Source organism: Bufo bufo, chromosome 3, assembly GCF_905171765.1.
Source record: "Bufo bufo chromosome 3, aBufBuf1.1, whole genome shotgun sequence".
Taxonomy (NCBI): domain Eukaryota; kingdom Metazoa; phylum Chordata; class Amphibia; order Anura; family Bufonidae; genus Bufo; species Bufo bufo.
In genome coordinates this window covers 465,322,376-465,610,733 of record NC_053391.1, presented here as the reverse complement: position 1 = coordinate 465,610,733, position 288,358 = coordinate 465,322,376, and positions in this window count along the sequence as shown.

Genomic DNA, 288,358 nt, shown 5'->3' with positions numbered 1-288,358 from the left:
TTTTATTTTTTAGGGTAGTGGTTTCCACCTTGATTGCAGAATCCTTGTACCATTGCATGTTTCTTTTCCCTCCCCAAAGCGCTACATAACCGGTTGTAGCTCAGTATCAGTTTTAGATAAATAATGCAATGTATTTACTAAGACTTTGTTCACACAGGTCAGATTTGCCTTAATTGCGTTTTCCAGGATTACTAAGGTAGTTAACAGATATGTTCATAAGTTCATCAGGTGTCTTACCTTATGTACATCTTGCTGATGCTTTTTTCACCTGTTTTCACCATATAACCAAATCTTTCTAGTTTGGTTACATCCTGTATGTAGCACTTCATGTTGCTGTATCCAACCAATTGCGAAATTACAGATACCTTCGTAAATGGTTTTGCCTTCATTAAGGATGCGAACCAGAAAACGCCTTTAAGCAAACCTGTCAAAGTATTTTCACTAAATCCATGGCAGTAATCTATGGCTGAAACTTGAATCCTGGCTGCAAAGCATGCAGCATAATGGTGCATACACACAACCACACAGCGTTTTGCAGTCTGCAAATTGCAGATCTGCAAAACACTGATGTCGCCCGTGTGCATTCCACAATTTGCGGAACAGGCATGCTCAAATTTTTTTGCAGAGCCATTGAAGTGAAAGGTTCTGCCATTGGATGCGGACCGAAACAACATTTGTGTGCATGAACCCTAACCCTACTGTAATTGAATGGATTTGCATGTGTAATTATTGGGAAAAAGGAACATGCTGTGGATATTAATCCCTTCCGAACACCCTCATTTAACTCTTAAATATCCGCTGCTTGCAAGTGCAGTGGGAGCTATAGCTGCCTGCAGGTGGCAAGACTCCATAGGATAACAGCAAATGGTGCTTACAACACAATGCTAATTCACTGCAATGCAAGCTAAAAGCAATCAGAAGATTGCATATTCTAGTCCACTAGGGGGGCTAAAAAAAAGTAAAAGGTTTTTAAAAGCACAGAAAATATAAATATGTAAATATTCAAATTACAACCTTTCCCCAAAATAAAAGTAAATAAACAATGAAAAATAAAACTCATTTTCACTGCTACATCCCAAAACGTGTACTATTAAATATAAACGTATTTATCCCATACGGTGAACGCCGAAAAAAATGGCCGATTCGCCATGTTTTGTTCCTTCATCTCCCCAAAAATAAATTTATAAAAAGTGATAAAAAAGGCATACACACTGGTTTCGCTGAAAACTATAGATTGCCCAGCAAAAAATGAGCCCTCACACAGCTCTGTAGACATAAATATAAAAAAAATATAGTGGTCAGAATTCCAGTTTCCACTACATTTTATGCCATATAAAATAGGCCATTAGAAAGTACAACTTGTCCTGTGAAAAACAAGCCCTCATAAGGCTATGTGAACAGTAAAATAAAAAATATGGCTAAGGGAAGAAAGAGAATGAAAAATAAAAACGCAAAAACAGAGAATGTCAGAGTGGGATAAAATGTATAGCACATTAATAATTCTGCATGAATTTTTCAGAGCTTATGAGTGGGATAGAAAATACACTATTCACATGCTTTACTGGGGGGTTGTCAATAGATTTTGTCTAGATTTAGGTGCAGATTCTATATCTAAATCCTGACAGAATCCTGAACACATTAACCTGGCCTAATGCTTCAGTTCATCTGTAACAAGGGACTGCAGTGTGACCTCTTGTCTAGTAGATAGTTCTAAAGCACAATGAAAGGGCTGTTGCCAGAGAAGCAGGAAGTTTGAGATATATAAGCAGGAAGTGCTGGGAGGATGGAGGAGGAGAGTGAAGGCAGTAGGAGGCTTGAACAAGAGAGGAGTGTGTTGTGATGTGGTGCTTCTTAGAGAGAGTAAGGCTTATGAGGATTCCATCGTAAAGATTACAAGGAAATCCTTGAATGCCCCAGTGCAAAGGACTATGATAGAGAGACAGCCGGTCAGTGAGAGCACGCGTGGACCGAGAGGGAGTCTCCCAGCCGGCAGGCACCCCGATGAAGAGACCATCACTGCCTGATAGGCCTTATGCAACATCATTGACTGAAAAAGCTCTTACGTTATTAATAATTATTACTTTTATTCAATTAAAGCCAGTTGAGTCGTGTTTTTCACCAGGCTGCAGTATTACACATCTCTAGAAATAGGACGCTAGAGACATTTAGACTGGTGCTGGATACGCTGAAGGTATGTACAGGCCGCTGCCTCTTCATAACTTCGGTTATTAAGACCGATGTCTCAAATGCAAGTCTTAATAAATGACCCCCTAAATTCTTCCTTAAAGGGCTTCTGTCATTTTTCATTTTTGGGCTAATTAAAATCCTTATAGTGCGATTATTCAATATATAGTGCTCTTACCTTTATCTGTGGCTTAGTTTCTTTAAAAACCGCACTTTTATAATATGTTAATTACCTCGCTACCAGCAAGTAGGGCGGTTACTTGCTGGTAGCCGCCGCATCCTTCTTTCAAAAAAGCACCCCCTCCTCATGTTGATTGACAGGGCCAGCGAGCGCTCTCCTCCTCCGGCTGGCCCTGATGGCGTTCCAAATCTCGCGCACGCGCCGTACCGGTCTTCAGTCAGCGCAGGCACACTGAGAGGAGGACGCTCGCTCGGCCGCTCTTTCCTCAGTGTGCCTGCGCCGGGTGTAGATGTGACGTCATCTGCGCAGGCGCACTGAGGAAGGAGCGGCCGAGCGAGCGTCCTCCTCTCAGTGCGCCTGCGCCGACTGAAGACTGGTACGGTGCAGGCGCGAGATTTTGAACGCAGACAGGGCCAGCCGGAGGAGGAGAGCGCTCGCTGGCCCTGTCAATCAACAGGAGGAGGGGGCGTTTTTTTTAAAGGAGGATGCGGCGGCGACCTGCAAGTAACCGCCCTACTTGCTGTTAGCGAGGTAATTAACATATTATAAAACTGCGGTTTTTAAAGAAACTAAGCCACAGATAAAGGTAAGAGCACTATATATTAAATAATCACACTATAAGGATTTTAATTAGCCCAAAAATGAAAAATGACTTTTGGGGGGTGACAGAAGCCCTTTAATGTTATTGCTATGTCAAGTGGTCAAGCATGCACACTACTGTTCCAAACGGATGTTTGTGGAACTGATGGCGATAGCTTAGTACAGAAAAATAGCAGTTAGCCCCTAACCAGTGGAAAAGGGATAACTTGGTATTATTCGCATACCTGTTTGATGAATGTTCCTTAAGGAAAACATATTGTAATAAGCATGAAGACCAAAAAAGTACAGCATTCTCTCTCTCTCTCTCTCTCTCTCTATATATATATATATATATATTATACAGTACAGACCAAAAGTTTGGACACACCTTCTCATTCAAAGAGTTTTCTTTATTTTCATGACTATGAAGGCATCAAAACTATGAATTAACACATGTGGAATTATATATATAACAAACAAGTGTGAAACAACTGAAAATATGACTACCTCTTGAAGCTCATTAAGAGAATGCCAAGAGTGTGCAAAGCAGTAATCAAAGCAAAAGGTGGCTACTTTGAAGAACCTAGAATATGACATATTTTCAGTTGTTTCACACTTGTTTGTTATGTATATAATTCCACATGTGTTAATTCATAGTTTTGATGCCTTCAATGTGAATCTACAATTTTCATAGTCATGAAAATAAAGAAAACTCTTTGAATGAGAAGGTGTGTCCAAACTTTTGGTCTGTACTGTATATATATATATATATATATATATATATGAGAGAGAGAGGAAAAAACATGTTAGAAGTGCTCGAGTAGTGGAATTGTTAGACGAGAATTGTACTGTACTTACTGTTGCTGACTTACTGAACGGCACAACAGTGGTCTTAGTTTCACAAGATTTAGAAGGTGCTACCTACCTACCCTCATAGCCTTTTTGTAGGGTCCATGACTTGCTTGCAAATACGCTAAGCTGTAGTAAACACTCCATGTATTTAACCAGTTGAAGACCAGACCACTTATCCCCCTTCCTGACCAGATGCATTTTTTTTTTATTAAATGCATCTTTGAAAGCTATTAAAATTGTTTTGTAAATATAGCCTCAGGAGGTTTCAAAAGGCTGTTCAACCTAATTGCAAAGCTAATCTGGGTCTGCTAAGACCAGGCAGCTCTTGCAGTTACCTGGCCCCCAGCGATCACTGTCAGCATTGTCATTTCCTTATCTGTGTGCACAGCACATTGAGTGCTGTTTATACAGCAATGGAGAAGGCAATAATGGTGAAAAACATCTCTGGCTTTTCTATGGGGAGCCCTGCTGTCACTGATCTCTATGCAGCTGCTAGTTCTGCCAGGACGTTCATAAATATCCATATTAAATGTGGACCACCCGGATGTATATAGTCAACGGACAGTCTGCAAGTGGTTAAAGATAAGTTAATTAATGTGTAAAACAATGTTTTATAATAACTCTTCACTGGATTTTTTTTATAACAGCATACAACTCACAAATATGCTCCATTTTAATGAGATACACAATGGATATACCATTTAACGGTGGAATATCCCTTTTACACTCTCCAGTTAACAGGTGAATTGTAATTGATTTAGGAGCAGAACTTATAAAGGTGTTACTACCATTAGCAACATCTTGCATCATATCAACCAGTCTGTGTGTAAGAGCAGCTCTTACATCAGGTTTTCTAGGATGAAAACCATATCACTGGTGGTTAGCATCATATATTCAATAGGATTCTTCACTTTTACTATTCCATGTGACTCAACACTACCTGTCATATGAAAGTTGCTTGTGACCTAACAGATTGGAGACCTCTGTCCTACATTAATGCTTGTGACCGAGTAGATTGGTGACCTCTGACTTACTTTGCTGCTTGGGACCCAATAGATTAGAGACATATTCTTACATTTTACATTACTGCTTGTGACCCAATAGATTGAGGACCTCTGCCTTGCATTACTTCTTGTGACCCAATAGATTGGGGACCTCTGTCTTATAATGTGTGACTGTGCACATTATAACATCACCTAAAGACAGATAGTCATGTTACAAATTGCCTAGAGAGGTAGCCTTGTAATTAATCACTTAGAGAGAAGTAACCATATTAAGAACTACCTAGAGAGGGGTGGTCATATTATAAATCACATAGAAAGGGGTACATGTTATGAACCACCTGGAGAGATTTGACCATAGGTTATGGCTGCATCTCACGGGACTACTGGGCTCTACCACAGGGTCATTGGGCTCTACAGGACTATTGGGCCTGCAGAGTGAGAAGAGTTAAACACATGTACAGGTATTAGATGAATTTAGATCCTAAGCAAAATGTAAAAATTACGTGAATACCCCTTTATCACTGATAAATAATGGGATCTGTCAGGATGGATCATAAGAGATCCATCACTGCTTTGGAAAAATGGAAGCCACTGTACACTGAGCTGAAGACATAATATAATTCTCAAATAAAGTATATTAGTCGGATGCACAGGGTGGTTGACACACCAAGAAAGGGTGCTCTCAGTCTTACAGCGTCACCCCGCTGTTAGAGGAGAATAAAATATAGAGAAAATGACTGGGCACATCTAAGGATATTTGGTAACTGGTGTTTATTTAATAAAGACAAATAAAGTAATGAAATTGAAAATATCAGAAATAAAGTTGCGACAGTAAAAGGTATATAACGTTTGTACGTTTGAGTGATACTTCATATAAAGATTCTATATATTTGTAGTTGACGTGCGCATTAATCACTAGATGGTAGCGGTACTGCCTGTGACCAATAGCTTCACTCAAACACAAATAGACAGATTGATGCGTGAAAAATGAACTAGCATAAAAGCAACAATCTAATGTCGATTAAAATACAATACAATGTATACAATAATGGTCTAAATGAAAGTATTGATGAAAGTATTGATAAGGATATAAGCCGCGGACATAAGATAAAATATAGATGGGCTTGAAATGGAAGTTCACTGACCCGGAGAGGTCATGAGGGTCCAGGTAAAGCAAATGTCAGTTAGATATACCAAACTAGCCCTGATATGGCAAAGGTACAGTTTCTCATAAGTTATGCCTTACTCCGTAGCTGACTCAGCGGCGTCCCGCTTTCAGTCAGAGAAGAATCCAGCAGTAAGATGGTAAATAGGTTTAGGAACAGTCTTACCGGTATTGGAGGTTTCTCACGTGTAGAAGAAGCCTCCGCCGTCTATCGGAACTTTACTCCCGGTTTTTCAGTGTAATTAGGTAAATCCCACAGTAGATGCTTTGGGTCACCTGTTGGTTGTTAGCTTGCTGCACGCGGTCCCGCTTGTTTGGATGCGGTTGCGATATCACAGCTCCGGGTAAAAGTTTCAGACCAGCTTTTTAGAAACGGTGCAGACTTGTTCCTGAATAGGATCAGTGTGGTGCACTCACACAAAGTAGAACTTGGGGGGTCAGACCAGACGCGTTTCGGGGCTAGAGCATATAGCCACTGAGGAAGGGGATACTCTAGCCCCGAAACGCGTCTGGTCTGACCCCCCAAGTTCTACTACCCACATGACCTCTCCGGGTCAGTGAACTTCCATTTCAAGCCCATCTATATTTTATCTTATGTCCGCGGCTTATATCCTTATCAATACTTTCATCAATACTTTCATTTAGACCATTATTGTATACATTGTATTGTATTTTAATCGACATTAGATTGTTGCTTTTATGCTAGTTCATTTTTCACGCATCAATCTGTCTATTTGTGTTTGAGTGAAGCTATTGGTCACAGGCAGTACCGCTACCATCTAGTGATTAATGCGCACGTCAACTACAAATATATAGAATCTTTATATGAAGTATCACTCAAACGTACAAACGTTATATACCTTTTACTGTCGCAACTTTATTTCTGATATTTTCAATTTCATTACTTTATTTGTCTTTATTAAATAAACACCAGTTACCAAATATCCTTAGGTGTGCCCAGTCATTTTCTCTATATAATATAATTCTCTTTGTACATGACTCTCACAAGAGTAAAAAACAGTAACTTGTGATACATAAGTTGGCAAAATTATATTGATACACTGAAAATATATTTATTAAATACATACAATGTAATATAATATTTACTGAATGTATCAGCATAAGCCTAAGGTATGTACTGTTGCACACAATTCACATACAGTCAATATAAGAAGCAATAGAGCTGTTTTCAGCGTCTGGAGAGTGCGGATAAGAGCTCTGCTCTACAACAAACACAGATTGTACTTTCTGATTAAAACTAATGGCCATACTCCGGCTGAAAACAATGCACTGTTGACTTTTGTCTGAAGTTACAGAATGCATTCAACCCCTAATCTGCTTGACAACGTGTTTGATTCTTATTTTATGTGGAAAACCTGCGGGGTAATTGAAGAACACCAGATAAAGTCTTCTTTAATATGGCAGCATAAATCTTGCAGTGAAGTGACATGTATACAAAGACTGCACTCCTTTACTATCACAGTGTCCAGTGTCTGTGCCATTTATTAGCCAAACTGTGAATAGGCAATGAAAGGCCAATTTATATGTTACAGAAGGAGATGTATTACAACTGCCTTAAACATTGATTGCCTCAGATGGCCTATTCTTGATCAGTATATGCACACATAAAATAGCAATAATGTGGGGTTCTCTTATCAGATCTTAGATATTTCCTGGGACAGTCTGCAACCATTAACCTTGCGTATTATCTGACTTAGTGATTAGTATAGGGCACATAAACCCATATTGATGGCAACCCTTTGGTTAAAATAGCATGCTGAATTATTAGGGCCTAGTTTTTGCTGACTCTGTGATACAAATGATAGTGTTATGCTGGTAGCGTGAAATTGCTAATTTGTCATTTCTTTCACTGTGCAGTCAATGATGTGGTACTAATGAATGAGGCACACAATCGTGCAGTTGTGAATTGTGCTTTCTTGTATGGCTATATTAAGAGGCACAGAATGTCAGCGATGTCTTTGTTTGCTAATTCACTTCAGATATCAGTTCTGAGCAAGGAGATGATCACAAATATTGTACCTATTTATCTTAAAGTCTTACAATGGAAAGTTCTTAGCCTGCCTCAGCTTTTGTTCTGCTGAATGAAAATTTTAAAGCGAGCCATTGTTAACAAATTTAACAGATTGTCTGGAACGGTTCATGGTTGCAGCAATGATTGCAAAGTGCACTTTATGAACTGCAAGTGAAAGATGCTAAAGCCGTTTAAGAATTAAACAGTATAAAGAACGACATATGAATGCCATAAAAAGCAAATTCTCAAACTGAATTTTCTTATTGCATTTACAGTATTTCTCATTACTCATTACTAGTTCGCCAAGAAATTCGATTTGTGATTATTAATCACAAATCGCTATAAATCAGGTATACCCAGGCCACTCTGTCTTAGGGTACAGCCACACAGAGTGGCCATGCTGCGGGGGGGTTGTGGCCAGCTGCGGTGAAGAGCAGCACGACCAATTAGCCCGCAGCTGCCTTTCATTTAATAATGAAGACCGCACTGTATAGTCGGTCTTCATGGTTAATGACCGCACAGCACCATTAATGCACCTGGCCTGCAATCTCCTGCAGGTTATTTGACAGTGAACACAGAATATTAATCAGCTCTAGCATACCCACTTCTCCAACCCCAACATTCTCCTGCCCTACAGGTGGGAATCCTTCTTCTGCCATAAGATTGTCTTCCTTTTCCGCATCATCTAATATCGATGAGAATATGTCATCAGGAACATCCAGCTTCTCCTTTCTCTTTATCTTGCTGACTTTTGTAGGACATGGAGACTTTGAAGGATGATTTGGAAAAAAGCAAAAGATGAAGATGGTCATCATTAAGACCTAGCCCTTCTAAGCGGTGCAGACTGGATGGTATTGGTTGACACGCTGGCGCTGGAATAATAAAGGCTTCCATCTTATTGGTATTGAATTACATATTTTAGTTCACGGGTGATATAGGAATGAGTAAATGTAGGAATAAATAAATAAAACTGATGCAGAATAAGTCTTCATTATTCCTCTCTAATATACTTCTATTAATCATTTTCAGCAATACTGTCCTTAGCGTATGAGAGCTTACCGTGTCTCTCCCTATGCTCAGCTCACAGGACAATGACAGAGACCGTGTGGGATGAGGGCTGTGACATCACAGGGCATGGCTATCTGCGGATTGGATGGCTGCACGGCATTATGGGTGATCTCAAGTTCCTGGGCTTCTTACTTTTCACTTTGTAACATGTGCAGCCACCATTTTGGGAAAAACTGATTTGTTACCACCAGTGGTGTAGCGTCAGGGTGGCCGGGAGGGCCGTTGACCTTGGCGCAAAATTGCAGAGGTCGCCAGCAGGGCCGCCTCGCCAATTAGGCGAGGTAAGGCGACAAGTGGGGGGCGGCAGCAGGGCAAATGGAGATGAGCGCTTCCATTGTTGAAGCGCTCATCTCCATAGTCATCTGTATCACCGTCCTCAGGACAGCGATACAGATGGATGCTGTGGGGCAGGGGAGAGGCGTCTCCCTTCCCCCGTTCCTCTGATAGGCTGCATGCACTAGACCTGCAGCCTATCAGAGGTCGGTGCAGGCGGCGCGATGACGTCATCGCATCGCCTGAGCCGTACAGCGCGGGACACAGGCCAGAAGAGGCCCGCATCTTATCACTACCAGCCTGATGGAGGTAAGTATTAGTGTTTATTTTTTTATATGGTACAATACAGGAGAGGAGCGCTGTGGGGGCACTTGTTACACATTATAAGGGGACATTTTTTGTACTGTCACATTATAAGAATTATTACTACTGGGGGGCATTATGGTGGGCTTTATTACTACTGGGGTCTATGGAGAACATGATTACTAGTATGGGAACTATGGGAGCATTTTTACTTCTGGGGCATAGTGGGGACATGTTGGGGGCACTGTAGGAGCACTGTTACTACTATGTGTGCTGTAGCAGAGAAATATTACTATTGGTGGGACTTTTGGGAGCACTATTACTGTGGGGGCACCATGGCACAGTATCAGCTCACAACAATATTTTTGGGGGGACGTTATGTTTACACTATTAGGCGCACTATTTGCTGGGCGCAGTTATTTTAGGACACTGCTTGCCAATAATTATTGAAGGGCACTATTTGCATGGTACTAGTATTATCAGGGGGTTTATCTGTTTCTGCAGTATAATATTGGGGAGCACAGTGGCACCGTATTGGGGATGGTAGGATGATTTATCTAGAAGATGGGAGGTTGATGGAAAAGTAGCAAACTAAAAAAAATTTTGGTCAAACTGCAGAGATGAGAAATGAATGAAAATTGGTGGTCTGGTCTAAAGGTCTAAAAAGAGAAGATGAGGAAAGAGAACATCTACATCAAAGGAGACGTCACTGGATGTAAGAGGTATCGGGCGTTGTATTACCCTGTGTGTTCTGTAGTGATGGGAGGGTGGATATAGAATTTGGCCCACAAATTATCATTTTTAGGGGCTTTCATATTAGGCTACTTTATGAAAGCCTACTGTATCTGCACAGACGGATCTGCATCGATAATGCAAACGCTTGTATCCATTCATAACGGATCCGTTTGCATTATTCATTCAATCAAAAGTCTAAGTCAAAACGGATCCATCTTGACTTATATTGAAAGTCAATGGGGGACGGATCCGTTTTCAATTGCACCATATTGTGTCAGTGAAAACGGATCCGTTCCCATTGACTTACATTGTAAGTCATGACGGAGCCGTTTGGCTCTGCATCGTCAGGCGGACACCAAAACGCTGCAAGCTGCGTTTTAGTGTTAGCCTCAAAAGTGGAATGGAGACCAAACACAGCCAAATCGATGCATTCTGAACGGATACTTATCATTCACAATGCATTGGGGCTGAACTGATACAGTTTGGGCCGCTTGTGAGAGCCCTGAAACGGATCTCACAAGTGGAACCGGAAACGCCAGTGTGAAAGTAGCCTAAAATCATTATACTGATATATTCTGGCTACCAGGGCTGCTATCAGAAATTGCTGATCCCCGTGCAGACATATGGCCTGGGCCCCTGGGTTCCCTTCTATATCTCTCACTATGCATTTCGAATCCTATGGTGTCCTTTTGGAGAACACCATTGGTGTTACTGAACAGAATTCTTTTCAGCATAAAGACTGTCAGTGATCTTACAACTTCAATAGCTGTCACCAAACAATCATTCCCGACTTCACTTCCTCATACACATACACTCTTTGTTCGATAGAGTGTGCATCTGCTTTCAATGGGTAGAGAGGAGAAAACCACAGCAGACTTGTCTGGTGGTGGATTATCTCAAGGCAGAACAAAAATTCTCTCAATACTTTTCTCCCCATCATTTGTTGGAATATCCCCATGCACCTTAGGTTGTCGGTCTGTTCACCCACAATACACTATTGTGTATAGGGGCCTTTTTCATCTTTCCAAAATGGCCCAATGCTTTTTCTCAGGGTCAAACAGAGGCATAACTTAAAGCGGTTCTCTGGGAATTAAGAACATGAAAATACTTAAATATTACTTTATTATAAATATATTCCCAAATACCTTTCATTAGTTATAGTGGCTCATTTTGTCTGGGGAGCAATCATTAGAAGAACTAAAATGGCTGGCGTCCTATTAGTGCACACCGAACCTGTCCTAATAACACAGGAGGACAAGTTACTTCAGAGCTGAGTATATGCACTGTGTTATTTGTTTCTGCTGGGGCAGTATTTTGTACTGCACTGTGGTATTTGGTTCTGCTGAGGTAGCTTTTTATACAGCATTAAGATCATTCTAAACATCCTGTCAGGATGCAGCAATGCTGAAAAAGGGGTAAGGAAAGTCCCTGCTGACATGAAAAACAGGTATAAGGGGTAAAAAGGTTGTTTGGGGTGCTCTGGGCAGATTTAAAAATATTATGAAACTGGAGAACCCATTTAAGTCTGGAAGACCAAAGTTGCTTCAGAGAGAAGTATATAAAATAAGTGATCAAAAATGATTCCCTTCCAAACCGTATGAACCAGAACATTTTCATATATATATATATATATATATATAGTATCCAAAGAGGAGGCAGCACTCCAAATAAAGTAAAAAAGTGGATCCTTTATTCCCCTCTGTGCAACGTTTCAACCGTCTCAATGCGGTCTTTCTCAAGCATATATATATATTTTTTTTGTTTCATTTAGTTTCATTTAAAATCCTTGATTTTTTAAGCTAAAAAAATTGAAAATTGTTGCATTGAAAAAAACTTTGTCATATTGCACAAGGAGGTGATGGACATGGACTGATTTATGGAAGCATTTCTCTTCTATTCGGGTATTTTGTGCAAAATGGTAGGAAAAATCAAGATATTCCTCAGTTAATTTATCTCATACCAAACTCTGGTACTATAAAGATCTATATAAAACTGGACAAAGATGTAATTAATTGTACTCTTATAGTCCTCAACTTTCCTGGTATGATCTGTTAATGCTAATAGGTAGTGTTGAGCGCAAATATTCTAATCGATAATTTTTATTCACTTATTACATATAGCTTCTTTTTATCTTTATTATGCGATCATCCATACTATTGTTTTATAGTTATTATTTAACCTATTAATTAACTTTTATTATAAATATTTTCCTACCTATCATTAATAATTTATTTTTATAGATGCTATATTATTTTATTTTTAAAATAAATCATTACCTATAACATACAATAGGCAACATATAAAAGACAATCACACAAAGGCTATATGCCAAAAGCCGGTTATGTGCAAGCCAACAATCTATCCATGAGACAGGTAGTCAGCAGTGATGGCCAGTACGCAGTGTTCGCCCGCTAACACATGCGATCTGCCATCTTAACTGACAAGTCCGGCGAGGCACAGGTAAGTCCTTACCTGTGCCTGTGCGCGAGCCGGTCTGAAATGAAATGCGGTCTCTGGGAACAGGCAGTTCCGAGAACAGCCTCCAGGGGCCGTTCTCGGAACTGCCTGCTCCCAGAGACCGCATTTCATTTCAGACCGGCTCGCGCACAGGCACAGGTAAGGACTTACTTGTGCCTCGCCGGACTTGTCAGTTAAGATGGCAGATCGCATGTGTTCGTGGGTGAACACTGCGAACTGGCCATCTCTAGTAGTCAGCATACCTTACAATGGCAGTCTTGTGTGCAATGAGACATTCAAGACTAGCTCTCATCTGACTGAGAGCCAGTAAGCCTCAAAGTTGCTTGATTTAAGTTGGATGGCTTGGGGGTCCTGCGCACCTACATCATTATCATTAGGGTGACAAAAGTTTTTTGGGATGCCAGCTAACTCTTCTCTCACCCTAATGATAATGATGTAGGTGTGCAGTTCCCCCAAGACATCCAACTCAAATCAAGCAACTTTGAGGCTTACTGTCTCTCAGTCAGATGAGAACTGATCTTGAATGTCTCATTGCACACAAGGCTGCCATTGTAAGGTATGCTGACTACCTGGCTTATGGATAGATTGTTGGCTTGCACATACCCAGCTTTTGGCATATAGCCTTTGTGTAATTGTTTGTTATAGTTAATGAAATTACGCATACAATATGTGCATATTACATTGCTGATTTTTGCAATCGTGGATTTTCAAATTTGCTAATTTATTGCGAATATTCAGCTAAAAATTTGTGAAATATTGCAAATTCGAATATTGCCTATGCCGCTCATAACTACTAATAGGTCATGTTTATATTCCTAAGCATTAAGCAAATCCACAAGGAAATTTACCTGGCCTGACAGTTTCAACCTACCAACCGCCCAGGAAAAAAATAATAGAATTTTGGGTTTTCACTTCCTCAAATTGTAGATTATATACAAAAACTTTTTTTTTGCCTCAAGAGTCAAGAGCCTTTAGGCCTCATGCACATGAAAGTATTTTCTTTCAATGTCCGTTCCGTTGTTTTTGGGGACTGTATATGGAACCATTCATTTCAATGGATCCGCAAAAAAAAAGAAAAGTTACTTTGTGTGCATTCCATTTCTGTATGTCCGTATTTCCGTTCCGCGAAAGAATAGAACATGTCCTATTATTGTCCTCATTAAGAACAAGGATAGTACTGTTCTATTAGGGGCCAGCTGTTCCGTTCCGCAAAGTACGGAATGCACACGGACGTCATCTGTATTTTTTGTGGATCTGTTTTATTGCGGACAACAAAATACATACGGTCGTGTGCATGAGGCCTCAGTTTGAGAAAATTCTCCTCTTTATTATAAGTGATTTTTTATGGATTAAAATCTCTTTGAAAAACCTCTAATAAAAACCCTTTGAGACACCCAGACCACTTATAGCACTATTGATTTCAAAGAGCTCGCTTTGTGAATAACATTACAATCAAAAACTCAGATTAAGCCTCAGATTAAGCCAATGAGGATTAATTTTACATTGTATTTTATAGTGCTTGCTGACAGAATGTTTTATCAATACTGGGGAATGGTCAGAGACACCACAACTTTTATTGTTGTACTATGAAAAGTTCAGGCTTTCAGGATGTAACAATGTCCATGCTTCACTCCAACTATACTCTACCACAATGAATACCAAAAGGGAAATATACATCTAGCTCGATAAACATTCCTCCTTCTCCTACCACCCATACTTTGTTAAAATCACCAGCCACAATGAATGGATAACCACTCTTATAGATAAGGCTACTTTCACACTAGCGTTTTGGCTTTCTGTTTGTGAGATCTATTCAGGGCTCTCAAAAGCGGTTCAAAATGGATCAGTTTTGCCCTAATGCATTCTGAATGGATAAGGATCCGCTCAAAATGCATCAGTTTGCCTCCGTTCAGTCACCATTCCGCTCTGGAGGCGGACACCAAAATGCTGCCTGCAGCGTTTTGCTGTCCGTCTGACGAAGTGGAGCCAAATGGATCCGTCCTGGCACACAATGTAAGTCAATGGGGACGGATACATTTTCTCTGACACAATCTGGCACAATAGAAAACGGATCTGTCCCCCATTGACTTTCAATGGTGTTCAAGACGGATCCATCATGGCTATAGAAGACATAATACAACCGGATCCGTTCATGACGGATGCATGCGGTTGTATTATTGTAATAGAAGCGTTATTGCAGATCTATGATGGATCCGCAAAAAACGCTAGTGTGAAAGTAGCCTAAAGTGGTTGTACCACTATTGGTGCTTGACTATTTCTTTCAGTCCCATATACTTTTAACGGTGCAGCAGTCAAGCATAAGCGCTGCTCCCACCTTATTCAAACTCCTTTTGACTGCAGTGATAAATGTAATTTGTGAAAAGTCCCTTTAATTAATTTCTGTAATAACAAAAAAAAAAAAAAAAATGACAGGAAAATAGGGAGTGCATGTGTATACAAAGGCCAAAATACATTTACAACCATTAAAGAGAACTTTACTGTCACCTCTCCTGACATGTCTGTTTCAGTAACTACTTGCATTCCCCATGTAATAGCAATTTTGAAACATCTATCATTATCACTCTATGTTGTGCCATTCCTTTGTTATTTCTACTAGAAGCTATAAATGAATTGCAAGTAGCTTGCAGTACACGTACAGATGGGTGTTACCTGTTAGAGGTGTGTCCCTGCACAGTCTGACACTGGCAACACCCCATTGCATTGTAGGCTGTTGGCAATTCATTGATAAACTTTAGAAGGAATAATAAATAGCAGAACATAGAGTTATAAGAATAGATGCTCCAGAAGTGTTATGTTATGAGGAAGTAGTTGCCCAACAGACATGTCAGGAGGGGTGACAATTCCTCTTTAATGCAACAAAATAAAAATACATGGCCCTCCTCATCTAATGGCTGTGGTAATTGGCAATTGATATCTTGATCTATCAATTTATCTACTCCTCTAGAAGATTTGATCTGACATAAATAAAATTGACTAATGAAGGACATACACATTAGTCTTTTTTCGGCTGAACCTGCAGAGAATGGCAGGTTCAGCTAACACTCTAATGTTTGTTGAAAGCTCCCGACTCTTCCCGGACAGATGATGTCGGGAGAGACAAGAGTCTGGCAAATAAATATTTTTGCCTGATCCTTTTGTTCTCCCAGAAGATAAGTTGCTGCCAAAAGTGTCTGAAAATCCTAGTACTATTAATATCTAAAAATATTTATCCCATACGGCGAAAGATATAACGGAAAAAAAATCGAAACGGCCAATTAGCTTTTTTTGTCACTTCACCTCCCCCAAAAGAATGAATAAAAAGGATCAAAAAGTCATACTCCCCCCAACATGGTATCACTACAGAAAAACTTAAGATTTTCCCACAAAAAAAATTGCCCTAAGATAGCTATAAAAAAGTTATGGGGGTCAGAATATCGTGATGAAAGAAAAAATATTTTTTTCCAAAGCTCTGTTTTTTTCAGTATTAAAACTAGATAAACTGGTATCGCTGTAGTGAAGGCTGTAAAAACAAAACCCACAAAACTGTGATTGAATTGCATTTTTTTTCCAATTCTACTCCATTTAAAAAAAAAATTCCAGCTTCCCACTATATCATATGGAATATTAAATGGTACCATTACAAAGTACAACTTGTTCCGCAAAAAAACAATGCCTATTTCTAGCTGCATGTACTCCATGGTATGTTCCCAACTCGTAATAGATATTGGCCAACCCCTTTAAGGTCTTTCACCACTATGTTTCTCTTATTAACAGTAGAAGGTATCTCCTCAAATATATTATTGCCCCTTCCTCCTGACCAAGGTAGTATGCTGAGCTATGTGATGGGACTGAATCTTCCACATTAGCAGAGGTACCCATGATTGCCTCATCAAGACATTTTAATTGTAAGTTCTTATATTTGACTTGCATTTTTCCTTATATTATATGGAGTGTGTTGGGAGTGTTGGAGCCATTTTTCAGAGATCCCTGGTGATCTCTCTTCCAATCAGATGCAGGCATAGTGAAGACAAAATGAATAATTACCTTTATTGTTTATTGCAAGAGTCTTTTAGTGATCAAATAAAGTCACTAAGCCCTTTACACTTGCAATTTTGGAAAATAAAGCAAAATGTAGTTCTGGTACCACTGTAAAGCAAACATGGTCAATGCTGTCTCATAGGCCAATGAGAGATATTACATATCAAGCAACATATTAGGCTATAGAAATTCGAGCAAGGTCATATAAATGTTTACATGAGTTATTAAAAAACCTTTAAGCTTTATAGATCAGAAGGCTTACAGAATAATGATCATCACATCACATCTGCTAAATATATCCTAGTGCCTGAGACTACAGTTATGGCTTGTGTACTCTCCACTTTCACGGCTGTGGTACAAACTCAAAATTGAGACCTCTATATTGCTACTTTAGCCTGAAAGCCTGGCAGCCTTGCATATTCAGTCCAATGGTTGCTGAAAATGATACTTGGATTGAAGTCCTCACAGAATCTAATAGTGGACATTCTACAACCCCTGTTCTGCCCACTTGTCCTGGTGGTCTGGACTAGCCTCCAGCTGTCACTGCCTGCCCTGTGAGAGATCTGAGAAGATCTGATAGACTTGCAGCACGTGAGTCTATCTGACAGGTCTTTCTGTGTTTCCCTTCTGTTTGTTGTTGCAGGCAGGATCCCACCGTCTGCAGAGGTTCTGCTCGTTAGCTGTTTAAGAGGCTCTATTTAAGTCCGCCTCTTACTACTGACTTTGCGTTTGATATTTTCCTTCTGGAGTTCTATACAGGTTGTTTATGGATCCTTTACTTCCCGCTTGTCTCAAGCTAAGTCCTCCTGTTCTCCCCTTTGTGCGTGTGTTGCTTCTAGGTCTCAGGGAGACGCTGGTCCCTTCAAGGTTGAAAGTGCTGGCTGTCTTATTCCCTGGTCCCTAAGTTAGGGTTTGCTTCAGTGTCAGCAGGGCTTAGGTTCCAGCGTATGAGTTTGTTAACCATCAGGACTTGATCATACTGTCATCAGTCAGGAAGAGGCTCAGGGATTGTTAGGAGGTTACCATTCCCTCCTCCCTAGCTATAGTCTGTTTACCTGTTGCTGTTTTATTTACTTGGTGTTCCTCTTATCCCCCCTTGCCGTGACACCAGCTGCCTTCTTCCTGGCGGACATGACCGCTTGGCTTTCTCTGTCCCTCTATGCTTGCTGTGGCAAGGCTTCCCCCTTCTGCCCATAGGGCTCTCGTGCTCTCCTTCCTACTCTTAAAGAGCCAGCTCAGGCATCCTAATCTTCAGCAGAAAATGGATGGCAACCCTGGAGTACTTCAGACATCTTACCCTGTGGGAAGGTGCCTGAGCAATAGGATTTCTAGTGTGCTAGTATCCTGTAAAGGTGTCTGTTCTGTTCTCTACCCGTGTACCAACTTTCTGCCTGTTTACTGGATTCTGACCCTCTACTGCCTGACCTCCACATGACCCTTCACTGTCTGTCATGACCTTGGGCCATTTACTATGTAGCATATACTCCACCTGCCGTGACTCTGGCCTGTTCCTGATTACGATTCTTCCTGTCCCTGTGGTGCACTGCATTGGTGACTGTGATTCCCGTGGGTCAGCTGTCAATCACACAGAGACTACTCCAGGAGGTAGTGGACTAATTGTTCTCCTGCAGTTAACTACAGATCCCTGTACAGGGGTTAAAAACGAATACCATATGACTGCGAGGATAATGCCCTTGGAGTAGCCCAAAGTCAAATCTGTTGAGGCAATGGTTCCACATCCACTTCCGCTAACACTCTGTGGCCATCAGCGCAGATACAGTCTTTGCAGTAGCCATCCATGACCTTAGCAACAGGTGCATGATCCTGGTGGCAAGCAGATGACACAAGGTGGTATTTTAGTGGTACACTCAGTTTGTGAGAATACCCAGACAAATGTAAATAGGCCATTTACCTTAATAGCTGCTAGTAGTCACCAGCTTCATTGCTGAAGCCACCCATGTAAAACAACAAAGCCAATGAAGAGGAAAATGCTTTTCCCAGCTTAACAGAACAGGGAGTGATGGGATGGAGTGAATGTTCTCCACTTTTGAGTTTTTTTTTATTATAGGTCTGAAACTAAACAAAAGGTTTTAAGTCAATTGTACAAAGCGTTAAAAATTTTGATATTAGTTTAGAAAGTAGTCAGAACTCTGGGGTATTTTTTCATTTAGGAAGGATAACAAAGTATATTGCAGGCTTTTAAATTATTTACCACACCACTAAAGCAGGCTATATGAAAGATGCAAACAGAATTTGAAAAGATGACCCTGTGTTCAAAAGTATGTATTTTAATTTACATTTACATCTTGGAAATAGCAGAGGGAGGTAGTACATATTAAATTTTTCTCCTTGGTAGACAGTCAAGCAGCAGAGAGAAAGGAAAATATCCACTCTATTGTAGACTCTTCCATTACTCTGAAAAAAATATGAAATATTTGAAATAAACTGTAACCACTACTAGAATTTCTATTACTTCAAAGAGTACAAAACTGTTTAACAATGGGTATTCATGCTTAAATCACAGCAACATGGAAAAACATTGAAAAACATTTGTAAAACATTTTGAAGGCTCACACTGGATAGTGCTCAGTGGAATTTGGACGCAAAATTCTTGGACTTCACAAGGACGTAAAACTTTAAATCATGACAATTCTTTTCTTTTTTTTTTTTGTTTTAGCATCAACAATATTGAATAATGTTTCTATGTTTTCTTACAATATATCACTGAGTCCATGATACGTTCTCTGTATTTTAACCTTGGGTTTTCAAAGTCCCCCAACATTCCAAAAATATATTGATAGGGAAATTGACTTATTATTTGGGCTATACTAAATGTACAAAGTATTTAGATCCAAGTGCTGGTCTGAAAAACTAAGGTTTACATGTATAAATTAAACCTTGTTACTGAATCTTTTCCCCAAAACTATATATCAATCTGCTTAGCTCCTTCTGCTCTATGACATGCTGCCTGTAGTTTGCACTTCATTTTGAGGAGACGGGTTCTCTGTAATATCACAGGACTGCACTGAGAACCTAATTTAGGTCCCTAAGCTATCTATGTATCATGATGCCAGGTTAATTTTAGGGGCACAGAGGAAGCCTCCTCCCTTTCTTTACATTGTGATCATCATTGACTGTGGTACTTTTATTTCAAACAAGCATGGTCATTTAAAGGGGTATTCTAATATAAAAACTTAACTGTAGGTTATTATGCAGTGCAATACATAGTAATTTAATTTTTTGAGTGGCTTCCCAAACAATTCCTCACCAGTTGCTGGCCCAAAATACTTGTCATCTGAATGTCAGAATGCCCTTTTAGGTTAGTGTGGGAGTATATCTGTCACTGAAATAGAGGAAATACCACCTACAGTGGTTGCCATATGTATTTTGAAATGCATAAAGGAAGAGGTTAAAAGTTATTTTCTTCTCTATAATCAATTAATAATCCAGGCTATGTGATAACCCTACAAGAGCTAAATCCCATAAATTAATTAATTTGTTTAGATGAATTAGGGCGACTCCGTTCTTCTTAAGTTAGAAAAATGCATACTAGTGTTTGCGAGCTATACTTGTGACATATATATCTGACCATAAAGATAAAATAAAAACCATCTAATGGTTTGGAGAGATCAATATTAGCAAAAGTAGTTATGTGGCAGAAGGACCAGGACTGTCATAATAGGAATATTTATTGTGATCAAGGTGACTTCAGCCATCTCTGTAAAGATAAGCTTTGCAGAGCCCTCTGTAACAAAATGTGTCAAATTCCAATGTGCACTTATTGTTAACTAAATGGCAAGACATGCATGCTTTTGACCAATAAACAGAACTGTTCTGCTTACCTTACATTTAATAAAAAATTGGAATTAATTTATGTAAAGAACAAAACTATATGAGATGTAAAGCTATTAGTTGCAAAGTGTTAAGTGCCGCATTACACTAAATAAGCAAGGAATTGTTTCTCTTGTTGCTGCATGTAATAAAACCTTTTCTTGCTTCTTAACCATCACTAAATAAGTAATACTGTACTTACAAGGTTAGGAGCCAAATAACCTTATACAAGGCAAAAACAGCTAGGTATGCCTTAAAAGCTGATGGTTCTCCTCCTGGTGTTGGCTACACGGCACCCCCAAGGATTACTATGATTATATTGAACAACATATTTGTCTACTCTTTTGCCTTGATGGGAGTTTCTGGTGTACAGCACTTTAAATAAGTGGAAAATACTCTGTTATCAGCAGATTTGAAAAGGATCAATAGTAGTTTAGTAGTGTCTGATAATTGTAGGAGCTGTTATATACAAGAGCTTGCATCTCCTCAAGTGACTCTTATAAAACTATTGTCTTTTATTATGTAACAATCAGACTACAACCATATAGGCACAGTTTCTCTTCTTAAGTCAATCTTTCTTGTGAAGGATATATATTTATAGAAAAACGATTAATTTTTCCTGTTGCTGCAGGAAACAATAATGCTGGATGAGGAGAGATGACACTTGTATATTTTATCTGCCTGTATCACCTTTTAGAGAGAGCAATTATTTCTTATAAAAAAAAATTATATGCACGCATGGCAGGCTTGATTTTGGTTCAACATCTGCAAATACTTAGATGCTCTTGGAGCAATGTGCAGCTGAAAAGAATTGTGTGAGAGAGCGGAATGTAATGTGCAAATATTGTCTTTGTCAGACATTGTCTAATTCATAATTCCACATAAATGTTGTAAATTGTTACACAGATTATTAAAATATTATGTATCTCCTTTTATGCAGTGGTTTTCACAGCACAAAGCTTATTTTTTTTAAAAACACGTGACCTCCAGGACCAGTCAGACCATTGGTGACTTCAATATTTTGCCACATGAAAGCTAGTAATACATTTCATTACAGTCCTCATAAACCAGCCTTAGCATGGTGACATAACAAGAAGCAACATTTCTAAAAGCACCTGGTAATATTTCCTTTTAGGAATAAAATAATAGTTTTATTTTTTAAATTAGATTAATAGATTCAGGGATATGAACTATAGGACATAAACTAGATTGACCATTATTGAGAAATTGTGTTCCTGAAATCATACTGATTCTAGGTTTCAAGGAGGCTATCAAAACCCATCCTCGGTTAGTTTTGCCTTTGCAGAAGTATTTAATGACACAGGCTATTTGTGTTATTGTGGATGCAGCGTCTCAGGCTTTTTATAGTGGAAGTCTGATTATTGGTGAAAGAAAGGAAGCAGACTGTACAGTAACTCTCTCCATCAACTCTTTTCTGTAACCAGGACGTTAGAAAGACAGAAAAAAGAAATTATGAAATTTAGAATTTGACATTTTTATACAAACATTCATTTTGAGCAGCTGAGTTAAAAACATTCAGTAGGTATGAATTGAAGACATTTCCTGGTATGGACTGATCTTTATATCTATGATTGAAAACTATGACTATAAACTAGATACATTGGCAGGTTGTCGCATAGAAGTAAATAGGTTCAGTTGACTGATTTGTAATTTTTCACAAAAGCATATTACAAAACAATTATACTGACATTCCCTATGTAGGTTATATCATGTAGCTGAAATACCTTCTCTGGTGCACTAACTATCCTGTATTTTTGCAATACTGTAACACAAACACATAATACTATTATGTATATATTGACATATAATACTATAATAAATAAAGTTAACAATAATAAACATATATTTAATTGTATACTGTGTTATATACTATCACTGTGCAAACTAATATTTTGGAAATTTGGAACATTTTCAGTTTTAAATTACAAATGTAAAATAGAGATATAGCAGATCTGAATTATAATTTAATCTTTTTATCTTTTTTTTTTCACATTATGGCACTTCACTGATTTAGTGGAATGTAGTAAATTGAACTTTAGTCCATTGACAAATTATTTATTACAATTAATTGTGTCACATCCCAAAGTCAGGTCTGCTTTAGTACTGTAACAATCTCTGCCCTGCTATATAGTGAATGCAGTTCTAACTACATCTATAATTAAAAAGGATTTAAACACTTCAGCTTTTTTTACTATGAACACTATTACCATAATTTACATAATATTGTATTTGCTTCACAGGATTCTAAATATGCACACACTACTTGAATAAATGTATATCTGGTATCTTTTGAAAAACTGAAACATGTATAAGATCATATTTATATGAAATGCCTAGCATTTTTCATTGCAGATATTTCTCGCACTTAACATTGCTACAGAGTACAATACTCCTTTATGTGCTTAGTGTTGCACTTCTGTTTATTGAACATAGGTGGCACTTTAGGACTTGAAATAGAATTGCAGACGAGCCAATACAGCAGAAATGTTTCAGTGCTCTGAAAAGAAAAAACTGCAAGACTCTGGGACACTCATTTATAGGATCACAAAATATTTTCTTTCACCTTCTCATGTGAGCAAAAGGAATTTAAATGAAATGAGCATGAGGTTGGTTAATGGGTTGGAATGGACTCTACCTACACACAGACATGTAGACTCAGAAATAATATCTATGTGTATAGATCATACAAATAACGATTGCCAATATATATTTCAATATTCTTATAGCAAGGGATGTACATATATATATATATATATATAATATATATATATAGATATATTATGTGTGTGCATAGATTTCTGGTTGTTATATATCATTGCATATATGTTTTTTCTGTCATTTTTAACATTTTATGGATATAATTTATAAATGCACTAAGAATAATGAAGATACTGTTAATATGAATCTAGTATTAACAAAGCATGGGCCAGTAAGCATTTTTAGGTTCCCTCTTTTCCCTTTTCCTTTATTTCCAGTCCACACTCCCGCACGGAGAGCGGGAAAAAATCTGCCTGTTGTCTTGCAAGTGTTACTTATCATATTAATTAAAATCTGGTGACACGATAACACTAGCAGCTGTGTGGGAAAGCGAGGGAAATTAACAAACGTTTGATTTGTTGTGTTGCTAATGTGACACTTATTATACGGGTCAGAGTAAAACAATATCACAGCCAAAATATGCTAATGCTATTGCAGAACTGCTAGAGTTGTAAAAACATGGATGCTTTATGATAATATAGAAACCAAACATATTTGTTTTATGAGGCTGGAGGAAAACCCATTTCCTGGTGAAGCACCTGCAAAAGACTGAACAGTAACCAAAACCTTAGCATTTTGGCCTTTAGACTTAATATAACAACCCTTGTGATACATTCATTCAATGTGTCTATTTATCTAAAGTCTGGCAATACTGTCTAATCAGAGATGATATCAGTAGGATAGACACGAATGTCTACCAGCTCTGTTCAACTGGAGAATAAGTATTATCCATGAAATTCTAGAATTTTGGAATCTGAGTTGCTGTAGAAACACTAAAAAAATGAACTCAATCACTACGTTTTCCAATATCTGTTCAAATATGTATCAGAAGAAGTGTTATCATAGCAAATCATATGCAATACAAAGAAACAAATCCTAATGCCCAGAATGTAAAAAGTGTAATACTGAAAAGCTACAAATCTTGCCATTATTTCATGTAGGAAGAGGGAAAAATTAAAACGTCAACAAAGAGAGTCAGATTGCATATTAAGCACAGATAACAATAGATGATAGTAGATCTTTTATAGTGTAAGCAACAAAGCTTTAATATAATTTCACCATTCATAATCTAAAGCATGTTATATTTAAATTGATTGTCAGAAATTAGACAAATCTACTTTCCGTGCATTTCCCCATATATTTTACATATAATTTTAAGAAAACATTACAGTACAATTTATTGCCTTTCTATTAATCTTCTAATGTTTCATTGTTTTTAACCAGATACAGCATATTATTTTATAGCTTTTGTGGATATTTTTCAGTTTCAGAGGATATTTTTTTTTGCTTTTTCATGTGTTTTGATTATATTATTGCTAAGGGGTATATCTAGTCAAGTATTTTCTTTGATACTCTGATAACAGATTATGTAGATTCTGCTTGACAAAACACCAGTCATTGGTAAGTGAATTCAGAGAGAGTAATCTGGAGTAAAGGTTGGGCACTAGGGTTCAAATGGGGACACATTTTTCACCTCTTTACCTGAAAGGAGCAAATGAAAAAAATGAAATATGACTGAGAGCTAAAAGGTTAAAACAAGTCTCACAATATTTAGGCTTTGGGATTATTCTGAAATCCTTTTGAAATCCTGGAATGCATAGCATGGAGAAAGATTATAGTGTTTCTCGGGTCTTTTATGATAAACTATATTTGTATAGTTAGGTCTGATTCACACAATTTTTTTTACCACTTATAAAAAAAATATGAATTTCAGTTCTTTTTCATATTTCATTGCAGACAATTTTGCAGCATTTTTTTTTGTGACATTTTATTGTGTGTTTGATTGTATTGTTAGAAAAAAAGCATGCTGCATTTTAAAATCCACCCAAGCCCAAAAATTCCACCACAAACAAAACTGCTATGCAAACATTTCAATGATTTCCTATAGAATTTAAAGTCACTATGGTCCACAGCATTTTTTGACCTATAAAAAGTTGTTAAAACATTGACAAAATGCATCTTTCAAAAAAATAAATAAAAATTAACTATTAATATACACACAAAAACCCTGATCTGCTCTTCTGTTCCCATGTAATTGCTAACATTGAGGGGAGAGTGTAGGAAAAAACTGCTTGGCTAAGTTATATTTTCCTCCTATCAGAGATATTTACCCACTACTATGCACTATTAATCTCATGTAATGATTGTCAATTATGTCTATATGTTTTTCCTTCACTTAACAGATTAGAAGATTCAAATGCTTTTTTATATTAATTCTGACTCTTTGTAATCAGAATGGTTCTAAACCAACTAGTGGTGGTAACAGTAGTAATGCAGTTGACTTTTGTAAAATATGTTTTCCAGAAAGGCCAGAATTACATAAAATAATTTTGGATATAAACATATGTTTCACAAAGCCACTAGGAAGCATTGGTGTGACTTTGCTGTGTTTATTAACTAAAATGTAAATACACTATTAGGGTCAAGTCAACATATACCTAGCTTTGTACAATCTCCAGATATGTAAAATGGCACCCACAGTGTATATACTATGCCTGTTTATGCCTACAATTCCACATGGAGGCACTTGTTCTAGGGTAGAGTATATCAATAACATGGTATAATATGGAAGGCCTCGTTCATACTTTAGTGTTTGGTCAGTGATTTCCATCAGGGATTTGTGAGCCAAAACCAGAAGTGAAGCCTACACAGAGATAAGGTATAATGAAAAGATTTGCACCTGTTCTGTGGTTTTGACCCACACCTGGTTTTGGCTCACAAACTGATGGAAATCACCAATTAAACACTTAAAGGATAACTGTCGTATATATATATATTTTTTTGGAGTATTGAATTGTGGTGATTAATATCACTTTGGTGGCCCTATTTCAACTTTTCACTGTGTATTCAATTACCCCTTAAATCCACATTTTTGTTCCCTGTACTGCCTACTTTTACCTGTGCTTAAAATAGGGTTGCTAGGCATGGTCCGTCTATCTGTTGAAGGATGGAGGACGCAGAAGCAGGCTGCGTGCAAGGTCACATTACTGACAGACAGGGACTGTAAGTAAATGATTAAAGCCAGGTCCTCCCCAGCAGCTGATAACAGTGCCTGGGCTGTGTGCACTTCTCCCTGTCCCTGCGCTTGGCAGACGCTCCCTCACTCAGCAGAGCTGGAGGATGCAGAGTTGAACCAGCGCACAACAGGGAAGGGAGATCTGCTGTCACGAGGGTATCAAGAACCACGTCTGACTCCGTTATACCCGGGGTCAGGAAGTCGCAGCGGTTGGCTGCACGCTCTATTTAAGATAGGGCTGTTTTCCTTATGGTAGCTTTCTGGGTTTGCTTTGCAAACCCTTTTAGCTCACTCAGGGATCCGTAGCTCCTTCTCCTCAGCTGTTCCTTGTCCAGCACTCCCAAACCTCCTTATATTCCTCTCTCACACTTCTCTGGTGGCCAGAGATAATGTAATGACCGACGTCACGCACAGGGAGAATAAAAGGGAAAGCCCTGCCCAAGGGAGAGGGAAAGGTGGTGATCCGGTGCCCATTCTTCAAAGAGGAGTGGTTGTTTCTGCGGTACACTCTGTTTTGGAGGGGAAGGTGTTAGAGGCCCAGGGGGAGGCCCCGGTCTCTTGCCCTTCAGAGAAATTGTTTGTACCGTTGAACCTACGTTTCGAATTATTAAAGGAACATCATAGTTCGGCACTTGCTGGGCACCCGGGTAGTAAAGCAACCTTGGAGCTATTGTCTCGTCGTTTTTGGTGGCCAAGGTTGCGTCAGGATGTATTGGATTTTGTGTCTTCTTGTTCTACCTGCGCGCGCAAAAGTTTCACATACACGTCCTGCAGGGTCTCTATTACCACTCGTCATTCCCAGCAGACCGTGGACACATCTGTCAATGGATTTTATCACTGACTTACCTTTGTCTGCGGGTAAAACAGTTATTTTGGTAGTAGTGGACAGGTTTAGCAAAATGGTACACTTCATTGCGTTACCCGCACTACCTAATGCTAAGACCCTTGCTCAGGTATTCGTCAGTGAAATCGTGAAGCTTCACGGGGTCCCCTCCGATTTTGTTTCGGATCGGGGTACCCAGTTTATTTCTCATTTTAGGGAAAGCCAGGGTTTAGGCACGTGATCGCCGCACGGGTGAGGAACCCATGTAGGGACGTCAGGGCAGTCAGGTGCCAGCCGCAAGGTGAGTTAGGGGTCACCACCTTTCCCTCTCCCTTGGGCAGGGCTTTCCCTTTTATTCTCCCTGTGCATGACGTCGGTCATTACATCTGCCATCTGCTCAGTGTATAAATGAAAGCAACATGTGGTAAGAGGACCCCTTTGTGCTGCAGGAGATTAACCCTTTAGGGGGGAGGGCTCTGGTTACTGACACTTTTGGGGGGCTATTGTTACTGGCTAGTGAGGGCAGGCGGGATTAGCCTCAGGGTGTGGGCAATGGCGGCCATCTTAACTGAATAGTGAAATTGCAGTTTCAGTTATCCTTAGGGTGCATTCATGCATTGCAAAAATGCTGTTGATTTTCAGCCTAGATTTACAGATAGAGAGTTAGCAGCAGAATACATTTGCATCAAAATGGATGGAATGTTGATAAATCTCATCCACATACTGTGGAGAAAAAAACTGTATGGAAATTGCCCTGTGGTGCCAATTTTAAATTTGTAGAATATCAATTCTTCAGTGTAGTGAGGTGAAATCTGTGGTGAATCTCCATAAAAATCCACAAAAAATCTGCAAGTAATACACTACATGGATTCTTGGTATAGCCATGTAATATTACCATATTACAACTCTTTGGTGCGGCCTTGTTTGGAACATGTAGTTCAGTTCTGGGCACCAGTCCATAGAAAGGATGCCCTGGAGCTGGAAAAGTGGGAGCATGATTAACCTATACAAATATATAAATGACCTATACAAGCAGTATGGTGAAAAACTGTTCCATGTAATATCATCTCAAAAAACAAGGGGAACTGCATCCATCTGGAAAAGAAAAAATTCAGTCTCCATTGGCATCATGGCTTCTCTACTGTAAGAACTATAAATCTGTGGAATAGTCTACCTGAGGAGGTGGTCACAGCAGGAAGAGTGGATATTTAAAAAAAGGTTTAAATGAATTATTTAAAACAAAATAATTTTAATACTGATGAGTTTATGTCTTTTTTTAGTCATAAGTGTAACTTTGCAGAGTTTTGATACGTTTTAAACTGTTCTTCAGGTAGGTTTAACTGTTTCAATTGCATTTTCTATACATGAACTTTCTTCGGTCATAAGAATCATCTTTATGAAGAATATCTTCTTGAACTATTGAAGGATCAATATTAAAAAAGAGAATATGAAATCTGGAAACAGAAAATTATAGAGAAAAACAAAACAGGCACAATATTTTTGTGACACATTAGTTACATTTCTTCAAAAGCCTTAAAGGGGTTGTCCAGAGCTTTTCTTTTAAAGGCAGGCCGTTGTGTGAAAGAATAAAATAAGTCAATACTTAGCTAATTGATCCTCTGTCTTCTTGAGTACTCTGCTGGTCTTTACTTCCTGATCCCTCTTAACATGCAGGAAATACCTACTCAGTTATTCAGTGGCTGATATGCGGCACTGCTGTTCCCACACTTGCCGAAGTGGAGTGAGAAGTTGGTCACTTTCGGAAAATAGATCACTTTGAAAGTGGATTTATGATGTGCAACACTGGTAAATGTCGCAAAATATATTGCAGCCAGTCGAAAAGTATGTCACATAGAACCCCCAGCATACAATGGCTTAAAAAGGATATGCCAGATTATATGTGCGCCGAAATTTTAAAACCCATGCACCATTTCATAAATTTGACTTAGCACAAGAAACCAACACTTAAAGTGACAGAAAAAACTGCACAATTGATATAATGCCCCCCCCCTTAATTTTTATACAGAGAAAAATAACATTATTTCTCCTTGAAATAGTAGTGTTATAATTTCTGCAATCTGTTTAGCAAGAATGGGAATGGAAGGTGCCCAGTGTTCTGGTTAAGGGCAAAATATATTTTCAAAATACATTTATGCTTCAATATGCCTAATGAAGTGTTCATCCTTATTAGCCTGCATTAAATGTTCACAATGAATTATCATTATTATGCACAAAATCTAAAAGACAGCTCATCTCTTTCAAGGTCTCATTCTCAATACAGTTACTGAAAAAATCCAAAATGCTGAATTGTTCAGCTGGCTTAGGAAAATGTTATAATTTCTAATTAATTAATTAATATAATTTTCTAATTAATGTTCTAATTAATCAAATGCATGTACTGGCTATTAAATTGTAATAATAAGGTTTTCATGTTGGGTGTTTTCTAAAATGATTATATATTTATGTCTAATAGTATCCATAGTATTTGAACTCTAAAGGGGTATTCCAGGACTTGAATATTAATGACCTATCCTAAGAATGGGCCATCAATATTACATTGGCAGGATTCTGCACCAAGCCTCCCTGCCAATCACCTGTTTCAGAATAACTCCAGTCTCACAAGTCTGTACCAGAAGTACACTGGCAGTGGTGCAAGGCGATGGATGCCCGAAGATCAGATATTAATGGCCTATCATGAAGACAGACCATCAGTATTAAATTTCTATACAGCCCGTTTAAGCTTGACAACTAAAGTTGGCCTTCTCATATGTATTTAAACAAATATTGAGAACTTATGTGATATCTTCACATCATAATTATGTAATTAGTGCCAGTGGGTACTTTCCATAAAATATGTCCTCTGGTAGGGATAGCACCAAAATTATTTTTCCAAGTATCGATTACTCAAAAAAAGGTACAATAGGTTGCTGAGAACATCTATACTTCCCCACCTAGATGGGGAGGCCGCTGCTGGGTTGCTAAATAACTGAGTATTCTGCCGTAGCTCAGTAAATAGTAACACTGTTTGAAAAACAAAATAGTTGGTTTGTACCAAGTTTTGCACATGGGCAGGTGTGAGGATACTGCCATATGTCCTGAAGACATCTTGGATGCGAACCTGGTCCTCTGGCGGCGTTTTATTAATGATATTGTATTTATTTGGAAAGGGGGAAAGAGACGCTTAATTGCTTTTTAGAAAATAGAAATAAAAATATATTTTATTTACATTTTACACCTAATTGGAGCTATCAACAGATTCACTTTTTAGATTTGACCATCTTCATCAAAAATGGTTAAATACAAACAAAAACGTATCAAAAACATACAGATTGCAACAGTTTCATCCCACTAGAGAGTTGCCATCTACCTATCTGGCTAACAAATATTCTGCATAGCCAATATATTAGATTGCGCAGAAATGGCGAGATTAGTAGCGAGATGGAACAGTTTGAAAAGGAAGCTGGAGAATTATTTAAGAAATTTGAATAAAAGGGCTATGATATTAACCAATTAGACCCCATCAAGGAACAAATAAAATAAATAAATCTGAGTATTCTGCTGCAAAATAAAAATAAAAATAGAAACAAATAGAAAATGACAGGGACAATTAAAGAAATAGGGAAAAAAAAACAAAAAAAAAAGGAGATGAGGATATGGTAATAAGGGTTCCAATTATAACATGGCATACCATAAGAGGAGGATTCTTAAAAAAAATTGTAAGCCGTCACTGGGACATACTAAGACAGGACAAAAGCATAGGAGACAAATTACCCTCACAACCTACCTTTATTTTCAGAAAGGCCCCAAATTTGGCCAACCTAATAGCCCCCTCTATTGTAGAACATCAAAATAATGGAAAAAATAAGCTTATAAATAGCAAAAAGAGTTTTTTTCCCTGTAAAATGTGCGACAATTGTCGCACGATTAAATGCAAAACCCCCATTATAGAAACCAAACTATGTGCAATACAAAGGGGGTAATCTATTTTATACAATGTCCCTGCAATAAAAAATACGTGGGCAGTACTAAACGGAAGCTGAAGACTCGATTAAAAGAACACATAAACAATATACATAAAAAATTTGAGGATCATCCATTATCTCGCCACTATGCCAAATTTCATGGGGGCAAATTCACAGGTTCCCGATTTGGAGGCATAGAAAAAGTCAAAATGGACATTAAAGGGGGTGACTTTCTGAAACAGAGTAGATGGATTTATAATCTGAATACCCTGGCACCGGTGGGATTGAATCAAGACATTTCAATAAATGAAAATAAAATAAAAACAAAAAGAAGAATCACAACATGAACAACAACACATGCTATAATGATGAAAATTAATATCCAAATAGTTTTATAATCATACGTTATTTTCTCTTTTCTCCAATCTTAAAGAGTTTTTGCTCTAAAGTTGTATGTATAACCTTGAAGATATTGATCATTCCAAAGCAATGAGAAAACTTAAAATAAAAAGTAAAAAAAATAAATAAAGCGTGTTTCATAATAAAAAAAATTAAAAAAAGTTTCAAGTAAAAAAAAAAATCCCCAAAATAAAACATAAAATTGTAAAAAAAAAAAAAAAATTGAAAAGAAAAAGAAACAGACCAATTGGGTATTGCAGTGTCCGTAATGACCGGCTCTACAAAAATATTACATGATCCACCCCCTCACCTGAACGCTGTAGATAAAATAAAATAAAAACTGTGCTAAAACAATCATTTTTTTGTCCCCTTACATCACAAAAAGTGCAACTCCAATCGATCAAAAGGCGTATGCCCCACAAAATAGTACCAATCAAAATGTAACCTGATCCCGCAAAAAATGAGCGCCTACATAAAACAATTGGGCAAAAAAACTATGGCTCTCAAAATATGTAGACACTGAAACATGATTTATTTTTATTTCAAAAATGCTTTTATTGTGTAAAACTTAAATAAATAAAAAAGCCATTTTTTGTCACCTTACATCGCAAAAAGTGTAATTCCAAGCGATCAAGAATTCATATGCACCCTAAAATAGTATCAATAAAACCATCATCTCATACAAAAAAAAATTTGCCCCTAAATAAGACAGTCACCCAAAAAATAAAAAACTATGGCTTTCAGAAAATGGAGTATTTTTCAAAAATTCTTTATTATGTAAAACTGAAACAAACAACAAAAAAGTTGTCATATTTGGTATTTTCGTGTCCATAACAACCTGCTCTATAAAAATAGCAAATGATCTAACCTGTCAGATGAACATTGTAAAAAAACAAAAAATAAAAACAGTGCCAAAACAGCAATTTTTTGTTACATTGTAGTAATAGGAAAATGAGCGAGATTGACATGTGCAGAAAATATTTATTAAATCCCCATAAAACACAAACAATAAAATTTATAAGAACAATGTAGCAATAATATACAACATTACATTCACATATATTGTGGTAGATCTGATCGATACTATATTCAATAAAAATATATTCGATAGAAATATTCGATAAATTGAATGGTAGAAAATTCAATGTTGAAATATTCGATAGAATATTCGATACCACTCAATAGTGTCGATATATTCAATAATATATATCACACCAAAAAACTTCAAGTATATGCTGTTATTTGGGAAAGAGGGGGTATTATCTTCTAGCACTCTATCCCAATTTGGGAAACTGAATGTCACTGAAAATGTTGTAGGTGTATTCACTGGGAGCGCAATATGTTCATAAAGTGTCCACAGGAATCCTGATAATGTGAAAAGTCTCTTATAGCATATCCTTTTAAGGTCTATATGAGCTTTGAATTGAAGAAAACTTTAAATCGATATTTGGCTTACCGTCTAGCGTCTGCTGTCTCCCTATTGCTTCAATGGAGCTTTAAATATTTGCCGGCTTATTCAGTCGCTCCATACAGCAAGCTGGTTTAAATTTCGCAGGAGTTCCAAAGATCGCGGGAGTTGCCACTCTGTTCCGCAATTTCCTTTGGTGCAGCTTTCGACAATAAGAATAATTAATCCTTTACTGTAGAAATTTTCTTCTGTATGGCCATACAGTATTATCGGAGGCTTTTCAATGCAGGTACATCACTTCAAGTGAGGTACATCCTGAAATTCAGACTTACTGCCTACATTTGCGCGCGAACGGCCGCAAGCCTCCATCTTGCTTGAAGATCTTGGCCGAAATCCCATGTGGCACTAGATTATATTATCACGCTGGCCGGCGTGATGAGGTCATACTGCCAAAATCTTCAAGCAAGTTGGTCGGCAGGCCCGTCATGCAAATGGATGCTGTAAATTTGATGTAATGTTATTTTTTATGTTAATTACACACTGTTTGTACACTCAGATCCCGCAATCATATATGAACGCGGCATCTGAGAGGCACAATGACAGGGGCAGCACTATCGCAGCTCCCTGTCATTGCACCCGCTACTTACAAAAAATTGCGCTTTGTGGCGAAGTAATTCAAGCTAATTTTTTATGAAATTCGGCGAATCAGCGGAATCAAATTTTCAAGAAATTCACTTATCTCTTCATCTAACGTCTCAAAAAAAGAAAATGTCATTTACACAAAACATGAATTAGACATATTGGAAAAATAAAGTAATAACTATTTTAGGAGGTATCACTATCTGTTTAAAAAGCAGAGAAATAGAAATTTTGAAAATTGCAAATTTTTCTAAATTTTTGGTAAATTTGGTATTTTTTTTATAAATAAAAATAAAATATTTAGACTCAAGTTTACCACTCTCATGAAGTACAATATGTGACGAGAACAATCTCAGAATGGCTTGGATAAGTAAAAGCGTTTTAAAGTTATCACCACATAAAGTGACACATGTCAGATTTGCAAAAAATGGCCTGTTCATTAAGGTGAAAAATGGCAGTCATGAAGGGGTTTCTACCAAGACTGTGCCATCTTTTCTCTCTGAATTTTCGGATGTGTTTTCCGAGAGTGGTGTCCAGGAGTTGCCCCCTCACCGGGAGTACGACTACCCTATTAATCTCATCCCAGGCGCCAAGCTGTCAAAATCACGACTATACAATCTCTCCCAACCTGAAAGAGTCGCTATGCGTACTTATATCTCTGAGAGCCTGAGAAAGGGACACATCCGACCGTCGAAGTCACCTGTTGCCGCTGTTTTTTTTTTGTTAAGAAACAACAAGGACCCATATCCGCTTCCTCTGATCTCGGACCTGTTTAACCAGATTGTTGTGGCTAAAGTTTTTTCTAAGTTGGATTTAAGAGGGGCATACAACCTAGTCAGGGTCAGGGAAGGGGACGAATGGAAGACGGCCTTCAATACCCCTGAGGGTCATTTCGAGAATTTGGTTATGCCCTTGGGTTTGATGAATGCTCTGGCCGTCTTCCAACATTTTGTGAACAGCATTTTTTATCATTTAATGGGGAAATTTGTACTGGTGTATCTAGATGACATTTTGATTTTTTCTCCTGATTTCAAGACTCATCGGGACCACCTATGTCAGGTCTTGCTGATTCTGCGGGAGAATAAATTATACGCTAAACTGGAAAAATGTGTGTTTGCGGTTCCGGAGAGTCAATTTCTTGGTTTTCTTCTCTCCGCTTCTGGTTTTCGGATGGACCCTGAGAAGGTCCGCGCTGTGCTTGATTGGGAGCTTCCTGAGAATCAGAAGGCGCTGATGCGGATTTTGGGTTTTGCCAATTATTACAGAAAGTTCATTTTGAATTATTCCTCTGTTGTTAAGCCACTCACTGATATGACTAAAAAGGGGGTGGATTTTTCCTCATGGTCGGTAGATGCGCTTAAAGCCTTTTCTAGTATTAAAGAGAGTTTTGCTTCCGCCCCCATTTTGATACAACCTGATGTCTCTCTACCTTTTATTGTTGAGGTAGATGTTTCTGAGGTGGGTGTGGGTGCGGTCTTATCTCAGGGTCCCTCTCCTGCCAAATGGCGACCATGTGCCTTTTTCTCAAGGAAACTCTCCTTTGCAGAGAGAAATTACGATGTGGGAGATAGGGAGTTGTTGGCCATCAAATTAGCTTTTGAGGAATGGCGCCATTGGTTAGAGGGAGCCAGACACCCTATTACCGTGTTTACCGACCATAAGAATCTGGCCTACTTGGAATCGGCCAAGCGTCTGAACCCGAGACGGGCCAGATAGTCTTTGTTCTTTTCTAGGTTTAATTTTGTGGTTACGTTCCGCCCTGGGGTTAAAAATGTGAAGGCGGATGCCCTGTCACGTTGTTTTCCGGGAGGGGGGAACTTTGAAGACCCGGGTCCCATTTTGGCTAAAAGGGTGGTCGTCTCTGCTCTTTATCCTGATTTGGCAGCCCAGGCAGAGGCTCCTGATCTTTGTCCTCCTGGGAGGTTGTTTTTGCCTCTCGCTTTACGACACAAGGTTTTTAAGGAGCACCACGATACTGTCCTTGCTGGGCACCCGGGGAGTAGAGCCACAGTGGATCTCATTGCTCGGAGATTCTGGTGGCCGGCTCTTTGTAAGACGGTTGAGGGTTTTGTGGCAGCCTGCGAGACCTGCACTCGGGCCAAGGTCCCTCATTCACGGCCATTGGGTTCTCTCCTCCCGTTACCCATTCCTTCCCATCCTTGGACGCATCTGTCCATGGACTTCATTACTGACCTGCCTCGTTCCTCGGAGAAGTCTGTGATTCTGGTGGTAGTGGACCGTTTTAGCAAAATGGCACATTTCATTCCCTTTCCTGGGTTACCCAATGCTAAGAAGCTGGCGCGAGCGTTTGTTGATCATATTGTTAAATTGCATGGCATTCCTTCAGACATCGTTTCTGATAGGGGCACACAATTTGTTTCCAGATTCTGGAAGGCCTTCTGTTCTCGCTTGGGGGTTCAGTTGTTGTTCTCTTCTGCTTTTCACCCGCAGTCGAATGGTCAGACCGAACGCGTCAATCAGAATCTGGAGACATATCTGCGCTGTTTTGTGGCAGAGAATCAGGAGGATTGGTATTCTTTTTTGTCCCTTGCTGAGTTTGCTTTAAATAACCGTCGCCAGGAGTCCTCTGATAAGTCACCATTTTTTGGTGCATATGAGTTTCATCCGCAGTTTGGGACATTCTCTGGAGAGGGGTCTACTGGTTTACCTGATGAGGAGAGATTTTCCTCGTCTTTGTCATTTATTTAGCAAAATATTCAGGGTAATCTGAAGAGGATGAGTGAGAGATATAAGCGTGTGGCGGATAAGAGACGTGTGCCTGGTCTGGACCTGAATGTTGGTGATCTGGTGTGGTTGTCTACAAAGAATATCAAACTGAAGGTTCCCTCCTGGAAGTTGGGTCCTAAGTTTATTGGGCCTTACAAGATCTTGTCCGTCATCAATCTTGTTGCCTTCCGTCTTGATCTTCCTCAGACTTGGAAGATCCATAATGTTTTTCACAGGTCCCTATTAAAACCTTATGTCCAACCCACTGTACCCTCCTCTTTGCCTCCTCCTCCGATTATTGTTGATGGTAATCTTGAATTTCAGGTCCCTACGATTGTGGATTCTCGCATTATCCGTGGTTCTCTTCAGTACCTCGTTCATTGGGAGGGTTATGGTCCTGAGGAGAGGATGTGGGTCCCAGTGGCGGACATTAAGGCCATTAGTCTCATCAGGGCTTTCCATAGGTCTCATCCAGAGAAGGTGGGCTCTGAGTGTCCGGAGTCCACCCGTAGAGGGAGGGGTACTGTGACCACCAGTTCTGTGAGAAGATCTGGCAGACGTTCTTCTCTATCTCTTGTATGATGTTCTTTGTTTTGGTTTCACTTTCTCATCTCCTTTCCTTCTGCCAGGTGTCACTTATTTCGACTAATCGTCTTCCTTTATAATCCCTCCCATACTGCCTCACTTTGCGGTTTATACTACTTCCTGGATGAGGTGTTCACTGCTGGAGGCTGCTTCTACTGTTTGTTCAGATAAGTCATTTACTTTATTGTGTTTCCTTGCTGGCTTGATTCTAGGTGACCCTGACTCCGTCCGTATTAAGTGCAGGGAGCCGTGGTCGTGTCCCCTCACTATTTTAGGGTTTTCAGGTGTCACACAGTATTAGGTACGCGGGCATGCAATCGTCTACCATAAAGACCCTTGCATGTGCATAGCAGTCAGGGAGAGCTCTTAGGGTTTTATAGGGCTCACCTATAAGCTCCTTAGTTTGGGATCAAGCCAGTCGCTCGTTTATTTATATGTTCCAGCTATCTGCTAACTTCATCCGTCACATGGGGAAACTCAGCAAAAACAAATACATTGCTTCAACTCCCATCTGGTATAGACTTATTAAAGCTTCACTGATACTCAATGGCAATGACAGAGCAGCTTTTCCAGACAAAAACAAGTTTCCAGACATAACTAAAACCAGACATTTAAAAGGTCAGGCTGTCTGCTTTTGGTGGTAAACAAGTCTGGGTTTTTCCCTCCAAAACATGGTCTTTTTTAAACTTTATGGCAGCTGTGGAAAATTACCAGCTTCTCAAAGTCCTAACAGTCTCTCAGTATTTATTAACCCTTTGCACAGAGCCATGTAAATACAGTGATAATGAACAGGATATATATCACAACATATATATAAAATGCAGTAATGCAGTAATAAACAGTATAAGTTAGCCCTTTCAAGAGAAATAATGTAAGAAGTTTTAACTTTGCATAGGGGATATAGGTAAATGTCCATACATTTCCAAATATCAAAGTTCTCCCTTCTCCAGGGCACTACACCACTACCTTTATTCATCCTACTGGTCATGTGACTGGTTCTACAAAGCCGCTGCAGGTTCTTATTAGATCCAGCACAGAGCTGACAGTGACAATTGTCTATGCAACATGGCAAATTTTCCCTGTGACTGGGGCTGCAGTTAAAGTGGAAAGCAATAGTGTAAAAATGATAATAATAACTCTCTCAATAGTATTTTCTAACCTTTGAAGGACAGACAATAAAAGTAAAAAAAAAAAAAAAGTATGCAGAAATAACCCACCACCTACAAAGTACTGCTATCCAAGTCCTGATTATAGAAAAGCGGACATGTAAAACATTGAAATTAATGGTAGATAGGGATGAGCAAATCAACTTTGGATGAAACATACGAAGTCGATTTGCATAAAACTTTGTTCTAATACCGTACAGAGCAGGATCTCCGTACAGTATTAGAATGTATTGGCTCCAATGAGCTTAATAACTTAATATGTACTGTAAAAAAACTATTTCCCAAACTCTGGTTCGGTTCCAAATGGTAAAATAACTTCGGCTCATCGGAGCCAATACATTCTAATACTGTACGGAGCTCCTGCTCCATACAGTATTAGAACAAAGTTTTATGCGAATCAACATCCGAATGAAACATTCGCTCATCCCTAATGGTAGACAATGATAAATGCAAGAAAAAGGTCTATTTTAGGGCAATATATTATTACTAGAGATGAGTGAACTATTTGGGATTCGTTTCAAGTCCGGTAGGCCAAATGTTTGACAAAGTTCGGTCTGGACCAGAAGTGAAATTTCTTCAGTTGCCCTGAAATTTGGTATATAACTCCCTTTAGCCTCCTAGGCTAGGAAAACTTAGGAAAACTTGTTATCTTTTTTTGATATTTTTTATGATTCTTTTTCCACTTCCAACATCCCCCCTCCCCAGGCTCTGGACTGCAATAACAGCAATAGTAAATAATGTCTGAGTGACACTGACATACATTCCTAAGGGTAAACGCACATTTGACGGTGTTATCATACAGCGTGTTTAAGAAGACACTGCACCAGCACATGTCTCATTCTTTTTAATGTTCCAAAGCTTTCAAAAACTGTTCCTTAGCAACTGTTCCTGGCAACTGGCATTAGTGGCAATGTGCAGAATGCAGCAGCCATATACAACATAATGGTAAGTAGGCAGACAGATAGACATCACGAGCAGCAAGATGGGGCACTGGCAGCAAGGAGAGGTTTATTGATCGCATTCGGCCTGCCTATATATATATTTTTTTTATAAATGAACTCCCCCCAAAAAAAAATAACAATAACAATTCACCGCAGGTCAATTAAGATGTATTCTTTTTCCTATTACTACACCCCAAAAAAAGAAATATAGCAAGATCAATTCACCGCAGAACGGCTAACGTATATTTCCTTTTAATACACCCCGTAAATAGCTGTATCACACAGAATTTCACCCCAATCACACACACGGTTTGCTGGAATTACTGATGTATCATATAGTGCAAGCAATCCTAAAAGCAGCAGTATAACTGCAATTTGGATCCCCAGATAGTGCAGCAAGGTGTAATAGAATCGCTCCTATTAACCTGGCCTTTACACTCTCCTATTGCACACTGTTCTCTTTTTATAGTGTAGATGATGGCTCCATATCCTTTACTTACACCTTGACTAATCTTTCCCTGAACTTGTAAATCTTTTTTTTTGCACAATGAAGTCTTTCCTAGCACTGTCCTTAGCACCTGCTGACATCTCTCCCTGCTCTAAGCACACTTGAAAATGGCAGAATCCAAAATGGTTAAGGCTATTTAGAGAGCTCAGACATCACAGATGCTTGCTGGCTGCTGATTGGCTGCATGCATGGCATTGTGGGTGATCCCTCATTCCCAGAGTTCTTTGCTCCATGTCCTAACACATGCAGCAACGAAGCATGAGGAAATTCGGATTCGGTGCGAATCAAACTTTTCCTTAAATTCGGATCGAATTCCACTTCGTCAACTTCGATTCACTCTTCTCTACTGACCAGTTGTATTTTCCCAGAGGATCCGGTGATGCCACCTTATGTTCTGCAAAAGACCTCTGGTATCTTTAATTGTGTTTGAATGGCCACGGTTTATTTTAATCCTGCAGATTTAGCACACAGCTGTGGTTTTGTGTGCCCACCTTGTGAAGAAAAAGCGCCATACGAGAGTTGCTCGCACAGAGCTACAGGAAGCCAAGCTGGGCTTAGCTCTGGCATGTTTTGGGCTCTACCCACCCATAAGTGGCAGCGGCATTACCAGATCCTGGCAGATGTGGCTGTTCTTTTGGAGGTACGTGGCTTCTGCTCTTTATTGCTGCCGCGACTGACCTTCTGCAATAATGTTGACTCCTCCTCATCACCCCTAATCCAGCTCCCAGGTCCTCTCCAACACACAATCATCATCAGAGTCCTCACCCTCCCTGCTCCTTTTATCAGACTGAGATATCATGGTGGGCTCCTGGGCCCCATTCCCTTGCTCTGCATTTTCCCTGACTGCCCCTGTCGCTGCTCACACCACCAATGCTGTGGCTACAGATGCCACTATCACTACCACCATCATCAACACAGGTATGCATAGGGTCATGAGCCTCCTCCCCAACCTCCTCCTCAGTGCAGGCCAAATGGTGATGGCTCTCACACAAGTCGTCAACAGGGAGACTCTCTTGACTATCTTCTATAGGGTATGGTGGGGTTTTCTTGCAATGTCTTAGGAAAAAAGAAGGTGCATCTCTAGGAAGAGGCAGTTAAGACTAGGAGCAGCCCTGGCTCCATGGCACAGTGTCGGACTCTGATGTCACCTCTACGTCATCCTGCTGCGACTGAGAAGAGGAGTGAGCCATCCAATCCACAATCTGATCTTTCTACTCAACTATAATGTTGCGGCCTACTACTACAATTTATGGCCGGATAGTTGGTACTGCTACTACCCACATTCTGGGTCTGGGCTTTTCATAGCCTGGACATTTTTAGGCCTCTCAGATTATATTGCACACTACCCTGTGTATTGGTGTAGTAATCACATATATAACGTATGCTGCTATTTTAAATATAATCAACCCCCCCCAAAAAAAAATTTTTTTTTATTAAAAACGTGTGAATATAGGGAAACTGATTGAGGCCTAAATTCATTTTCCCTCACAGATACTTTTGTGTGCTGGCCTGTGTATTGGTATTGATCACCTACTGTATATGCTGGTTTACTTAAATTAAAAAAGTCCCAAACAAAATTGTGACCGTGTGCAAACTGAATACACGTAAATGGATGATTGGGGTATTGATACTTAATTTCAAATTAACACACTCAGGTAGATTACTACCACACCGTGGGTATTTCTGCAGTAATCACGTATAGTACATATGCTGCTGGTGTTTTCCCTGTCCCTGACTCCCTAAGATCATTCTCCTGGCAGACAATGTAACACCCAACCACCTTCTCTCACAACCCAGCAGAGAATGGCATTCTGCTCATTCTGCTAGGGCACCTCCCTGCCTGCTGCAGCACTGATTGGCTCATCCAGGCTTTTTGTTAGCCCAGGAGCCAATCAGGGCAAGCCCACCTTCCTCTTTGGATTTATATGCCGTAAGTTCGGATTGAATTTATTCAATCATCCTTAATTATTACCAGAAAAAAAATGCTAAAATGTGGAGAAAGTAATTTCAATGTATTCATTTTAAGCATAAAAATTCCAAGAAAACATAAATAAAATTATACAGAAAGAGACTTGAATTATTCCAGAAAAAAATGCAGGTTTTATAATGATAATTAATCCAGCTACACTAACACACTGGAAGGACATCAGCCTGATGATATTAAATATCAAACCTTTTCTAGTGTCTTAATACCCCCAGATGAGGATAGTATAGAACAGGGATGCCCAACCTGCAGCCCTCTAGCTGTTATAAAACTACAACTTTCAGCATAATTTGATAGCTGTAAGCTGTCCAGGCATGGTGGAAGTTGTAGTTTGGGTATCCCTGGTATTGGATAATAACATGGTAAAAATGTTATGGGAACAAAACATTCTGAGTAAAAAGAAAAATGGTTGGTGAGGCTTAGCTGAACCATTGTGACATTTTATGCAATTATTTATATATATTTTGTATATTTATTGATATCAGTGATAATTCTGTCATCTTTCGGCACCCAAAGCAGTGCTTTACATGACTTTTGGCTTTAGGTGATGTTGTGGTGATTGGGGGATTTGGGGGCTAAGTAAGTTATTTCCCAGCAAGGTTGCAAGCAACCTCTAATGGTCACGTACACTACACACAGGGGGGAGGATAGTGACCACTGAGCTCCACCCTCACCCCTGGCCCTGCCTACTTGCCTCGCATGTCCTGGTGACAGGGGACAACTGGATGGCAGTCCCTAACTTAGGATACGTGCAGGGAGGACAGACAAGACAAATACCGGATTGTGAACGGATCAGGTCAATACCAAGAGAGCAACGCAGTACAAAGGGATAAAGCAGAGAATAGTCAGGAGAAGCCGGGGTCAAATACCAGGAGAGTAATGAAGTACAACAGGAGTCCGCAAAGAAATCATCAGGTGGAAGCCGGGGTCAGAATACCAGGAGAGTTGCGCAGTACAGGAGGAGCAGGCAGAGGATCGTCAGGGAACACAGGATCAGGTAATTATACAGGAACCAAAAATCGCCAAGAACCTAATTAACAGGCAACCTGTGGCCAGCAGGCTGCCTGTTAAATACTGGCTAGCTGGGGTCATGTGACGTGGCCAGCGCCACATGACCCGCACTAGGAAGTACAGCTGAGCACCAAGTGCCCAGCTTGGTGCTCAGACCTCCCCTGGTTGCTGGGGGAACTGAGGACGCCGGCCGCGCGGAGGAGACATGCGATTCGATTCGTTCCCGACCCCTATCACCAAGGAGACGAGGAAGCTGTGCGCGTCCTCGCTCCTGCACAGAAACGGGACGCCGATGGCGCTGAGGAGAGCGAGCTCCTCGGCGTCCCGTGACACAACCATTCATAAATTCACAAACAATCCATAAAAAAGTGGGACTTTTCTCCCGTGTCTATAATAAAATGTAGATTTTTTTTTTGCCCCACCTAGATCTGATTACTTTTGTAATGGCATGCATTTAAAAATGTTGTATAGCCACTGAGTTATTCAATATAATGTATCTGTATAGTGGCACCTCTCATTGTTCTTTTTCTTATTTCTTTGTCCGTCTCACTGAGAAGGCCGCACATTCTCAATTTCATCCTTCAACTGCCTCCTGAGCTGTGATCTGGGAGAGCTGAGACACGCCCCCTTAACTGTGATAGGGAGAGCTGAGACACGCCCCCTTAGCTGTGATAGGGAAAGCTGAGACACGCCCCCTTAGCTGCAGCAGAAAAGACACTCCCCTTGAGCTGTTAGCTTGATATAAATCTAGCAGAGCAATGAATGGGGAGATCTCTGGACCCATGTGAGGTACAGGGCTGGTTCTAGGTTTGTTTGAGATTGTCATGTACTATATGATGTCTGATTTTCATTTTTACATTAATCATGGGACCCGTTTAAGCTAGACAAGCTTGTGCAGGTTATACGTGGTTGCAGTAATTAATTCACAGCAAATACTGCAAATGTTTTCATATCAATATTTTCAGCTATAGATATATGTTTCTTAAAGACCAACTTTGGTTTTCCAGTTCTTCTAAAATGTTTTGTCTGTAAATCTTGGCAAAGTTGTTTTTAAAAAAAGTCTGGAGTTAATATGGATGTTTTCTCTCTTTAGATGGGGTACATATAACATCATAGCTCTCTGCCATATGCCATGATTAATACATTTTGCTTCTTTTTGCATCATATATCTGTTTGCTGTGGTGTACCATTGCATTATTAATGTATATTATTATGACTGGCCTTAAACTGGCCATTAGATTAGATACAAGTTGGTAGATTCTCTAAATTTTGAATGGGCTGGCTGACTATTTAATATGTATTGGGGTCTTTTGACTCTCCCCTGGACAGCAGATGTTGGCCAATAAGAATCATCCACGGACAAGAATAGGCATTTTCTATATAGCGCCGGCCATGTGCGCAAAATGCGGAACGTACACAGCTGGTATCCATGACACTTACGGTCATGTGAATACACTCTTATGGAACATATTGTTTTACATTTCCATCTGTCTCCCATTCACTGCAATGTAAAAAAAAAAGTATACATTTCTGTCCTTTTTTTTGCAGGATACAAACGTGTGTTATGCTACATTATTCAGTCTAGCAAAATAAATAAAATACAGAAACATAGACAATGACAAGAGGAGTAAAAAATAAGCACTTTTTGAACTACTTTAGCCCAATTGTAGTCTATGGGTAAGTCAAGTAATACAATTCTATAAGTTTTTTCTGTTTACAAACATATCAGCCCTTTACACACAATGTTAGTTAATAGTATAGGCCTCTTACAGGTGGCCTGACAGGTTTTGCCCTTAGGTGTTCTTAAGGACTTGATGCTAATTGTGCAGATCTGATGGATATTAGGGATTCACTTTCCACGTTTGTGTAACAGCAGCTGCTGTGCGCCGCTGTTCCCCTGCTTACCACCACGGTCCCGGGTGCCGTGTTCAGCGGTGATCTGCTGCCAGTGTTCAGCCCTGGCCACAGCATGCTTGTCCCCAACCCTTGCAGAGCCTTCTGGCTCGGTAAGTTGGGGATTGGTTTATGGCGGCTGTTCTCTCGCAGCTTTTTTACACCAGAAAAAAGTTGTAGGGGTATGGTGAATTACTCATTTGTCCACAATGAGAATCCTCCTCTTATTCTACCTCTAACACTCCTCCTTTTTAATTTATACTTTGAGAGTAGAAGGGGCTGAATTCCCAATTTTAAGGATTGGAAATAAAAAAAAAAAATTTGGAGAGTGGCTAATAGAGGATATTATTGACAGGGAGCATTTGGACCTTTTGAACTGCCAGTTAGGCACTGTACTGTATATTATCTTTACACTGCATGTGTTGACAACACTATGTAGCATTGGTATATATGCAAATGTATGTAAATCGATTTAGCCAACATATAGCAGTGTTATTTGGGCATCATACGTATAGCTTACAATTAGGCTATTTCATATGGTTTTTTGTACACGTATAGCACCAAGTAGGGGCACCAATAGAAGGTCAATATAGTACTGATTATTTGTAATAGTAAAGTGATAATGCTCCCTCCTTAACCCCTTAAGGATACAGCCTTATTTCACCTTATGGACCAGGCCATTTTTTGCAAATCTGACCAGTGTCACTTTAAGTGGTGATAACTTTAAAACGCTTTGACTTATCCAGGCCATTCTGAGATTGTTTTTTCGTCACATATTGTACTTCATGACACTGCTAAAATTGGGTCAAAAAAGTAAATTTTTTTGCATAAAAAAATACCTATTTTACCAAAAAATTGGAAAAATTTGCAAATTTCAAAGTTTCAGTTTCTGTAATACATAGTAAGGCTGGGTTCACACTTGAGCGTTTTACAGCGCGTTCAAACGCGCTGTAAAACGCTCAACACATGAAAACCAATGCTTCCCTATGGCCCTGGTTCTCACTTGAGCGTTTTACAGCGCTGAAAAACGCGCTGTAAAACGCCCTACGCTCAAACAAGTACTTGAGCTTCTTTGGGGCGTTTTGACGCGCGTTTGTGGCCATAGGACATTGTAGTCAATCACACAAACGCGCGTCAAACGCGCGTTTACTATTGCAAAAAACGCTTGTCAAAAACGCGAGTCAAAAACGCGCGTTAAACGCGCATATCAAAGACGCTCAAGTGTGAACCCAGCCTAATACCCCCAAAAATTGTGATGACTTAACATTCCCCATATGTCTACTTCATGTTTGAATTATTTTGGGAATGATATTTTATTTTTTGGGGATGTTACAAGGCTTAGAAGTTTAGAAGCAAATCTTGAAATTTTTAAGAAATTTACAAAAACCCAATTTTTAGGGACCACTACAGGTCTGAAGTCACTTTGCGAGGCTTACATAATAGAAACCGCCCAAAAATGACCCCATTCTATAAACTACACCCCTCAAGGTATTCAAAACTGATTTTACAAACTTCGTTAACCCTTTAGGTGTTGCACAAGAGTTATTGGCAAATGGGGATGAAATTTGAGAATTTCATTTTTTTGCCTAATTTTCCATTTTAACTCATTTTTTCCACTAACAAAGCAAGGGTTAACAGCCAAACAAGACTGTATCTTTATTGCCCTGACTCTGCCGTTTACAGAAACACCCCATATGTGGCCGTAAACTACTGTACGGCCACACAGCGGGGCATAGAGTGAAAGGTGCGCCGTATGGATTTTGGAAGCCAGATTTTGCTGGACTTTTTTTTTACACCATGTCCCATTTGAAGCCTCCTGATGCACCCCTAGAGTAGAAACTCCATAAAAGTGACCCCATCTAAGAAACTACACCCCTCAAGGTATTCAAAACTGATTTTACAAACTTTGTTAACCCTTTAGGTGTTGCACAAGATTTAATGGAAAATAGAGATACAAGTTAAAGGGTTAACAGCCAAACCAAACTCATTATTTATGGCCCTGATTCTGTAGTTTACAGAAACACCCCATATGTGGTCGTAAACTGCTGTACGGGCACATGGCAGGGCGCAGAAGGAAAGGAATGCCATACGATTTTTGGAAGGCAGATTTTGCTGGACTGGTTTTTTGACACCATGTCCCATTTGAAGGCCCCCTGATGCACCCCTAGAGTAGAAACTCCAAAAAAGTGACCCCATTTTAGAAAGTACGGAATAGGGTGGCAGTATTGTTGGTACTAGTTTAGGGTACATATGATTTTTGGTTGCTCTATATTACACTTTTTGTGCGGCAAGGTAACAAGAAATAGCTTTTTTGGCACTTTTTTTTGTTTTGTTATTTACAACATTCATCTGACAGCTTAGATCATGTGGTAATTTTATAGAGCAGGTTGTCACAGACGCGGCGATACCTAATATGTATACAATTTTTTTTATTTATGTAAGTTTTATACAATAACTTCATTTTTAAAACCAAAAAAATGTTTTAGTGTCTCCATAGTCTAAGAGCCATAGTTTTTTCAGTTTTTGGGAGATTATCTTGAGTAGGGTCTGATTTTTTGCAAGATGAGATGACGGTTTGACTGGCACTATTTTGGGGTGCATATGACTTTTTGATCGCTTGCTATTACACTTTTTGTGACTTAAGATGGCAAAAAATAGCTTTTTTTACACCTTTTTTTTTTTTTTTTGGGGTGGTCACCTGAGAGGTTATGTCATGTGATATTTTTATAGAGCTGGTCGATACGGACGCGGCGATACCTAATATGTATACTTTATTTTTATTTATGTACGTTTTACACAATGATTTCATTTTTGAAACAAAAAAAAATCATGTTTTAGTGTTTCCATAGTCTAAGAGCCATAGTTTTTTCAGTTTTGGGGCGATTATCTTGAGTAGGGTCTCATTTTTTGCGGGATGAGATGACGGTTTGATTGGTACTATTTTGGCATACATGCGACTTTTTTGATCACTTTTATTACCTTTTTTGGGAAGTAAGGTGGGCAAAATTTCAATTTTCTCATAGTTTTTATTTTTTTATTTCTATGGCGTTCACCGTTTTATAGATCAGGTTGTTACGGACGAGGCGATACCTAATATGTGTAGTGTATTTTATTTTTTTTATTTTTATTCAGTGATAAATGTTTTTTTTTAATCTTAACTTTTTTCACTTTTTTTTTATTTTTTTTTGACCCAGACCCACTTGGTTCTTGAAGATCCAGTGGGTCTGATGTCTTGATAATACAGTACAGAACCCTATATAGGGTTCTGTACTGTATTTTACTTACACTGAACAGATCTATGCTTTTAGCATAGATCTGTTCAGCACCATGGACAGCAGGACGCCTGAGCAGGCGTCCTGTTGCCATGGGAACCTTCCCCGTCTGCCACAACTTTGCAGACGGGGAAGGGTGAGTACGGGGCTTCGGGGGGCTGTCGGGGGGCTCTCTCCCTCTCCATCGGGGGGCTGCGGTATGGAAAGGGTTAAACGGATGACATCTGCACAGATGTCAGCCGTTTATACCAGGGTGTCAGCAATGTGCTGGCACCCTGGTATAACCCACTAGAAGCCAACAAATTTTCAAGGGGAGGCGGGCGGGGGATCGCATGACCCCCCCTGGCGTTGTGACAGGATGCCGGCTGAATGATTTCAGCCGTCATCCTGTTCAGATTAACCCCTGGGGCGCCGGAATGCCTATTTAAAGTTAGGACGTACCGGTACGTCCTGTGTCCTTAAGGGGTTAAAAATGTCAGGTGATTTAAAGGGTAAAATGAGAATTCAGAGCAACAAACCACGCCTTTTGTGTAGCTGTGATAAAAGGAATTACTAGTTGGTTGGTCTTTTTTTTTTAGGAAAGAAGGTAATAGTGCTCATAGTCAGCTCCATTTTTTTTTAACCTTTTTTTCATCACCAGCAGGAATCATAGGGTATAATGTACCCAGTGTTATATTCATTGTAAGGGCTTCACAATTGTGTATTACAGATCTATATTAATTTCATTTTTTAATAAAAAAAATGTTTCCAATACATATCAACAAATAGGTATTTTTACTGTTTCTGAATGCACAACCCAATTGATTCATATAGTTATAATTTGTAGCCCATAGAAGTCAATGGGTTGAATTAAAAAATACATATTCTGTATTAGCATAGCTCACTCATGCCTGTATTTGTTCTGTTTTTATCATCCACATTATTGTAACAAACACAATTCTTTAAAAAAACACGAATAATTGAACAAATTGTAATAAAAAAAACACATAAACCATGTTGAGAATCTATTTTTGAATTTTTAAATATATTTTTAGATGAAAGTGCGAATGAACCCTAACTACCAAAAACTCACAAATGGCATCTAATTTATGTCATTATATATTTCAACAAAATAATTTTCCACTCACTTTTATACATTTTTTTACAACTTACATGTTAAATGTACTTATTCTGAAATTATTTGGAAACATTTTCATATCATTTGATGGATACTTCCCCCCCAGGAAAATAAAATCACCAGGACAAAAGCTGTTAATAAGTCTCTAACTTTTACCACCTTTTGACTAAAATTAATTTCCATCTTATAATTTCCAAGATATTTTATGCAGACGTTGTTAGGAGATTAGAAAAACAAGCAACATATTATTATATTCTTTAATGTCCATGAAGTGCTACCCGCCCACAGTCACAGCAGAATCAGCAATTTTCTGATATTTTTTATGCCTCATTTTAATTTCACAATAGTAGATAAAGCAAAAAAAAAAAGTCCAATAGATTTACACATAGCTAATGTATAATGATATAACCTATGTCCTATAATATATTTGAAAAACTGCTTGACTCATAATGCAGCAAGTTTATGATTAAGAATTAAGCAATGTCATAGCTAGACCCTTATTTCTGATATTTAAGAACTCTATACTGACAGGGAGTGTTCCACAGGATTGGCGCATAGCAAATGTGGTGCCAATATTTAAAAAGGGTCGAAATACAGAGCCCGGAAACTATAGGCAGGTAAGTTTAACATCTGTCGTGGGTAAACTGAAGGTTTTCTAAGAGATGCTATCTTGGAGTACTTCAATGAAAATAACCAAATAACACCATATCAGCATGGCTTCGTGAGGGATCGGTCATATCAAAGTAATTTAATCAGTTTCTATGAGGAGGTAAGTTCTAGACTTGACCGCAGCGAATCAATGGATGTCGTATATCTGGACATCTCCAAAGCATTTGACATTGTACCACATAAAAGGTTAGTATATAAAATGAGAATGCTTGGACTGGGAGAAAATGTCTGTATGTGGGTAAGTAACTGGCTCAATGATAGAAAACAGAGGGTGGTTATTAATGGTACATACTCAGATTGGGTCACTGTCACTAGTGGGGTACCCCAGGGGTCAGTATTGGGCCCTATTCTCTTCAATATATTTATTAATGATCTTGTAGAAGGCTTGCACAGTAAAATACATTTTTTTGCAGATGACACTAAACTGTGTAAAGTATCTAACAGTATACTGCTGCAGATGGATCTGGATAGATTGGAGGCTTGGGCAGAGAAGTGGCAGATGAGGTTTAACACTGACAAATGTAAAGTTATGCACATGGGAAGGAATAATGCAAGTCACCCGTACATACTAAATGGTAAAACACTGGGTAACACTGACATGGAAAAGGACCTAGGAATTTTAGTGAACCGAAAACTAAGCTGTAGAAACCAGTGTCAGGCAGCTGCTGCCAAGGCCAATAAGATAATGGGTCAAAAGGGGCATAGATGCCCGTGATGAGAACATAGTCCTGTCACTTTACAAATCACTAGTCAGACCACACATGGAGTACTGTGTACAGTTCTGGAGAGGGTTCAGAGGAGGGCAGAGAGGGCAACTAAAGTAATAAATGATATGGGTGGACTACAGTACCCTAAAAAATTATCAAACTTAGGGTTATTCACTTTAGAAAAAAGATGACTGAGGGGAGATCTAATAACTATGTATACATATATCAGGGGTCAGTACAGAGATCTCTCCCATCATCTATGTATCGCCAGGACTGTGACGAGGGTACACCGCCTGCTTATGGAGGAATGAAGGTTTGTACACAAACATAGAAGAGAATTCTTTACGGTAAGAGCAGTGAGACTATGGAACTCTCTGCCTGAGAAGGTGGTGATGGTGAGTTCATTAAAAGAGTTCAAGAGGGGCCTGGATGTATTTCTGGAGGGTAATTATTTTAAAGGCTATAGCTACTAGAGATGGGTTGTTGATCCAGGGAGTTATTCTGATTGCCTGATTGGAGTCGGGAAGGAAATTGGCTTCTACCTCACTTTTTTGTTGTTGCCTTCCTTTAGATCAACTTGCAGGATAACAGGCTGAACTAGATGGACAGATGGTCTTTTTTCAGCCTTATAAACTATGTTACTATGTATTTTAAATATGACATTTAACTTGAATGACCTATGCCACCAGAGCTGAATGTTCCGTTCTATTTATATAGTATTTTCTAAAGTTTAAAGTGTTATTAACCCATTAGATATTTAGGGCACAGCATAGGCTATAAATGGCTAATGGATTGGCTTCTGACCTAAGGGATAGTTACCTTTCATATCAGTCTTATGACTAAATTTAACTATCCACAGCCACTTTTACCATTGCAATCAATAGGGTTGTGGCTGCCCTTGTATGAAGTCCCCCATATTAACCACCTCAGCCCCCAGTGCTTAAACACCCTGAAAGACCAGGCCACTTTTTACACTTCTGACCTACACTACTTTCACCGTTTATTGCTCGGTCATGCAACTTACCACCCAAATGAATTTTACCTCCTTTTCTTCTCACTAATAGAGCTTTCATTTGGTGGTATTTCATTGCTGCTGACATTTTTACTTTTTTTGTTATTAATCGAAATTTAACGATTTTTTTTGCAAAAAAATGACATTTTTCACTTTCAGTTGTAAAATTTTGCAAAAAAAACGAGATCCATATAGAAATTTTGCTCTAAATTTATAGTTCTACATGTCTTTGATAAAAAAAAAATGTTTGGGTAAAAAAAAAATGGTTTGGGTAAAAGTTATAGCGTTTACAAACTATGGTACAAAAATGTGAATTTCCGCTTTTTGAAGCAGCTCTGACTTTCTGAGCACCTGTCATGTTTCCTGAGGTTCTACAATGGCCAGACAGTACAAACACCCCACAAATGACCCCATTTCGGAAAGTACACACCCTAAGGTATTCGCTGATGGGCATAGTGAGTTCATAGAACTTTTTATTTTTTGTCACAAGTTAGCGGAAAATGATGATTTTTTTTTTTTTTTTTTTTCTTACAAAGTCTCATATTCCACTAACTTGTGACAAAAAATAAAAACTTCTATGAACTCACTATGCCCATCACGAAATACCTTGGGGTCTCTTCTTTCCAAAATGGGGTCACTTGTGGGGTAGTTATACTGCCCTGGCATTCTAGGGGCCCAAATGTGTGGTAAGGAGTTTGAAATCAAATTCTGTAAAAAATGACGAGTGAAATCCGAAAGGTGCTCTTTGGAATATGGGCCCCTTTGCCCACCTAGGCTGCAAAAAAGTGTCACACATCTGGTATCTCTGTATTCAGGAGAAGTTGAGGAATGTGTTTTGGGGTGTCTTTTTACATATACCCATGCTGGGTGAGATAAATATCTTGGTCAAATGCCAACTTTGTATAAAAAAATGGGAAAAGTTGTCTTTTGCCAAGATATTTCTCTCACCCAGCATGGGTATATGTAAAAAGACACCCCAAAACACATTCCCCACCTTCTCCTGAGTACGGCAATACCAGATGTGTGACACTTTTTTGCAGCCTAGGTGGGCAAAGGGGCCCATATTCCAAAGAGTACCTTTCGGATTTCACAGGTCATTTTTTACAGAATTTGATTTCAAACTCCTTACCACACATTTGGGCCCCTAGAATGCCAGGGCAGTATAACTACCCCACAAGTGACCCCATTTTGGAAAGAAGACACCCCAAGGTATTTCGTGAGGGGCATGGCAAGTTCCTAGAATTTTTTATTTTTTGTCACAAGTTAGTGGAAAATGCTGATTTTTTTTTTTTTTTTTTTTTTCATACAAAGTCTCATATTCCACTAACTTGTGACAAAAAATAAAAACTTCCATGAACTCACTATGCCCATCAGCGAATACCTTGGGGTCTCTTCTTTCCAAAATGGGGTCACTTGTGGGGTAGTTATACTGCCCTGGCATTCTAGGGGCCCAAATGTGTGGTAAGGAGTTTGAAATCAAATTCTGTAAAAAATGACGAGTGAAATCCGAAAGGTGCTCTTTGGAATATGGGCCCCTTTGCCCACCTAGGCTGCAAAAAAGTGTCACACATCTGGTATCTCCGTATTCAGTAGAAGTTGGGGAATGTGTTTTGGGGTGTCTTTTTACATATACCCATGCTGGGTGAGAGAAATATCTTGGTCAAATGCCAACTTTGTATAAAAAAATGGGAAAAGTTGTCTTTTGCCAAGATATTTCTCTCACCCAGCAGGGGTATATGTAAAATGACACCCCAAAACACATTCCCCACCTTCTCCTGAGTACGGAGATACCAGATGTGTGACACTTTTTTGCAGCCTAGGTGGGCAAAGGGGCCCATATTCCAAAGAGCACCTTTCGGATTTCACAGGTCATTTATTACAGAATTTGATTTCAAACTCCTTACCACACATTTGGGCCACTAGAATGCCAGGGCAGTATAACTACCCCACAAGTGACCCCATTTTGGAAAGAAGACACCCCAAGGTATTCGCTGATGGGCATAGTGAGTTCATGGAAGTTTTTATTTTTTGTCACAAGTTAGTGGAATATGAGACTTTGTATGAAAAAAAAAAAAAAAAAAAAAATCAGCATTTTCCACTAACTTGTGACAAAAAATAAAAAATTCTAGGAACTCGCCATGCCCCTCACGGAATACCTTGGGGTGTCTTCTTTCCAAAATGGGGTCACTTGTGGGGTAGTTATACTGCCCTGGCATTTTCCAGGGGCCCTAATGTGTGGTAAGTAGGTAAATGACCTGTGAAATCCTAAAGGTGCTCTTTGGAATATGGGCCCCTTTGCCCACCTAGGCTGCAAAAAAGTGTCACACATGTGGTATCGCCGTATTCAGGAGAAGTTGGGGAATGTGTTTTGGGGTGTCATTTTACATATACCCTTGCTGGGTGAGAGAAATATCTTGGCAAAAGACAACTTTTCCCATTTTTTTATACAAAGTTGGCATTTGACCAAGATATTTCTCTCACCCAGCATGGGTATATGTAAAATGACACCCCAAAACACATTCCCCAACTTCTCCTGAGTACGGCGATACCAGATGTGTGACACTTTTTTGCAGCCTAGATGCGCAAAGGTGCCCAAATTCCTTTTAGGAGGGCATTTTTAGACATTTGGATACCAGACTTCTTCTCACGCTTTGGGGCCCCTAGAATGCCAGGGCAGTATAAATACCCCACATGTGACCCCATTTTGGAAAGAAGACACCCCAAGGTATTCAATGAGGGGCATGGCGAGTTCATAGAAAAAAAAAATTTTTGGCACAAGTTAGCGGAAATTGATATTTTTAATTTTTTTCTCACAAAGTCTCCCGTTCCGCTAACTTGGGACAAAAATTTCAATCTTTCATGGACTCAATATGCCCCTCACGGAATACCTGGGGGTGTCTTCTTTCCGAAATGGGGTCACATGTGGGGTATTTATACTGCCCTGGCATTCTAGGGGCCCTAAAGCGTGAGAAGAAGTCTGGAATATAAATGTCTAAAAAATTTTACGCATTTGGATTCCGTGAGGGGTATGGTGAGTTCATGTGAGATTTTATTTTTTGACACAAGTTAGTGGAATATGAGACTTTGTAAGAAAAAAAAATAAATAATTCCGCTAACTTGGGCCAAAAAAATGTCTGAATGGAGCCTTACAGAGGGGTGATCAATGACAGGGGGGGTGATCAATGACAGGGGGGGTGATCAATGACAGGGGGTGATCAATGACAGGGGGGTGATCAGGGAGTCTATATGGGGTGATAACCACAGTCATTGATCATGCCCCTGTAAGGCTTCATTCAGACGTCCGGATGCGTTTTGCGGATCGGATCCATCTATCAGTGCATCCGTAAAAATCATGCGGACATCTGAATGGAGCTTTACAGGGGGGTGATCAGGGAGTCTATATGGGGTGATCACCACAGTCATTGATCATGCCCCTGTAAGGCTTCATTCAGATGTCCGGATGCGTTTTGCGGATCGGATCCATCTATCAGTGCATCCGTAAAAATCATGCGGACATCTGAATGGAGCTTTACAGGGGGGTGATCAGGGAGTCTATATGGGGTGATCACCACAGTCATTGATCATGCCCGTGTAAGGCTTCATTCAGACGTCCGGATGCGTTTTACGGATCCGATCCATCTATCAGTGCATCCGTAAAAATCATGCGGACATCTGAATGGAGCTTTACAGGGGGGTGATCAATGACAGGGGTGTGATCAATGACAGGGGGGTGATCAGGGAGTCTATATGGGGTGATCACCACAGTCATTGATCATGCCCCTGTAAGGCTTCATTCAGATGTCCGGATGCGTTTTGCGGATCGGATCCATCTATCAGTGCATCCGTAAAAATCATGCGGACATCTGAATGGAGCTTTACAGGGGGGTGATCAGGGAGTCTATATGGGGTGATCACCACAGTCATTGATCATGCCCCTGTAAGGCTTCATTCAGACGTCCGGATGCGTTTTACGGATCCGATCCATCTATCAGTGCATCCGTAAAAATCATGCGGACATCTGAATGGAGCTTTACAGGGGGGTGATCAATGACAGGGGTGTGATCAATGACAGGGGGGTGATCAGGGAGTCTATATGGGGTGATCACCACAGTCATTGATCATGCCCCTGTAAGGCTTCATTCAGATGTCCGGATGCGTTTTGCGGATCCGATCCATCTATCAGTGCATCCGTAAAAATCATGCGGACATCTGAATGGAGCTTTACAGGGGGGTGATCAGGGAGTCTATATGTGGTGATCACCAGTCATTGATCATGCCCCTGTAAGGCTTCATTCAGACGTCCGGATGCGTTTTGCGGATCCGATCCATCTATCAGTGCATCCGTAAAAATCATGCGGACATCTGAATGGAGCTTTACAGGGGGGTGATCAATGACAGGGGTGTGATCAATGACAGGGGGGTGATCAGGGAGTCTATATGGGGTGATCACCACAGTCATTGATCATGCCCCTGTAAGGCTTCATTCAGACGTCCGGATGCGTTTTGCGGATCCGATCCATCTATCAGTGGATCCGTAAAAATCATGCGGACGTCTGAATGGAGCTTTACAGGGGGTTGATCAATGACAGGGGGGTAATCAATGACAGGGGGGTGATCAGGGAGTCTATATGGGGTGATCAGGGGCTAATAAGGGGTTAATAAGTGACGGGGGGGGGTGTAGTGTAGTGTAGTGGTGCTTGGTGCTACTTTACTGAGCTACCTGTGTCCTCTGGTGGTCGATCCAAACAAAGGGGACCACCAGAGGACCAGGTAGCAGGTATATTAGACGCTGTTATCAAAACAGCGTCTAATATACCTGTTAGGGGTTAAAAAAATCACATCTCCAGCCTGCCAGCGAACGATCGCCGCTGGCAGGCTGGAGATCAACTCTCTTACCTTCCGTTCCTGTGAGCGCGCGCGCCTGTGTGCGCGCGTTCACAGGAAATCTCGCGTCTCGCGAGATGACGCACGGATGCGTCCAGGAGGAATGAATCAACCACCTTCCGGACGCATCCGTGCGTTAGGCGGTCGGGAGGTGGTTAAGGTCTATGGCAGTTATGGAAAAAAATGGGCAAGAAACATTTGGCTTCTTTTTATTTTCATGCAAATAAGTTTTTTGGTGTACTATGGCCAGTACTGCTCTGTTTAGTGCGCCATCGATCCTCCAGTAATCCCGCCCAGGGCCACCCCTCTTGTTTTATTGATAGTTTCTTGTTTTATTGATAGATCACTGCAGCACTTCACCAATCTGGATTTTATGGCAGAGTGGCAAGAAAGGAGAAGCTCCTCAGTAAAAAAAAATAGCACATTAAAGCCCAGCTGGAATTGACTCTCAGACTGTGAGAAACAAGATTTTTTGGTGTGATGAAACCAAAATTGAGCTTTTTGGCCTCAATTATAAGCATCATGTCTGGAGGATACCTGGCACTGCTCATCATATGCCCAAAACCATCCCTACAGTAAAGCACGGTGGTGGCTGCATCATGCTATGAGGGTGTTTTTCAGTGTCTGGGACAGAGACTGCTCAGGATTTAGGAAAAGCTGAATAGAGCAATGTACAGAAATATTCTTAATGAAAACCTAACCCAGAGTGCTCTGGACCTCAGACTGGGCTAAAGGTACACCTTCCAACAAAACTGTGACCTTAATCACACAGCCAAGACTACACAAGAGTAGCTTAGGGAAAAGTCTGTGAATGTCCTTGAGTAGCATTGCCAAAACCCTATCTTGAACCCAATCTAATATCTCTGGAGAGACCTGAAAATGGCTTTCCTCTGATGGTCCCCATCCAAATGTGTTTCACCTAAGTGTTGAGTAAAGGGTCTAAATACTTATGTCAATACAAGATGTTAGTTTTTCCTTTTCTATAAATTAGAAAAGATGTCTAACATTCTGTTTGCACTTTGTCAGTATGAGGTAAGGTATTGAGTGCATAATGATACAGAAAAACATTTTTTATTTTTATTTTAGCACAAAGCCACACCCTAACAAAATGTGGAAAAAGTGAAAGGGTCTAAAGACAAGCAGAATAATCCACATCTTTTCTGGGCAATTGAAATGCTTGCCATTTGGGTTGAATTAATTCAGGTCAGTCAGTATCGGGCAGTTAGTTCAATTTACAGATTTATCACTTCTTAACATATGATACAGACCATAGGTATACTGTACGTTAGATTTAAGACATCTAAGGTTGGATATGCCATCTAGAGATAGCTATATGTAAGAACTCTTTGGTGACTTTGGGGAACTCTTTGGATCCAGGCTCTGACATTATAATGTATTTGTTGTGTTATCCATAAATAAACTATTAATATATACTAGCTAAGTATACACACTCATGTCTTGAATACATGTGGACACTCACTGGACAGTGGACATTCAGGATAATTTTGGTGAGCTCAAGATACTCGTTTATAAAATCAGTAACTAAAAGGATAAGATGATGTGGACAAACAACATGGTGCTCCTTCCTGGTGGTGGTTTATGTCCCCACATCAATACTGGAGCTTGTAAGATAATTAACACAACCACATATGAGGTTTGTGCTCCTGGTATACATAAGTAAAATAATCTAATTTCTCAGACCCCAAAAGGAACACAGGCCAGGTAACATGGAACTCATCTATCACATGTGGAACGAAGACATGGTTAATAAAAATTCACCTGTCTCAATTGTCAACAGCAGATGACCCTCCTTTGAAATAAACATAATCTTGTCTACATGTTGCATGTTACACATTATATTTAATAACGCCTCTTTTAGGCAGCCATACAAAATTACATTGAAAATCAGTATTTTAATAGGTTGATCTTATAAAAGAGAAGGCCAATATGCATAATATGGTTGAACTGAACTGAATATCAATATATTCAAAAGAAGTGGGGTTTGGACAAGGCAGAGGTCTTCTCAAATAGTAATGCAAGAACATCAGCCAGGATGATTCGTGAACGTGATCAAATGTTCGCGAACAGCAAGATCGTGGCAGGCCTCATTCACTTTAATGGCAGGCGAACCTGAAAAACCTTCAGGTCATATTTGCAGCCACCAAATACTTACAAGAAGTGCACAAATCGGCTCACAACATGGACAATGACATACCAGAGGGGGATCTATGGCAAAAATTCCCCCATATTTTAACCAGGTGCCAATTTTATAGGCCTTAAAGGGAAATTCTCAGAAAGGAGCCTAGAAATTTTTTATTTTAGGCCAGGACAGAAAACATCAAGTGATTATGTGGCTGGAGGTATATTATATGGTCATTGGATATCAATTTTACTGCAGGCCAGTACAAATAGATGTCAAATACATATGTTTATAAGAACAAAAAATATTAAATTGGATTAAAAACATGGCTAACGAAATCCCCCCTCTTGAAAAAACCCTAAATGATAATAGTTGAAATTTGATAACACGTGGTCGCCAACAGGTGTTGAATTCCTCCGAGGTCCCAAACATTAGGCATTCACCGGACAGAAAAGAACAAGTAATTATGTGGCTGGAGGTATATTAGAAGGTCATTCAATATAAATTTTACTGCAGGCCAGTGTAGTACAGGCCCTAAACATTAGGCATTCAACAGACAGAAAAGAACAATTGATAATGTGGCTGGAGGTACATTTGGTGGTCACTGTATAACAATTTTACTGTTGGCCAGTTAGATTACAGGCCGCAAAAATTATGCATTCAACATACATAAATGATCAAGTGATTATGTGGCCGGAGGTATATTAAACGGTCAAATGGATATAAATTTTATAGCAGGCCAGCGGACTACAGGCCCCAAAAAGTATTCATTCACCGTACAGAAAAGCACAATTGATAATGTGGCTGGAGGTAAATTAGGCGGTCACCGTATAACAATTTTACTCTTGGCCAGTTAGATTACAGGCCCCAAAAATTATGCAGTCACCGTACATAAATGATCAAGTGATTATGTGGCTGGAGGTATATTAGACTGCCATTCAATATAAATTTTACTGCAGGCTAGTGTAGTACAGGCCCCAAACATTAGGCATTCAACGTACATAAATGATCAAGTGATTATGTGGCCGGAAGTATATTAGACAGCCAATGGACATCAATTTTACAGCAGGCCAGTGGACTATAGGCCCCAAAAATTATTCATTCACCGTACAGAAAAGCACAATTGATAATGTAGCTGGAAGTAAATTAGGTGGTCACCATATAACAATTTTACTGTTGGCCAGTTAGATTACAGGCCCCAAAAATTATACATTCAACGTACATAAATGATCAAGTGATTATGTGGCCAGAGGTATATTAGATGGTCATTAGATATCAATTTTACTGCAGGCCAGTACAAATAGATGTCAAATACATATGTTTAAAATAACAAAAAATATCAAATTGAATTAAAAACATGGCTAACGAAATCCCCCCTCTTGAAAAAAAAAAACACTGGACAGAAAAAACCTTTTATGCCACTGTATTTACCTAAGACAGGGACTATTATTTGTTCTGGGTGGTGGTTGATATTTGTGGGCTGTCATGAGGTAATTCAATTAAACGTGGTCGTCACAGGTGTTGAATTCCTCTGAAATCCATGCCTCATTTATTTTTAGAAATGTGAGGTAGTCTACATTGTCGTGAGCTAGGCGAGTGCGGTTATCGGTCACCATCCCCCCTGCTGCGCTGAACGTCCTTTCGACAGGACACTCGAAGAGGGGCAAGCCAAGAGTTTCATGGAAAAATTGTGCCAGCTCTGGCCACAGATCAAGCCTGCACTCACAGTAGTCAAGGGGTTCCTCGCTTCTCAGAGCGTCCACATCTGCCGTTAACCCGATGTAGTCAGACACCTGTCGGTCTAGGCATTCCCTGAGGGTGGATCCGGAGGGCAGCTGTTGATTGGGTTGGCTGCAAGAATGATCTCATATTGAAGTGACCAACACATTTTCAAACCGCCCTCTTCTTGCATGCGCTGTAGGATTGGTGCTTGCAACTGTTTCTCTGTGGGTGGAAATTCCTCTGCCAGCACCCCCAACAGCAGAATGTAGCATCTCCTGCAGCAAGACCTGGAAATGCTGCATTCTGACAGCTCTCTGTGAAGCTGGTAACATGTCCGCCATTTTGTGTTTGTACAGGGGGTCTAAGAACATTTCCACCCAGTACTAGTCCTTGCCCTTTATCCTTTTTATACAGGGGTCCCTCTTCAAACACTGGAGCATGAAGGCCCCCATTTGCACTAAATTGGAAGCGGTGGAGCGGCCTGTCTCCTGCTCATTGCCTAGGAGAATGTCGTCCTCGGTTTTCTGCCCCCATCCACGGACAACACCAGGGATCCAAGAAAAGTTTAAAGCCTGCTCTTCTTGCTCCTCCTTCTCCTCCTCCCCCTAGGCACCATCCTCCTCTGACTCTTCTTCAGACTCCTGTTGACTTGCCTCAGATGGAGTAGCCCCCCTGGGAATTTATTCAGCATTGCGACTTCCTAATCTTCCTGTTCCTGCTCCTCGATGGCTTGATCAATGACACGACGCAATGCACACTCCTGTCCTGCCGCAGAGTTCGTACAGGTAGTCGTTAACGGCACGTTTCTGCTGAAGAAGACATATACAAGGTAAAATTCCAGCGCGTCGGCAGTCACAAATCAGATGTCTGACGGGCAAGTGGTGTCACCGCTTCTAAAGATCTTCTAAAATGGCCAGAGATTTTCCTGGCCTGCCACAAGACGTCCTGGACCCCGGGGTATTTGGCAACGAATCGCTGCACGACTAAGTTTAGGATGTGTGCCATGCACGACACGTGTGTCAGCGCGTTCAGCAGATTGGCACCGTTGTCGCACACCACTTTACCAACTGTCAAAGTGAGTGGGGTTAGCCACTGTTCGGCCTGTGACCGCAGAGCTGAAAGCAGTGCAGGAACAGAGTGTCTCTTGGCTTCCAGGCACAACAGCCGCAGCACAGTATGGCAACGTCTCACCTGGCACGTCGAATAAGTTCTGGGGAGCTTGGGGGGTGCAGCGGAAGAGGCAGTAGCAGTAGAAAACGAGGAGTCAGCCGAGGAGGAAACGGAGGGTGCAGTAGGAGGAGGAAAAGAAGAAGAGGCAAGCCTGCATGCAATCCGTGGCGGGTTACATGCTTGACGGCCGTCAGACGGTTCACCCAGTGGGCAGTAAAAGTTATGTACCTTCCCTGCCTGTGTTTACTAGACCACGTGTCTGTGATCAGATATATCTTGGCACTGACACTATGTGCCAGAGATATATTAACTTGCCGCTGAACAAGGCCATATAGTTCAAGGATGCCCTTCTGGGAGAAATATTTCCTTCCAGGGACCTTCCATAGTGGTGTGCTAATGGCCACAAATTTTCTAAAGACCTCAGAGTCCACCAATTTATATGTCACTAGTTGGCGGGCTAGCAGTTCCGACAAGCCAGCGGTCAGCCGTTGGGCAAGAGGATTATCCTGCGTCATCATTTTTTTACGCTCGAACATTTGTGCCATGGAAGCCTGCCTTCTGCCAGAATGTGGAATGTGGAGTGGAGGACAAATGGGAGGAGAGAGAAGAAGGTGAAGGAGAAGAGGCAGGACGTGGAGAGACGGGAGTGTGGCTTTGTAAGTTCTGACGACGTTGCTCCCACTGGGCTCAGTGATGGGAGACCAGGTACCATATTAAGGCGGTCGTCCCTAGGTGAGTGTTGGGCTTACAGCGACTTATGCGTTGACAGCACAGGCTGCAGATGGCAACACTATTATCAGCAGCTGACAAGTTAATAAAAGTTCACACTGCGGAGCCATGTGCCAGTGTCCTGGGAGCGCAAGATGTGACCATGCATGGTGGATGGCTTGCTCCAGATACATTTGCAGTCTGCTTTTTGCCTCCTGTGCACTGCAAGTTCTACCTGCTTCTCCTCCTTCTCCTCCCTATCTGCTGCTCCGTCTCTCCCTCTGAACTCCCCTCCTCTTCCTCTCTTGTGGGCACCCACGTGATGTCCATTGACGTATCATCATTGTCACTTTCACCACCACTGACATTAGAGATATCGGAGTAGGCATCAACAGCGGGGATGACCCTCCTTGGGCTGATCTTGGTACTGTCGTCAGACCGCTGGGTGGCGGCCGTTGCTACCTTCTCTTCCTCATCCGATGCCAAGAATGGCTGCGAATCGGTTTGGTCTGGGAATTGATGGGAAAATAATTCCTTTGACTCGAGTGGAGGGGCTATGGTGGTGGTGGTGGTGTCTTTGGGGGTGCACACAGCAGAGAGTGAGGAGGGTGCAGAAGCGGAAGGCTGAGTGAGCCACTTTCCCAATTCTGTTGTGTCCTTTGACGTAATCGCATGCACCTTCTCCAACTTCCCATTTAGGCTCCAGCCTGGTGCACCTGCTCGACCCCTACCACCTCTGTGGAATGACCTGCCTCTTCCTCTTCCTGCCATTTTCAAAATGACCCTGCGACAAAGTCCCTATAGAAGAAAAGTATTTGTGGAAGCAGGTATATAGAACCCCATAATCAGTTTTTTTGGGGCAACTGTTCCAATGATGTTTGTCCCTCTGTATAGCTGCAGTATCTCAGCAGAACCACACACAAATGCTGCACAATACAAATGCACACTATAGAAATTATATTGTAGATATATCAAACCCCTGCCTAAATCTGATTTTTTTTTGGGGGGCAACTGGTAAATCGCACCAGTTGCAATTAGTTGTTCTAATGACTTTTGTCCCTCTATGGCTGCGGTATCTCAGCAGAACCGCACAGAAATGCTGCACAATACAAATGCACTACATAGAAATTATATTCTAGATATATCGCACCCCTGCCTCAATCAGATTTTTGAGGGGCAACTGGTATATCACACCAGTTGCAATTAGTTGTTCCAATGACGTTTGTCCCTCTGTATAGCTGCGGTATCTCAGCAGACCCGCACACAAATACTGCACCATACAAATGAACTATATACAAATTATATTCTAGGTATATCAAAACCCTGCCTCAATCAGATTTTTGGGGGGCAACTGGTATATCACACCAGTTGCAATTAGTTGTTCCAATGACGTTTGTCCCTCTGTATAGCTGCGATATCTCAGCAGAACCGCACACAAATGCTGCACAATACAAATGCACTAAATAGAAATTATATTATAGGTATATAACACCCCTGCCTCAATCTGATTTTTTGGGGGGGCAACTGGTATATCATACCACTTGCAATTAGTTGTTCCAATGGCATTTGTCTGTCTGTATAGCTGCGGTATCTCAGCAGAACCGCACACAAATGCTGCACAATACAAATGTACTATATAGAAATTATATTATAGGTATATCACACCCCTTCCTCAATCAGATTTTTTGGGGGGCAACTGGTATATCACACCAGTTGCAATTAGTTGTTCCAATATTGTTTGTCCCTCTGAATAGCTGCAGTATCTCAGCAGAACCGCACAAAAATACTGCACCATACAAATGCACTATATACAAATTATATTCTAGGTATATCGCACCCCTGCCTAAATCAGATTTTTTGGCGGGCAACTGTTATATCAAACCATTTGCAATTAGTTGTGCCAATTACGCTTGTCCCTCTGTATATCTGCGGTATCTCAGCAGAACCGCATACAAATGCTGCACAATACAAATGCACTATACAGAAATTATATTATAGGTATATCAAAACCCTGCCTCAATAAGATTTTTTGGGGGCAACTGATATATCACACCAGTTGCAATTAGTTGTTCCAATGGCGTTTGTCCCTCTCTATAGCTGGGGTATCTCAGCAGAACCGCACAGAAATGCTGCACAATACAAATGCACTATATAGAAATTATATTCTAGGTATATCGCACCCCTGCCTCAATCAGATTTTTTTGGTGGCAACTGTTATATCACACCAGTTGCAATTAGTTGTTCCAATGGCGTTTGTCTGTCTGTATAGCTGCGGTATCTCAGCAGAACCGCACACAAATGCTGCACAATACAAATGCACTATATAGAAATTATATTCTAGGTATATCACACCCCTGCCTCAATCAGATTTTTTGGGGGGCAACTGGTATATCACACCAGTTGCAATTAGTTGTTCCAATGACGTTTGTCCCTCTATATAGCTGCGGTATCTCAGCAGAACCGCACACAAATGTTGCATAATACAAATGCACTATATGGAAATTATATTATAGGTATATCACACCCCTGCCTCAATCAGATTGTTTTGGGGGCAACTGGTATATCACACCAGTTGCAGTTAATTGTTCCAAAGGCGTTTGTCCCTCTCTATAGCTGCGGTATCTCAGCAGAACCGCACACAGATGCTGCATAATACAAATGCACTATATAGAAATTATATTTTAGGTATATCACACCCCTGCCTCAATCAGATTTTTTGGGGGGCAACTGGTATATCACACCAGTTGCAATTAGTTGTTCCAATATTGTTTGTCCTTCTGTATAGCTGCGGTATCTCAGCAGAACCGCACACAACTGCTGCACAATAAAAATGCACTATAATATACTTTCTATGTTAGAAAGTATATTATAAGTATATTTCACCCCTCAGTATGTCACACCTCTTGATAGCACACCTATACCAGTCCTTAAATGAACTTTTGAGGCCCTATTAGCTAGAGTTTAGTGTCCTTATACTCTCTAACAGTCTGTCCCTGCTCCACACAGCAACCTCTCTCTACACTGGCAAAAAACAGAATGTAAAATGGCGGCAAGATTGAGTTTATTTATAGGGTAGGGGGTGTGTCCATGTGCTGAAGCGTCTCAATTGGCTGTGCTGTCCCACCTGATGGATGTGTAATGAGTCAAAGTTCTGCACAATGCAAAGAATATGGCGCCTGCGGACATCGCCATATGTTCGCCTGTTTGGCGAACAACGAACAAGCAAAGTTTGCCGCGAAACGACCGCCGGGTGAACCGCAAGCCCATCTCTATTCTCAAAGAGGTATTCTTTGAAGAGGTTTCACTTGAAATATACTAAAACACACAAAAAAGTACATCAGATCATATCTCCTGATTTACACAATTTATTACAGATAAATAACTTTTTTTTTTAATTTAATTTTAATTTTCTTTAACTAAGGATATGTTCAAATTAGATCAAGTTGTGTAACATTTATTTCCCTCACATCACTTCCCTTACTGAATTATAAATTCCATGTATGTCACACCCATGCTTGTGGAATATTTAACAGACACAAAATAAGAAAACATACTTAAAATGGATAAAGGGGATAGTAAAAGAGTTGCTCAAAACCATATTGACATATGCAGAAAATATTTATTGTTAAATCGCCATAAAATTCAAGTAATAAAAATAATAAAAACAGTGTATTATAGCAATGACATACAAAAACTACAATCACATAAACTATAGTAGATATAATATTATAGTCGATATTGTATTGAATGCTAAAATATATGATAATAAAATATTCGATACTAGTCTATAGTCGATAAATTCACTGATATAAATCACACACCAAAAACTTCAAGTATTGTCCAGGTCTTATATATACTGTTATTGTGAAGGGGGAGGTAATTCCTCTGTGAATCTATCTCAGATTGGGTATTTCCTTTTAAAGTCGAGGGTGTGACATACAAGAGACTTTTTATTCCAACATTATCAGGATTCCTGTGGACATTTTATGAATACACTACGTTCCCAGGGGAAATACACCCACAATATTTAAAGTGACACTCATTTTCCCAATCTGAGATAGATTCAAAGAGGAATTACCTCCCCCTTCACAATAACAGCATATACAGTATAAGACCTGGACAATACTTGAAGTTTTTGGTGTGTGATTTATATCAGTGAATTTATCGACTATAGACTAGTATCGAATATTTTATTATCATATATTTTAGCATTCAATACAATATCGATTATACTATTATATCTACTATAGTTTATGTGATTGTTGTTTTTGTATGTCATTGCTATAATACACTGTTTTTATTATTTTTATTACTTGAATTTTATGGGGATTTAACAATAAATATTTTCTGCATATGTCAATTTGGTTGCCAAGTGTATGAGTGCTCGCCCATTTTTCCATTGTTACATTTACTTTTTAAGAGAGGGTGGGGTGATTCCCTCTATATGAGCTTGCAGCACCACCCTGTAACTACTAAGGAGTGAGCCACTACAACCTACTACTATTTTCTGAACATAATAATTCTAGTGAGCTCAAGGAAGTTCAGATTAACATTGAATTAAACTAATATACCATAAAAGTGCTAAAACCTATGGAGCTTTTGCTTTCTAACACCAATGAAAATGCATTGTGTGCATTATCTACATGTCGGTTTGATTATTTGTCTGCAGATAGCTGTAAAGCATTAGAAATGGATGCATATTTCTTATAAAATTATTCTAGATTGTTTTCTATAGTTTGCAGAAATGCTCTGTTAAGGCATTAGATTCATCAGGTTGAATTCTCTCACTTCCGACAAACCAAAGTATAAGAATGATAAACGGCTTTGGCCTTGATAATTTTTATTAAGCACTAAATGTCACATTTAACCTGCATTACTGAAAGCAATTACCCATGTCTCAACAGTGAAACAGTTCAGTGTGAGTTGCCTGAAGCTGAGGTTTTATGCTCCATCTGGGAATAAGGATTTTCAATTAGAAGGCAAATAACTGGAGAGGGGATCAAGTCCTCTGATGACTCCCAGAGGAGGTCCGTGAGAAGTAAAGTCTTCATATCCAAGTAATCGCAAACAGTGTCAACAGAGCATTCCAAACCATCTGCTGCCAGAGTCACATTCACTTTATCAAATCTCAATATTTACAGAGCGCTGATCAGCTCCTGGGACAAGGATGGCTGACTGCCAGGGTGTTCTGGGAAATTCATACTAAGGTGTGTTTCATCAGGCTAATTAATTTACAAGCACCTGTTTCATCACTGGAAGCTGTTGGCACAGCAGATGAGCAGCCGGGGCGGAAGGAGACTTTTTATCCAAGCTAAATAGATTTCAATTGATTTTAATTTGCTGATGGCATAGTTGTATGTTTAATGTGAGCCTATCCCAGGGGTCTATTTTTTCCAAGCTGGATTAATAGGATTGCCACTTGTGGTTGTTCCACTGCTGTGAGGCATTTCTCTGGCATTAGGTTTTGGATAATTCATACTGTCTCAATCTCAAGATCTTTCAGCAGTGCAATCTCTACGTCTGTGCTCAGTGTAGCATTTGGATGCCAATCCAGCATTGTGCCGTGGAGGCAGAATACCTATATCAGGCAATTTTTTTTGCCTACAAATAAAGAAAATAACATTTGCAACATTAATATCATTATTATTCCCTTAGTGACTAGTCTGTTTTAGGCCTTAATGACCAATGTTTTTTTTTCTTAATTTTTTCATCTTTTCATCATCGCATTCCAAGAACTATAACTTTTTTTTTTTCTGTCAGTGTAGTCATATGAAGGGTTGTTTTTTGCCAGGCAAGTTGAAGGTTTTAATGGTGCCATTTTGGGGCACACATACATTACTGATGAACTGTTATTAACTCTTTCTGGGAGGGGGGATGGGAAAAAAAGCAATACTGCTACTGGGTTTTTATAAATTTTTTAGCATTCATTACATAAATAACATGGAAATTTTACTCTTTGGGTCAGTACAAATCCAATAAATATCAAATATATATATATATATATATATATATATATATATCTTTTTTTTTGCAAATCATCACTTTTTGTGTATAATTTTTTTTTCTACCTTAATAAAACCTTTTTAAGCATTTAATAGTCCCACAAGGGTACTATAATGGGTGAAAAACTCCATCCTAACTAGGGTATAATGCTGGAGCACAACAAACCAAAATGTGGCATACATACACTGTATAGACAAAAGTATTAGGACACCTACTAATTCCACTGACAGGAGCTTTTATGACATCCCATTCTAAATCCATAGAAGTGATATGTCATTCACATACCTTTTGCAGCTAAAACAGTTTCCACTCTTCTGAGAAGGCTTTCTACAAGGTTTTGGAGTGTGTCTGTGGGAATTTGTTTTGGATTACCCAGAAGGAATACACTGATGTTGGGTCTGGCTGGCAATTTCTGTTCTAGTTCATCCTAAAGGTATTCAATGGGTTTCAGGTCAAGATTCTCTATGGGCCAGTCAAGCTCTTCCATACCAAACTCATCAAATCATGCCTTTGTGGACCTTGCTTTGTACACTGGGATACAGTCATATAGTAATAGAAAGGTCCTTCCCCAAACAGTTGCCACATAGGTGGAATTGTACAACTGTCCAAAATATCTTGGTATGCTGTAGGTACCAGAATTTGGACTACGATTTTGATACCAAATAAAGTATATCAACCAAATCGATACTTTGCAAAAAAATAAAAATATCCACACATTAACAATTGGTTGCCGATTGTGTTGTGTAAGGAGGTACTTGATGGTCACTTCCTATTAATGTGATCACATGGAGGTCCAAATTGATAAAACAATTGATAAAACAATTTTAATGGTAACCCCATAAAGTACCTCCTCACATAATGGACAATATGGGGTTAATGCATGAGATTTGTGATGGAGATACCTGCTTTTAATATGAGGAACATGGATTTATGAATTCAAACCTCCCTGTACCTCACATTAACCCCATGTTTTCCATTAGGTGAGGAGGTACTGGATGGGGTCACTTACTAGTAATGAAGCACATGGAGGTACTAAAGTAATAATACCTCATGCCTCACATTAATAGTAAGTAACCTCATTATGTACTATCTTGATTTCCATAGCATTTCAACAAAAATTGTCATTTCTCACATCAATAGTACAGTTAGTATCGATATTCCAACAATGTCAGTATCAAACCGAACAAGGCATTCAAGTATAAAATAAGTATTTATATTTTGATTCTGGGTGCAAATTTGCCTTTACTGGAAATAATGGGCTAACTTTTGAAAAACAGGATTCTCATAAACCAGACTCATTGATCATAGGGAAGTATGATTCATCACTCCACAGAGTGGAAAGCACATGGCTACCCCTCTCTGGTTCCTGGCTGAGTTGCTGGTTCCTAATCACTTCCACTTTGCAACAATGATACTCGCAGTTGGCTGGGGAATATTTAGGAGGGAAAAAATTTTGTGAACTGACTTGTTGCTTTAGTGGCATTCTATTACAGTACCATGCTTAAATTAAGTGAACCCTTTAGAATGACCCATTCTTTCATGAATGTTTATATAGGCAGACTGCATGGCTAGGTGCTACATTTTATACACCTTTGGCAATGGGACTGAATGAAACACCTGAATTTGTGATCAAGAGGTGTGTCCCAAAACCTTTGTCCATATAGTGTATGTAGAAATGTTTCAAATGTTACCTTAGACTTTTATCTAAAAACTGATTGCAGTGTTTTAGTTCCAAATACAGAAAACGAGGCAAATAAGGGCCTCAAAAATATGTATTAAACTTACATAGTTACTTAGTTAATATGGTTGAAAAAAGACATAAGTCCATCAAGTTCAACCAAGTGATAAGTGGGGACGCAAATCCCAGAAGGAAGTGATACTCAGATTTCTACACGTTTTCATAAGCATTAATGTAATTTACTTTTAAGAATTCATTTAAACCCTTTTTAAAACTGTCCACTGTTCCTGCTGTGACCACGTCCTGAGGAAGTCTATTCCACAGATTCACAGTTCTTACAGTAAAGAGGCTTTGATGCTTCTGGAGACTGAACTTTCTCTTCTCCACTCAGAGGCAGTGCCCCCTTGTCTTTTGAGTGCATTTTATATGGAACTGTTTTTCACCATATTTTTTTTGTATGGCCCATAACTAATTCATAACTAATCTTTCTTCATAACTAAACTGGCTTAATAAAAGTAAAATATAGCCCAAAAATTATAAATGAATTCTGATTATACCAGGGAAGTAGTCTGAGTTATATACCTGTATAGTGCAAACATTGTGACACCATGGCAATTTGTCATGTTCTATGAAGAATGTATGGGATAATGTAAAATTTTAAAAAATACTATTGATAAATTTATATAAAGTGACCAAATGAAAACAAGGGGATGGTTTAAACAAAATCAAAACTAAAAAACTTGCTATCACACAGAATGCCTACAGACAGTATGCCAATTGCAAATTGTCACCAAATATATTATTTACGGATGCAACCGAGCAAAACTTGATGATTAAGTTGCGGCTAGAGATGAGTGAAGTTCCTCAAAATTCGATTTGGCTGCTAAGCTGAATAAAAAAAAAATTGCTTTGTGGCAAATAATTTTTTTGTAAGTAGCGGGTGCAATGACAGTGAATACCGATTGGGTGGCCACCCATCATTGAACCCCTTAGATGCCACGTTAATTGCTGGTCGAGGCAACTGAGATCAATATTAAAGCATTTCATTGGTTGCTCCTAAAAAAATAAAAAATTTAAAAATTGTATTCACCTCATCCATTTGAGCGTGAATAGGCCGCTGCGGCCATCTTGTTTGAAGATCCAGCACATCACATCAGCCGGCTTGGTGATGTTATATGTCACCGTGTGCGAGATTTCGTGCGGGATCTTCAAGCAAAAAGGCTGTGGCGGCCTCTTTGCGCTCAAATGGATGAGGTATTTCAGTGAAAATTGATTTGATACCACGAAGCACAAGGAAATTCGGATTAGCGGCGAATCAAATTTTTCCCGAAATTCAGATCGAAGTCCACTTCGTTAACTTCGATTCACTCAACACCTGTTGTAGCAAATAGTATCACACAAGAAAATATTTTATATGACATATGTCATATGTTGTCAGGAAAATAAGAGGGGCACTCTCTACATATGGGATCACACACAAGATAGATATGTTAATTTTTTTATATATTCTAATATCCTCACTACAAATGACAATAACAATCAATTTACTCTGAAAATACAAAGTGAATGAATAAAATAGTAAAAATACACTCCCCAAAAATAAAATACTTCAATCATGCAATATAATGCTAAAATCTTTCATTGTGTGGAAGATAAAAACAAATATATACACTCACCTAAAGAATTATTAGGAACACCTGTTCTATTTCTCATTAATGCAATTATCTAGTCAACCAATCACATGGCAGTTGCTTCAATGCATTTAGGGGGGTGGTTCTGGTCAAGACAATCTCCTGAACTCCAAACTGAATGTCAGAATGGGAAAGAAAGGTGATTTAAGCAATTTTGAGCGTGGCATGGTTGTTGGTGCCAGATGGGCCGGTCGGAGTATTTCACAATCTGCTCAGTTACTGGGATTTTCACGAACAACCATTTCTAGGGTTTACAAAGAATGGTGTGAAAAGGGAAAAACATCCAGTATGCGGCAGTCCTGTGGGCAAAAATTCCTTGTGGATGCTAGAGGTTAGAGGAGAATGGGCCGACTGATTCAAGCTGATAGAAGAGCAACGTTGACTGAAATAACCACTCGTTACAACCGAGGTATGCAGCAAAGCATTTGTGAAGCTACAACATGCACAACCTTGAGGCGGATGAGCTACAACAGCAGAAGACCCCACCACTCATCTCCACTACAAATAGGAAAAAGAGGCTACAATTTGCACGAGCTCACCAAAATTGGACTGTTGAAGACTAGAAAAATGTTGCCTGGTCTGATGAGTCTCGATTTCTGTTGAGACATTCAAATGGTAGAGTCCGAATTTGGCGTAAACAGAATGAGAACATGTATCCATCCTCTGATGGCTACTTCCAGCAGGATAATGCACCATGTCACAAAGCTCGAATCATTTCAAATTGGTTTCTTGAACATGACAATGAGTTCACTGTAAAATGGCCCCCACAGTCACCAGATCTCAACCCAATAGAGCATCTTTGGGATGTGGTGGAACAGGAGCTTCGTGCCCTGGATGTGCATCCCTCAAATCTCCATCAACTGCAAGATGCTATCCTATCAATATGGGCCAATATTTCTAAAGAATGCTATCAGCACCTTGTTGAATCAATGCCACATAGAATTAAGGCAGTTCTGAAGGCAAAAGGGGGTCCAACACCGTATTAGTATGGTGTTCCTAATAATTCTTTAGGTGAGTGTATATTCCACTGTATATATGGCTCCTCCTTGTGGTCACAGATGACTAGTCCTTGAAGTTAAAGTGTAACAATATATTTCTCCAAGTACGCTGATCAATGTCCTAATTTCATTCCCAGTGCAATAGTACAGTTCTTATTTAAAGTGCAGTAGTGCAATCGGATAGTAAGAGCAGTCCATACAGCTTTGTGTATCTCAATCTGATTGTATTCCAATCACACTAAGCAGTCAGTTCAGCCTCGGATATAGTCAAGTATGCTGCCCTGTTTTACTGTGCTAGGTGTATCAGCCTGACGGCTATATGGTGCGCTGTTGTGTCCGGAACTAGGAGTGAGTGTCTCTTACCGGACTCTCGATGTGCCACTCGCCCGTCTCCCAGTGGTCGGCGTCTCTCCCGGCCTCCCGATATACGGTGTTCTCCACTGCTTTGCTCCTCACCCTTCACGCGGCGTCTCACGTGGTGATGGTGCAGGCGTCGGCACGGCGTCTCACGTGACGCGGGAGAGGCGTTCCTTACTGGTCAGCTGATTGTGCTTGCCGGAGGTCCTGGTTGGGCTGAGGCAATTGGACAGGCCTGTCGTTGTTGATTCAATATCCTTTATGTGCTCATCAATTTGTAAAGCTCACTTGCTGGGACCATACGCGTTTCGGGGACAACCCCTTCCTGGATATCAGGAGTGAGCTTTAATGCTGGTCTTTTATAGGCAAATGCTTGTCAATCACCCTTATAGGTGGCTCATATCCAAAATCCGTGCTGGAATCCTTGTTCACTTATATAGTGCTACACTGTTATATATATACATATATTGTCTTCCTCACATATTGCAATAATAAAAATATAAATATGATAAAACACTAAAATAATACCGTAATAGTTAAAATCAGAATCATATTACAAAAATATACATGTTATTTATATGCAAGCAGGCTAATGGTGGCAACTCATTATTTATGACTCATGCAAGGCCACATAAATAACAATCTACTATGGAGGAAAAGGATGTTTTTATTGAAGGAGTTTTGGAAAAATATTTTTTAGAGAAAATCCTTTCAAAAACCTTTTTAAAAAACTCTCCAAAAAATACCTTTATTAATATTATTATTCCACTTCTTGGGGGGTTGTTCATACATATGTCCCATATAGAGACATGGAGTCGGTTGGATCCAGGAAGAGGCTTGAATGTCGAGTCTATTTCATATGTCATATGTTGCAGTTATTAGGTGCAGACAGTCATGTGACATCTAAGCTACGTCAAAGAAGTCAAGATATAACAAATATCAGTTGGAGGTAATATATTATGTGATCTATTGCAAAAGTATGTCATTTATATTGATCTAAAAAGTACAAAATCCTTATTACTAGTACGCTGGTATAGCTGGATCCCTGTCTTTTAAATTACATTCCGAAGACCGTATTTCTGGGTCTGCATCCGTTTCACAATTTTACGGAATGGGTGGGGACTCATTCATTTCAATGGTGTGTCTGTTCCTCCATTACACGGCCCCTCAAAAAATGTAGAGCATGTCCTATTCTTGTCCACGATCGCAGACAAGAATAGGCATTTCTATATAAGGCTGGCAGTGTGCACTCCACAAAAAGCGGAACACATACGACCGGTATCCATGTTTTGCAGATCCACAATTTGCAGACTGCAAAACACTTAGGTCATCTGTATAGACCCTAATGGCGTTAGGTTTAAAAGGAACCTGTCAACTGGACTATGCTGCTGCTGATTTCGATGGTCTGTCACTGCTGTCATAGTAGTTAGTACTTTTGGGAGTACTGACCCGCTGAACCCAGCAGCGCATGACAACACTGACAGGTAAATGAGTCTGATGTTGTCCACTGTCCCCATCCCCCCCACCTCTGGAAGATGAGGAACTCCTAGATGCTTCTTCTTCATAAAAATAGCACATACAGTTGACCGGGACAAACCTGACAGATCAAGAATTTCACAGTTGCCTGCTAAGCAGTCGTCCTCAGCTCCCCTATTAATATCTCCTTTTAGCGTGGCCATAGCTTGTTTTTTCTGTGGAGAGGATAGAGATGAGTAGTTTCCAATCATATGTGCTTTGGTTATATCAGGGATGCTCAACCTGTGACCCTCCAGCTGTTTCAAAGCTACAACTCCCGACATACCCTAATAGCTGTAGGTTGTCGCAGGTTGGGCATCCCTGGGTTATATCAATGAAAGTGAGACAATGAAATGATACAATCCAGAATCTGTGATCCCTGTTTTCACCAACTGAGAGATTGGGAGACAATCATGCTGTATCCATGGACATGACATTGTTGGCAGATCTCCTCCAAGTTTCAATTAGGAATTAGGGGTCTATGAACACCTTGAAGGGATTGTTCGGCATTAGAAGTTAGAAAAGTCGAGAAATGGTGCCAGTCTGATCCAATGGCCTGTGTCTGGTATTGCAGGTCACCCCTTTTCACATGAATTAGGCTGCACTACAGTACTAATCTCCCCAGTGGGCAAGACTGGTGATATTTCTGTATTAAAAGTAAATCCTTTTACTAATCCTGGAAAACACCTTTAATTACTGGCTGTTAAAGCTCATCCATACCATCAACAATGCATTCAATGTAGTCCCAGCTTTGCATTCATACAGACTTTCGTGTCCAAAATAGCAAGATTTTTTTTTCCAGAGTTAATTATTGGTGTCACTTGCTAATTAGCATTAATGATCAGCAGGTGCTCTGTTAATGAGCCAAAACAACTGCTGATTAAAGGGATGTGTGAGAACAAAGAGTCAGCTTTTTTTTTTCCTCCAGAAGCAGCGCCACTCTTCTCTATTGGTTGTTTCTGGTATTACAAATCAACCCCTTTTTTCAGTGGAATAAAACACTGTTTCACTGTAGAAAAAACGATGTGAACTGAGTCTCTGAGTGTATTTGCATATGTTGATTTTGTGTTTTTTTCCCCTTGCTTTTTGCAAAAATCACAGCAGAAAAACAACTGTTAATATACTTTTGTTGTCTATTTGGCAGCCTCATAACTATCTATTCTCATGTTTCTAAAGCACACTCATATGTGCATCCTGCTAGAATCAACTGCTATTTTTTCAAGTAATCTAATGAGGTGTCTAATAAATTGACAAGCATCTACTGTATGTGAATGACTATTACCTTACACACATCTCATACATTTCCTTATTATAATATGAATGCACGTATGTACAAGTGTGATTTTCTTGTGACACCTAATTCTATTTAACTAGGCAATGATCATTAGCTGACCAATGTGCTCACTTTGAGAAAATTAATTAGAGGGTTATGCAATCATAATAATTAAAATCACATTTCTGCACAACATTCAGTGCACTTATTGCTTCTTGAGAAATGTGTGTGGGGTTTCATTTATGACAAACTGAAGGTAGTCTGTATGTGATTCACCCTGTAGAGTGGGAGGGATTTCTTTTTTCTCTATGTTTTTTTTTTTTGCAATCTTGTTTCTTTGTGTTTGAAAAAGGATTGGGGGCTGGTGCATTTTGTAAAGGGAGATCTCAGACGGGCTAATTAGCATCAATTGATGAATATAATTTTCCTCTCCTGCTGTCTTCAGTGGTAGTTTTCACAAACATTTTGTGGATATGTAACGGCTAGGATTTTTATTTTTAAATAATATTTTGGCACAAAATCAGAAACACTTAAAAATATTCAGATTCTTTGGGTAATGTTTATTATTATTATTTTTTTTTTCATGCAGGAAACATGTAGTGATTAGGTTTAATATAAAGGTAAAAGCTTAATATGATATAGTCAAAATCACGTGAATCTGTACAACTTTATGTGCTAAAGGGATTGAATAAGTGAAACAATATAATACAGGTTCAGTATAAAGAATAGCACTGAATTCAGTAAATCAATTTTTACTTGAGATCCTCTTTTTTTTTTGCGAATTTCAACAATAATCTCTGTAAAAAAAATTACTATCTATTCAAAACTATACAGTGTAATAAGATGTGTACTTAACTAAACATGAAAGGATGATAAATTGTAAAATACTATTCACATAAACTCGTGTAAGGTCATTCAGTTTAACTAATGATTAAACATAAGAGGTACAGTAGATAGCCTTAAGGTGGATTTACACTGTTGATTGTTCATACGAACGTTTATTCCTGATAATCTGCCTATTTAAAGGTGCAGAAGATCACCTGATGAATGAGCGATTTGTTCGTTTATCTGAAGAAACAATCTTTCATGATGCATTATAGACATCTACTATAGATAATTATTTCTGAGCAAAAGATCTTGCTGTCTAAACAGTTAATCTGCATGGGGATCAGCATTGGTGGCAGAAATTAAGCATTACACAGTTCCCCTTGAAATCATTGGGCTGTCCGTATAATGCACAAATGATAGCCTCTGCAGAGAGATTGATGCTCTTGCTAGTCATTCTCATACCAATTTTAGGGGCTCAAAACCAAGAGAATTTTAAACTTCTGGACCAGGCAAAGTAAAACCATCCCCCCCCCCATACATCAGTTTAACAGCTCTATCTTTTTTATTTTTGAGCTGGCAAAATGAAGTGGAATTTGATTCAAATTTCAGAAAAAATTAGATTTGCACCAAATCTGAATTTCCTCACGCTTCGTGGTAACGAATCGCATTTTTTCCTAAAATGGCTGCTGCATGTGTTAGGACATGGAGCAAGGAACTCTGGGAACAAAGGATCACCCACAATGCCATGCATACAGCCAATCAGCAGCCAGCCCTGTGAAGTCACAGCCCTATAAATAGCCTCAGCCATCTTGGATTCTTGAATCCATTTTCCAGTGTACTTAGTGCAGCGAGAGAGACGTCAGCAGGCGCTTGGGACAGTGGTAGAAAAGACTTTAAAACTTTTATTTTGCTGTATAGAAGTTCAGAGAAAGGATAGTGAGGAATCATTCCACAGTATTGAAGCAGAACAGGGTTCAGTAGGGGAGTTTACAGCCTGGGTAATAGGAACAATCCTATTACACCTTGCTGCACTGACTGTGGATCCAGATTGCCATTATACAGCTCTGTCATTCCAGCAAACCGTTCTTGTTATTGGGGTGCAAGTGCTGTTTGATACAGCTATTTACAGGGTTTATTACAAGGAAATATTTCTATATCTTATGTTTTACATTCTAAACCATTTTTTGGTGTGTATTAGTGGGGGAAAAAGGGCTTATTAGCCGTTGTGTGGTGAAATGAAAAAAATACAGCCCTTTTTGGTGTGTATTAGTGGCACAAAAATATATACCGTATTTTTCACCCTATAAGACGCACCGGCCCATAAGACGCACCTAGGTTTTTGAGGAGGAAAATAAGAAAAAAAATATTTTGAACCAAAAGGTGTGCTTTTGGTGGGGTTTGAACTAATTGTGGTCTGTGGATGGCGCACTGTTATGGGGGATCTGTGGGTTACACTTACGGGGGATCTGTGGGTGACACTTATGGGGGATCTGTGGGTGACACTTATGGGGGATCTGTGGGTGACACTTATGGGGGATCTGTGGGTGGCTCTTATTGGGGTCTCTGGATGGCACTGTTATGGGGATCACTTTTGGGGGGGAAAAAGTGCGTCTTATAGGGCGAAAAATACGGTATTATTTGTAGAGTTGAGCGAACACCTAGATGTTCGGGGAGTTCGGCCGAACTTTTAAAAAAAAGTTTGTGTTCGGGACCCAAACTTGATCCGAACTTGGACCCGAACCCGAACCCCATTGAAGTCAATGGGGACCCACACTTCACTTTATTATTTTCCGTTATAACATGGTTATAACGGAAAATAATAGTATTAGCTTTTTCAGATCTGAGTTTTCACGATCGTGAAAACTTAGATCCGACAGTATATTCTAACACAGGCGTTCCCATGGTGATGGGGACACTTCAAGTTAGAATATACTAAGAACTGTGTATATATAACTGCCCCCTGCTGCCTGGCAGCACCCGATCTCTTACAGGGGCTGTGATCCGCACAATTAACCCCTCAGGTGCCACACCTGAGGGGTTAATTGTGCGGATCTCAGCCCCCTGTAAGAGATTGGGTGCTGCCAGGCAGCAGGGGTCAGACCCCCCTCCCTCCCCAGTATTAAAATCATTGGTGGCCAGTGCCGCCCCCCCTCCCCCCCAGTATTAAAATCATTGGTGGCCAGTGCGGCCCCCCCACCCTTCCTATTAAAATCATTGGGGTTAGTGCGGCCCCCCCCTATTAAAATCATTGGTGTCCACTGCGGATCTAACAGTATTTCAGACAGAGAAGTGCCAGGCCCTGTACAGGGGAATGGCAAAGGCCTAAATGTTTCTGTAGCAGGCACAGGTCGCAGCAGAGTAAGGGGGCGTGGCAGCAGGAGTTGCAGCGAGAGGCCTGGGTGTCATCTAGCGGTTGTGTCTTGACCAGCAACCCAGCGGTTCTTGAATGGTTGACTCGATCATCCACTTCGTCCCAAGTGACATTAGACTCCCCCAGACAAGAGTCGGTGGGTTCGTCAGACACAACCGTTAGATGGCATGGCCAGGGAGCTGGCCCTGTGGCCTCACCTGTCCTCAACCTGCCTCTGTCCTTTTCTGTTCCCTCAGCCAGAGAAGTATTATATGCTGTGGGCTCAGCTCCACTATACAGCGAGGACGAGCTTCTAGAGGACAGTCAGCACCTACTGGCCAACTAGGATGTGGACGAGACATCCGCCTTTTCCTCTGGTAGGTGGGCAAGTAGTGATGAGGAGAGTGGCGTCCCAAGCTGTCATTTCTTTCCCAAAAAGGCAGTACCAGCCCTGCACACGTATGTAGAACAGAAGGTGGGCCAGTCCTTGAGCCTTTCGGTGTCTGCCAAAGTGCATGGCAACACCGACTTGTGGAGCTGTAAATACGGTCAGGGACATTACATGTCCTTTACGGCCCACTGGCTGAATGTGGTTCCTGCACAACCACACCAGCAACTTGGACAGGTGACACCGCTTCCGCCTCGGCTCTCTGCAGCCAGTAAATTAACGCAATTTGGCACGAATAAATTCGGATCAAATAAAAAAAATAATTTCATTCAGCGACCTGGCCGAATCGAATTTTTGAGAAATTCGCTCATCTCTAGATCTGATATGGGGGTCTGAGGATCTGATAAGGAGTCTGAGGAATTGATAAGGGGATCGGAGGATCTGATATGGTGGTTTGATTTGAGGATCTGATATGGAGGTTTGATTTGAGGATCTGATTTGAGGTCTGATATGGGGGTCTGATCTGAAAGGAAGGGTGGAATTTTTGTATTGTCACAAATAATAGGGGGGTATTTTTGTACTGGAACGCATTATAAGGGGCATTATTTCTCCTGGAAGACTACGGAGAACATGATTGCTAGTATGGGCACTATGGAGGCTTTATTCCTTTTGGGGCACAATAGGGGTATGATTACTAACAGGGGCACTGTCAACACTGGGTGCACTCTGGCAGATAATTATTTCAGCTTAGTGCAATTATTTTTCGGGGACATTATGGATACACTATTAGTGTCAGAAATCCTATTTTTTCTAGGTACAGTTATTTTTATTTTGTTAGTTTGTAATTGTTATTTTATTTATTTATCGTGTTTTGTTAAAGGGGTTGTTTCATGAATAATATTGTGCACTTTTCCAACCAGCAACTGGATGTGAATTCTTTTGTAATTGCATGTAATTAAAAATTAAGCATAGCTCCTGAGTTATTCAATAAAATGTATCTGTATAGCGCCAACTGCAGTTTTTTTTTTTCTTATTTCTTTGCCCGGCTCACTGAGAAAGCCGCACGCGCCCAGCTTCATACTTCAACTGCCTCCTGAGCTGTAATAGGAAGAGCTGAGTCACGCCCCCTTAGCTGCAGCAGAAAAGACACTCCCCTTGAACTGCCAGCTTAATATAAATCTAGCAGAGCAATGAATCGGGAGATCTATGGATCCGTGTGAGGTACAGGTCTATATCCTGCTTTGTTAGAAAGAAATTGTCATGTACTAAATGATGTCTGATTTAAATTTTTTACATTACTCCTGGGATAACCCCTTTAAACTCTGCATTGACAAGAGATGGCTGAAAGAAATCATCATGATGGTTTGGTCTGAATGGAGAAGATAAGGAAAGAGAATATATACATCAGAAAAGACATCACTGGATGTAATAAGTATGTGTGCTGTATTCTCTTGTATGTTTGTAGCGCTGTATGTACGGTAATAGTTTCCAAGTATGTATTTAATAGTATGGCTAAAGGGAAGGGGTTAGGTTGAGAATTTGGCATGCCAGAGGCAATTTTTGCCCAGCAACTGATTTGAAATTTAATTTATACTAGAAATTATCTATATGATAGATCCATTTTTAAAGGGAAGTGAAATATTTCCTTTTTTTCCTTCAGAAGTTTAGATGAATACAAACAAATTTGTATGCTTATACATTTGATTCTGTCAACCATCTTGTTTTTGCCAGGGCAAAATACAGTGTTGGGTTCATTTTGGTAAAATCTCAACAAAAACAAAACAGTTTCTTGATGTCAACCTTTCATAACTTTTTTGGGCATTTGTTTGCTAGGTTTGACAGATCACAGTCCACTTTTACTGACTTTTTAACACCCAGCTTAAAAAATATTCACATAAAAAATCATAGCAGTAAGGGCAATTTAAGACAAACCATAGCATTAGCCTCACCATGCTATCCAATCGAATCTCAAATAATGCCTAGCTGGCCAGACAGTCCACAGAGTAATTTAATGTGATGTCACAGTAGGTCAGAGGAATAAAAATATGAGAAAGGGACAGAATACAACCCTATAAATACAATAAAGGAGCAACAAGGTGAAGAAGGTCTGAGTGACATATATGCTTACAAAGTGTCAGTGAGATAAGGTAAGACTAATCATACATTTTTATAAACTCAGAATTTTAGCCAAACGCAGCTTGTCTTTGGACAGTAATTGAATGTTAAATGAATGCAATGAAAAGGTGACATGAAATTGTATGATACTGATGACTGCCACTGATAATTCCCTCCCACAATATCTGGCTGTTTTCAACAATGGTATAAAATTAAGCCCTTTAAGACCATGATTTATTGTGAATCTCGAGACTTGGATAAGATCGACATTAAAAATTATTTATTCCAAAAAACATGACTTCTTACAAGTTCTCTAGTTATTATTTTTGAACCAAATTGGTTGTGTAAAGGACACATGTCAGCGTTAGAGAGTAGTTTTACTTTTTGGTTACATTTGAAATGGACTGTTCCCAATATAACGTCTGTACATGTAGAAACTATGTGCAGAAACTGTGTTTAAAACTAGTACTTTAAATTAGATTATTAAAATAAAATTAATTAAAAAAATTAATTTAGATGCTCTGCTCAGATTCTCTGCTTCAAGTAGTGCATTACTTATTAATACATATCAAATATAGTTTAAAAATATAGTTTTGGTGTTGAATGTCCAAAATGAAAAGGGTTGCGCGAGTTTGGAGCTGAACCCGGACATATCCCCGTTTTCACCCAGGCAGCCCCTCTAAACATGAGCATCTGAGCATTTCATGCTCCAATACTCATCTTTGCCCTGTGCTGAATCGAGCAGGAAAAATGTTTTTTTTTTTAGTTTCGGTGATGTACTGGACTCTCCATGGGCTGCTTAAAGTCCTTACAAAGTTTAACAGAACTTAGCTATGGACATTGATGAAAACTTATTATTGGTTGTATCATAAGAAGTTTTTCATGATGGAATTAATAAAAAAAAAATTGAAAAAAAGAAAATTTAACATCTCCTACAATTATTATGATGCATGCTTTATTGACATATACAGCAGTAAATGTCCCCATTCCCCTGAAATCTCATATAACTAAATATTATTATAACTAAAGGGTTGAACCTATCAATGTCAGATAATGCTTTATAGTTTTGATATTTTATTTCACAGTACCCCAATACATTGATTCATTCTATGTGTTGGTGTTGCATTTATACTTTAAGAGAAAGTAACCAAACTAACCAAAATTGTCATAGCACCCACCATCTGTCCTCTTTATCAGAAGGTCACTGAGTGACCTTGTGTCATTTTGCTTGCTGTCAGCTGCCAGACTAAATGATTGGCAGCTGAAATAGATTATACAACAATGGCAATTTGGCTTGCTCATGTAACATAATGATTTAATCTGTTTGCAGAGTCCACAGCTTTACCATTATCTTATGTATTTACATCGTTTCCAACTGGTAAATGACTAAAGCTGATTTGTAGTGCATAATCCTGAATACACTATCAACTAAGAAATGCTTTAGATGTTCCAAATAAAATGCACTCATTGTATCTCTAAAATTAGCCATATGTACCATTAACATTTCTTTTTAATGATAGGTTTTTATAGAAATTATTAAGGGTTTTGCAAGAACAGTCACAAGATATTTATCTATGAGCCACATTAAGGGGTCATGCATGCAGCAGAGCTGTGTTCACTAACTCTGTATGGCAGCCCACTAAGTACTTCAGGAGGCATAGTGTTCTAAAGTATTGCTTCTTGGGGAGAACATCCACAAATGCCACAATTTCTTTTTTACTATGGATCTGTGAGGAAAAAAAAATCCTATGTGTGACTGTGTATAAAATTGGAGGCCCACAAATATTTAGTACCTTGTCCATAGATATTCTGTATTTTGTAGACATTTTAGTACAGTAATTTAATTGTTGAAAAAGTTACTGTATATTAAACGCATAGTTCAAAGACAACTCCACAAACAATGCATTGTTCTATTTGTGCTAGCAGACACATTATTGCAGTAGGCTGTGTTTTTTATAGACATTTTAGTATAATAATTTAATTGATGAATAACTGATAATAAAACACATAGGGGCTCATTTACTATCCAGAAATACTCCCATATAAGGCGTATTTCTGATGCAGATTGCGGTGCAAAGGTTATTTGCACAGCAATCGGCGGCTTTTCCCCACTCACGCCAGGTCTAGAAAAGTGGGCATGGTGTGGTCGGTGTTAGGGCAAAACCCCTTCTTCTATGACCTGCTGGGGTCCAAATCAGGTAAAAAAATGTGAGTACTCGGAAGAGATAAACAATACAGACTCAGGGTTGTATCAGAATGATCTCTTATCTTTATTGGGAGGATACAAAATATTTATACCCTTTTATTAGAACTCAAGCCAAACACAGATATCGTCATTTTACGTAAGCATCGCGTGATTATTAATAATAATAATAATAATAATAATAATTTCTTTTTTTTATGTTTGCAAGTCAAGCACATTTGATTACAAAAAACCTTATCTTATCCTTCAGTTATTCATCCTTGAAAAGTATCTAGTACCAGTTATACTCCCAGAACATCAGGCACACATAGTTCTGAGAACTAATAAGCAATTAACTTTGTTTGTCTCAAATACACATGGCTCAGCAATTCTCAATTCTGACCTAAAATAAACCAGAAAGTAAAATGAAACCCAGGATACAAAATGAAGGTGCAATCCCTCACAGTCGGGAAAGGGGATGAGTCAACAGGCCCATCTCATTCATAATTTCTACGCCTGTTTTAGGCGTAAGAAATGGTCTAAATGTAAGCCAGCAAGGAAGCTGGCTTACAATTAGACTGGTGCTGGAAACTCCAAAGTTATGTAGAGGCCAGGGCCTCTTCATAACTTCGGCAGATCCACCACCAGCTAAAGGGGTTATTAAGACCGACCTCTAAAACGCCGGTCTTACTAAATGACCCCCATAGTTCAAAGACATTTCCCCAAACACTGCAGTATTATATTTGTGTTAGCGAATGTATTATTGCAGCAGAACATGGTTGACATTTTTGGTACAATAATTTAATTGTTGAACCAGTGATATTAAATGCATGATTCAAAGACATTTTACTGCAAACACTGCATTATTCCCAAAGTAAATAGTCAATGCCAGCGTGCAATGTGTTTGTAGAAGGGCAAGAACATTTAATTGAGCCTCTGTCTTTAAATTGCAGAAAACACACTTTCAATTTTGCTTGTACTGTTAAATAATCTATGTGTACCAAACAAATGACTTTTCATTTATAGTCCTCAAAATAAAATGTCTGGAAAACAGAACAGTGCCCATGCCTCATCCTCCCAGAGTCAGAATGTTGGTAGCAGCAGTAGCAGCACAGCTATCTGGCCAGTAGTAGTAGCTGTAGTGGTAGTAGGCCACAGTTGTTCCTGGCTTCCGAAAGGCTCAACGTTATTATTATTTAGAACAAAGAGGATGAGATTGTGGACTGGATGGCTCACTCCTTCTCAGTCACAACAGGTAGACATGGAGGTCCCCTCAGAGTCTGAAACCATGCCTTGGAAGAAGGGGTCACAGCATCCCTCATGCTCCTCATCCTTGCAACACCAGAGAAACCTTTCAGTTTCAGTTGCATCCTCTCTGTCTTCATTGCTTTCTCCTAATGGGCCACCTTTTTTCCTAAAAGGCAACAAAATCTCACCATATGCTACAGAAAATACGAGAGAGAGTACAGAGTCACCCTTTGGACTGCCATGAGGAGGGGGTTCAAGGGGAGGCAGGGGACCCCATGCAATTGCAGTACCCCAGACATCAGGGTATCTGCAATTGTTATGTTTTATATGTATTGTCATGTAATATTATTTACATGCAGCAATCTCCTTCACAGTATGAGGATGAGGGATAGCTTTTGCGATTGCTCGTCCTCATAAAGCTGCACTGTTTCTGGGCAGCAGATCACTGTATAGACTCCAACATCTGCTGCCCAGAAACAATGATTGATGTGTCTGCGCAAAAACAGGATCACCCGATGAATGATCATTTCAGTCGTTCATCAAGTGATCGGCGGAAAATTTAGGTGGGCAGATTGTTAGCCATGAGTGTTCGCAGCAATATTAGTTCCTGATAATCGGCGCCGACAATCAGGCAGTGTAAATACATGTTGATAGAAATGCACATGACACTCAAACATTATATGCGAGGGCCTGCTGGTGAGCTGACGCTCTAAAACATTATATGCGAGGGCCTGCTGTTGAGCTGACCCTCTAAAACATTTGGGCGAGGGCCTGCTGCTAAACTGACCGTCTAAAACATTAGGGGCGAGGGCCTGCTGCTGAGCTGACCCTCTTAAACATTAGAGGAGAGGGCCTGCTGCTGAACTGACCCTCTAAAACATTAAGGGCGAGGGCCTGCTGCTGAACTGACCCTCTAAAACATTAGGGGTGAGGGCCTGATGGTGAGCTGACCAAATAAAAAAAATTAGAGTGGAGGGAATATATACAATCTGGATGAGAAGGAGAAAACAAGATTCAACCATATACTCTTTTTTTGTGGTGGAGAAGGTGCATGGGAATACACTACAGTAGATTGAGTACATAAAAAATTATAGATTGAAATTCCCTTTATGTTCATCATCAGCTTAGCTCTCCTTTGGTGGAGTTGAGAAGTCAGGGGCAATCCAGGCCTTGTTCATTTTTATCTGAGTCAACCTGTCAGCATTTCGAGTGGACAAGCGGATACGCTCATCTGTTACAATGCCACCAGCAGCACTAAATACACGCTCAGACAAGACGCTGGCGGCAGGGCAGGCCAGCACCTCCAAGGCGTAAAGCGCAAGTTCGTTCCACGTGTCAAGCTTGGACACCCAGTAGTTTTAAGGCACTAAGGCAGGCATCCTCAAACTGCGGCCCTCCAGCTGTTGTAAAACTACAACTCCCACAATGCCCTGTTGTAGGCTGATACCTGTAGGCTGTGCGGGCATGCTGGGAGTTGTAGTTTTGCAACAGCTGGAGGGCCGCAGTTTGAGGATGCCTGCACTAAGGGATCATTTAGGACGCTAACACGGTCTGCTATGTATTCCTTCACCATCTTCCAAAATTTTTCCCTCCTTGTACCACTAGGCCGCGCTTCAGGGTTATGTTGCTGGCGGGGTGTAATGAAAGTGTCCCATGCCTTTGTTGGAACGGCTGTGTGTTCCCTTTTTCTCCCTTCCTCGGTTGCCTAAGGAAGTACGGACTCTGCCACCAGTGTTGTCAGATGGAAAATTTTGGAGCAATTTTCCAACAAGGATCTTCTGGTATTGCACCATTTTGCTCGTCCTCTCCACCAGAGGAATGAGAGATGAGAAGTTCTCTTTGTAGCGGGGGTCGAAAGGTGAACACCCAGTAATCTGTGTTATGTAAAATGCATATAATGCGAGGGTCGCTGGAAAGGCAGCATAACATGAAGTCAGCCATGTGTGCCAGAGTACCTCTTCTGCCCATACATGTTGAACAGATGGAATTAAAGTTCCATGGGTACTACCCCCTGTAGCAGAGGCAACTGTCTCCAGCTCCTCCTCCTCCTCTTCATGGTCCAATTCTCGCTGAGAAGACGAACTGAGGGTGGGCTGGCAATCACCCTGTGTAATGTCCTCCCCCATTTCCTCATCTACCACATTCAGAGCGTTGTTCTTAATTGTGAGCAGCGATCGTTTGAGTAGACACAGCAGTGGGATGGTTACGCTGATAATAGCGTTATCACCACTAACCATCTGTGTGGATTCATCACAGTTTTTTAAAACCTCACAGAGTTCTGACATCAATGCCCCCTCCTCGCTTGTGAATAGTGGCAGTTGACGCGAAAGGCGACAACCATGTTGCAGATGGTATTCCACAACTTCCCTCTGCTGCTCACAAAGCCTGGCCAACATGTGGAACATAGAGTGCCAGCACGTGCTCACGTTGCACAACAGTCGGTGAGCTGGAAGCCGCAAGCGCTGCTGCAGCGTTAACAGACCGGCTGAAGCTGTGGACGACTTGCGGAAATGGGCACACACGCGGGGCTCCTTCACTAGTAGCTCTGGCAAATTGGGGTAGGTTTTGATAAACCGCTGAACCACTAAGTTTAAGACGTGGGCTAGGCATGGGATGTGTGTCAGTTTTCTGAGCTCCAAAGCCGCCACCAAGTTACGGGCATTGTCAGACACAACCATGCCTGGTTGTAGGTTGAGTAGCAAGAGCTACAGCTTGGTTTGATCCCTTATACCCTGCCACAGATCTGTGGTGTGCTATTTTTCCCCTAAACAGATCAACTTCAGAAGGGCCTGTTGACGCTTACCCACAGCAGTGCTACACTGCTTCCAGCTAGTGACTGATAGCTGACTGCTGCTGGAGGTGGAAGTGGAGGAGGAGGCGGCGAAGGAGGAGAAGTGGGGGTTGGAGCCAGTAATATAGCTGCTGGCGGAGACCCTGATGGACGTAGGGCCCGCAACCCTGGGCATGGGAGCACCTGTGCCATCCCAAGGTTCGACTCACTCCCGGACTCCACAACATTCACCCAGTGTGCGGTCAGGGAAATGTAGCGTCCCTGGCAACAAGCACTTGTCCATGTGTCTGTGGTTAAGTGGACCTTACCAGTAACTGCGTTGGTCAGGGCACGGGTGATGTTCTGGGACACATGCTGGTGTAAGGCGGGCACGGCACACAGTGAAAAATAGTGGGGGCTGGGGACTGCGTACCGAGGGACGGCCGCGGACATCAGGCTGCGGAAGACCTCTGTGTCCACAAGCCTAAATGGCAACATTTCAAGGGCCAGTAATTTGGAAAGTTGCGCATTTAGTGCTATGGCCTGTGGGTGGGTGGGTATTTGTGCTTTCATTCAAATCCCTGTGTTATGGACATTTGGACACTGCGCTGGGACAGGGAAGTGGATGTTGTTGCTGATGGTTCATGTGAAGGTCCAGGTGCAGGACGAGGGGCATCCGGGCCTGCAGCTTCGACAGAGGATTGGCCAGCAGTGCATAACACAGGGGAAGAGGAGGCAGTGGTGTGACCCGCAGACCCAGATTGTGGAGCCAGGCGTTCATCCCACTTGTTAGGGTGCTTGGAGGCCATGTGGCGGATCATGCTGGTGGTGGTGAGGTTGCTAGTGTTCACTCCCCGGCTCATTTTGGTTGCAAACTATCACTCTTTTGTCGTCTGCACTTTCCACAAAAAAATCGCCTTACTGCGGAACACCTACCCCTTGGCAAGGTAGATTTACGCATGGGGAGGCTTGGTGTAACGGTTGCGGGCCTGTTTGGTGTGGGCCGACTTCTCACTTTTGCAACCCCATTGCCTCTTCCAGCCTGTTGCGGTGTTGCGGATCCCTCCCTCGCTGTACTGTGGTCCTTGCTCGGCTTTTCACCTTCCCATGTTGGGTCAGTGACTTCATCGTCAACCACCTCCTCTTCCACTTCCTGACATCCTCCTGACTTGACCTAACCACAACCTCAGTGATTGGTAACTGCATTTCATCATCATCCACCTCGTGAACGAGCGATTACCGTTCACCACCATCATCTTCTTGAGACTGTGAAGGCTCAAGAGGTTGTGAATAAGGGCACAATATCTCAGGTCCCTCTTCAAGCGTGCTGGGTGCGAGTGCCAAATGTAATAGTAGGGCTGGATAGAGCTCCTCGGAATATCCAAGTGTGGGATCACTCATTTGGCAAGCCTCTCCATGGTGGGAGGAAGGATGATGAGAGAGAGGTTTCGGTTGACCAGACTCTTGGCTACAGAGACTGGACTTGGAGAAGAGAGGGTGGTGCTTAACCGACTGGAAGCATTATCTTAAGCAATCCAACCGACCAATTATTCGCACTGGTCCGACTTGGACAGTGTTGTCCTGCGCCGACCAACTAAGTTAGACATGAAGCTGGGTACAGTGGATGTTTTTTTTTTTTCTAGCGCACTCGCAGCAGGCACAGTTTCATTGCGCCCAGGGCCACGGCCTCTGCATGCACCATTAGCATCACGCCTACTTCCCCGTCCCTTAGTGCTCGCCTTCTTCATATTAATGGTTTTGTCACTAGATGTGGCGCAGATTGTTTTACAGTCCGCTAAAGACACAGTTTTCTGATGCAGGACAGTATATGTCACAGAAACACACAGAATATGGGCACTAGATTAGGCCCAGATTATTGGAATTTGCCCTAAAGAAACAGTTTTTGGATGCAGGACAGTATATGTCACAGAAACACACAGAATATGGACACTAGATTAGGCCCAGATTTTTGGAATTTGCCCTAAAGAAACTGTTTTTGGATGCAGGACAGTATATGTCACAGAAACACACAGAATATGGACACTAGATTAGGCCCAGATTTTTGGAATTTGCCCTAAAGAAACAGTTTTTGGTTGCAGGACAGTTTTTGGATGCAGGGCAGTTTTTGGATACAGGACAGTATATGTCACAGAAACACACAGAATATGGACACTAGATTAGGCCCAGATTTTTGAAATTTGCAAAACAAACTCATTTTTCGGATGCAGGACAGTATATGTTACAGAAACGCACAGAATATGGACACTAGATTAGGCCAAGATTATTGGAATTTGCCCCAAAGAAGCAGTTTTTGGATGCAGTACAGTATATGTCACAGAAACACACAGAATCTGGACACTAGATTAGTGCCATATTATTGAAATTTGCCCTAAAGAAGCAGTGTTTGGATGCAGAACAATTTTTGGATGCAGGACAGTATATGTCACTGAAACACACACAATATGGAAACTAGATTAGACCCAGATTTTTGGAATTTGCAAAACAATCTCAGTTTTCGGATGCAGGACAGTATATGTCACAGAAACACACAGAATATGGACACTAGATTAGGCCCAGATTTTTGGAATTTTCCCTAAAGAAACAGTTTTTGGATGCAGGACAGTATATGTCACTGAAACACACAGAATATGGACACAAGATTAGGCCCAGATTAATGGAATTTGCCCTAAAGAAACAGTTTTCGGATGCAGGACAGTATATGTCACAGAAACACACAGAATATGGACACTAGATTAGGCCCAGATTTTTGGAATTTGCAAAACAAACTCAGTTTTCAGATGCAGGACAGTATATGTCACAGAAACACACAGAATATGGACACTATTTTAGGCCCAAATTATTGGAATCTGCGGTAGACACTGTTTTCTAATGTAGTTTATATTTATATTTTTCACTATATCTGGGCCTGACAACCACGCAATGTATTGAAGCGCAAATTACAGAATTCATGGATTACACCGTTGACAGCAAAAATGTGGATACATTATGGGAAAAAAAAATAAATGTGTTTTCTGTATTTATTTTTTTTTCCTATATCTGGGCCTGACAACCACACAATGTATTGAAGCACAGATCACACAATTCATGGATTACACCGTTGACATAAAAAATGTGGATAGATTATGGGAGAAAAATTGTTTTCTGTATTTAATTTTTTTCCCCTATATCTGGGCCTAACAACCATACAATGTATTGAAGCGCAGATCACACAATTCACGGATTACACCGTTGACAGCAAAAATGTAGATAGATTATGGGGAAAAAAAATTGTGTTTTCTGTATTATTATTTTTTCCCTATATCTGGGCCTGACAACTACACAATGTATTGAAGCGCAGATCACGCAATTCACGGAGTACATAGTTGACAGCAAAAATGTGGATTATGGGAAAAAAATATTATTTTCACTAATATTCTTCCTATCTCTGCCCCTGACACACAGAAGGTATTGCTGCACAGATGTCGCAAGTCACTGCAGACACTGTAACGGGGCGCCGAAGGCGTACTCGGTCTCCCATCAGCTGCAGACCTGCTGCTTAGCTTCGGGAGCGAGGATCTGTGTTCAGCCTCGTTCCCAGGGCGGCTTTGGCTAGCTGGGAGGCTCCTACTCCTAGGTCTGCCTTGAGCGCCGAGCTGATCACTCGGTGCTCGACTTGTTTGTCTGTCGGTCATGTGACGCTAGCCACATCACATGACCCTCACTCCCCACTATAAATACAGGCAACCTGCTGGCTACAGGTTGTCTGTGATTTTGGTCCCTTAGGCTGTGTATTATTATTGTTATTTAGCTTACCTTTGGATTTGACCCTTGATCTGCTTCTTAACACCTCTTCTGCCTGCTCCCTGAATCTTGACGCTACCTCTCGGATTTTGACCTCGGCTTGTTTTTGGATTTTGTCTTAGTCTCTTCTCTTGTACTGACGTGACCTCCTGGACTGACCCCGGCTAGTTGACCCGCCTGGCCCTTCCGTCTTTGGTGGTACCTTGCTTGTTCCACCTCTGTCTGCTCTAGTGCTACCTCTCATTGGCTGTCCGCTTCCCTGCTGTTTTTATCTCTCTGATTGCACTTACTCAGGTCAGGGACTGTCGCCCAGTTGCGCCCCGTCACCTAGGGCAGGTGGTGCAAGTAGGCAGGGACAGGGGACCATGTGGCAGCTCAGGGGGTGCACCTCCGCTCTATCTTTACACCCGAGACTCTACCCCGTGACAGAATCACAGGCCTTAATTTAGCATGGACCCTCTACAAAGCCTCACCGAACATGTGCAGGGTCTTGCTCAAACATATCACATGACTTAACCCCTCAGATGAACACCATAAAAAATAAAAACTGTGCTAAATAAACAATTTTTTTTGTTACCTTACATCACAAAAAGTGCAACAGCAAGCGATCAAAAAGACGTTTGCCCACCAAAATAGTACCAATCTAACCGTCACCTCATCCCACAAAAAATGAGCCTCTACCTGAGACAATCACCCCAAAAATAAAAAAACTATGGCTCAGAAAAGGGAGACACTAAAACATAATATTTTTGGTTTTAAAAAAGCTGTTATTGTGTAAAACTTACATAAATAAATAAAAAGTATACAGACAAACAACTAAAAAAGGTTCTGATCTGGTTAACTGGTCGTTGGAGGCCTGTCGGGCCTTTAATACCCTTAAAAATTGTTTTGAGATGGCTCCGGTCTTAGTTCAGCCCGATACCGAGGAACCTTTTGTGGTGGAGGTTGATGCCTCAGAGGATGGTGTGGGGGCCATCCTTTCTCAGGGGTCTTCTAACCTCACTAATTTAAGGCCATGCGCCTTCTTCTCTCGTAAGTTCTCTCCTTCAGAGAGAAATTACGATATTGGAAACCGCGAATTACTGGCCATAAAATGGGCATTTGAGGAATGGAGGCATTTTTTAGAAGGGGCTAGACACCGTATTACTGTCCTCACCGATCATAAGAACTTAGTGTTTCTTGAGGCGGCCAAACGCCTTAATCCTAGACAAGCCAGATGGGCCCTGTTTTTTACTCGTTTTAATTTTTCTATTACTTTCAGACCAAGTAGTAAAAATATTAAGGCAGATGCCTTATCCCGGAGTTTTAATGCCGTCCAACCTCCTGACACCCCCCCGGAACCCATCTTGCCGGCAAGCATCTTTGTGGCAGCAATTTCTGTGGATCTTTCCTCTGAGATTCAACGGGCAGATAAGTTATTTGTTCCTGAGTGCTTTAATTTTCAATTATTGGGTGAATGTCATGACTCCGTGCTCTCTGGTCATCCAGGTATTGCTGCCACTAAGGAATTGCTGCTGAGGTCTTTCTGGTGGCCCATTTTGTCTAAGGATGTACGGTCTTATGTTTTGGCTTGCGATGTTTGTGCCAGGTCTAAGACCCCGAGAACACTTCCCGCTGGTGAACTACAACCACTACCCATTCCCTGCAAGCCATGGTCTCACATTTCCATGTATTTTATTTCTGATCTGCCCCCTTCTGAGGGGAAATCAGTGGTGTGTGTAGTGGTTGACCGTTTTAGCAAGATGGTGCACTTTGTTCCTTTAAGTAAGCTCCCTGATGCGAAGACCTTAGCATCCTTGTTCATTGAACATGTGGTACGTCTGCATGGTGTCCCTGAGAATATCGTCTCTGATAGAGGTGTTCAGTTTGTTTCTGGTTTCTAGAGGGCTTTTTGTTGAAGATACGACATCTCTTTATCCTTTTCGTCTGCTTTCCATCCACAGACCAAAGGGCAGACGGAACGGTTAAATCAGGCAGTGGAGCTTTTTCTAAGGTGCTATGTATCACATAACCAACTCTTATGGGTGATATACCTCCCGTTGGCAGAATTCGCTATTAACAATCGAGTTAATTCTTTCATGGGGGTGTCTCCTTTTTTTTGTAACAGTGTTTGCATCCTCGCTTTTGTTCTAGTCCCTCTGTATCCTCACTCAACCCGCAGGCAGATTCTTTTACCTCTAGACTGTGCACAGTCTGTGCACAAGTTCAAACAAACCTGGAAAAGGCCCAGGAAACCCAGTGTAAACATGCCAATAAGAGACGTTCCAAGGGGGTAAATTTTGTACTCGGCGATAAGGTGTGGTTGTCGACTAAGAATCTTGCTTTGAAACAGTGTTCTAGGAAATTCTCTCTGCGTTTCATTGGACCATACAATATTATTGAAGTTGTTAACCCAGTGTTCTTTAGACTTAAAGGGAACCTGTTATGTGGATATTTGATTATAATCTAACTAATTATATACAATCATTAACTACTAAAAAGTACCTTAGATGTATTCACTTACTGGTGTGACAGATGGTTATTTCATAATATACACACAAAGATGCCGCATGCCGCATGCTAATGAGCTGATTCGAGTCCGGCGTGATGTCATTGAGTCCAGCGTATATTTAATTCAGAGCTATAGCCACTCCCCTGCCCACCTGCTGGTTCATATGGAAACAAACTGTCATTCATGACTCATCATTATCAGCTGGAGCTTTTCAATACAAGATGTTGGCAGATTGACTGGCTCAATTAAAGAAAGTGACCCAGCATTGTGCTAAGAGAATCAGTCACTTATTTAGGTTGCCCTTAGTTAGGACACCATAAAACTGGTGACAGGTTCCCTTTAAGCTACCCGACTCCTTTCATATTCATGATGTGTTTCATAAGTCGTTGCTTAAGAGATCTGTGTCACCAGTGGTTCCGGTTAAAAAACCTCCTCCACCTGTGGAGGTTGAAGGTCAGGAGGAATTCATGATCTCTAGAATTATTGATGTTAGAAAGGTTAGGAACTCCTTTCAATACCTGGTCCACTGGAAAGGATATGGACCCGAGGAGAGGTCTTGGGTCCCAGCTACTAAGATCCACGTCCGAGGCTCATCAAGAAGTTTCATGATGAGCATCCTAGGGGATTTTTACCTAAGGGCTTGGGTCCGGTGGCCCCTCGTAAAAGGGGGGTACTGTAACGGGGCGCCGAATGCGCACTCGGTCTCCCATCAGCCGCAGACCTGCTGCTTAGCTTCGGGAGCGAGGATCTGTGTTCAGCCTCGTTCCCTTTGGCTAGCTGGGAGGCTCCTACTCCTAGGTCTGCCTTGAGCGCCGAGCTGATCACTCGGTGCTCGACTTGTTTGTCTGTCGGTTATGTGACGCTGGTCATGTCACATGACCCTCACTCCCCACTATAAATACAGCCAACCTGTTGGCTACAGGTTGCCTGTGATTTTGGTCCCTTAGGCTGTTATTATTATTGTTATTTAGCTTACCTTTGGATTTGACCCTTGATCTGCTTCCTGACACCTCCTCTGCCTGCTCCCTGAACCTTGACGCTACCTCTCGGATTTTGACCTCGGCTTGCTTTTGGACTTTTTCTTTGCCTCTTCTCTTGTACTGACGTGACCTCCTGGACTGACCCCGGCTAGTTGACCCACCTCGCCCTTCCGTACCTTCCTTGTTCCACCTCTGTCCGCTCTAGTGCTACCTCTCATCGGCTGTCCGCTTCCCTTCTGTCTCTATCTCTCTGCTTGCACTTACTCAGGTCAGGGACTGTCGCCCAGCTGCACCCCGTCATCTAGGGCGGGTGGTGCAAGTAGGCAGGGACAGGGGACCGGGTGGCAGTTCAGGGGGTGCACCTCCGCTCTATCTTTATACCCGCGACTCTACCCCGTGACAGACACCTTCTAAATACCGAAATAATCGCTATTTTGAAAAGTATTAAAAAAAAAAAAAAACTTTGCACAATTATATTGCTGCCACCACACACAATAGTCCTTAAACAGACTTTTGGGTCTTTGAAACATTTTAAAATTGAATAAATTGCGATCACAAACTCCCTACACTATCTGTCCCTTCCTAAGCGCAGCTCTCCCTGACTTGCAATGAGCCGAACCCGAATCATCGGGTGCTATATACCTGTACGTTTATTGGCTGCTTAGCAGCCGCAAAACGTGCAGGGAGGAGACTCGAGCATGGTGCTCGAGCACATGTGGTACTCGGCCGAGAACCACCATGTGCCGAGCATAGCGATGCTCGAGCTGAACAAGTATTTGGCCAAGCATTCTCGCTTATCACTAATTAAGGGTTTTGCAAGAACAGTCACAAGATATTTATCTATGAGCCACAATAAGGGATCATGCACACAGCAAAGCTGTGTTCACTAACTCTGTATGGCAACCCACTAAGTACTTAAGGAGGCATACTATTCTAAAGTATTGCTTATTGGGGAGAACATTCCACGAATGCCACAATTTATTTTTACTATGGATCTGTGAGAAAAAAAATCCTATGCGTAACTGTGCATAAAATCGGAGGCCCACAAATATTTAGTATGTGTCCTTAGCAGGATAAGGACAATTCATTATGTAGATATTCTGTATTTTGTAGACATTTTAGTACAATAATTTAATTGTTGAAAAAGTTATATTAAGCACATAGTTCAAAGACAACTCCACAAACAACGCATTGTTCTATTTGTGCAAGCGGATGCATTACTGCAGCAGATCGTGTTTTTCATAGATATTTATAGTACAATAATTTAATTGTTGAAAAAGTTATATTAGTAACATAGTACATAAGGCCGAAAAAAGACATTTGTACATCTAGTTTGGCCTGTCATTCTGCAAGTTGATCCAGAGGAAGGCAAAAAAAAACTGTGAGGTAGAAGCCAATTTTCCCCACTTTAGGGGAATAAAAAATTCCTTCCCGACTCCAATCAGGCAATCAGAAAAACTCAGTGGATCAACGACCCCTCTCTAGTAGCTATAGCCTGTAATATTATTACACTCCAGAAATACATCCAGGCCCCTCTTGAATTCCTTTATTGTACTGACCATCACCACCTCCTCAGGCAGAGAGTTCCATAGTCTCACTGCTCTTACCGTAAAGAATCCTCTTCTATGATTGTGTACAAACCTTCTTTCCCACAGATGCAGAGGATGTCCCCTCGTCACAGTCAGTCCTTGAGATAAATAGATGATGGGATAGATCTCTGTACTGACCCCTGATATATTTATACATAGTAATTAGATTTCCCCTCAGTCGTCTTTTTTCTAAAGTGAATAACCCTAATTTTGATAATCTTTCAGGGTACTGTAGTTGCCCCATTCCAGTTATTACTTTAGTTGCCCTCCTCTGGACCCTCTCCAGCTCTATGTCTTCCTTGTTCACAGGAGCCCAGAACTGTACACAGTACTCCATGTGTGGTCTGACTAGCGATTTGTAAAGAGTTGGGCTATGTTCTTATCACTGGCATCTATGCCCCTTTTGATGCAGCCCATTATCTTATTGGCCTTGGCAGCAGCTGCCTGACACTGTTTTTTGCAGCTTAGTTTGCGGTTTATTAAAATTCTTAGATCTTTATCCATGTCAGTGGTACCGAGTGTTTTACCATTTAGTATGTACGGGTGACTTGCATTATTCCTTCCCATGTGCATAACTTTACATTTGTCAGTGTTAAACCTCATCTGCCCAAGCCTCCAATCTATCCAGATCCCTCTGTAGTAGTATACTGTCCTCTTCAGTGTTAATTACTTTACACAGTTTAGTGTCATCTGCGAAAATTTATATTTTACTATGCAAGCCTTTTACAAGATCATTAATAAATATATTGAATAGAATAGGGCCCAATACTGACTGACCCCTGAGGTACTCCACTAGTGACAGTGACCCAATCTGAGTGTGTACCGTTAATAACCACCCTCTGTTGTCTATCACTCAGCCAGTTACTTACTCACATACAGACATTTTCTCCCAGTCAGAGCATTCTAATTTTATATACTAATCTTTTATGTGGTACAGTGTCAAATGCTTTGGAGAAGTCCAGATATACGACATCCATTGATATGCCGCTGTCAAGTATAGAACTTACCTCCTCATAGAAACTGATTAAATTAGTTTGGCATGACCGATCCCTCATGAAGCCATGCTGATATGGTGTTATTTGCTTATCTCTGTTGAGATGCTCTAAGATAGCATCCCTTAGAAAACCTTCAAACAGTTTACCCACAACAGATGTTAAACTTACCGGCCTATAGTTTCCAGGCTCTGTTTTTGGACCCTTTTTGAATATTGGCACCACATTTGCTATACGCCAATCCTGTGGAACATTCCCTGTCAGTATAGAGTCCGCAAATATCAATCGCCGGTCCTGGCGATTTGTCTATTTTAATCTTTTTAAGTCGCTGTTGTACTTCTTTCTGGGTCAGACAGGACACTTTTAATAGGGGATTTATTTTTTACATTCAGCATTTCATTTGACAGTTTATTTTCCTCAGTGAATACATTGGAGAAAAAAATATTTAACAGCTTTGCTTTCTTCTCGTCGCTCTCTGCGACTCCCCCCTCATTACTCTTTAAAGGGCTGACACCTTCAGATTTATACTTAACATTTATATAATTGAAGAACATTTTAGGGTTAGTTTTACTCTCTTTGGCAATTAATCTTTCGGTCTTTAGTTTGGCCGCTTTTATTTGTTTTTTACAGGTTATATATTTTTCCTTATAGTTTTTCAGTGCTTCCACGCAACCCTCCTGTTTTAGTGATTTATATACTTTCCTTTTGTCATTGTTGCTTTCTTTACAGTTCTATTTATCCACATTGTTTTCTTTTTGTTCCTTAACCTTTTATTCCCATACGGTATGTACCTCTCACAATGAGATTTTAGGATGCTTTTAAAGAGATCTCATTTTGTGGCTGTATTTCTATTTTTGAGGACTTTGTCCCAGTTAGTTAGGCCTATGGCCTCTCTTAGTTGGCAAAATTTAGCTTTTTTGAAGTTTGGTATTTTTGTTCCTCCCTGTAGAAACGCTCTTTTGAATGATAATTGGAAGGTTATTAATTTATAGTCACTATTTCCCAGGTGTCCCCAAACCTGCACATCTGTTGTTCTGTCAGGCCTATTGGTTAATACTAAGTCCAGTATGGCCGTCCCTCTAGTCGGGTCCTGAACCAGTTGGGAGAGGTAATTGTCTTTGGTTATTGCCAAGAACCTGTTTCCTTTATGGGATGTACAGCTTTCAGTTTCCCAGTCTATATCTGGGTAGTTAAAGTCCCCCATAATAACTACCTCATTATGATTTGCTGCCTTGTCTATCTCGTTTAGTAGTAGATTTTCTGTGGACTCTGGTATATTAGGTGGTTTATAGTAAACTCCTTTTAATAATTTATTATTGTTTTTAGCTCCATGTATCTCTACCCACAGTGACTCCACATGTTCATGTCCCTCATTTATATCTTCCCGGAGTGTGGGCTTTAGATGGGACTTTACATAAAGGCAGACCCCTCCCCCTCTCCGGTTTTGATGATCCTTTCTAAACAGACTGTAACCTTGTACATTAACTGCCCAGACTTTACCGATGCGCAGCCATTCTTGGCATCGGATGAGTAAGAGGAGGTAGCAATGGCCACCACCCAGCGGTCTGACGACAGTACCCAAATCAGCCCAAGGAGGGTGGTCCCCGCTGTTGCTGCCTACTCTGAGATCTCTAATGTCAGTGGTGGTGAAGGTGACGATGATGACATGTCGATAGACGTCACGTGGGTGCCCACAAGAGAGGAAAAGGAGGGGAGTTCAGCAGCTGATGGAGCAGCTGTTAGGGAGAAGGAGGAAAAGCAGGCAGAACTCGCAGTGCACATGAGGCAAAAAGCAGACTGCAAATGTATCTGGAGCTAGCCATCCACCATGCACGGTCACATCTTGTGCTCCCTGGATGCCGGCACATGGCTCCGCAGTGTGGGCTATTTTTAACTTGTCAGCTGCTGACAATACTGTTGCCATCTGCAGCCTGTGCTGTCAACGCATAAGTCGTGGTAAGCCCAACACTCACCTAGGGACGACCGCCTTAAGAAGGCACCTGGCCTCCCATCACCGAGCCCAGTGGGAGCAACACCGTCAGAACCCACAAAGCCACTCTCCCGGCACTCCACGTCCTGCCTCTTCTCCTTCTCCTTTCTCCTCCCATTTGTCCTCCACTCCGCCTTCCACCGTGCCCTCGTCGCGTTCATCTGGCAAAAGGCAGGCTTCCATGGCCCAAATGTTTGAACGTAAAAAGTTGATGATGCCGGATAACCCTCTCGCCCAACGCCTGACCTCCGGCTTGTCGGAACTGCTAGCCCGCCAACTACTGCCATATAAACGGGTGGACTCGGAGGCCTTTAGAAAATTTGTCGCCATTAGCACAAAGCAATGGAAGGTCCCCGGAAGGAAATATTTCTCCCAGAAGGGCATCCCAGAGCAATATGGCCATGTTCAGTGGCAAGTGAATGTATCTCTGGCACACAGTGTTGGTGCCAGGATACATCTGACCACAGACACGTGGTCTAGAAAACACGGGCAGGGAAGGTACATAACTTTTACTGCCCACTGGGTGAACTTTCTGATGGCTGTCAAGCATGTAACCCATGGCACCCGTGTGGATTTGGTGTTACCGCCACGGATTGCATGCAGGCCTGCCTTTTTCTCATCCTCCTACTCCATCCACCGTCTCCTCCTCGGCTGACTCCTCCTTTTCCACTGCTACCGCCTCTTCTGTTGCGCGTCCCCCAAGCTCCCCAGAACCTATTTGATGTGCTAGGTGAGACGTTACCAAGCTGTGCTGCGGCTGTTGTGCCTGGAAACCAAGAGCCACATCGGTCCTGCACTCCTTTCAGCTGGCCGATCAGTGGCTAACCCCACTCAATTTGACAGTTGGTAAAGTGGTCTGCGACAACGGTGCCATTCTGAGGTTTTCTGAATAGTGTTGTTATAAGCTTATCATCCTGCTTAGATACCCTCACGTCCAAAAATGTGATACTGTCCCTCTGTATCTGATGATTGAACCTGAGTCAAATCTCGTTGATATTAAGAGCCCTCTTGAAGTTCTCAAATTCCTCACTATTGCCATCCCAGATGAGGAATACATTGTCGATGTATCATGTCCAAAACAATATTTTCTAATTTCACCACTCCTGATGGTCTGAAAAAACGATTGTGTCCTCCCACCAGCCCAGTAAGAGGTTAGCATATGTGGGGGCATAGGGGCTCCTCATAACCGTCCCCCTGAGCTGGTGGTAGAGTCATGGATTAAAGAAAAAAGTTTTGAGTGAATGCATTATGTGTCCTGAATTGTGTGCCCAAAGTGCGTAAAAAAATGCCATAGCAGATAGTCCTTTCTCGTGAGGGATAGAGCTGTATAAAGACTCAACGTCAATAGACAGTCAGAGTCAACATGCAGCACATCTATCTTTTTAAGAAAATCCATGGTGTCCCTCGTATATGAAGGAAGGGAAGATACAAATTGTCTGAGAACCTTATCCACATATACACCACAGTTTTGAATCAAACAATTGACTCCTGAGACGATGGGTCGACCCCTTAACGGACTCGTGCCTTTATGGACCTAGTAGGGGAAACTTGTCTGGGTCTCTGGGGGCTCATTCCCCCTGAACACATTTAGGGTTAATTAGGGCATTGTAGTTGAGATACGAGGACAGGGAGTCTCCACCATTGGGATTCTTCTCTGGGCTGAGGGGTACTACAGGGTGATAATTAGAGTAAATTTATCCCCCTCCCCTGAAACCCCTACTCGTCCCTCACTATAGATATATAATTTATGAATTTAGTGCTATCAAGTGTGGTATTTGTTAGTTTGGTATCCTATAGGTATATTAGACGGTCATTGGATATCAATTTTACTGCAGGCCAGTGGAGTACAGGCCCCAAACATTAGGCATTCACCGGACAGAAAACATCAAGTGATTATGTGGCTGGAGGTATATTAGATGGTCATTGGATATCAATTTTACTGCAGGCCAGTAAACTACAGGCCCCAAAAATTATTCATTCACTGTACAGAAAAGAACAATTGATAATGTGGCTGGAGGTACATTAGGCAGTCACCGTATAACAATTTTACTGTTGGCCGTTAGATTACAGGTCCCAAATATTGTAAATGCATAAGGAAATACATACTCACCTCACTGAAACCGCTGTTCCAAGGCTGCCTTGTCTCCTGCTGTCCTCTACTTCCTGATCCAGTGATGACATCCTGACATAGTGACATTTGACCTCTGTAGACAGTCACCTGTGTCAGGAAATTATCACTGCAGCAGGAATGTTTTCTAAGCCTGTACACGTGTTTATGACAATGCATTCCTATAATATAGTTACTGAATTTGTCATTAAAAATATTATTATTATTAATAATATTAATAATCAGATCAATGCTTTTTTATAAATAATCAATAGAATTAATAATACAAATTTAAATAATAATCAAAATAATCATAAGTTTTTTTTAATAATTGGTAACAAACGAATCTACCCTTCAGAACAAGAGAATTATTAATATGCTTGATCATGTAGTTTGTTTTCACCCACATACTGTATGTGCATGTCACACAAAGAGATGATTCAGTTTTTGTATAGCTCGCTTATGTGGGGGAAACCATGTCCATTCCATCAAGAAAACTTTGGGTCTTAGCTGCTGACTGTGGAAATCGGCATCCGAAATCCAACAATAGGATCTCATAAATGTCAATTGGAACATGCTATTTTCTGGGGTTACTGTACAGTTACTTTCAGATAACACAGGATATACAGTGTAAAAAAAAGAAAAAAAGAAAACGGAAAATATTACTTCATACCTCTGTTTTTTACAGATTAGTTTTTAGACTTTTTGTCATTTTCCACCTCCTTAACATTTTTACAAAAAGTGGATGGGATGTGGTTGGGAGAGGGCAAGCCATTAGTTGGACATCCATAGTCCAGCTCATTGAACAAAAAACTGGCACATACCAGAAATCTAAAACAGCTCCCTTGCTGGGTAGATTACTTTTTCTGGTGCATGGACCTCCAAATGATGTGCCAAAATGAGGTGCCTTTTAATAATTGTGGTATATCATACAATATCGAGCTTTTATATTTAAGGGCTAATGTATTAAAGGGATTGTCTGACTTCAGAAAATGGTATTTAGCAACGTTAATACAAGGTACTTACTAATGATTGTGAATGTCTATATTGCTTCCTTTGAAGGCTTGATTCGTTGTCCCATCACATCATATGCTAATCATATCTAGGGGATCATCATGCAATCCAGCAGCGATGGCTGTGCTTGCACACTATAGGAAAAAGCAAAGACTTTGCATAGACATGCATGAGCAGCAGCTCCTGTCCCAGCCACCTCAAATCTCCAATGTAGCAGTGGTTGCAACTGCTGGAAATGAGCAGTATATAATGTGATGGAAAAATGAATCGAGCCAGCAAAGGAGGGAATATGGACAATCACAATACATTAGTAAGTGCCTTACATTAACTTTGTCTACATGATAAATTGAAGTGAGACAACCCTTTTAACATGCAACATTTTACATGCAACTATCAGTTATTGTGAGCCAAAACCAGGTTTGGGTCAAAAACACACCTGTGCAAACCTTTCCATCATACCTTATCTCTGTGTAGGCTTAACTACTGGCTTTGGCTCAGAATAACTGATGGAAATAACTGATCAAATAACTGAAGTGTGAACTTGGCCTAAAATATAGACCTGTTCACAAAATTTCTGGCTTCACCTTAGTATATACAAAATGGCAGGCATGGTACAAACCATGTTAAAATGAAGCAAATGCATTATACATTTGTTGCAAATGCCTACTCCACTGGCAAAACAGGCAAAATCACTTCACTGATCTGGCTTATTGCATTTGGTACATTACTCCCTAAGACTAGCATCAGCGATGCCACCTAATAAATTTCCCCCATTATGTGATTTGGCAGAATAAATATTTATTTATTCAAAGATTATAAATGTATTCTGCTTTTGAGAAAGGGAAATATTGTAGAAGTAAAATATAAATAAATCTGTCAGGTATGTCATGCACAAAAAAACAATCTGTATACTTTCAAAGTGGCCACAGTGGATTGTAATAAAGAACAGAAGTGAGCTCTAACATGAGTTTATGAGTGGTTACAAAAATATACAAAAATAATCAGTGAAAAACCTCAGAACTTTTGCTCTCTTCACTGGACTTGCTCATACTGAGGATAATGATGTTTTGTAGAGTCTTTGAGGCAGAGGTATAAAGAGTTTTACCAAAGTTGCATACAAAGGCATAAATTATTATAATGTAGAGATATATATCGAGGCTCACCCGTGTTAGTATAATTAATGCCAGAAAATGCCTTAAATTATAGATGAAATCTATGCCATCTCATAGCTACCATAGGTTTCAGTTTCTGGAACGCAGACAGCAAGAAGATGTGACAAATTTATTGAGGACTGTGTCTCTCAGCGTGCCTTCACACACTGCAGATTTTGTTGCAGAAAATTCTGCGACTGAAAATCAATTCCATTCACCTGAATGGGGCTTGCAGAAATCCATGTGCTTGGTGCTCTATTAAAATGAATGGAACAGATTTTCAGTTACAGAGAATTATGCAACAAAATCTGCAGCGTGTGAAGGAACCCTTGATAAATTAGGTACATCTTCCTTCAGTGAATATGACAACTGGGGTATGAAATTGAGCGTCATGTCTCAATCATCTATTTACGTATATTCAGTTTCCACATGGTCACTATTTCATATAATTTTTTTTTTTTTGGGGGGGTGCTTTCAATTTAATAAACAGCATTTTTATGTGATTACTGCGGCAATACCCACAGTGTGGCAGCAATCTACCTGTGTGTGTTAAGTTGAAGTTGAGAATCAAGCCTCAGTCGTCCATTTATTTTCAGTTTCCACACATTGGAATTTAATTTTTTTTCGGGATTGTGAAATGTAATTGAACCAGCATATATATGTGACTACTACAAGACACAAGGTATAGCAGCAATCTACTTGTGTGTATTAACTAGAGATGGGACGGGGGATTCGTCAAATCCACAAATCCCTCGAATCTTGCTGGATTCGTGGGATTCGTGGACTCGAATCCCGACGTAATTTACCGGATACGAATCCGACGAATCCCGGTGGTGCCCAGACTGGTGGTGGCGGCGGCAGGGCACTCTAGAAGATGAGCGCTTCGCTGCTGCGACAGGGGAGGGAGAGGCGTTTCCATTCCCTGTTCCTCTGATAGGCTGCCGGCACAAGGCCCGCAGCCTATCAGAGGCCGTTGCAGGCGGCGCAATGACGTCATCGCGCCGCCTGAGCCGTACAGCGCGGGACACAGGCCAGAAGAGGCCTGCATCGCAGCGGAGGTAAGTAAAAGTGTTTTTTTTTTATCTGTTACTGGCACATTGGCGAGGGGGAGAGGTGAGAGGCACTATGATACTACTGGCACATTATGGGGGGAGATGGCACTATGATACTACTGGCACATTGGGGGGGAGGCACTATGACACTGGCACATTATGGGGGGATATGGCACTGATACTACTGGCACATTGGGGGGGAGGCACTATGATACTGGCACATTATGGGGGGAGGTGGCACTATAATACTGGCACATTATGGGGGGAAATGGCACTATGATACTGGCACATTGGGGGAGATGGCACTATGATACTGGCACATTGGGGGGGAGATGGCACTATGATACTGGCACATTATGGGGGGAGATGGCACTATGATACTGGCACATTATGGGGGGAGATGGCACTATAATACTGGCACATTGGTGGGGAGATGGCACTATTATACTGGCACATTATGGGGGGAGATGGCACTATAATACTGGCACATTGTGAGGGAGATGGCACTATGATACTGGTACATTATGGGGGGAGATGGCACTATAATACTGGCACATTGGGGGGGTGGCACTATGATACTGGCACATTGGGCGGGAGATGGCACTATGATACTGGCACATTGGGGGGGAGATGGCACTATGATACCGGCACATGGGGGGAGGAGAGAGGCACTCCGCACTTGATACTGGCACATGGGGGGAGGAGAGAGGCATTTAATACTGGCACATGATTAGGGGGGCAGCTATGGGGACACTTACTGGCACATTATTGGGTGGCACTGTGGGGCCACTTCTTATTGGCACATTATTGGGGGGCACTATGGGGGCATCTACTGAGGCCACAAAGAAGGGGTATTTTATATGGGGGGCTCTGTGTGGTACTAGTATTATCAGGGGTATTATCTGTTTCTGCAGTATAGTATTGGGGAGCACAGCGGAACAGTATTGGGGGTGTTAGGATGATTTGTCCAGAAGATGGGAGGTTGATGGAAAAGTAGTAAACTAAGATTTTTTTTTGTCAAACTGCAGAGACGAAAAATGGCTGAAAAATGGTGGTCTGGTCTGAAAGGAGAAGATGAGGAAAGAGAACATCTACATCAAAGGAGACGTCACTGGATGTAAGAGGTATGTGGCGCTCTATTACCCTGTATGTTCTGTAGTGATAGGAGCAGGGGCGTAACGATCGCGGTCATATAGGGTGCGACCGTGACTGGGAGGTGGAGGTTCAGACAAACTGACGTGGTCTGACTTTGTTTCTTACACCATTCACACAATTATGTACAGGATTCGTAGGATTCGAGATTCGAAAGATTCAATATATTCGAGAACCTTTTCGGATTCGGATTTGAAAAAAATTGGATTCGTCCCACCTCTAGTATTACCGAGAAATTGAACATCAAGCCTCAATCATCCGTTTACATATATTCAGTTTCCACACGGTTGCAATTGAAATGTTTTCTGGGACTTGTTCAATTTAATTAAACCAGCATATAGGTGATCAACAACAATACAGGCCAGCACAAAAAAGTATCTGTGAGGGTTAACAAATTTAGGTCTAAATCAGTTTCCCTATATCCACACATTTTTTTTAATAAAAACTCTTTTTTGGGGGGTGTCATTGATTATATTCAGACTAGCAGCGTATATATGTGATTACTTCACCAATACACAGGGTAGTGCACAACATTATCTGAGAGGCCCAACAATGTCCAAGCTACAGAAGGGTTCCAAACGAAAGACCCAGACCGAGAATGTGGGTAGTAGCAGCACCAACTATCCAACTATCCAACCAGAAGTAGTAGTACTAATAGGCCGCAGTTGACCCTGCTGACTTTAGAAAAGCGCAACATTATAGTTGAGGAGAACGAGGATGAGATTGTGGATTTGATGGCTTACCCCCCCCTTCTCTCAATTCTAGCATTATTACATGGAGGTGACTTCAGAATTCAACAGCATGCCTTGGAGCCAGGGGTCACAGCATTCCTCCTGCTCCTCCTCCTTGCAGCCCCAAAGAAGGCTTTCAGTGGAGTCGTCCCAGGCTTTACTGCCCTTTCCTAAAGGGATGCCTTCTTTTTTCCTAAGAGGCAGCAAGAAAACCCCACCATGCCGATGGCAGATAGTCAAGAGAGTCTCCCTGTTGATGACTTGTGTGAGAGACCTCACTGTTTTGGCTGTCCTGAGGAGGAGGTTAGGGAGGAGTCTGGTGACCGCATGCATACCTGTGTTGATGGTGGTGGCAATAGTGGCACCTATAGCCATGGCATTGGTGGTGGGGGCAGTGACAGCAGCAGTTGTGGAAAACACAGAGCAAAGGAGGGGGCCCAGGGGGCCACCATGATATCTCCCAGTCTAATAAAAGCAGCAGGGAGGGGAACCTGGGAGCTAGATTGGGGTGCTGAGGAGGCAACAACAGTGGAGAAGGGTGGTGGTGGCATCAATAAAGAGCAGAGGCCACGTACCTCCCAAAGAATAGCCAGAGCCGCCAACTGGCCAGCATTCCCAATCAGAACAAGTCTGTCCTTCTTTTCCTGATCCTCTTTGTGGCAGCCAACCCGCATCCCCAAGCAGTACGGTATTTTTGTCATCATCATCACCTTCTTCTTCTTCTCCTGCTAAGACTCCTCCTTGTCCTCAGCTCCATTGTGAGACATCTACAGTATAACAGAAAGTTGTGCCATGAACAAACTTTTCTCCACCAGCAATTAAGTTGTCTACAAGCTGAACCCCTACCTGGCCACGTTGCTGGTGGTACAGTCACTGTAGTACCATTGTAGTAGAGCCTTGTGCTCTCACATGGCAGAGAATGCAGGCGACTGCTTGCGATACTTGCTGTGCATCAAGCTGCACTCCACGATGGACATCTGTAGCAGCTGTTACAGGACGGGACAGTACATATCTTTCACAGCCCACTGGGTCAATATTTTTTCCAGTACTTGAAAGGCAGCACCCCAGCAACATGGCCAGGTCCTTTTGACCATCTCCCACCATATCATGGGGCTGGCTCCAGCAGCAGGAACTTATCTGCCTCCTCCACCTTCTCCTCCATGGACACGGTATGGTCCCCGACAGCAGCAAAGCACATGGTCGCTCGCACTATTCCTCCTTCCTATCACATGTGTGCTGCCATGCTGTGTTGGAGCTGATCGGCCTGGGAAAGAGTAGCTACACTGGCGAGCAGTTGCTCAAGTACCTCGAGCAGCAATTATCCTCCTGGCTATCACCCCACTGACTCCAACTGGGCAAGGCAGTCAGTCACATCATCATCAACCTATTGGTGCAGTGCTTTCTAAATAAGTGAAATGTCTTGTGAAAGGTACTGGCACTCACTGGAATTTGACATTTCACATGCTTGAGCATTTGTACAAGCAGCCTCAACAGCAGGGAGCATGTGTGGCAACTCATCCGAGACTCCTGTTGGTGCTGAAGCCCTTTGAAGAGTTTGTCAGCAGGGATAACTGCGGCATGAATGTCAAGCCTCTCATATTTTTATTACAACAGACGCTGGCACTCATGCAGCAGGGAATCACGGCAGAAGAAGAGCAGCTGCCGTATCTTGCTTACCACCCTAAAACTGTTGGGGACACACAAAAGGAATCTGCCATGGAGGAGGACGATGAACATGAGGAGCTGCCACTGCAAGACGAGGAGGAGTCGAAGTTGGAGGAATAAGTGGATGATGATGGCAGCGGACAAGACATCCAATCGTCTCAGTGGAGGGAGGGGGGGTAGCCAGAAAGAAGTGGCTCCTGGGACACGCTAGGCACCTGTATGCTTTCTTGCTTACGCAGTTACAGGCGATTCGTTGACATCAAGCAGCCTGATGATTACTGGATAGCCATGATTTTCCCCAAGCCAAAATGGGGGAATGTTTTCCTTTGGGCAGAAAGGGAGGACAAATTAAGTTACTACCAGGAGACACTGCTGCCAGCATGTCTGAAAGGGAGGCCCCCTGCAGAGTTACCCCCCTCCGGCCACCACAAGCAACAGAAGCCATTTCAATCTCCTCAACATATTGGAGCTAATGCCTGAGGGTCAGTCGCCATGTACTCACTTTCCACATGGTTGAAGTTCGAACAATTTTTTTTTTTTGGGTAGGGGGTTAAATTTATTTAAGGCGTACCATAAATGTTCATGATTACTGCCGCAGTACCAACTTTTTTTTATCACAATCCAGGCAATGCTAGGGCCTGCATCATGCCACTAATCAGTTACTGCATTAATACCGCCAATTTCTCAAAGTCCAAGCAACACCTGCATCATGCCACAAATTAATCGAAGTTAACAAAGTGGATTTCAATCTGAATTTTAGAAAAACTCTGATTTGTTGAAAAGCGAAAGTGTAGGGGAGACAAGCCTGGAAACACAAGATCACCTATAATGCCATGCGGCCAGACATTTCAGAGCTATCCACCCCCTGTCATGTCAAAGCCTAATCCCGCTCGGTCGCCGTTATTTCTGCATCAGCTGCACATAGGGAGAGACATGGAAGGGCTGTTGCTCTACGGATAGTTTTGTTGATAATCTGTCCAAAAAAAGAAAACTGAATTGTGAGAGTGAAAGGGACAGTGCGGGGACAATCATTTGAAGCTGTAGGGATACTTAAGGGACAGTGCAGATTGAATCAATCGTGGTGTAGGGCACAGAGCAATCTAAATGAATTGTGTCCACATTTTAGAGTTTTCGGTTTTCACTCCCCACTTTCCCATAGTCCTAACTTATTATTTTTTCCGTTCACATAGCCTTATGAGGGCTTATTTTTTGCGGGACAAGTTGTACTTTCTAGTGGCACCATTTACGGTTGCATACCATGTAGTAGGAAGCGGAAAAAAATTCCTACTGGGGTAGAATTGGGGGAAAAAAGCTATTCTGCTAAAGGTTTTTATTAGAATTTTATTTACACTGTAAACTATGCGGTAAAATTGACCTGTTATCTTCAGTCTCCAGATCAGTACGGTTAAAACGATACCACACTTGTATAATTTTTTTTGCGTTTTAATACAAAAAAATATATAAAACCTTTCAGGAAAAAAATATATAATTTTATAACCATATTCTGACCCCTATAACTTTTTTGTAATTATGTGTATGGGACTATGTGAGGGCTCATTTTTTGTGGGATGATCTGTTCTATTCCGAAATGTGAAATGTGTGCGACTTTTTGATCACTTTTTATCAAAAAACTATTGGGTAGTTGAAGTGCCAAAAAATGGCAAATTGGCATTTTTTTTTTCCATTATGCGATTTGTCGTATACCAATAATTTTGTTATATTTTAATTGTATGGGCATTTTTGCATGCGGTGATGCCCATGATGTTTATTTTTTTTATTGGTTAAGTATTTTTATTTTAAGGAAAGGGGGTGATTTTGAACTTTTAGTTTTTTTTTTAATATTTGTAAAAACTTTTTTTAAGTCACCTTGGGTGATAATAACTGGCAATCATTAGATTGCCCATTGTGTTCATTGATGGCTAAATAGCCATCATTGAACACTTAATTTCCACTATACCAATACAATGCTGCCACCTAGTGGCCTGTATTGGTATATTCCTGAAATAGACACCGAAGCCTGCTTGAGGCTTCAATGTATTTCAGCGATGTAGCAGGTTCCCCGATCTCAGTCGGGGAACACTGTTACCGGCGTGGAAGTTTGCGACTTCTGCTTCCGGACTGATCAGATGCCATGGTCATATTTGAAGGGTAAAATGTATGCGATCAGCCAAAAGGCTGTGTCGCGGGTCCCTGCCATTTAAAATAGCAGAAACCCCGCATCTACAGCACCCGCAGCACACACGAGTGGGCCCAATTTTGAGGTCCTTAAGGGGTTAATAGATAAGCAATTCTATTAGGATCTGATTCACAAAGTGGGGTGATACACCTGTCTCATTCTATTGTTTGTGGTGTGTGCACATTGATTAATAGATAAGAAATTATATTAGGCCCTAATTCACAAATTGGGGTGATACACCTCTCTCATTCTATTGTTTGTGGCTTGTCCACATTGATTAATAGATAAGCAATTCTATTAGTCCCTGCTTCACAAATTGGGGTGATACACCTGTCTCATTCTACTGTTTGTGGCGTTTCCACATTGATTAATAGTAGAGATTAGCGAATCGAAGCTGATAAAGTGGAATTCGATCCGAATTTCTGGAAAAATTTGATTTTCAACTAATGTGAATTTCCTCGCATTTTGTGGTAACGAATCGCATTTTTCCCAAAATGGCTGCTGCACGTGTGAGGACATGGAGAAAGGAAGTATGGGAAGGCAGGATCACCCAGACTGATATGCATGATGCAGCCAATCAGCAGCCAGCCAGCCCTTTGATGTCACAGCCCTATAACTACGGCGGTCATCTTAGAATCAGATATTTTACAGCGTTCTGAGTGCAGGGACAGACGTTAGAAGGCGCTAGGGACAGCAATAGGAAAAACGTCACTGTGAAAAAAAAACTGGAAAAACTATTTATAAGTGCAGGGAAAGGATAGGAAGGAATAATTTCACAGCATCTTAGTGCAGGGAGAGACGTCAGAAGGCACTAGGGACACTGCTAGAAAAGCGATTCACATGTGCAGGGAAAGATTATTTGAGGATACAAATAGCCATTATACAGCTCTGTTGCAGTTATTTGTGGCGAAAGCGTTTAGTTGCCTATTTCAGTACAAAAAGAAAAATATATTCTCCAGTTCACTTCTGCAGTTATGTGTTGAAAGCATTTAGTGGCCTATTTCAGTACAAAAGGAAAAATATATTCTCAGTTCACTTCGATGGTTATATGTGTTGAAAGCATTTAGTGGCCTATTTCAGTACAAAAAGAAAAATATATTCTCAGTTCACTTTGGCGGTTATATGTGTTGAAAGCATGGCTGGGAGTCAGCAGGGTGGCAACAGTGGGAGGTCGGGAGCCAAACGTGCCCGGGGTAGACCACCTGCTTTGCAGCAGCCTACCTGCCCGGGAAGTAGTGGTGCAGGGGTTCACGGAAGCATCGGCGATAGCAGTCAGTCAGTGCGGATTGGTGGGGGAAAAATCACCTACTCGGCAGTGTGGCAGTTTTTTGTTAAGCCGCGTGGCCAGGGTTCCAATGTTGGCACCACAGCCCTGCTTCAACATATGCAGCATCACCATATGTGGTATCCTGCTGCTGCTGCTACTGCCAACTTCACACTATGTCATCTTGCCACTCTGTAATTGTACCACTCAGTGGCCTCCTCATACTGCTGCCAACTTCAGACTCGGTCATTGTGCCACTCAGTGGCCTCCTCATACTGCTGCCAACTCCAGACTCGGTCATTGTGCCACTCGGTGGCCTCCTCATGCTGCTGCCAACTACATACTCTGTCATTGTGCCACCTTGTGGCCTCCTCCTGATGCTGCTGCTGCCGCTACCTCCACACTCTGCCATTGGGCCACTCTGTGGTCTCCTCATACTGCTGCCAATTCCAGACTGCCATTGTGCCGTTCGGTGGCCTCCTCATACTGCTGACACCTCCACACTTTGTTGATGTGCCACTCTGTGGCCTCCTCATGCTGCTGCCACCTCCACAATCTCTTGTCGTCATGCTACTCTGGCCTTCTCATGCTGCTGACACCTCTACACTTTGTCTTTGTGCCGCTCTGTGACCTCCTCATGCTGCTGCCACCTCCACAATCTCTCATTGTTGTGCTACTCTGTGGCCTCCTCATGCTGCTGCCACCTCCACTCAATATTCCATTCACGTGTCATCTCTGTTTTACATACACTCCTGTTTTTTTTTTTGGAATTAGCAATACTGATGGATTATTAAGCAAATGCTGACCGAGTGAAGGCGTATGCTCCACAGACAGGATCAGTTTTTTGGGGGTTATTGTTCTGATGGATCAGAGGAAGGGCAAATTTATCAGTGACGTCAACACAAACTTACTGCTGACACCCTTTCCACTCTGTCGTGGGGCTCTACTTGTATAAGCGTTTAATAGAACAGGTTCTGTAGACATCTAGGTGGAATCAGCTGACAAGGGTGTAAAAGGAGTGTGCTTCTTCTTGACGCTAATATCAACTTGTAAGGCTGAGTTCATACTTGAGTTATTTGGTCAGTTTTGGCTCCATGACGACCAATAAGTGAATTGTGCAGTGATTCTAAGAGCGACGCCTGTCATCTGCATTTCATACGGACTCACAGTATTATTTCACTACCAAAGCAGACTCCCTATGCATGTTACTGCAAGGCACAGTGTTCTACACCACTATAAAGGCTTTCAGCAGTCAGGAAATAGCCTTTTTTTTAACATAATGCGCCGCAAATATATTTGAATCGAAACAAATTTTCGCGAAAAATTAGACTAATCGAATTTTTGAAAAATTCTCTCATCTCTAATTAATAGATAAGCAATTCTATTAGGCCCTGAATCACAAATTGGGGTGATATACCCGTCTCGTTCTACTGTTTGTGACGTGTCCACATTGATTAATAGATACGCAATTCTATTAGGTCCTAAATCACAAAGTGGGTGATACACCTGTCTCATTCTAATGTTTGTGGCATCTCCACATTGATTAAGAAATTCTATTAGGGCCTCATTCACAAAGTGGGGTGATACAACTGTCTCATTCTACTGTTTGTAGCGTGTTCATATTGATTAATAGTAGAGATGAGCGAATCAAAGCTGATGAAGTGGAATGTCCACATTGATATTTAACCACTTCTGTTAGTCAATTTAGTGCAAATAAATTGATTCTACACACAGCAGAGTTGCACACTTGATTATTGTTTTTTGTTGGAAAAATTATTCTTTTATCTGAAAAATTATTCTTTTAGCAAATACATTTGTCTTCTCCAGTATTACAATCCCTGATATCTATGACGAAGAGGTTGAGCGGTTAACCAGCTCCTGTCGGCAAAGGGTAGACACATGGCGATACCTTCAGTGTAGTGCGTGAAGCCCTGTACATGTAAGGGCATCACAGGACAGTTAGTGCCGAACCCCACTTAGCTCTCCAGGAAGTTGGATATGAGAGTTGTAGTTTAGCCTCCAGGCCGTTAGATGGAGCATCTTCAGATTGGGGTGAAGGATTCCTCTCTGGGATAGAAGATTGGGCCGCAGTGGGAGTTTCCAGAAGATCCCTCTCGACATCATCAATACCAGAGAAAAACACGCTCTGCGTGGCCAGAATGCGAGTACTGTTATTGCTTCTGTCTTTTCTTCTAAAATTTTCCTCAGCACCTTGGGGATTAGAGGAAGAGGAGGGAAACATATCAGTTTTTATATCCAGCCGATAGATAGACCATCTGCAGCCAATGCTTGCTTCTCCCGATGGAGAGAGCAGAACTGTTGTAGCCTTTGCATATTCCGTTGATGCCACAGCATCCAAGTCTGGCATTTCCATCTTCTGGACAGATTGATTGAAGACCTCAGAGTTTAGACTACATTCCCTGGGGGGTTATTTGCATTCCAATGACAGCAGGGGACTCCCAGTACCCCCCTGTTTGTTTATATAGAAGACAGTCATAAGGGTGTCTGATTGAACTTGAACAGGATTCCCCTGCAAGTACTGCTCTTAACTTCATCTTTGAGGATAAGGGCTTGTTTGCGATGCTCTTTACCCAATGATTGCCAACATGATGAGGTATCCTTGGTGAGGAGAGTCCAGGGCTGAGAAAACAGACAATGACACCTCTGGAGATGAGACAGAATCAACCATCACTGAAGGTCTTAACAGGTCGAGGAATAAATGAACACCATATTGTCCAGGTCTTTGTGAGCAGCATTCCATGATGCCAAGATGTTGCTCTGGAGCTTATCTCATGTGAGCCTTGGCCAATGGGACTGCATCGATTGATGATATAAGGAGCCTTAGAACTCTCATTGCTTTTCTCATGGAGATCGTGTGGCATGTGGTGAGGTGAGTGATTTATTGTACAATCTTCCATCTCCTTTCTACTGAAAGTTTCACAGACATATTGTGATAGTTCTGCATGAAGCCCAAAAACCTTGATGTTCTGTGTTGGAATCAGGTGTGATTTATTGAAATCTATCAGAAAAATGTATTCTTGTAAAACTTCTGCATTGTTATCTGCAGATCCTTCAACAGTAGAGTTGCAGAAGATGCTCTCTGACACCAATCGTCTAGGTAGGGAGCCACAGTAACTCCTCTCAATCTTAAGACTGCTGATAGAGTAACCACTCTTGGTAAATACTCTTGGGGCTACCACAATCCCAAAAGGCAGACATATGAATTGGAGATGTTGCAGACCTGTTCTTGAGTGTAGAGCTATAAGAAGATATTTGAGATGCTGGGGAAGTATTAGTATGTGTATATACTAGAGATAAGCGGACACCTGGATGTTCGGGTTCGACGGGTTCGGCCGAACTTCACAAACAAGTTCGAGTTCGGAACCCGAACTTGACCCCGAACCCGAACCCCATTGAAGTCAATGGGGACCCGAACTTTTGAGCACTAAAATGGCTGTAAAAATGTCATGGAAATGGCTAGAGGGCTGCAAATGCTAGCAAAATGTGGTCAAGAGCATGGCAAGTGCTCTGCAAACAAAGTGGATAGGGAAATGACTTTAAGGCTACATTCACACGTCAGTATTTTTCTATATCCCGATTTTCGGTCCGTTGTTTGCGGATCCGTTGTTCCTGAAAATGTTTCCGTATGTCATCCGTATGTCATCCGTTTTTTGCGGATCCGCAAAAAACGGAAACATGTATAAATTTCAATAAGCAAATAAAGTTGTTTGGATTTCTTTGAAAAAAAAAATAAAAAATGTCTTCCGTTTTTTACGGATCCATTGACTTTGTATTGTACCAGGATCCGAATTTTGCGGAAAAGAATAGGACATGTTTTATATTTAAACGGACATGCGGAACGGAACAACGGAAACGGACAGCACACATTGTGCTGTCCGATTTTTTCCAGGACCCATTGAAAATGAATGGGTCCAGATCTGGTCCAGATCTGTTCCTCAAAAAACTGAACAGATCAGGAAAGAAAAAACGGACGTGTAAATGGACCCTAAATAACATAAAATACGTTAAAAAAAAAAATAAAAAAAAAAATCGTGATCTAGGAGGACGAGGTCCATATCGAGTAGGAGGTTGAGGAGGCGGTGGATGTGGCGGTGTAGGTGGAAGCGGCAGTGGAGGAGGAGGAGGTAGCCTACAGTTTTTTGGTTTTAAATTTATTTCTATTTTTTTAAATTAGGGTACACCCCAAAACATTGGTAAATATAACCTGTGATAACCCCCTCCAGTCGTGCTAAACACACGTTCAGACAATACACTGGCTGCCAGGCAGGCCAGCACCTCCAAGGCGTAAAGGCAAGCTCAGGCCATGTGCCCAATTTGGAGACCCAGAAGTTGAAAGGGGCAGACCCATCATTCAGTACGTGTAGGCGTGTGCATACATACTGCTCCACCATGTCGCACGTCCCTGTGATGCCCTGTGATGTCCACGATATTCTCTATCAACTTTCGATGTTCCTTTATGCGCCTACCATGGTGATCACTGGTGGCGGGGATTCAGGTTTCCAGGCCGGAGAGGGAGCCTGAGAAAGGGATAGCACATCCAAGGGAGGTCAATGGATGAAATTAAATGTAATCAAGCGGAAATGTGGGACAAAGTATTGAAGAATAAGCTTCCAAGTTAAGGAGGGGGAGCGCGGCAATTACCCACTCGCGACTCGGGGAGATAGTGACGATAAATAACAATAAAGGACTCTTAAGATGCCCTGTTATTGGAATGATTAATAAAAAATTACAGGGAATGTCACTGGGGTATTTTGGATTTGGAAACGTTAGCCAGGAGAGGTCCTGCTGCCGCTTTGTTGACTCTAGATAACTTCTGCCTGATCGCACGTCCCTGTGACGTCCACCATCCATTTGGATATCTTCTCTATCAACCTTCGATGTTCTTTTCTGAGCCTACCATGTTGATCACGGTTATCGGCGAATCCGGGTTCCACGCCGGAGAGGGGAGTGTGAGAAAGAGAGACCACATCCAAGGGAGTTTAATTGTTTCAAATTAAATAGTGGAAATATGGGACAAAGTATTGAAGCACAAATGTGGGACAACTTGTTAAAGTTTAAGCATTGAATGAAAGGAGGTGGTGCGCATGAATTAAAAAAGAATTTCAGAAATTTTATTCCCTGTCACCTATGCAGAGCAGGGGTTTCTATCCGGCAAAATTTGAAAAATTCACCTGAAAAATGTAACAGACGATTTTTTTAAATTTATGTTCCTGTCACCTATGCAGAGGTGCCCTCGTGACGTCCACCATCCATTTGGATATCTTCTCTATCAACTTTCGATGTTCTTTTCTGAGCCTACTATGTTGATCACGGTTATCGGCGAATCAGGGTTCCACGCCGGAGAGGGGAGCATGAGAAAGAGAGACCATATCCAAGGGAGATAAATGGAATAAATTAATATGGGAAAAGTTATTGAGGCGCAAATGTGGGACAAATTATTAAAGCGCAAATGTGGGACAAATTATTGAAGCGCAAATGTGGGACAACTTGTTAAAATTTAAACATTGAATGAAAGGAGGTGGCGCGCATGAATAAAAGAAGAATTTTTGAAATTTTATTCCCTGTCACCTATGCAGAGCAGGTGATTATTCACGTCCAAAATTAAAAAATGTCAACCCAAGAATGTAACAGAAAAATTTGTGAAATTTATTGACCTGCCTACTTGGTAGTGCAGGTGTCTATGACAGAAAAAAATTGTTTAATGTCACCTGAAAATGTAAAAGAAAAATTTGTGAAATTTATTAAGCTGTCAACTAGGTATAGCAGTGTTACATCACACCCAAAAATTTGTGAATTTCACCCGAAAATGTAACAGACAAATTTGTGAATTTTTTTAACCTGTCTACTAGGTATAGCAGTGGTATATCACACCCAAAAATTGGTGAATCTCACCCGAAAATGTAACAGACAAATTTGTGAATTTTTTTAACCTGTCTACTAGGTATAGCAGTGGAATATCTGCTCCACCATGTTGGTGAAATGCTGCCTCCTGCTAAGACGTTCCAAATCAGCTGGTGGTGCTGGTTGTTGTGGCATGCTGACAAAGTTTTTCCCCATTTCGGGCATGCTAACCCTGCCTTCTGAGGTGCTGGCGGTGCCCCAGCTGCATTCGCGACCTCTTCCTCTGCCTTCACCTTGTGCTTCCACTGTGCCCCCGCTGTCAGGTGGGAATGCCACCAGCAGCGCGTCTACCAGCGTGCGCTAGTACTCGCGCATCCTACGATCACGCTCCAGTGATGGAATTAAGGATGGTACGTTGTCCTTGTAATGGGGATCCAGCAGCATGGCCACCCAGTAATCAGCACAAGTTAGAATGTGGGCAACTCGGCGGTCCTGGCGGAGACACTGCAGCATGTAATCGCTCATGTGTGCAAGGCTGCCCAGAGGCAACAAAAAGATGTCCTCTGTGGGAGGTGTATCGTCTGTGTCCTTTGTATCCCCCAGCCACGCACCAGTGATGGCCATGAGCTGGTTTGGGTGCCACCCTGCTGTGAACATGGTTCCTCCTACTCCATCTCCTCCTCCTCATCCTCATCCTCCACCTCCTCATTTGTGGGTGCAGGAACCCACCCTCGGAGCCACTTGTGAATAACTGGCTAGAAACCCTACGAAATGATCCCACTTCCTCCTCCTCCTCCTCCTGTGCCACATCCTCTGCCATCATCGCCAGCAGTATTTTTGTAAGGAGGCATAGAAGTGGGATAGTAACGCTGAGAACGGCGTTATCGGCACTGGCCATGTTGGTGGAGTACTCAAAACAGCGCAACAAGGAACACAGGTCTCGCATGGAGGCCCAGTCATTGGTGGTGAAGTGGTGCTGTTCCGCAGAGCGACTCACCCGTGCGTGCTGCAGCTGAAACTCCACTATCGCCTGCTGCTGCTCGCACATTCTGGCCAGCATGTGCAAGGTGGAGTTCCAACTTGTGTGCACGTCGCATATGAGGCGGTAAACGGGAAGGCCGAAGTTACACTGCAGCGCTGACAGGCGAGCAGCAGCAGGATGAGAACATCGAAAGCGCGCACAGACGGCTCGCACTTTATGCAGCAGCTCTGACATATCGGGGTAATTTTTATGGAATCTCTGCACCACAAAATTCAGCACATGCGCCAGGCAAGGGATGTGCGTCAAACCGGCTAGTCCCAGAGCTGCTACGAGATTTCGCCCATTATCGTACACTACCAGGCCGGGCTTGAGGCTCACTGGCCCCAAGCACTCATCGGTCTGTTGTTCAAGGCCCGTCCACAGCTCCTGCACGGAGTGGGGTTTGTCCTCCAAACAGATACGTTTTTATATAAGGAGATATATAACGCGAGTTTGACCGCGACGCGTGGTTGATTAAGTGTGGTTGCGTAAGTGTGTGACTTAAGATTAAGTGACTTTAGATTCAGGGACTTCAGTGGGGGACTGCAATTAGCCTGTATCTTATTACTACATTGTATTGTATTTTTTGCTTTTGTGGTGTAATCCCCATTTAGTATGTGTTGCACAATTGACAACGCAGTCCAGTGCACATCTTGCATGATGTATGCAGTCCTGGAACAGCCGTTCAAGGGTGTATATCTTTGTTCAAGATGTGAGCAAATTAGCCATTTGGAATCGCTAATCGAGTCTCTAAATGGGCAAGTTGCAACACTGAGAGGCATTGACAATTTGCAAAAAAGTTTGCTTCTCACCGAGCAAGCACTCTTTGGGGTAGATGAGGGGGAGGGTGACAGAGAGGAGGCTGAGGAAAGTGAGGTAGCTAGCTGGGTAACAGTTAGAAAGCGGGGTAGAGGGAAGAGTGCCAGGGAGGCTAGCCCTGATCTGACACACCCCAACAAGTTTGCACGTTTGGCAGATGAGGGGGATATCAGTCCAGGGACGGCACTGCTGCAGCCAGACACTTCCTTTGCCAGTCAAGGGAATGTCAGCTCCGGTAAGCAGGGGACCAGGAGAGCAGGGCAGGCCAGACAGTTGCTGGTAGTGGGAGACTCAATTATTAGGGGAACAGATAGGGAAATCTGTCACAAAGACCGTGATCGCCGAACAGTGTGCTGTCTTCCTGGCACTAGAGTTCGACACATCGCGGATCGGGTTGACAGATTACTGGGAGGGGCTGGAGAAGATCCAGCGGTCATGGTCCATATCGGAACCAATGACAAAGTTAGGGGTAGGTGGAGAGTCCTTAAAAATGATTTCAGGGATTTAGGTCAAAAGCAAGGACCTCAAAGGTAGTATTTTCCGAAATACTACCTGTACCACGGGCCACACAAGAAAGGCAGCGGGAGATTAGGGAAATTAACAAGTGGCTCAAGAACTGGTGTAGGATGGAGGGGTTTGGGTTCCTGGAGAACTGGGCCGACTTCTCTGTCGGCTACAGGCTCTATCGTAGGGACGGGCTGCACCTCAATGGGGAAGGGGCAGCTGTGTTGGGGAAGAAGATGGCTAGAAGGTTGGAGGAGTGTTTAAACTAGGGACTGGGGGGGAGGGTAATTACACTATAGAAGGGGAAGATAGTGCAGATAGAGACCGGGGGCAAGGTAGTGGGAGTGGGGGAGGAATGGAAGGAGGGACTAGAACAGTTCAGAAGGAAAGGTGTAGGGTAAAAAATATACATAAACCTCTCAAATGTATGTATACTAATGCCAGAAGCCTGACTAATAAAACTGGTGAACTGGAATTAGTGATGTGTGATGAGAACTATGACATAGTGGAAATAACTGAGACATGGCTGGATGATAGCTATGACTGGGCGTTAATGTACAAGGTTACAGTCTGTTTAGAAAGGATCGTCAAAACCGGAGAGGGGGAGGGGTCTGCCTTTATGTAAAGTCCTGTCTAAAGCCCACACTCCGTGAAGATATAAGTGAGGGACATGAACATGTGGAGTCACTGTGGGTAGAGATACATGGAGCTAAAAACAACAATAAAACAGAAAATCTACTACTAAACGAGATAGACAAGGCGGCAAATCATAATGAGGTGGTTATTATGGGGGACTTCAACTACCCAGATATAGACTGGGAAACTGAAACTTGTATATCTCATAAAGGAAACAGATTCTTGGCAATAACCAAAGACAATTATCTCTCCCAACTGGTTCAGGACCCGACTAGAGGGACGGCCATACTGGACTTAATATTAACCAATAGACCTGACAGAACAACAGACGTGCAGGTTGGGGGACACCTGGGAAATAGTGACCATAAAGTAATAACCTTCCAATTATCATTCAAAAGAGCGTTTCTACAGGGAGGAACAAAAATGCCAAACTTCAAAAAAGCTAAATTTAGCCAACTAAGAGAGGCCATAGGCCTAACTAACTAGGACAAAGTCCTCAAAAATAAAAATACAGCCACAAAATGGGATATCTTTAAAAACATCCTAAAATCTCATTGTGAGAGGTACATACCATATGGGAATAAAAGGTTAAGGAACAAAAAGAAACCAATGTGGATAAACAGAACTGTAAAGAAAGCAATAAATGACAAAAAGAAAGCATATAAAACACTAAAACAGGAGGGTAGCACGGAAGCACTGAAAAACTATAAGGAAAAAAACAGATCATGTAAAAAACAAATAAAAGCGGCCAAATTAGAGACCGAGAGATTAATTGCCAAAGAGAGTAAAACTAACCCTAAAATGTTCTTCAATTATATAAATGTTAAAAAGTATAAATCTGAAGGTGTCAGCCTTTTAAAGAGTAATGAGGGGGGATTCGCAGAGAGCGACGAGGAGAAAGCAAAGCTGTTAAATATTTTTTTCTCCAGTGTATTCACTGAGGAATATAAACTGTCAGATGAAATGCTGAATGTTGAAATAAATTCGCCATTAAAAGTGTCCTGTCTAACCCAGGAAGAAGTACAACAGCGACTTAAAAAGATCAAAATAGACAAATCGCCAGGATCGGATGGCATACACCCCCGTATCCTAAGGGAATTAAGTAATGTCATAGCCAGACCCTTATTTATCATATTTGCGGACTCTATACTGACAGGGAATGTCCCACAGGATTGGCGCATGGCAAATGTGGTGCCAATATTCAAAAAGGGTCCAAAAACAGAGCCTGGAAACTATAGGCCGGTAAGTTTAACATCTGTTGTGGGTAAACTGTTTGAAGGTTTTCTGAGAGATGCTATCTTAGAGCATCTCAACGGAAATAAGCAAATAACACCATATCAGCATGGCTTCGTGAGGGATCGGTCATGTCAAACTAATTTAATCAGTTTCTATGAGGAGGTAAGTTCTAGACTTGACAGCGGCGAATCAATGGATGTCGTGTATCTGGACTTCTCCAAAGCATTTGACACTGTACCACATAAAAGGTTAGTATATAAAATGAGAATGCTCGGACTGGGAGAAAACGTCTGTAAGTGGGTAAGTAACTGGCTCAATGATAGAAAACAGAGGGTGGTTATTAACGGTACATACTCAGATTGGGTCACTGTCACTAGTGGAGTACCTCAGGGGTCAGTATTGGGCCCTATTCTCTTCAATATATTTATTAATGATCTTGTAGAAGGCTTGCATAGTAAAATATCAATTTTCGCAGATGACACTAAACTGTGTAAAGTAATTAACACTGAAGAGGACAGTATACTACTACAGAGGGATCTGGATAGATTGGAGGCTTGGGCAGATAAGTGGCAGATGAGGTTTAACACTGACAAATGTAAAGTTATGTACATGGGAAGGAATAATGCAAGTCACCTGTACATACTAAATGGTAAAACACTCGGTAACACTGACATGGAAAAGGATCTAGGAATTTTAATAAACAACAAACTAAGCTGCAAAAAACAGTGTCAGGCAGGTGCTGCCAAGGCCAATATGATAATGGATTGCATCAAAAGGGGCATAGATGCCCGTGATGAGAACATATTCCTACTACTTTACAAATCATTAGTCAGATCACACATGGAGTACTGTGTACAGTTCTGGGCTCCAGTGAACAAGGCAGACATAGTAGAGCTGGAGAGGGTCCAGAGGAGGGCAACTAAAGTAATAACTGGAATGGGGCAACTACAGTACCCTGAAAGATTATCAAAATTAGGGTTATTCACGTTAGAAAAAAGACGACTGAGGGGAGATCTAATTACTATGTATAAATATATCAGGGGGCAGTACAGAGATCTATCCCATCATCTATTTATCCCCAGGACTGTGACTGTGACGAGGGGACATCCTCTGCGTTTGGAGGAAAGAAGGTTTGTACACAAACATAGAAAAGGATTCTTTACGGTAAGAGCAGTGAGACTATGGAACTCTCTGCCTGAGGAGGTGGTGATGGTGAGTACAATAAAGGAATTCAAGAGGGGCCTGGATGTATTTCTGGAGCGTAATAATATTACAGGCTATAGCTACTAGAGAGGGGTCGTTGATCCAGGGAGTTATTCTGATTGCCTGATTGGAGTCGGGAAGGAATTTTGTATTCCCCTAAAGTGAGGAAAATTGGCTTCTACCTCACAGGTTTTTTTTGCCTTCCTCTGGATCAACTTGCAGGATGACAGGCCGAACTGGATGGACAAATGTCTTTTTTCGGCCTTATGTACTATGTTACTATGTTACTATGTTTTAAAACTGCCTGCTGTTGTTTACCCCTGGCTCTGCTGAAGTTGGTGGTGAAGGTGTTACGCTGACTGGATTAGGAGCCGGTAGAGGATGAGGAAGCGGAATAGGAGGAGGAAGCAACAGGGGGCAAACTGAAGCGCCCTGCAATCCTCGGTGGTGGAAGGACATGCGCCAAACTGCTATCCGCCTCAGGCCCAGCCGCCACTGCATTTGCCCAGTGTGCTGTTATGGAGATATAACGGCCCTGACCGTGCTTACTGGTCCACGTATCCGTAGTGAGGTGCACCTTGCCACAGATGGCGTTGCGCAGTGCACAACTGATTTTCTCCCCCACTTGGTTGTGCAGGGAAGGGATGGCTCGCCTGGAAAAGTAGTGGCGGTTGGGCACGACGTACTGTGGGACAGTCACCGCCATAAGGCCTTTAAAACTCTCCGTCTCCACCAGACTGAATGACGTCATTTCAAAGGCCAGTAATTTAGAAATGCTGCCATTCAGGGCTAGGGATCGCGAGTGGGTAGGGGGGTACTTCCTCTTCATCTCCAGTGTTTGGGAGATGGAGAGCTGAACGCTTCCGTGGGACATTGTGGAGATGCTTGGTGACCCAGGTGGTGGTGTTGCTGGAAGATCCTCTGTTTGCGGGGTGGCAGGTGGCACTGTCACTCCAGAGGTGGATGAAGAGGCCGAGACTGCAGCAGAAGAGGAAGCAGGAGAAGGCAGAGACCTTTCTTGGTTTTTGAGGTGTCTACTCCACTGCAGCTCGTGCTTTGCACTTAAATGCCTGGTCATGCAGGTTGTGCTCAGTTTGAGAACGTTTATGCCTTGCTTCAGGCTCTGATTGCACAGCGTGCAAACCACTCGTGTCTTGTCGTCAGCACATTGTCTGAAGAACTGCGACGCCAGGGAACTCCTTGGAGCTGGCTTTGGTTTGCTTGGTCTCTTGCTGCGGTGGGCAGTAGCAGGCGTACTGTCTAGGGGACAGCCGCTCTGCTTTTGCACCCTGCTCCCTCTTCTGCTGTGCTAGTGGCTCTGTGAGACCACCGCCTCTTCCTCCGAACTACATAGGTCACTCGGATGACCTTGATTCCATGTGGGGTCGAGGACCTCATCGTCCTCCACATCATCTTCCACCTAATCTTCACCCCTGCCCTCCTTGTCAATCTGCACACTTTCGAAAGCCCCAGCAGTTGATACCTGTGAGACGTGCCGCGATGGTCCTCCCATGTACTCATCTTGAAACATAAGTGGTTGAGCATCGGTGCACTCAATCTCTTCCACTTCTGGGGCAGGGATAGGTGGATGGCCCTGGGAAACCCTGCTAACAGAGTCATTAAAAAGCAGAAGAGACTGCTGCATGACTTGGGGCTCAGGCTGCTTGGCTGATTTGCAAGGGGGTGAGGTGAAAGACTGATGGACATCGGCTGCAGGTGACAATTCTGATCTTTCAGCAGGAGACTGGGTGGGAGACAATGTAAAGGAACTGGAGGCACTGTCAGTAACCCAATCTACTATCGCCTGTACTTGTTCTGGCCTCACCATTCGTAGAGCCGCATTAGGCTCGACCAAATACCTCTGCATGTTCTGTCGCCTACTCGCACCTGAGGAAGGGGTTTCACTTGTGCATGTAGCTGGCACAGATCGACCACGTCCTCTCCCTGCAACAGGAGCTCCACCAGCAGCACCACGACCTGGGCCACGTCCTTTATTTGACGCTCTCCTCATATTTCTCAAATTTAGGATCTTGCCCAAAATGGGTGTTTAATTAATAGCAGAATAGAACGACAGTATGTTTAGGTTGTATCTCACGCGTACAGATGCAGACTAGGCTGCAATTAAAGTTTTTTGCCCAAAATGGGTGTTTGTTTAATAACTGAATATGACAGCAGTATATAACCCTTGAATTTGACATGTGCTGATGCAGCAAGGGCTGAAAAATTTTATAGTTTGCCCAAAAAAGGTGTTTTATTAATAGAAGAATATAACCACATTATCTAAAGGGTGTATCTCACACGTCCTGATCCAGACTAGGCCGCAATTAAAGTTTTTTGCCCAAAATGGTTGTTTTGCAAATATCTGACTAGAACCACAGTATCTAAACGGTGTATCTCACACATCCTGATCCAGACTTGGCTGGAATTCAAGTTTTTTGCCCAAAATGGCTGTTTTTCAAATAACTGAATAGAACCTGTCACGGTGGGGAGTGGCGGAAACTCCCCACCGTACATAGTCACCAGGTGCTAGGCCGTAGGCAGGGAAAAGGGAGCTAGTCACCTCCTAAAGCTTCCCTAAAATAGTCCTAGTCTCCTGGCTGTATGAGTTGCCTTCAATGGTAAGGGGGCTCATATCCACGAACCTAGAGGTCTAGGAATCCCTGCATCGCCCTCAACATAGTGACAGGGCAGAGACCTCCTGTCCATCCATCACCACGGATGAAAGGCGTCTCCAGCGGCCCAGTAGCTGACAGGGAGAAAGACAATGCAGCAACTGCACGGCAGGTAAGAACACAATGTAACAACGGAACATCAAACACTTACCTGCCGCAGCAAAGATGGAAAACCACACCAAAACAACCTGGACCCCCATGCGGACACCGAAGCAAGGTGGCTCTAGGCAAGGCTGCTAATGTCTTTAGGTTCACCCCTTCGGGAAACCAATGGGAACCTCTTTCGGAGGAGAAGACGAACAGGGAACATGTCTAGCAGACATGCTGGACACAACAGACCAGACATGTAACAACGCACAAGACATAACAATCAAATCCCAAATCAAACCCACACCAAACATAGACACATAAGGATGGATGGAGACATGGAGAAGACATAGGGATGACATTGCTAAAAGACCTTGATGTCCAACAAGGTGGCCCTCAATGACTGGCCAGATGGAATAGCCACAGAATGGAGCATAGCTTCCAGCCCAAAGCAAGGCTAGAGCACAACTAACCTCCAAGCTACAAGCAAAGGCTAAATATCTAGAAGAGACCACACCCTGATCTAACCAAGACAGGATATTAACCCCACGCACACCACACAGCAGGGAGACACAACTTCAAGGGGATGTGCACATGCAAACCGAAAACTACTCGCTGCTCCCGGCAATCAGTCTGCACGGCAACCGCGTCATCTAAAGGGTGTATCTCACAATGACATATGTCATGACAAAAATTTAGTTTTTGGCCCAAAATGGGTGTTTGTTTAATAACAGAATTTGAACGCAGTATATAAACCTTGAATTTCACACGATCGGATGCTGCAAGTGCTGTAAAATTGTGTATTTGGCCCAAAAAGGGTGTTTTATTAATAGAAGAATATAACCACAGTATCTAAAGGGTGTATCTCACATGTCCTGATCTAGAGTAGGCCGGAATTTATTTATTTTTGACCAAAATGGCTGTTTTTCAAATAACTGAATAGAACCACAGTATCTATAGGGTGTATCTCACAGGTCCTGATCCAGACTAGGCCATAATTATTATTTTTTTACCAAAATGGCTGTTTTTCAAATTATTGAATAGAACCACAGTATCTAAAGGGTGTATCTCACACATACTGATCCAGACTAGGCCGGAATTTAAGTTTTATGCACAAACTGGCTGTTTTTCAAATAACTGAATATAACCACAGTATCAAAAGTGTGTATCTCACAATTACATATGCAGCAAAGGCTGCAAAATAACTGAATATGACAGCAGTATATAATCCTTGAATTTCACACGTACTGATGCTGCAAGGGCTGTAAAATTGCGTATTTTGTTTTTATAAACCAGGAAAATTATGGCTGTATTTCTAGCTTAAATTGCACACTGAATAATCATGCAAAGGCACCAGATGTTGGATATTGCCAAAAATTTGTGTTTTTTTCAAAGCCAGAAATTCTTTTAATTTTTTAAAACTTATTTTTAACAATCACAGATGCAGCAAGGGCTGCAATATTAACCACTTACCGTCACGCTAACGCCGAAAGGCGTCATTTCTGCGGCGCTCCCAGGTCACACTAACGCCAATAGGCGTCATCTCGCGTGAGCCGGGATTTCCTGTGAACGCGCGCACACAGGCGCGCGCGCTCACAGGAACGGAAGGTAAGAGAGTTGATCTCCAGCCTGCCAGCGGCGATCGTTCGCTGGCAGGCTGGAGATGTGTTTTTTTTAACCCCTAACAGGTATATTAGACGCTGTTTTGATAACAGCGTCTAATATACCTGCTACCTGGTCCTCTGGTGGTCCCCTTTGTTTGGATCGACCACCAGAGGACACAGGTAGCTCAGTAAAGTAGCACCAAGCACCACTACACTACACTACACCCCCCCCCCGTCACTTATTAACCCCTTATTAGCCCCTGATCACCCCATATAGACTCCCTGATCACCCCCCTGTCATTGATTACCCCCCTGTCATTGATCAACCCCCTGTAAAGCTCCATTCAGACGTCCGCATGATTTTTACGGATCCACTGATAGATGGATCCGATCCGCAAAACGCATCCGGACGTCTGAATGAAGCCTTACAGGGGCGTGATCAATGACTGTGGTGATCACCCCATATAGACTCCCTGATCACCCCCCTGTCATTGATTACACCCCTGTCATTGATTACCCCCCTGTAAAGCTCCATTCAGACGTCCGCATGATTTTTACGGATGCACTGATAGATGGATCCGATCCGCAAAACGCATCCGGACGTCTGAATGAAGCCTTACAGGGGCATGATCAATGACTGTGGTGATCACCCCATATAGACTCCCTGATCACCCCCCTGTAAAGCTCCATTCAGATGTCCGCATGATTTTTACGGATGCACTGATAGATGGATCCGATCCGCAAAACGCATCCGGACGTCTGAATGAAGCCTTACAGGGGCATGATCAATGACTGTGGTGATCACCCCATATAGACTCCCTGATCACCCCCTTGTCATTGATTACCCCCCTGTAAAGCTCCATTCAGATGTCCGCATGATTTTTACGGATGCACTGATAGATGGATCGGATCCGCAAAACGCATCTGGACGTCTGAATGAAGCCTTACAGGGGCATGATCAATGACTGTGGTGATCACCCCCCTGTCATTGATTACCCCCCTGTAAAGCTCCATTCAGATGTCCGCATGATTTTTACGGATGCACTGATAGATGGATCGGATCCGCAAAACGCATCCGGACGTCTGAATGAAGCCTTACAGGGGCGTGATCAATGACTGTGGTGATCACCCCATATAGACTCCCTGATCACCCCCCTGTCATTGATTACCCCCCTGTCATTGATTACCCCCCTGTAAAGCTCCATTCAGACGTCCGCATGATTTTTACGGATCCACTGATAGATGGATCGGATCCGCAAAACGCATCCGGACGTCTGAATGAAGCCTTACAGGCGCGTGATCAATGACTGTGGTGATCACCCCATATAGACTCCCTGATCACCCCCCTGTCATTGATTACCCCCCTGTAAAGCTCCATTCAGACGTCCGCATGATTTTTACGGATCCGCTGATAGATGGATCGGATCCGCAAAACGCATCCGGACGTCTGAATGAAGCCTTACAGGGGCATGATCAATGACTGTGGTGATCACCCCATATAGACTCCCTGATCACCCCCCTGTCATTGATTACCCCCCTGTAAAGCTCCATTCAGATGTCCGCATGATTTTTACGGATGCACTGATAGATGGATCGGATCCGCAAAACGCATCCGGACGTCTGAATGAAGCCTTACAGGGGCGTGATCAATGACTGTGGTGATCACCCCATATAGACTCCCTGATCACCCCCCTGTCATTGATTACCCCCCTGTCATTGATTACCCCCCTGTAAAGCTCCATTCAGACGTCCGCATGATTTTTACGGATCCACTGATAGATGGATCGGATCCGCAAAACGCATACGGACGTCTGAATGAAGCCTTACAGGGGCATGATCAATGACTGTGGTGATCACCCCATATAGACTCCCTGATCACCCCCCTGTCATTGATCACCCCCCCTGTCATTGATCACCCCCCTGTCATTGATCACCCCCCTGTCATTGATCACCCCTCTGTAAGGCTCCATTCAGACATTTTTTTGGCCCAAGTTAGCGGAATTATTTTTTTTTTTTTCTTACAAAGTCTCATATTCCACTAACTTGTGTCAAAAAATAAAATCTCACATGAACTCACCACACCCCTCACGGAAACCAAATGCGTAAAATTTTTTAGACATTTATATTCCAGACTTCTTCTCACGCTTTAGGGCCCCTAGAATGCCAGGGCAGTATAAATACCCCACATGTGACCCCATTTCGGAAAGAAGACACCCCCAGGTATTCCGTGAGGGGCATATTGAGTCCATGAAAGATTGAAATTTTTGTCCCAAGTTAGCGGAACGGGAGACTTTGTGAGAAAAAAATTAAAAATATCAATTTCCGCTAACTTGTGCCAAAAAAATTTTTTTTCTATGAACTCGCCATGCCCCTCATTGAATACCTTGGGGTGTCTTCTTTCCAAAATGGGGTCACATGTGGGGTATTTATACTGCCCTGGCATTCTAGGGGCCCCAAAGTGTGAGAAGAAGTCTGGTATCCAAATGTCTAAAAATGCCCTCCTAAAAGGAATTTGGGCACCTTTGCGCATCTAGGCTGCAAAAAAGTGTCACACATCTGGTATCGCCGTACTCAGGAGAAGTTGGGGAATGTGTTTTGGGGTGTCATTTTACATATACCCATGCTGGGTGAGAGAAATATCTTGGTCAAATGCCAACTTTGTATAAAAAAATGGGAAAAGTTGTCTTTTGCCAAGATATTTCTCTCACCCAGCATGGGTATATGTAAAATGACACCCCAAAACACATTCCCCAACTTCTCCTGAATACGGCGATACCACATGTGTGACACTTTTTTGCAGCCTAGGTGGGCAAAGGGGCCCACATTCCAAAGAGCACCTTTAGGATTTCACAGATCATTTACCTACTTACCACACATTAGGGCCCCTGGAAAATGCCAGGGCAGTATAACTACCCAACAAGTGACCCCATTTTGGAAAGAAGACACCCCAAGGTATTCCGTGAGGGGCATGGCGAGTTCCTAGAATTTTTTATTTTTTGTCACAAGTTAGTGGAAAATGCTGCTTTTTTTTTTTTTTTTTTTTTCATACAAAGTCTCATATTCCACTAACTTTTGACAAAAAATAAAAACTTCCATGAACTCACTATGCCCATCAGCGAATACCTTGGGGTCTCTTCTTTCCAAAATGGGGTCACTTGTGGGGTAGTTATACTGCCCTGGCATTCTAGGGGCCCAAATGTGTGGTAAGGAGTTTGAAATCAAATTCTGTAAAAAATGACCTGTGAAATCCGAAAGGTGCTCTTTGGAATATGGGCCCCTTTGCCCACCTAGGCTGCAAAAACGTGTCACACATCTGGTATCCCCGTACTCAGGAGAAGGTGGGGAATGTGTTTTGGGGTGTCATTTTACATATACCCATGCTGGGTGAGAGAAATATCTTGGCAAAAGACAACTTTTCCCATTTTTTTATACAAAGTTGGCATTTGACCAAGATATTTATCTCACCCAGCATGGGTATATGTAAAAAGACACCCCAAAACACATTCCCCAACTTCTCCTGAATACGGAGATACCAGATGTGTGACACGTTTTTGCAGCCTAGGTGGGCAAAGGGGCCCATATTCCAAAGAGCACCTTTCGGATTTCACTGGTCATTTTTTGCAGAATTTGATTTCAAATTCCTTACCACACATTCGGGCCCCTAGAATGCCAGGGCAGTATAACTACCCCACAAGTGACCCCATTTTGGAAAGAAGAGACCCCAAGGTATTCGCTGATGGGCATAGTGAGTTCATGGAAGTTTTTATTTTTTGTCACAAGTTAGTGGAATATGAGACTTTGTATGAAAAAAAAAAAAAAAAAAAAAATCATCATTTTCCACTAACTTGTGACAAAAAATAAAAAATTCTAGGAACTTGCCATGCCCCTCACGGAATACCTTGGGGTGTCTTCTTTCCAAAATGGGGTCACTTGTGGGGTAGTTATACTGCCCTGGCATTCTAGGGGCCCGAATGTGTGGTAAGGAGTTTGAAATCAAATTCTGTAAAAAATGACCTGTGAAATCCGAAAGGTGCTCTTTCGAATATGGGCCCCTTTGCCCACCTAGGCTGCAAAAAAGTGTCACACATCTGGTATTGCCGTACTCAGGAGAAGGTGGGGAATGTGTTTTGGGGTGTCATTTTACATATACCCATGCTGGGTGAGAGAAATATCTTGGCAAAAGACAACTTTTCCCATTTTTTTATACAAAGTTGGCATTTGACCAAGATATTTATCTCACCCAGCATGGGTATATGTAAAAAGACACCCCAAAACACATTCCCCAACTTCTCCTGAATACAGAGATACCAGATGTGTGACACGTTTTTGCAGCCTAGGTGGGCAAAGGGGCCCATATTCCAAAGAGCACCTTTCGGATTTCACTGGTCATTTTTTGCAGAATTTGATTTCAAATTCCTTACCACACATTCGGGCCCCTAGAATGCCAGGGCAGTATAACTACCCCACAAGTGACCCCATTTTGGAAAGAAGAGACCCCAAGGTATTCGCTGATGGGCATAGTGAGTTCATGGAAGTTTTTATTTTTTGTCACAAGTTAGTGGAATATGAGACTTTGTATGAAAAAAAAAAAAAAAAAAAAAAATCATCATTTTCCACTAACTTGTGACAAAAAATAAAAAGTTCTATGAACTCACTATGCCCATCAGCGAATACCTTAGGGTGTGTACTTTCCGAAATGGGGTCATTTGTGGGGTGTTTGTACTGTCTGGCCATTGTAGAACCTCAGGAAACGTGACAGGTGCTCAGAAAGTCAGAGCTGCTTCAAAAAGCGGAAATTCACATTTTTGTACCATAGTTTGTAAACGCTATAACTTTTACCCAAACCATTTTTTTTTTACCCAAACATTTTTTTTTTATCAAAGACATGTAGAACTATAAATTTAGAGCAAAATTTCTATATGGATCTCGTTTTTTTTTGCAAAATTTTACAACTGAAAGTGAAAAATGTCATTTTTTTGCAAAAAAAATCGTTAAATTTCGATTAATAACAAAAAAAGTAAAAATGTCAGCAGCAATGAAATACCACCAAATGAAAGCTCTATTAGTGAGAAGAAAAGGAGGTAAAATTCATTTGGGTGGTAAGTTGCATGACCGAGCAATAAACGGTGAAAGTAGTGTAGTGCCGATTTGTAAAAAAGGGCCTGGTCTTTAGGGGGGTATAAACCTGTGGTCCTTAAGTGGTTAAGTATTTTGCAAAAAAAGTTTTTTTTTTTATAACAGAATATGAAAGCTGTATATAACAATTTAATTTTACACGTGCAGATGCAGCTAGGGCTGTAAAATTGGGTATTTTACACAAAAAGGGTGTTTTTAAAAACCCAGAAAATTATGGCTGTATTTCTAGCTTAATTGCACACTGACTAATCCAGATGTTGGATATTGCCAAAAAAGTGTTTTTTTTTACTAACAGAATATGAAAGCTGTATATAACGCTTGAATTTTACACGTGGAGATGCATCAAGGGCTTTAAAATAGTGTATTTTGCCCAAAAAAGGGGTTTGTAAAAACCCAGAAAATTATGGCTGTATTTCTAGCTTAAATTGCACACTGACTAATCCTGCAAATGCACCAGATGCCAAAAAAGGTTATTTTTTTTTAAACCAAATTATTAGTGTAGTATTTCCAGCTTGGATTTGAATGTCACAAAAGCTCAGATGCAGCCGCCCACCTAACTAACAGACGGATAAAAGTAATTTTTTTCTGTCACTGGGCTCAGGGCAGGGTAAAAAGATTGTGCACCGTACAAACACAACTAAATCTATCTAGATGGCTGAGTTAAATTGGAATTCTGATCACAGATTCTTTCCTATTCTCTCCCTGAAAGAACCAGCAGCATCCTCTCCCTACACTAGTAACAGCAGAGTGACGTGCAGCTCTACATGACTCCAGCTTATATAGAGGCTGGGTCACAAGCTGCACTGGCCAATCACAGCCATGCCATTAGTAGTCATGGCTGTGATGGCTTCTAAAGTCATACAGTTAAACACTTGTTGATTGGCTGCTCTGCAGCCTTTCAAAAAGCGTTAAGAAATCGCCGAACACTGAACCCCGAACTTTTACTGAAATGTTCGGGTTCAGGTCCGGGGTCCAAAAATCCTAAAGTTCGGTGCGAACCCAAACTTTACAGTTCGGGTTCGCTCAATCCTAGTATATACATATCCATTAGGTGTATTGTTACAAGATATTCCCCATTGTATAATAGAGGCATCCCTGAACTGACTGTCTCTATCTTTAACTTTCGTCTGACCAGAAATCTGTTCAGGTTGTTAAGATCTATTATGAGCCTCCATTTGCTTATTGGCTTGGGCACTAGGAACACCTTGGAGTCTACTCCTATTCCTCTTTCTGATGGCAAAACCTTCTCTAAGGCTGACTTTTGAATGCATTGTGAGATTAGTCTGGGCACCACTGGTGACATAACCCTTATTATTGTGAACTTGTCCTCAGGAGGAGAAATGAACTCTAGTGCATAGCTTTCTTCTAGTTTGGAAACCACCCAGGTGTCTGAGGAGGTGGCTGCCCACTGGAACCAGAATTTTTGTAGACAGCGCCTACAGGAGGCCCTGGAGGATTAGCGTCATAGATCAGCAGATTTTTGATTGCTGCTCCTTCTCTTGAATGGTGAGCCTTTTATTTTGGATCTAAATCTTCTTTGTTAGAAAATCTAAAAACCTTTTTAAACCATGAAATGTAGCTCCTTTTCTCTCATTCAGGGCTTCCAATATCTTGTCTAACTGTGGACCGAACATATGCCCTGGATGAAAGGGCAGGTTGCAGAAATTATTATTATTATTTTTTTAATAAAATATCCCCAGGCCATTGTTTGATCCATAAAGAATGTCTGAGAGTTGGACAGGGCCACAGCCCTGGATCAGAACTTCTCACATTCTAAAAGGGGCATCACAGAGGAATTCTGAAGCTGCCTTGAGTAGGAGAAAATTTATTTCCTAGAAGAGCTTCTCCACGTACTCCATCTTTAATGTCTTGGCCTTGTTGACAAAGCCTACCCACCGAAACCGAGGAAAAAGCTATTTTAGATTTTTCGGATAATCTGTCCACTGCCAACTTTAGGACATGAATCCAAATCTTCAGAGAACTTTTCTTGCAGTTTATATGTAGACTTAGATCTAGCGCCAAGATCTGTTCTTTTCTCTGGCTTATCCCAGTCTTTTCTTAGCCACTCAACAAGGACTGAATGACCAGGCAGCGACCAAACCGTGGTACAGTAGGAGGAAAATAGAATAATATAGCTTTTTTTACCTTAAGGACCAGACTGATTTTTGCAAATCTGACATGTCACTTTATGTGGTAACAACTTTGGAACGCTTTTACTTATCCAAGTCATTCAGAGACTGTTTTCTCGTGACACATTGTACTTCATGATAGTCATAAAATTGAGTCAATATATTTCACCTTTATTTATGAAAAAATTCCAAATTTACAAAATATTTAGAAAAATTTGCAATTTTCAAAATTTTAATTTCTCTGCTTTTAAAACAGAAAGTGATACCTCATAAAATATTATTTTTATTACTTAACATTTCCCATATGTCTACTGTATGTTGGCATCATTTTGTAAATGTAATTGAATTTTTTTTTAGGACGTAGAAGGCGTAGAATTTTAGGAGCAGTTCTTAAAATTTTTAAGAAAATTTGAAAAAAAAAAACACTTTTTAAGGACCAGTTCAGGTCTGAAGTCACTTTGTGGGGCTTACGGTACATAGTGGAAACCCCCCATAAATGACCCCATTGTAGAAACTGCACCCCTCAAGTTACTCAAAACGGACTTTACAAACTTTGTTAACCCTTTAGATGTACCACAAGAATTAAAGGAGATGAAACTTCTAAATTAAAAAAATTTTGGCAGCTTTTCCATTTTAGTCAATTTTTTTAGTCCATCGAGGGTTAACAGCCAAACAGAACTTAATATTTATAACCCTGGTTCTGCGGTTTACATAAACACCCCACATGTGGTCGTAAACTGATGTAAGAACACACTGCAGGGCGCAGAAGAAAAGGAACGCCATATGTTTTTTGGAAGGCAGATTTTGCTGAACTGGTTTTTAGACACCATGTCCCAGTTGAAGATCCCCTGATGCACCCTTACAGTAGAAACTCCCAAAAAGTGACCCCATTTTGGAAACTAGGGGATAAGGTGCCAGTTTTATTGGTACTATTTTGAGGTACATATGATTTTTAATTGCTCTATATTATGTTTTTTGTGAGGCAAGATAACCAAAAAATGGCTGTTTTGGCACCGTTTTTATTTTTTACAACATTCATCTGACAGGGTAGATCATGCTATTTTTATAGAGCAGGTTGTTACGGACGCAATGATATTAAATATGTCTACTTTCTTTGTTTGTTTCAGTTTTGCATAATAAAGGATTTTTGAAAATAAAAATATGTTTTTGTGTCTCCATTTTCTGAATGACATATTTTTTTTCTTTTTCTGCCGATTGTCTTGTGCAGGGGCTAATTTTTTTGCAGGAAGAGTTGATGTTTTTATTGGTACCATTTTTGGGTACATATGATTTTTGATCATTCATTTTTACACTTTATGGGGCACTTTTACAGCGTTCACCTGAGAGATTAAGTCATGTGACATTCTTATAGAGCAGATTTTTATGGACGTGGCGATACCTAATATGTATACTTTTTCTTATTTAATTAAGTTTTACACAATAATAGCATTTTTGAAACCATGAAAAGGATGTTTTAGTGTCTCCATAGTCTGAGAGCCATAGCTTTTTTATTTTTTGACCGATTGTCTTACTTAGGATCTCATTTTTTGAGGCATGAGGTGACAGTTTGATTGGTACTGTTTTGGGAGGCATATGCCTTTTTGATCGCTTGGTGTTGCACTTCATGTGATGTTAGGTGACAAAAAAATTGCTTTTTTGGCACAGTTTTTATTTTATTTTTCTTACGGTGTTCACCTGAGGGGTTGTTCATGTGATATTTGTTTCATGTGATAGTTATGGATGCGGCAATACCTAATATGTCAACTTTTTTAAATTTATTTCACTTTAACACAATAATAGCAGTTTTGAAGCAAAAAAACATCATACTTTAGTGTCTCCATTGTCTGAGAGCCATCATTTTTTATATTTTTTGACCAATTGTCTTAGGTAGGGTCTCATTTTTTGTGGGATAAGGTGAAGGATTTTTTGGCACAGTTTTTTAATTTTTTATTTTACGGTGTTCACCTGAGGGGTTAGGTCATGTGTTATTTTTATAGAGCTGGTTGTTTTGGACGCGGCAATGTCTAATATGTCTACTTTTTTAAATTTATTTCACTTTAACACAATAATAGCATTTTTGAAACAAAAAAAAATGATGTTTTAATGTCTCCATGTTCTTAGAGCTATAGTCGTTACGGACGCAGCGATACCTAATATGTGTGTTTTTTTCTTCTATTTTTTATTATAAAATCTGGGGAAAGAGGCATTTTTTTCTTTTTTTAATGTGAAACTTAATTTTTTTATTAAAAACACTTTTTTTAAAACTTTATTTCTGTCAACTTTTTGGGGTCTGATCCCCTCTGCAATGCATTACAATACATCTGTATTGTAATGCATTGCCTGTTAGTGTATTACACAGAGTAATACACTAGCAGGTTGCCTAGGAGGCCCAGCCTGAAACTAGATCTCCTCGTGACCCGTAGAAAGCAGGTCCCGATGCCATGCAAGCCATTCGGCAGCCTCTGCACAGCATCAGGCTGCCTTGTCACACATTGGGTCCCTGCCACAGCAGCGCGGGGACCCAATGGGCTCCCTCACCCGCAGCAAACCCCTTCTATGTCGTGGTCAATGCTGACCGTGGCATAGAAGGGGTTAATCCGCCGGCATCCCTTTAAAAAGCGATGCCGGTGGATACAGCAGGGGCCCAGCTATAAGGGACTACCACGGTCCTGCAGTGATTGGGCAGGCGCAGCTCCTGCAACCGCCGATCAGCCTGCCGTGCATGTACAGTGGAATGCCTTCTGGCACAGCTTCCCCCGCCGTACATGTATGGCGTTTTGCGTTAAGGGGTTAAGGGTCTTTCATAGCACATACATGTGCCAGAAAAATAAAATGCCGCAGCTCACCTAGTGTCCAAAAGAACAGCTCATCGTGGCACAGACAGGAGGCAGTACAGCACATGTAGTACTGCAGAGGAGCTACTAGACAACAATAAAAGGCTTTTTGTAAGTGAAATGGCCACATTGATTGATTGGATTTGAGTGTGAGGCATTGTTTTTAAGTATGGTAATCAGATGTTTTGTGGGCAGAGCTATATTTTTAGCTAGCTTTTAGCTAGCTTTATCATTCTCTATTTAAAAAAAAGTTGCAAATATGCTCCAGTCCTCTAGTTGATTACAGACTGACTGAATGTTTAATCCTAAATAAGATTAGACTTTAGGTAAATAAACCACATTGCACTACATTGCACACTGTCTAAATCTTAGAGCTCATGCACACGACAGTATGCCCTTCGAGACATACAGTCCGTGAGCAGGCCATATGTCCCCGAGTGGCATACATCGTGAGCTTACTATGATGCTGTGCGCATCGGGCCACCCGCGGGGCTATTGTCCCACACTCATAATATCATATGAGTGCGGTACAATAGTCCTGCGGGCAGCCCGATGTGCACACTATCATAGTAACCTATGATGGTGTGCGCTCCCGTGCGCACGATGTATGCCGCTCCGGGACATATGGCCCGCTCATGGACTGTATGTCTTGGAGGGCATACGGTCATGTGCATGAGCCCTTAGACAGGATTATAAAATGTGCCCCATTAAGCCTAAAACAATACCTAGGCTTAAATTCCCTTAGATTGCAATGTTAATTAGTTGCAGTCTAAAGGACAAGCAATCTAACAATCATTTGTTAAAGTGCCGTGCCCTAAGGGGATTTAAAAAGATGAATAAAAAGTGATCAAAAAGTCATACACAGTTCTGTAGATGTAACAATAAAAAAAAGTTATAGGGGTCTGAATATGGTAAAGCAAAGAAAAAAAAAATTCTTCCAGAGGTTTTATTTTTTTTAAGCATTAAAAATGATATAAATGTATGCGGTATGCCAGACCAAACAGGAGAATTATATGTGAGTTTACAGTGTGAGCAATAGGTGGGCTGAGGTAAATGCAGTTCTGGTTACTCACGGTTACGTCGTCCCTGGGCAGGCTCGCATAAGTGAAGAGGAGAACGGCACACAAATTCTCTGGGGCACACTCTGGTGTAAGGGACACAAGCCAGATGGTGGTTCTAGGTGCCCTTGATGGTCTGTATTAATGTTCCTATGGCAAGGTCCCTTGTAGTCGTGACGCCAGTACCTTTTGTGGTATTACAACCATTTACTGTAGTGTTAATTGAGGAACTGAAGACTGAGACGAGGATGGTGTAATTCAACTTATAACTTTTAATGATCGTTGCTCCTATAACAATTCCATCCAATTTATAAAACAGTCTTTAGTACATCCCAGTATAAAATACAGTCTCATGCATACAGGGGTAGGGTAATGTAAGTCCTCAGAAGAAACAGGCTCTTGTCCTAAATATATATGTAAGAAAGCTACTGCTTCAGACTAGGCATTGAAGAAATAAAAAGTCTTTGGCTGGTAAAAACTCTCACCTGATTCTAACCTGACTTGAAGGTAGTTTGCAGAATCCTTGAACCTCTATTTTCCAGTGTTTTCTGACAGATAGCCTATCTGTCCTCAGGGTTTAAACTGGAGGTGTGGATGCTGGAAGCTGTGTCCTACACCTGCTTGCAAAGGTGCCTGGGAAGCCCTTAAGTATGGCCGTGTGCTATCCTTTGACTTTAAGACAATAAAAAAATTCCCTTGAATACTTGCTTTAGTAGCTGGACACTGGTCACCCCGGAAGAGTGTGCTGTAGAAGTGGACTTCTCACCTCTGGGTGGAATCTTGTGGCTTTAACCCTGGGCTGTGGAGCCAACAGGGAGAGAGCAGAGAGGCAGGAGGCCTCCCTCCAGAAAGCAGCTACTTCATGGCTGCTGTCTGTCTAGAAACTAACTCTCCTCTGCCTAACTTGGGCCTGAGCTAAGCTATTTATACACTGTGACACCATCTTGTGGAGAAACTAGTGTAGTGCACCCTAACTAGGCCTGTGTAGAATCACATTGTGACATGGGAGAATAGGACATGAGATGAATTACAGCATACAGGCATAATACAAGACATTAAAACACAATAAAAACAAGTTTGCGGTGCCCACGGCCACGTAGTGGAACACTGCATGTAGTATCACTTTAATTTTACTGACCCATAGAATAAAGGTAACAGATCAGTTTTACCACATAGGGAATTCCATAAGAATGAAACCCGTAAAATCATGGTGGAATTGCATTTTTTTCAGATAAACAGAAAAATAAAAAAAGTTATGGCTCTGGGAAGGCAGAGAGTGAAAAATGAAAATGCATAAATGGAAAATCACCCAAGGCTGGAAAGATATACATATACTAGCCAGGCCTAGTTTCCCAACCACTTTTCAAAAGTAGTAGTGGTGTAAAAAGGCACCACTCACTTCAGAATATTTGTGCAAGTAAGTCACAGAAGCCAGAATACTGGAGTGCAAGTAGTAATATATCACCCCAGTATATTGCTCCCTGTCTACAACAACATTCTCTGTCTCTATTATTAGATAATGAAAAATTGAATAGCTCATATTTCCGAGATGCATCCTTAATGTGCAAACTGTCTAAAAAAAGAAATATATACTAGGTAAAGTGAAGCAGATGTCTACCATTATATTAACACATGTATTACGGCGTATCATGTAATGGTACACTGCAGGGAATTGTAATGAATATTTTGAAATACAATATTGTGCATTGTTGATGTTTGTTAAAATAAAGATATTCAATTCATAATAAAGGGATTAAAAGCTTAATTCATGCCTATGTTAATATTTGTCTGCAAGTACACAGATAAATGGCAGCGTACCTTATCACATTAAACACCTGCACGTACAAGTTCCTCTGCTGAGATCTCTGTGGGATTGTATGTTTTACAGAGCTTAAACTTTCATTTCCCAAAATAATGATATCATTCATTTACAGATATAGATAGGCCCTCCTCACTCTACCTCTATCTTGAAATGAATGTTGTGGTACGGACCAGAAAAACGAAATACTGGATTAATTGCTAGTCTAACATATTACAAATAGAAGTCTCTTCATCTGGTGAAAGGAAACAAATAATTGCTATGCATTAGTGAAGTAAACACACACACCTTTATCAGCAATTGCTAGCAGCAGGTACTTTCTGCACCATGGGACTGCGATGGTCTCATGGACTATATTGCAGGAAGTAGTAATTAAGAACAAATTCCATAGGTTTAGAAGCCTGGGAGACAAACCAGTAAATACATGGAATTCTCATTAGAGTGTTAGAAATCCGTTCACATTTTTTTTATCAGCTGCTTATTGTCTTTCGCATTCCTAGTAAGGTACTATACAGTAGTTGATGGGATAGAAAAATAATGCAGAATACATCACAGTCAGTCAAGAAGGGCTGTAATACTTTGTGGTAAGAACAGCAATAATAGAAAAGTTGATTTAAGAAAATGAGATCAATTTATAGAACATCCTATAATGATATAAATTTTATCAAAAGATGTGAATAATCAGTCAAGCACTACATAGTCAAGGAATTGTTGTATCTCTAATGGTCCTAGGGAACAGTTCTTTATTTCCAGCTACAAAAAGCTGAATTACAAAATCTTAGGCCTCTTTCACACGGGCGTCATGTTTTTGGCCCGGATAAGATGCGGGTGCGTCGCAGGAAAATGCACTATTTTTCTGCGCGAGTGCAAAACATTGTAATGAGTTTTGCACGCGTGTGAGAAAAATCGGCATGTTTGGTACCCAAACCCAAACTTCTTCACAGAAGTTCGGGTTTTGGTTAGGTGTTGTGTAGATTGTATTATTTTCCCTTATAACATGGTTATAAGGGAAAATAATAGCATTCTTAATACAGAATGCATAGTACAGTCGTGGCCAAAAGTTTTGAGAATTACACAAATATTCGTTTTCACAAAGTTTGCTGCTAAACTGCTTATAGATCTTTGTTTCAGTTGTTTCTGTGATGTAGTGAAATATAATTACACGCACTTCATGCGTTTCAAAGGCTTTTATCGACAATTACATGACATGCAAAGAGTCAGTATTTGCAGTGTTGGCCCTTCTTTTTCAGGACCTCTGCAATTCGACTGGGCATGCTCTCAATCAACTTCTGGGCCAATTCCTGACTGATAGCAACCCATTCTTTCATAATCACTTCTTGGAGTTTGTCAGAATTAGTGGGTTTTTGTTTGTCCACCCGCCTCTTGAGGATTGACCACAAGTTCTCAATGGGATTAAGATCTAGGGAGTTTCCAGGCCATGGACCCAAAATGTCAATGTTTTGGTCTGCGAGCCACTTAGTTATCACTTTTGCCTTATAGCACGGTGCTCCATCGTGCTGGAAAATGCATTGTTCTTCACCAAACTGTTGTTGGATTGTTGGAAGAAGTTGCTGTTGGAGGGTGTTTTGGTACCATTCTTTATTCATGGCTGTGTTTTTGGGCAAAATTGTGAGTGAGCCCACTCCCTTGGATGAGAAGCAACCCCACACGTGAATGGTCTCAGGATGCTTTACTGTTGGCATGACACAGGACTGATGGTAGCACTCACCTTTTCTTCTCCGGACAAGCCTTTTTCCAGATGCCCCAAACAATCGGAAAGAGGCTTCATCGGAGAATATGACTTTGCCCCAGTCCTCAGCATTCCATTCACCATACTTTCTGCAGAAGATCAATCTGTCCCTGATGTTTTTTTTTGGAGAGAAGTGGCTTCTTTGCTGCCCTTCTTGACACCAGGCCATCTTCCAAAAGTCTTCGTCTCACTGTGCGTGCAGATGCGCTCACACCTGCCTGCTGCCATTCCTGAGCAAGCTCTGCACTGGTGGCACTCCGATCCCGCAGCTGAATCCTCTTTAGGAGACGATCCTGGTGCTTGCTGGACTTTCTTGGTGCTTGCTGGACTTCCGCTCTGAAGCCTTCTTAACAAGAATTGAACTTCTTTCCTTGAAGTTCTTGATGATCCTATAAATTGTTGATTGAGGTGCAATCTTAGCCACAATATCATTGCCTGTGAAGCCATTTTTATGCAACGCAATGATGGCTGCACTCGTTTCTTTGCAGGTCACCATGGTTAACAATGGAAGAACAATAATTTCAAGCATCACCCTCCTTTTAACATGTCAAGTCTGCCATTTTAACCCAATCAGCCTGACATAATGATCTCCAGCCTTGTGCTCGTCAACATTCTCACCTGAGTTAACAAGACGATTACTGAAATGATCTCAGCAGGTCCTTTAATGACAGCAATGAAATGCAGTGGAAAGTTTTTTTTGGGATTAAGTTAATTTTCATGGCAAAGAAGGACTATGCAATTCATCTGATCACTCTTCATAACATTATGGAGTATATGCAAATTGCTATTATAAAAACTTAAGCAGCAACTTTTCCAATTTCCAATATTTATGTAATTCTCAAAACTTTTGGCCACGACTGTACAATAGGGCTGGAGGGGTTAAAAAAAAAAAAAAAAAAAAATTTAACTCACCTTAATCCTTTTGTTCGTGCAGCCCGGCTTCTCTTCTGTCTTCATCTTTGCTGTGCACAGGAAAAGGACCTTTGATGACGTCACTGCGCTCATCACGTGGTCCATCACATGATCTTTTACCATGGTGATGGATCATGTGACGGACCATGTGATGATGCTCCCTGGTCTTCTAGGGGCGCCTTGCTGCACTGTGACCTGACTACGTCCTGATGCTGTACGCAGTTAGGACAGTGCAGTGGGGTGCCTGGAGAAGACCAGAGAGTGGAGAGGACAGCCAGCACGAGAAGCACTGTATTCACTGCTTCCCAATCCTACTGTGTACTAGTGAGCACTATCATAATGGCGTACTGTCATTTTCCCCAGTGATTGCATATGTAATTCACCTGTATCAATCCTCCATGTGTTCATTCAATAAGCTTTACTGTAGAATATATATATGTGAGAGAACTTACAAACAGTATGGGAGGTGCCTCATGTCAGTAAAATAATCAATTAAAATCGTACATCTAAAAACAAACAGAAAGATCTGTTATTGCAATGTTCTAATTAGATGAAGAGGAGAATACATATATTTCCCAAACCATGTCCAGAAATAAATTCATGAATTGCAGATGCCAAATGTGAACATGGTTCTAGACACTAATTGAATTGTTCAAGTACCAATTGTGAACATATTTCTTACTGCTTGCAGCAAAAACCAAGTCACTTATCCAAATGCCAGGTGTGAACACGATTCTTGTCCATAAAATTGCTGCTGCTGTTGGAGGGTCATGTGACCAGGCAAATCTCCACATGAAGCCTCTACCATTCAAATACACTGAGCCTGCCATCTGTACTTGGAGGTTTAGTGTAGGCGCAGTGTGTTTGAATGGAGGAAACTGAGTGATTTGCCTGGTCACATGACCCTTCATCAGCAGCCATCTTATGGGCCAGATCTCTATATGGACAGCAGAAGATTTACCTAACAAGGGAGCAAATCCATGAGTCTGTAACACCACAAAGCAAGCAATGTACTTTAAGACCAAGTCGCTCTCCAAACAAGTCAGAAGAAATAATAAGAAAAAGTATAGATCACGGTTATAAAAAATATACAAAATTTTGAACATCCCATGGAACACCATTAAATGGATTATAGCAAAATGAAAGATTCAAAAATCAAAGAATCAAAAAAGATTCCAATGAAAGAGCTAAAGTACAAAGATCCACAGCAGAGATGAAAGTATCAGTCCATAGGATTACTAGGTGGATTACAAGGGTACACAACCTTTTCTGGTTGGGGTCCACATTTTCAGACTGAACCAACCTAAAGGGCAGAAATAAAACTTAAACAGGTATTACCAACTGAAATATTTATGGCAAATTGAACGTGTATACTAAAAATATCTGGTTACATTCCCAGGACTCCCATCTAATGGAAGAATACTGTACATGAAAAATACACGTGAACAGCCACTAAACACAGACAGATATGTCTGTTACGAGATGGTTGGAAGCTACCACCTTCATGGAGGACTTTTTTCCCTGTCTAAAATAACAGATCTCAGTAGTGATGAGCGAGCACCAAAGTGTTCGGGTGTTCGGTCCGAACACATCGCGATATTCGTGCGCTCGGCCGAGCACCCGAGTATAATAGAAGTCAATGGGAGACAACCAGGCACCCCCTGCTCGGATGAGGGGAGGGTGCCTGGACCATAGGAAAAGGTCTGAAAGTGATGGAAACACCTCTGAAATCGATCAGGAACAGCAGGGGGACCATGTCTGGATGCATCTTGGACACCAATGTTGCTGCCGGGAACCATGTTGCCTGACTGAGAAAAAAACTGACAAAAAACCGCCCCCATAAAATAAAATAAATCCTTTTTAGAGGAAAAATTGTTAGGAAACATTCTTTCCTGTAGATTCAATTGTATATACAGTGTAAGTTCTGCCAAAAATTACAAGGAAGAAGAGATACAGAAAAAAAAAACACCGAAGTGCTAGTGGCTCACCAGTCTTCCTAATGGGTAGGTGCACACCCCTTAGCACCCCCTGTGCTAAAATGGAACTGAAGATAGAATGAATAAACTAGATGGGGGGCACTCTGTACTTGGCCACACTTTTATGGTATTTTAAGATAATTTATTGTCACACAAATTATGTATATAAAATATTGTTAAAAATCGTGCAAAACAGCAAAAAAACAATAAAAGCAGCCAAAAACAACAAAAACAGCAGAATGTTTGTATATCATTGATTGGATGTCATACTATCAAATATCAGGCATAGATCTTACACATTTGAATAGCTAACAAATAACAGGCATCAATCTTCCACATTTGAATGGCTATTTCATAGAGTCTCAAAATTGCCTTAGGCTGTAATGGCACTTTTGTTGTGTAAAGTTCCAATTGGCATATAAATCACAGTGGGTATCATTATATATAGTAACAAAAGATGTCTCTTACCCCTCCAGGTCTCGTGGTTTGTTGTAAATTACTCACAGTAGGTGGATAGGTGGTCAGTTTGTTAGACCGTCCTGTAGCGAAGTTTCTACCGCGATGTTTAAGCCGTCCAGGGTAATGACTTCTATTTTTTGTTGCTGCAGGACCTGTGGCGTCCCACGTGTTCCGCAATATCCCTGGTGACTAGTCACCTGACTGTCATGTGACTCCGGATAGGGGCGTGCCTTTGGTACCGTGTACAGCAGCAGGTGATTCGGCTGGAAAAGAGTATCTTGCGCTCTTTTATCATCTGTCAGCCACTGAGGAAGAGGTACCTTTAACCCCGAAAAGCGTCTGGCATTGAACAGTGAGGGTTAAAAGAAAAAGGAACACGTGGCTATAAGGATAATCCAAGATAATCTATGATAAAAGAGCGCAAGAAGTTAATTGACCCGGTCAGCACAGGCTACCAAGAAAGAATGACCAATTTCTAATCGTAATGTTCCTTTGGGTTCCAGAGAACGTTACATAGCAGAGTTAGCGCAGGGAATGGCAGTCAGCACAGGCTACCAAGAAAGAATGACCAATTTCTAATCGTAATGTTCCTTTGGGTTCCAGAGAACGTTACATAGCCTCTACATTATGGAACTGTACCACAATTACAAGCTGCTATTTGACTATCTTGGAATTCTATTGTCTACCCCAAAGAAAGATCTAGGGAAAGTGGCACATACAATGAAAAAAAGGAATACAATTGTAATTCCTCCAGGCCCCAAATGCGAAAGGATCTAATATCTCCTGAAAAGGCTTCTGCACAGGAGAGAGGAGAAAATGGAGTCAAGCTTGACATATTGTAAAAAAAACATTGAAACATTTACCCCTGTGCCCAGGGGAGGGCTAGCAGCCTTAGTCCTGGGGGGCAAATCCAGTCAAGTGGCCCATTTTTAGCCCCGCCCATTATTAAAAAGCCCCTCCTACATATAATAGGCCACTCCCAACACACACTGTACATCTGACATTCTATAGTTGAGGCCTGTCTACACATCATACGTAGAGGGGAGAGTCTGTCCTGGCTGCACTGCCTGCTTATATAACAAGCTACAGCCAGGAAGCTCCTCCGCTCTCCTCCCTCCCCTGATCCTGCTCAAGGCTTGTGGTTCCCCCCCACCATCTGCCACCCGCCCGTGGCCTGCTGCCCCCTTTCGTCGTCCTCACCCAGCTCTGAATCCTCCTTCTGCAAATGGCAGGAGGAGGAGCCGGAGCATCTCCTCTCCTACATAGCACCACATACCTTTTACATCCAGTGATGTCACCTTTGATGTAGACGTTCTCTTTCCTCATCTTCTCCATTCAGACCAGACCGCCATGATGATTTTTCTGCCATCTCCCGTCTCTGCAGAGATTGAGAAATAGACATTAGTTTCCCACATTTCCATCATCTTCTGAACACCCTTTCCTGCCACCCCCAATACTATACTGCAGAAACAGTCCCCCTGGAAATACTACTACCACACAGATAGTGCCCCCAATACTGTACCCGCTATGCCCCAATACTATACTGCAGAAACAGTAACCCTGGGAATACTACTACCACACAGATAGTGCCCCCTTAAACAATTATTGGCACACAGTGCTCTAAAAAATAACTGCGCCCAGACACTAATAATATAAAGATAATGTCCCCCAAAAATAATTGTGCTAAGCTGATACTATGCCAGGGTGCCCCCAAAGTAACAGTGCTCCCCAAAATCCCACCAATAGAAATAATTCTCTGCCAGAGCACACTTAGTAGTAATAATGCCCCTATAGTGCCCTAGTAATCATGTTCCTCATAGCCCCCCAGCAGTAGTAAAGCTCCCCATAATACCCCCTAGTAGTACTAATTTTCCCTATAATATGACAGTACATGAAATACCCCCGCTTAGTGCCCGCAGTTGAGCTAATGTCCCCATAATGTATGCCAGTATAAAATACCCCTATATAGTGCCCCAGTAAATGCCCTCATACTGCTCCTCTCCCCCTTCCCCATAGTGTCCCCATAATATGCCAGTAAAAAAATGCCCCTTAGTGCCCCCAGCAGATGCCCCCATAGTGCTCCTCTCCCCCACAATGTGGCAGTAAAAAAATGCCCCTTCTTAGTGCCACCATATGCCCCAATAGTGCTCCACTCCCCCATAGTGCCCCCAAATAATGCCCCATAGTGCCGCTCTCCCCTATAGTGCCTCCCATAATGTGCCAGTAAAAAATGCCCCCTTAGTGCCACCAAATGCCATAGTACCCCCCATAATGTTCCAATACAAAAGGCCCCTTTATGGCCCCCACTTCCCCCATAGTGCCCCCAAATAATGCCCCTATAGTAACACCAGATGCCCCATAGGGCTGCTCTCCCCTATAGTGCCCCCCATAATGTGCCAATAATAAAAAAAAAGCCCCTTTAGAGCCCCCAGATACCCCAATAGTGCTCCTCTCCCCCATGGTGCCCCCCCATAATGTGCCAGTAAGAAATGCCCCCATAGTGCCAGATCCTCCAATAGTGCCAGCTCCCTTCATAGTGCCAGCTCCCCCCCATAGTGCCAGCTCCCCAATAGTGCCAGCTCCCCCTATAGTGCCAGCTCCCCCTATAGTGCCCCCCCCATAATGCTAGCTCCCCCATAGTGCCAGATCCCCCCATAGTGCCAGATCCCCCCATAGTGCCAGATCCCCCCCATAGTGCCAGATCCCCCCCCATAGTGCCAGCCCCCCTATAGTGCAAGCCCACCCCATAGTGCTAGATCCCCCCATAGTGCCAGATCCCCCCTATAGTGCCAGCTCCCCCTATAGTGCAAGCCCCCCATAGTGCCAGATCCCCCACCATAGTGCCAGATCCCCCCCATAGTTCCAGATCCCCCCCATAGTGCCAGATCCCCCCCCCCCCATAGTGCCAGATCCCCCCCCCCCATAGTTCAATAAACCGTTAAAGTTGTTTAGTGCCGATTTGTAAAAAAGGGTCTGGTCACTAGGGGGTATAAACCTGTGGTCCTTAAGTGGTTAAAGAACTAGTATCACAGTAATACACTTTCTCTATGGTAAACTCCAATGCAAATTGGTCCTATTCTGCCATCTATTGACCAAACGAATACTGCAGGCATTTTACTTTAAATTTTAACACAGTTTACCAGGATAATGAAACTTAGAGACATTACATGACTGTTTCTTACACTGTACCACTCAATTGAAAAACAAACTGAAATCTTTTAGGTGGAGGGAAGAAAACAAAAAAAACAAAAATAATGTGATTGCAAAAGTGTGCACACCCTATTATAAATGGGAATGTAGCTGTGTTCCGAATTAAGCAATCACATTCCAAATCATTCAGAAGTTAAATATAAAAAAATAATAATAAAAATAAATAAAAAATAAATAAATAAAAACCAAATAAAGTTCATCACTGCGTTTCTTGATGTCGGATCGGCTTCGCTGACCTCCGTGTGATGCAGGTAAAATCACAATGAATCAGTCTTTATACAAAAGGTGGTCGCTCTGCCAGGTATACGTCTCAATTCACAAGCTCAAGAGAAGCGTCAATCTTCTATGACACAACCAACACACTTGAGTCCCGCTACGGAATCAACGTTTTGGGTACATAGTGAAGGGCCGCAAAGTCGAGTTAACAAAACTATTTTATTATACTCACAAACAAATCGTGAATAACACGCCTTAAAATGATCATAAAATCAGGTCCATCAGGTCCATCAATCACACTGCCCGACCTAGGTTTCCCCGATAAGGCTTTCTCAGGGGCGACCATAGCACCGTCCTCAACACACTTCATTTATATAGGGTTAATCTGCAAACTTTCCCCTCCCCTTCCTTTGCAGAAACACCAACCCTATAAAATAAACTCTTTTAAATCATTTTTAAGCCATGGGACTGTAATGTCTTCATTTTGAATATCTATTCCACTTCTCGTCGGTATATCTGTCTAACGGGGTCATCCCTCACTCCTGAAAACCACAAGCCTCTCGGGTCCTTACCATGCATTTTTTTTAAATGCATCGATACACTATGACTTTCTAGCCCTTTCTTTATATTGTTAATATGCTCCTGTTTCCTCGTTTTAAGTTTACACAATGTTCTCCCTGTATAAAATAATCCACTGGGGCACTTCAACAAAATGCAGAAACCGCACCAAGGATGATAAAAAAGTGAGGAATATTCAGAACATAGTATCAGGAAGTGGAGAAGAATATAAGATAAAAGGGGAGATAAGCTGAGAACATATGGGAATAGTATATTTGTTGAAGTGCCCCTGTGGATTATTGTATATAGGGAGAACATTGCGTAAACTTAAAACGAGGAGTACAGGAGCATAGTAACAATATAAAGAAAGGGTTGGAAAGTCATAGTGTATCGATGCATTTTAAAAAAATGCATGGTAAGGACCCGTGTTAGCGTGCAGTGACGTCATCTCGCACCTTCGGCAGGTCTAGTTCTATAATGAGAGAAGAGACAGCTGCAGCGTGAGCAAGTGGATAAGGTGAGGGTTTGTTGCTTATTTTTTTTGTTGCGGAACATTATGGGGGCATTATATAAACCATGGGGGACATTATAAAGCTGGGGGCCTTAAAAAAAAAACACACTATGGGGGACATTATTTAAGATGGGGCCCTAAATTAGGGGCATTATTAAAGCTAGGGGCATTTAAAAAAATTATATACACTGTGGGGGACATTTATTTAGCTGGGGGCATACATGGAGGCATTATTAAAGCTGTAAACGTCCAGCTGAGTTAATGAATAAATTATAATGGGATTATAAAGTACGCAGTGTTCCAGCAAAATTGACCCTCTTAAAACTTAACTTTTACTTAGTTATAATCATAAAATAGTACCACGTTCGTGGTTCACCAGTGAATATCTGTGAAACAAATGATAATCAAAAAAATGTAGTAATAGGTACTTATACAGGGTAACCAACCATTGATATGGTTATGATGGTTGGTGTACACATGGCGGTGATGGGGAGTATTGGAGTGTCTATCCTATCCCTGCACTCACCCTTTGTAAAGCCTCAGCCCAGGGACGTCCCCTGGTGGTGGAGACTCCCTGTCCTCGAACCTGGACTGGCTGCCCTACGTACACCCTCCTCTCAATGACCAATATTCCGGTAACCCGTATAAAAGACGGATATAACTTGTGTCACAGGTTAATTATCGCCTATATTGACAACAGCCTATGTAGATGGAAAAACAGAAAAACATATGGTGTGAAGGTGTAGTTCCCACCTATAGCACCATAAAAAGCCCCTCGGAGGCGTCAAGATAGTTATACGCTCCCAGGCTTATTAGAACAGAAACCCCAACGCGTTTCCCCTATTTTTAGGTTCATCAGGGGGTAAATAAACAGTCATGGGTAAACCGTCATAGTAGAATCAAGATAATTATGATGTATTATGATATACTTATGATACAGGTGGAGGATACAGGACCAGATAGCGCAGATACTGATAGGTGCAAGGACCCAAGGGGACCAATCAGATACATCCCACCTGTGGATGGAAGGTAGAGATGTATCAGGGTAAAGACTTAATCCTATTTATAGTTATATCCCCTACTTTTTATAACACTTACTTAGCGTCAGACACGGTCATATGTATCAGGAGCCCATTCAGATCGGGACCAATAATGTGTCCAGAACTGTAAAGACATATAGTATATAAAGCTCCAATGCAGACCAAAATTATAACTTGCCAAGTTCAGTTAAAGGGTCCTTAATCACGCTCCCTTGCGCTCTGGTATCGTCCTGTTCCTCCAGATGGTTACACACTATGTTATTCACTTCCCTAAATACCCCCTTACTAGCTGTTTGAAATTGGCGCTTAGTGGAACGCCAAACAGTCACTTCCGGTCGCGAGGTGCTTCCTAATGCGTCACCTCCGGTCCTTGGACCGCAGGCGCGCATCATATCCGGTCCTTGGAACACATGTGGCCGTCACATCCGGTTTATCGGCCACAGAGTTCCTAGTTTGTTATATTCGTTGCTAGGAAACCTCGCTTCCGGACGTCGCATCGTTCATTTAAGTGTACTTAATCTTTACTGGACAGCCGCTCAGAAATATAACCAAATAACTTGTTTTGAAGTTTACATACATATCAAAGCATAGTAGCCCAGTTTAAAGAATATTTGATACGGTTCCAGATCCCCAACATGTAGGTACTTATGGTATCAGAGCCGTATCAAATATCATGAGGATGCGTATTTGTGATTAACCATGTGTATGACAGATGTTTTATTGGAATACCCCCATGCTCTGCTGGAGTGCCAGAGGCAGCACTGCAGCTATCAAGATGGAAAAAGGGGGTAGAGGGGGGTGTGGGAAAGAGGTGGGAAGATCGGTGTGGACAAGACATAAGAGACAAATATGTTACACGACATTACACCTAGGTGCAGGCCCTGGATAGCGGGCAGCACCAGGCGTCTGTTTGATAATAGACACCAAACAGTCAATGTTCGGATACTTCCCGTATCCTGCCAATTTATCAAAACGTATCATACCGGGCAGGCTTATTCATGATCAGAGTGATCAGATTGAGCACATCGTCCACAAGCTATAAGAAACAAGAGAAGGTAAGTCTCTCGTTAATTCAAAGGGGTGAGTGGGATTTGAACCGGTGGATCCACATACACTCCTTCTGAAGAATTTTGCGATCCCAGTCGCCACCCCTTGGAATTAACGAGAGACTTACTTTCTCTTGTTTTAAGCTAATATTTATCTGGCATCACTTTTTACGTTCAAACATTTGGGCCACGGAAGCCTGTGATGACGGCACGGTGGAAGGTGGAGTGGAGGACAAATGGCAGGAGAGAGGAGAAGAGGCAGGATGTGGAGCGTTGGGAGTGTGGCATTGTGGGTTCTGACGGTGTTGCTCCCACTGGGCTCAGTGATGGGAGGCCAGGTGCCTTCTAAAGGCGGTCATCCCTAGGTGAGTGTTGGGCTAACTGCGACTTATGCATTGACACCACAGGCTGCAGATGGCAACACTATTGTCAGCAGCTGACACGTTAATAAAAGCCCACACTGCGGAGCCATGTGCCGGCATCCTGGTAGCGCCAGGAGTGACCGTGCATGGTGGTTGGCTCGCTCCAGATACATTTGAAGTCTGCTTTCTGCCTCCTGTGCCCTGCGAGCTCTGCCTGATTCTTCTCCTCCCTCTCTGCTGCTCCATCTCTCCCTCTGAACTCCCCTCCTCTTCCTCTCTTGTGGGCACTTACGTGACGTCCATCGACACATCATCATCTTCACCTTCACCACCAATGACATTAGAGATCTCGGAGTAGGCAGCAACAGCGGTGACCTCTCTCCTTGGGCTGATCTGGGTACTGTCGTCACACCGCTGGGTGGCGGCCGTTGCTACCTCCTCTTCCTCATCCGATGTCAAGAATGGCTGAGCATCGGTTAGGTCTGGGAATGGATGGGAAAATAATTCCTCTGACTCGAGAGGAGGGGCTATGGTGGTGGAGGTGGTGTCTTTGGGGGTGCACACAGCAGAGAGTGAGGAGGGTGCAGATACAGAGGATGAGGAGGGTGCAGAAGCGAAAGGCTGAATGAGCCACTCAACCAACTCTGGTTCGTCCTTTGAAGTAATCGCTCGCGCCTTCTCCAACTTCCCACCTAGGCTCCGCCCTGGTGCACATGCCCGACTCCTACCACCCCAGCGGAATGGCCTGCCTCTTCCTCTGCCTATCATTTTCAAAATGACCCTGTGCCTTAGTCCCTAGAGAAGAGCAGTATTTGTGGAAGCAGGTATATCGCTGGCCTCAATCAATATTTGGTGGAAACAGGTATATCGAACCCTTTAATTGGTATTTTTTGGAAGCAGGTATATTGTAGCCCTCAATTAGTATTTTGTGGAAGCAGGCATTTCAATCCCCGTAATCAGTATTTTGTTAAAGCAGGTATATCGCAGGCCTCAATAAGTATTTTATGGAAGCAGGTATATCAAACCCCTTAATCAGTATTATGTGGAAGCAGGTTTCTCATAGGCCTCAATCAACATTTGGTGGAAGCAGGTATATCAGTCCCCTTAGTCAGTATTTTGTGGAGCAGGTATATCACAGCCCTTAATCAGTATTTTGTGGAAGCAGGTATATCAATCCTCTTAATCAGTATTTTGTGGAAGCAGGTATATCAGTCCCCTTAGTCAGTATTTTGTGAAAGTAGGTATATCGCAGACCTCAATCAGTATTTTGTGGAAGCAGGTCCATCAATCCCCTTAATCAGTATTTTGTGGAAGCAGGTATATCGCACCCCTCAATCAATATTTGGTGGAAGCAGGTATATAGAACCCCTTATTCAATATTTTGTGGAAGCAGGTATATCACACACCTTAATTATTTTTTTTGCCACAAAAGTTATATCACACCACTCTGTTTATTTGGTGCAACAGGTATATCGCAGCCCTCAATCAGTATTTTGTGGAAAACGGTATATCACACCTGTCAATCAGTTTTTTGGGGGCAACAGGTATATCACACCCATTGCAATTAGTTGTTCCAATAGCGTTTGTCCCTCTGTATAGCTGAGGTATCGCAGCAGAACCCCACACAACTGATGCACAATACAAATGCACTATATACTTTCTTTGTCAGAAAGTATGTTATAGGTATATCACACCTCTCAATCAGTTTTTTTGGGGAGCAACAAGTATATCACACCCGTTGCAATTAGTTGTTCCAATAGCGTTTGTCCCTCTGTATAGCTGCGGTATCACAGCAGAACCGCACACAACTGATGCACAATACAAATGCACTATAATATACTATGTTAGAAAGTACATTATAAGTATATCACACCCCTCAGTATATTACACCCCTCGATAGCACACCTTTACCAGTCCTTAAAAGGACTTTTGTGGCCCTATTAGCTAGCGTTTGGTGTCCCTAGCAGCCTGCCCCTGCTCCACAAGGCAACCTTTCCCTACACTGGTAATACACAGAATGTAAAATGGCTGCCAGATCGGGTTCTGTGATAGGGTGGGGGTGTGTCCATGTGCTGAAACGTCTCAATTGGCTGTCCTGTCCCACCTGTTGGATGTGTCATGGGTCAAAGATCGGCGCATTGCAAAAGAATATGGCGCCGGCGGACATCGCCATATGTTCGCATGTTCGGCGAATCGCAAATGTGCAAAGTTTGCCGCCAAACGACCGCCGGGTGAACCGCAAGGCCATCTCTACCCAGCAACTCCTGATGCATTAGACTAGATCATCCATGGTGCCACACCAACACTTTAACAAAAGAGACGGGTTTCTTCTGGCTAACTGTCTCAGCAACTATTCTGATGCTGCCACCCGCCTGATGCCACACATCTGATGCCAAGTGCTCCTTCTTTCACCCACCATCTTCAGAGGGTACTGGTATTGCCACCCACCTCCACACTATGTCACCTTGCCACTCTGTGGCCTCCTAAAGCTGCTGCCACCTCCACACAGTGTCACCTAGCCACTCTGTGGCCTCCTGATGCTGCTGCCACCTCAAAACTATGTCACCTTGCCACTCTGTGGTCTCCTCATGCTGCTCCTACCTCCACTCTATGTCACCTTTCCACTCTGTGACCTCCTGATGCTGCCGCCACCTCCCCACTCTTTCATTGTGTGACTCTGTGGCCTCCTCATGCTGCCATCACCTACAGACTCTGTGATTGGGCCACTCTGTGGTCTCCTTATGCTGTTTTTACCTCACCACTATGTCACCTTGCCACTCTGTGGTCTCCTCATGTAACTGCCACCTCCACACTATGTCATCTTGCCACTCTGTGGTCTCCTGATGCTGTTCCTACCTCCACTCTATGTCACCTTGCCACTCTGTGGCCTCCTGATGCTGTCGCCACATACAGACTCTGGGATTGTGCCACTCTGTGGTCTCCTCATGCTGCTGCCACCTCCACACTATGTCACCTTGCCACTCTGTGGCCTCCTAATACTGCTGCAACCTACATACTCTGTGATTGGGCCACTCTGTGGTCTCCTCATGCTGTTTCCACCTCACCACTATGTCACCTTGCCACTCTGTGGTCTCCTCATGCGGCCGCCACCTCCACACTATGTCACCTTGCCACTCTATGGCCTCCTGATGCTGCTGCCACCTACAGACTCTGTGATTGGGCCACTCTATGGTCTCCTCATGCTGCTGCCACCTCCACACTATGTTATCTTGCCACTCTGTGGCCTCCTGATGCTGCCACCGCCTACAGACTTTGTCATTAAGCCACTCTGTAGTATCCTCATGCTGCTTCCACCTCCCCACTATGTCACCTTGCCACTCTGCGGTCTCCTCATGCGGCTGCCACCTCCACCATATGTCACCTTGCCACTCTGTGGCCTACTGATGATGGCGCCACCTCCACACTATGTCATTGTGCCACTCTGTGGCCTCCTGATGCTGCCACCACCAACAGACTCTGTGATTGGGCCACTCTGTGGTCTCCTCATGCTGCTTCCACCTCATTACTATGTCATCTTGCCACTCTGTGGTCTCCTCATGCTGCTTCCACCTCATTACTATGTCATCTTGCCACTCTGTGGTCTCCTCATGCTGCTGCCACCTCCACACTATGTCACCTTGCCACTCTGTGGCCTCCTGATGCTGCTGCCACCTCAAAACTATGTCACCTTGCCACTCTGTGGTCTCTTCATGCTGCTCATACCTCCACTCTATGTCACCTTGCCACTCTGTGGCCTCCTGATGCTGCCGCCACCTACCAACTCTTTCATTGTGCGACTCTGTGGCCTCCTCATGCTGCCACCACCTACAGACTCTGTGATTGGGCCACTCAGTGGTCTCCTCATGATGTTTTTACCTCACCACTATGTCACCTTGCCACTCTGTGGTCTCCTCAAGTAACTGCCACCTCCACACTATGTCATCTTGCAACTCTGTGGTCTCCTGATGCTGCTCTTACCTCCACTCTATGTCACCTTGCCACTCTGTGGCCTCCTGATGCTGCTGCCACCTCCACACTATGTCACCTTGCCACTCTGTGGCCTCCTAATACTGCTGCAACCTACATACTCTGTGATTGGGCCACTCTGTGGTCTCCTCATGCTGCTTCCACCTCACCACTATGTCACCTTGCCACTATGTGGTCTCCTCAAGCGGCTGCCAGCTCCACACTATGTCACCTTGCCACTCTGTGGCCTCCTGATGCTGCCACCACCTACAGACTTTGTCATTAAGCCACTCTGTGGTATCCTCATGCTGCTTCCACCTCCCCACTATGTCACCTTGCAACCCTGAGGTCTCCTCATGTGGCTGCCACCTCCACCATATGTCACCTTGCCACTCTGTGGCCTACTGATGCTGGCGCCACCTCCACACTATGTCATTGTGCCACTCTGTGGCTTCCTGATGCTGCCACCACCAACAGACTCTGTGATTGGGCCACTCTGTGGCCTCCTCATGCTGCTTCCACTTCATTACTATGTCACCTTGCCACTCTGTGGTCTCCTCATGCTGCTGCCACTTCCACACTATGTCACCTTGCCACTCTGTTGCCTCCTGATGCTGCTGCCACCTACAGACTCTGTGATTGGGCCACTTTGTGGTCTCCTCATGCTGCTGCCATCTCACCACTATGTAATCTTGCCACCCTGTGGTCTCCTTATGCGGCCGCCACCTCCACTCTGTGTCACCTTGCCACTCTGTGGCTTCCTGATGCTGCTGCCACCTACAGACTCTGATATTGGGCCACTCTGTGGTCTCCTCATGCTGCTTCCACCAAACCACTATGTCACCTTGCCACTCTGTGGTCTCCTCATGCATCCGCCACCTCAACACTACTGTATGTCACCTTGCCACTCTGTGGCCTCTTGATGCTTCCACCACCTACAGACTTTATCATTGGGCCCCTCTGTGGTCTCCATATGCTGTTTTTACCTCACCACTATGTCATAGGGCCACTCTGTGGACTTCTCATACCGTTCCACCCCCACCCTACTTTATGACTGGGCCACTATTTAGCATTTTTGGCTTGGCTGACATAATCATTTATTTGACCCTTCCTCTGATCTGTCAGAAGGAATGTAAAATCAGATGCACAAGGGATCCTGTCTGTGTATCAGCTGTAAGGCCTGTATGGTCCTATCAGAATTGGCTTATGATTTGGTAGCCAAAACCAGGAGTGGGTACAAAACACAGAAGAATTGCAAATAATCCGTTCACATGTCATCTCTGTTTTGGATCCACTCCTGTTTTTTTTTTTTGCATTAGCAATACTGATGGACTTGCCAAATGCTGACCGAGTGAAGGCGGATGCTCCACAGACAGTATCCGTTTTTTGTGGGTTATTGTTCTGACGGATCAGATGGGGGCTCTACTTGTATAAGATTGTATTGTATTAATAGAACAGGTTCTGTAGACATCTATGTGGAATCAGCTGACAACGGTGTAAAAGGAGTGCGCCTCTTCTTGGTGCTAACATTGACCTGTAAGGCTGAGTTTATACTTGAGTTATTTGGTCAGTTTTGGCCCTGTGCAGTGATTCTAAGAGCGACGCCTGTCATCTGCATTTCAAATGGACTCACAGTATTATTTCACTACCAAAGCAGACTCCCTATGTGTGTTACTGCAAGGCATAGTCTTCTACATCACTATAAAGGCTCTTTACAGCCAGGAAATAGCAGTTTTTTAACTTAATTTTGAAAAATTCGCTCATCTCTAAATGTCTACATGTAACACTCTTCTTTCCAAAAGAAAAAGGAAACAGTCTTCCTTGTCAGAGCTCAGCAAACAGAATTAGCTTAGCTGTCTGACAGGCCTTTGTTAGGTTCTGAGGGTAACTTTTTCTTCTTATGGAGAGCATGTGAGTACACATGAGAAGTATTATAGAACAGGCAATATATGCAAATTTGCTTTCTTTTCCTTTTGGAAGAACAGCGAATATGTACATATTTGGGTTTGTGGGAAAGATATTCAAATAAATTTACTTCTAAGAGGAAAACAAAAATTGTAAGATGTGCTAATTTGAAAGATTTTTCCCAGAAACCCAGAGGATCATTGCCTGGCCTACAACACTTCTCATACGCATTCACACACTCTTTATAAGGTGAAATAGTAGCCCCCCCCAGACTGCAACCAAGGCCTCTCAAGCAGTTAAACTAATTTTGTTGGTAGAAGGCACTCATTTTTATTTCCTTTTCGCAAAACACGGATGGCGCCTATTATATAGGCCTATTCTAGAAATGCCTATTTCATAATTTTTGCGGGGCCACGGAACAGAGCAACGGATGCGGACGGCACACAGAGTGCTGTCCGAATCTTTTGCATACCCATTGAAATTAATGGTTCCATATACGGACCGTACGTGGTACGCAGAAAACAGCCCGTATACGGAACGCAAAATACGTTCGTGTGAATGAGCACTTAGGGCAATCTACACCTAAATATGCCTAATATAGGCGTATTTCAGCTTAATAAATGACCCCCTACTTATTATTAGTATTTTTTTATGCTAATTTCTATAAAAAATGGTCATTCTTCTATATGCTGAAAAAGATACTCTTACACAAGAAAAAACAAACATTCACACGGTCACAAATCACAAATTCTGCAATTCCAATGGATATAACAATATTTTAGACAATAATTTTTTCTCTATAGTCATGGGTCTCATCACTCAAATATTATTTATGATAGTGTATTAGTTACCATAGGCTTCAATTTTGCAGATAAAAATTAATTTTCTATATAAGTATGAGATATTGTCCGGTATTATGGGTAGAAAGCGAGAAACAGGAAATTGAAACTAGAAGAATGTATATTTATTTATAAATGTATTAAAATACACAAAACAAGGAAATCATTTTCTGAAGTCCGTGACCTTAATCCCTCCTTAATTAGACAATCTGACCGTTGAAATATAGGTCTATTGATAAAAATCTCTTTTCTAATAAGATGGCAATTTATTTACTCCCCTCTTTCACACACAAAAGCAGATGGGATTCTCTCTCTTTATTTTAAGCTTAATGCAAAGCTCTAGGTTTGGAGACACTTTTAGAGAATATTATGTGATGAGCGAAAGGGCTTTTCCAAATAATAATATTTATTTTATGCCAGTTAGACATAAAACTCAATGTGGTGGCAGGTGGTCTGACTGCTGGGGTCCCAACTGATACTGAAAATAATGGAATTTCTGCCCTTAGAGCCACTATCATAAAATATTTCCTTATGGGTAACAAGTTAGAATGGCATTTAACACTATTTTTCAATTACCCAAGGGGCAGAGGTAGAGATGCAAAAGGGCATGAGCTGAAGTCTAAAGCTACATTCACACGATGCTAGTTTTTAATGGCCATTTTGAATGAGTCTGTGCATCCATTTTCCATTTTTTTTATGGTTATAAACAGATCAACGTCATAGTTTTTTTTTAACATCATAACCCCTACAATGCCCTCACAGTATACATAATGCTCCTCATAGTGCTCCCTGGACATCACATGGCCCCCATAGTGTCCCCAGGTATGAGTTATGGCCCCCTTTGTGCTCTCCTGTAGGAATGATGCCCTCTCTTACTGCTCCCCCATAGGAATAATGACCCTTCTTAGTGCTCCCCAGTAGGAATAATGGCCCCTCCTAGTGCTCCCCAATAGGAATAATTCCCCCTCTTACTGCTCCCCTGTAGGATTAATACCCCCTTTTAGTGCTTTCCAATAGGAAATGTGCCTTCTCAGTGCTCCCCAGTAGGAATAATGCCACCTTCTAGTGATCTCTATTCTGTTTGTATGGAAAAAAAAATACTCACCTCATACATTTGAACAAATGGGGGCAGTCATTTTTAACTATAAATATCAGAACCTGCCACTCCCAGCAGGGTGACGTCATCACGCTGGGAGCATAGGTCCTGCTGCATCCTGTGAGGAGCTAGTATTCCCGCAAGTGGATGAGGTGAATTTTGTTTAAAGGTATTTTTTTTTTCATTTTAACCCCTGACAGGTTGAATGTTTCTGTGTCCTTTGAATGTTTGTTAATATTGTATAAATATAATTAAAAATGTTCAACCCAAGAGTAGCCCCATAAACTCTAATATATTCTAATTGGTTTTCAGTGTCAGTGTGAGGGTAGCCTTATCCAGGATACTGTATACTTTATACTTCCTCCCTGATTACTCAGTTGGAACCACTTGTGTGATTTACATGCCACCCAACATTTGGAGTTAGAAGGTTTTGCTTTCCTTTTGTATCTTTCAGAGTAAGTGAGCAGTGGCCTATATTGACTGAGGGCCCAGAAGAAAAGTGTGAAAAAGGAAAAGATAACATTTATTGTATATGAAGTGGGCATTATCATGGTATTTTCTGGATCACTTCCACTCCAAATATTAACTAATTTTTTTTTTCTTTTAAATAAAATAACCCAACAATGTTTTCATTCCTCGGTGCTTCAACACAGGTGAACCTGCACATACTAATGAAAGGAAATGCTTCATTGCTCATTCTAATGTGAATATATTACTGTTACATAAGTGAAACATCTTTTTTAAGCTGCTTTTACATTTCATTTATTAAAAAGCTTTATTTTAAATGTTGAGACTTTTGTTATGATAATGAGATAGCAGACATTTCCAATTCAAGGTTGTCTGATCACTGGTCATCATCGGCAGCTCTCCCACATGAAATCTCCCTTGGGCTCTTCTTGTCTTTTCATTTGTAATTTAGTTGGCGTCTCTATCAATTCTCTATGTCCATTAAATTAAACATGATTTTCCAAAGTTCTCTTACTGGATCCTGACATGGATGGAATTAAACATGAATATAATTTAATATAGATCTACTGCTGGAAGGTTATCAGAAGGTCTATACTGAAAAAAATGTTTCTTTAGGGTCCACTCACAAGTATACATTTATACAATTCTAATACACGGTAAGTAATCTATGGGAAACAACAGTATAATGTATGTTCATACTGGAACTCTCCATATATTTGTAGTATTTAAAGTGTTATGCAAAACTACAATAGGATGATCTAATACATTTCAGAAAAAAATATAAAGGAAAACACAGGAAATCATCTGCTCCCCATCACACAATTCTGGTTCTCTTGCTCCTATGCTCTCCTCTCGGAACTTTCAGTCCTCATCATTGACTGCAGCGGTGTTCACCCTATCCATGTGAAATTGAGTGGAGAATAAGTGAGTATTGATTTCATCACAGGTCCCACTGAAATAAAAAAAAAAAAAAAAAAACTAGACAGCCAATGTGACAGAGGTAGCTTAAACCCTTTGCAACCTCTGTCGTACATGTATGTCGGAAGTTGTGTATTTAAGCATGGCACCCAATCGCGTGTGCAGCGGGCATCATAGCCTCTGAGTTTCTGCTCTATCAAACAGTAGAGACCCGCGGCATATGTATGCGATCAATAGAGACCCCTTAGATGCCGTGGTCAAATGTCAAAATACACCAATACAGGACACTAGGTGACCGCACTGTATTGGGATATTGAAAGTCAAAGAACACAATCTAATGATTGCCAGTTATAGTCACCCAGAATGACTGGGTAAAAAGAAAATATATATATATATATATATATATTTTCAAAATACAAAAAAATATATATATAAAAGTTAAAATCCCCCTCCTTTCCCCAAAATCAAAATACCAATAAAAAAATACACATCATCGGTATCACTGCATGCAAAAACGTACGTACTATTAACAATATTTATCACATACGTAACAGAAAAAAATAAAAACAGCCAATTCGCCAATTTTTTTTACTTCAACTCGAGCAAAAATTTTTATAAAAAGTCTGCCTACAGCAGGGCATGGTGGGAAGTTGTAATTTTACAACAGCTGGAGGTCCGCAAGTTGAGAATCCCTGCTCTAAGGGTTAAAGAGTCTCTGTCAGTATGATCAACTGTATTAAACCAGGCATACTGTCTGGTAGGGCTTATTATGCTGATTAAACTATACATTTCTTTTGTATTTATATTAAACAGCTGCAGAGATATCGTCATTGTATTTATATGCAAAGGAGCACTCTGGAGCACCAGGAAGTGGTGCTGAATCCTTGGAGCACTGCTTTCGTAACACCCTTGTGTTCTGCACATTCCCCCCTCCCCTTGATTGAACGGGTTGGACATCAGCATGCTGAGGACAGGGCTGTGTCCTAGCATGTACATATCACATACACTACTGAATATAACGTTACCATGTTTAGAGTAGAGGTTTTCTATGCTTAGAAAATTAATACATGTTACTGGATATATTTGTTTTCTAAGTATAAAAAACTTTTATCCTTAACACAGTATGGCTATAGCCTCTTATTATGGGTTAAATGAGGGAGAAAAAAAAATAGCAGAAGAAATAGAAATCTTGAAGTCTCTTCATGCAAGGCTGACCACTGACCTCCAGGCTGCAGCCTTTTCATACTGAGAAGAGTGTTTTTCTATTCTCAGAATGCTAATATCTGTTACTGGTATCTTTATAATTAGAGATCAGCGACATTTTAAAAAATTTGATTCGGACGATTCGGCAAACTTCGAAATTTGATTTGTTACAAATTAATTCATCACAAATCCCTATAAATCAGGTATACCCAGGCCTCTCAGTGTGAAGGTTAACCAATTCCCAACCACCAATAATATATTTATGTCGGCAGACGGGCACTAAAAATGGTGCCCGCTGCATGTACTATGGCTGCCAGATGTCTGCTGTTTTAAGAGCAGACATCCAGCACCAATATCCTTGACCGGTGGTAATGACCCTTCAGATGCCATTACCCTATACCAGCAACAGCCCCTGTTTGGTCACCATCTTATCTGACCGCTACAGTAGTTTTCAGCAATAATCCAGCGGCCATGTTTGAGCCATCCACCATGTTCGTCCCATCTGATTTTAACCCTAATACATTTTGAAAGCAAAATACCATTAGGTTCATAATATGGAGAAATTACAGACCTAATGGAGAGATCCACATGAGTTAAAATATCATTGCACTGGACAGTGACAAAGAATTTGTTTAAAATTTGTCATGGCTGTCAGACTGACGCAGAATAAAATCATCCCAAACAGAATATGTTAGCTATGAATGGTGAATTTGGGTCCAGTTGGTGGAGTGATTTGTCTGGTAATACCGTTGTAGTTCTGACCATAAACTATTTTTTCGCTAAAAGAACATATTAGTAGGGTTGAGCGAACCCAAACTTACCGAACTTTAGGATTTTTGGACCCCAGACCCGAACCCGAACATTTCAGTAAAAGTTTGGGATCGGGTTCGGTGTTCGGTGCTTTCTTGGCGCTTTTTGAAAGGCTGCATTGCAGCCAATCAACAAGCGTTTAACTGTGTGCCCTTAGAAGCCATCACAGCCATGCCTACTAATGGCATGGCTGTGATTGGCTAGTGTAGCATGTGACCCAGCCTCTATATAAGCTGGAGTCACGTAGCGCTGCACGTCACTCTGCTGTGCTTAGTGTAGGGAGAGGATGCTGCTGGTGATTTCAGGGAGAGAATCTTTGTTCAAAATGTGAATCTAACTCAGCGATCTACATACATTGTGTTGTGTGGGTGCAGGGCACAATTTTTTTATCCTGCCCTGAGCCCAGTGACCGAAAAAAAAAAACTTTTACAAGTCAGTTAGGTGGGCGGCGGCGGCGGCCATTTTATGCAAGCTCAGTGCACAAACAATGCATCTGAGCTTTTGGGACATTGAAACCCAAGCTTTAAAAACAGCACAAATGACCTGTTTGTAAAAAAAAAATCTGGTGCATTTGCAGGCTTAGTCAGTGTGCAATTTAATCTAGAAATACAGCCATAATTTTCAGTTTTTTTAAAAACACACTTTTTGGCCAAAATCCACTATTTTACAGATCTGCAAGTGTTAAATTCAAGTTTAATATATACAGCTTTCATATTCTGTTACCAAAAAAACTACTTTTTGGCAATATACAACATCTGGATTAGTCAGTGTGCAATTTAACCCCTTAAGGACTCGGCCCTATTTCACCTTCTGGACTTGGCCATTTTTTGCAAATCTGACCATTGTCACTAAGTGCTGATAACTTTAAAACGCTTTGACTTATCCAGGCCATTCTGAAATAGTTTTTTCGTCACATAATTATTTTTATTTATAAAAAAAAATACCAAATTTACCAAAAATTTGTAAAAAATTGCAAATTTCCAGGTTTCAATTTCTCTACTTCTATAATACATAGTAATACCTCCAAAAATAGTTATTACTTTACATTCCCCATATGTCTACTTCATGTTTGGATCATTTTGGGAATGATATTTTATTTTTTGGGGATGTTACAAGGCTTAAAAGTTTAGAAGCAAATCTTCTTTTTTCAGAAATTTTCAAAAACCCCATTTTTAGGGACCAGTTCAGGTCTGAAGTCACTTTGCGAGGCTTACATAATAGAAACCACCCAAAAATGACCCCATTCTATAAACTACACCCCTCAAGGTATTCAAAACTGATTTTTACAAACTTTGTTAACCCTTTAGGTGTTCCACAAGAATTAATGGAAAATAGAGATACAATTTCAAAATTTCACTTTTTTGGCAGATTTTCCATTTTAATATTTTTTTTTACTTTTACAAAGCAAGGGTTAACAGCCAAACCAAACTCAATATGTATGACCCTGATTCTGTAGTTTACAGAAACACCCCATATGTGGTCGAAAACTACTGTACGGGCACACGGCGGGGCGCAGAAGGAAAGGAATGCCATACGGTTTTTGGAAGGCAGATTTTGCTGGACTGTTTTTTTTTACACCATGTCCCATTTGAAGCCCCCCTGATGCACCCCTAGAGTAGAAACTCCATAAAAGTGACCTCATCTAAGAAACTACACCCCTCAAGGTATTCAAAACTGATTTTACAAACTTCGTTAACCCTTTAGGTGTTCCACAAGAGTTATTGGCAAATGGAGATGAAATTTCAGAATTTCAATTTTTGGGCAAATTTTCCATTTGAATCCATTTTTCCCAGTAACAAATCAAGGGTTAACAGCCAAACAAAACTCAGTATTTATGGCCCTGATTCTGTAGTTTACAGAAACACCCCATATGTGGTCGTAAACCGCTGTATGGGCACACGGCAGGGCGCAGAAGGAAAGGAATGCATACGGTTTTTGGAAGGCAGATTTTGCTGGACTGTTTTTTTTTTACACCATGTCCCATTTGAAGCCCCCCTGATGCACCCCTAGAGTAGAAACTCCAAAAAAGTGACCCCATTTTAGAAACTACGGGACAGGGTGGCAGTATTGTTGGTACTAGTTTAGGGTACATATGATTTTTGGTTGCTCTATATTACACTTTTTGTGAGGCAAGATAACAAGAAATAGCTGTTTTGGCACAGTTTTTATTTTTTGTTATTTACAACATTCATCTGACAGGTTAGATCATGTGATATTTTTATAGACCAGGTTGTCACGGATGCGGCGATACCTAATATGTATACTTTTTTTTTATTTATGTAAGTTTTACACAATGATTTCATTTTTGAAGCCAAAAAAATCATGTTTCAGTGTTTCCATAGTCTGAGAGCCATAATTTTTTCAGTTTTTGGGCGATTACCTTGGGTAGGGTATGATTTTTGCGGGATGAGATGACGGTTTTATTGGCACTATTTTGGGGTGCGTTTGACTTTTTGATCGCTTGCTATTACACTTTTTGGGATGTAAGGTGACAAAAAATGTAAATTGTCGTTACACCTAGTGTTATCATTTCCAATTGCCCCATATCCGCAGCCAGGCTGCCTTCTTCCCCGCTGTTTGGGCAAGGATGTGTTTATATTGCTTAACCCTGTTCATCCGCTCCCTCCACTCATGATAACTGGGATATTCCGTGGTGCCCCAGTATTTAACAATAATTATTTTGGCCAGGGCGATGCCCCGAAACCAAAGTGTCTGCTCAGTTTTATTTTTGTCTGTCTCTGGGAGGGTGCCCAGGATAACATATTCAATGCAAGCTTCGTATTCCATAGGGGAACTATCCTGTAGTTTCCGGAATATTTTAATCCAGTAATCCTTTATCCTTAGGCATTCCCACAACAAGTGTTTATAATCTCCTCTGTCTTTACCGCATTTATAAAAATTCTGTTTCCTGTCGTTGTAGATGGTATGCAATAATGCCGGAGTGTAGTAAAGACGGTGTATGATTTTCAAAAGAATCCATGCATGAGCGGGAGAGACCGTAGATCTTTTGATATTTCTATAAACGATGTTCCACGGAATAGGTTCCCCCTTTTGCAATTCCCTTTCCCATTTAACCTCACCTCTAAATGTGATTGTTTTAGTATATTCATCTTTTAACTTTGCATATATGTGTGATATAAAAGTGTTGAAAGTCATATCTTGACAAGAATCTAAAAAAGTGTTGCGTACAATATTTAAATAACTTTTATTCTCCGTGTATTGTATAGTGTGTCGTAATTGTTCATATCGAAATTTATCTATAAACCCTAATGTATTATCTGGTAGGATTTCATTAAGGGGTTTGATCTGTTCTTTGTGGAAAACCTGTGAAATTAGATATATCCCATATTTTTCCCAAAATTCCACGTCACCCAGTTGCATAACTTGTGGAAGGTGTACATTCCCCCATAATGGGGTATACTGGACTGCTTGGTATACTCCAACCATAGATCTAACTTGTTTCCAAATGTGCCCAAGCATCCTACCGAACGGGTTCATTATTATTCTCTTCTCCATGATACCGGCTTCAAGAATATGAAAAAGATCCTCCCAGGGTCTACAGTGCTCTTCAAAGATAGGCCAGATGCATTTATTCTTTCGATTTCTCACACACCATCTCAATTGGGAAGCTATATAATATCCTTTAAGAAAAGGGATAGAAACTCCACCCTCTTCTTTATACAAATATTGTATCTTAATTCTAACTCGTTTGCGCCCCCATATTAATTCATTAAAGAGGGTCTCTAACTTATTGAAGAATTTGTCTTCTATCGTTATTGGACTGGCATTAAGTATATATAATAACATTGGTAATAGCGACATATTTATAAGTGCTATACGGTTGATTTGTGATAAGGGGAGTTTTAGCCATGTTCTAATCTTTTCCTTAACTCTATCTATTATTAGGAATATATTTAGTTTCGTATAATGTTCTAGTTTGGTCCCTATCTGGATACCTAAATATAATAAGGAGTCTACTGGGGTCATTATACTAACCTGAAATTTATGCTCGGGAGGGACCGGACGTCTTAATGGGAGAAATTTAGATTTTTTCCAGTTTATCTCATATCCCGATAGGGATCCAAATTCATCCAGGCTGTCCATAACCCTAGGCAAATTCATATATCCTCTCCCCAGGAACACTAGCATGTCGTCCGCATAGAGACTTATTTTGTCCGCCTCTCCCTCGCACCCAAAACCCGCTATCTCCCTGTCTGCTCTAATTTTACATGGCATTGGCTCCAGGAACAGCGAGAAGAGCAAGGGTGAGAGGGGACATCCCTGGCGTGTTCCTCGGGTCAGAGGGAAGGGAACTGAATATTCACTATTAATTCGGACCCTGGATACCGGGCTTTGATACAGAATACGGACCCATTTGGAAAAGTATTCACCCATTTTAACCCGAGACATTACTCTCCAAAGGAAGGGCCACTCCACCCTGTCGAAGGCCTTAGAGGCGTCCAAAGACAGGATGGAGCAGTCCTCCCCGTCCCCCATCTGGATATTCAAAAAAGCTCTCCTTACGTTATCCTGTATATTCCTTTTGGGAATAAACCCGGTTTGGTCTGCATGGACGACTTTATGGATAACGGTTTTTAATCTATTGGCTAACAGTTTAGCAATAATTTTGTAATCTGTGTTCAACAGGGAGACGGGGCGATAGGATGTGACCGACAGCGGGTCTTGCCCTTTTTTGGGGATCAATGTGATGGTTGCTTCCATCCATGAGGGGGGTAGGGAACCTTTTATCCATGATTGGTTTAGTACCTCCAGCATTAGAGGGAGAATGATTCCCCCGTGTTTTCGGTATAGTTCGAATGGAAACCCATCCACCCCTGGAGATGTATTGCCCTTAATAGAGTGCAACGTGTTTTGGAGCTCGGTCAGTTGAATAGGTCTGTTCAACCAGTCAATATCTTGTTGGTCAAATTCAGGGATCTTAATATTGTCGAGATATTGATCTATTTTTCCTCCCTGATTTTTAGTCCCAGCTTGGTATAGCGTCGAAAAGTATCGGGTAAATTCCCTTAGGATATCATCAGGGTCACGTAGAATGTTTCCTGCCTCTGTCCTGATTCCAGCTATATTATTGCTCCCCCTTTGATTTTTTACTATCATAGATAACAATCTACTTGGTTTACCGGACTCGCTAAAAGTTCTCAGCCCTGAAAAGAACATTTTATTCTGAGCCTTTTTATATAGATATTGTTTATATTCAGCTTGCACTTTTTTAAGTTGAAGTTGTTTTTCTGTGGTATTTGCATAGATAATCTCGTTCATTATCTGGCCGAGTAAACCTTCTATTTCTTTTTGGGTTTGGGCGAAAGCGTTTTTCTGTTTCCTGATTCGATGTGAATATGTACCCCGAAGGTATGCCTTAAGCGAGTCCCAGACCATGTGGATGTGTGTTGAGTTGACGTTGTCGCTCCAAAAGAGCTTTATTTCATCATTAATCTTATCCACGTCCCCTATTAATGTCATCCAATGGGGATTAAGTTTAAAAATCCTATTTAGGTTTGGTTTAGTGTAGCTATCCAATATTACCATGACCGGGCTGTGATCGGAAACACCATGACGTTCATAATTCATTTTTTTAACCCTATTCATAAGCCCGGGGCTGGCGAGGGCCAGATCAACTCGCGACATGGATCTGTATGTCTTACTAAAGCATGAGTATACTTGCTTATTTCCATAAAGCGTTCGCCATATATCAACAAAAGCCATTTCTTTACACATTCTGGATAGTAGGGTACTTGACCCAGGATAAGAATCGTAATTGGTTATAGTAGAGATCCTATCTTTTTTAATATCCATGACCGAGTTGAAGTCGCCCATCACCAGCACCGGGCACTCCTCTCGCGCTGAAATATAATCCATCAATCTACCTAGTACCGTTGTCGTAAATTCAAGTTTAATATATACAGCTTTCATATTCTGTTACAAAAAAAAAATACTTTTTGGGCAATATACAACATCTGTATTAGTCAGTGTGCAATTTAAGCTAGAAATACAGCCATAATTTTCTGGGTTTTTAAAAACACACTTTTTTGCCAAAATCCACTATTTTTCTGGCCCTGCAGCATCAGCACGTGTGAAATTCAAGGGTTATATACTGCTGTCATATTTAGTTATTAAACAAACACGAGTTCGGGCAAAAAAAATTTAGTTGGCAGCCTTTGCTGCAGATGTCATTGTGAGATACACCCTTTAAATACAGGGGTTATATTCAGTTATTTGAAATACAGCCATTTTGGGCACAAATCTTTAATTGCGGCCTAGTGTGGGTCAGGGCGTGTGAGATACACCCTGTATATACAGGGCTTATATTCTTCTATTAATAAAATACCCTTTTTGGGGCAAAATACACAATTTTTCAGGCCTGGCAGCATCAAGATGTTTGAAATTCCAGGGTTATATACTGCTGTAATATTCAGTTATTAAACTAACACCCGTTTGGGCAAAAAAATAATTGTTGGCAGCCTTTGCTGCAGATGTCATTGTGAGATACACCCTTTAAATACAGGGGTTATATTCAGTTATTTGAAATACAGCCATTTTGGGCACAAATCTTTAATTGCGGCCTAGTGTGGGTCAGGGCGTGTGAGATACACCTTTTAAATACAGGGGTTCTATTCAGGTATTTGAAATACAGCCATTTTGTGCACAAATCTTTAATTGCAGCCTAGTGTGGGTCAGGGCGTGTGAGATATACTCTGTATATACAGGGCATATATTCTTCTATTAATAAAACACCCTTTTTGGGGCAAAATACACAATTGTTGCGCCCTTACATCATCAAGACGTTTGAAATTCCAGGGTAATATACTGCTGTCATATTCAGTTATTAAATTAACACCCGTTTGGGCAAAAAAAATTTAGTTGGCAGCCTTTGCTGCAGATGTCATTGTGAGATACACCCTTTAAATACAGGGGTTCTATTCAGGTATTTGAAATACCGGCATTTTGTGCACAAATCTTTGATTGTGGCCTAGTGTTGGTCAGCGCGTGTGAGATAAACCCTGTATATACAGGGCTTATATTCTTCTATTAATAAAACACCCTTTTTTGGGCAAAATACACAATTTTTCAGGCCTTGCAGCATCAAGACGTTTGAAATTCTAGGGTTATATACTGCTTTCATATTCAGTTATTAAACTAACACCCGTTTGGGCAAAAAAAAAATATATGGCAGCCTTTGCTGCAGATGTCATTGTGAGATACACCCTTTAAATACAGGGGTTCTATTCAGGTATTTGAAATACCGCCATTTTGTGCACAAATCTTTGATTGCAGCATAGTGTTGGTCAGGGAGTCTGAGATACACTCTTTATATACAGGTGATCTATTTAGTTATTTGAAATACAGCCATTTTGTGCACAAATCTATAATTGCGGCCTAGTGTGTGTCACGGCGTGTGAGATACACCCTTTAAATACAGGGCTTCTATTCAGGTATTTAAAATACAGCCATTTTGGGCAAACAAATTTAATTGAGGCCTAGTCTGGTTCAGGGCGTGTGAGATACACCCTGTACATACTGTTGTTCTATTCTACTATTAATTAAACACCCATTTAGGGCAAAATCCTAAATTCGAGAAATATGAGAAGAGCGTCAAATAAGGGACGTGGCCCAGGTCGTGGTGCTGCTGGTGGAGCTCGATCAGTGGTCGATCTGTGCCAGCTACAAGCACAAGTGAAACCCCTTTCTCAGGTGCGAGTAAACGACAGAACCTGCAGCGGTATTTGGTCGGGCCTAATGCGGCTCTACTAATGGTGAGGCCTGAACAAGTACAGGCGATAGTAGATTGGGTTGCTGACATTGGCTCCAGTTCCTTCACATTGTCTCCCACCCAGTCGCATGCTGAAAGACCACAGTTGTCACCTGCAGCCGATGTCCATCAGTCTTTCACCTCACCCCCTTTATATTAGCCAAGCAGTCTGAGCCCCAAGTCATGCATCAGTCTCTTCTGCTTTTTGATGAGTCTGTTAGCAGGGTTTCCCAGAGCCATCCACCTAGCCCTGCCCCAGAAGTGGAAGAGATGCCCAACCACTTATCTTTTAAGATGAGTACATGGGAGGACCATCGCAGCAAGTCTCGGATGATGACGAAACACAGGTGCCAACTGCTGGGGCTTTCAAAAGTGTGCAGACCGACAAGGAAGGCAGGGGTGAAGACAGAGTTGAAGATGATGTGGAGGACGATGAGGTCCTCGACCCCACATGGAATCAAGGTCATGCGAGTGACCTATGTACTTCGGAGGAAGAGGCGGTGGTCGCACAGAGCCACCAGCACAGCAGAAGAGGGAGCAGGGTGCAAAAGTGGAGCAGCCGTCCTCTAGACAGTACGCCTGCTACTGTCCACCACAGCAAGGGACCGAGCATACCAAAGCCAGCTCCAAGGAGTTCCCTGGCGTGGCAGTTCTTCAGACAATGTGCTGACGACAAGACACGAGTGGTTTGCATGCTGTGCAATCAGAGTCTGAAGAGAGGCATAAACGTTCTCAACCTGAGCACAACCTGCATGACCAGGCATTTAAGTGCAAAGCACGAGCTTCAGTAGAGAAGACACCTCAAAAACCAAGAAAGGTCTCTGGCTCCTCCTGCTTCCTCTTCTGCTGCAGTCTCGGTCTCATCATCCACCTCTGGAGATCCACCTCTGGAGTGACAGTGACACCTGCCACCCCGCAAACAGAGGATCTTCCAGCAACACCACCACCTGGGTCACCAAGCATCTCCACAATGTCCCACGAAAGCGTTCAGCTGTCTATCTCCCAAACACTGGAGCGAAAGAGGAAGTACCCCTCTACCCACCCACGATCCCTGGCCCTGAATGCCAGCATTTTAAAATTACTGGCCTTTGAAATGCTGTCATCCCTTCTGGTGGAGACGGAGAGTTTTAAAGGCCTTATGGCGGTGGCTGTCCCGCAGTACATCGTGCCCAGGCGAGCCACCCCTTCCCTGCACAACCAAGTTGGGGACAAAATCAGGTGTGCACTGCGCAACGCCATCTGTGGCAAGGTCCACCTAACTACGGATATGTGGACTAGTAAGCATGGTCAGGGACGTTATATCTCCCTAACAGCACACTGGGTAAATGCAGTGACGGCTGGGCCTGAGGTGGATAGCAGTTTGGCGCATGTCCTTCAACCACCGAGGATTGCAGGGCGCTTCTCTTTGCCTCCTGTTGCTTCCTCCTCCTACTCCGCTTCCTCGTCCTCTACCGCCTCCTCATCCGGTCAGCGTAACAGCATAACACCTTCACCACCAACTTCAGCACCGCTTCATATGCGACGTGCCTACAAAGTGGAACTCCACCATGCTGGCCAGAGTGTGCGAGCAGAAGAAGGCGATAGTGGAGTTTCTGCTTCAGCACGCACGGGTGAGTCGCTCTGTGGAACAGCACCACTTCACCACCAATGAGTGCGCCTCCATGCGAGACCTGTGTGCCTTGTTGCGCTGTTTCGAGTACTCCACCAACATGGCCAGTGCCGATGATGCCGTTCTCAGCGTTGCTATCCCACTTCTATGCCTCCTTGAAAAAAAGCTTTGGGCGATGATGGAAGAGGATGTGGCACAGGAGGAGGAGGAAGAGGGATCATTTACAAGGGTTTCAAGCCAGTCATTCCCAAGTGGCTCTGAGGGTGGGTTCCTGCACCAACATACGCCAGGTACACAATTGTCCAGCCAGGGCACAGTTCTGGAGGATGATGAGGTGGAGGATGAGGAGGAGAAGATGTTGGAGGAGGAACCGTGTTCACAGCAGGGTGGCACCCAAACCAGCTCATGGGCATCACTGGTGCGTGGCTGGGGGGATACAGAGGACACAGACGATACACCTTACACAGAGGACAGATTGTCGTTGACTCTGGGCAGCCTGGCACACATGAGCGATTACATGTTGCTGTGTCTCCGCAATGACCGCCGAGTTGGCCACATTCTAATTTGTGCTGATCACTGGGTGGCCACGCTGCTGGTTCCCCCCCAACGTATTGTCCTTAATTCCGTCACTGGAGCATGATCGTAAGATGTGCGAGTACAAGCGAATGCTGGTAGATGCGCTGCTGAGGGCATTCCCACCTGACAGCGGGGGCACAGTGGAAGCACAAGGCGAAGGCAGAGGAGGAGGAAGAGGTCGCCAATGCAGCTGGGGCACTGCCAGACCCTCAGAAGGCAGGGTTAGCATAGCCGAAATGTGAAAAAGCTTTGTCAGCACGCCACAACAACCAGCACCACCAGCTGATATGGAACGTCTTAGCAGGAGGCAGCATTTCAGCAACATGGTGGAGAAGTATATGTGCAGTATGTGTGCACACGCCTACAAGTACTGAATGATGGGTCTGCCCCATTCAACTTCTGGGTCTCCAAATTGGGCACATGGCCTGAGCTTGCCCTTTACGCCTTGGAAGTGCTGGCCTGCCCTGCAGCTAGTGTATTGTCTGAACGTGTGTTTAGCACGGCAGGGGGCGTTATCACAGACAAGCGCAGCCGTTTGTCCAAGCTCACGTTCAATTAAATGAACCAGGCATGGATCCCACAGGACTTGTCTGTACCTTGTGCAGAATAGACATGTAAACTGGCCTTACCCAGCCATTGTTATACTCCAGCGCACTTTCTCATTGTTGTATTTTTTATATTTCCCAATGTTTTGGGGTGTACCCTAATTTAAACAGCAACAAAAAAAATAAAAAAATTAAAATTAAAACCAAAAACCAGTGTTGGCTACCTCATCCTCCTCCACCGCCGCTTCCACCTACACCGCTACGTCCACCGACTCCTCAACCTCCTACTCCATATGGACCTCCACCTCCTAGATCAAGATTATTATTTTATATTTTTAAGTATTTTATGTTATTTGAAGTTATTTCACTAATTTGTCTGGTAAATTGTTGGGTGACATTCACCAATTTTTGGCTGTGATATACCTCTGCTCTACGTAATGGACAGGGAAATACATTTCACTAATTTGTCTGTTACATTGTTGGGTGACATTCACCAATTTTTGGCTGTGATATACCCCTGCTCTACCTAGTGTACAGGGAAATACATTTCAGTAATTCATCTGTTACATTGTTGGGTGACATTCACCAATTTTTGGCTGTGATATACCCCTGCTCTACCTAATGGACAGGGAAATACATTTCACTAATTTGTCTGTTACATTGTTGGGTGACATTCCCAAATTTTTGGCTGTGATATACCCCTGCTCTACCTAGTGTACAAGGAAATACATTTCACTAATTCGTCTGTTACATTGTTGGGTGACAAATGCTCATCTTTTGCGCTAGAAAGTACATTTGCGGCCTACCCTGCATTTAGGACAGTACGAATGGTGAGGCCAGAACAAGTACAGACAATAGTAGAGTGGGTGGCTGACAGTGCCTCCAGTTCCTTCACATTGTCTCCTACCCAGTCCCCTGCTGAAAGATCAGTGTTGGCACCTACAGCCCATAGCCATCTGTCTTTCAACTCACACCCTTGCAAATCAGGCAAGCAGTCTGACCCCCAAGTCATGCAGCAGTCTCTTATGCTTTTTGATGACTCTGCTGGCAGGGTTTCCGTGGGCCATCCACATACCCCTGCACCAGAAGTGGAAGAGATTGAATGCACTGATGCCCAACCACTTATGTTTCAGGATTAGGACATGGGAAGACCACCGCAGCACGTCTCTGATGATGACGAAACACAGTAGCCAACTGCTGCGGCTTTCTGCAGTCTGCACACCGACAAGGAAGGCAGGGGTAAAGAGTTAGTGGAAGATGATGTGGAGGATGATGAGGTACTAGACCCACATGGAATCAAGGTCATGCGAGTGACGTGTGCAGTTTGGAGGAAGAGGCTGTGGTCGCACAGAGGCACCAGCACAGCAAAAGAGAGAGCAGGGTGCAAAAGAGTCTGTTACATTATTGGGTGACATTTTACAATTTTTGCCGTGAATAAACCCCTGCTCTGCATAGGTGACAAGGACCTACATTTTAAAAAAATCGTCTGTTACATTCTCAGGTGACATTTTACAATTTTTGCCATATTCAAACCTCTGCTCTGCATAGGTGACAGGGAACAAATTTTTGTAAAATCGCCTGTTCAATTGGTGGGTGACATGAACCCAGTTTTGCCGTGAGTAAACCCCTGCTGTGCATAGTTGACAGGGACCGAAATTTTTAAAAATCGTCTGTTCCATTGGTGGGTGTCATTAACCCATTTTTGCCGATGAAAGACCCCTGCTCCTCATAGGTGACAGGGACTTAATTTCTAAAATCCGTCTTTAATTGATGCGCGCCCCCTCCTTTCATTCGATCCTTCCGCTTTAACAACTTGTCCCACATTTAAGCTTAAAGCGAACCTTTCACCTCATTTTCACTTTATAAACTAGCAACAGTACCTTATAGATCATCTTCAGTGTGTTCTTATACATCCTTGTGCCGCTTTCATGCGCTGTATCTGCCTGAAAAAATCGTCTTATAAAGTTATCATTTCCTGCTCCAACAGGAAATGATAACTTTATAAGATGATTTTTTCAGGCAGATACAGCACATGAAAGTGGCACAAGGATGTATAAGAACACACTGAAGATGATCTATAAGGTACTGTTGCTAGTTTATAAAGTGAAAATGAGGTGAAAGGTTCGCTTTAATCACATTTCATCCATTGACCTCCCTTGGATGTGGTATCCCTTTCTAACGCTCCCTCTCCGGCATGGAACCCTGATTCCACGTTACCCATGATCACCATGGTAGGCGCATAAAAGAACATCGAAAGTTGATAGAGAAGATATCCAATTGGATCAAGGCCGTCACCGGGACGTGCTATCAGGCAGGAGTTATCTAGAGTCAACAAAGCGGCAGCAGGGCCTCTCCTGTCTAACGTTTCAAAATCCAAAATACCCCAGTGACATTCCCTGTAATTTTTTATTAATCATTACAATAAGAGGGCTTCTTTAGAGTCCTGTATTGTTATTTATCGTCACTATCTCCTCGAGTCGAGAGTGGGTAATTGCCACGCGCCCCCTCCTTTACTTTGATGCTTCAATAATTTGGCCCACATTTCCGCTCGATCACATTTCATTTCATCCATTGACCTCCCTTGGATGTGGTATCCCTTTCTCAGGCTCCCTCTCCGGCATGGAACCCTGATTCCCCGTTACCCGTGATCACCATGGTAGGCGCATAATAGAACATCGAACGTTCATATGCAAGATATCAAATTGGATCAATGCCATCACGGGGACGTGTGACATGGTTGAGCAGTACGTGTGCACACGCCTACACGTACTGACTGATGGGTCTGCCCCCTTCAACTTCTCCAAATTGGGCACATGGCCTGAAATTGCCCTTTATGTCTTGGAGGTGCTGGCCTGCCCTGCAGTCAGTGTATTGTCTTAACATTTGTTTAGTACGGCAGGATGGGGTTATCACAGACAAGCGCAGCCGCCTGTCCACAGCCAATGTGGACAAGCTCACGTTCATTAAAATGAACCAATCAGGCATCCCACAGGACTTGTCCGTACCTTGTGCAGAATAGACATGTATACCGGCCTCACCCAGCCATTGTTGTACTGCAGCGCACTTTCTCTTTCTTTTATTTTTTATATTTCCCAATGTTTTGGGGTCTACTCAAATTTTAACAAAAAAATAAAATAATAAAAAAACAAAACCAAAAACCAGTGTTGGCTACCTCCTCCTCCACTGCCGCTTCCACCTACACCACCACATCCACCGCCTCATCAACCTCCCACTCCATATGGACCTCCTCCTCCTAGATTAAGATTATTATTATTTTTTTTATGTATTTTATGTTATTTGAAGTCATTTCCCTATCCACATTTGTTTGCAGAGCACTTGCCATGCTCTTAACCACATTTTGCTGCCTTTTGCAGCCCTCTAGCCCTTTCCATGACTTTTTTAGAGTCATTTTAGTGCTCCAAAGTTCGGGTCCCCATTGACTTCAATGGGGTTCTTTTTCGGGGTCAAGTTTGGGTCCCGAACTTGAACTTTTTTGTGAAGTTCGGCCGAACCTGTTGAACCCAAACATCCAGGTGTCCGCTCAACTCTAGTCAACAACTCACTTGGACACGTATCCCCTTTAGGGGTCAGTGACCAGTCCCTCTGAATATAGCTGCAAATTAAAAATAGTTTTGGATCAGTGGACCCCATGACGTTGCTACAGAATGTGGACGATTTGCTAATTTGCTGTCCCACCTCAGAGGATTTTTATCAATATACTGTGTCACTGCTCAACCACGTGGCGGCAACGGGAAACAAGGCCAGTAAGGAAAAACTACAGTTTTGCAGGGAGAAAGTTATCTTTTTGGGGCAATGTATCTCTCAGGGAACCCGACACCTGACCACCCAGAGAGTCCAGACTCTGAAAGACCTGCAGAGAACGAAAAATCACCGGCAACTGAGGGCTGTCCTTGGACTGGTCAACTACTGCAGGGACTGGATACCAAACATCTCTTCTAAACTAGAACTGCTCTACGAGCTGACATCTAAAACACCATTACAAATGTTAGACAACGACTGCTCGATCCTCCAGGATATGACCCAAGAACTCTCTAAAGCACCGGCCTTAGGTCTGCCCAACTATGAACTACCCTTTTACGTTTTTTGCTATGAAAACAAGGGACACGCGACAGGAGTATTGACCCAACTACATGGGTCCAGGTACCGACCCATCATGTACCTGTCAACTGCCTTAGACCCAGTTATCCGAGGGTCACTGGGTTGTGTAAGGGCTGTGGCTGCCTGAGCTGTACTAGTTCAGAAAGTTGGCAACATAGTTCCCCTCTCACACTCTATACTCCCCATTCGGTGCAAGAGATCCTGAACAGAGGCCAAACAAAATATCTCTCTGCAGTCAGACTGACCAAGTACGAGGTATCCCTCTTGACTCCTACCAACTTGACAATAAGACTGCACCATTTTGAATCCGGCTTCTCTTTTTCCTGTTACCGAAGACGAAGAGAAGGGGGGGGATAGTGGTACTAACGACCGACTCATGACTGACGGGACAAATATTTTTTTCAAATTTTGCAGTAGGTAGCCACATCGAAGAACATCATGACTGCCTTTCACTGATGGAACTCAAATCAGCAGCTATCAGACCGGTGAAGGAGACACCGATCCCAGATGTCAAAAATCTTTTTGTCGATGGTTCCAGGTATTACACTCCAGACGGTAATGTGGTGACAACGGTATGTGGTGACAACGGTTAGCGAAGTGGTGGAAAAAGGCTCTTTGAACTCATACATGTCGGCACAGGAGGCAGAGCTGTGGGCTTTGCCCAGTGCATGCGAGCTTCACCGAGGCCGGAGGATTAATGTCTATACGGATTCGAGCTATGCTTTTGTGATAGCTCATGGACTTTGGGCCTTTCTGGAAGGCAAGAGGGTTTCTGATCAGGTCAGGTAAGCCAGTAAAGCGCGCAGAACTGATTGATAGGTTGTTCACTGCCTTTAGCCTGCCGCACGAAGTGGCCATTTTGAAGGTTAAGGACCATACTACGGAGACGACCATGGAGGCCACTGGGAATACCTAGGAAGATTGGGCTGCTATGGAGGGTGCTTTGGATTCAGGGGGTGGGACCCTAATGCTTGCCATCCCTTCTGATGTACCGTTAGAGGAGTTTAAAATCAGGCAGAGATGCAGGAAAAGAGGAGATGGACGGCATTGGGGGCCACCCTGGCACACGATAATATTTGGGGCCTTGATGGCAGATGGTGCCTTCCAAAGTCACTTTTTTCCATGATGGCCCACTCATCCCATTACCCTGGGCACCTGTCAAAAGCGGCTATGTGTTGCCAGGTGGAAGAGCATTGGATTGCACCTGGGTTCTGCACTGTTGCCACCATGTTTGCAGCATCTTGCCTGGTGTGTGCTCTGCACAATCCCGGTAGAACTGTAAAGCCACCGCAGCAGCACTCACCCAGACCAGATTACCCTTTCCAGTGAATCCAGATAGACTAAATTACATTAACAAGGAGTGGGCCATACTAGCATGTCCTGGTGGTCTGTGTAGACATGTTCTCTGGTTGGCCTGAAGCCCGTCAAATGCGCCAATGCCACAACCACCGCAATAAAGGTCCTGTCTGAGATTGTGTGCCGTTGGGGCCTGCCTGATACTATTGAGTCGGATCGCGGCTCTCACTTCACTGGGCAGATCTTTGCAGAGGTATGTAGAGCTCTCCACATCAACCAGGGTTTACATACTCCGTATCATCCTTTAGAGCAGTGGTAAGGTTGAGCATCTCAATGGGATCATTAAGAACCGGATTTTCAAAAGTATGGCTGACACTCAGAAACCGTGGCCCGAATGTCTCCCTATTGCTCTTTTTTCCATCAGGAGTGCCCCCAGGAAACCTCATGGGTTATTCCCCTATAAGATCTTGTTTGGAAGTCCGCCTAAGACAGGATTGTACTACCCCCAACAACTGTCATCTCTACATTCTCAGCTGACAGGATATGTACAGTCTCTGCAAAAGGAGCTTCAAAAGGTCCACCGGGTCCAGGATATGTACAGTCTCTCCCGGACCCCAACTCAATAACCTGTGTTCATTCTATCTAACCAGGTGATTGGGTCTTCTACAAGAAACATCAAAGGATGGGACTAGAACCGAGATATCTTGGGCTGTATCAGGTACATCTGACGACGCCAACCTCACTAAAGCTCGAAGGACGAGAAAACTGAGTCCACGCCAGTCATTGCAAAAAGCTGCTGAACCACAGGCCAGAATGAGGTGTATCATTTTTACTATCTTACTTAGCTTTGTGTATTTTATCAATGGTAATTTTTTATAAGCATCCTAATCTATTGTTTAAAATTCACCTCCAATTAGCTAAGGCAGCGAATAGGACCAATTGCTGGGTATGCTTTAAACCCCCTCCTAGTCACTACAAGACATTTATCTATAGAATTTAACGACACATTCCTGGAAGGGAACATCAGCTATAGTTTTAATGTTAGCTCTGATTCCTGCTTGTTGTTGGACAAACCTATATGGGTATCAGGACAGTTAGGCAGTCCCCAGATGTGCTTCAACCTTAAGTTTGGCACAGAGAGTAAATTTATAGGGACCACTACCTGTGAGACAGGTATAACAGTCAACCTGACCAAAAAAACTCCCAAGCTCTTCAATGACACTAATAGGCCATACTACATCTGCTGGAAGGAAGGTTGTGATGTCCAGACCAAGGGAGCAATTACCAAATCCATCATGCTCCTACTCAGGGCCCGTCAGAAAAGTTCATCATGCGCAGTGCTGACAGGTCCGTACTACTTTTTGTGTGGCTCTGCAGCTTACAAGGTGATTCGCCGTAATACTAGAGGTTCATGTGTGTTAGTGAAACTCGTACCCGCTTCATATATTGCCGCTGATCGAGAGGATCTGCTATTGCGGAGAAGGGCAAGGATGCAGGCCAGGAATCACAGAGAGCTGTTTTCCTCCCATGATCAGGTGTGGGCATGGTTCCCAGCTTGGACTGGGTGGGGGATCGAGTTAATGAAGCGACTGAACAACTTTTTGTCCATTGTACATGAGATGTTCAACGAGACCGTCGCAGCAGTGCGGGAGATCACTGAAGAACAAAAGCAGATGAAAACCCTCGTCTTACAGGAGAATCTATAATTTAGCTTCCAAGGGGGGTTTCTGCGAGGTTATAGGAGAGAACTGCTGTACTTGGATAGCAGATACCAGTGATAAGGTCCAGGCCCATATGGATAAGGTCACTGTACTTCAGGGCAGAGCTAGGGCTAATGCTAATGAGGGATAGAATCCTTTCACGGCTTTAGGTGGTTTTGGGGATTTCCTGTTTTCCATAGGTAACTGGTTGAAGGAAGGAGTATATATCCTCATGTTTTCCTTTTTCTCTTTATCTTATATATCCTGGTGAGATGTTCCTGCTGTTTGATCGATCGGATCGCCCAGGCACTTGCAAATGATCGCATCCTCATCGCAGCTCCCGGATATACTACTGATCAACCTATGTCTTTGATGGAAAGGATGTCCAACTAAACATCCATCACCACGCCACACCTCCCCACATCAGGACCTCCCTCAGAGTCAACTCCCCGAAGAATCAAGCCTATGGATGGAGCAACATCATGGAGTTAATGGCACCCAAGGAGCTCCACAATCGAAGAGGGCAAGCTAAGGAAACCGAAGATTCAGCAAGAGATTCAAAGAACACAGGGGACATATGACAAAGAGGAGGGAACTGTCGTGGAAATTTTTATTAGCATAGGATGACTGACTATAGTGGACTTTCTCTTTAGCTTAGGAATGTTATGTAGCTTTATTTTGTATATGTCTCTCTGTGTAAAGTCTGACTAGATTACGGGTATAAGAGAGCGTGATCGGGTCAGGACGGTACCAGGGAAATTCTATAGAACATTACTCAGGTTCCTACTCCCCCATGTGAAAGCCGCCACCGTTGGTTTGAGGGGGATCTAATGGCTGCTGGCTCTGAGAGCAATGTTCATAGTAAAAGCTGCCAGCGAGTCCTCATCAGCAATGGTGGGGTATAGCACACTGATGCCGGTCTCAATGAGCCATGGAGGCCCCAACAGTGGTTGGTGTGACTGCTGTCCATGTGATTGCTATATCACTTTTATTGGTCGACCCTGTTTTAAAAAACCTTCCTCAGTGACTGATCCCCCTTTCGGAACCATTCCTTCTAAGGACGATTGTGTGTGGCAGCAATATCTATTTTTAGCGCATCATGCGCTAAATAGCGTACAATAGTTAGCCCGCTGCAGACAGCGACATTAGCTGCGCCACATCTCCAGTGTAAAGTGTGCGCATCCAAAAAATATCTGTGACATCCAGTGTACGTTTTCAATAGGCTGTGTCCGCTGCGGACAGTACCATTAGCTGGGCCACATCTCCACTGTAAAGTGTGCACATCCAAAAAATATCTGTGACATCCAGTGTACTTTTTCAATAGATGGTGTTCACTGCGGACAGTAACAAGAGCTGCCCCATATCTCCAGTGTAAGATGTGCGCATCGGAAAAATATCTGTGATATCCAGTGTACTTTTTCAATAGACGGTGTCCGCTGAGGACAGTGACATTAGCTGCGCCACATCCCCAGTGTAAAGTGTGCACATCCAAAAAATATCTGTGACACCCAGTGTACTTTTTCAATAGATGTTGGCTGTCGGCTTTCTGACAGTGACATTAGCTGCGCCAGATCTCCAGTGTAAAGTGTGCGCATCCAAAAATGTATCTATGACATCCAGTGCACTTTTTTAATAGATGTTGTCAGCTTCTGACAGTGACATTAGCTGCGCCACATCTCCAGTGTAAAGTGTGTGCATCCAAAAAATATCTGTGATATCCAGTGTACTTTTTCGATAGATGGTGTCCGCTGTGGACAGTAACATAAGCAGCGCCACATCTCCAGTGTAAAGTGTGCGCATCCAAAAAATATCTGACATCCAGTGTACTTTTTCAAAAGACGGTGTCCGCTGCGGACAGTGACATTAGCTGCGCCACATCTCTAGTGTAAAGTGTGCGCATCCCAAAAAAATCTGTGACATCCAGTGTACTTTTTTAATAGACGGTGTCCGCTTCTGAAAGTGACATTATCTGCGTCACATCTCCACTGTAAAGTGTGGCATCCAAAAAATATCAGCGACATCCAGTGTACTTAATCAATAGATGGTGTCCGCTGCAGGCAGTGACATTAGCTTTTCCAAATCTCCAGTGCAAAGTGTGTGCATCCAAAAGATATCTGACATCCAGTGTACTTTTTCAATAGATGGTCTCCACTGCGGAGAGTGACATTAGCTACGCCACATCTCCAGTGTAAAGTGTGCGCATCGAAAAAATATCTGACATCCAGTGTACTTTTTCAATAGACGGTAGGTGTCCGCTTCTATTAGTGACATTAGCTGCGCCAGATCTCCAGTGTAAAGTGTGTGCATCCAAAACATATCTGTGAAATCCAGTGTCCTTTTTCCATAGACGGTGTCCGCTGCAGACAGTGACATTAGCTGCATCACATCTCCAGTGTAAAGTGTGCGCATCCCAAAATTTATCTGTGACATCCAGTGAACTTTTTCAATAGACGGGGTCCACTTCTGACAGTGACATTAGCTGCGCCACATCTCCAATGTAAAGTCTGCATATCCCAAAAATATCTGTGACATCCAGTGTACTTTTTCAATAGAAAGTGTCCGCAAATGACAGTGTCATTAGCTGCGCTAGATCTCCAGTGTAAAGTGGGCAAATCCAAAAATGTATCTGTGGCATCCAGTGTACTTTTTCATCAGATGGTGTCCGCTTCTGACAGTGACATTAGCTGCGCCACATATCCAGTGTAAAGTCTACTCATACAAAAAATATCTGTGACATCCAGTGTACTTTTTCAATAGATGGTGTCTGCTGCGGACAGTAACATTAGCTGCGCCAGATCTCCAGTGTAAAGTGTGTGCATCCAAAAAATAACTGTGACATACAGTATAGTTTTTTAATAGACGGTGTCCGCTTCTGACAGTGACATTAGCTGCACCACATCTACAGTGTAAAGTGTACTTGTGCTCGGATCGGCTCATGCTGAGAGGGTACCCTACCTAAGCCTATACTCCACCCCCCCAACCTAGAAGCAGCAGAGTTATGCCGGAACTGCTTATCGAAGGGTAGCCTAAAGGGGGCTACCCCAATGATGAGACCTGAAAGAAGGGAGGGCTCCTGGGTGGGTTGAAATCGTTCGAACCGACAAGTGGGGGGAGGAGGGCCAGGTTTAAATAGTGAACGCCCCGCCTCCCCTCACACAAATGCGGCACTCTTAATTGCCTACCACTTGTGCTCGGATCGGCTCATGCTGAGAGTGTACCCTACCTAAGCCTATACTCCACCCCCCCAACCTAGAAGCAGCAGAGTTATGCCGGAACTGCTTATCGAAGGGTAGCCTAAAGGGGCCAAAAGAACCATGCATAGGAGTTAGAAAACTTGATAACAGAAACTACAGACCAAAACTCGAAAGCCAATGATATTTCTTATAAGGATCCAGGATATTACGCATGGAACACGCGGAACTGCGACGACCCAACCGTTTGATGACATGTACTGGCACCTTATGCATGGACGCCGCCGCTGCCGCGCCCATGCGGAAGGAATGTCCTGTGATCCAGTGAGGACTGACCCCTGAACCTGTCAACTAACCTGAATGTACGTAAGAAAGGCCGCGGTGGTTAGCCGGGCATTGCCTAGTTCGAGTACGGGAGAACATGCCGCTTGGACTAAATACTACGCAGCCAAGCCTCCAAGGCCTGCACCGGACACCATCTGCTGTCCGTGGGAAAGTATCTGACCGCCACTAGTTGCCCCGGCCGTGACGTCTTGGACGAGGCCAAGGTGAGGACATAGATGGACCCGCGCCGGATGAGCTGACCTTTCCGCAGGCACCCAGCCAGCGTATTGGTGCCCATGAGCTCGCCTGACCTGAGGAATCCATGGAAGGCCAGGTACAAGGCTGTTTCTACCAGAGCGCTAACCTGTGGCCCGAACGGTTTGCCCCTGCAGTTTGCCTGTCACGGCCTGAACAAGCTACCGGTAAATGGCTGACGCCCATGTCGTTTCACAACAGACATCTTGCGCAAACCCTTCAATGCCGCTTTGATCGGGTGGGCGGAGAAGAGTGACGGTAGGTCCGGATGTAGCCTGTACCAATGGTGCTGAATACCTGCCATGTATAGTTAACAATGCTATAGGACAAGTTTAATTGAGAGTCGCAAAAACCCTGACAAAGCCCAATAGGTGAGTGATAGGCCCCTTTTTTTTTTTTTTTTAATCTCCATGCGTGAGGGACTCTAATGGCGGAGTCCTGTGTGTAAACCTAAAGCGGAGAAGCCATGCGTGAGAGACTAATGGCGGAGCCATGCGTGAGAGACTATGTGTAAAACTAAAACGGAGAAGCTCTGCGTGAGGGACTCTAATGGCGGAGTCATATGTGTAAAACTAAAACGGAGAAGCTCTGCGTGAGGGACTCTAATGGCGGAGTCATATGTGTAAAACTAAAACGGAGAAGCCATGCGTGAGAGACTCAGATGGCGGAGTCATATGTGTAACCTAAAACGTAGAAGCCATGCATGAGAGACTCTAATGGCGGAGTCATATGTGTAAACCTAAAACGGAGCAGCCATGCGTGAGAGATTCTAATGACGGAGTCATATGTGCCAACCTAAAACGGAGAAGCCAGGCGTGAGAGACTAATGGCGGACTCGTATGTGTAAAACTCACATTGAGAAGCCATGCGTGAGAGACTCTAATGGCGGAGTCATATGTGTAACCTAAAACGGAGAAGCCATGTGCAGCATACAGGTAGGTTACCCGACACTGCTAGATTGTAAGGTGTATTTCCCTTTAAGCCAGTTAGGCCTGTTGCAGGCAATCTTTATTCCAGCCAGCAGAGGGAGCCCCCAGTTCAGTATAAATAGGCTAGGGCCTAGCCTAGGAAGTCAGTCAGAAGTTTCTAGAGTGAGTGCTGAGAGAATCAGAGCTCAGTCAAGAGTGCAGAGATTGCACTACTGGTGTGGAGGGTCATACCCACCCAGCTTTTCAAGTTAATTATACTTGAAAAACTTCAAAGATAGAGCCTGCCATCAGGAGGGAAGAAGACCTCTGCCAATTATTTGCTCAAGGGTTATCACCAGGAATTAGGTGTCCGGACCTTGAGGATATTGCTGCAAGTAGCATAAGAGGGAATCCCTGAACCTAGGAGGCCTGTCTCGAAGTTAACCTTGTTGTAAGTAAAAGCCTGAACCACTGCTGTTAACTGTATGGTAAAGTGTGGAGGGACTCTGGAACTGTATTCTCTGGCTGTTCAGCCTACTACAAATCCATGCAGTAAAGTTGATCTGTTGTATGAATACCTGGACTCCTCCATTATTCCACCTATCACTACACGGTGTGTCACCGTTCAATTGGCACTGGCGTCACGACATTTATGAACTGCCTGTTCCAGTATTTACCCAGATTGAAGACGACAGTGAATCCCAGGTTAGTGGATTGCCCTGCACTACGACTCCCCGCATGCCCAAAGCGGCTACTGACCCCCTGGGATACTGCATCGCTCTTTTTGGCGTCACGAACAGGATCCGCATGCTTCTGGAGTGCAGAGAAGTGTGAACTGTGTGCTTTAACTATTCCACCACCGTATTGCAAGGACTGTACCCTTTATTCCCAAGTCAGTGGATTACAAGTGTGCCTGGGAGGAATCGGAGGCGCTGTGCTGTGTTGCGCTACCCCCAGGAAAAGAAAAATCGTGTTGTGGATTACAATTTATTCACTTGTCAACAACCCTGCTTGCTGTCAGGGAATGGTGACCAAGATGGCCACCGGCCGCCTGGAGTAAAGTTTCCCGTGCTGCTGAGGACCTTCGTGGGCGGATCCCTTCAAAGACACAGAGAATCCCGCCCCTCTTCATCATCGCACCGCCGCGGCCCTGCTTCTTCTACGTCACCGCGTACTCAGGACGTCCGGAGTCTCTCGAGATTTGGACTGCGCAAACCCCGCGATACCGGTAAGGACTTGTAACCGGAGGGGAGGGGATTGTTCCGGCCCCTTTAGTCGCCAGCGGCCACATCTTAATAGACTAACATGTCAGAACCGGGAGTCCCCGAGCAGCCGGCCCCGGGAGAGCTTGCGGCTCCTAATCATCCTATAGCCCCCAGCATGATGCCCTTTACCATGCCTTACTATTTTGGGGCCCCATGGTTTCCCCGCTATAAAGGAGAGACTCATACCCTAAGAGACTTTAAAGAAAAGTTGCTGGCATTATTCAAACTGTACCCTATAAATGCCGACCAGCAAATGGAAATCCTGCTAGCGCAACTGGAGGGAGCTGCCCGCAGGGAGGTATTATCCTGGCCTGCTGCTGAGCGGAGCACTCTAGAGCAGATATTCACCCGCCTCAGGGCCACTTTTGAAACCAGGACTGCCTCTGAAATAAAGATGCACTTCTTTGGCAAGAAACAGAAGTCCGGCGAGTCCCTCCGTGACTATGCTCTATCACTTCAGGAGGCTTTAGGGGCTGTAATCCAGATAGATCCCAAGGAGGCTGATAACCAGGACCAGACCCTGAGGGAACAATTTATCAACGGGGTGTCTAGTGAACAAATAAGGACCCAATTAAAGATGCTGTCCGCCCAGCACCCTAACAGTACCTTTCTGGACTTTAAAGAACTGGCGATAAAAATTCTGGGGTCAGCAGTATCTCCGGAGTTGAGCACCCCACCTGAGTCATCAGCCAGCAGGCCAAAACCGCTTATCACTAACCAAGCTGAGGCCGGCCAAGCTGTTCAAGCGTCAGCTACCGATACTATCGCCATGCTGACAGAGCAAGTAAATCACCTCACCAAAAGTCTAGAGAGAGTGTGCAGAAAGATAGAGGAATGGGAAAAACCCATAATGTCAGAAGAAGAGTTCCTGTCACCTCCTAGGCCGTTCCCACCTCCATACCAAGAGACTCACCCCAGGGATCCTGGGAGGCGTAATAGAAATCGCAAGCGGCCCGTGTGTACATACTGCAAAAAGGTGGGACACACAGAATCCACGTGCTGGCAGTTAAACGGGCAACCCCTGAGGCTGAGGACCACCCCTCGGGAGGTAGAACACTAGGTCCAAAGGATCCCAATTGGAGGCCACGGTATGTAGGATCCCATCCTAAAATCAATATAGAGATCAACGGGGTCCCCTTTGAAGCCCTATTAGATACTGGGTCTCAAGTCACTACTATTCAGCTGCCCGCCTTTGAAAAATTCTGGGACACCAACCAATTGATCCAGCCGCCTGAATCCTGGGTAGAGATTATCGCCAGCAATGGCAAACCAGTAAAGATTCATGGATACTGGGAACCCACACTGCAGGTGGGAGAAGTAACCTTACCGCAACAGGGGGTGATAGTAGTACAGGCCGGCGACAGAGGAGGACATCCTGTCATCCTAGGCACCAATGTCTTCAAAAACTGTTATTCAGAAATACTTGCCGTATTACACCAGACTTTGCCCACAGCTTCCTCTGCGTCCAAGAGGGTGATTCAAAAGACTATTACTGTGTTAAGTGCCCAGCAGAGGTTTGCTAATGGGAAAGGAGAAATTTGTACTGCCAGGATTCGTGATATTAAGCCTGTGACTTTGCCTCCTAATTCTCAAACTCTTTTATGGTGTCGTGCGGTCCTGGGAGTCCAAGGCCGAGATTATCCAGCCCTGGTGGAACCAATCCAGTTGGAGAACTATCCTTATGTGAGAGCTGCCAAGTGCCTGGTGAACGTTTCCCAAGGTAAAGTACCTGTCCGTCTGATTAACCTGAGTGATCATCCTGTTGCGCTTACTAAGCATTACCCTGTTGCTCAGCTGTCCCAGGTGTCCTTCCAAGACATCATTCGTCTTCCAGTGACAGAAAAGCTGCCAGCTGCAGTCAGCGGACGTTCGCCGGTGACCCAGCCACAAGTGCCCTGGTGGGAAGAGCTCCATGTAGGGGACGAGACTACCCCCCAACATCAACAAGAAGGGATTCTTCAGCTTGTCAAGGAGCACCACCAGGCCTTCAGTAAGCATGCTACTGACTATGGAGAGGTTAGTGCCATACAACACACCATACCTACTGGCTCTCATCCTCCTATCAAGGAGAGGTACAGACCTTTACCGCCTACTTCATATCAGACTGTAAAAGAAATGATCCAAGAGATGAAAGACTCTAATGTAATCCGGGACAGTCGTAGCCCGTGGGCGGCACCCCTGGTCCTTGTAAAGAAGAAGGATGGTGGTATCCGTTTCTGCGTGGCTTATAGGAAAATTAATCAAATAACCCACAAAGATGCATACCCACTGCCCCGCATTGAGGAGTCACTAACTGCTTTGGGCTCCTCTGCCTATTTCTCCACCTTGGACTTGACCAGTGGCTACTGGCAAGTACCCATGGCTCCTGCAGATAGGGAAAAGACTGCTTTCACTACTCCCATGGGCCTGTTCGAATTCAATTGTATGCCGTTCGGGCTGTGTAATGGCCCAGGGACTTTCCAGAGACTAATGGAGCGGTGTTTGGGTCACAAAAACTTCGAAACAGTGCTGCTGTATCTAGATGACGTCATTGTGTACTCAAAAACATATGAAGACCATCTGAAACATTTAGCAGAAGTATTTGAAATCCTTATCAAATATGGCTTGAAGGTAAAGCCATCCAAGTGTCACTTGCTCAAACCTGCAGTAAAATACCTGGGGCATGTGGTAAGCGGAGAGGGCGTGCAACCTGACCCTGATAAGTTAGCGGCTGTCCGTAATTGGCCGGTTCCTACTACCGTCAAGGAAGTGAGGGGTTTCCTTGGTTTTGCAGGCTACTATAGACGGTTTATCCCCCATTTTGCTCAAATAGCTGATCCTATCCAGGAACTCTTGAGGGGGCAACCCAAGAAAAGTCCTAGAACTCCTGTACCCATTGAGTGGAATGAGGAAAGAGAGATAGCGTTCCAATTGCTAAAAAAGAAACTGACCGAGCCTCCTGTGTTAGGTTATCCAGATTATAGCAAGCCTTTCCATCTTTATACCGATGCTAGAAAGCGAGGCCTGGGAGCTGTGTTAGCCCAAATCCAAGAGGGAAAAGAGAGAGTGATAGCATATGCAAGCCGCTCCCTGAAAGGAGTTGAGAAAAATGACCAGAATTATAGTTCCTTCAAACTAGAGTTCCTGGCATTAGTGTGGGCAGTGACGGAAAAATTCAAAGATTATCTAGCCGCCACCCCGTTCATTGCATTCACTGACAATAACCCTCTGGCACATCTAAATACAGCTAAATTAGGGGCCTTGGAGCAGAGATGGGCCTCTCGCCTTGCCAACTATGATTTCTCTGTAAAATACAGTGCTGGACGTACTAATGATAATGCTGATGCTTTATCCAGGCTTCCCACAGAGACAGCTCCTGATGATGTGCGAGATGCTTGGGAAGATGTAGAGATGCCGGCCTTCTATAACAAATTTGCTCAACAGGATCAGGCTCGATCTACCAATGACAGAGCTGCAGTTCCTTCACCCTCCAGTTGGCCTGAACCTAAAGAAGAAAGGTGGGTGAAACTACAGTCTGAAAGTAGAGTGCTGGGTGAGTTGTTGGACTTCATTACTAGTGGCAGAGCCCCTGAGAGGATTCGGCGTAAGAGTGCAGATCCTGAGCTCATCAAACTGTGGAGACAGCGCCATCAACTCTTCATACAAAAGGGCCTATTGCTACGGAGAAGCCTAGACCCAGTGTCCAACGAGAGAGTGCACCAGATTCTCATACCCCGACGAGATGCAGGTATGGTGTTGGAGATGTACCACAATCAATCCGGACACTTTGGGGTCCAAAAGACTGAGGCTAATATCCGCCAGCGGTTTTACTGGGTGGGCATGAGAGAAGACATTGAGAAGTGGTGTCGGGAGTGTGTAGCCTGTGCCTTAAAACGAAGTGAGCACCATGATCAGAGGGCACCACTGAGACCCATTGTAAGTACCCGTCCTCTTGAACTTGTCGCCATCGACCATGTGAAACTGGAGCCTAGTCGCTCAGGGTATGCTTATGCCATGACTATTATTGACCATTTCACTAAGTTTGTTGTAGCGGTGCCTGTGAGAGACCAGACAGCCAAGACTACAGCCGAACTGTTCTGGAAGCACTTCCTCCTGCCCTACGGATGTCCAGAAAAGATCCTCACCGATCAAGGACCTGCCTTTGAGTCCCATCTGTTCCATGAACTGTGCCGCTTACACAACTGTAAGAAGATCCGGACAACGGCCTACCATCCTCAAGGTAATGGATTATGTGAAAAAATGAATCAGACCTTGATAGAGATGCTGAGGGCCGTGCCTCCTGAAACCAGAGGAGATTGGCCTAATCTGTTGCCACAGCTCATGTTCACGTACAATCATACCATACATTGTTCCACTGGGTATACCCCTTTTTACTTGATGTTTGGGCGCCAAGGGACATTGCCTGCTGATCACTCCTTGGACATACATGTACCTGATTGCATCAACCCATTACCTAATACTGACTGGGTTGCTGAGCACCAAAGGCGATTGAATACAGCCAAAGCTATTGTTCAGGAACGTATGGATTATGCTAGAGACCGACAGCAGAGAGACTATGATCAAGCAGCCCATGCAGAACCCTTGACAATAGGGGCTGTGGTATGGTTAAAAAATAACCGCCGTACAAGTAAACTGGACAGTAAATGTAAGCAAAGTCCCTATGTTGTCACTGCAATCCCAAATGTTGGAACTCACACTTATGAGATCACCCGGGAAGGCAGGGGATCCCAAATTGTACACAGAAACCGGTTAAAACTCTGCCTGACACCAGAACCCAGTGCCGAGAGTTCTAGATCTGAATCCCCTGTGTCAGAGTCAGCAATACAGCCCGAGGATCCTATGCAGGCTGTCAGTAATCTAAGGTATGACGCTGATCCCATGCATTGGCTTCTGACACCATGGTTGAACTTGCTGGTGCCTGCTCCGGCACCTACTGTATCTTCACCTCCAGAAGAGCCGGTTCAAGATGCCCCGGATCCAGTTCCCTCTCTAGTGGATCTAGTGGATCTAGTTGTTCCTGTTGTTCCTGTTGTTCCTGACCAAGGTCTCACTGATGGAGACCCTCCTGTTGCTCCTCTCTCTTCTACCTCGTTGCTAAGGGAAGAGGAGACCCCTGTATTGAGAAGGTCCACCCGGATGACCAGGGGACGTCCGCCAGTCCGTTTAGGGGACTTTGACTATGCTGGTGGTGTCTCCTCCCGAGCAGTTGCTACTGGTAATACCTTGCTTGACATTTGTGCGCAAGAATGGACTCCTCCACGTGAGCCCTTGCCTGTGATACACCCACAGGAAACCCCTGGGTAGTTCCGCTATTCTCCTGCAACCAAGAAAAATAGACTAACCTGGTTCACCTTAAGTCCACTGTGCCAGGTCAGCGGCCGTGTCTAAGAAGTAAGAAGACGCCCCTTTTCCTTATGTCATTCGTTCATGAAGTTACCAATGTCATGTTTTTCTGTGTGAAATAATTATTTATTATATTTATAATGGAATGCTTATGTTATGTACCATGTTATGCCGGTTCAGGAAGGTGTGTGTGAGTACGAGGCCTTACTCACGTTAAAGTCTGGGGGTGTGCAGCATACGGGTAGGTTACCCGACACTGCTAGATTGTAAGGTGTATTTCCCTTTAAGCCAGTTAGGCCTGTTGCAGGCAATCTTTATTCCAGCCAGCAGAGGGAGCCCCCAGTTCAGTATAAATAGGCTAGGGCCTAGCCTAGGAAGTCAGTCAGAAGTTTCTAGAGTGAGTGCTGAGAGAATCAGAGCTCAGTCAAGAGTGCAGAGATTGCACTACTGGTGTGGAGGGTCATACCCACCCAGCTTTCCAAGTTAATTATACTTGAAGAACTTCAAAGATAGAGCCTGCCATCAGGAGGGAAGAAGACCTCTGCCAATTATTTGCTCAAGGGTTATCACCAGGAATTAGGTCTCCGGACCTTGAGGATATTGCTGCAAGTAGCATAAGAGGGAATCCCTGAACCTAGGAGGCCTGTCTCGAAGTTAACCTTGTTGTAAGTAAAAGCCTGAACCACTGCTGTTTACTGTATGGTAAAGTGTGGAGGGACTCTGGAACTGTATTCTCTGGCTGTTCAGCCTACTACAAATCCATGCAGTAAAGTTGATCTGTTGTATGAATACCTGGACTCCTCCATTATTCCACCTATCACTACACGGTGTGTCACCGTTCAATTGGCACTGGCGTCACAACATTTATGAACTGCCTGTTCCAGTATTTACCCAGATTGAAGACGACAGTGAATCCCAGGTTAGTGGGTTGCCCTGCACTACGACTCCCCGCATATCCAAAGCGGCTACTGACCCCCTGGGATACTGCACATGCGTGAGAGACTCTAATGGCGGAGTCATATGTGTAACCTAAAACGGGGAAGCCATGCGTGAGAGACTCTAATGGCGGAGTCATATATGTAAACCTAAAACGGAGAAGCCATGCGTGAGAGACTCAGATGGCGGAGTCATATGTGTAACCTAAAACGGGGAAGCCATGCGTGAGACTCTAATGGCGGAGACATATGTGTGAACCTAAATGGAGAAGCCATGCGTGAGAGACTCTAATGGCGGAGTCATATGTGTAAACCTAAAACGGAGCAGCCATGCGTGAGAGATTCTAATGGCGGAGTCATATGTGCCAACCTAAAACGGAGAAGCCAGGCGTGAGAGACTAATGGCGGAGTCGTATGTGTAAAACTCACACGGAGAAGCCATGCGTGAGAGACTCTAATGGCGGAGTCATATGTGTAACCTAAAACGGGGAAGCCATGCGTGAGAGACTCTAATGGCGGAGTCATAAGTGTAAACCTAAAACGGAGAAGCCATGCGTGAGAGACTCAGATGGCGGAGTCATATGTGTAAACCTAAAACGGAGAAGCCATGCGTGAGAGACTCAAAAATGTATTATTTTTATTTTTTTATTTATTTTTATTTATATATATATATATATATATATATTTTTTTTTTAAAACTATCAACCACTTAAGCAGCTCTCGTATGGGCACAGCTCTGAGTACGAGCATGAAGAGCATGGTATAACGCAGATCACCTGCACGGACTAACTAACATCCTGTGCCTAAATAACCCCCTTGGAACCTAATGTACGGCCGGCAGCAGGAAGCCAGCCACCGCCTATGATCTGCTCCCCCTGACCGAGCCTAGTACTCCTTCCCCTGATCCCTGCCTACCTAACGGCACGGCGGCCCGTGCCAGACTTTATTGAAGATGAGGAGCCTTACCCCCCAGCCGCGTGGGGAGCTCACGCTGCTCCCTGGCAGAATGCACCAGTGCGGGGGAGCCCCCTCCTCAGCTAGGGCCGACCCACCTCCGGCTGGACACTCGTACCGCGTGGGGAGCAGCGCCACTCCCTGGCAATGTGCACCGGATCAGAGGGAGCCCTTCCTTTACCGTGGGCCCCGGCCCCCGCTGGTTTGAACCGTGTGCCGCGTGAGGAGCCGCACAGCTCCCTGGCATTGTGCGCCGGTGCGGGAGTGCCCCCCCTCACCTAGGGGCTGGTTATTGTGACTGGAACCCGCTGGGAGACTGAAGCCTAACTGGACCTACCTGTGACCGTGAAGGCTGACCTCCCAGGCCGTGGCTGACCCACGTGCGTAGTCGTGACGCAACTACCCGTAGATGCCCACCCAGTGCCTGTAGTTAACGGGAGTGCGACCGAGTCTGTGGATGTGACCGACTAGCCCCTGTAGTCGTGAGGGGACCCTACATCGAGAGTAGCGGTAACGGACCATCGCCTGTAGACGTGGTAGTATTACCTCATGAGTCTGTTGACATGAGACTAATGCCTGCAGTCGTGGCCGGTCTTAATAATGAGTCTGTAGTCGTAACGGATTTGTGCCTGCAGTCGTGGCAGGGCTTTAGAGCGGGTCTGTAGTCGTGACAGACTGATGCCTGCAGTTGTGGCAGGACTTTATAACGAGTCAGTAGTCGTGACAGACTGATGCCTGCAGTCGTGGCAGGGCTTTATAACGGGTCTGTAGTCGTGACAGACTGATGCCTGCAGTCGTGGCAGGACTTTATAACGAGTCTGTAGTCGTGACAGACTGATGCCTGCAGTCGTGGCAGGGCTTTATAACGGGTCTGTAGTCGTGACAGACTGTTGCCTGCAGTCGTGGCAGGGCTTTAGAGCGGGTCTGTAGTCGTGACAGACTGATGCCTGCAGTCGTGGCAGGGCTTTATAAGGAGTCTGTAGTCGTGACAGACCTGGCAAAGCAACATTCCTATCTATACCATTATTATTATTATTATTATTTTTTTTTTTTTTCCTTTTCCCTCCCAACAAAGGCCACGACTGTAGGCGCCACCCTGTAAGAGATGCGCCAGAGGCCTGGACATAATAGTCCACCATCCCCCGTCCCCCAAGCCTATGCAGGAGAAAAGAGGGGGTTGGCCCCCGCATGCACCACCCCTGACTCACCTGGCGGCCATGACAGCCACGAACCCCACAGTATCGTAAGTTAGCCCACCACCTGTGGACCTGAACAACCAAGAACAGACGTGTGAGTGAGCGCACGCCAGCTGGGCGACACTTCACTCATGCCACCGCTCCCTAGCTAACCACCGGATTATTGTGACTGCGCCCGAACCAACCCCCTGACTGACCGTATGGGCTTACGGGCGGCCCGGCTGCGTGCGCAAAGTGACGTGGCCAGCCCCCCTCCTTGAAGCCCTCTTTAGATTTGATCCTTGAACATATTCCAAATTTTATTTAAATATTTTTTTTTTTTTTTTTTTTTTTTATACTCCTGCCTTAGTACCTAGCCACTGTGCCTAAGCAGAGGAGCCCTGCACCTGGACTGCAGTACCAGTATGGGCCTGTAGGTGTCGACCATCCCCCGCCCTCTCTCAAGCCAGGACCTGCTGGAGCGCAGCAAGCCAGTGATTCCCTTCTAGGTTAGAATTAACCATTGAAATCATAACTTGTTATACAGTGCACATGTCTGAGTATCTGCTTATCTTGTCTTGCCTGAGTTTGTGCAGTAAAGAAGACGAGTTTATTCTGCAGCGGATTCCTAGACATGACTGAAAGTCACATAAGCATGTCCACCTTCACTGCCTCGCTAATTGTAATTACCAGGAGAACGTGCATCAGGATCGGCTGTGAGGGATTTGCGCTCCGCCATGTGGAACATTGCATCCCGTGCCCACCGCTATCGACTATTTGTACAGGGAAAGCCGCGGCGTATTAATCGCCTATAGGTTTCGGCTTCCGTCCCCTGATCCTGCAGCTGGACCTCCGCTTACTGATTGCAGCTAATGAATAGATCCCTGTGTGAGCGGACGGCGTTTTCCTCTACGGCGGAACGTTCTGATACGAGAGTGAGTGATATATAACGCTGCGTCGTGGAGCCGACGGCCGGCGTGACCGATGCTCAGGGTATGCGAGCGGACGTCGTGACCCGTCGCTGCTGAGCCACAGGTGAGGGGTGCCTGCCTGGGGGACGCTGCATGTGGGAGCGGGGGTGCTTAGCGCAGGGCCTGGAGCGGATCGGGGTGCCTGTCTCGGGGTGCCGGAAGCGATCGGGAGTGCGGGCAGTCTCCAGCACAGCTGGGGACCGGCGGCACGCTCGGCAGCCCCACATGTTATACATAGTGAGACGGGTGTGCAAGCCACCCTGCCTACCTAATCACCGTAGCGATGAGCTCGACGCAGCCGATCCCCCGATCCTCCAGTGACGCATGCCCTTCTCTGGCACCAACCCACAAGCCGATTCGAAATCGTTCGAACCGACAAGTGGGGGGAGGAGGGCCAGGTTTAAATAGTGAAAGCCCCGCCTCCCCTCACACAAATGCGGCACTCTTAATTGCCTACCAGTCATACAAAAAATATCTGTGACAACCAGTGTACTTTTTCAATAGATGGTGTCTGCTGCGGACAGTAACATTAGCTGCGCCAGATCTCCAGTGTAAAGTGTGCGCATCCAAAAATAAATCTGTGACATCCAGTGTACTTTTTCATCAGACGGTGTCAGCTTCTGACAGTGACATTAGCTGCGCCGCATCTCCAGTGTAAAGTGTGCGCATCCCAAAAATATCTGTGACATCCAGTGTACTTTTTCAATAGGCAGTGTCCGCTGCAGAGAGTGACATTAGCTGCGCCACATCTCCAGTCTAAAGTGCGCACATCCCAAAAATATCTGTGAGATCCAGTCTACTTTTTCAATAGATTGTGGGTGTCGACTTTGATTAGTGAATTTAGCTGCGCCAGATCTCCAGTGTAAAGTGTGCGCTTTTAAAAATTTATCTATGACATACAGTGTACTTTTTAATAGATGGTGTCCGCTGCGGACAGTGACATTAGCTGCGCCACATCTCCAGTTTAAAGTGTGCGCATCCAAAAATGTATCTGTGACATCCAGTGTACTTTTTCAATAGACGGTGTCCGCTTCTGACAGTGAGATTAGCTTCGCCACATCTCCAGTGTAATGTGTGCGCATCCCCAAAATATCTGTGACATCCAGTATACTTTTTCAATAGACAGTGTCTGCTGCGGAGAGTGACATTAGCTGCGTCACATCTCCAGTGTAAAGTGTGCACATCCAAAAATGTATCTGGAACATCCAGTGTACTTTATCATCAGACGGTGTCTGCTTCTGACAGTGACAGTAGCTGTGTCACATCTCCAGTATAAAGTGCGCACATCCAAAAAATATCTGTGACATCCAGTCTACTTTTTCAATAGACGGTGTCCGCTGCAGACAGTGACATTAGCTGCGCCACATCTCCAGAGTAAAGTGCGCGTATCCAAAAAATATCTGTGACATCCAGTGTACTTTTTCAATAGACGGTGTCGGCTTTCTGACAGTGACATTAGCTGCTCAAGATCTCCAGTGTATATTGTGCGTATCCAAAACATTATCTGTAACATCCTGTTTACTTTTTCAATAGACGGTGTCTGCTTCTGACAGTGACATTAGTTGCCCCACATCTCCAGTGCAAAGTGTGCACATCCAAAAATGTATCTGTGACATCCTGTTTACATTTTCAACAGACTGTGTCTGCTTCTGACTATGACATTAGCTTTGGCACATCTCCAGTGTAAAGTGTGCATATCCCAAAAATATCTGTGATATCCAGTGTATTTTATAATAGACGGTGTCCGCTGCAGACAGTGACATTAATTGCGCCACATCTCCAGTGTAAAGTGTGAGCATCCAAAATATATCTGTGACATCAAGTGTACTTTTTAAAATGATGGTGTCTGCTGCTGAAAGTGACATTAGCTGTGCCACATCTCCAGTGTAAAGTGTGCGCATCCCAAAAATATCTGTAACAAACAGTGCACTTTTTTCAATAGATGTGTCCGCTGCAGTAAATGACATTAGCTGCGCCACATCTCCAGTGTAAAGTGTGCGCATAAAAAAAATAACTGTGACATCCAGTGTTCTTTTCCTATAGTTGGTGTCCGCTTCTGACAGTGACATTAGCTGCGCCAGATCTCCAGTGTAAAGTGTGCGCATCCAAAAATGTATCTGTGACATCCTGTGTATTTTGTCATTAGACGGTGTCTGCTTCTGACAGTGACATTTGCTGCGTCACATCTCCATTATAAAGTGTGTGCATTCAAAAAATACCTGTGACATCCAGAGTACTTTTTCAATAGATGGTGTCCGCTGCAGACAGTGACAATAGCTGCGCCACATCTCCATTACAAAGTGTGCGCATCCAAAATATATCTGTGACATAAGGAGATCCGTTACAGTGGTGGCAGCAATGGGATGGTGTCCTAGTGAGAGGAGAAGCAGCTAGGAGACACCGTTCGTGGATTGACAAAATTGAGGGCAACGCTAATATCCGTACAGCGCGTCGGGATACAGAAGGATGGAATCAACTAGTCTTCGGACAGCGTTCCATGACGAGGAGGAGGAGGCAGCCGTGGACTACAGGGATGCAGACAAAAAGGAAGTCTGGTATTATGCCCTGGAAAATGCCCAGCGGCGGCGAGGTGAGAGTCTCCCCAGTTATGATCAGCGGCTACAGAAGCATGTGGCAATGCGGATGGGTCTCCTGGGAGAGCAGCCCCTCGACGAGTGGGTAACAGAGCTCCAGAGCCTGGTATGTAAGGAGCTTTGGCTAAAGGATGCTTACCGGGCCCTAAGGTGGCATGTCATTCAACATTCCCCCTGGATGGCCGAGCACGACTTACCTGAAGGGAAGGATTATGATGGACCTGGGTTACTATGGGAGGCTTTGGAGGAGAACATTGATCTTGGCAGCATGGAGGAGTCTGGGTTTTGGGACATCTACGACTACCGGATGGGCATGCATGTTTATGCTGATGGATGGGAGGTGAGCAAAGACATGACCCACCTAGTAACAAGGGAGTGGGAGCTGGAGCAGACCTACCAACACCTGCTCAGCTCCGTTCATCCCCAACCTACCCGACAAGCAGAGCCAGATCTGCCCTCCTACAACTGGGAAGACTTGGCGGCGATACCCCCTGCTTCCCTACCAGCTACCAAAGTAGGGAACTTCATCGACTGGTTCTGGGAAGACCTCCCGATGGCAGGTAGAGATGGGACCGAAGTCTCTCCACCGGCCCTACAGGGATGCTGGGCAGCCGGCCCAGATCCCCAACTACAGCCAGCGTTACCCGGAGTCCAGACAGTCGGTCTGACTCCCCAACGGCAGCTTACCTTACAGGGAGAGATGACAACCGGTCCTGATCCCCAGCGCCAGTGTACCTTGCAGGGATAAGAGACAACCGGTCTTTCTCCCCAACCACTGGGGGACAGCACCCCTAACTCCGATGGTGCAGATGGGACCGCGGTCTCTACATTAGACCTACAGGGATGCTGGATAGCCGGTACAGATCCCCCACCAACCCCGCAGGAATGCCAGGAGGAGGATTTAAGCAATCCCTCCTCTCCACAGTCGATCCGCAACAAGGTCCTGGGGGTAGGATTGCCTGACCCCATCCCAGCGGAAGAGCTGGCATCTGGGCAGAGCGCAGTCGGCCTCTGCCCTCCACTATCCTCTTGTCCAGATGTTGACTCCCCATAGGCTACCTCAGTGGAAGAGCTGGCATCTGGACAGAGCGCAGTTGGCCTCTGCCCTCCCCTATCCTCCTCGTCCAGAGGCTGACTCCCCACAGGCTACTCCAGCGGAAGAGCTGGCATCTGGGCAGAGCGCAGTCGGCCTCTGCCCTCCCCTATCCTCTTGTCCAGAGGCTGACTCCCCACAGGCTACCTCAGTGGAAGAGCTGGCATCTGGGCTGAGCGCAGTTGACCTCTGCCCACCAAGTACCCACAGCTCCAAGCTAGAGAACAACAATGAAGCAAGTAGCAGACGCCCACTCTACAGCTGGGGACATACAGAACAGAGCCAGGCCCCAGAGTTCAACAGGAACAGTGTTTGTTTATGGGTGGGCTACTCGACCGACAGGAGGTCAGGTACCTGGTTAGTTTACTGTTGGGAGGGGAGAAATGTGACGGACTGAACCATCACTGGGGCTGCTGGAGAGGCCTGAGGGCTAGCCTCCTTCCTACGGACTATGGACCCAGAACTATGGAGACCCCCCTCAGACCTTATGGGGTTACAAGGAACTATGAACCCTGATTTATGTGTGGAATTTATATGACACATATTTCCTATTGCCCATTAAAGGTGCAGGGTGTGAATTCAGCAACACAAAAAGGGGTTAACTCTGCACTGAGACTAGCACTGTGTTAGTGAGGGGATTAAGATAGCTGACTCTAGGAGCAACCGACTCCTAGATGAGTAGATCATTCTATGATACACTCAGGAGATAATCCCATCACATGTGTCTCCTCTCTCCCTATTCATTCATTATGGAGGGGTCTGTTTGCATGTTGATCAAGGTTGATTGATTTATGTTGTTAGACTTCTTGAACTGTATATATACTGAGTTGATCTTCAATAAAGTGAGTTCCTATTTTGGCCTTCAACATAGAGCCTTGTCTCATGTGTGTGGGGATTGCTATACGCTGTATACTCCCATGGCTATAACCCCTAGCTCTTGTAAGAGCTGTTCCTGTTCCTTGTTCCTATGGTGGTATCGGTGTCGAGTGGAGTGCTTAGAGTCCTCGTGAAGCACTAGGAGCATTCATCAATGGAGGTACCCAGTCGGGGTGCCAGGAGATCCGTTACAGTGTGTGCATCCAAAAAAAATCTCTGTGACATCTAGTGTACTTTTTCAATAGATGTGTCCGCTTCTGACAGTGACATTAGCTGTGCCACATCTCCAGTGTAAAGTGTGCGCATCCAAAAATTTATTGTGTGACATCCAGTGTACTATTTTAATAGACGTTGTCCGCTTCTCACAGTGACATAAACTGCGCCACATCTCCAGTGTAAAGTGTGCGCATCCAAAAAATATCTGTGACAACCAGTGTACTTTTTTCAATAGATGTGTCCGCTGCGGAGATCAACATTAGCTGCGCCACATCTCCAGTATAAAGTGTGCGCATCCAAAAAATATCTGTGACATCCAGTGTACTTTTCCTATAGACAGTGTTCGCTTCTGACAGTGACATTAGCTGCACCACAACTCCAGTGCAAAGTGTGTGCTTCCAAAAAATATCTGTGACATCCAGTGTACTTTTTCAATAGACGGTGTCCGCTTCAGACAGTGACATTAGCTTTGCCACATCTCCATTGTAAAGTGTGCACATCCAAAAAATATCTGTGACATCCAATGTACATTATCATCAGACGATGTCCGCTTCTGACAGTGACATTAGCTGTGTCACATCTCCAGTATAAAGTGTGCGCATCCAAAAAATATCTGTGACATCCAGTGTACTTTTTCAATAGACGGTGTCCGCTTCTGACAGTGACATTAGCTTTGCCACATCTCGATTGTAAAGTGTGTGCACATCCCAAAAATATCTGTGACATCCAGTATACTTTTTTTTTATCAGACGGTGTCCGCTTCTGACAGACACATTAGCTGTGTCACATCTCCAGTATAAAGTGTGCACATCCAAAAAATATCTGTGATATCCAGTGTACTTTGTTAATAGACGGTGTCTGCTTCTAACAGTGACATTAGCTGCGCCACATCTCCAGTGTAAAGTGTGTGCATCCAAAAAATATCTGTGATATCCAGTGTACTTTGTTAATAGACGGTGTCTGCTTCTAACAGTGACATTAGCTGCGCCAGATCTCCAGTGTAAAGTGTGTGCATCCAAAAAATATCTGTGACATCCAGTGTTCTTTTTAAATAGACAGTGTACGCTTCTTACAGAATCATTAGCTGTGCCAGATCTCCAGTATAAAGTGAGCGCATCCAAAAATTTATCTGTGACATCCAGTCTACTTTTTCATCAGACGGTGTACACTTCTGACAGTTACATAAGCTGCGTCACATCTCCAGTGTAAAGTGTGCGCATCCAAAAAGATATCCAGTGTACTTTTTCAACAGATGGTGTCCGCTGCGGACAGTGACAATAGTTGCGCCAAATCTCCAGTGTAAAGTGCGCGCATCCAAATTATATCTGTGACATCCAGTGTACTTTTTCAAATGATGGTTTCTGCTGCAGACAGTGACATTAGCTGCACCACATCTCCAGTGTAAAGTGTGCGCATCCAAAAATGTATCTGTGACATCTAGTGTACTTTTTCAATAGACAGTGTCCGCTTCTGACAGTGACATTAGCTGTGCCACATCTCCAGTGTAAAGTGTGCGAATTCAAAAAATATCTGTGACATCCAGTATACTTTTTAAATAGACGTGTCCGCTGAGGAGAGTGACATTAGCTGCTCCACATCTCCAGTGTAAAGTGTGCGCATCCCAAAAATATCTGTTACATCCACTGTACATTTTCAATAGACCGTTTACGCTTCTGACAGTGACATTAGCTGCGCCGCATCTCCAATATAAAGTGTGCGTTTTCAAAAATGTATGTGTGACATCCAGTGTACTTTTCAATAAACGGTGTAGGCTTCTGACAGTGACATTAGCTGCGGCACATCTCTAGTGTAAAGTGTGCTCATTCAAAAAATATCTGTAACATCCAGTGTACTTTTTAAATAGACGTGTCCGCTGAGGAGAGTGACATTAGCTGTTCCACATCTCCAATGTAAAGTGTGCGTATCCAAAAAATATATGTGACATTAAGTGTTCATTTTCAATAGACGGTGTCCGCTTCTGAGAGTGACATTAGCTGTGCCACATCTTCAGTGTAAAGTGTGCGCATCCAAAAATGTATCTGACATCCAGTGTACTTTTTCAATAGACAGTCTCTTCTTCTGACAGTGACATTAGCTGCACCACATCTCTAGTGTAAAGTGTGCGCATCCCAAAAATATCTGAGACATCTAGTGTACTTTTTCAATGGACGGTGTCTCCTTTTGACAGTAACATTAGCTTCGCCAAATCTTTAGTTTAAATTGTGCGCTTCCAAAAATGTATCTGTGACATACAGTGTACTTTTTTAATAGACGGTGTACGCTTCTGACAGTGACAATAGCAGCGCCACATCTCCAGTGTAAAGTGTGCGCATCCAAAAAATATCTGTGACATCCAGTGTACTTTTTCAATAGACGTCCGCTGCGGACAATGACATTAGCTGTGCCACATCATTAGCGCTTAAGTGTGCGCATCCAAAAATGTATCTGTGACATACAGTGTACTTTTTTAATAGACGGTGTCCGCTTCTGACAGCTACATTAGCTGCACCAAATCTCCAGTGCTGGCCGGACCTGGGGTTGAAAGCCTGGGGTAAGGCCAGGCATGACTACGTTTGGATGGAGTGATAGTGAGGGTAGGCGAGCATAGGGTTAATAGGGGGCAGGAAGGGGCGGAGTTTTAGGGGAGGGGGTTTAGGTGTTATATAGGGGTCGTTGAGGCGGGAAAAGGTACCATTTTGGGGAGCAGCAGCACTGGAAATTGCCAGCTCACCAGCTGTTGTGCGACATGAGCACGCGCTGGAACTTCACGTTCCACATGTTGGCCAGGCTTTGTGAGCAGCCGAGGGCAGTAGTGGAATACCAGCTGCAACATGGTCGTCGCCTTTCCAGTCAGCTCTTCACAATCGAGGAATGGGCATGGATGTCTGACCTCTGATAGGTTTTAAGAAACTTTGAGGAATCAACACAGATGGTGAGCGGCGATAACGCCATTATCTGCGTAACCATCCCACTTCTATGTCTACTCAAAAGCTTGCTGCTCACAATTAAGGACGACGCATTGCACGTGGAAGAGGTGGAAATGGAGGAAGACATTACACAGGGTGATAGCCAGACCACCCTCAGTTCGTCTTCTCAGCGCGAATTGGACGATGAAGAGGAGGAGGAGGAGCAGGAGACAGTTGCCTCCGCTACAGAGGGTAGTACCCACAGCAGGTTTATTCCATCTGTTCTGTGTGGGTGGGCAGAAGAGGAGGAAGAGGAGATTTAGAGTCATCATCCTGATGATGACAGCGAAGTCTTGACTGTTGGTACTATGGCACACATGGTTGACTTCATGTTAGTCTGCCTTTCCAGCGACCCACGCGTTATACGCATTTTAGACACACGGATTACTGATTGTTCACCCTTCTTGACCCCTGCTACATAGATAACTTCTCATTTCTCATTCCTCCGGTGGAGAGGACGAGCAAAACAGTGCAATACCAGAAGGTCCTTGTTAAAAAAATTGCTCCAAAAATTTCCATCTGACAACGCTGGCGGCAGAGTCCATAGTTACTTGGGCAACCGAGGAGGGGAGTCAAGGGTAACACACAGCAGTTCCAAAAGAGGCAGGGAAACACTCTCCAAAGCCTGTGACAGTTTCATGACGCCCCTCCGGCACCCTCACCCTGATGTGTGGCCAACTGTGACAAGGAGGGAAAAATTTTGGAAGATGGTGAAGGAGTACAAAGCAGACCTTGGCAGCTTCCTCAATGATTCCTCTGTGCCTTACAACTACTGGGTGTCCAAACTGGACACGTCGCACGAACTGGCGCTCTACACATTGGAGGTGCTGGCCTGCCCTGCCGCCAGCGTTTTGTCGGAGCAGGTATTTAGTGCTGCTGGTGGCATTATAACAGATCAGTGTATCCGCCTCTGTCAACTGAAAATGCTGACAGGTTGACTCTTATAAAAATGAACAAGGTCTGGATTGACCATGACTTCTCAACTCCACCAGAGGAAAGCTGATGAACATAAAGGAACTTTAAATGTGTTGTTTATAATGTACTGAATACACCGTTTTCCCATGCACCCCTTCCACCAAAAACAAGAGTATATGGTTGAATCTTCCTTTTCTCATCCTCCTACTCCTCTTCCATCATATCAACATGCTTATTCGTCGCATATAATGCCCTCGCCCATATGCCCTTCGCATATAATGTCAGGGTCAGCTCACCAGCAGGTCTGCACCTAAAATCTTTTACAGGGTCAGCTCACCAGCAGGCCTTCGCCTACAATCTTTTACAGGGTTATCTGACCTGAAGGCCCTAGCATATAATGTATAATGTTTTACAGGGTCAGCTCACCAGCAGGCCCGCACCTAAAATCTTTTACAGGGTCAGCTAAGCTGCGGGCTCTCGCATATAATTTTTTCGATGGTCAGCTCACCAGCAGGCCCTCACCTACAATCCTTTAGAGGGTCAGCTCATCTGCAAGCCCTTGCATATAATGTTGTACAGGGTCAGCTCACCAGCAGGCCAGCACCTAAAATCTTTTACAGGGTCATCTCACCTGCAGGCCCTCGCATATAATTTTTTAGAGGGCCAGCTCACCAGCAGGCCTTCACCTACAATCTTTTACAGGGTCATCTCCCCTGCAGGCCACACGGAAATATTTTACAGGGTCAGCTTACCTGCAGGCCCTTGCATATAATTTTATAGTGGGTCAGCTCACCAGCAGGCCATCAATCATAATTTTACAAAGGTGTATGATGCCCTCCTTTATGTATAATAAAGCGTGTATTGGAGTGCCGGTTCCTTGTAATTTTTGGCAACCCTTTCACTTAGTGCATAGGCTTTATGAGTGTAGGAGTCCCACTACCTCAACAATTGTACCACAATGTGAACGAGGCCCTCCTTTATGTGATATACAGGTTGTATCGGAGTACCTCTTCCTTGTCATTTTTGTCAGCACTTGCACTTTATATACAAGTAAATATACAGGAAAGAATGTTTCCTAACAATTTTTTCCTATCGCCCATGACAGCACCACCGGAGAGAGGAGGATCCGCCCCACAGAGACAGGAAACCTGCAGAATAAAATGGGCTGATCTTCTCCTCCCCTTCAGTGTGGTTTCCTGTCTCTGATGGGAAGTCTGCAGCATCGACGTGCATGGTTCCTTCCCTCTGGTGGCTCCCCACTAACCTGCGAGTCCTTGGTAAGTTGGCGGCATCCGGTGGTGCGCTGAGGGCAGTCAGAGGCACAGCTGAGCTCCGGAGGGGGGCGGTCAGTGTGCGTGAGTGCTGGAGACGGCGGCATCGTGGTTATGCCGGAAGAAGAACGCCGGCCACCAGGGGGAGGAAGAGGAGCGGCTCCGGCTATGAGCATGCCGTGGAACGCTCCTAAAGTCACATGACCGGCTTCAGGACGCCGGCTGTGACGTCATCTTCAGGCGCCCTATGAGTAGAGCGCGAGGTTATCGGCCGGCATCTTCCCTTCTGACTTGAGCTGATCATCCACCCTGCAGGTATGGAAGACGACAAGCTGTCTGAGGAGCCCACTGTCCTTCCTGCTCCAGTTAGGCCCAAGAAAGTAGTGTCAAAAAAGAAAAATAAGGAATGTGCCTTATGCAGAGTGGGGTTATCCTCTGATTGGTAAGATGAACGTCTTACATAGCTCTTGGTTATAGCTTAGACAGTGCGTCATTTTATGTTTTTTATACTATGGCTCTGCAACCTTATGTAATTCATATTTCTCAGGGATAAGAAGATGTGCCAGTCCTGTATAGATAGGACGGTGGCTGAGGAGTCTCCCTCTTTTTACAAGTGCCTACAAGCGTTAGTACGCTCAGAGGTTAACGCATCCCAGGCTGCCCAAAAACAGAGTACTCCAGAGAACCCCCTTCGTCAGATGAGGGAGAGGCTCCATCTTCGGTGTTTGGGCCCTCTGAAGTTTCATCGCAGATCTCTTCTGGGGAAGAAGAAATAGGGGGGAGACCCTGTTTTCCGGTAGAAGACACTGAAAAGCTCCTTAAAGCCATCCGCTCGACTATGGGCATAGAGGAAACTCGGGAACCCCACTCAATTCAGGATATTATGTTTGGGGGGTTGGAGTCCAGACAACACGGTACCTTTCCAGTACATAAAAATATATCAGCTTTAATAAAAGGAGAGTGGAAGAAACCCAATAAGAGGGTATTTATTTCTAAGAATCTTAAACATAAATATCCTTTTAAAGGAGGAAGATTCTGCCTCTTGGAATAAGGCGCCTAGAATCGATGTGGCTATATCCAAGGTCTCTAGGAAGACGGCCCTACCATTCGAGGATACAGGAATATTGAAAGACCCCCTGGATAAAAAGGCGGATGCTTAAAGGTGCTTAGGAAGCATCACCCTCTTCCTTTAGGCCCAGCATAGCCTCCACTTGCACGGCCCGGTCTCTTACAGTATGGTTAGGTGAGCTAGAGTCCCAGTTAAAAAATAGGTGCCCCCAGGAAGATATCTTGGCCTCCCTCCCTACGATCAGGAAGGCAGCTGACTTTCTGGCAGATGCCTCGGCTGACTCTGTTAGGTTGGCAGCCAGATCGGCAGCTTTATCTAACTCAGTGCGAAGAACACTTTGGCTAAAAAATTGGAGTGGGGATATTGCTTCCAAATCAAAACTTTGTGGAGTCCCATGTGAGGGGGAATACCTCTTTGGTCCAAGCCTAGACGACTTGCTGGATAAGGCGGCAGACAAAAAGAAAAGGTTTCCTGGTTTCCAGGGATCTTTTTCTTATAAAAATAGATTCAGTCGGCCCTTTCATCCCTTTAGAGGTAACCAGGAACAGGATAAGAAGGCCAGGGAAGACCGGTTCAGAGTAACATAGTAACATAGTAACATAGTAACATAGTACATAAGGCCGAAAAAAGACATTTGTCCATCCAGTTCGGCCTGTTATCCTGCAAGTTGATCCAGAGGAAGGCAAAAAACCCTGTGAGGTAGAAGCCAATTTTCTCCACTTTAGGGGAATAAAAAATTTCTTCCCGACTCCAATCAGAATAACTCCCTGGATCAACGACCCCTCTCTAGTAGCTATAGCCTGTAATATTATTACGCTCTAGAAACACATCCAGGCCCCTCTTGAATTCCTTTATTGTACTCACCATCACCACCTCCTCAGGCAGAGAGTTCCATAGTCTCACTGCTCTTACCGTAAAGAATCCTCTTCTATGTTTGTGTACAAACCTTCTTTCCTCCAGACGCAGAGGATGTCCCCTCGTCACAGTCACAGTCCTGGGGATAAATAGCTGATGGGATAGATCTCTGTACTGACCCCTGATATATTTATACATATTAATTAGATCTCCCCTCAGTCGTCTTTTTTCTAAAGTGAATAACCCTAATTTTGATAATCTTTCAGGGTACTGTAGTTGCCCCATTCCAGTTATTACTTTAGTTGCCCTCCTCTGAACCCTCTCTAGCTCTGCTATGTCTGCCTTGTTTACAGGAGCCCAGAACTGTACACAGTACTCCATGTGTGGTCTGACTAGCGATTTGTAAAGTGGTAGGACTATGTTCATATCACGGGAATCTATGCCCCTTTTGATGCAACCCATTATCTTGTTGGCCTTGGCAGCAGCTGCCTGACACTGGTTTTTGCTGTTTAGTTTGCTGTTTATTAAAATTCCTAGATCCTTTTCCATGTCAGTGTTACTGAGTGTTTTACCATTTAGTATGTACGGGTGACTTGCATTTTTCCTTCCCATGTGCATAACCTTACATTTATCAGTGTTAAACCTCATCTGCCACTTATCTGCCCAAGCCTCCAATCTATCCAGATCCTTCTGTAGTAGTATACTGTCCTCTTCAGTGTAAATTACTTTACACAGTTTAGTGTCATCTGCGAAAATTGATACTTTACTATGCAAGCCTTCTACAAGATCATTAATAAATATATTGAAGAGAATAGGGCCCAATACTGACCCCTGAGGTACCCCACTAGTGACAGTGACCCAATCTGAATGTGTACCGTTAATAACCACCCTCTGTTTTCTATCACTCAGCCAGTTACTTACCCACATACAGATGTTTTCTCCCAGTCCGAGCATTCTCATTTTATATACTAACCTTTTATGTGGTACAGTGTCAAATGCTTTGGAGAAGTCCAGATATACGACATCCATTGATTCGCCGCTGTCAAGTCTAGAACTTACCTCCTCATAGAAACTGATTAAATTAGTTTGACATGACCGATCCCTCACGAAGCCATGCTGATATGGCGTTATTTGCTTATTTCCGTTGAGATGCTCTAATATAGCATCTCTCAGAAAACCTTCAAACAGTTTACCCACAACAGATGTTAAACTTACCGGCCTATAGTTTCCAGGCTCTGTTTTTGGCCCCTTTTTGAATATTGGCACCACATATGCCACGCGCCAATCCTGTGGGACATTCCCTGTCAGTATAGAGTCTGCAAATATCAGAAATAAGGGTCTGGCTATGACATTACTTAATTCCTTTAGGATACGGGGGTGTATGCCATCCGGTCCTGGCGATTTGTCTATTTTAATCTTTTTAAGCCGCTGATGTACTTCTTCCTGGGTCAGACAGGACACTTTTAATGGGGAATTTATTTTTGCATTCTGCATGTCATCTGACAATTTATTTTCCTCAGTGAATACATTGGAGAAAAAAATATTTAACAGCTTTGCTTTCTCCTCGTCGCTCTCTGCGACTCCCCCCTCATTACTCTTTAAAGGGCCAACACCTTCAGCTTTATACTTTTTAACATTTATATAATTGAAGAACATTTTAGGGTTGGTTTTACTCTCTTTGGCAATTAATCTCTCGGTCTCTAGTTTGGCCGCTTTTATTTGTTTTTTACATGTTCTATTTTTTCCTTATAGTTTTTCAGTGCTTCCGTGCAACCCTCCTGTTTTAGTGTTTTATATGCTTTCTTTTTGTCATTTATTGCTTTCTTTACAGTTCTATTTATCCACATTGGTTTCTTTTTGTTCCTTAACCTTTTATTACCATACGGTATGTACCTCTGACAATGAGTTTTTAGGATGTTTTTAAAGATATCCCATTTTGTGTCTGTATTTGTGAGGACTTTGTCCCAGTTAGTTTGGCCTATGGCCTCTCTTAGTTGGCTAAATTTAGCTTTTTTGAAGTTTGGTATTTTTGTTCCTCCCTGTAGAAACGCTCTTTTGAATGATAATTGGAAGGTTATTACTTTATGGTCACTATTGCCCAGGTGTCCCCCGACCTGCACGTCTGTTGTTCTGTCAGGTCTATTGGTTAATACTAAGTCCAGTATGGCCGTCCCTCTAGTCGGGTCCTGAACCAGTTGGGAGAGGTAATTGTCTTTGGTTATAGCCACGAACCTGTTTCCCTTATGAGATATACAAGTTTCAGTTTCCCAGTCTATATCTGGGTAGTTGAAGTCCCCCATAATAACCACCTCATTATGATTTGCCGCCTCGTCTATCTCGTTTAGTAGTAGATTTTCTGTGGACTCTGGTATATTAGGTGGTTTATAGTAAACTCCTATTAGAAATTTATTGTTGTTTTTAGCTCCATGTATCTCTACCCATAGTGACTCCACATGTTCATGTCCCTCACTTATATCTTCTCGGACTGTGGGCTTTAGACAGGACTTTATATAAAGGCAGACCCCTCCCCCTCTCCGGTTTTGACGATCCTTTCTAAACAGACTGTAACCTTGTACATTAACTGCCCAGTCATAGCTATCATCCAGCCATGTCTCAGTTATTCCCACTATGTCATAGTCCTCCTCACACATCACTAATTCCAGTTCACCAGTTTTATTAGTCAGGCTTCTGGCATTAGTATACATACATTTGAGAGGTTTATGTATATATTTTACCCTACACCTTTCCTTCTGAATTGTTCTAGTCCCTCCTTCCATTCCTCCCCCATTCTTATTACCTTGCTCCCGGTCTCTATCTGCATTATCTTCCCCTCCTATAACGTAATTACCCTCCCCCCCAGTCCCTAGTTTAAACACTCCTCCAACCTTCTAGCCATCTTTCTCCCCAGCAAAGCTGCCCCTTCCCCATTGAGGTGCAGCCCGTCCCTACGATAGAGCCTGTTGCCGATAGAAAAATCGGCCCAGTTCTCCAGGAACCCAAACCCCTCCATCCTACACCAGTTCTTGAGCCACTTGTTAATCTCCCTAATCTCCCATTGCCTTTCTTGTGTGGCTCGTGGTACAGGCAGTATTTCGGAAAATACTACCTTAGAGGTCCTTGCCCTCAGCTTTTGACCTAAATCCCTGAAATCATTTTTAAGGACTCTCCACCTACCTCTAACTTTGTCATTGGTTCCGATATGGACCATGACCGCTGGATCGTCTCCAGCCCCTCCCAGTAATCTGTCAACCCGATCCGCGATGTGTCGAACTCTAGCGCCAGGAAGACAGCACACTGTTCGGCGATCACGGTCTTTGTGACAGATTTCCCTATCTGTTCCCCTAATAATGGAGTCTCCCACTACCAGCACCTGTCTGGCCTGCCCTGCTCTCCTGGTTCCCTGCTTACTGGAGCTGACATTCCCCTGACTGGCAGAGGAAGTGTCTGGCTGCAGCAGTGCCGTCCCCGGACTGACATCCCCCTCATCTGCCAAACGTGCAAACTTGTTGGGGTGTGTCAGATCAGGGCTAGCCTCCCTGGCACTCTTCCCTCTACCCCGCTTTCTAACTTTTACCCAGCTAGCTACCTCACTTTCCTCAGCCTCCTCTCTGTCACCCTCCCCCTCATCTACCCCAAAGAGTGCTTGCTCGGTGAGGTCAGAGGAAAAACAGAATTTTTTTCTTTAACCAGTCCTCCTCGGATAAGAGAAAGCCAGACCAGCAATGACGCCAGAACTCCGGTAGGGGGCAGACTGAAGGATTTCTTAGCAGAGTGGAAAATTTTTTCCCTAAGTCTGTGGATTTTAGATACCATCGGCAATGGGTAAAAATTAGAATTCCTTCAGTCCCCTCCTGCCAGATTCTTACCAACCGAGCATCCCGAGGTGTTCGGCCCAAGCCCCCAAGCACCCGAGCACTATGGTGCTCGATCAACACTAGTATTTAAGAGTTTATAATAACATTCTTTTTTTTCATTATTTTCATTTTTATCTTCCCCAGAGATCCCCTTTAAAGTATAACACATCTGAGTTGGTGATGTGACTCCACTTTCTGAGGCAACCCTTAACTCTAGAAAGATTGTGAAAATGTAGCAATTGATACATCTGACTCCACAGGCTAACTAGGTTCACTTTCCCATCCAATTTTCCCATCCAAAAATTTTCTAAATGCTTGCACAAATAAGCCCCAAGAAATCACAGAGCCCTACTTTGAAGCCAGATTTCTGGAGTGCAGGGCTTGATAAATCTCCCCTATATGTAGAGTTCCTCACCAAACTTTTGCATCATTTATCACAGTGAAAGAGGATGTTAATAATAAACTGTAGGATTATTGTAGTAAACTGGTAAGCGCAATAATACATAGAGGCGAGTGCCAAATTAATGATGTTTTGTCTTTTCACTAGATTTGGAAATATGCAATATACTATTCTTTTCTGAAAAGTTTTGTGGTACTTGACAAGAAATATTAGTAAACCTTTTCCATCCTGAGTTTTTTTTTTACAACTCCAAGCAATCATGGCTCTTCAATCTGTTATTTGTTATCTGTGTTCTATCCTATTTCCTCAAGGTTAAATGAAGATCTTAGTTAGAGATACATGTACGACCCATATAATAGAATCAATCAATACATTCAGAGAATGCTTTGAGAAATAAATAGACTCATGAAAGGATGCTCTCAATCAACACAAATCCCAGCTACAAAACCATTACTTTAACCCTTACTGTCAAAATGGTTACCATACACTTAGCAAATATATAAATGCTTCCTCCACATTTTGAAATGACAGGATTCATCACTTAAATAGCAATTCCCTAGCAAAATGTTGTGTTATAATCATAGAAATTAGTAGCTTGTTAAATCATTTATCTTATGCATCAACTTTTGAGTGGGGATCGCCATTAGAAACGGGCCACAAGTGCAGTATTTGCTCCCCTGTATATACATGCACAACTGCATATGGGTTTGAGCACTTTCTGCCTGTTTAACACCATGCCATTTTTTCAGTTTGTTTGTATATAGAGATGTCTGGAGGTGTATAAACTCCCATTTAAATATGCCTGTTTTCCATCCACAGGCTACATTTAGGTCCACCTGTGAGGCCTGGGTCATATCAGCCAGTCTTGAGTGGGACTCGCAGACTCCTCCCTCCTCCCATTGTTAGCATGGCTACATGCTGGAGGTAACTGGTGAGTTGTCTGTGAGTCAGACCTCACGCTCCTGTAATTCACCCACTAGCCCCTGGTATTGCCCATACGGCACAGGTAGGTGAGTGTTAGGACCCGAGCTACTTGAGAAACCTTGGCGCGGTGCTCAGGCTCAGACATGTCCTCCATAGTAGGATATGTGGGCTAATCTCTCAATTTTAACATCAGTTTGAGGGTTTAGTAAGTCCGCAGAGTGCACCTGTCTTTGAAGATATTATTATATTGTTATATTGGTTATCACATCCACATAATTGCTATCTTGTGTAGGATGTTTATTGTGGTACTTGTGGTTCGCTGCGGGCATCCTCCACTGTATGCATTTTTGCTGGGGATCACCATTAGCAACGGGCCACAAGTGCAGGATTTGCTCCCCTGCATATACATGCACAACTGCATATGGGTTTGAGCAATTCCTGCCTGTGTAATACCATGCCTTTTTTTCAGTTTGCTTGGGCTAACATCTAACATTAGCATTTATTTTCTGCTGTATATGTAACAGTTCCAGTTGATAGCATATTGATTTAATATGCCAAAATGTATGATAAGCCACACTTCAGTGCCAAAAGAGGGGTACCCAGTCCTCTTTTCCTGGCTGAAACGGGACACACATTTTGCTAATGTTTGATGTGCTCACTCTCCGAAAATATGGGACATAGTAAAACGGCAAGGAAAGTAGGCTTGGTTTCCCCCACCACTACTATTTTCCTGACATATTAAATTCATCTTCTAACACAGGAAATCATGTAACCCCTTAATGTCCAAAAATAAATGTTTTTCCCAGTAGTCATCATGAGAACTTATTCTGGATCAATGTAAAAATATGGCATGTTAGGATAGCTACAAATGAACTATATGAGAACAATGAAGATATGCCATGGCCTATTTATGTGATTAAGCTGTTCAATCTCTATAGACCCAGGCAAGCTCTGATGTCACATTCTTAGGGCTGTTTCTCCTGTAAAAATTTGAAAATCTCTGACAGGTGGTTTTCAACTTTGAGACATAATAAACAAGTAAAAGAAATAGAAGAATAAGAAAATGTATCACCCTCTGCTAACCACATGTGAAGTAAGGAAAACCTAAACCTTTGGTGAAACCAAAATCTTGCAGCAGTGCTTCTCGGAGAGATCTGCAGTCTGCACCTCTCATCAGTTTTGCTCAGCTTTTCCAGCATGTGGAGCATGGATGCACATAAAGATTACTGGATCCATACTCCACAGAGCAGATAAAACCCAATGGTACAGAACGATCTGAGTAGCGCTGCTGCATGGTCATGGTTTGAACAAAGGTTTAGGTCCCCTTTAAATGATACCATGGTCTTTTTTGATTGGCAGCTACAGCAAACCAATGTCTACAGTTTGGTCCCTTTTTTCTAACAATGTCGTAGCACTGAAGATTTCTCACATTATTTAATTATTAATGTTGATCGAGCATGCTCAGTCGAACACCAGTTCGGCTCGAGCATCGCGATGCTTGGCACATTGCGGTGTTCGGCGAATACTGCGTGCACTCGAGCGTGATGCTCGAGTCTCCTTACCGCACGTTTGTTGGCTGCTACACAGCCAATCATCGTGCGAGTGAGTACTGCCACTCACTGTAATGCCGTAGCTATGTTGGTTACTAGCATTACAGTGATTGGCTGGCCGGAACGCATCATCAGATGCTATAAAGCACCCGATGACATGTGGTTCGGCCAGTCTTAGTCAGGGAGAGCTGTGCTGTAGAAGGGACAGATAGTGTAGGGAATTGAATAATTTTTTTTTGTTAGGCAGGGTTGGTGTTGGAGACACAAAAGTCCTTTTAAGGACTATTGTTGTATCTGGCAGCAATATATATTTTTAGCGCAACCTGCGGGAAATAGCTTGCAATTGTTTGGCCGCTGCACACAGCGACATTATCTGCGCTACATCTCCTGTGTAACGTGTGCGCAGCCTAAAAATATCTGTGACATTAAGTGTACTTTTTCCCGTAGATACTGCGGACAGTGACATTACCTGCGCTACATCTCCTGTTTAACGTGTGCGCATACTAAAAATATCTGTGACATCCAGTGTACTTTTTCCGCAGATGGTGTCCGCTGCGGACAGTTACATTACCTGCGCTACATCTCCTGTATAACGTTTGCGCATCCCAAATAGCTGTGACATTCCCTGTAATTTTTTATTAGCCACTGGTGACAGCAGTGACATTACCTGCGCTACATCTCCTGTTTAACGTTTGCGCATACTAAAAATATCTGTGACATTTAGTGTACTTTTTCCATAGATGCTGCGGACAGCGACATGATCTGCGCTACATCTCTTTTTTAATGTGTGCGCATACTAAAAATATCTGTGACATCCAGTGTACTTTTTCCGTAGATGGTGTCCGATGCGGACAGTTACATTACCTGCACTACATCTCCTGTATAACGTTTGCGCATCCCAAATAGCTGTGACATTCCCTGTAATTTTTTATTAGCCGCTGGTGACAGCAGTGACATTACCTGCGCTACATCTCCTGTATAACGTTTGCGCATCATGAATATCAGTGACATTCAGTTTAATTTTTTCGCCGCTGGTGACAACCACATTACCTGCGCTACATGTTTAAAACCAGCCTCCAGGACAGATTGACTGGTCAGGTGTGCATGACTCAAAGGAGATCGCCACGCCTCCAATATAAACTACACATTTTCCGTTTGTATATCTATTTCGCCATAGTGATATGCACCTACATACGGGTTGTGCTGACTCAACCCCCCACATTTTTTCTTTGTAGTTTATATTGGAGGCGTGGCGATCTCCTTTGAGTCATGCACACCTGACCAGTCAATCTGTCCTGGAGGCTGGTTTTAAAGTCAGTATAAAACTGAGTCTGCTTATATAGAACCTACCAGTAGCCATTTGGCTCCAGGAGAAGTATATGGTGGTCTCAGCATGCATGTTGGTACTTGCATCCCTGGATCCAATGAAAGCTGTAATGGCACCGGACGGGGTCAAAAGCAGAGTGTGCTTGGCTTGCATGCTGACCTGCATTCCCTGGACTTTGTGTGTCTGTCATGGCCCATAAACAGGTAGGAACTAGTGTTAGGGACCACTCAAATGAGACGACCTTGACGCGGTGAGTGGCTTATTACGCTTTGGCCAAAATGTACACCATGTCTCATCCAGCATGGAGGCAGGGCAGAGTGCTAGATGTAGTGTGCGATCACATTTGCATTTTCCATTTATAAACTGTATACCATTAAATATTCAGAAGGCGAGCAGTAAGGGACGGGGAAGTTGCCATGCTGCTGATGGTGCACGCAGAGACCATGGCTCTGGGCGCGGTAAACTGTGCCTGCTGCCAGAGCACAAAAAACACACTCATCCACGATACCTAGCTTCATGTCCCAGTTTCCAGGGCGGCGCAGGACACCACTCTCGAAGTCAGACCAGTGCGACCAGGTGGTCAGTTGGATTGCAGCAGATAATGCTTCCAGTCGGTTAAGCACCACCCTGTCTTCCACACAGTCCAGTCTCAAGAGTCTGGTCAACAGAATCCTCACCCTGATCCTCCTTCCTCCCACCATGAAGAGTCTTTCCAAACAAGTGATCCCACACTTGGATATTCAGAGGAGCTCTTTTCATCGCCATTCCTTGATTTGGGTCTCTCGCCAAGCCCACTTGAAGAGGGACATGAGGAGATCGTGTGCACCGATGCCCAAACTCTTGAGCGTCCACTATCACAAGAAGATGACGGTGGGGAACAGCAATTAGTGTTTCACGAGGTGGATGATAATGATGAGACACAGTTGACAATAAGTCAAAGGCAATTAGTGTCTCAAGAGGTTGATGATGAGGATGAGACACAGTCAATAAGTGAGGTTGTTGCTAGGTCAACAAGTCAGGAGGATGACCAAAATGAGGAAGTGGAAGAGGAGGTGGTGGATGAAAAAATCACTGACCCAACCTGGAAAGGTGGCAAGCCAAGCGAGGACAGCAGTACAGAGGAGAGGGATCCGCAGCAACGCAACAGGCTGGAAGAGGCAGTGGGGTGGCAAAAGGGAGAAGGCGGGTGTAACGGATCACCTTCCGTTAATGGACACTTCCTAGCTTGCGCCGAGGACCACAAGCACCGCACTGGACACCACAACCACCGCAGACTTCACAACCGCCGTAGCTTAACTGGAGCCGCGCCGTCTTCCTTCCACCCTGAATGAACCTCCAGCATTCAGGACCGTGAAAGATCTCTCCTCCAGGGAATATGCAGAGCATAGCAATCCCCAGCGTGATACAGCAATTCCCTCCAATAACGAGAAAAGGCTACGTTTTGAGGGATCAAGAAGAACATGAACACTTTATTGAGGGCTACCCGCCCGTATTTATGCAGGTCTCCATCTGGTGTACACGCCCCTAGGGGACCAGAAGGAGGACTGTGACACAGGACAGACACGTAGCACTCAGGATACACAGACACAACACATCCCCACAATGCATCATGGTTTCCTCCTCTCTGCCCTGGAGACACCCGAAGAGCAATTCAATTATCTCTCAGGACAAAGGGAAATCACCAATACACATGTGGGAACAACAGGACAGGAATCAATGCCCAACACAAAATGTCACACCCTCACAGCAAACACAGACATTTAACCTATTCCCAGATAGCTCAAGTCTGAGGGCATATCATTAGGTAAATGCTGCTCAGAGTACACAAATACAATAAAATTTGCTATCTGGGTGCCATTTTGTTTAATCCATACAGATGGGTCTGTCACAAATTCCAACCGCGTTCGGTCCTATTAACAGTCCAGACATGCGGCATAGTTCTGTTACACTGTTCTTGAAGGGTAATATGTCCCGGGGCCATAGTCGTAGGGCAGGAGGCTAGCTATAAGTTTTCGACAATGCCCAGTGGCAAATGGCAGTTTCGGGCCACACCAAACCGGCCCGCAACTGTTCCCCGGAGCACCCCCTTGCGGCAATTTCCCTTGCGAAGAAGTAGGTGTTCCACAGTCTGGCGCTTTTTGAGAAAAGTGCGGACGATAAAAGAATTGTCATTTGCAACCTGTGCCGTACCAAAATGAGCAGGGGCGTGAACACTAGCAATCTCACCACCACAGCATGATCCGCCACATGGCATCAAAGCAACCTAATAGGTGGGCCAAATGCCTGGGTCCACAATCAGTGTCTGCGGGTCCTCTTCCCCTGTGTTACGTGCTGGCCAATCCCCTGTCCAAGACGCAGGCCTGGATGAATCCTGCCCTGCACCTGGACCTTCGCAAGCACCATCAGTTAGCACATCCACTTCTGTGTCCCAGCGCAGCGTACAGATGTCCATACCCCAGACCTTAGAACGAAAGCGTAATTACCCAGCCACCCACCCACAGAACATAGCACTAAATGCTCACCTTTCCAAATTGCTGGCCCTGGAAATGTTGCCATTTAGGCTTGTGGACACTGAGGCTTTCCACAGCCTGATGGCGACGGTGGTCCCTCATTACTCAGTCCCCAGCTGTGACTATTTTTCCAGGTGTGCCGTCCCCGCCTTACACCAGCATGTGTCCTGTAACATCACCCGTGCCCTGACCAATGCAGTTATTGGGAAGGTCCACTTAACGACTGACACATGGACAAGTGCTTGTGGCCAGAGAAGCTACATTTCCCTGATGGCACACTGGGTGTACGTTGTGGAGGCCGGGAGCGAGTCGTACCCTGGGATGGCACAGGTGCTACCGATGCCAAGGATTGCAGGCCCTACAGATGTAGCAGGGTTAGCACTCCAGCTCTTAACTCAAATTTCTTAGCTCATCGCATTATCTTGAGACAAAAGCCATTGAAAAGCAATTGAAGGTGTTTGCTTAGATTAGATAACTAGACTCAGAACAGCATGAATTATAGAAATACAAATTCTTTTATTGGACATACACTTGTATAAAACATAGAAATCCGTATACATAAGCAGCGTTAAATCACACAGGATGATCTCCACAGGTCTGTCACATTATAGTACATATAACTTTGCAATAAGAATTTTCCAAGCTGTGAGGAAGGTAATCAGTCAGAGCCCTCAATCAATGTATATAAAGTGCATAGTGCCTCAACTAAAAAAATGACATAGGGAAAATATATGCAGTAAAGGTAAATACAGACCAAACAGTCCTGGATCCCAACACGTGTTTCGCGGTCGCTTTCTCACAGTAACAATACCGGGCGTTTATTCGCTTTGCAATTTGGGTGTGTTAGATTAGATAACACAACTCAGAAATCTCGGAAAACAGGAGTGCTAACTCTACTCCATCCGTACTTCCATCAGGATTTCCGCCACCACCTACATTAGTGGCTGCAACCCCCCCTCCTCCTCCTCCACTTCCACCTCTGAACTCTCATCTTGCAGCACCAGTCAGCAATCAGTCAGTAGCTGGAAGCAGTGTAGCACTGCAGTGGTGAAGCGATAACAAGCCATGCTGAAACTAATATGTTTAGGAGACAAACAGCACACCGCTGCAGAGCTGTGGCAGGGTATAAGGGACCAGTCTGAGCTGTGGCTCTCGCCACTAAATCTGCAACCAGGCATGGTTGTGTCTGATAATGGCCATAACTTAGTGGTGGCTTTGGAGCTCAGCAATCTCACACACATCCCATGCCTAGCTCACGTCTTAAACTTAGTGGTTCAGCGGTTTCTCAAAACCTACCCCAATTTACCTGAGCTACTGGTGAAGGTGCGCCGCGTGTGTGCCCATTTCCAAAAGTCATCTACAGCTGCCACCAGTCTGGCAATGCTGCAGCAGCTCTTGCAATTGCCAGCTCACCGACTGTTGTGCGACGTGAGCACGCACTGGAACTCCACGTTCCCCATTTTGGCCAGGCTTTATGAGCAGCAGAGGGCAGTAGTGGAATACCAGCTGCAACATGGTCATCGCCTTTCCAGTCAGCTTCCGCTCTTCACAAGCGATGAGTGGGCATGGATGTCTGACCTCTGTGAGGTTTTATGCAACTTTGAGGAATCAACACAGATGGTGAGCAGCGATGCCGCTATTATCAGCGTAACCATCCCACTTCTGTGTCTACTGAAACGCTCACTGTTCACAATGAATGCGGACGCTTTGCATGTGGAAGAGGTGGAAATGGAGGAAGACATTACACAGGGTGATAGCCAGACCACCCTCAGTTCGTCTTCTCAGTGCAAATTGGATGATGATGATGATGAGGAGGAGCAGGAGACAGTTGTCTCCACTACAGAGGGTAGTACCCACAGCAGGATTATTCCATATGTTCAGCGTGGATGGGCTGAAGAGGAGGAAGAGAATGAGGAGATTGAGAGTCATCCTCCTGATCAGGACAGCGAAGTCTTGTCTGTTGGGACTCTGGAACACATGGCTGACTTTATGTTATGCTGCCTTTCCCGTGACCCTCGCGTTATATACACATTTTGGCCAACACGATTACTGGTTGTTCACCCTTCTCGACCCCCTTTACAAAGAGAACTTCTCATCTCTCATTCCTGGAGTGGAGGGGACTAGCAAAATGGTGCAATACCAGAAGGTCCTTGTGGAAAAATTACTCAAAAAATTTCCAGATGACAATGCTGGCAGCAGAGTATGTAGTTCCTTGGCCAACCGAGGAGAGGAGGAGACGAGGGGAACACACAGCAGTTCCAACAGAGGCAAGGCAACACTCTTCAAGGCCTGAGACAGTTTCATGACACCCCGCCAGCAACCTCACCCTGATGCGTGGCCTAGTCTTACAAGGAGAGAAAAGTTTTGGAAGATGGTGAAGGAGTACGTAGCGGACCGTGTCAGCATCCTAAATGATCCCTCTGTGCCTTACAACTATTGGGTGTCCAAGCTGGACACGTGGCACGAACTGGCGCTCTTCGTCTTGGAGGTGCTGGCCTGCCCTGCCGCCAGCGTTTTGTCAGAGTGGGTATTTAGTGCTGCTGGGGGCATAATAACTGATAAGCGCATTTAACTGTCAACTGTCAAAATGATCAAGGCCTGGTTTGCCCCTGACTTCTCTACTCCACCAGAGGAAAGCATCTGAACATAAAGGCACTTTAAATGTGGCTTTTATGGTGTATTAAATACACTGTATTCCCATGCACCCCTTCCACCACAAAAAAGGGTATATGGTTTAATCTTCCTTTTCTCATCCTTCTCCTCCTCCTCCATCATATCAACATGCTTATTAGGCTGCACTCGCTCCTAATAATTTTTTCGATGGTCAGATCAGTAGCAGGCCCTTAACCATAATTTTTCGATGGTCAGATCAGCAGCAGGCACTCGCCCCTAATGTTTTCCATGGTCAGATCAGCAGCAGGCCCTCGCCCATAATGTTTTAGAAATTCAGCTCACCAGCAGACCCTCAACCATAATATTTTCGATGGTTAGCTCAGCAGCAGGCCCTCACACCTAATGTTTTAGATGGACAGCTCAGCAGCAGACCCTCACCCCTAATGTTTTAGATGGTCAGATCAGCAACAGGCCCTCGCCCCTAATGTTTTAGAGGGTCACCAGCAGGCCCTTGCTCCTAATATTTTTCAGGGTCACCAGCAGGCCATTAATCATAATTTTTCAAGGGTGTATGATGCCCTCCTTTATGTGTCATAAAGGGTGTATTGGAGTGCCGGTTCCTTGTAATTTTGGCAGCCCTTTCACTTAGTGCATAGGCTTTATGAGTGTAGGAGTCCCACTACTTAAACAATTGTACCACAATGTGAATGAGCCTCTCCTTTATGTGATATACAGGTTGTATCGGAGTGCCTCTTCCTTGTAATTTTTGGCAGCACTTGCACTTTATAAACTAGTAAATATACAGGAAAGAATGTTTCCTAACAATTTTTCCTCTAAAATCGATTTTATCTTCGGGTTTTGTGTGTCAGTCTGTAAAATTGGCATACTACTCGGACAACATTGTTCCCAGAAGCGACCTGGGAGTCAAAGATGCATCCAGACATCCTCCCTATGCGTTTCCTGAATCATTTCAGTGGTGTTTCCACCAATTTCTGACCTTTTCATGTGAACCAGACACCCTCCCCTCTTCAGAGCATGGGGTTCCTGGTTTAATGCTCGGGTTCTTCCATTGACTTCCATTGTGCTCGGGTGCTCTAGGTGTTCTACTCGAGCACCCGAGCACTTTAGTGCTCGATCAACACTATTAATCATATGCTATTACGGTAGAAAACAGAATTGAAATAATGATCATTCAACAAGACTCGGAACAATGAGACGTTCAGCTACAATGTGCTGCAATGTGTCAGAACATTGGGTTAAAATAAAGTGCAGAAGAGATTCTTTATCTCTCTGCAGCACTATCCTGCAGTTTTTCTTGAGATGCTTTTTATTTCAGTAAAATAAATATTTTATTTAGTAAAATAAATATTTTATTTAGTAAAATAAAAAGCAGAAATTATAAGAAACCCAAGCAAATATTATATTACGGCTATTTTTTAATGTGAACCCTTTACTATATTTGGAGACACTATTCCACCAGTGTATCATTATGTAGCTGGGGTTTCGCATTTCAAATCCACCTCTGCATGTGTAGTGAAGCAAAGTATTATGACTTGGCTTCATTTGCGTATTGCACATGCACTGAATGCTACTAGAGATGAGCCCTGGAATATTTGCTGGTAAGTTATAATTTCTTACTAAACAACAGAATGCTAAACAGAATGCTAAACCTCAGCTGCATAACCACATACTACTAGTGTCTGGGTTTGGAGCATTTTCACCCGTTTAGGCCACATTTTTCTGTGAGTTTTTGTCCTTATGTATATGGAATGTGCCACTTTATTTTGTTGGTAACATTCTTTTGCACCTGGTAGCTTCTGTGTCACATGGTCTGTTGTGGGTGCGGCTTCTGTGTCACATGGTCTGTTGTGGGTGCGGCTTCTGTGTCACATGGTCTGTTGTGGGTGCGGCTCACAGCTTTATCCTACCTCACAGTGCATTGGTGATACCACTATGGAGGCATGTGAGAGTCTGGCTGTGAGTTGGTTTCTAGCACTGTTCAGACCCTGGTCACACACCACGGGCAGTTGAGTGGTAGGACCCCATGCGCGCATGAGGGGCTCCGATATGTTCCTGACTGGAAGATATTGGCAAAGTTCTCAGCTTTTAACATCGGCCTGAGGAATTAGCTAGTATTGTCAGTTGCGTATCATTTTGGTGCATTTTGTGCAGTGATTTGATCATATTATTTTAGCACACAAATGTTATCCTATCAATAATTTATATTAAGTATTTATTAATTTTGTGAAGTCATGACAGAATATGTCTAAATGTTGGATATCCAAAGGTACAATTTATGGTATGTGTCACAATTTATACAGGAAGGGGAATTAAAACCTAGTGAGGATATATTTAGGGATATAGGTCAAGTAAAGGAAAGTTGTTTTAGATATACTCAGTTAAGCACAATAAGGCAATTAAAAAATAAACAATATCTTCCGACAGCTTCACATGGTATGATGAATTTCATTTTGGGATGAAAAAGGTAAACATAAGCTTATTTCAATTTTATATAGCAGGTTAAGGTGTACAATTAGTAAAGAAATTAGTAGCAGTACAGATAGCTAGGAAAGGGACATAGGTCCTATTACATGGGAACAATACCATAGGATCTGGGTTAATAGTGATTATGTTTTTAGTCCTTCTTATAGAGTAACCCAGTTTATGATTTTACACTGTTTATATATGACCTGTAGATGGCTACATAAAGTATTCACCAATACCCCCCGGAACCTGCCCCAGATGTGAATCTGATGATATAGGTATTATTCGCATGTGGTGGAGATGCTCTAAAATTCAACTCTTCTGATCTACTTTAATTGAAATTATAGGACACAGGACAATTGTAGGACATATTTATAAGTCCAAACTTGACTTTTCCGTCTTCTGAGGTCTAAATTGCCTGCTATAAGTGAGTGGGTAGGTCAAATTGAATTAATTTAAATAGAGCTTTAGAAAAAGTGGGATTTGTAAAACAAAATAAAATACATATCCAGGCTATAAAGTAGCTGAGATCTACCTATTCAAACACAATATAACGTGCCCCTCCTGTAATAAGATAGGATAGTGGGTAGAGGAAGGGAGACGAGAATAATATATTTATGTAAAAAACATTTTTTTTTTTGTTCAGTTATGCACTCTCCTGCCCTTTTGGTGATAGGGAAATGGGGGTATGGGTAGGGGTGGTAACGAATCATGGGGAAACGAATCCCAAATAGTTTAGGTTTATTAGAATCAGAAATAGATTTTTTTGGGGAAAACTTGGGATGAATTCTGGAATGGTAGATTTGCTTACTTACTTGTAATAAACCCTAATATTTTCCAATTCATTTCAGTCAAATAAAGAGAGACATCCACAAGTGAAAAATATGTGCAATTCAACATTCTTTCCAAAAGGATTAAAAAGGCTGAGTGTTTCAAGACTGCAACATAGTCTACAATAGTCTTCACATATGCTAATTTGCCTCCATAATAGACATAGTACCCACCCAGAGGTCTCCAATGCCTCTCATTTAGAAAAAACAATTGAGTCTGCTCTGTTCTGATAAAGGGCTTCTGACCTGGAAGAGCTCTTAGTCTAGAAAGCACTGAAAACAGAAAACTGAATTGCACATGCTTTTCACATGGGAATCTCTCTCTTGATTTGCATGAAATAAGTTGCAAAATATTTGGGATTGTTAGAGTCCAAATTTCTTTGGAAAATTCTAAATTAATTTAAAATTGATAACGTTGATTTGCTAATTTCTAGTATGTATAGTTATGCATACCTCCTTGTGTTTAACAGATCAACTTTCCCTAATTTTATTACCGACTATGGAAGAGATTTATCAAAACTGGTGCAAAGGAAAACTGTAGAGATGAGCAAAGTTTTCAAAAATTTGATTCAGACGCTTCACCTAATGTTTCCCCAAAAATGTGCTTAGTTCCGAATAAATTTGGCACGAAGCATATTAAATCAGCTATATCCTGGCCTGCAGGGAGAGTGTATCTTAGTGTATATCACATTTGAATTGCAGCAACATGCTTAGCTAATCCTTTCTTGTAGTAAAAGAGTTACTGTGTCAGTTATGGGTCAAAAACAAAGAACAGGTGCAGATCTTTTCATGATACTTTAACTGAGAGTAGAATTGCCTCTTGATTTTGGCTCACCATACTAAATAACCATACTAAATAACTAAAGTGTGAACTCAGCCTCACAGGTCAATGTTAGCACCAGGTATAATGTACAGATGCAGCAAGGCTAAACTTGATGGTTAACGTGTTAAATAAAGAATGGCAAGAAAAAGATAACTAACTTTTCAAAGGATTTTAATGGCTTTGGTTTAACCAAGATAACACTGTGACATGTGTTATCAGAGTCAAGTATAGCTCAGCTGCATCTGTACGTAACCGTACAGTGGTCCAAGATTCTAATAAAGTGGGCAAGAGCTGTCTCATTTTATACTGTCTGATGCTTCCACATATATTGATAGATAATCTATTTTGTTAGCCACTGATACAAGTAGTGACCCCATGACAGAGTGGACAAGGTCTTTAAACAGTAAATTTGTGTTGACTTCACTGTTCACTGTTTTCCCTTTTATCTGATCCGTCAGAAGGACAAACCCCCAAAAAATGGATCAGGTCTTTTCAGCATCCGCCTTCACATGGTCAGTATTTGGACAATAATTGATCAGTATTGGTAATGCCAAAAAAAGCAGTGGGTCGAAAACAGAGATCACACATGATGGGAAAATTTGCATGTCTTCTGGGTTTTGGCCCCACTCCTGCTTTTTTTTTGTTTCCAAATCATGATCAAATCCTGATGCAAATTACTGACCGTGTGATAGAGGCCTCATGCTCAATTTCCATGAGTTTTGGCCATTTGCCTCGGAATACGGTTTTGTTCAGATGGAAAAGAAATCCTACATGCCAGACTTTAATGGCCTCTATCACTGACCATGTGATAGAGGCCTTATGGATGCTCCAAAGACATGATCCGTTGCGTTTTTAATTTTCCAGTTCTTCTGACAGGTAAGAAGAAGGGTAAAATAAACAGTGATGTAAACAAGGTCAAACAGGGACACTAGTGGCCTCATCACAGAGTGTTGAGGGTGGCAACAGCGAGATGAGTCAAAATAGTGGCCCAGTCATAGAGTTGTTCAGGTGACAACAGCAAGAGGAGTCAATATAGTGGCCCAGTCACAGTGGTGAGGGTGGCAACAGCATGAGGCGTCAACATAGTGGCCCAGTCACAGAGTGAGGAGGGTGGTAACAGGGAATGGAGTCAACATAATGGCCCAGTCTCAGAGTGGGGAGGGTGGCAACAGCATGAGGAATCAACATATTGGCCCGGTCACAGAGAGGTGAGCAACAGCAGTGGCAGTAGCAGCACAAGATGTAGGAGAAGATGGCAGCAGAGACAGCAGGTGTGTGATATCAGGTGGGTGGCAGCATCAGAATAGTGGATGAAGCATGTGGCCTGAAGTAACAGGCCATTTTTGAGATCTGGTGTGGCAGCACACTGCAATCAGAAAATTACTGCTGGAATTATCTTGTCTGATGCATCAGGCACTCTACATTTTGTGTTGAAAGGCGAGTTCTCTTTGGGGTAACTATTTTCCCTACCACACTAAACACCTGCTCTGATGCCATACTACTGGCCGGGTAGGAAAACTTTTCCACGGAAAATTCAGCCAGTTGTGGCCACAATTGCAGTTTGGCTGCTCAGTAGTCCAGGGAATCTTGGATCTGGGGTGACAGGGTGCAGTCCAAGTATAACACCACCTGCTGGTTAATTTTCTGCTCCATGTCCTGCTGCTGTTGGGTGGTTGCTTCAGTAGGCAGTGAAAAAAAGTGTACGTTGCGGATGATGAAACTGGTGCTGCTCCTGCCCTCCCTCACCCCTTTCCAGCAGTCATGGCAGTGAAGCGTGAGCACAGGGGTTTCCAACGGTCAGACCTTTGCGAGGATGGGCGATGACGCACATAGGCAGTGACCAACCAACTATATAGGATGTCTCGATAGTAGTTGAGTTTATCATCCCTCTAAGCAGGTGTAAAAAAGGCTCTCATGTTGGCCCGGTAGCAAGGGTCTAATATCGTGGAGAGTCAGTAGTCATCCCTTTGCCAAATGGCTGTCATTACGCAAGAGACTAAGCATGCATCTTGCCATTTTCACAAAGGAATCAGAGGGACTCCCTGCCTCCATCTCCACTGCATAGTGCCACAATGTATTGGGGTGATCTCTCTGGTCTTTCTCATCACCCTCGAGCTCCTCATGCTCCTTTTGTTCACTCCTGTTGCTTGGGTAGATAAATTACCCATTTATATATACAATTCCTGGGAAATAATGTCCTCCTAGGGCTAAGGTGGCCGTGAAATGTAGCCACCGTGTCTCCTGTCCCCTGGCCAGCCAGATTTATCAGTATCTGCTCCAGGATGTGAAGGAGTGGGATGGTATCATTCATCCTGTAGTCCTGGCAACTGACAAATAAAGGGGCCTCCTCAAAGGGCTTGAGCAAATGGCAGGTGTCATGCATAAGCTGCAACTGGATAATGCCAAAGTACCCCTGTCCGCCTGCATCATCAAGAAATCGTTCATGGCCTTCCTCTGCTCATATAGTCGGTCCAACATATGGAAGGTGGATTTTCAATGGGTGGAAACATCGCATATGAGAAAATGTTGGGGAACATTATTCTGCCTTTGCAGGTCAAGGAGGACGTGTTTTGCAGGGTAAGAGTGGCTGAAGTGAATGCACAGTTTCCTGGCCATTCTCAAGATATCTTGCAGTTGGGTGGAAGACTTCAGGATCCGGTTTACAACCAGATTAAAGACATGCACCATGCAGGGAGCATAGGTCAGCCCTCCTTAACATACCGCCGACAGAATGTTTTTCATGTCATCGGTGACCATGGTTCCGATCTTCAGTTGGCGGGAGACAGCCAGGATTTGATTTCTTGGTTGATAATGGGGAGCAGTTCTTCCCCGGTGTGACTCCATTTGCCCAGGCTGGCCAAGTGCAGAACAGCTTGACACCACCATGCTCTGCATAGGAGGTATGCTGGAGAACCACTCTGAACTGTGCCTACAGTGGAGGCTGGGGAAAAGGTGAAGGATGAGGAGCTAGAGGAGGACATTGGCGCCAGGATTAAAGCAGGAGAACACAGAGGCGACATTGCCGTCACCTGGTCAAGTTACTTGTGTGCCTGAGCATGAACCACATTTGCCCAGTGGACCATAAAGGACATATATTGTCCTTGACCATAGTTACAGCTCCACATGTTGGCGCTGCCATGGATTCTACCAGACACCAACAGGCTCAAGGACTGGCCCACCTTCTGCTGTATGTATGTGTACAGGACTGGTGCAGCCTTTTTTAGAGAAGTCTCCACCTTGGCTTGGCACAAGCCATCAGTTCTCTAAAATATGTGCAGTCAACCACATGGAAAAGGAGGGACTGTAGTAACAGCAACTTGGCCAGGGGCATCTTCAGTTTCTGCGCTGCTGGATGAGTGCACACATACTGTTGTCTTTTTGCAATTGCCTCGGTGATTGATTGCTGGTGAAACATGATGAGGGGTAGGAGGATCAGGAGCATCAGGACCAGTAGATGATGGAAAGGAAACACAGCTCCCTTATGCTAAGGTGGTGGAGCCTTGATTGTTGGAGAAGGGGTGAGAGCCACTGGGAGATGTGTCAGGCTGTTCCACGGTTTTCCCAGGCTATTTTTTGGAGATGCTTCATGTGTTGACATTAGCACACTACTCATGCTTCATCTCCTGCCTACAGATCCTACAAATCGTCCTCCGTCGACTTGATGAAAAATTCCCACACTGGCGATTATAAAATTGTACACCCACCACTGAGTGATGACTGCCTGCTGCTGCCACTATGAAGCCATGCATCACTAGTTTTTTCTGGACAGGTAGGCTCCTGAGTATCAGACTGTCTACCCCAGGCAGGTTTGGCTCCTTATCTTACACTGCTGCCACCCTGCTGGCTCAGGCACACGCTGCCGCTGTCTCCCCGGCAAGCTGACACCCTCACCCCCTGATAATGATGAAGCCCCCTCTTCAGTCAGCTCCCATCCACTGCTGTCTGCTTGTAACCTATGTCACCCTCACCAGTCTCATGACCACATACCTGATTGCTCGCAACACCCCTCCCACGCGACTCTCTTCATCTATACTTGCATGCCTACAGGAGGAAGCAGCGGACCTCTTTTCCAAATCTGGGCTGGGCAGTAGCTGCTGACTGTCCTCAATTATTTCTACCCCACTGAAAAGCGGAGCAGAGCTGGCGGCATACATCACTTGCTTGGCTAAAGGAGCAGCAAAGGAAAGAGGCAGGTTCAGGACAGGTGAGGGCACAGAGCTTGTTCCTAAGCCATGCCAACTAAGTGTGATGTCATAAGACTCCTGGCTGTGGGTGTCTGATGTCAGCTGAGATAATGTTGAAGACAACCATTCAAGGACAGCGGGATTGGTCGTCAAAACACAACTGCTGGATGACAGTGGCAGCTCTGGCCTGTTGCTGCAGCTGCTGCTACTACCCCTCCTTCTTCTGCTGCTACTTCTGATAGCTCCAGCAACAATTTTGCCACTGCCTGTTTCTTTGGACGGCCCTGGCGCCTCCTTGTTGGACATACTCAGGGGCGGATTGAGTGCATTATGGGCCCAGGGCTGTTTACCCAACTTGGGCCCCTCCCTCCATTTTTTTGTATGAAGAGGCTGCAGTGCTTTGTGAGCGCCACAGTCTCTTCCCAGGCCATATGACATCTTCAGACTGAAAAAATTCCCCAAATTGTCTCCTAAACTGAAAAATTTGGTCGCCAAATTTAAAATACATATAATAATTAGAAAGACTTGGAGGAGAATGCAGCACCACATACCTCTTACATCCAGGGACATCTCCTGTCATGTACACCTTCTCTTTCCTCTTTTCCTCCATTTTACCCAGACCGCCATGACAAATTCTTTCAGCCACATCTCGTCTCTACAGAGTTTGTAACACAGACACGCTAGATTTTAAATTAAATTTTTCCAACAACCTCCCCATCCTGGTGTCCCGACAGTGTCATCCTGATGCTACTCCAAATACTATACTGCAGAAATATAGTGACCCTAATAGACATAATTGGGGTCATTTATCAAACTGGTGTAAAGTAGAACTGGATTTCCAAAAGAGCTGTCACAAATGAAATGGTGGAATCTGATTGGCTACAATGGGCAATAGTGTTGAGAGCGAATATTCAAATAGCAAATTTTTATTGTGAATATCGCCACTTCGAGAATTTGCGAATATTTAGAATATAGTGCTATGTATTCATTATATCGAATATTAATTTTTTTTTCCCCATATGAACACATGATTCCTGTGATGGTAACGTACACTACACACAGGGGGGAGGATAGTGACCACTGCGCTCCACCCTCACCCCTGGCCCTGCCTACTTGCCTCGCAAGTCCTAATGACAGGGGACAACTAGACGGCGGTCCCTAACTTAGGATACTTGCTGGGAAGACAGACAAGACAAATAACGGAACGTGAACTGACCGGGTCAATACCTAGAGAGCTACGCAGTACTAAGGAATGAGCAGAGAATAGTCAAGAAAAGCCGAGGTCAAATACCAGGAGAGAAACGAAGTACAACAGGAGTCCGCAAAGAATCGTCAGGTGGAAGCCGGGGTCAGGATACCAGGAGAGATGCGCAGTACAGGAGGAGCAGGCAGAGAATCGTCAGGGAACACAGGATCAGGTAAGTATGCAGGAACAAAACAATCACCAGGTACCTAAAATTAACAGGCAACCTGTGGCCAGCAGGCTGCCTGTATTTATAGTGGGGAGTGAGAGTCATGTGACGTGGCCAGCGTCACATGACCGACAGACAAGTCGAGCACCGAGTGATCAGCTCGGCGCTCAAGGCAGACCTAGGAGCAGGGAGTCTCCCAGCTAGCAAAGCCGCCCTGGGAACGAGGCCAAACACAGATCCTCGCTCCCGAAGCTAAGCAGCAGGTATGCGGCTGATGGGAGACCGAGTGCGCCTTTGGCGCCCCGTGACAGTACCCCCCCTTTTACGAGGGGCCACCGGACCCAAGACTTCAGGCGATGGCCTTTCAGGGTGTTCTAAAAGAAATTTGTGAACAAGTCTAGGAGCATGAACCTCCCTGGCAGGTACCCAAGATCTCTCTACAGGTCCATACCCCTTCCAGTGAATCAGGTACTACAAGAAATTACGCACCTTCCTGACATCCACTATTTAGACACCACATACTCATTAACCGCCTCCAGACCGCCTAACGCAGGATCGCGTTACGGAGGCGGCTGACTCAGGCACAATCACGCATCTACGCGTCCTCTCACGAGAGGCGAGATTTCCTGTGAACGCGCGCAAACAGGTGCGCGCGTTCACAGGAACTGCAGGTAATCGAGTGGATCTGCAGCCTGCCAGCGGCGATCATTCGCTGGCAGGCTGTAGATCCGATTTTTTAAACCCCTTAAAGGTATATCAGTCGCTGTTTTGATAACAGCGTCTAATATACCTGCTACCTGGTCCACTGGTGGTCCCTTTTGCTTGGATCGACCACAAGCGACACAGGCAGCTCTGTAAAGTAGCACCAAACACCACTACACTACACCCCCCTGTCACTTATTAACCCCTTATTAGCCCCTGATCACCCCATATAGACTCCCTGATCACCCCCCTGTCACTGATCACCCCCCTGTCATTGATCACCCCCTGTAAGGCTCCATTCAGACGTCCATATGTGTTTTGTGGATCCACGGATCCGCGGATCCGCAAAACACATACGGACGTCTGAATGGAGCCTGACAGGGGGTGATCAATGACAGGGGGGTGATCACCCCATATAGACTCCCTGATCACCCCCTGTCATTGATCACCCCCCTGTAAGGCTCCATTCAGACATCCGTATGTGTTTTGCGGATCCACGGATCCGCAAAACACGGACACCGCGGATCCGCAAAACACGGACATCGGCAATGTGCTTTCCGCATTTTGCGGATCCGCACATTGCCAGAACTATATAGAAAATGCCTTTTCTTGTCCGCAATTGCGGACAAGAATAGGACATGTTCTATAGGCTCTACAAAAAACGCAGTGTTCGCCCGATCAGGCCTGATCTTGTGCGCACACTTGTGTTCAGTCCGCCCCACCGCAGTGACAGAAATTATTTTTTTCTGATCACTGCAAAAACACCGTAAAATCGCTGCGGCGCTATAAAAAGATCACTTTTGAGGGGCATGGTGAGTTCATAGAAGATTTTATATTTTTTTGTCACAAGTTAGTGGAAATAATTTTTTTTTCATTTTTTTTTTATTACAAAGTCTCATATTCCACTAACTTGTGACAAAAAATTAAATCTCACATGAACTCACCATACCCCTCACGAAATCCAAATGCTTAAAAATATTTAGACATTTATATTCCAGACTTCTTCTCACACTTTAGGGCCCCTAAAATGCCAGGGCAGTATAAATACCCCACAAGTGACCCCATTTCGGAAAGAAGACTCCCCAAGGTATTCGCTGAGGGGCATATTGAGTCCATGAAAGATTGAACTTTTTGTCAGAAGTTAGCGGAAAGGGAGACTTTGTGAGAAAAAAAAAATAATAATTTCCGCTAACTTGTGCAAAAAAAAAATAATTCTAGGAACTCGCCATGCCCCTCACGGAATACCTTGGGGTGTCTTCTTTCCAAAATGGGGTCACTTGTGGGGTATTTATACTGCCCTGGCATTTTAGGGGCCCTAATGCGTGAGAAGTAGTTTGAAATCCAAATGTGTTAAAAATGCCCTGTGAAATCCTAAAGGTGCTCTTTAGAATTTGGGCCCCTTTGCCCACCTAGGCTGCATAAAAGTGTCACACATGTGGTATCTTCGTACTCAGGAGAAGTAGGGCTATGTGTTTTTTTACATATACCCATGCTGGGTGAGATAAATATCTCTGTCAAATGACAACTTTGTATAAAAAAATTGGAAAAGTTGTCTTTTAGAGAGATATTTCTCTCACCCAGCATGGGTATATGTAAAAAGACACCCCAAAACACATTGCCCAACTTCTCCTGAGTACGGCGATACCACATGTGTGACACTTTTTTGCAGCCTAGGTGGGCAAAGGGGCCCAAATTCTAAAGAGCACCTTTAGGATTTCACAGGACATTTTTTACACATTTGAATTTCAAACTACTTCTCACGCATTAGGGCCCCTAAAATGCCAGGGAAGTATAACTACCACACAAGTGACCCCATTTTGGAAAGAAGACACCCCAAGGTATTTCGTGATGGGCATAGTGAGTTCATGGAAGTTTTTATTTTTTGTCACAAGTTAGTGGAATATGAGACTTTGTAAGAAAAAAATTAAATAAAAAAAAATCATCATTTCCACTAACTTGCGACAAAAAATAAAAAGTTCTATGAACTCAATATGCCCATCAGCGAATACCTTAGGGTGTCTACTTTCCGAAATGGGGTAATTTGTGGGGTTTTTCTACTGTCTGGGCATTGTAGAACCTTAGGAAACATGACAGCTGCTCAGAAAGTCAGAGCTGCTTCAAAATGCGGAAATTCACATTTTTGTACCATAGTTTGTAAACGCTATAACTTTTACCCAAACCAATAAATATACACTTATTGCATTTTTTTTTTAACAAGGACATGTAGAACAATAAATTTTGAGAAAAATGTATATAGAAATGTTTTTTTTTTTTTAATGTTACAACTGAAAGTGAAAAATGTCTTTTTTTTTGTAAAAATTTTGGTAAATTTCGATTAACCGCTTCACGTCCGCCCATAGGATATAAACGTCCTATGGGTGGACGTCTATTTCTGAACGGACGTTCCAGAACGTCTTTTCAGAAAGTGCAGCTGCACGCTAATCGTGCAGCTGCTGATCGGGTTGCCCGCTGTCAGTGACAGCAGGGCAACCCTAAGACAAGGCAGGGACAGTGCCCAGGTGTCCCTGCCTTCTAGATCGCTGCAGACACAGCGCTCACCGACCGGAGTGTGACCGGAGTGTGCAGGAGCTGTGTGAGGTCTCTCAGAGACCTCGATCAGCCCTGCTCTGAGGCTGTACAGCGCAGGATTGCTGCTGTACAGCCTCTATAGGGGGTGCATTTGTCCTGTAACTGGGGCTACTATGTCAGCCCCAGTTACAGGAGAAATCAACAGTGAAAAAAAAAAGAAAAAGTGAAGCAAATGTCCCCCAGAGGTCTTGTATGACCTTATGGGGGACGAAAAGTGTAAAATAAAATAAAAAAAATAAAGGGTTGAAAAAATAAAATAAAAAAAGTTTCACATGTAAAAAAAATAAAAAGTTCCCAAGTAAGGAATAAAAAAAAAAAATTAAAAATTGAAAAATTAAAATAAAATAGACATATTTGGTATTGCCGCGTCCGTAAAAAACAGCTCTATAAAAATATCACATGACCTAACCCCTCGGGTGAACACCGTAAAAAAAAATAAAAAAATACTGTGTCAAAACAAGCAATTTTTGTCACCTTGCATCACAAAAGGTGCAACACCAAGTGATCAAAAACGCGTATGTCCCACAAAATGGTACCAATAAAACCGTCACCTCATCCCGCAAAAAATGAGCCCCTACATAAGAAAATCTCTCAAAAAATAAAAAAACTATAGCTCTTAGAACATGGAGACACTAAAACATCATTTTTTTTGTTTCAAAAATGCTATTATTGTGTTAAAGTGAAAGAAATAAAAAAAAGTATACATATTAGGTATTGCCGCGTCCTTAAAAACCAGCTCTATAAAAACATCACATGACCTAACCCCTCGGGTGAACACCGTAAAAAAAAAAAAAAAAATACTGTGTCAAAACAAGCAATTTTTGTCACCTTGCATCACAAAAGGTGCAACACCAAGTGATCAAAAACGCGTATGTCCCACAAAATGGTACCAATAAAACCGTCACCTCATCCCGCAAAAAATGAGCCCCTACATAAGAAAATCTCTCAAAAAATAAAAAAACTATAGCTCTTAGAACATGGAGACACTAAAACATCATTTTTTTTGTTTCAAAAATGCTATTATTGTGTTAAAGTGAAAGAAATAAAAAAAAGTATACATATTAGGTATTGCCGCGTCCGTAAAAACCAGCTCTATAAAAACATCACATGACCTAACCCCTCGGGTGAACACCGTAAAAAAAAAAAAAAAAACTGTGTCAAAACAAGCAATTTTTGTCACCTTGCAACACAAAAGGTGCAACACCAAGTGATCAAAAACGCGTATGTCCTACAAAATAGTACCAATAAAACCGTCACCTCATCCCGCAAAAAATGAGCCCCTACATAAGAAAATCTCTCAAAAAATAAAAAAACTATAGCTCTCAGAACATGGACACATTAAAACATAATTTTTTTGTTTCAAAAATGCTATTATTGTGTAAAACTTTAATAAATGAGAAAAAGTATACATATTAGGTATCGCCACGTCCTTAACAATCTGCTCTATAAAAATGTCACTTGACTGAACCCCTCAGGTGAACGCTGTAAAAATAAATAAATAGAAACTGTGCTAAAACAACCAATTTTTTGGTCACCTTGCCCCATAAAGTGTTATAATGAATGATCAAAAAATCATATGTACCCAAAAATAGTACTAATAAAACTGGCACCTTATCCCCTAGTTTCCAAAATGGGGTCACTTCTTGGGAGTTTCTACTGTAAGGGTGCATCAGGGGGCTTCAAATGGGACATGGCATCTAAAAACCATGTGGAGTTCCTTTTCTTCTGCGCCCTGCCGTGTGCCCATACAGCAGTTTATGACCACATGTGGGGTGTTTCTGTAAACCGCAGAATCTGGGTAATAAATATTGAGTTTTGTTTGGCTGTTAACCATCGATGTATTAAAGAAAAAAATTGATTAAAATGGAAAATCTGCCAAAAAAGTGAAATTTAAAAATTTGATCTCCATTTTCCTTTAATTCTTGTGGAACGCCTAAAGGGTTAACAAAGTTTGTAAAATCGGTTTTGAATACCTTGAGGGGTGTAGTTTCTACAATGGGGTCATTTATGGGGGTATCCACTATGTAGGCCCCACAAAGTGACTTCAGACCTGAACTGGTCCTTAAAAAGTGGGTTTTGGCAATTTTCTTAAAGATTTGAAGAATTGCTTCTAAACTTCTAAGCCTTCAAACGTCCTAAAAAAATAAAATGACATTTCCAAAATGATGCCAACATAAAGTAGACATATGGGGAATGTTAAATAATAAATATTTTTATGAGGTATCACTTTCTGTCTTAAAAGCAGAGAAATAGAAATTTAGAAAATTGCAAATTTTTCCAATTTTTGGGTAAATTTGGTTTTTTTTCATAAATAAAGGTGAAATATTTTGACTCAAATTTATGACTATCATGAAGTACAATGTGTCACGAGAAAACAATCTCTGAATGACTTGGATAAATAAAGGCGTTCCAAAGTTATTACCACATAAAGTGAGATATGTCAGTTTTGCAAAATTTGGCCTGGTCAGGAAGGGGGCAAATGGCCCAGATGGAAGGTGGTTAATAACAAAAAAAAGTAAAAATGTCAGCAGCAATGAAATACCACCAAATGAAAGCTCTATTAGTGAGAAGAAAAGGAGGTAAAATTCATTTGGGTGGTAAGTTGCATGACCGAGCAATAAACCGTGAAAATAGTGTAGTGCAGAATTGTAAAAAGTGGTCTGGTCATTAAGGGTGTTTAAGCTAGGGGAGCTGAGGTGGTTAACAAGAACCGGCTGAGGCGAGGCTTTTGATGGTACTTCTGGTTCAACATATCTTTTAAGTAGAGATTTATGGAACACATTATGAATTTGGAATGACTTGGGCAGCTCTAACCTAAACGATACTGGGTTAATCACCTTCATGATCTTATATGGTCCAATAAAACGTGGAGCAAATTTTTTAGAATCTCCCTTGAGAGAGAGATTCTTGGAGGATAACCACACCTTATCCCCAACCAGAAAATTTGCGCCCCTTGAAAGTTTTCTATTGGCTTTGAGTCTTTGAGAACTTTGAGCCTTTTCTAGGTTCATTTGAACCCAGGCCCAAACTGTGCACAGTTCAGAAGAGAGCCTATCTGCCTCAGGGTTAGAGGAGGAGACGGATGACCCAGAATGAAAATGGGGATGAAAACCATGGTTACAAAAGAAAGGGGAGACCCCAGCAGAAGAATTAACACGGTTATTCAAAGCAAATTCAGCCAACGGAAGGTATTTAACCCATAATTGCTGGTCATCAGCAACATACAACCTCAGGAATTGTTCCACAGACTGATTAAGGCGTTCAATCTGCCCATTACTCTCAGGGTGGTAGGCGGAGGAAAAAGACAACTAAATCTGACATCTTTGTCAGAAAGCACTCCAGAATTTGGACACAAACTGCACACCCCTGTCAGATACAATATTTTCCAGGATACCATATAACCGTACAATTTCTTTCACAAAAATAGATGCCAGGGACTTGGCATTCGGGAGTTTAGACAGAGGAATGAAATGAACCATCTTGCTAAACCTATCGACCACTACCCAAACCACAGGCTTACCCTCTGCCGGCGGCAGGTCAGTAATAAAGTCCATCGAGATATGGGACCAGGGTCTACTGGGAATGGGTAGGGGTCATAGGTTACCAGCAGGGCGAGTCCTAGGTGTCTTAGACCTAGCACAAACCTCACAGGCTGACACGTAGGACTTGACATCGATAAATAGAGTGAGCCACCAATAGGATCTAGAAACCAGCTCTCTAGTGCCCTCAAAACCAGGATGTCCAACAAAAGGCAGAATCATGACACTCACCCAACAGCTGGAGACGAAATTGTATGGGAACAAACAAACTTATCTGTTGGGGTGGTTGCCGGTGGCAGATGTTGTTCAGCCTTAATGAGAGCCGAGATATCTTGGGTTAAGGCTGCTACGAAGATATTTGCTGGTAGGATGGATTCAGGCGGTGCCTCTGTAGGCTGAAAAGCATGGAAGCTCAGAGATAATGCATCAGCCTTCACGTTTTTACTTCCAGGCCTGAAAGTAATGGAGAATTCAAAACGAGTAAAAAACAGTGCCCATCTAGCCTGACGGGGATTCAACCTCTTAGCAGATTCAAGAAACATAAGGTTCTTATGGTCAGTGACAACAGTTACACAATGCCTTGCCCCCTCCAGAAAATGCCTCCACTCCTCAAATTCCCACTTAATGGCCAGCAACTCCCGATTCCCTATGTTGTAGTTTCTCTCGGTGGAAGAAAATTTTCGGGAAAAGAATGCACACGGCCTCAGGTTAGTTAGACTAGCAGGACCTTGTGAAAGGACTGCTCCTGTGCCGTCCTCAGACGTATCCACCTCCACAATAAAAGGTCTCTCCTGATCTGGCTGGATCAGAATGGGAGCGCTACTGAATGCCTTTTTTAGTGTTTCAAATGAAGTAATGTCCTCAGTAGACCAGTTCTACAAATCCGCCCCTTTCTTAGTAAGGTCTTTCAACGGTTTAGCAATTACTGAAAAATTCTTAATAAATTTACGGTAGTAATTGGCAAAACCTAAAAACCGTTGTAAGGCCTTTAACGATGAAGGCCTTACCCATTTCTTAATAACTAGTACCTTACCAGGATCCATCTTGAAGGCGAGAGGGGTCAGGACATGCCCTAGAAACAGTATCTCCTGTACACCAAAGACACATTTCTCTTGTTTAGCGGACAACTGATCAACACCTCTAATACTTGTCTAACATGAGACACATGAGATTTGCAATCAGGAGAAAATATCAAAATGTCATCAAGATAGACAATGACAAATTTACCTAAAAACTCTCTAAAAATATCATTCATAAAGTTTTGGAACACAGCTGGGGCATTGCCGAGTCCAAAAGGCATAACCTGATATTCAAAGTGCCAAGCCGGAATATTGAACGCCGTCTTCCATTCGTCTCCCTCCTTGATTCGAATTAGATTATATGCCCCTTTCAGGTCAATCTTAGAAAACCAGGTTGCCCCCAGAACCTGGTTAAATAAATCCAGAATCAATGGGAGATAGTATTTATTCTGGATAGTGATCTTATTCAATTTCCGGTAATTGATACAAGGCCTAAGACCACCATCCTTCTTCTTAACAAAGAAAACCCCCACTCCCATAGGAGAGACAGAAGGTCTAATGTGCCCCTTACCGAGGCTTTCCTTAATATTATCCTCCATGGCCTTGCGTTCGGGCTTAGAGAGATTATAAATACGCCCCTTAGGAAACCTGGCACCTTCTACTAACTCTATGGCGCAATGATAAGGTCTATGGGGTGGTAGAACCTCCGGGGTAGGTGATGAGAACACATTAGAATATTCCTTAATGACCGTGGGTAGAGTTGAGCGGACACCTGGATGTTCGGGCTCGGCAGATTCGGTCGAACTTGAAAAAAAGGTTCGGGTTCGGGACCCGAACTTGACCCCGAACCCGAACCCAATTGAAGTCAATGGGGACCCGAACTTTTGGCCACTAAAATGGCTCTAAAATAGCCCTGGAAAATAGCTAGAGGGCTGCAAAAGGCAGCAAAATGTGCTTAAGAGCATGGCAAACGCTCTGCAAACAAATGTGGATAGGGAAATGAATTTAAAAAACATAAAAGACCTTAAAAAAATAAAAATTAGAAATGATGTAGGAGGAAGAGGTTGAGGAGGCGGTGAATGGGTGGATGTGGCCGTGTAGGCTCACGTGGTGGTCTAGGTGGAAGCGGCGGCGAAGGAGGAATAGATAGCCAACACAGATGTGTGTTATTTTGCATTTTTACATAGGGGTATCCCCCAAAATATTGGGACATATAAAAAAAAAAAAAAAGGAATAAGTGCACTTGAGTACAAGGATGGATGGTTGAGGCTGTTAGAACTGTCTATTCTGCACAAGGTACAGACAAATCTTGTGGGATCCAGGCCTGGTTCATTTTAATGAACGTGAGCTTGTCCACGTTGGCTGTGGACAGGCGGCTGCGTCTGTCTGTAATGACGCCTCTTGCCGTGCTAAATACACGTTCAGAGAGTACACTGGCTGCAGGGCAGGCCAGCACCTCCAAGGCATACAGGGCAAGCTCTGGCCATGTGGACAATTTGAAGACCCAGAAGTTGAATGGGGCAGAACCATCAGTCAGTACGTGAAGTCGTGTGCACAGGTACTGTTCCACCATGTTGTTCAAATGCTGCCTCCTGCTAACACGCTCCATATCAGCAGTTGGGGCCTGTTGTTGCGGCGAGGTGACAAAGCTTTTCCACATGTCGGCCATGCTAACTTTGCCTTCTGAGGTGCTGGCGCTGACACAGCTGCGTTGGCGACCTCTTCCTCCTCCCCTGCCTTCGCCTTGTGCTTCCACTTGTCCCCCGGCGTCAGTCGGGAATTTTCTCAGGAGCGCGCCTACCAGCGTGCGCCTGTAGTCACGCATCTTCCGATCACGCTCCAGTGAGGGAATTAAGGACGGCACATTTTCTTTGTAATGGGGATCCAGCAGGGTGGCGACCCAGTATTCAGCACACGTTAAAATGTGGGCAACTCTGATGTCGTTGCGCAGGCACTGCAGCATATAGTCGTTTATGTGTGCCAGGCTGCCCAGAGGTAAGGACAAGCTGTCCTCTGTGGGAGGCGTATCGTCTGCGTCCTCCATATCCCCCCAGCCACGCACCAGTGATGGGCCCGAGCTGCGTTGGATGCCACCCCGCTGTGAACATGCTTCGTCCCCATCTTCCTCATCCTCGTCCTCCAGTAGTGGGCCCTGGCTGGCCAAATTTGTACCTGGCCTCTGCTGTTGCAAAAATCCTCTTTCTGAGCCACTTCTAAAAGACTGGCCTGAAAGTGTTAGAGATGACCCCTCTTCCTCCTCCTTGTACTGGGCCACATCCTCTTCCATCATCGCCCTAAGTGTTTTCTCAATGAGACATAGAAGTGGTATTGTAACGCTGATAATGGCGTCATCGCCACTGGCCATGTTGGTGGAGTACTCGAAACAGCGCAACAGGGCACACAGGTCTCGCATGGAGGCCCAGTCATTGGTGGTGAAGTGGTGCTGTTCCGCAGTGAGACTCACCCGTGCGTGCTGCAGCTGAAACTCCACTATGGCCTGCTGCTGCTCGCAGAGTCTCTCCAGCATGTGCAAGGTGGAGTTCCACCTGGTGGGCACGTCGCATATGAGGCGGTGAGCGGGAGGGCCGAAGTTACACTGTAGAGCAGGATGAGAATGCCGGAAGCGCGCACTATATGCAGCAGCTCTGACATGTCGGGGTAGTTGTGAATGAATTTCTGCACCACCAATTTCAACACATGCGCCAGGCAAGGGATTTGCGTCAAACCGGCTAGTCCCAGAGCTGCACCAGGCCGGGCTTGAGGCTCACTGGCAGCAACCACTTGTCGGTCTGTTGTTCTATACCGCGCCACAACTCCTGCGCGGTGTGGGGCCTGTCCCCCAAACACATCAGTTTCAGAACGGCCTGCTGACGTTTACCCCTGGCTGTGCTGAAGTTGGTGGTGAAGGTCTGTCGCTGACCGGATGAGGAGGTGGTAGAAGAGGAGGAGGAGGAAGCCGAGTAGGAAGAGGAGGCAACAGGAGGCAAAGAATGATGCCCTGCGATCCTTGGCGGCGGAAGGACGTGCGCCAAACAGTTCTCCGCCTGGGGCCCAGCCGCCACTACATTTACCCAGTGTGCAGTTAGGGAGATATAGCGTCCCTGGCCGTGCTTACTGGTCCACGTATCTGTGGTTAGGTGGACCTTGCCACAGATGGCGTTGCGCAGTGCACACTTGATTTTATCTGATACTTGGTTGTGCAGGGAGGGCACGGCTCTCCTGGAGAAGTAGTGGCGACTGGGAACAACGTACTGTGGGACAGCAAGCGACATGAGCTGTTTGAAGCTGTCCGTCTCCACCAGCCTGAATGACAGCATTTCAAAGGCCAGTAGTTTAGAAATGCTAGCATTCAGGGCCAGGGATCGAGGGTGGCTAGGTGGGAATTTACGCTTTCTCTCATAGGTTTGTGAGATGGAGAGCTAAACGCTTCTGTGTGACATGGTGGAGATGCTTGGTGATGGAGGTGGTGTTGTTGGTGGCACATCCTCTGCTTGCTGGGCGGCAGGTGCCAACGTTCCTCCAGAGGCGGAGGAAGAGGCCGAGGCAGCAGCAGCCTGAGCCCTTTCTAGGTTTTGAAGGTGCTTACTCCACTGCAGCCCGTGTCTCGCATGTAGATGCCTGGTCATGCAGGTTGTGCTAAGGTTCAGAACGTTAATGCCTCGCTTCAGGCTCTGATGGCACAGCGTGCAAACCACTCGGGTCTTGTCGTCAGCACATTGTGTGAAGAAGTGCCATGCCAGGGAACTCCTTGAAGCTGCCTTTGGTGTGCTTGGTCCCTGGTGACGGTGGCCAGTAGCAGGCGAACTGTTTTGGCGACGGCTGCTCTGCTTTTGCACCCTACTCCCTCTTTTGCTACACTGTTGGCTCGGTCTCACCACTGCCTCTTCCTCCGAACTCTGAAAGTCAGTGGCACGACCTTCATTCCATATGGGGTCTAGGACCTCATCGTCCCCTGCATCGTCTTCCACCCAGTCTTCCTCCCTGACCTCCTTTTCGGTCTGCACACTGCAGAAAGACGCAGCAGTTGGCACCTGTGTTTCGTCATCATCAGAGACGTGCTGAGGTGGTATTCCCATGTCCTGCCTTTGGTGCCCCGTGACAATTCCTTTCTGCTTCTTGCTTGTAGGCCAATGAGAAGGAAGCAATGTCAAGTTCACAACAAATTAACTTAGTGCACCAATCAGTAATCTGTAGTCAGACCTGCTAAAATGTAAAGTTGCACATAATGCGAAAAAATATTCTAATCACTGCCGATTAGCACAATTGTGAATAAATTTGAGCACTTGACACTATCTGCATATAAAGCTATTATAATATTCTGCCGTGCCAAACCATTTTCTCCAGTCTCATGAGAAAATCATGAAACTTCTAGCAGCTTGAAAAATGTAGCCAAAGTGACCCACGCGTGTATTTCGCATTACGAATTCGCATTACGCAATTTTTACATTGCCGATTTTTCACATTCAATAAAATAATCTCGAATTCTCGAATTCGCGAATATATGACGAATATTCTACAAAATATTCGTGAAATATCGCAAATTTGAATATTGCTCCTGCTGCTCATTACTAATGGGCAACTAAATATAGATACACTGCTACACTTAGTTTTTTTTTTTACTAATGGGCAACTAAGCCAGTTATACTTTACACCAGTTTGATAAATTACCCCAAATGTCTCTATAGTGTCTACAGCAGTTATAATGTCCCTTAGAGTGCCCCCAGTAATAGCTATATTGTGCTCCAGGTAACAATCCCTATATAGTGTCCCCATAAATAATAGAATTGCCCTTACAGTGACTCCCCAATAGCAACGCCCCCATATAGTACTTTTGCCCACACTGCCCCCACATAGTAATCCCCCCATAGTAATTTTCCCCACACACAGTAATTTGCCCCACATAGTAATTTTCACCACATTGCCCCCACACAGTAATTTCTCCCACACTGCCCCCAAATAGCAATTTCCCCCACACTGCCACCACACAGTATTTTCCCCCACACTGCCACCACACAGTAGTTTCCACACACTGCCCCCACACAGTAGTTTCCCCCACACTGCCCCCACACAGTAGTTTCCACCACACTGCCCCACATAGTATTTTCCCGCACACTGCCCCCACATAGTAATTTGCCCCAACACTGCCCACATATAGTAATTTCTCCCACACTGCCCCATATAGTAATTTGCCCCACATAGTAATTTTCCCCACTCTGCCCCCACATAGTAATTTGCCCCCACACTACCCCCACATAGTAATTTGCCCCCACACTGCCCCATATAGTAAGTTCCCCCACACTGCCCCACATAGTAATTTGTCCCCACATAGTAATTTCCCCCACACTGCCCTAACACAGTAGTTTCCCCCACACTGCCCCACATAGTAATTTCCACCACACTGCCCCACATAGTAATTTGCCCTCCACATAGTAATTTGCCCCCACATAGTAATCCCTCCCATAATATTTTGGCCCCAAACATAGTAATCCCCCCATAATAATTTTCCCCCACATAGCAATTTTCCCCCATAGAGAAGCCCCAATATAGTAATTTCACCCCTATGGCGGTGATCGGCGGTGGGGCAAGGAACTATGCGCTCCTGTGCCCCGCCACAGTATGTGGGCATTCGGGTCGGCGTTGGGCCCCCCAGCGGTGCTGGGCCTTTGGCTGCCGACCAGAACGCCCCTATTGTAATCCACCATTGGGCATACTGTACAGTAACTGTATATGTACAATAATTCATTTAATGTCATGGTGGACACCGCAATACCAGTAGAATTAGACAGCTTATACACCCCAATTTGAGAATCAAGGCCTAATTGAATTGCTTATATATGAAACAAGGTGGCCCCCCCAATAACAGTACAAATAGCTTATTCGCCTCAATTTGACAGTCAAAGCATAATAGAATTGATTATCTATTTAACAAGGTGGACACCCCAATAACAGTAAAAATAGACAGCTTATTAACCAAGATATGACAATCAATGCCTAAAAATAGCTTATTCACCCCCAATTTGAGAATCAAGGCCTAATGGAATTGTTTATCTATTAAACAAGGTGGGCCCTATATAACAGTAAAAATAGCTCATTCACCCCAAGTTGACAACCAAGGCCTATCGGAATTCCTTATCTATGAAACAAGGTGGGCACCCCAATAACAGTAAAATTGCACATCTTATTCCCCCCTAATTAGAGAATCAAGGAGTAATAGAATTGCTTATCTATGGAACAAGGTGGGCATCCAAATAACAGTAAAAATAGTTATTCACCCCAATTTGAGAATCAAGGCTTAATGGAGTTGCTTTTCTAATAAACATGGTGGGCACGGCAATAACAGTAAAAAATAGCTTATACACCCCAATTTGAGAATCAAGGCCTAACAGAATTTATTACTAGAGTTGAGCGGACACCTGGATGTTCGGGCTCGGCGGATTCGGCCGAACTTTAGAAAAAAGATCGAGTTCGGGACCCGAACTTGACCCCGAACCCCATTGAAGTCAATGGGGACCCGAACTTTTGAGCACTAAAATGGCTGTCAAAATATCATGGAAATGGCTAGAGGGCTGCAAATGGCATCAAAATGTGGTTAAGAGCATGGCAAGTGCTCTGCAAACAAATGTGGATAGGGAAATGACTTTAAATAACATAAAATACGTAAAAATAAAAAATAATAATCTTGATCAAGGAGGACGAGGTCCATATGGAGTAGGAGGTTGAGGAGGCGGTGGATGTGGCGGTGTAGATGGAAGCAGGGGTGGAGGAGGGGGTAGCCTACACTGGTTTTTGGTTTTAAATTTTATTTTTTAAATTAGGGTACATCCCAAAACATTGGGAAATATAACCTATGATAACCCTCTGCAGTCATGCTAAACACACGTTCAGACAATACACTGGCTGCAGGGCTGGCCAGCACCTCCAAGGGGTAAAGGGCAAGCTCAGGCCATGTGCCCAATTTGGAGACCCAGAAGTTGCAGGGGCTGACCTCTGTCAGTCAGTTCGTGTAGGCAAACTTACTGCCCCACCATGTTGCACATCCCCGTGATGTTAACGATCCAATTGGATATCTGCTCTATCAACTTTCGATGTTCTTTTCTGCGCCTACCATGGTGATCACGGGTGGCGAGGAATCAGGGTTCCATGCCGGAGAGGGAGCGTGAGAAAGAGAGACCACAGCCAAGGGAGGATTAATTTTTCCAAATTTAAAATTATAGAGTTGAATTATGGGAGAAATTATTAAAGCATAAAAGTGTGACAACTTTTTAAAGTTTAAGCATTGAATGAAAGTACTGTATGTGGCGCGCATTAATTACTGAAGAATTTATTAAAGTTATTCCCTGTCACCTATGCAGAGCAGGGGTTTATTCACGTCTAAAATTGTATAATGTCAACCCAAGAATGTAACAGAAAAATTAGTGAAATTTATTAACCTGTCTACTTGGTAGAGCAGGGGTCTATGACAGAAAAAAAATTGTTTATTGTCACCCGAAAATGTTAAGGAAAAATTATTGAAATTTATTAAGCTGTCAACTAGGTGGAGGAGGGGTATATATTTTTTTTTACCGGTCTAATAGGTATAGCAGTGGTACTTCAAACCCAAAAATTGGTGAATTTCACCAGAAAATGTAACTGACAATTATTTTTTTAAACCTGTCTATTAGGCATAGCAGTGGTACATCACACCCAAAAATTGGTGAATTTCACCGGAAAATGTAACTGACTATTTATTTATTTTTTTAACCGGTCTACTAGGTATAGCATTGGTACTATACACCCAAACATTTGTGAATTTAACACGAAAAAGTAAATGACAATTTTTTTTTTGTTTAACCTGTCTACTAGGTATAGCAGTGGTACTATACACCCAAAAATTGGTGAATTTCACCTGAAAATGTTAATTACAATTTTTTTATTTTTTTTAACCTGTCTACTAGGTATAACAGTGGTACTATACACCCAAAAATTGGTGAATTTCACCCAAAAATGTAAATGACAAAGTAGTGAAATGACATAAAATAAAATACGTACAAATAAAATAAAAATAAAATGATTTATGAGGTGGAGTTCCATACGGAGTAGGAGTTTGAGGAGGCGGTGAATGTAGCGATGTAGGTGGAAGCGGCAGTGGAGGAGGACGAGGTAGCCAACACAGGTTTTTGGTTTTAATTTAATTTTTAAAAATTAGGGTACAATCTAAAAAAGTGTGAAATATCCAAAGAATGGGCAATTGCGCTGCAGTATAACAATGGCTGGTTAGTGCTGATATACATGTCTATTCTGCACAAGGTACGGACAAGTCCTGAGGGATCCATGCCTGGTTCATTTTAATGAACGTGAGCTTGTCCACATTGGCTGTGGCCAGGCGGCTGCGCTTGTCTATGATGACGACCCCTGCCATGCTAAACACACGTTTAGATAATACACTGGCTGCAGGGCAGGCCAGCACCTCCAAGGCGTGAAGGGAAAGCTCAGGCCATGTGCCCAATTTGGAGACCCAGCAGTTGAAGGGGGCAGAATCGTCATTCAGTACGTGTAGGCGTGGCACACATACTACTCCACCATGTTGGTGAAATGCTGCCTCCTGCTAAGACGTTCCATATCAGCTGGTGGTGCTGGTTGTCGTGTCGTGCTGACAAAGCTTTTCCACAATTCGGCCATGCTAACCCTGCCTTCTGAGGTGCTGGCGGTGGCCCAGCTGCGTTGGCGACCTCTTCCTCTACCTTTGCCTTGTGCTTCCACTGTGCCCCTGCTGTCAGGTGGGAATGCCACCAGCGTGCGCTTGTACTCGCGCATCTTACGATCACGCTCCAGTGAGGGGATTAAGGACGGTGCGTTGTCCTTGTAACGGGGAACCAGCAGCGTGGCCACCTAGTAATCAGCACAAGTTAGAATGTGGGCAACTCGGCGGTCATTGTGGAGACACTGCAGCATGTAATCGCTCATGTGTGCCAGGCTGCCCAGAGGCAACGAAAAGCTGTCCTCTGTTGGAGGTGTATCGTCTGTATCCTCTGTATCCTCCTCCTCCATCTTCTCCTCCACCTCGTCATCCTCCAGAACTGTGCCCTGGCTGGACAATTGTGTACCTGGCGTTTGTGGGTGCAGGAACCCACCCTCGGAGCCACTTGTGAATGACTGACCGGAAACCCTACGAAATGATCCCTCTTCCTCCTCCTCCTCCTTTGCCACTCCTCCTCCTCCTCTGCTATCATCGCCAGCAGCGTTTTTTCAAGGAGGCATAGAAGTGGGATAGTAACGCTGAGGAACGGCGTTATCGGCACTGGCCATGTTGGTGGAGTACTCGAAACAGTGCAACAAGGAACACAGGTCTCGCATGGAGGCCCAGTCATTGGTGGTGAAGTGGTGCTGTTCCGCCGAGCGACTCACCCGTTGCGTGCTGCAGCTGAAACTCCTTGGAGCTGGCTTTGGTGTGCTCGGTCCCTTGATGCGGTGGGCAGTAGCAGGCGTATTGTCTAGAGGACGGCCGCTCCGCTTTTGCACCCTGCGCCCTCTTCTGCTGTGCTAGTGGCTCTGTGTGACCACCGCCTCTTCCTCCGAACTACATAGGTAATTCGCATGACCTTGATTCCACGTAGGGTCGAGGACCTCATCGTCCTCCACATCATCTTCCACCCAGTCTTCACCCCTGCCTTCCTTGTCGGTCTGCACACTTTCGAAAGCCCCAGCAGTTGGCACCTGTGTTTCGACATCATCCGAGACGTGCTGCGATGGTCCTCCCATGTACTAATCTTGAAAGATAAGTGGTTGGGCATCGGTGCACTCAATCTCTTCCACTTCTGGGGCAGGACTAGGTTGATGGCCCTGGGAAACCCTGCTAACAGAGTCATCAAAAAGCAGAAGAGACTGCTGCATGACTTGGGGCTCAGACTGCTTGGCTGATTTGCAAGGGGGTGAGGTGAAAGACTGATGGACATCGGCTGCAGGTGCCAACTGTGGTCTTTCAGCAGGAGATTGGGTGAGGGACAATGTGAAGGAACTGGATCCACTGTCAGCAAACCAATCTACTATCGCCTGTACTTGTTTAGGCCTCACCATTCGTAGAGCTGCATTAGGCCCGACCAAATACTGCTGCAGGTTCTGTCTCCTACTCGCACCTGAGGAAGGGTTTTCACTTGTGCGTGTAGCTGGCACAGATCGACCATGTCCTCTCCCTACAATAGAATTAATTAATAATAGAATAGAACGACAGTATGTACAGGGTGTATCTCACACGGCCTGAACCAGACTAGGCCTCAATTAAATTTGTTTGCCCAAAATGGCTGTATTTCAAATACCTGAATCAAACGCCTGTATTTAAAGGGTGTAACTCACACAGCCTGAACCAGACTAGGCCTCAATTAAATTTATTTGCCCAAAATGGCTGTACTTCAAATACCTGAATCAAACCCCTCTATTTAAAGGGTGTATCTCACACGGCCTGAACCAGACTAGACCTCAATTAAATTTGTTTGCCCAAAATGGCTGTATTTCAAATACCTGAATCAAACCCCTGTATTTAAAGGGTGTATCTCACACGGCCTGAACCAGACTAGGCCTCAATTAAATTTGTTTGCCCAAAATGGCTGTATTTCAAATACCTGAATCAAACCCCTCTATTTAAAGGGTGTATCTCACACGGCCTGAACCAGACTAGGCCTCAATTCAATTTGTTTGCTAAAAAATGGCTGCATTTCAAATAGCTGAATCAAACCCCTGTATTTAAAAGGTGTATCTCACACAGCCTTAACCAGACTAGGCCTCAATTAAATTTGTTTGCCCAAAATGGCTGTATTTCAAATACCTGAATCAAACCCCTGTATTTAAAGGGTGTATCTCACGCGGCCTGAACCAGACTAGGCCTTAATTAAATTTGCTTGCCCAAAATGGCTGTATTTCAAATACCTGTATCAAACCCCTGTATTTAAAGAGTGTATCTCACACGGCCTGAACCAGACAAGGCCTCAATTAAATTTATTTGCCCAAAATGGCTGTATTTCAAATACCTGTATCAAACCCCTGTATTTAAAGGGTGTATCTCACACGGCCTGAACCAGACTAGGCCTCAATTAAATTTGTTTGCCCAAAATGGCTGTACTGCAAATACCTGAATCAAACCCCTCTATTTAAAGGGTGTATCTCACACGGCCTGAACCAGACTAGACCTCAATTAAATTTGTTTGCCCAAAATGGCTGTATTTCAAATACCTGAATCAAACCCCTGTATTTAAAGGGTGTATCTCACACGGCCTGAACCAGACAAGGCCTCAATTAATTTTTTTTGCCCAAAATGGCTGTATTTCAAATACCTGAATCAAACTCCTGTATTTAAAGGGTGTATCTCACACGGCCTGAACCAGACTAGGCCTCAATTCAATTTGTTTGCTAAAAAATGGCTGTATTTCAAATACCTGAATCAAACCCCTGTATTTAAAGGGTGTATCTCACACAGCCTGAACCAGACTAGGCCTCAATTAAATTTGTTTGCACAAAATGGCTGTATTTCAAATACTTGTATCAAACCCCTGTATTTAAAGGGTGTATCTCACACGGCTTGAACCAGACTAGGCCTCAATTAAAGATTTGTGCACCAAATGGCGGTATTTCAAATATCTGAATAGAACTCAAATATATAAAGGGTGTATCTCACAATGACATGTGCAGCAAAGGCTGCCAAATATTATTTTTTTGCCCAAACGGGTGTTTGTTTAATAACTGAATATGGCAGCAGTATATAACCCTGGAATTTCAAACGTCAAGATGCTGCAAGTCCTGAAAAATTGTGTATTTTGCCCCAAAAAGGTCAAAATACACGGCCTGAACCAGACTAGGCCTCAATTAATTTATTTTGCCCAAAATGGCTGTATTTCAAATACCTGAATCAAACTCCTGTATTTAAAGGGTGTATCTCACACGGCCTGAACCAGACTAGGCCTCAATTCAATTTGTTTGCTAAAAAATGGCTGTATTTCAAATACCTGAATCAAACCCCTGTATTTAAAGGGTGTATCTCACACAGCCTGAACCACACTAGGCCTCAATTAAATTTGTTTGCCCAAAATGGCTGTATTTCAAATACCTGAATCAAACCCCTGTATTTAAAGGGTGTATCTCACACGGCCTGAAGCAGACTAGGCCTCAATTAAAGATTTGTGCACCAAATGGCGGTATTTCAAATATCTGAATAGAACTCAAATATATAAAGGGTATATCTCACAATGACATATGCAGCAAAGGCTGCCAAATATTTATTTTTTTGCCCAAACGGGTGTTTGTTTAATAACTGAATATGGCAGCAGTATATAATCCTGGAATTTCAAACGTCAAGATGCTGCAAGTCTTGAAAAATTGTGTATTTTGCCCCAAAAAGGGTGTTTTATTAATAGAAGAATATAAGTCCTGTATATACAGGGTGTATCTCACACGGCCTGACCCACACTAGGCCTTAATTAAAGATTTGTGCACCAAATGGCGGTATTTCAAATATCTGAATAGAACCACACTATGTAAAGGCTGTATCTCACAATGACATATGCAGCAAAGGCTGGCAAATAAACTTTTTTTGCCCAAACGGTTGTTTGTTTAATAACTGAATATGGCAGCAGTATATGACCCTGGAATTTCAAACATCTTGATGCTGCAAGGCCTGAAAAATTGTGTATTTTGCCCCAAAAAGGGTGTTTTATTAATAGAAGAATATAAGCCCTGTATATACAGGGTGTATCTCACACGGCCTGACCCACACTAGGCCTCAATTTAATTTGTTTGCCCAAAATGGCTGTATTTCAAATACCTGAATAGAAGCCCTGTATTTAAAGGGTTTATCTCACATGCCCTGAACCAGACTAGGCCTCAATTAAAGATTTGTGCACAAAATGGCGGTATTTCAAATATCTGAATAGAACCCAAATATATAAGGGGTGTATCTCACAATGACATATGCAGCAAAGGCTGCCAAATTTATTTTTTTTGCCCAAACGGTTGTTTGTTTAATAACTGAATATGGCAGCAGTATATAACCCTGGAATTTCACACGTGCTGATGCTGCAAGGCCAGAAAAATAGTGGAATCTGGCAAAAAAATGTGTTTTTAAAAACCCAGAAAATGATGGCTGAATTTCTTGCTTAAATTGCACACTTACTAATCCAGATGTTGTATATTGCCAAAAAAGTGTTTTTTTTGGTAACAGAATATGAAAGCTGTATATATTAAACTTGAATTTAACACTTGCAGATCTGTAAAATAGTGTTTTTTGGCAAAAAAGTGTGTTTTTAAAAACCCAGAAAATGATGGCTGTATTTCTAGCTTAAATTGCACACTGACTAATCCAGATGTTGTATATTGCCAAAAAAGTGATTTTTTTTGGTAACAGAATATGAAATCTGTATATATTTAACGTGAATTTAACACTTGAAGATCTAGAAAATAGTGTTTTTGGCAAAAAAGTGTGTTTTTAAAAACCCAGAAAATGATGGCTGTATCTCTAGCTTAAATTGCACACTGACTAATCCAGATGTTGTATATTGCCAAAAAAGTGTTTTTTTGGTAACAGAATATGAAATTTGTATATATTTAACGTGAATTTAACACTTGCAGATCTGGAAAATAGCGTTTTTTGGCAAAAAAGTGTGTGATTTTAAAAACCCAGAAAATGATGGCTGTATTTCTAGCTTAAATTGCACACTGACTAATCCAGATGTTGTAAATTGCCCAAAAATTTTGATTTTCAATGTCCCAAAAGCTCAGATGCAGTGCTGGTGCACTGAGCTTGCATAAAATGGCCGCCGCCGTCGCCCACCTAACTGACTTATAAAAGTAATTTTTTTTCGGTCACTGGGCTCAGGGCAGGAAAAAAAAATTGTGCCCTGCACCCACACAACACAATGTATGTAGATCGCTGAGTTAGATTCACGTTTTGAGCAAAGATTCTCTCTTATTCTCTCCCTGAAATCACCAGCAGCATCCTCTCCCTACACTAAGCACAGCAGAGTGACGTGCAGCGCTACGTTACTCCAGCTTATATAGAGGCTGGGTCACATGCTACACTGGCCAATCACAGCCATGCCATTAGTAGACATGGCTGTGATGGCTTCTAAGGGCACAGAGTTAAACGCTTGTTGATTGGCTGCTCTGCAGCCTTTCAAAAACCGCCAAGAAATTACCGAACACCGAACCCGAACTTTTACTGAAATGTTCGGGTTCGGGTCCGGGTTCCAAAAATCCTAAATTTCGGTACGACCCTATTTACCACCTATTTAATAAGGTGGACACATAAGAACAGTAGTATTAGACAGCTTATTCACCCCAATTTGAGAATCAAGGCTAATAGAATTGCTTATCTATTAAACAAGGTGTGCACCCCAATAACTGTTAAATTGCACAACTTATTCACCCCAATTTGAGATTCAAGGCCTAATAGAATTGCTTATCTATTAAACAAGGTATTGATGCAAAGTGGGCTTTCTCCTATGGCTCCCTTCAGCTTCAGATTACAGAGCCTGAACTGTCCCTGCACTGTCCCTGCAGTCTTTCTATGCGCTCCCTATGCTCACCCTACAGTGTGTAAAAACTCTCCCTACGATCTCCCTACTTTGTTCCTGAACTGTCCCTATCCAATATTCCACAATTAAAGTCTTCTTGAACACTGTCCCTAGCGCTTTGAGGCTTTTATAGGGCTGTGACATCACAGGGGCTGGCTAACTCCTGATTGGCTGTCTGCATGGCGTTATAGGTGATCTTGCGTTCCCGGGTTTCTTACTTTACTTTCACTTTGTAACATGTCTAGCAGCCATTTTAGGAAAAAAATGATTTGCACTCAAATGGATGAGGTTAGTATGATTAAAACATTTTTTTTTATCAACCCCTGAAAGGCCTTAATATTGATTTCAGATGGTGCAGTCAGCGATGAATGTGGCATCTGAGGGGTCCAATGATGGGGGACAGCACAATCGCCGTTCCCTGTCATTGCACTTGCTATTTACAAAGAAATGTGCTTCATGACAAAGTAATTTGTCACAAAGCAAATTTTTTTAGAAAATTCGGCAAATCAGCCGGATCACATTCTAAAACATAATCTAAAACATTTTAGATACAAAGAAATGAATACAAAAAAACAACTTAAATTTCCCCATGATGTAATAGTTCCCTATTAACATCATGTATCTTTGTTTTTTAACGTAAGCATTGCTGGCTCTTTTAATTCAGTGTTTATTTCCAAAGGTCAACGGAACTCCCTTAGGGCTGGAAGAGTTAAATATATTTTAATAGTTGCTTTTCTGTGATGCTATCCTTTCATTGCTTTTTAGCCAGACTTTTAAGGACTAAAAAACCTTTATCAGTTCTCCGTTTGTTACATTATTTAGATTCAGAACAAAACACAGCATGCTCTCTGCTGCCTATTACTGCAGTCTACTGATTCTTTTAAGCTTCTAGGCTGTATTTGGTCATCATCAGTAGAGAAGGTACAGTAGTTATTATTTTCCATATTTCTTAGGAATCTCATGAAAAGACGTTCTTCTTCAGCACTGATTGATGACCACAACAGAAGTGCAAAATCTATAAGTAAAAGGTGTAAATTTCTGCTTTCCAGATCAGAGACTTATTTGAACCTAAATCTAGTTGTATTTTTTCTAAACAGCATGTTCCGCTTACACACTGAGCAAGAATAATATAGCCGGCTTTTTGTAAATCTCATGCTATGCTTTTGGTAAGAGAGAAAGTTTCTTTATCCTTGTTGTTTCTGGAAAGACAAAATAAGCCACACCGAATTATTACGTTCGTTGGCAATAAACTCAAAATTGTTCTTTAACATCCTCATTAAAATCCAATTTGCCTAAATATGTTAAACAGCGTTTCACTGTGATTTTAATGTCTCAGGTTGTTGTATATGTTGTTATACTACAGATTTAGCTGCAGATATGAATTCAATGATTCAAGGTTAGAACAATTTCAACTTTTTCCTTACCCATTGTGAAATGAAACTACATTCACCCTACAATTCCAATCGGCCAACCAGTACCACTTGCTATCATCCAGTGCACACATTTTTACTGGTAAAAAGCATAACTGACAGTGAATCAGTGTATGGTAGAGCTAATTATTGGCTGTTGCATTATTTGCCTACTTTTACCTTTCTTATATATAAAAAATGGAGCTACATATGCTGTGCTGCCCTCTACCTGCTCTTCCACCAGCTATTGTACACTAAGAGTGACTAGTGGCTACATTTTTTTTGTATGGTACATTTGTTTGTACTGTACAGAACCCTGAAGAAGCTCCTCTTCTCCTCTTCTGACTTTTATATGTAAGGTTTATCGGTATCAGTTTTCTGTTCATTTTTTTCCATCTGTTTTCAAAATGAAGTGATAATGTTCTATGAAAGTAGCCCTGTTAGCAGTTTTGCCCTCCATATTGTACCAAATAATAACACCCTCAAATTGTATTCCCAGTAGTAGTAACAATGCCCCATAATAGAATTAAGTTTCCTCATAGTGCCTCCAATAGTAATAAAACATTCCCCTATAGTGCCCTCAGTAGTTTAAATGGTCCCCTATAGTGTCCCTAATAGTTTAAATGGTTCCCTATAGGCCCCCCAGTAGTGTAAATAGTTCCCTATAGTACCCCAGTAGTGTAAATAGTCCCCTATAGGCCCCTCTGTGGTTTGTAGCACTGTGTTGAAATGAAAAAAAATAAATGCAATACTCACTTAATTCCTACTCCATGCCACCATCTGTGATGTCGGCCGCACACCTTTTCCAGGCCAGACTTGAAGCTTGAGCTCGCTCTATCCAAACGCAGGCAGCACGCGGCCAAACAATGTCATCCCGAACACAGGCGTCAATACATCATCAAGCAGCACACCACCTGCACCAGGATAGAGCTAACTAAGGCTAAAGGCTGGCCTAGAAGAGGCTTGCGGCCTACATCACGCACGGCGACTACAACATGGAGTCACAGTATTCACGGTGATGTACATTTGATCTGGATCCGCTTCAAAATCTGCAAGTCCTAAATAAAAAAAATGTTAATTAAAAAGTCACTAATAAGTCTCTACTCTAATCATCTCTTCTGTAGGTCCCTTTCCTGCCCACGTGCTCTCTGTACAATCTGGGCTTCTAGCATATTGTCTCAATCACAGATTGCAGTGATCACATGAGATGAGATGTCGTCGCAGGATGCAAGGTTATGAGGAGCCTTTGCAGAAAATGCCTAAAATAGGTCATATGTTCAGCCTTAGGCCTCTTTCACACGGGCGTTGCGGGAAAATGTGCGGGTGCGTTGCGGGAACACCCGCGATTTTTCCCGCACGAGGGCAAAACATTGTAATGCGTTTTGCACTCGCGTGAGAAAAATCATGCATGTTTGGTACCTAAACCCGAACTTCTTCACAGAAGTTCGGGCTTGGGATCGGTGTTCTGTAGATGTTATTATTTTCCCTTATAACATGGTTATAAGGGAAAATAATAGCATTCTGAATACAGAATGCTTAGTAGGTGATCAATTGAGGGTTAAAAAAAAATAAAAAAATTAACTCACCTTCTCCTCTTGTTCGCGTAGTTCCCGATCTCTTCTTTACTTCTTTAATGATGAGCTGTGGGCTAAAGGACCTTTGGTGACGTCAGATCACATGGTCCAATCACATGTGATCTGACGTCACCAAGGTCCTTTAGCCCACAGCTCATTATTTATTTTTTTAACCCTCAATTGATCACCTACTAAGCATTCTGTATTCAGAATGCTATTATTTTCCCTTATAACCATGTTATAAGGGAAAATAATACAGTGAATAGACTGTCACCTAGCAACCATGCGTGAAAATCGCACCGCATCCGCACTTGCTTGCGGATGCTTGCGATTTTCACGCAACCCCATTCACTTCTATGGGGCCTGCGTTGCGTGAAAAACGCAGAATATAGAGCATGCTGCGATTTTCACGCAACGCACAAGTGATGTGTGAAAATCACCGCTCATGTGAACAGCCCCATAGAAATGAATGGGTCGGTATTCAGTGCGGGTGCAATGCATTCAACTCACGCATCGCATCCGCGCGGAATACTCGCCCGTGTGAAAGGGGCCTAAGTTTTATTAAAAATGACACAAACTTCAAACACCCCACTAAAACCCTGTATATATACTGTAGATATTTTCCTATTTTACTAGATGTTCAGCTAACATCTGGACAAATTTTTTCAGCACCCCAAAAAAAACATGAAAAATTGCACAAACATGGCTGTCAATTAGTGATGAGAAAACCTTTTGAGATTTGGTTTATTTCAGTTTTGGACAAATCTCTCAAAAAGTTTAATTCGGCCCTAAATCAATTCTATATGAACCAAAGTTGCTCCAATTGCACTGAAAATTAAAAAGATATTATTGGAAATAAAAATAGTTACTTGTTGGGGGACCCAAGTGTCTAGTAAAATGATGCCTTAGCAGGGGTAGAATGCTTGCTCGTATTTTATACCCACAAGAGCTTAGAAACTTTTTCTCTTTTAACTGAGAGCAGCAGCTGTACAGTGTGGATGTAGAAAGAGTAGGGTAATCGTGGCATATAGCTGCAAAAGTAGCAACAGCTGTAGACAAGGCAGTAGATAAGCTGTTTAAGGGTAGTAGTGGCAGCTGTGTAGCTTTAATAGTGGTGGCAGTAGGGAACTAGCAGAGAAGAGTAGCAGCTGCTGCAATGGAGGCGCACAGCAGCCATATGGTACAGAACAGAGAGCAGTGGCATGTTGGCGGCAGAGGCAGCAGTAGCCATACAGTATGGAACATCATGGTAGGAAGGCAGACTGTGGCAGTGGCATAATGTTAGCCACAACAGCCATAAGGTACGTAGCGTGAGGGTAAGGCAGGCAGACAACAGCAGTGGCAAAATGGGGCACCATCAGCAGGGTCAGATCTACTCATCGGCCACAGCCAGAGCAGTTTGAACATCCTCCTGGATTTGTGCCTCATTCATTTTGATAAAAAAGATGTTTTGTACACTGCCGGAGAACAACTTGGTCTGTTTGGAGCGAACCAAATTGCGTATGCAAAACGGGAGCCATGATGTCATGGCACATGAATATACAAAGTTAACCTACTTACCTGTATAGTTGACTTTGATATATCTCAGGAAACTTCTGGAAAGTGCAGGAGACAAAGAGGAGCATTTTGATTGGAGGTCGTTCCAACGGCTTCAGTGGATGACACCTTTAAAAGAAGAGAATGACAGTTATGTGCGCATTCACGTAAGTACAGCTGAAATATGATACCATGGGTATCACCACGTCCCCTGTCTGAGATGACTCTGGAGGCCGGGCAAGAGGAATGAGAGAGAGCATGCAGGGCCAGTTTGGGCCACTATTTCAGTCTGCCTGTCCAGAAATCCATGGGGTTAGCGAACATGTTACAGTGTTCGCCGGGGACAAGCCACAGTCATTTAGTGAATGAAACAATTTTAAACAATTTTTTTTTGATAACTAAAATGGACAGCTGGCCAGAAGTATGAAGATCATACAGCAGAATAAAATTTTGGTGAGACAAGTTTTGGCAGGTGGTGCAGCAGTTGAAAAAAACTGTTCCATCATTTAACAATTAACAAACTGAACTGGCTGCTGCAACATCTGCTACTTGTTCTGGCAGAGACAGTTGGGAAAAGGTGACTAAAATTTGGGTAAAGATGCAAAAGTGCGCCATATTTGTGGACCAATTAGTTCTGAATGTAGTGATACATTTGCTTGCTTGGCCAAAAAATAGTGATGAGCGGCAGGGGCAATATTCAAATTCGCAATATTTCACGAATATTTAGTAGAATATTCATCATATATTCACAAATTCGAGAACTCGAGATTGTATTCTTGATTGCGAAAATCGGCAATGTAATATTCGCATAATACACGCAAAATACAGGCACCTGCTACACTATAGATCAATCTAACCTACACTGACTATCTCCCTCTAACTATCTGAATTATATATATATACAGTACAGACCAAAAGTTTGGACACACCTTCTCATTCAAAGAGTTTTCTTTATTTTCATGACTATGAAGGCATCAAAACTATGAATTAACACATGTGGAATTATATACATAACAAACAAGTGTGAAACAACTGAAAATATGTCATATTCTAGGTTCTTCAAAGTAGCCACCTTTTGCTTTGATTACTGCTTTGCACTCTCTTGGCATTCTCTTGATGAGCTTCAAGAGGTAGTCCCCTGAAATGGCCTTCCAACAGTCTTGAAGGAGTTCCCAGAGATGCTTAGCACTTGTTGGCCCTTTTGCCTTCACTCTGTGGTCCAGCTCACCCCAAACCATCTCGATTGGGTTCAGGTCCGGTGACTGTGGAGGCCAGGTCATCTGGCGCAGCACCCCATCACTCTCCTTCATGGTCAAATAGCCCTTACTTTCAAAGTTTTCCCAATTTTTCAGCTGACTGACTGACCTTCATTTCTTAAAGTAATGATGGCCACTCGTTTTTCTTTTCTTAGCTGCTTTTTTCTTGCCATAATACAAATTCTAACAGTCTATTCAGTAGGACTATCAGCTGTGTATCCACCTGACTTCTCCTCAACGCAACTGATGGTCCTAATCCCATTTATAAGGCAAGAAATCCCACTTATTAAACCTGACAGGGCACACCTGTGAAGTGAAAACCATTTCAGGGGACTACCTCTTGAACCTCATCAACAGAATGCCAAGAGTGTGCAAAGCAGTAATCAAAGCAAAAGGTGGCTACTTTGAAGAACCTAGAATATGACATATTTTCAGTTGTTTCACACTTGTTTGTTATGTATATAATTCCACATGTGTTAATTCATAGTTTTGATGCCTTCAGTGTGAATCTACAATTTTCATAGTCATGAAAATAAAAAAAACTCTTTGAATGAGAAGGTGTGTCCAAACTTTTGGTCTGTACTGTATATATATATTAACTATCTAATGTAATAACACAAAGCACAGAGCACAGCAATGACACTGCTGTCTCTTTCATAATTGCAATAAACTTTAGAAAATAGCTGCTGGCGAGGTTCTTATATAGTGATGGGGTAGGCAACTTTCCTATTGGTTGCTAGGGATGTTGCTAAGCTGTGACAAAACCTTCTCATTGGCCCACAAGCTAGAAGAAGGGAGGGATGATCACCTGATGTGTACTGTGTTAAAAAAAAGAATATTCGTCATTACGAATATATAGCACTATATTCTAAATATTTGCAAATTCTCGAAGTGCTGATATTCGCGATAAAAATTTGCTTTTCGAATATTCGCGCTCAACACTAGCCAAGAACACACCCAGGCCACAGCCCATAAAAAATATCTCTAGTCGTGAGGGTGATTGGATCCCCTCCAAGCAGAAAGTGGTAACATATCTTCTAACATATCCTAACAATAATTCTAAAAGTATTGTAAGCAAAGCTGACAAACTGAGAATAGGTTTAAGTTTTTGTTTGAAGCTTGGTTCACGCTTGTGATTTTTGCTCTTCAAATGACTGATCACAAATCAACAAATCTGTCATGATCATTCATCAGTTAATGTTATTGAGATTGGTTGTTAAAAGGTAATTGTCATGGGTCCAGCTATTAAACCAGTGACAAAACTGTTAATTTTGTCAAGCAAAGCCACAGAAACATAAAAACAAAGAAGACTGATTGCAGAAAAAGACCATCTAGTCTGCCCTCATATTATTTCCTTATTGTTCTCTAAGGATAGGTTCTATAGGTTACACTGGCTGTACGTACTTGCTGCTTCTTTACACCCAGTGGGTCTGGTCACTGGAATTCTCACCTGCTCTGTCCTTCGGTCTGGGGCCGCCAAAGTCTTCCTGCTCCCTCACTAGGGCAGCACTGCACTGTGTACTACATGTAGGCTGAGGCCTCTCTTTAGTCTGCTTCGCCTCTCATTACCCATAGGGTGCATACTCTGGCTCTTAAAGGTCCAGCAAACAAGCATTTTAATCTTTCCCATTTTCCCTATGGCTGGCCACCTCAGGGTACATATTTAAGAAACCTTTCTCTCTGGGATTATGCCTGTGGAATAGGTTCTAGTTAGCTTATTTCCTACAAAGGTGCGCTATAGTCTTGTTTGCCTGCCTATGTACCAAACTTTGCTTGTTTCTGGATTTGAATTTTTTCCACCTTACCTGCCCTCTTCCCTTCCCTTGTTCTGAGCCTGAACTGTCTGAAACTGATCACTACCCTGTTTACTAGATTACTTGTATGCCCCTTGTCTTGACTTGGGCTTGTTCTCTGATCATGGTTTTGCTTGATTCCTTGGTGCTCCACACCGGTGTCTCTTGAACCCCATAGGGCAGTAGTGGCTAAACAGATACAATTCCAAGAGGTAGCAGCCAGGTGGTTCCCCTGCAGTAGAGTCCAAATCTCTGTATCGGGGTTAAATGGTGAAAACCAGGGGGATGGGGCACTCAGAAAAACTCCTTAGGAGTAATCAAATTTGTTTAGTGACATAGTAGATTGATTAGCATCTGCTTATATAAGGACTTATATATGAGGGAGATTTATTGTCTCCCTTACACCAGAAAAGTTACTTTAAAAAGTTGCAAGCATTGTGATGCACTTTTTCATAAATGTGGTGCATCCTTCGGCAGTAAAGGGGATATTAAGATCGGCGCAGAAAACCCCTGTCTTGATAAATTTACCCCTATATGTTTATCAAAAGGCTTTTTTACCATCACTTACTGTTCATTTTCCAAACATGTCTGTTGGAAGTTCATTCTTACAGAATCGCAGCAAAATATGTGTTGGAAATTCCACCCTGTATTTCTAAGTAGCTGCAGCTTATCTCTCATAGAAGGGGGTCTCAAATCAGAAACCCTCCACTATGACATCTTGACATCTTGATGAGAACACACATTTAATATAGTAGATCACCCCACTTTACAGATTTTTAGGCAGAAATTGTATTTTAAAATTACTGTATGTGTTTGAGCCTTTGTTAATTAATTGACTGTGATTATGGGCTGCACTTTCACATGTTCAAAATGTAAAAATGTGACCGCCACCATATGTTATAGCTATATGACCCATTGTATTTGTCACTGTGTTCCTGAGAGCCACAGAACTTAAAGACATGAAAGCATCTAGAGTCTATTAATCATTAGAGATAAATGTTCTCCCCAGCATGATATTCAAATACCTTGCTGAGCAGGGGGAAATAATTACATTTGGAATTTCTAAACTACCAAATTTATTGTGTATTACTTCAAAAGAAATACAGGGACAGTATAATCTGGCCATACTTTCTAGAGTATTGAATTGAAGTATGCAGACACACACAAACACACACACAGAAAAAAATGAAACCTAATTAATTATTTCAAAAAGAGCCACTCTAGGTTTAACTCCTGGGTGGCTAGCACAGCATGCTTTCCCGTTTGAGATCGAGATGTAGCAGTGACCTTGTATCCTCTATGCCTTAAGCATGCTGAGAGTTGGAGAGGATGCTCTCCACACAGAGAAGATAATAACTTCTATCATTTTGAAAATCCTTTTTTATTTGAGATTTGGGGAAAAGCTGAATGGAAGAGCATATGATAGTATCTTTATTCTTTACCATAATATACCATTTTGATTGCTAAATAACAATGATATTAAGACTATTTTAACAGTAGAATGCCATTATTTATAATTGAAATACTAATAGAAGTAGTAGTTGAGGGACAATGTTATGATAGTAGCAATACAATATTAGTTGGTGTAGCAATAGGGCATTATTATCTATGTATTCTTCTTAGTTGTTGTAGAATCAAATACACTTATTTATAAAAAAAAAAAATGTGTGATGCACCCAGACCGAAATGTCAGATTGCTGCAAAACTCTGTATGCAGTTATGCAGATATTTAAATGATTGCAAGTATGGTGTGTTTAGACACTGGGTCTTGCCACAAGAGGTTATAAAATACTTCTCCACTGCTGCACTATAAAAAAGGCTTTCAGAGTATACTTTGGGTAGTGTGTCTCTTGGTGAGGGATTGTTGACTATTAGCTACGCCTCTATGACACACTCAAAGACAATTTGACAGACTTTTTGCCCAGTTGACTGACTCATTATACTGAGAGAAGCAGGATGGTCCTTTCAACTAATTGCCCACCATCTAAGATTGTTATGACCTAGCTGTTAGGTGGTATCGGGAGTAGTGGTAACTTGAGGGTATGCACGATAAACAGGCTCTGGATGGGCCTGACAGTCCACCATTTGTTCCACCGACAAGCATGAGCAGCTCCTATAGTTTTGTTGTCCAAAATCCAGACACAAGTGGAAACCTCATTGCACACCCCTGTCTCTCTCTACTAGGTCATCAGTGACTTTGTTTAACCTCAAAGATCAGATGTTGATTGTGGCAAACCTAGCCACTTACAGAATGTCTTTCTTGTCTGTACCTCTTCCCCTTCCCCCTTTTCCTTGTACCATAGTAATCTATGTATTGTATGTAAATGAGGCTGTTGGCAGTTTGAAACCAGGTGCGCATGCCTAGTAAAGTCAGTTGACTCCCAAACTGTGTGTCGTCCAGTCACTGGGGAAATTGTCTCTTGGTTATTGACCTGCTTCTTCAGCTACAAGGGGATTTAAGTGAAGATATTGAGGGTATACCGTGAAGCTCCGCAACATTGATGACCTATCCTAAAGACAGGTCAGCAATATTAGGGGCCCAGAAAATCCGTAAATTGCCAACTGGTTGAGGTTAAGGATAGATAACTAAATTGTAATATTTGTTTCAAAATACATTACATGGGTACTCCAATCTAGAAAATGTATGTATATACAGAATATGCCATTAATACTTAATAGTAGGGGCCCACCTCTTTGTCCCTTCCCTGTGACATTTCAAAGCAATATCTGTTTTTACCACCATAATAACCATTATAAACCTCATTCATCAAGACCCTGTAAAAAGATACTCTTTTAATATTGATGACCCTTTATGCAGCTGATTGACGGGGTGCTGGGTGTCCGACCCCCACTGATCTGATATTGATGACCTATCCTGAGGATAGATCATCTATATTAAAAGCCCAGAGAACCCCTTTAATGGCTTATCATTTGCATACAAAAGGCATGTATAAGCCAAATTTATATAGTGGTGCCTCATCTCCATCTTGTCACAAGAAAAAAAAAATATCTGTTTCCTTTTATCTCTTTCAGGTTTGTTCTGGGAGCCTCCTTTTATCTATGTATCACAATCTCAATTTGGTGCTTATATTTGAATTCAGAAGCATAACTTAAAACTCCTTGACCTCAAGGGAAAATATATAATAGCCGACCCCCCCAACTATCACACATCATGTACAACATTGGAAAAAGTAGTATAGACAAACCGCTCACTCCCCTTACAATTCTGGATTGGGTGCTCTAGTCTCAAATTGATTCACTCAAATCAACAAAGGCGTAATAGAAAATATATATTATGAGACTGGCACTCCCTCGCATGGAAATAGAGCAATGATAGTAGTGTTACTACACAATATTTAATTTGGCACAATATGTTAAGATACAACGTTACAATACAATGTTAAAATACTTAACAGTCGCTGCAGCAGACACACAATGACAATAACAATCCCTAAAAATGCCTAAAATCTAAAACTCCTGGATGTGCAAAAATATCGCAAGCCAAAAGTGTCAGTTTATTTCTTATAATAGTATTGGCATTTCTTTCTTATATACAATATAACATGAAAATCCATGCAAGGCACTTTTTCAAATATTCGGAATTGTCCGATATAAATAATCGATAAAGTATCCAATCGGACACAAAGTTTTTACTCACAGGTGAATGTCGATTATCGCGTTTGGTGCTTTTCAAAGACATCCCCAACAAGAGACCCCCACTGGAAGTTCGTTTATTAATATCCGGATACAGATAAAAAAATCGGAGCGCTCCAAAGACAAAGATCCGAAATTTCAGCCATTCAAACTGGTCAGTACAAGTATAAGTTCACCTCTCGCGATATCACACCCTGATCGTATGACCAGATCCGAGATTTGTGGATAACGATCGAGAGAGACCAATGACGAACGAACCAGATGGGACGCTAAACATTGAGAACCACGGGAATATGAACAAATACCTTGAGTAAAAATCAAAAGGATCAAATATTGGGACTGCAGGATAATCGACATTCACCTGTGAGTAAAAACTTTGTGTCCGATTGGATACTTTATCGATTATTTATATCGGACAATTCCGAATATTTGAAAAAGTGCCTTGCATGGATTTTGCATGTTATATTGCATACAAGAAAGGAATGCCAATACTATTATAAGGAATAGACTGACACTTTTGGCTTGCGATATTTTTGCACATCCAGGATGTATGGTCCCCTTCTTTTTGGACTTTTTTTGAGTTTTTATTGAAGTTTTAGATTTTAGGCATTTTTAGGGATTAATTAGTTGAATTGGGCGTCACTCTTTATCAGGCAACACAGACAAGTTGGATTGTTTATCAGATATTTTTATGTATATATCACTTTAAAATAATTTACATTGCAATTTGTTGCATAAAATTCATACACTAAGACAATATTAAAACTTAGACTAAAACTACAATTCTATGCACTGGAAATCCTTAGGGGGAGGGGGGGCTGTTAAGCCAAAATAGTCCAAAGGCACTTGTGGCTTTGAGTTATACTCGTAACTATGAACTTGCGCCAGTTGTAAAAAACTATGTTCAACAGAGCAATATTCAAGAAAGAGTCATTAACATCCACAGATTTAACAATAATCAGATTCTGTACTTTGTACAGAGTACTTTACCGCTCCTGTATTCGGCCCGTTTATGCACCAGCTTGTCAGGTGCGATGCTTTAATTATAAGCTTCCAGGACCTGTCAGCAAAGTCTATGAAGTTTCCCCTCTTGCCTGGATAGCGGTGCAGTTTCTCTCCACTGCTTTGCCCTTCCAGGACTTGTGTGGCGTCCCACGTGGTTAGCTGGGCGGTCAGATGACTTGAATTTCCAGGCGGGGTTTTCAAAATGATCTGTAGATATTCGTAGTTCTGTTGAAAATAAGCGATTCCCAAGTGTTGCTTCTTGATGTTCCCTCACTGTCTTTACCATACGCGTTTCGGGGTAACAAGGCCCCTTCCTCAGTGGTGTAGACAGTGACGGCTAGTACTCTTTTTATATCGTCCATAATCAGCGCATTGCATATTGGGACAGCGAGGTAATCAGAAGTCCTGGATATAGATTCCAGTTTGCTCTTTCATGGGTCGTTATACTTTGGTGTCTTATATGGTTTATACAGACTCTTAGAAAACGCATATGCGATTTATTGTTGCCATCTATAGTGCCATATGTGAGGACAGATAAAAGTCAAATATATCGGCCCTTCATTCTATTAATTCGATAAAACAATGCATATGATATACATACTCCTAAAACCATATATATATTTTTATTTGTGCTTATCCTAAAAATGATACATAAATATAGTAAAAAACAGTAAAATATGATTAAGAACAGTAAAAACGCATCAAAAATCGAAAAACGCATATGCGGTTGCATTGCGTTTTTGATGCGTTTTTTATAAAGATGTTAAAATTAGTAAAATTGGAGACTGTGCCTGTCATTCTGGGATATCTTTTGAGTCTTCGTTTTCATATAGTGATATATGTGGTATAAAATTTTTAGGGATTGTTATTGTCATTGTGTGTCTGCTGCAGCGACTGTTAAGTATTTTAACATTGTATTGTAACGTTGTATTTTAACATATTGTGCCAAATTAAATATTGTGTAGTAACACTTCTATCATTGCTCTATTTCCATGCGAGGGAGTGCCAGTCTCATAATATATATTTTCATGTACAGCATTGGTTTGCTCAAATGGAGTAGAGTTGAGCGTTAATATTCTAATCGCGAATTTCGGAGTATTCGCGAAGATCTAGAATATAATGTTATATCTTTGTAATTGTGAATATTCTAGATTTTTTTTATCCTTATTATGCTATCTTCCATATCTTTTTTTTTTATATAGTTATTACTAATAGTAATTTACTATACCTATCATTAATACATTTTTATTAGAAGTGTTTTTTAACCTATTATTAATAATTTCTCTTTATAGGTGTTATATTATTAAATCATTACATATAACAGACAATCACACAAGGGCTGTATGCCAACAACCTATCCATGAGTCAGGTACAGTCAGCATACCTTACAATGGCAGCATTGTGCACTATGAGACAACTAGCAACAATCATACCTCGGATAAACCTCATGGGCTATGATATTGCCAGGACCAGCTCTCATCTGACCAAGAGCCATTAAGTCTCAAATTTGCTTGATTTAAGTTGGATGGCTTGGGGGGACCTGCACACCTAGATCATTATCATTAGGGTGACAACAATTGTAATTTTTTATTTTTTTTTGGATGCCAGCTAACTGTTCTCTAACTGCTTAGGAGGGCTGCATAAAAATTTTCAGTGTTCTAATTGTCCTAATATTATATTCAATAACCTTTCTATACCGTTTTGTCATGTAAACTCATTTGCATAAACTTGAATATGGGAAAGACATGCAAATAACGTTTCAGCTTAAAAACAAGGAAGATTCTGCTAATTTGCATGTCTTTCCCATATTCAAGTTTATGCAAATGAGTTTATATGACAAAACAGTATAGAAAAATTATTGAATATAATATTAGGACAATTAGAAAACTGAAAATTTTTATGCAGCCCTCCTAAGCAGTGAGAGAAGAGTTAGTTGGCATTAGTGTTGAGCACGAATATTCGAAAAGCAAATTTTTCACGAATATTGCCACTTCGAGAATTTGCGAATATTTAGAATATAGTGCTATATATTCGTAATGACGAATATTTGTTATTTTTTTTGTTTGTTTGTTTGTTTTTTAACACAATACACATCAGGTGATCATCCCTCCCTTCTTCTAGCTTGTGGGCCAATGAGAAGGTTTTGTCACAGCTTAGCAACATCCCTAGCAACCAATAGAAAAGTTGCCTGCCCCTTACTATACAAGTTGCACGTATTGCGAAAAATATGCGCAAAATAAATTGCCAAAAATTCACAAGCGCAAATATATTGGAGCACTCTATCTGCATATAAAGCATATAAAGCTATTCTAATGTTCTGCCGTGTCAACCATTTTCTCCAGTCTCAGGAAACTACCAGCTTGAAAAAGGTAGTGACCCACGCCGGTATTTCGCATGCATTACACAAATAATACATTGCCGATTTTCGCAATCAAGAATATAATCTCGAATTCTTGAATTCATGAATATATGACAAATATTCTACAAAATATTTGCGAATTTGAATATTGCACCTGCTGCTCATTACTAGTACTTAGACCCCCTATACAAACACAAAATGGCAGACATGTTACCAGCATCACAGAGGGCTGTCATAATGCAGCATTTCCAGGCCTTGCTGTGAGAGATGCTGCATTCTGCTGTTGCGGCACTGGCAGATGAATTTCCTCCCACAGCGAAACAGGTGCGGGTACCAATGTGTTGGTCACTTAGGATTAGTGATGAGCAGCGGGGAAAAATAAAAATTTGTGATATTTCGCTAATATTTTGTAGAATATTTGTCAATTATTCGTGAATTTGAGATTATATTCTTGATTGCGAAAATCCACAATGTATTATTCGAGTAATGCGAGCAAAATACAGCGTGGGTCACTTATGCTAAATTTTTCAAGCTGGTATAAGTTTCCTGAGACTGGAGAAAATGGTTGACACGGCAGAACATTAGAATAGTTTTATATGCAGTTAGAGTGCTCCAATATATTGGCGATTTGCAAATTTTAGGCAATTAATGATGCTCATATTTTTTCGCAATATGTACGTGTATAGTAAGGGGCAGGCAACTTTACTATTGGTTGCTAGGGATGTTGCTAAGCTGTGACAAAGCCTTCTCATTGGCCCACAAGCTAGAAGAAGGGAGGGATGATCACCTGATGTGTACTGTGTTTAAAAAAATTAATAAAAAATTCCTCATTATGAATATATAGCACTATATTCTAAATATTTGCGAATTCTCAAAGTGTCGATAAATTCGCGATTAAAATTTGCTTTTCGAATATTCGTGCTCAACACTACTTAGCATATGACATCATTCTTGCAGCCAACCGACAGCCGCCCTCCGGATCCAGCCTCAGGGAATGCCTAGACCGACAGTTGTCTGACAACATCGGGATAACGGCCGATGTGGACGCTCTGAGAAGTGAGGAACTCCTTGACTACTGGGTGTGCAGGCTTGACTTGTGGCCAGAGTGTCACGGCCTATGGTGTACGCTGTGACACTGTTGCCACACTTGCAGTTGCCCGCGGAAACGTGTTGCTGTGAGAGCATGCGGTGGCAGTGTCTCGGCCTTCTGGATGATTGCCATGACATGGTTGCCACGCATACTGTTGCCGGTGGTTACGTGTTTGGTATGCTTGTGTGTGTACTTCCCCTTTAAGTTGTAGCCTCCCTCTGTCTGGTGCTGTAAGAGTTAACTCCCTGACTGGGTGTGGTCACTTGGCTTTTATCCTCTGTGGTTTCCTGGCTGGAGTTAGTTGTACTTTAGCTTTGGTTGGTGCTGGAGCTCTGCTCCAGTCCAGGGTGTTCCATTGTCCAGTGAGGGCCACCCTTGTGGTCATAGATGTCAATGTTATCCCGGTGTCTCCTTCCCTTCCTGTCCCTATTTGTATGGAGTGGGTTATGTTCAGGGTGTTTGTATGTCTAGTTTGGTGTTACATGTCTGGTGGTGTTTGCTGTCTAACATGTTTACTAGACATTCCCCTGTCATGTTTATTGCAGCTATGGGTGTTCTGGGTTCCTGTGTGGTTTGTGGTCTGTGCTGTGTCCTTTAATGTTGGTGTGGACAGCAGCACTAGTGCACGGGTTCCAGTCAGTGTGTCTGTGGCAGGAAAGTGTGTTATTGGTTTCGCTTACCTGCCATCTCCTTATGCTGTAAGTGTTCCCCTCTCCTTGCAGCCTGGCCTCAGATAGAGACTCCTATTCCTCCATGACTGGGATGAACAGGTCGTCTCTTCCCTGCTCCTTGGTGAGGGATTACCAGGGCGACTTAGGGTCTCTAGGAATCCAGAGTATGAGTCGTCCTACCATCGGGGTCCGTTCATACGGTGAGGAGTCAGGGAGAGGATTAGGGATGCTGTAGGAGGTGACCTGCTCCCTTATTACTCCTTTTGGCCAGGCTGATCCCCTTTTTACCCTTTGACACCGCACTCGCCTAGCTCAAGACAGTGTGGACTACCTCAGATTTTTATAAATGAATAAGGCATGGATCTCGAAGGAATTCAACACCTGTGATGACCACTAGTGATGAGCGACAGGGGCAATATTCGAATTTGCTATATTTCTCAAATATTTTGTAGAATATTCGTCATATATTTGCAAATTCACGAATTCGAGATGATATTCTAGATTGCGAAAATTGGCAATGTATTAATCACGTAATGCGCGCAAAATATCGGCGTGGTGTAGGCAACTATTTTATTGGGTTAGCCACTGATCGGCCTGTAAACGCAGAGCTGAAAGGAGTGCAGGACCGGCGGTGTGGCTCTTGGCTTCAGGCACAACAACCTCAGCACAGCATGGCAACGTCTCACCTGGCATGTCGAATAGGTTCTGGGAAGCTTGGGGTGTGCACCGGAAGAGGAGGTAGCAGTGGAAAAGTAGGAGTTAGTCGAGGAGGAGACGGAGGATGGAGGAGTAGAAGAAGAGGCCAGCCTGCATGCAATCCGTGGCGGTAACACCAAATCCACACGGGTGCCACAGGTTACATGCTTCATGTACATCAGAAGGTTCACTCAGTGGGCAGTAAAACTTATGTACCTTCCCTGCCTGTGTTTGCTAGACCACGTGTCTGTGGTCAGATGCATCTTCAGCAAAGGAAAAGGTCTCGCGGCACAAAAACCACCTGATGGTTTGGTCGAAATTCAGAATTTTTGTTAGGCAAGCGGTACAACACGTTTCAGGGATAAAAACCCCTTCTTCAGGTACAGATACTTGCATATCTGTACCTTGTATGCAAGTATCTGTACCTGAAGAAGGGGTTTTTATCCCCGAAATGCGTTGTACCAATTGCCTAAAAAAAATTCTGGATTTCAACCAAACCATCAAGTGGTATTTTCTCCACGGGACCTTTTCCTTAGCTGATTCTCCGGCTTCCTAAAGGAAGGGACGGCGGGATGACGTGAGTACGTCGCGTCTCGCTCTCCCCTTGCCGGCCCACCCCCCTTCCAGGCTCCCGGCTCTAATCGAACAGCTGATGCCGAACAGCTGATGTCCTGAGTTGCGAGCTGTGACGCTGCACTCTACCTGGTCTGGTCGCTGGATTGCTGGACTGCTTCTGCCCGTTGTTGGAGGACGCCTTGGCTGTCGCTGCTGCTGCCGGTTGCTGGTTGCTGCTCCGGGTGTTCCGTCTTCTCTCTTGGCCGTAGGTGCCGCTCTCCTGCTCTGCCCCTGGTTCCGGTTGCCTGCTGTTCCGCCTCTTGTCCTCGTTTGTTGCTGCCCTGCCTGCTGTTTCTCTCCACTGGCCCCGACTGTTTGGCTTTGCCTGGGTACTTGGTTTGTTCGCCGCCTTGCTGGTCTGCTTGCCACTGGATTGCCTGCTCCCCGGATTGCCTTCTCCACCTGATTTCCGCCTGCCGCCTTCATCTGCCACTGGACTGCCTTCCTCCTGTCGGATACCTCGCTGCCACCTTATTTCTATATTGCCGTTTCCCCTTCCCTCCGGCTCTTGATCTGTTGCCATAGTTACGGCGTCCACCAGGATTAAGGATCCGGACACGTGAGAACAGAGTTTCTATTCATTCTACACTGTTGGTCTCCCTTCTACACTGCTGCATTGAAGGGATAGATTTTTGTTGAAATTTTTGTTGAAATTCTGTGGTGTTTATTATCTCGTTTTTCCCCTTTTTGCTCCTCCTTTCTTTCCCTGCGGTGCTTGTTGAGGGGGGAATTGAGGGGGTAAACGGGGAGGGGGGGGGAGAAGGGAAGGGGAAAGGAGAAAAGAAAAAGGGGTGTGGGAGGGAGAGCAGGGGGTAGGGAGGCAGGGGAAGGAGGGGAAACAAAAAAAAAATATATAAAACTAATAGGAGGGAAAGGGGGAAAAAAAAGGGGAAAGAAAAATTCAAGGAAAGAAAAGGGAGGGGAAGGAAAAAAAAAATTTTTTTTTTGGGGAGAATGGCCCCAAAGCGACGCTCAGTTGATTCCTCTGTAATTAAGCTGGGGGCTAAGACCTCAGAAAATAAAATTGACAAGTTTCTGAAATCGCCCTTTTTAAATGAAAAGAATCCAGCTAAAACTAAACCTCCTGCTAAGCTGAAAATTTTTTCTAAAATTTCCCAAAATGATGAACTTTCGGAGGATGGATTAGAGGACGCGGACCAGGAGGCAGGCGAGAAATGTCTCTCTGCACAAATGTGAACTGAATATGACCCATCCGTTTTGGATAAAATCCTTTGCGCTGTGGAAAACAACGGCACTTTAGTGCAAGGAATGTCCACTCAATTGGGGTCAGTGCAGAGCGATATTTCACTAATAAGAGAAGACCTAGTAAAGATCCGGGATCGAGTCCTCAGTGTGGAAAAAACTGTTGGCTCCTTGCAAATGGATATGGGTATGTTAAAATCTAAAACTCTGCTTCTTGCCTCAGAAAATCAAGCACTTCAAAATAAGTTAGAGGACTTAGAAAATAGGTCAAGGCGTAACAACGTCCGTATAATTGGGTTTCCAGAGGGAGTTGAGGGCCGACACCTAGAGGAACAACTTAAAGATGTGGTTATGCATAGTCTTGGCAGCGACAATTTTTCTTCTATGTTTCAAATAGAAAGAGCCCATCGAATCCCAGGAGGGAAACCCACTCCAGGGAGACCACCGCGCCCAATTTTAATCAAGTTATTACTATCCGCTGATAGAGACATGATCTTGAAAAAAGCAAGAGAATGCACACCTATTGAATATCAGGGCACCAAATTGCTCTTCTTTCCTGATTTTGCGCGGCAGACCCAGGAAAAAAGAAGAAACTTCATAGAGATAAAGAAACGCTTGGCGGCTAAGGAGATTAAATACTCCCTACAGTATCCAGCGAAATTAAGAGTAATCCACAACGGGACTTCCCTTTTCTTTGAGACACCACAACAAGCGTCAGATTGGATGGATCAAATAGGCATTTGAAATTGCGCACTATTATGGTTGAAGGGATGGATGGGAGGGGGGGCTAGGCTGGGGGAGAACGGCCGGAGGTTAGAGGTTCGCTAATCAGTTCGGGCGGATCAAGGGAGGGGGGGGGGGGGGGGGGGAAGGGGGGGGGGGAACCCACCTTTCAGGAATGGGGTTTGTTTTTGTTTTTCCTTTTTTTGTTTTGTTTTTCTCTTCTTTCCTTTGTTGTGATTGATGTCCACTAGAATTGTAGCTTGGAACGTCAGAGGGCTCGGGGAAAGAGTTAAAAGGCAAGCGATCATGGATGCATTAAAAAGATATCTTCCAGCAATTATCTGTATAGTAGAAACTCATCTAACTAAAGAAACCTTGTCCCGTCTGACAACGGGATGGCAGTCTCAATCGTATCACTCCACCTTTAGCGGCTCTTCTAGGGGTATCTCGGTTCTTATTCATAACTCCATAGATTTCATTCTCATAAAATCCCAGATAGATGATCAGGGTAGATTTATCTTCTTGTATGGTAAGCTGTATGGCTACAGTTATATCCTCGCTTTCTTTTACATACCTCCGCCATTCTCAATGTACCCACTGCTTCAGTTAATGCTTTTTTTTTAAAAGAGACCAGAATGCCGCTTAATCTTGATGGGGGACTTTAACGCGGTTATGGACCCCAATAAAGATAGATTTACATTAGATGCGGAAAGGGGAGGAATTTTTGTATTTCCCTACTGCCTCGGTTCTGTTCAGAGGTGGGAGTGGTGGATATATGGGAACATTTTGGCGGAGGAAAGAGAGTATATTCCTGTGTTAGCAGGGGCGGCAGAGCAATGTCTAGAATCGATTTAGCGTTCACCAATGAGAGCAACTTGAGTAATATCCGTAAGATGCGATACAGAGTAAGAACAGTCTCGGACCACTCACCCGTACTGGTTGAGGTTCGCACCGGGGAGAATAAGGATACTAGGGGGCTAGGATTTAAGTTGAATCCATATTGGCTCACTATTATGGACAATTTGCAGCCGATTAAACTACTGATGTCCTCCTTTTGGGAGGTGAATCTCCCCTCTGCCAACATCAATATAGTATGGGATGCTTTGAAAGCATATTTGAGGGGGGTTTTTATAAGTGAGATTGCCACAGCAAAGAGAACATTTAGGAAGAAAGAGGAGGAATTGGTCAAGATTACTGCATTCACAACTGAGCGATACGCTAGCCACCCCAATGAGTATAACAGGGAAGAGATGCAGAAGGCTAGCTGTGCTCTGGGGAAATATGTAACAGAGAAAGCGAACCATAGGGTATTTTTTAAGGGGCTCAATTATTTCATCGAGTCTGGACGTCCGGGTAAGCTTTTAGCTAGAATAATTACACAACAAGACAAGAAAAAACAATATATTATTTGGATCCGTAATGCTGAGGGGGAAACTATTACAGATTTAGAGGGAATTGGGAACACCTTTCTACAATATTTTGCTCAGATATATAGATCCTCTCCTGGTTTGTCATCTGAACTGGCGATGCGGTTCCTGGAGAGAATTCCACTTTTTACCTTAAATGAATCCCAAATAGAATATCTGGAGGAGGAGCTGTCTCTTACGGAGCTGCAGGAGGCCCTTGGGTCTATCTCGGGGAACTCATCGCCAGGGTTAGATGGCCTTCCATATGAGGTCTATCGCAAATATAGTGATGTGATTCTTCCCCAGCTGTTAGAGGTTTTCTCCCAAGCGATACAGGGAGGGAGACTACCATACTCTATGATGGAGGCCCTCATTGTTCTAATTCCAAAAAAGGATAAAGACCCGGCAGAATTGAGCTCCTATAGACCAATATCCTTATTAAATACCGACGCTAAGTTACTATCAAAAGTTTTGGCTAGGAGGCTTTCGCGGGTTATGCCCACTATTATTCACCCAGATCAAAATGGCTTCATGCCAAAAAGGGGTACCCATCATAATTTGCACAGGCTATTTATGAATATTCAGTCCCCGGGGCGTGGTGCCCGCTCCATCCTGTCGCTGGATGCTACAAAAGCCTTCGACAGGGTGGAGTGGACTTTTCTTTGGGAGGTAATGAAAAAAATGGGCTTTGGCCCAAGATTTATGGCGATGGTCCAGCTACTTTACAATTCTCCAGTTGCCAGGATCAGGATTAATGACTCGACGACAGAGAGTTTTACTTTAGAAAGAGGCACCCGTCAAGGCTGTCCCCTTTCCCCTCTTCTATTTAATATTTATATCGAACCTTTAGCGGCTATGATAAGGCAGGACCCAAAGGTGGCTGGTTTTGGCATAATGGGGAAGCATGATCGTGTATCCCTTTACGCAGATGACATCCTGGTTTTTATTCATCAAACAGACACTACTCTTCCCCGCATAATGGAGCTGGTTGGTCATTTTTCCGATTTGTCCGGACTTGAGATCAACTGGGAGAAGACCGTTCTCCTTCCTATAGACGAGTTGCGAGGTGAATGGAATAATCAGTTAACGATCTCTGACTCAATAAGGTACCTGGGGATAACAGTTTCTGCCAAACCACAGGAATATTTACAACTTAACCTGATTCCCTTGCTGATCAAGTTGAGAGACAAAATTAAGATATGGCAAAAAATTCTGCCAGGAAGAGCGGACAGAATTTCATTAATAAAAACGGTAGTGCTGCCCCAGGTTCTTTATGTCCTGCGCAACTCGCCTTTATGGATCACAGACAAGCACTTCAGATTGATAGAGCTGATGCTTAATGATTTATTGTGGAGGAGGAAGCGCGTGAGACTGAAGGCACTTTATTTTTCCATGCCCTACAATCGGGGAGGTCTTAACCTCCCCTATTTTAGGGGTTATTTTGTGGCCTCCCAACTCTGTCTTTTCAATGACTGGGAAAATAGCCCTTTCTGCAGTAAAGTGGTAAAAGATGCAGGTTTCTCTGATTATTTCACTGTACTGGAATCTGATTATCTATCAAATACACTGAGCGGATACTCATTTTTTCGCAGAATGGCTATAAAGACTTGGTCGGCCATAAGGAGTTGGTGTGGAGTCAAGGCATCACTTATCTGCACCCCATTATGGCATAATCCAAAACTCTTCAATTTAAATTACTTAAGCTGCCGCCAGTATTGGAGGACCAAAAATGTTCAGTACCTACATCAAGTAGTCAGTGGTGGACAAATTTTGCCTCTCATGGAATTAAGGGCAAATTTAGGTGAGGTGGCTTGGTATGCATATTTCCAATTGAGGTCAGCACTTTCTAGCACTCTGAATAGTCACTTCTTCATTATAGATACTCCTGTATTTTTACATGATTTAATTTGCAAGAAAACCGTCACGAGAATTAAACTATCACACTGTTATAGACACTTAATGGATAATTTCTTTCTGGATGTTCTCTCTCCAGGACAGAGAGCCTGGTCTTCTCTCCTTTCAGAGGTGGGCTCTCCAAACTGGGAGAATATAGGGGAAAGCTTAAAGCTGGTTTCACATAATTTTAACCACACTGTTGTACAATTTAATATTTTGCACAAAATTTATGTGACACCCAAATGGTTATATAGAAGAGGACTTAGGGCCTCCTCTGACTGCCCACGTTGTGGTGATTCCGAGGCAGATCACTTACATCTGTTTTGGGACTGCCCAATGGTGAGTAGGTATTGGAGCTTGGTCCAAAAGAATCTGGCGCGTAAACTTAAAATTGTTGTCCCTCTGTCCCCCAGAATATGGGTTCTGGGAGATTTATCTGAGGTTAATTATCAGCCTATAAAATGCCATCTGTTGATTAAGGTGATGTTCTTAGCTAGGCTCCTTATTTCTAGATCTTGGTTTTGCTCTTCCGCCCCAGACTGTAATAACTGGCTGGGCTTGGTTGAGAAAGTGAAAAGTTATGAGAAGATCCTGTATAAACAAAGAGGATCCTACTTAAAGTGGAATAATTTATGGAAAGATTGGGATATGGTTAATTAATTAGGACCCTTCTTTCTTTTGCTATATTTCCTTTTTCTTTTTTTTTTTTTTCTCTCTCGTTTGCCTGCAAGGTGGGGGGGTGGGAGGGTGGGGTGAGTTTGGGAAAATTCTATTCGTCCGGTCTCTTCTATATGTATTGTATCGGTGAAGAATGTGAAGGTATACTCGAGCACGGGAGGATCTCCAGGACTGTTGGAGGACGGGGGGACCTTCCGGCACTAAATAATGGTTAGAATTCTTGTTTATTCATAATATCGAGCGGTATATGGGCGGGGGATCGGGGTCCGGGACCTGGGGGCGTCCGGGTATGGGGCGCGACTCGGGGCGCGGCTCTTCCTGTCAGACTTGGGTTTCGACTGCGGGCAGGGATATGACACACGTGGTGGGCGCGCTACTATGTGCTCTCTTAATGGGACAGAGCGGGTCTCTGGCTCTGTTTTTTGTCTATATCCTCTTCAACTGCCGGTGACTGCCGAGTGATATTTGACTCGAGTCTTTGCCACATGAGATATTAATGTGAATCTACGCGAGTACGGCGAATCACGGCACTGATATTCAATTCAATCACATGGGGATGAGGCAGTAAAATAATTGAGTGGGTTTTTTACCACTGTGATAAAAGACTGCTGGACCCCCTTCTTTGTTTTCTGTTTTATCAAATGCTTGCGATTAAAGATCGCTGTAAACTCGCCTTTCTGTCAGCATGTGAGTATCAAGCGATCGGCCACATGAGTGCCAACCCTGCCTACCCGTGTCTGGGGGGGGGCGTGCGCGAGTCGCGCTCGCTGCTTGGCGGCTGTCTGGACTTCGGGCCTCTTACCCCTGCCGCTTATAGAGAACGTGCGCTAAATGAGATTCTTTGTCCATCTTTTTTACTAAGCTTTGGATGTCGGGTGAACCCTGCCTTCCTCCTCAGTAGGAGACCTCCACTTGATTTTTAAATGTTCATATAAATACGGACACTTCTATGCAATTATTGTTAATTATGACTATAGATTAGAATTGACGGATTGATGGACTTTATATGTAATATGGATCTAAATTTTGTATTATAATAATAAAAAACAATATATAAAAAAAAAAAAAGAAGGTTCACTCAGTGGGCAGTAAAACTTATGTACCTTCCCTGCCTGTGTTTGCTAGACCACGTGTCTGTGGTCAGATGCATCTTCAGCAAAGGAAAAGGTCCCGCGGCACAAAAACCACCTGATGGTTTGGTCGAAATTCAGAATTTTTGTTAGGCAAGCGGTACAACACGTTTCAGGGATAAAAACCCCTTCTTCAGGTACAGATACTTGCATATCTGTACCTTGTATGCAAGTATCTGTACCTGAAGAAGGGGTTTTTATCCCCGAAATACGTTGTACCAATTGCCTAAAAAAAATTCTGGATTTCAACCAAACCATCAAGTGGTATTTTCTCCACGGGACCTTTTCCTTAGCTGATTCTCCGGCTTCCTAAAGGAGTCCAAGCATCCCTGATCAGAAGTACCTGCACCCCTGGCTGCACACCACCCGCTGCAAGGGAACATAAGCACCCCCTGACGTGCCTACCCTAGAGTTATGCCTATATCTAGCACAACCTTCCAAGGTGAGCATCCAATTTTTGAGACAATTAATTTTTATTTTTTAATTTAAATGTTATCCTTTTTATGTTCAACAGTTGAACACAGCCTGAATAAACAAGTTAGATGTATCTTGGCACCAACACTGTGTGCCAGAGATATATTAACTTGCCGCTGAACGTGGTCATATAGTTCAGGGATGCCCTACTGGGAGAAATATTTCCTTCCGGGGACCTTCCATTGCGGTTTGCCAATGGCCACAAATTTTCTAAAGGCCTCTGAGTCCACCAATTTATATGGCAGTAGTGGGCAGGCTAGCAGTTCCGACAAGCCAGCGGTCAGCCGGATTATCCGGCATCATCATTTTTTTACGCTCGAACATTTGGGCCACGGAGGCCTGCCTTGTGCCAGATGAACGCGACGACAGCACGGTGGAAGGTGGAGTGGAGGACAAATGGGAGGAGAGAGGAGAAGGAGAAGGAGAAGGAGAAGAGGCAGGACGTGGAGCACCGGGAGTGTGGCTTTGTGGGTTCTGACGGCGTTGCATCCACTGGGCTCGGTGATGGGAGGACAAGTGCCTTCTTAAGGCGGTCGTCCCGAGGTGATTATTGGGCTTACCGTGTCTTATGCGTTGACAGCACAGGCTGTAGATGGCAACACTATTGTCAGCAGCTGACACGTTAAAAAAAGCCCACACTGCGGAGCCATGTGCCGGCGTCCTGGGAGACCAAGAAGTGACCGAACATGGTGGATGGCTCCCACCAGATATATTTGCAGTCTGTTTTTTGCCTCCTGTGCACTGCGAGTTCTGCCTGCTTCTCCTCCTTCTACTCCCTATCTGCTGCTCTGTCTCTCCCTCTGAACTCCCCTCCTCTTCCTCTCTTGTGGGCACCCACGTGACCTCCATCGACACGTCATCATTGTCACCTTCACCACCATTGACATTAGAGATCTCAGAGTAGGCAGCAACAGCGGGGACCACCCTACTTGGGCTGATCTGGGTACTGTTATGAGACCGCTGGGTGGCGGTCGTTGCCACCTCCTCTTCCTCATCCAAAGCTAAGAATAGCTGCGCATTGGTAAGGTCTGGGAACGAATGGGAAAATAATTCTTCTGACTCGAGTGGAGGGGCTATGGTGGTGGTGGTGTCTTTGGGGGTGCACACAGCAGAGAGTGAGGAATCTGAAGATACAGAGGATGAGGAGGGTGCAGAAGCGGAAGGCTGAGTGAGCCACTCAACCAACTCTGGTGCGTCCTTTGACATAATCGCACGCATCTTCTCCAACTTCCCACTTAGGCTCTGGCCTGGTGCACCTGCCCAACTCCAACCACCCCTACGGAACGGCCTGCATCTTCCTATGCCTGTTATTTTCAAAATGACTCTGTGCCAAAGTCCCTAGAGAAGAGCAGTATTTGTGGAAGCTGATATATGGCAGTTATTAGTTGAAGCTGGTATATCACCCTCAAGCAGTAATTTTGTGGACGCAGGTATATGGAAAACCTCTATCACTATTTTGTGGAAGCTGATATATGGCAGGCCTCAATCAGTTGTTAGTTGAAGCTGGTATATCACCCTCAAGCAGTAATTTTGTGGAAGCAGGTATAAGGAAAATCTCTTTCACTATTTTGTGGAAGCTAATATATGGCAGGCCTCAATCAGTTGTTAGTTGAAGCTGGCATATCACCCTGAAGCAGTAATTTTGTGGACGCAGGTATATGGAAAACCTCTATCACTATTTTGTGGAAGCTGATATATGGCAGGCCTCAATCAGTTGTTAGTTGAAGCTGGTATATCACCCTCAAGCAGTAATTTTGTGGACGCAGGTATGTGGAAAACCTCTATCACTATTTTGTGGAAGCTGATATATGGCAGACCTCAATCAGTTGTTAGTTGAAGCAGGTATATCACCCTCAAGCAGTAATTTTGTGGACACAGGTACATGGAAAACCTTTATCACTATTTTGTGGAAGCTGATATATGGCAGGCCTCAATCAGTTGTTAGTTGAAGCTGGTATATCACCCTCAAGCAGTAATTTTGTGGACGTAGGTATATGGAAAACCTCAATCACTATTTTGTGGAAGCTGATAGATCGCAGCCATTAATCCGTATTTTCTGGAAGCATACAAATGCACTATAATATACTTTCTATGTTAGAAAGTATATTATAAGTATATCACCCCCCCCTGTGTATCACACCTATCGATAGCACAACATTACCAGTCCTTAAAAGGACTTTTGTGGCTCTATTAGCTAGCGTTTTGTGTCCCTAAGTTTCTAACAGGGTTTCCCTGCTACAAAATATAATCTCTCCCTACACTGGCGAAACACATAATGTAAAATGGCTGCCAGATCGGGTTCTGTTATAGGGTTGGGGGTGTGTCCATGTGCTGAAACGTCTCAATTGGCTGTCCTGTCCCACCTAATAGATTTGTCATGGGTCAAAGTTCGGCACAATGCAAAAGAATATGGCATGCGCCATCACTATTTAGGAAAACTAATTTTGAATATCTTTCCCAGAAACCCAGAGGGGCACCGTCTGGTTTATAATACTGCGCACATCTACTCAGTGTACCAGGCGCATTGCCTGTTCTAAAATATTGTGCACATGTACTTGGCATAATAGTGGCATCTTCTGGCCTACAATACTGCGCATGCGGTGTACCATGGGCTCTCTATAAAGAAAAAGAGCACCACTTAGACAACACCCCCCTTGACTTTTTAGTGTTTTGTTACATTACAGCCTTAAGTTCAATGTTTTGCTAATCTGAATATTATGTGATGGATCAGAACCCAATAGTCTAAGTTGGTGAAGTGAAATGAGAAAAATATATAAATAGAACTATTATTTAGAAATAGAAAACAGAAAATTGGCATGTGCGTATGTATTCACTCCCTTTGTTAGGAAGCCCATAAAAACCTCTGGTGCAACCAACTACCTTCAGAAGTCCCATAATTAGTGAAATGATGTCCACCTGTGTGCAATCTAAGTGTCACATGATCTGTCATTACTAGAGTTGAGCGAACACCTGGATGTTCGGGTTCGACGAGTTCGGCCGAACTTTCGAAAAATGTTCGGGTTCGGGATCCGAACTCGACCCGAACTTCATCCCGAACCCGAACCCCATAGAAGTCAATGGGGACCCGAACTTTTGGGCACTAAAAAGGCTGTAAAACACACCCGGAAAGGGCTAGAGGGCTGCAAAAGGCAGCAAAATGTAGTTAAATCCCCTGCAAACAAATGTAGATAGGGAAATGATGAGTTAACATAAAATAAATAAAAATTAAACAATATTAATTGGAGTGAGGTCCCATAGCACAGAATCAGGCTTCAAGTCACCCACCAATGGAGAAGGTCACTTACTATTATTTTGACCACAGCACCCAGACAAAGGAGAGAGGTCCCACAGCAGAGAACCAGGCATCATATCACCCACCACAGGAGTAGGCCACCATTTAGTTACTTTGACCCCTACACCCAGACGGAGGAGAGAGGTTACACAGCAGAGAATCAGGCATTTAGATCACCCACCACAGGAGTAGGCCACCATTGAATCAGACCCCGGCAACCATGTCAGATGGCACAAGCATAAGCTTTATATCAATCAGCACAGGAGAAGGCGACTTTGACAGACTTTGACCCCTACACCCGGACGGAGGAGAGAGGTTTCAAAGCAGAGAATCAGGCATTTAGATCACCCACCACAGGAGTAGGCCCCAATTTAATGGGACCCCGGCAACCATGTCAGATGGCACAACCATCAGCTTCATATCAATCAGCACAGGAGAAGGCGACTTTGAAAGACTTTGACCCCTACACCCAGACGGAGGAGAGAGGTTTCACAGCAGAGAATCAGGCATTTAGATCACCCACCACAGGAGTAGGCCCCCATTGAATCAGACCCTGGCAACCATGTCAGATGGCACAACCATCAGCTTTATATCAATCAGCACAGGAGAAGGCGACTTTGAAAGACTTTGACCCCTACACCCAGATGGAGGAGAGAGGTTTCACAGCAGAGAATCAGGCATCATATCAACCACCACAGGAGAAGCCACCATTTAGTTACTTTGACCCCTGCACCCAGGAAGAGGAGAGAGGCACCACAGCACATATTCTGGCATCATATCAGCCACCACAGGAGAAGCCACCATTGAGTTACTTTGACCCCCGCACCCAGGAAGAGGAGAGAGGCCCCACAGCACATATTCTGGCATCATATCAGCCACCACAGGAGAAGCCACCATTGAGTTACTTTGACCCCCGCACCCAGGAAGAGGAGAGAGGCACCACAGCACATATTCTGGCATCATATCAGCCACCACAGGAGAAGCCACCATTGAGTTACTTTGACCCCCGCACCCAGGAAGAGGAGAGAGGCACCACAGCACATATTCAGGCATCATATCACACACCACAGGAGAAGGCCTCTTTCAGTGATTTAGGCCTTTGGACCCAGACAGAGGAGAGAGGCACCACAGCACATATTCTGGCATCATATCAGCCACCACAGGAGAAGCCACCATTGAGTTACTTTGACCCCTGCACCCAGGAAGAGGAGAGAGGCCCCACAGCACATATTCTGGCATCATACTAACCACCACAGGAGAAGCCACCATTGAGTTACTTTGACCCCTGCACCCAGGAAGAGGAGAGAGGCCCCACAGCACATATTCTGGCATCATATCAGCCACCACAGGAGAAGCCACCATTGAGTTACTTTGACCCCCGCACCCAGGAAGAGGAGAGAGGCACCACAGCACATATTCTGGCATCATATCAGCCACCACAGGAGAAGCCACCATTGAGTTACTTTGACCCCCGCACCCAGGAAGAGGAGAGAGGCACCACAGCACATATTCAGGCATCATATCACACACCACAGGAGAAGGCCTCTTTCAGTGATTTAGGCCTTTGGACCCAGACAGAGGAGAGAGGCACCACAGCACATATTCTGGCATCATATCAGCCACCACAGGAGAAGCCACCATTGAGTTACTTTGACCCCCGCACCCAGGAAGAGGAGAGAGGCACCACAGCACATATTCTGGCATCATATCAGCCACCACAGGAGAAGCCACCATTGAGTTACTTTGACCCCCGCACCCAGGAAGAGGAGAGAGGCACCACAGCACATATTCAGGCATCATATCACACACCACAGGAGAAGGCCTCTTTCAGTGATTTAGGCCTTTGGACCCAGACAGAGGAGAGAGGCACCACAGCACATATTCTGGCATCATATCAGCCACCACAGGAGAAGCCACCATTGAGTTACTTTGACCCCTGCACCCAGGAAGAGGAGAGAGGCCCCACAGCACATATTCTGGCATCATACTAACCACCACAGGAGAAGCCACCATTGAGTTACTTTGACCCCTGCACCCAGGAAGAGGAGAGAGGCCCCACAGCACATATTCTGGCATCATACTAACCACCACAGGAGAAGCCACCATTGAGTTACTTTGACCCCTGCACCCAGGAAGAGGAGAGAGGCCCCACAGCACATATTCTGGCATCATATCAGCCACCACAGGAGAAGCCACCATTGAGTTACTTTGACCCCCGCACCCAGGAAGAGGAGAGAGGCACCACAGCACATATTCTGGCATCATATCAGCCACCACAGGAGAAGCCACCATTGAGTTACTTTGACCCCCGCACCCAGGAAGAGGAGAGAGGCACCACAGCACATATTCAGGCATCATATCACACACCACAGGAGAAGGCCTCTTTCAGTGATTTAGGCCTTTGGACCCAGACAGAGGAGAGAGGTCAGAGATTAGCTTCATATCCCCCAGCACAGCAGAAGACCGCTTTATTTGACTTAGGCCTCAGCACCCAGACAGAAGACAGAGGTAGCATGGCAGAGGTTATGGCTTCATGTCACCCGTTAGTTTAACCGGCCACTTTCATCTGGTTAGGCCCCGGCGCCCAGACAGAGAAGAGTTTCATTCAACTGTGGGTTTCATAAAATTTGTATCAAATAAAGAAGTGGCCCGTAGCACAACAAGACATGTTTTAGGCAGTTAATAAGGACTACTCTGCACAAGGGAGGGACAGGTCCTGTGGGATCCATGCCTGGTTCATCTTTATGAAGGTCAGCTTGTCCACGTTGGCTGTGGACAGGCGGCTGCGCTTGTCAGTAATGACGCCCCCTGCCGTGCTGAATACGCGTTCAGATAAAACGCTGGCCGCCGGGCAGGAAAGCACCTCCAAGGCATAACATGCTAACTCTGGCCACGTGGACAATTTCGAAACCCAGTAGTTGAATGGGGCCGAACCATCCGTCAGGATGTGGAGGGGTGTGCAGACATACTGTTCAACCATGTTAGTGAAATGCTGCCTCCTGCTAACACGTTCCGTATCAGGTGTCGGTGCAGATAGCTGTGGCGTGGAGACAAAACTTTTCCAAATTTCTGCCATGCTAACCCTGCCCTCAGATGAGCTGGCCGTGACACAGCTGCGTTGGCGACCTCTTGCCACTCCTCTGCCTTCACCTTCCACCTGTTCCCCTGTGACATGTGGGAATGCTCTCAAGAGCGCCTCTATCAGCGTGCGCTTGTACTCGCGCATCTTACGGTCGCGCTCCAGTTCAGGAATTAAAGTGGGCACATTGTCTTTATACCGGGGATCCAGCAGGGTGGCCACCCAGTAGTCTGCACACGTTAAAACGTGGGCAACTCTGCTGTCGTTGCGCAGGCATTGGAGCATATATTCGCTCATGTGGGCCAGGCTACCCATGGGTAAGGACAAGCTGTCCTCTGTGGGAGGCGTATCGTCATCGTCCACCGTATCCCCCCAGCCACGCACCAGTGATGGGCCTGGGCTGCCACCCCGCTGTGAACTTGCGTCATCCTCGTCCCCCTCCACCTCCTCCTCCTCCTCGTCCTCCAGTACAGTGCCTTGGCTGGCGACTTGTGAACCTGTCCTCTGCTGCTTAAACAAACCTCCCTCTGAGCCACTTCGAACAGACTGGCCCGAAAGTGTTAGAAACGAGCCCTCATCCTCCTCCTCCTCCTCCACCTGGGCCACCTCCTCTAACATCATTGCCCTAAGTGTTTTCTCAAGGAGACATAGAAGTGGTATTGTAATGCTGATAACAGTGTCATCGCCACTGGCCATGTTGGTGGAGTACTCGAAACAGCGCAGCAGGGCACACAGGTCTCGCATGGAGGCCCAATCATTGGTGGTGAAGTGGTGCTGTTCGGCAGTACGACTGACGCGAGCGTGCTGCAGCTGAAACTCCACTATGGCCTGCTGCTGCTCGCACAGTCTCTCCAGCATGTGCAAGGTGGAGTTCCACCGGGTGGGCACGTCGCATATGAGGCGGTGAGTGGGAAGGCCGAAGTTCCGCTGTAGCGCAGACAGGCGAGCAGCGGCAGGATGTGAACGGCGGAAGCGCGCACAGACGGCCCGCACTTTATGCAGCAGCTCTGACATGTTGGGGTAGTGGTGAATGAACCTCTGCACCACCAAATTCAGCACATGCGCCAGGCAAGGGATGTGCGTCAAACCGGCTAGTCCCAGAGCTGCCACGAGATTTCGCCCATTATCGCATACCACCAGGCCTGGCTTGAGGCCCACCGGCAGAAACCACTCGTCGGTCTGTTGTTCAATACCCCGCCACAACTCCTGTGCGGTGTGGGGCCTGTCCCCCAAACATATGAGTTTCAGAATGGCCTGCTGACGTTTACCCCGGGCTGTGCTGAAGTTGGTGGTGAAGGTGTGTGGCTGACCGGATGAGCTGGTGGAAGCAGTGGAGGAGGAAGCCGAGTAGGAGGAGGAGGCTACAGGAGGCAGAGAATGATGCCCTGCGATCCTAGGGGGCGGAAGGACGTGCGCCAAGGAACTGTCCGCCGGGGGCCCAGCCGCCACTACATTCATCCAGTGTGCAGTTAGTCAGATATAGCGTCCCTGGCCGTGCTTACTGGTCCACGTATCTGTGGTTAGGTGGACCTTGCCACAAATGGCGTTGCGCAGTGCACACTTGATTTTATCGGACACTTGCATGTGCAGGGAAGGCACGGCTGTCTTGGAGAAGTAGTGGCGGCTGGGAACCACATACTGCGGGACAGCCATGGCCATCAGCTGTTTGAAGCTGTCTGTGTCCACCAGCCGGAATGACAGCATTTCAAAGGCCAGCAGTTTAGAAATGCTGGCGTTCAGGCCAAGGGCTCGAGGGTGACTCGGGGGGAATTTGCGCTTCCTCTCTAAGGTTTGAGATATTGAGAGCTGAACGCTGCTGTGTGATATAGTGGAGACGCTAGTTGACGGTGGCGGTGGTGTCGGTGGCACATCCTCTGTTTGCTGCTCGGCAGGTGGCAACATTCCTCTCGAGGCGGAAGCCGAGGCAGCAGCGGTAGAGGGAGCAGGGGGAGCCTCAGCGAGTGCCTGGTTTTTAAGGTGTGTACCCCACTGCAGTTCATGCTTTGCATGTAGATGCCTGGTCATGCAGGTTGTGCTGAGGTTCAGAACGTTAATGCCTCGCCTCAGGCTCTGATGGCAGAGCGTGCAAGTCGCTCGGGTCTTGTCGGTAGGACATTGTTTAAAGAAGTGCCATGCCAGGGAACTCTTTGAAGCTGCCTTTGTGGGGCTGGGTCCCTGTTGGCGATGTCCAGTAGCAGGCGAACTCTGGGGGCGGCGGCTCGTCTGCTTTGGCCCCCTGCTCCCTCTTTGGCTTCGCTGTTGTCTCGGTCTCACCACTACCTCTTCCTCTGAACTGTGAAAGTCATCGCCACGACCTTCAGTCCATGTGGGGTCTAAGACCTCATCGTCCTCTGCATCGTCTTCCACCCAGTCTCCCTCCCTGACCTCCTCCTGTTCAGTCTGCACACTGCAAAAAGACGCGGCAGTGGGCACCTGTGTTTCGTCATCATCAGAGAGTCGGTGACTCTGCTGTTGTGGTATTCCCATGTCCTCTTCATCTGGAGACATAAGTGGTTGTGCGTCAGTGCATGGTATGTCTTCCTCCACTGGGGAAGGGCTAGGTGGACGCCCCTGGGAAACCCTGGAAGCAGAGTCTTCAAACAGAAGAAGAGACTGCTGCATAACTTGTGGCTCAGACCGTTTCCCTGATATGCTTGGGGGTGATGTGACAGACTGATGGGATTGGTTTTCAGGTGCCACCTGTGCGCTTTCCGCAGAAGACTGGGTGGAAGACCATGTGGTGAACGTGCTGGAAGCACTGTCGGCCACCCAATCGATTAATGCCTGTACCTGCTCAGGCCTTACCATCCTAAGAGCGTCATTGGGCCCCACGAGATATTGCGGTACATTCTGCCGGCTAGTTGAGGGAGTTCGTTCCCTACTGTGTGCGCCTGGGGCCGAACGGCCACGTCCTCTACCAGCAACAGAGGCTCCACGGACACCACCACGACCGCGTCCTCGTCCCTTAATAGTATTTTTCTTCATTGTTGCGATTCAACTCGCACCACAATGAAATATATTATTTTTTATAAGCAAAATCCCCTCACTGGAATACTTTCAGTCTTTTGACTGTATGGATTACAGATGGAATGACTGTTATATGTGAGTACCGCTTTCTTTGACAGATTCTAGTATGGGTACATATATGTTTTCCCAACCCCAGCACATTAGTTTGCTAATTCCAGATGTATGAAACGCAGGCCTAACTGTATCTAGTATATTGAACGCCAGATAAACTAACTTGGCCTTTTTTAAATAAAAAAAATTCCCTCACTGGAATACTTTCAGTCTTTTGACTGTATGGATTACAGATGGAATGACTGTTATATGTGAGTACCGCTTTCTTTGACAGATTC